This window comes from Callithrix jacchus, chromosome 3 (assembly GCF_049354715.1).
Source record: "Callithrix jacchus isolate 240 chromosome 3, calJac240_pri, whole genome shotgun sequence".
Lineage (NCBI taxonomy): Eukaryota > Metazoa > Chordata > Mammalia > Primates > Cebidae > Callithrix > Callithrix jacchus.
The window spans coordinates 57,788,316-58,076,673 of NC_133504.1; the positions used below are offsets into that span (position 1 = coordinate 57,788,316).

Genomic DNA, 288,358 nt, shown 5'->3' on the forward strand with positions numbered 1-288,358 from the left:
TGTTGTGCGACCATCACCACTAAAATAGACTTATTTTTAAATAAGCCACCATACCTGGTGGTAAACAGTTTTATAAGTTGTTTTAACAGAGACTTGCCTATGTGATACAATTTAACAGATGGCAAAAGAACTACCCATCCAAACCATCTTTTGTAATGACCAGCAGGTAACTTACATTTTCAAATAATATTCTCAATACATTTTTTTCATTTTTTTTTCCCTGAGACAGAGTCTCACTCTGTCGTCAGGCTGGAGTGCAGTGGCAAGATCTTGGCTTACTGCAACCTCCACTTCCTGGATTCAAGGGATTCTCCTGCCTCAGCCTCCCACGTAGCTGGGATTAGAGGCGAGCACCACCACATCCAGCTAATTTTTGTATTTTTATTAGAGACAGGGTTTCACCATGTCGACCAGGATGATCTCAATCTCCTGACCTTGTGATCCACCTGCCTTAGCTTCCCAGATGTTGGGATTCAGGTGTGAGCCACCATGCCTGGACTCAATATATTTTTTTCAACCTCCAGATAGCATTTCAGGTAAAAGACCTCTACATTTAAAGCAATGGGTCCAAACATTAATCTGAACAAACCAAAATAAATGTACTATTTTCCTTGTATTTTCAAGCCTTGTGGACACTATAGTGCTGGAGGCAGGTAGGAGGTAGAGAAAAGTGAACAGGGATTCTGCAATCTTAGCTCAAATACATATTGAATATGTAACTTTGGGCAAGTTAACCTCTCTGTGTTCTATTATTGTTTGACTCTTCTTTAATCCCTCATTGTAGTCATCTCCAGAGAGTTATACTCTTTTCTCTACCCTGGTAAACACAGAGTTGTTTTTTTTTTTTTTCATGAGATAGAGTCTCTCTCTGTCACCCAGGCTAGAGTACAATGAATGGTGCAGTCTCAGCTCACTGCAACCTCTACCTCCTGGGTTCAAGGGAATCTCCTGCCTCAGCCTCCTGAGTAGCTGTAACTACAGGTGCCCGCCACCACACCCGGCTAATTTTTGTATTTTTAGTAGAGACAGGGTGCCAGGTTCTGGTGCACTGCTCTCCCAGCGGTGGCAGGTGTGAGGGCTGGGCCATAAAAAGAAAAAAAAAAGAGAGAGAGAGAGATAGGGTTTCACCAAGTTGGCAAGGCTGGTCTCAAACTCCTGACCTCAGGTGGTCTGCCTGCCTAAGCCTCCCAAAGTGCTGGGATTACAGGTGTGAGCCACCATGCCTGGCAATAAACAGTTTTATAAGTTGCTTAAACAGACTTGCTTATGTGATACAATTTAACAGATGGCAAAAGAACTACCCATCCAAACCATCTTTTGTAATGACCTGCCATATTGCATGACATTCCAACTTGACATCACTCCTCAGCAGAACTGGCCTCATGGATGCAACTTGTGTGGATGCTCATGTCCCAACGCTTAGAAGGGCCCTGTACTTTGTTTAGTGTTTTGCAGTTGCCATCTTAACATTCTTAATAATTTTTGAGTTAGTACACAACAGGCCCTGCATTTCATTTTGCCTTAGGCACCATAAATTATGTAGCCAGTCTTTTGAGTGATAGCATTGTCTTCAGAAGGGTTTTGTTGTTGTTGTTTGTTTGTTTGTTTTTTGAAGGAGTCTTAGGCGTAGTGCAATGGCACAATCTCGGCTCACTGCAGCCTTCACCTCCCGGGTTCAAGCGATTCTCCTGCCTTAGCCTCCCAAGTAGATGGGATTACAGTTGCCTGCCACTACACCTGGCTAATTTTTTTTGTATTTTTAGTAGAGACGGCGTTTCGCCATGTTGGCCAGGCTGGTCTTGAACTCTTGACTTTGGGTGATCCAAACTCCTGACTTTGGGTGATCGCCTCTGCCTCCCAAACTGTTGGGATTACAGGAGTGAGCCACCTCGTCCGGCCCTCAAACTTATCTCTTAACCATGAGAATCCTGTTGTGAAAACTGTCAGAATCAAAATGGAGTCACTGTGAAGAAAAGAAAGGAAGGAAGGAAGGAAGGAAAAGGAAGAGAGAAAGAGGAAAAAATAAAGCAAGAGAGAAAGGAAAGAAGGAAGGAAAACAATAAGAACAACCACCAAAAAAAAAAAAAAAAAAAAAAAAAAAAAACCCTGACAAATAGAGCTGGGAAAGGCTATGAAGGGAGTGTTTTCTCATGAATAAATGCTGAGTGATAGAAACTATTACAAAAGACTCTGCAGAAACCACAATCTTGCACAAAGGCCATCATGCAGATGTTCTGTGAGGACATCTGCTCAGCAACTGCCTGTCCAACCTTGGATTGACGTCACCCTTGTCATTGATCTTTGTAGCCAAGGATAATCATCTCAAAACAATTATGTAATCCTTCTCAAGTTTTCTTTAAAAACTTTTGTTTTTCTTTATGTGATGGTTAATATTAGGTGTCAACTTGACTGGATTGAGAGATGCCTAAATGGCTGGTAAAGCATTATTTCTGTAAGGGTGTTTTCAGAGGAGATTGACATGTGAGTCAGTGAACTGGCAGAGGGTTGTGCACACCCACCCGCCCTCAATGTGTGTGGGCACCATCCAATCTACTGCCAGCGTGGCTAGAACAAAGCAGGCGGGAGAAGGGATATCAACTTGCTGAGCTCTCTCTCTGTTTCTCTCTCTGTGTTTCTTTCTCTGTGTGTTTCTCTCTCTCTCTCCCTTCCCATGCCAGATATTTGCCTCCTCTCCTCCTACCCTTGGAGGGTTCTTCGCCTTTAGACTCTGGGACTTGAACCAATGGTCTCGCAGGGGCTCTTGGGCCTTTTAGGCCTCAGACTGAGAGCTGCACTCTTGGTTTCCTTGGTTTTGAGGCTTTCAGACTTGGACTGAGCCACACTACCAGCTTTCCTCTTTCCCCAGCTTACAGAGGGCCTATTGTGGGACTTTGCCTTTTAATTGCGTGAGCCAGTTCTCCCTAATAAACTCCCTTTTATACATACATATATCCTATTTGTTCTGCCCCTCTGGAGAACCTGACTAATAAACTTTAGTTCCATGAATACGCACATTGTTTACTATGGCACACATATTCCCACTGGAATGTCCTATTCCTGAATAAACATCATTTTCTTTTAGAAAGCCTCTCTCTGTTATTTAGGTTGACATTATAGGAATCACCACTTTTTGGGTATGAGACATAACACCTTGGTTCCGCTGTTGGCAACATAGTTCAATTTGGTCAAGTGTCAAGGACACTTTACAAACTGAAACCTATAAAGTGATGGCTAATTTACCTTTGCATCTCACAGCGCAGAGTGTCTCTTCTGGGAGTCAGCTGTGTCCATTTGAGTTTGGGTCATGGAGGACAGAAGTGAAGTTAAGGGCATGCTGGGGAAGGAACTCTGAGCGGCCATTCACAGTGTGTCCTTGACAGCACTTCTATTCCCTATTGCATGAGTATCTCTGCCCCACATGTTTCTGAATTAGCACTTTTTCCCCTTTCCATCCAGTTACAGTCCCATTAGAAGGAACTATGTTTTTCACTGTCCCTCTCCACCACTGCAGCAGATAAACAGAAAAGGCAATGGGACTGTCATCATAGTACAAATTTAAACAAGCATTCTCCTTTGTCAGAACAACTTTTAAAAAGTTCAACATTACTGTACACCGTGTCTAATGAGAAAGCAAGCAAATTTGGTTTCGTTGACCTATAAAAGAGTGTTGATAGTCACTAAATCAGAAATATTAGGAATGTGAAAGGTATTGGAAAAGGAGAATGAGATAAATCAATTTTTTTTTCTTTTTTGAGACGGAGTTTCACTCTTGTTGCCGAGGCTGGAGGGCAGTGATCTCCACTCCGGGCTCACTGCAACCTCTGCCTCCCGGGTTCAACCAATTCTCCAGCCTTAGCCTCCAGAGTAACTGGGATTACAGGCGGCCGCCACCGCACTCGCCTAATTTTTTCCATTTTCAGTGGAGAGGGGTTTCACCACATTGACCAGGCTGGTCTCAAACTGCTGAATCAGGCAATCCTCCCGCCTCGGCCTCCCAAAGTGCTGGAATTACAGGTGTGAGCCACCGGGCCCAACCTTATTTATTTATTTTTTTCCCGAAACAAAGTCTCACTCTGTCTTCCGAGCTGGAGTGCAGTGGCGCCATTTCAGTTCACTGAAACCTCTGCCTCCCAGGTTCAAGCAATTCTGCTTCAGCCTCCCAAGTAGCTGGGGCTACAGGCACAGGCCGCCACGCCCAGGTAATTTTTTGCATTAGAGACCAGGTTTCACCGTGTTGCTCAGGCTGGTCTCGAACTCCTGAGTTTGGGCAATCCGCCCTCCTCGGCCTCCCAAAGTGCTAGGATTACAGGCATGAGCCACCGCCCCGGGCCGAAACAAATCTAATTTTCAGACGTGCTGTTGTCAGGGTAATAAAAATGAAGTCCTGCTGAATTCCATCAGATTTTTTTCCCCCAGTTTTAAGCTCTTTCAGGCTGCTTGAGAATAACTTGCCTAGGTGTGTACTGAAAGATTTAAACAGAAGAGGGCACCAAGTCAGAGAGTTTCAAACACGGAGCTCACCAAAGGGAGGGGACGGGAGAGAGAAGATGGGAGTGAAGGGGAGAGAGAGGGAGAAAAGTGAAGCAAAAGGATAGAGGGACAATTGATCAATGGGGATTTATAATCAAACTCAATTGTAATTTGTAACAGAAAACTGCAAGTCAGGAAGGAAGTGAATTTTCGTGTGATTTCTCTTTCCATGCTGGAAAGCAACTGGGATTTGCTGCATAAGGGAGGGTTTCAGAATTTGTAAGTGATGTTGCAAAGGAGAGGTCTTGAGAGGACTGAAAGAGGTAGATTGCACACAAATATACGTGCCAAGTGTAAAAAAAGAAAACAAGTAATTGAAAAAGGTCCTTTCTGTTCCATTCACGTTACTGGGAAAAAAAAAAAAAAAAAAAAGGTCCTTTCTGTCTATGTCCTTCCTTCCTTTCTTCCTTCCTTCCTTCCTTCCTTCCTTCCTTCCTTCCTTCCTTCCTTCCTTCCTTCCTTCCTTCCTTTTTTTGAGATGGAGTCTTGCTCTGCTGCACAGGCTGGAATGCAGTGGTGCAATCTCCGCTTAACACAATCTCTGGCTCCCGGGTTCAAGCGATTCTCCTGCCTCAGCCTCCTGAGTAGCTGGCATTACAGGTGCGCATCACCACACCTGGCTAATTTTTGTATTTTTAGTAGAGATGGGGTTTTACCATATTGGCCAGTCTGGCCTCGAACTCCTGACCTCAAGTGATCCACCTGCCTTGGCCTCCCAAAGTGCTGGGATTATAGGTGTGAGCCACTGCACCCAGCTCTGTGTTTCATTTTCTAAATAAATGGACAAAAAGGCTGGACTATGAGGAAGCAAATCATTTTGGTTTTACTAACACTTCCTTCCATTTTAATTTTTTTTTTAACATGGAAGTCTTTCAATAAATTTTATAAAATTCTAGAAGGAAAAATATCATAGTTTACTTCTTTTTCTACATTGGAAAATTACTTTTCAAATATTGTAGGTAAATTATTGGGAGGAGGGCCAGGGAATTTAGTTTTTCTGATTAAATCTATCAAGTAAAACTTCATAAAATGATGGAACAAATTTTAGGGTCGTACAGTTCAAAACAAATATTTCAATATCCCATTGTAAAAATAATTTGATTTTTACACCTGAGATTTTCCTTCTCTGAGTGAACTGCCCACACTGTTCCCATCGCAGGACATTTGAACTAAGACTAAGCTCTTCCTACTGTAAGAAAGCCTGTTAAGAGCAGCACTGTCCAGCAGAAATAGAGTGCCAACTCTGTGGGTAATTTTCAATGTTTTAGTCGTCACATATTTTTTTTTAAATTTTTTTGAGATGGAGTCTTGCACTGTTGCCTGGGCTGGAGTGCAATGGTGTGATCCCGGCTAACTGCAACCTCCGCCTCCTGGGTTCCAGTGGTTCTGCTGCCTCAGCCTCTCAAGTAGAGGATTCCTTGAGAGGAATACAGCCTCTCAAGCTGGGATTACAGGCATGCACCACTATGCCCAGCTAATTTCTTGTATTTTTAGTAGAGACAGGGTTTCACTATGTTGGCCAGGCTGGTCTTGAACTCCTGACCCCATGATCTGCCTGCCTTGGCTTCCCAAAGTGTTGGGATTACAGGTGTGAGCCACCACACCTGGCCTACATTTTTTAAAACATTTTTTACATTTGTAAAAAGAAAGAGATGAAATTAATTTTTAAAATATATTTTACTTTAGTCAGTAATTCAAGACATTTCCTGATATCGGCCAGGTACAGTGGCTCATGCCTGTAATCCCAGCACTTTGGAAGGCTGAGGTGGGCAGATCACAAGATCAGGAGTTCCAGACCAGCCTGGCCAACATGATGAAACCCTGTCTCTACTAAAAATATGAAAATTAGCTGGGTGTGGTGGCATGCACCTGTAGTCCCAGCTACTCGGGAGGCTGAGGCAGGAGAATCCCTTGCACCCAGGAGGCGGAGATTGTAGTGAGCCAAGATCACACCACTGCACTCCAACCTGGGTGATAGAACGAGACTCTGCCTCAAAAAAAAAAAATTTACCTGATACAAGTTATCAATGAACAGTTATTATTAAGTTATTTTACCTTCTTTTTTAGTACTAAGTCTTTGAAATATGGAATATTTAACTCTTACAGCACATCTCAATTTGAACAAGCTATATTGAAAGTGCTCAAAAGCCACATATGGCTAAGTTGCTAGTGGACATCACAGGTCCAGAACATATTCTTTTTTGGTCATGGAAAAATATGCAACCAATCAGTTAAGTGGCAAATTTAATCATATATCTAAGCTGCACAGCCATCTAATTTAAATAAGCCCAATTTTTTGTTAACTTTTAAAATAATTTAACAGTTACTAAAATTACTGAATATCCTTTCTACTCTGAATTTTTACAGATTCCCCTACCCTTACCGGCCTCTGAATATAAGAATAAGAAAGGAAAGTTTCAACGTGAAAGTAATTTTATTTTCATTTTCAACAAAAATATTAAACTACTTTTGATATGTATATTTGGGGATCAGGGAAGTCATTTGTACAATGTCTTTAAGAATTGTAATAGACACAATATTCAACAGCTCTAAGAGTAAAAATCTGAGAGGCTGGTTGGTGTCTGAGGAATAGCAGTTGTTTTATAGACCAAAAACAGAAGTACAGGAAAAAAATTAAAAGTGATTTACATTAATTTTATAAATGTTGAACTCATATTTTATAGTGACAATGCTATAATGCACATTTCTCCATACAGGTCAATGTACTGCTGCAAATTTTCTTTTACCTGCTACAGTTCTCTCTATTCTAGTAACCTAGTAGCATAGCTTCAAAATCCATTTAAAATTATTTTTCCTTTCTCTCTAGTCTCAAGATTTCACCTTGAAGCAAACTATGGAAACTTTTTTTTCCTTAGTCTGAAAATATAGCCATGAAGGCCGGGTGCAGTGGCTTATACCTGTAATTTCAGCATTTTGGGAGGCTGAGGTGGGCGGATCGTTTGAGGCCAGGACTTTGAGACCAGCCTGGTCAACATGGGGAAATCCTGTCTCTACTGAAAATACAAAAATTAGCCAGGCGTGGTAGTACCTGCCTGTAATCCCAGCTACTCTGGAGACTGAGGCACAAGAATTGCTTGAGACTAGGAGGCTGAGGTTTCAGTGAGCCAAGATTGCACAACTGCACTCCAGCCTGGGTGAGAGAGTGAGACCCTATCTCAAAAAAAAAAAAGAAAGAAAGAAAAGAAAAGAAAAGAAAAAAGCCAGGCACAGTGGCTCATGCCTGTAATCCCAGCACTTTGAGAGGCCAAGGCAGGAGGATCATTTGAGGTCAGGAGTTCAAGACCAGTGTGGCCAACATGGTAAAACCCTGTCTCTACTAAAAATACAAAAATTAGCAGGGCATGTTGGTGCACTCCTGTAATCCCAGTTACCCACGAGGCTGAGGCAGGAGAATTGCTTGAACCCGGAGGTGGAGGTTGTATTGAGTGGTGATGACTCCACTGCATTTCAGCCTGGGCAACAGAGACTCTGTTTAAAAATATACATAGATAGATAGATAAATAGATAGATTTATAGATAGATAAAGTGTACTTTGAAGTTCCATGTCCCTCCCTTTGCCCGCATACATTCCATTGTACTGTGTACACTTATCTAACTGTATGCTTGTTAAGAAATTTAAAAATTTTTAAGTGAACCTGGCATGGAGGCCCAGCTGCAGAATTTGCTCCCACTTAAAGACTGCTTCATGGAGAGGAGTGAAGGTGAAAAAAAAAACACCGACTGCCTCAAAAGATGGGTAATCTACAGCCTGGCCACGTGGAGATGGCTCCAGGTAGACCACAACTCAGGATAGCCATTAGAATAAGACATGCCGACCTGCATCCTGTGTTACTCTCGAATGTTTCCCATATGAAGGCTTGCCTGTTTAACCCATTCCTTCAGCCTAACACTTGAAGTGGTCATTCAGAGGCATCAGCCTGGCCATTTCTCATCTGCTGGGATATGGATAATAAAGCTGGTTTCCTTTCTTCCATTTATCTTACTTCTTGCGTATTGACTTCTAAGTGGTGAGCAACTGACTTGCATTTGGTTACATCATTCTTCTCTTCTTTTTTTTTTTTTTTTTTTTTTTGAGACGGAGTTTCGCTCTTGTTACCCAGGCTGGAGTGCAATGGCACGATCTCGGCTCACGGCAACCTCCGCCTCCTGGGTTCAGGCAATTCTCCTGCCTCAGCCTCCTGAGTAGCTGGGATTACAGGCACGCGCCACCATGCCCAGCTAATTTTTTGTATTTTAGTAGAGACGGGGTTTCACCATGTTGACCAGGTTGGTCTTGATCTCTCGACCTCGTGATCCACCCGCCTCGGCCTCCCAAAGTGCTGGGATTACAGGCTTGAGCCACCGCGCCCGGCCACATTCTTCTCTTCTTAAATAAATAAATACAAATGAGGCTACAATAGTCAGAATTTTTAAAATTGGCACCAATATTCCAGTAAACTTTTAAAAATAAATCCAATTATGTTTTTAATTTTCACTACAGTTTAATGCTCAGAATTGAATGGATTATTATTATTATTACTTGTTTTGTTGTTGTTGTTGTTGTTGTTTTTCTGAGATAGAGTTTCGCTCTTGTTGCCCATGCTGGAGTGCAATGGCTCTATCTCAGCTCACCGTAACCTCTGCCTCCCAGGTTCAAGTGATTCTCCTCCTCAGCCTCGCAAGTAGCTGGGATTACAGGCATGCACCATCACACCTGGCTAATTTTGTATTTTTAGCAGAGATGGGGTTTCTCAGTGTTGGTCAGGCTGGTCTCAAACTCCTGACCTTAGGTGATCCGCCCACCCTAGCCTCCCAAAAAGCTGAGATTACAGGCGTGAGCCACCGCGTCCAGCCAGATTATTATTATTTGAAATGAAGTCTCTTACTCTGTCGCCCAGGCTGGAGTGCAGTGACGCAATCTCAGCTCGCCGCAATCTCCGCCTCCAGGGTTCCAGCGATTCTCCTGCCTCAGCCTTCCCAAGTAGGCGGGATTACAGGCATGCACCACCACACCCGGCTAATTTTTGTATTTTTAGTAGAGATGGGGTTTTGCTATGTTGGCCAGACTGGTCTCAAACCCCTGACCTCAGGTGATCTGCCCACCTTGGCCTCCCAAAGTGCTAGGATTACAGGCCTGAGCCACTGCACCTGGCCAAATAGAATAAATTATATGTGAATAATATATTATTCAACTTTATTTGAAAAACAACATATTTTCTGAGTTGTATAAAGTTAACTTTGATAAAATTTTAGTATTTTTGAATTTTATATAATAGGTTTGCCATCTCATGATGCTCTGTGCAAGTTACTACGATTTATGAATCCATTGACCCTGGAATTCTAAATAAGAAATTACTAGACATGCTTGTTTACTGAGGACACTTGGGTAGTTGTTTCCAGTCCCCTCCCTCTACCCCAATCCTTTAGTTTGGACAGATACTTCTTTAATGGCAGGAATCTCTAGGTTAAATATGGTCCAACAGCCCTTCAGCTGGTTGCTCTGGCTTGGAATGAACCCACTGAACTTATATCTAAAAACCAAAGGGGCCAGTCTACAAAGAAATAATAGGCTGTGCTGTTCATCTTCTTGCCTTTGCTGCCACCTTAACCTGTCTCCTTTTCTTCAAGATGCTCTTTAGATAATGGCTATTTTAAGGATTTGTGTTTTTCTTGGTCAATATTCATACTAATAATTTTTTATATTTGTTACTTCATAAAAAATAAAGAACATGAAGGAATTTCCTTGATAAAAAGGATTTTCTATTTTTCTTCTAGAAGTTTCTTTAGGCCGGGTGCAGTGGCTCATGCTTGTAATCCCAGCACTTTGGAAGGTGGAGGTGGGAGGATTGTTTGAGCCTAGGAGTTCCAGAGCAGCCTGGGCAACAGAGTGAGACCCCACTTTAGCAAAGCAAATTAAAAACTAAATACATAAAATAGAAGTTTATTTGCCTTGTACTTAACTTTGCTTAACATCTTGCATACTTGTTGTTAAAAAAGTCAAGTTAAGATGCCCATTGTAAAAGATAGCAAGTGATTGTTATTGTTTCCTTTTTTGGATCTGTCTTTTCTTTCTTTCTTCTTTCTTTCCTTCACTTTTTTTCCTTTGCTTCTCTGATCTCCAATTAATTTAAATGACACTGGATTCAGTAATGTCCAAGCAGCCTCAGAAAAATTTGGAGCTCAAAAAGTCACCACATAAAAACTGCAGCAGCTGTAACCTATTTATAAATTTGTGATTCTTCCCATTCAACTAGGATATTTGCAGACATTTAGAACCTTAATCGTACCCTCTACAAAATTCTCTTGAAGACTAATGCTCTGAGTGAGTGTACAAAATACATGCTATCCCTCTCCAGAAAGAAGTGGTCTACACTCTTAGTGTAGCTTTCCATTTTCCCCTTTTGGACATTCCTTTTTAAGTAATGCTTATTTTTTTTTCCCACCATTGTATATGTTGGTGCATTGAGAATATTGGGATTTATTGTTTCTTTGTAGGTTGTAAGGAAGTAAGGAAATTCATCCATCCTTACCATGAATTGACATGACATAAAGATTCTGGAGCTGGGACAAGAATATGGGTGTCCACATGGTGACTAGACAAGGACATTTCTGAAACTGTAGGTATGGGATAAAGGGTATGTTTATGAGTATGGGTGATGGCAGAGGGGGGCGTGCAGCCAAGGAACAAACTTTATTGAGCATTTTTTTCCCTCTTAACATTTTCCTTTTTTTCTAGAAATAGCACTTCTGTTTTTGGTGAGAATTGATCCACTCTCACTCTATTTACAAGGTCCATGGACACTGTGAGGATGTGGGTCTGTAGTATCTCCTTTTAAACTTTAAGACTAGGCTGGGTGCAGTGGCTCACACCTGTAATCCCAGCACTTCGGGAGGCTGAGGCAGGCGGATCACCTGAGGTCGAGAGTTTGAGACCAACCTGATCAACATAGAGAAACACTGTCTCTAGTAAAAATACAAAATTTGGCCAGACATGGTGGTGCATGCCTGTAATCCCAGCTACTTGGGAGGCTGAGGCAGGAGAATTGCTTGAACCCAGGAGGAAAGGTTATGGTGAGCCAAGATCGTGCCACTGCACTCCAGCCTGGGCAACAAGAGCAAGACTCCGTTTCAAAACAGCGACAACAACAAACTTTAAGTCTAGCCAGGCATGGTGGCATGTGCCTGTAGTCCCAGCTATTTGGGAGGCCAAGGCAGGAGAATCACTTGAACCCAGCTGGAGACAGAGGTTGCAGTGAGCTGAGATTGCACCACTGCACTCCAGCCTGTGTGACTGAGTGAGACTCTGTCTCAAAAACACACACAAAAAAACAAAAAAATTTGCGGGCGCGGTGGCTCACATCTGTAATCCCAGCATTTTGGGAGGCCAAGGCGGGTAGATCACTAGGTCAGGAGGTCAAGACCAGTCTGGCCAACATAGTGAAACCCTGTCTCAATTAAAAATACAAAAAACTTAGCCAGGTGTGGTGATGTGCACCTGTAGTCCCAGCTACTTGGGAGGCTGAGGCAGGAGAACCGCTTGAATCCTGGAGGTGGAGGTTGCAGTGAGCCGAGACCACACCACTGCACTCCAGACTGGATGACAGAGTGAGACTACATCTGAAAACAAAAAACAGAGTTCCGTTTGAGTCTTACCCTGACAATGTAAAGAAATCATCCTGTTGTGGCCGGGCGTGGTGGCTCAAGCCTGTAATCCCAGCACTTTGGGAGGCCGAGGCGGGTGGATCACTAGGTCAAGAGATCGAGACCATCCTGGTCAACATGGTGAAACCCCGTCTCTACTAAAAATCAAAAAATTAGCTGGGCATGGTGGCGCGTGCCTGTAATCCCAGCTACTCAGGAGGCTGAGGCAGGAGAATTGCCTGAACCCAGGAGGCGGAGGTTGCGGTCAGCTGAGATCGCGCCATTGCACTCCAGCCTGGGTAACAAGAGCAAAACTCCGTCTCAAAAAAAAAAAAAAAAAAAGAAATCATCCCGTTGCCTACCCTGAGACAAATGCATGTTTGACTTCTTCCTCTACTCTTTTTGCTTTATGTTATGTAAAATGCAGATTTACTGAGCAGAGACAAATGCATAATTGACTGTTCCTCTACTCCCTTCTTTCACATGTAAAACATGGATTCAGTGAGCGCTATGCAAAGCCTTACAAAAATAAAGATTCACCTCATTATCTTCCGCCCTTTCCCATTTTTTTCCCCTTCTTCCCCTGCTGCTCACTCTTTCCCCATTAAATAATGAAGTTCTCAAAACCCTCTGGAAAAAGCACAGGCCATGAATGCTACTGAACTTGTGTTTCTTCTTCCCAGGCACATCCTCAATCTTGGCAAAATAAACCTCAAAATCAATTGAAATCTGTCTCAGACAGTTTTTGGTTTACATTAGGATACAAGGGGCCTGTCACGGTGGCTCACCCCTAGAATCTCAGCACTTTGAAAGGCCGAGGTAAGATGATCACTCGAGCCCAGGAGTTTGAGACCAGCCTGGGCAACATAGTGACAGGATCTTTTGCTATTGCCCAGGCTGGAGTACAGCGGTGGTTTCTACAAAAAATACAAAAATTAGCCAGATGTGACAGCATACACCTGTAGTCCCAGCCACTCAGGAGGCTTAGGTGGGAAGATCATTTGGGCCCGGGAAATCAAGGCTGCAGTGGGCCTGATCACACCACTATACTTCAACCTGGTCAACAGAGGGAGATCCTGTCTCAAAAAAAAAAAATTGATAGAAAAGTCACTCAGGTATTCATGAATATACATTTTATTTCTTTTTTTTTTCTTTTCCGAGACAGAGTTTAACTCTTGTTGCCCAGGCTGGAGTGCAATAGTGAGATCTCAGCTCACTGCAACCTCCAACCTCCCAAGTTCAAGTGATTCTCCTGCCTCAGCCTCCCAAGTAGCTGGGATTAAAGGCATGCACCACCACGCCTGGCTAATTTTGTATTTTCACTAGAGACGGGGTTTTTCCATGTTGGTCAGGCTGGTCTCGAACTCCCTACCTCAGGTGATCCGCCTGCCTTGGCCTTCCAAAGTGCTGGGATTACAGGTCACCATGTAATTACAGGCTGTGTGAGCCACCATGCCCAGCTTATACATTTCATTTCTTTATGCACTTGTAAAAGTTAAAATCAATGCAATTCAATATTTGGGGGGAAGAAAGGTGATTTTACAATAATTTTTCTTAAATATAAAAAGAAGTCTTTTAATTTAAAAGAGTATGGGCTGGGCACAGTGGCTCACACCTGTAATCTCAGCACTTTGGAAGGCTGAAGTGGGTGGATCATTTGAGTTCAGGAGTTTGAGGCCAGCCTGGCCAACATGGTGAAACCCTGTCTCTACTAAAAATACAAAAATTTGTCAGACGAGGTGGCATGGGCCTGTAATCCCAGCTACTCAGGAGGTTGAGGCAGAAGACTTGCTGGAGCATGGGAGGTGGAGGTTGCAGTGAGCTGAGATTGTACCACTGCACTCCAGCCTGGGTGACAGAGCAAGACTCTGTCCAAAAAAAAGTATGTAAGTTTAGGAAATAAGAATAAATAAAAGTTTCCTCTTTAAAGCTTTCCTCTTTAATAGTTTCTTCAAAGATTAATTTACTTTAAAGCTTTTGCTAATAATCTTAAAGTAGCTGTGAGTCATAATAAAGAAATAAGTGCATCCCGTGTTCTTAGTTCTTATATTTTAACTTAGATATTTGCCCCGAAATGCCTGGACAAGCCCAGGGAAGTCTTAGGTCATAGCTTATTCCTCTTCCTTATTTGGAAATATTATCGCTTCTCCGAGCATTCCTCAAGTTACTTCCTCTTTTCCTTTTTTCTCATCTGCCTTTACTTCTTTTTTAAAAAAATTTTTCTGTTTTGGTGCTGTGACTCGGATACGTCTGCCTTTACTTCTTTAGAAAATTTCCAAGTTTTTAGCCAATCAGGTTAAGCATAGAATGTGAGGTCCCATTCTGGTCAATGAAAACTGGACACAGCAGTAGGGCGATTGCATCAGGTCATGAAAGGTATAAATGTCCCTGTCTTCCTTGTTCAAGTGTGCTCTCGTGGCAAGACTGCTGGCGAGTTGCACCCTTCCTGGAGGAAGTAAACTAGCCTTGCTGAGTGATTCGTTTTCTCAGTGTGGATTTTTCTTGTTCTAAAACTGTTGCCAACAGTAAGCTTGCCTTCTGAGAAAAATAAAAAGAAGGGCCGGGCGCGGTGGCTCACACCTGTAATCCCAGCACTTTGGGAGGCCGAGGTGGGTGGATCACCTGAGGTCAGGAGTTTAAGACCAGTCTGACCAATATGGTAAAACCTCGTCTCTATTAAAAAAAAAAAAATTAAAATTAACAAACAAAAGCATAAGTAAGCAGCCTGGCTACATTCACAAAACAATAAAAAGGTATGATAGTGGGACTGCATTTGGATATAATTCTATAAACCACAGGTTCCCAAGCCTCATAGGTTGGCTACTAATTTTAAAGTAAAAACAAATTTTTTTTGAGACAGGGTCTTGCTCTGTTACCAGGCTAGAGTACAGTGTGTGATCATCACTCACTGCAGCCTTGAATTCCAGGGCTCCACTGTTCTCCCACCTCAGCCTCCCGAGTAGCTGGGACTACAGGTGTGAACCACCACACCTGACAACAAACATTTTTTAACTTTTAAATAATGCAGTTGATCCTCTCTCAAGCAAGATACATTTGAAAGGAGGCTGAAGTAGCAATGATTTGGAGGCTCTTTTGAAGTAAGGTGAAGTCTCCTGGCTGTCTGATAGAGGATGGTGGGATTACCCGAATGAGAGGCAAACAAACCTGTAGCAGGGAACACCGGACAGTCATTTGAACAAGTGGGTGCCCAGATCCATCTGTAAGAGATTTACATTTGCTGTACTAGCAAGAGTTCAAAACACAAATTGGAATCTTCCTTTTTCCAGCTTGCATCTTCTAACGAGTCTCAGTATGGTTAAAATGCCCAGATTCCCCTAAAAAACATCTTGGACAAGGCTGGGCCAAGCTCCTTCCACCTTTCCGAGGAAACCCCATACTAGTCTACTTGTCTTCCCCATACCCCTCTCTGGCCTCGGTGTAAAGGGTGGGGTGGGAGGGGAATCTCCTGGTCTTCTGAGCTCAGGATGCCAGGGCACGGGTGTTCATTTGGTGGCAGCCATGCTGGTGCCTACTGGCTTCTAATCTCCTGCATGCCTGTTCAATGTCCCCAGGGACCTGCAGCTCTTCCGGCCTCCACTGTCATCACCAGCCCAGTGCCAGGCTATCCACGTGGCCTACAACAAATTTTTGAGTTACTCCTATGTACCATATGTTATTTGAGTCATCGTTGAACACAAAGTTGTATAAAATAATGCTGCTGTCCCCAAGAAACTTGCAATAGAGAGGACACAATAGTGACCTTCCTAAAAATAATGGTCAACCCTTATAGAGTATTTACTTTGTGATAGGAACTGATCTAAGTGCTTCTCAGTCAATCCTTTACAAGTATATGAAAGAGGCACTATTATTATCCCCATTTTACAGATGAGGAAACTAGGACATAGGACAAGTAATAATAGCTAATATTTATAGAGCACCAATATAAGCCAATTTCTAAATGTTTTTGAAACATGTATTTTTTGAGATGGGGTTTCACCATGGCCAGGATGGTCTTGATCTCCTGACCTTGTGATTCGTCCACCCCGGCCTCCCTAAGTGCTGGGATTACAGGGGTAAGCCACCGCACCCAGCCACTTTTTAAATATTAACTCATCCAGGCACAGTGGCTCACGCCTGTAAGCCCAGTACTTTGGGAGGCTGAGGAAGGTGGATCACCTGAGGTTAGGAGATCGAGACCAGCCTGGTCAACATGGTGAAACCCTGTCTTTACTAAAAATATTAAAAATTAGCTGGGTGTGTGGTGGGCGTCTGTAATCCCTGCTACTTGGGAGGCTGAGGCAGGAGGATCACTTGAACTCAGGAGGTGGAGGTTGCAGTGAGCTGACATTCATGCCATTGCACTCCAGCCTGGGCAACAAGAGTGAAACTCTATCTCAAAAAAAATAATAAGAAGAAATAAAATAAAATAAATATTAACTCATTTAGTTTTCACTAAAAACCTAGAAGGTAAGAATATTATTTTACAGGTTAATTTAATCTTTACAACAGCTTATTAGTTAAGCCTTATTGTTGTTCCTTTTTGCAAGCATAAATGGAGATAAAGAAAAAATATGTGATTACATAACTTGGCCAAGGTTATGCAACTTTTATAAGGCCTGAAACTTAATACAATTTAAAGGAGGCCCTCTTATTAAAAAAAATAAATAAATAAATAAAGGGAAACTACATGGGTGTCATGGGTGAAGTAAGAACAAAAAGCTATGGTGAATCAAAGGAGGGCAAACATCATGCTTAGTTTGGAGGGTGGGAGGTGTGTTGGAAAATCAGGAAAAGCTTCATGGTGGAGATAATATTTGAGATGGACCCTGAAGAATATACAGCTCTGACAGAACAAGAAAGTGAATTTTGTGTAGAAAGAATATCCTGAGCAAAGGCATATAGGTGGGAAAGTTCAGGAATAATCAGTGAGTAGCCATTTGCGACTAGTGCCAAGACTCCATCAAGAAAATTGGTGAGAAGTAAGCCTGGAAAGATAGACATGGGGTTATCTTACAAAGACCTTCAATGCCAGCATGAAGAGTTTGTACTCAGAGATTCTGAGTAATGACATCATCACAGCTATGCTTTAGGAAGATTACTCTGGAAAGGATGTATAAAGTAATTGGAACTGGACCCAGCATTAAGCCTACCAGTTATAGGGCTAATGTAGCAATCTGTGAAAAATATAACAGAGCCTAGTTTGAGACACTTTGGTTTGCAAAAAATGGAAACCAACTTGATGTGGCCTATGCTAAAAAGGGAGAGTAGGCTGGGCACGGTGGCTCACATCTGGAATCCCAGCACTTTGGGAGGTTGGGGAGGGCAGATCACGAGGTCAAGAGATTGAGACCATCCTGGCCAACATGGTGAAAACCCGTCTCTACTAAAAATACCAAAAAAATTAGCTGGGAGTGATGGCGTGCGCCTGTAGTCCCAGCTACTCAGGAGGTTGAGGCGGGAGAATCACTTGAACCCAGGAGGCAGAGGTTGCAGTGAGCAGAGATTGTACTACTACATTCCAGCCTCGGTGACAGAGTGAGACTCTGTCTCAAAAAAAAAAGTGGGGGAGAGAGTATTTGATAACAAAACTGAGGTGATTCAGAGAATCCTTGGGCCAGTAGGCAGGTGGGCCTCAGGTTAATAAACATAAACTTTGGGGCCTCTTTTTTTTTTTTTTTTTTCCTGAGAGGGAGTCTCACTCTGTCATGATCTCAGCTCACTGCAACCTCCACCTCCCAGGTTCAAGCAATTCTCCTGCCTCAGCCTCCAGAGTAGTTGGGATTACAGGTGGCCACTACCAATCCCGGCCAACTTCTGTAACTTTAGTAGAGACGGGGTTCCACCATGTTGGCCAGGCTGGTCTCGAACTCCTAAACTCAGGTGGTCTGCCTGCCTTGACCTCCCAAAGTGCTGAGAATACAAGCATGAGCCACTGTGCCTGGCCTTTTTTTGTTTGTTTTTCTTTGAGACAGAGTTTCGCTCTTGTCACCCAGGCTGGAATGCAATAGCGTGATCTTGGCTCACTGCAACCTCTACCTCCCAGGTTCATGAGTAGCTGGGATTACAGGCACCTGTCACCACATCTGGTTAATTTTTGTATTTTTAGTAGAGACAGGGTTTCACCATGTTGGCCAGGCTGGTCTCGAACTCATGACCTCAGGTGATCCACCCACCTTGGCCTGGGATTACAGGCTGGGCCACCGAGCCTGGCCAAGGTCTCTTACTGAAACTAACTACATTAGAGGACCTGGGATAGGCCCCAGAAATATGCTTGCATGGTCAAGGGTTGCTGTAAAATTGTAAAAGTAAGACATTTAACTACAGTTGGTTAAGATGTCTGTTCATTCACTCATTCCTAGAGTTTCTCCTGGCCACCCCGGCTCTTTTTTCTTTTCACAGAGGATTGGAGGTTAGGAAACTCTCTCTACAACACTTAAGGTTAGGATAATTTTGCAGTAATTACATATTTTCTTTTCAGACATTTTAGATGAACCATTTCTAATCATGAGGTGGAACGTTTAAACGTACATGTCAACTTGGATTTTCCTTTAGGGTTACACGTACCAGATAGTCTGTCCATTGTAAAACTGTTCAAGCTTTGTATCAATGGTGTAATAACAATTTGAGGATTCTAAGATACATATTTTGGCAATTCAGAAGATAAATTTTTATACAAATGAGATGTAAAACATTTATTCAAAAAGCTGATAAAACTTGAATATGCATTTTTTGTAGGTATATACATGATATAGTTTGAGTGGTTGTCCCCATCCAAATTTCATGTTGAATTGTAATCCCCAATGTTGGAGGTGGGGCCTGATGGGAGTTGGGTCATGGGGGCGGATCCCTCAAGAATGGCTTGGGCCATCCTCTTGATGATACATGAGCTCTCTGAGTTCACACAAGATCTGGTCATTTAAAAGTGTGTGGCACTGCAGCATCCCTCCACCCCACAATTCTTTCTCTTGATCCTGCTCCCACCCTTTGAGAGGCCTGCTCCCTATTTGCCTTCTGCCATGATTGTAAGCTTCTGAAGACTTCTCAGAAGCAGATGCCTGCATTATGCTTCCTATACAGCCTGAAGAACTGTGAGCTAATTAAATTTCTTTTCTTATAAATTACCCAGTCTCAGGTATTTCTTTATAGCAATGCAAAACAGTTTAATACAGTACACATTTAGTTTTATTGTAACAAAGCAACTAGTGCATTTTTAAAGTTCAAAACTAAGTATTATCTTTCCTTCGTATAAACAAAAAGGAAATTTAAAAATAAACAAGAACACTGGCCAGGGAAATCAGGCAAGAAAAAGAAATAAAGGGCATTTTGTTAGTAAAATAAATAAACACGAACAAAATTACAATAGAGAATGACAATTCTAAATAATATCTGGCCGGGCACCGTGGCTCAAGCCTGTAATCCCAGCACTTTGGGAGGCCGAGGCAGGTGGATCATGAGGTCAAGAGATCGAGATCATCCTGACCAACATAGTGAAACCCCATCTCTACTAAAAACACAAAAAAATTAGCTGGGCATGGTGGTATGTGACTGTAATCCAGCTACTTGGGAGGCTGAGGCAGGAGAATTGCTTGAATTCAGGATATGGAGGTTGCAGTAAGCTGAGATCCTGCCATTGCACTCCAGCCTAGTGAAAGAGTGAGACTCTGTCTCCAATAAATAAATAAAAGAACAAATGACACTTGATGTGGGTGGATGTGAAAGGTACCTTTTTTGTCATTTTAAAATTTATTTACTACATTTATTTTTTCATTGTTTTGAATATATTTTATTAATATATATTTTTATTTACATATTTTTACATATATGTTTTATTCATATATATATATATATTTATTTATTTATTTATTTATTTAGAGAAAGGGTCTTGCTCTGTTGCCCAGGCTTTAGTGGGATGGTGAGATTACAAGTATGCACCTGTAGTCCCAGCTTCTTGGGAGACTGAGGCAAGAGAATCTGTTGAACCCAGTAGGCAGAGGTTGCAGTGAGCTGAGATTGTACCACTGCACTCCAGCCTGGGCAACAGAGCGAGACCCTGTCTCAAAAAAAAAAACCAAAAAAACAAAACAAAACAATGGGCTGGATAGAATGGCTCACTCCTGTAATCCCAGCACTTTGGGAGGCCAACGTTGATGACTGCTTGAGTTCATGAGTTTGAGACCACCCTGGGCAACATGGCGAAACCTTGTCTCTACAAAAAATATGAAACTTAGCTGGGTGTGGTGGTGTGTGCCTGTAGTCCTAGCTACTTGAGAGGCTGAGGTTGGAGGATCTCTTGAACCCAGGAGGTTGAGGCTGCAGTGAGCCATGGCACCACTGCACTCCAGTCTAGGTGACAGAGCAAGACTCTATCTCAAAAAAAAAAAAAAGTTATTTTTGGTGATTTATTTCCCATTCTAAATAAATATTCATATTTGTACCTAATTTTGTATTCATATTTTTCTATTTTTTAAAAAAGAGGGCCTTCCTCAAATTGTATTAAGTTTCAGGTCTTATAAGACATGGTTGCTCCCCAGCCATTAGAATGATCTGGATCCACAAAGCTGCCAGGAACCTACACACCTCTCTCTGCTCTCTAATGTCTGAGTCTCTTTGTGGCAAAGCGACAGCAGAAGGGTTTTTCCTGCTTCTCAGTTTCCATACAACAGACTATGATTCTCTCACAATTATCAGCATACAAAAATCCAGACACATTGATACTGTAGATGGCCTGTTGGTCCCAGTTCTAAATTCCAGAAAGAACAGATATGATAGGCCCAGCTTAGATGAGGTACACCTTGCTGATTCAATCAGTCAGCTGTAGCCAAAGAGAGCAATGTCACATGGCAGAAGCACGGCTACTGGGGCAGAACCAAGGCCTGACTGTCAGAGACTGAGGCTGGAATGAAAACGTGTGAGAACAGAAGGAATTGGTAGGGAGCCTCACAACTCATGAGATTAGACTGCGGAGTAAAACAAGAATGTAAAACAGGAGGAGAATGCTTTTATAGTCTAGTATGGGGGTAGAAGTGATCATCAAAGTGAGGGTCACACTGGTAGTAGGTAAGTCTGTTGCTTGAAATTTGCTTTCTTGAGTTAATCCTTGGAGGCTTCGAGTTATATTTATTAAGTGAGGTTATATTCCCTTATACCATTTCAAGCACATTTGTTATCTGTTAAGATTTTTTTTTTTTTAGTCTAATGCCTATTAAACATCTCAGGAGTCTGTTAAGATATTTTTAAGTCATGACCAGCCTGGCCATCATGACGAAACCCCATCTTTTTTTAAAAAAAAGATATTTTTAAGGAAATCCTTTACCTCTTTATAGAGTGTTAAGAATTTTTCCAGACCTTTTATGGTGGCTTATGCCTGTAATACCAGCACTTTGGGAGGCTGTGGTGGGTGGAAGCTTGAGCCCATGAGTTTGAGACCATCCTGGGCAACATAGTGAGACCCCATATCTATAGAAAAATAAATAAAATTTTATAAGGGAGATTTTTCATATACTATCCTTATAATGCTATCATTTTCGACTGAGGTTAACTTTGTGAGTCCTAAATCTTAAAAAAAAAAAATGTTGGCCAGGTGTGGTAGCTCACACTTATAATCCCAGTGCTTTGGGAGGCCGAGGCAGGTGGATCACGAGGTCAGGAGTTCGAGACCAGCCTGGCCAACACAGTGAAACCCCGTCTCTACTAAAAATACAAAAATTAGCTGGGTGTGGTGGCAGGCACCTGTAATCCCAGCTACTTGGGAGGATGAGACAGGAGAATCACTTGAACCTGGGAGGTGGAAGTTGTAGTGAGCCAAGATCACACCACTACACTCCAGCCTGGATGACAGAGCTAGATTTTCTCATAAATAAAATAAAATAAAATGTTTGTTACCTAGTAGACCAAATGGCCTTAAACCATTTGGAAACTGATCTCGGCTCAAGGCAACCTCTGCCTCCTAGGCTCAAGCTATTCTCCTGCCTCAGCCTCCAGAGTACATGGGATTACAGGCATGTGCCACTGCTACCTGGCTAATTTTTGTATTTTTAGTAGAAACGGGGTTTCACTATGTTAACCAGGCTGGTCTTGAACTCCTGACCTCAAATGATTCGCCCACCTCGGCCTCCCAAAATGTTGGGATTACAGGCGTGAGCCACCGTGCCTGGCTTCTTTTTCTATTTTAATTAATTTTTTTTTTTTTAGACAGGGTCTTGCTCTGTTGCCCAGGCTGGAATGCAGTGGCATGATCATGGCTCACTGTAGCCTCCACTTCCTGGCTCAGCTGATTCTCCCATCTCAGCCTTCTGAGTAGCTGTGACCACAGGTACATGCCACCACACTGGCTAATTTTTGTACTTTTTGTAGAGATGGGTTTTGCCATGTTGCCCAGGCTGGTCTCGAACTACTGAGCTAAGCGATCCACCCACCTCAACCTCCCAAAGTAGTGCGATTAGAGGCGTGAGCCACCATGCCCAGCCTTTCATCCTCTACTTTCTGGTATTCACATTTAAAAATATTTATTTTGCAATGGCATGCAAAAAGAAGAAAAAATAAATAAAATAAAATATTTATTTATGGGAGGTGGGGCTTGGTGGCTCATGCCTATAATCCCAATACTTTGGGAGGCTGAGGTGGGCAGATCACTTGAGGTCAAGAGTTCCACTAACCTGACCAACATGGCAAAATCCTGACTCTACTAAAAATTAAAAAAATATTATTTATGGGGAGTCACCTCACTATGCTGCCTGGACTGGAGAGCACTGGTGATTCACAGATGTGATCCCACTACTGATAGCAGTTTTGACCTGTTCTATTTCTGACTGAGGCTGGTTCACTCCTCGTTAGCTATCCTGGTGGTCCCCCCCTCCAATGATGCTGAACTTAGTACAGACACCTTATGGATATAGCGCACCACAGCCCAGAACTCCTGGGCTCAAGGGATCCTCCTGCCTCAGCCTCTTGAGTAGCTAAGACTACAGGTGTGTCTCCACTGCCCGGCTGGTTTTCATATTTTAATCATGGTCCTCCTATGACCCTTTTACCCTCCATATTAATTGGCTTCTTGTCCTGCTTTAAAATTTCTCTCTCTCTGTCTTTTGCTTAGTAGTCAGTGTCACCAGCAGATATGGAAAGTCTGCTCAGACTTAATGTGGCATACAAGAAGGGAAGCAGGAAAAGCAGGATACAGAAGTAGAGGCTTTTCTTTTTAGTAGAGGGAATTAGTTGGCATCTACTAGTGAAGGGAGAATCTGGAGAGTGGGAGATAAGGAACATTGTCAGATGCACCCAAGCCCTTTGGCAGTGTCCGGCATGTTAGGTGGAATGTAAAGGCCAAACACACCTGGCATGGTGGCTTATGCCTGTAGTTTGGTAGGCTAAGGTGAGAAGATCACTTGAGCCCAGGAGTTTAGGACCAGCCTGGGCAACATGGCAAAACTCTGTCTCTACAAAAAATGCAAAGGTTAGCTGGGCCTGGTGGCAGGCACCTGTGGTCCCAGCTACTTGGGAGACTGAGGTGAGAGGATCACCAAAGGCAGGGAAACTGAGGGTGCAGTGAGCCGTGACTGCACCACTGCACTGCAGCCTGGGTGATAGACCTTGTCTCAAGAAAAAAAAAAAAGGGCTAGGTGCGGTGGCTAATGCCTGTAATCCCAGCACTTTGGGAGGCCAAGGTGGGTGGACCACCTGCGGTCAGGAATTCAAGACCTGACCAACATAGAGAAACTCTACTAAAAATACAAAATTAGCAGGGCATGGTGGTGCATGCCTGTAATCCTAGCTATTCGGGAGGCTGAGGCAGGAGAATCACTTGAATCTGGGGGTGGAGATTGCAGTGAGCCAAGATTGCACCATTACACTCCAGCCTGGGCAACAAGAGTGAAACTCTGTCTTAAAAAAAGCCAAACAAGTGAGTCAGAATAAAAGGTGACAGCAACCTCCAATGAATTTGGTAGAATAGAACAAAAGGTGAAACAGAGAGTAATAATTTTCATTCTGTATGTTTTGACATGAACAGTTGGAGCAGGGCTGCTCTACATGTGTAAAAAAGCATTTTAGGCTGGGTGCCATGCTTCATACCTGTAATCTCACTTTGGGAGGATGAGGCAGGAAGATCTTTTGAAGCTATGAGTTTGACTACCAGCCTGGGCAATGTGGCAAGATCCTGTTTCTAAAGTAAATAAATAAATAAATAAATAAAAATTAGCAGCCAGGCATGGTACCTCACGCCTGTAATCCCAGCCCTTTGGGAGGCTGAGGCGGATGGATTGCGAGGTCAGGAGATCAAGACCATCCTGGCTAACACGGTGAAACCCCGTCTTTATAAAAATTTTTAAAAAATTCAGCAGGATGGTGGCTATGGAAGTCGGAATCCGCTAAGGAGTAACAACTCACCTGCTAGGAAAAAATTAAATTAAATTAAAAATTAAAAATAAAAAAATAGAAATAAAAAATATTAGCTGGGCATGATGACCTATAATCTCAGCCACTCTGGAGGGTAAAGTCAGTGTACTCCAGCATGGGCAACAGAGATAGATAGAGATAGATCCAATCTCCAAAAAGAAAAGAAAATGAAAACAGCATTTTAATAATATGCTGTACTAGTGGTTATGAAAGAGTACAGGCTCTGGAAATACATTCAATATCCAACCCTGCCACCTACTGTATAACTTTGAACAAGTGTCTCAACCTGTCTTAGCTTTAGCATCAACTATAAAATGGTGATAATACTTATAAGATGAATAAACACAAGAAAACCTAGCAGTATATAATATAGGTTAATATTATTTTTGTTATTGCCATTATTATTTACTATTATTAAAATAATGGTACTTGTAGTAGTTAGCTGACAAACAGGAGAAACCTCCAAAAAAGAAAGCAAATAAATCATGGGAAAACAAGTCTTTTGGTTCTTCTTTTTTTTTTTAGAATAGATCTGAAAGTGAATGCAAAGAAACATTTCTATTAACTCATTTTAACTTAGAAGCACAGAAGAGTCAGGGTTAAATGCCTTTGTTTATTTATTTACTTATTTATTTTTATTTTTTTGAGATGGAGTCTTGCTCTGTCGCCCAGGCTATAGTGCAGTGGCAGGATCTTGGCTCACTGCAACCTCCACCTCCTGGGTTCAGGCGATTCTCCTGCCTCAGCCTCTCGAGCAGGTGGGATTACAGGTGTACAGCACCATGCCCAGCTAATTTTTGCATTTTTAGTAGAGACGGGGTTTCACCATGATGGTCAGGCTGGTCTCGAACTCCTGACCTTGTGATCTGCTTGCCTTGGCCTCCCAAAGTGTTGGGATTACAGGCGTGAGCCCAGCTATTTATTTATTTTTTTAATTTTTTTTTTCTTGAGACCAAGTTTCTCTCTGTCACTCAGGCTGCAGTGCAATATCTAGATCTTGGCTTACTGCAACCTCTGCCTCCTGGGTTCAGGAGACTGTCCTGCCTCAGCCTCCTGAGTAATTGGGATTACAGGTGCCCCCTACCATGCCTGGTGAATTTTTTTTATTTTTAATAAAGACTGAGGTTTCATCATGTTGGCCAAGCTGGTCTCGATCTCCTGACCTCAGGTGATACACCCACCTTGGCCTCCCAATTGGTGGGATTACAGGTGTGAGCCACTGCGCCTGGCTAGTTAAATGCCTTTATGAAAGTTTGTTTCAAGTAGTTTCCCATATTTATCTTTGTGCTTTAATTAGCTAATATAGCATTTATTCTGAATTTTATTAAGTAAAAAATTTTATTAAGAAACTGTAAAGATTAAGATGATCAGCTATGCACTGTGGCTCCTGTCTATAATCCCAGCACTTTGAAAGGCCAAGGCGGACAGATCACTTGAGGTCAGGAGTTTGAGACCCACCTGGAGAAGATGGGGGAACCCTGTCTCTACTAAAAATACAAAAATTAGCTGGGCGTGGTGACACACACCTATAGTCTCAGTATTCGGGAGGCTGATGCAGGAGAATTGCTTGAACCCAGGAGGTGGAGGTTACAGTGGGCCAAGATTACATTACTGGACTCCAGCCTGGGTGATAAGAGCAAAGCTCTGTCTCAAAAAAAAAAAAAAAAAAAAATCTTAAAAATCACCAATAAAATGTCTTGCTGTTCATTTAATTTTGACTTTTTTTTTTTTTTTTTGAGACAGAGTCTTGCTCTGTCACCCAGGCTGGAGTGCAGTGGTGCAATCTCGGCTCACTACAACCTCCGATTCCCAGGTTCAAACAATTCTTGTGCCTCAGCCTCCCGAGTAGCTGGGACTATAGGTGTGTGCCATGACGCTCAGCTAATTTTTGCATTTTTAGTAGAGACGGGGTTTTACCATCTTGGCCATGTTGGTCTTGGACTCCTGACCTCAAGTGATCCATCCACTTGGCCTCTCAAAATGCTGCAATTACAGGCGTGAGCCACTGTGCCCAGCCTTAATTTTGACTTTTAATCTTATAATAAATATATGGAAGTGAAATCTGCTAACAAAACTTGTTTTAACATCAAAAACCTTAAAAATTCTAACTAGAAAAAAGTGTAATTCATCTTAAACATTTCAAATATTTTAATAAACCAATAAAATATTATTTAACAGTAATTCTTTTGTGGACAGAATAGAATTTTTCCAACTAAAGCACTATTTTAAAGAGAAGTCTGCTTTTAAAATATATCAAGAACTGACTGGCTGGGTGCGGTGGCTCATGCCTATAATACCAGCACTTTGGGAGGCCGAGCGGGGCAGATCATCTGAGGCTGGGAGTTTGAGACTAGCCTGACCAACACGGAGAAACCCCATCTCTACTAAAAATACAAAACTAGCCAGGCGTGATGGCACATGCCTGTAATTCCACCTACTCTGTAATTCCACCTAGACTGAAGCAGAAGTGCTTGAACCCAGGAGGTGAAGGTTGCGGTGAGCCGAGATTGTGCCATTGTACTCCAGTCTGGGCAACAAGAGGGAAACTGTCTAAAAAAAAAAAAATTATATATACACACACCTACATATATATATCAAGAACTGAAATTATGAAATGATTTTAAGTACTTATTTTACTAGAAAACATTACAGGGTGAAGTTATAGATGCAACTCATGAGGATTTAACTTCCTTCTATATTCAAAAGTGTATACTTTCTGCTTATTTATCTGATTGCATTCAATGGTATAAATTTCTATTAATTTTTTGCATGCTACAAATTTCATCCTCAAAATTACTTCATTGGATTCTGGAAACTTAACCCATGCGTCCCAGATTATTTTGGGTCTGGTCATTCTCTCTAAAGCAGCCCTCTTATAACTTATTTAATATACAATGTACAATACAATATACACGGTTTAAAAGATTCTGATTTATAAATGAAAGCAAATGAAAGAAATAATAAAAGATTCTGATTTATAAAAGGCAAAAGAACACCTGAAATGAAAAGTGAGTTTGGGGGACTGGATTACTTTGCAGACCCAGAGCATGGGAGAGGTATGAATAATCTTTGTATGGAGGGTTGGATACAGTAGTTAACAAATAATATAGGTTAACATCAGAATATTGCTGTTGGATAGTTGTCCATAACTACTCCTTCTTTAAGGAGAGGCAACGAAGAAATTTTTCTGGCTTTTCCTGTAAAGTCTACCTAGTAGTTGGTAACCAGGGAATCTGCTGATCTGAGATGATGTAATCTGTTTAAAGCTTGTGTCAGTCACTCAAAATTCACTACTGAGTGAATGCCCTTGTGGCAGCCAGCTTCCAACAGGGCCCGCAGTGATCCTCATCTCCTAGTATAAATGTCCTTGTGTAGTCTCTTCCACACTGAATTAGGATCAATCTATGTGACCAACAGCATACAGCAAGAAGAGATGGTATGTGACTCCCCTGGTTAGGTCAGAAAAGGCAGCATAGCTTGCACCATATTCTCTTGGACTTGGAATGTTATAAGGGAAAATTACCTCATTTAATCAAATGTAACTCAGCACTTCCAAAGATTTGCCTGAGAATGTGAAATTGCAGGTTGGGAGAGAGAAATGACTTCTTAGCCACCACTCAGAATTTTGTTTTCTCTTCTGTTCCTCATGTTGATTGTCACTGCCACCCCCATACTGAGCCCTAAAGGGTCCTTCTCCCATCTAACATTCTGATATAAAAACAGGGAAACCTCTTCCTTTGATTGGTCTACCATATTGAAGGCAGAATGAAATTTTATTTATTTATTTTTGAGACAGAATCTTACTCTGTCACTCAGGCTGCAATGCGGTGATGCGAGCAAAGCTTGCAACCTAAACTCCTAGACTCATGTGATCCTTCTGCCTCAGCCTCCTCGGTAGCTGGGACTACAGATACACACCATCACACCTAGCTAACTTATTATTATTTTTTGTAGAGATGGGGTCTCAAACTATGTGATACTCCTGCCTAGGCTGGTCTCAAACTTCTCGGCTCAGGTGATCCTCCCACTTTGGCCTCCCAAAGTGCTGGGATTACAGATTTGAGCCCCTGCACTCAGCCAAGGACAAAATAATTTTTAAAAAACAACAGTTTCCTCTATATTGAAAAACACAAACGGAGAAATAACACAGAGAAAAGACATATAAAAACATTAGGCCTAAAAAAAAAAATTAGGCCTAATATACATATTATATAATTCTATTTATATTTAGTATATAAATATATGTATATGTATATACATGCACAGAAAAAGGTCTGGAAGCTTAAAGGCTAAATTTTCATTTATGGTTATCTGTGGAAAAGTAGAGGTAGGGGATGGCTGGGTAAGTGTGAAGGGTTAAGTGTGGAATGGGAAGAGAAACGGAGAGGAAGGAGAACTTGGATTTTAAAAAGTTTATTTTAAATTACTTGAAAATTGATGAGACTGTATTAATGAATCACTTGCATAATGAAAAAATAAAATATAAAATAACATTAAAAAACCAAAGCAATAGCAATCCAGTTACAACAAAGAGATCTACTATTCCATGACAGTTAGCTTGCTACTAGGACTACTGGCCACACTAGACTTTTCCTTCTGACCTCTGTTCTTTAGAATGCTTTGCTATAAACCAGGGGTGTCCAATCTTTTGGCTTCTCAGGGCCACACTGGAAGAATTATTATCTTGGGCCACACATTAAATACACTGACACTAATGATAACTGATGAGCTAAAAAAAAAAAAAAAAAAAAAATCACAAAAAAATATTTTAAGAAAGTTTACAAATTTGTGTTGGGCTGCATTCAAAGCCATTCAGGACCGCATGCAGACTGCAGGCCCCTGGGTTGGACAAGCTTGCTGTAAAATTTCTGAGCCCCTTACTCGGCCAGCCTCCGTAAGGGATGTGTCTAAGAACCATAGCCAAAGAGCTGCCTGAGAGACATCAGGCTAGGCACCTTCCAGGCCAATACCAAGGAAGCAAATTGCTCTATCTGCTGTTGTTTCAGTCAGCTATCTCAACACTAATTCTGGGAACCAATTACTCTAAAACACTATTACTGCAAAACACAGCTTGAAACAACAATCCTTTATTCTTTGGGTTGCTGACCCCAAGATGGGAGTGGCTTCAGACCTGCTTTATACTTCTTGGACCAGCAAACTAGTCAGGTATGTTCTTTACATTGTGAAAAACAAGAGTGCCAGAGAGGGAAGGAGAAACGTGAAATACCTCTTGAGGCCAGTCTCAGAACTGTCACATTGTCACTTCTGCCTATCTTTCTTTGGCCAAAAGCAAATGGGATGATCTAGACCCAACATGAACAGGGTGGAGAAACACGCTATCTCTAATGAGAGGAACTACAAAGCCATATTTCAAAGGGCATGCATGTGTGGAGTGAAAAATTGGGAACAATAATGTTATCTACCACTGTTTTCCACCTGGGACTTTCCGGCTTACTGCCAATTGGCAATGGGAAAGACTTTCTTTTCAATGTGGCTGACAACAGAAATTATATGACTTGGCAGGTGATATCTGTTCATAAGAAAAGGAAGCAGGCTTTGTCTTTGCCTGCTCCTTAGTATGCTATGTTATGGACATGCAATATTATTATTAATTAATTCCTTACAAATATCAAAGTGGCAATGGTTCCCATAAGTGGTTATTTTACAAGAAATGAGATAAAGACTCCCTTAGAAAGGGTGCTATGTTTGCAGTGTTCTGTTTATTGTGTATTAAAGATTTGAATGTTACCAACATTTTATAAATTCTTTAGTTCAAAAGGGTGTCAATAGTCTCATAATTTAGAACTCAGGAATCCACGCAACTTTGTCAGGAGTTAAGAAGATCTTTGATTAGCCATTATGCGCTTCAGGTTTCCCCTGTGTTCAAGGGTAAAAGTTTCTTAAGAATAGGAGCTCCTCAGAGTTTTTTGTTGTTGTTGTTTTTTGAGGCGAGTCTGTCTCCCAGGCTGGAGCGCAGTGTCGCAATCTCGGCTCATTGCAACCTCTGCCTCCTGGGTTCAAGCGATTTTCCTGTCTCTCGAATAGCTGGGACTACAGGCATATGCCACCACACCAGGCGAATTTTTGTATTTTTAGTAGAGACGGGGTTTCACGCTGTTAGCCAGGGTGGTCTTGAACTCCTGACCTCAGGCAATTCCCCACTCAACCACCCTCACTCCCCTCCTCGGCCTTCCAAAGTGCTGGGATTTACAGGCGTGAGCCACCGCGCCCCGCCCAGAGTTGCTTTTCAAGATAGGAAAGGAAGACTCGCTCCCGAGAAAATAGAGGCAACAACAGTATTAAGAAAAGAAAGAGATCATTACATTATTAGGCTCTTCAGGGATTTAAATCTGGAGCCTCTTGCAGCTTTCTGACATTTGAGCGTTATTCTAGGATGATTTCCACAGTTCCTACGTCCCTTTCAAGCTATCTCTTATATTCCTCGGGGTTTTTTCTTTGCTCAAGACCGACTGTGAAGCCGTAAAAAAGAGTAACGCTGGAGCCAAGAAATGAGCTGGCGAATACCGCGCCAGGTGCCAGGTCCATCGCGGCGAGACTGCAGGAGCCCGAGAGGGGAGCGAAATCAGCCCCGCGGGCACCGGGACAGGCAGTGCTCTTTGTTAAAGAAACAAATACAAGAAAACGCCGCGGCTGGGAATGGTGGTGGCGAAAGAATAGACTGAGGCGTCCGTATGCATAACTGTGCCTAAGAAAGCCCATTAAAGAGACACTTCAACGCAGGGCAACCCAGGGCACCATGTCATTGGCTTTTGTGCACTTGAAGGCGCGTGAGAGTGCCCTGCTCCAAGGCTCCCCTTTGTGTGAAAGTGTGGAAACCAGAAGCGTGCAGTTACTGCTGGCTTTTCGTTTTCGAATTCGTAGGCGCTTGGACCAAAATATCCTCTCACCAAAACACTCTCTCATTCTCACACCAACAACACTGAGACTTGAGTTACTTCTCCGTTGCTGACCGAACGAGGAGCGACAAAGGTTTGGTGCGGATGCCCGTCCGCCGCGCTCCGCAGCTGCGCGCTGGGCCCAGCCGCCCGACCGCCAGCAAACGCCGGCACCAACCGCCGCGCCTCCGGGCTGTTGGGCGGGTGGTAATTTCTGGGAATGGGGCGGGGTCGCGGGTGTACTACTCCCGGCGACTGCGAGCGGAGGAGGAGCGGGCGGCGCCGAGGGGCGCGAGGCTGGCGGGGCGGTGCGCCACGTGCGTCACCGGCCGGGGCGGGGCGGGCGTCGCGCTCCTGCCGCCCGCACCCCCACCTTTCACTCAGCCGAGGCTGAGGAGTGGGGACAGGAAGGACCGGGCTAGGAGTTTTTGCAAAACCTCGCCCCCTCGTAACTGTCAGACTGCCCGAGTGTGGGGCCGTCTCCGGAGAAGGGTGGGAGTCCTGAGTTGCGGATGCCGTGACTGCAGGGGCCCGCGGGGGCCCTGGGGGGCGAGGGTGTGTGTGTGTGTGTGTGCGGTCCCGGCCGGCTGGGGGAAGCGGGCTGGCACTGCAGGTGCACGCACGGCCCCGTCGTCCTCCCACGCCTGCCCCGTGCGGCGGAGTCCCCTGCTCCAATCCCGGCTGGAGTGGAGAGCCGGATGGGGGAGCCCCGGGATGGGGAGCCCCGGGCAGGGAACCGGACAAGTGACTAGCGTCTTTACCTGGGAAGGCGGGTTTGGGAGAAGTTGGGCGAGGAGAGGAGGGCGGGATTCAAGAGAGCAAAAGAGGCAGTTCGGTGGGCTGGTGGGGGCCCGAGGGCTGCGGGGCCCCGCGGGGTATAAATAGCCGGCCCGCGTTTGACAGGCGCTGCGGTGACTGGCGTTGCCGCTCCGGCCCCCCCGTCGCGTGGGGAGGGGAGGAGCGCTCAGATCAGGCGGGGAGGGGGAGGCGGACTCCAGTGTCCTGGTGGTGGCGGCTGGAGGCCGAGAGGGAGGAGCCGAGGCGGGGGGTGGAGGGAGGGGGCCGGGAGCGGGGCGGGGGCCACCATTGCTCCCCGCGCCGAGCTCTGTGTCGCCTCCGTAGCCTTGGCTGTTGGGGGTCGGTGGGACGGCGCGGGCGGGGGGACGCTGCGCGGGGAGGCGCGCCTCTGTTTTGTCTCCTCCTCTGCCTGTGGAGCGGCTTTGGCGGCTGGGGAGGCCCCGGTTCCCTCTGGACGCCCGGCCAACCGCAGCGGCGGCGGCGGCTAGTCCGCGGCCCTGCTGAGAGGGAAAGGGACGCCGCGGTCTTCCTGGGCGACGCAGAGAGCAGGTAAAAGCGCGGGCAGCCGAGGCTGGTGAGAGGGAGCGCTGAGGGCGCGGCGATAAAGCCTAGCTGTCCCGGGTGCCGCCGCCTCCTTCCGCGCCCCCGCCCCGCGCTGGTGTTGTTTGCTTCGGGGTTTGCGGAGGGGTTTTCCGGCGGCTGTGGTGGTGACACCGGCCGGGCGCTGGGGGAAGGGGACTGAGTGTCCCCGGGCAACGGTCGCGGAGCGGGACTTGGAGAAAGGCGAAGGCGCGCGGCGCGCCTGCTCGCGGGGAGCGCCGGGCGCGGGGCAGGGCTGAGGGAAGAGGTTATGGACCCCGGCGGGGGGGATGGGCCGAGCGCAGCTGGTCTCGACGTGTTTACATCTCTGCGCGAGTCACCTCTTCCGAGAAGCGGACTGAACTGACCCGCCTCATCCCGCGGGGAGGCCAGGGCGGGGGTCCGGCTCCGGAGGAAGCGCGTCCTGGGAGGGTCTGTGTCTGTGTAGGGCGGGAGTCTGCGGCCGGCGCCCGGGCTGAGCGGCGAGCTCGGGGCGGGACCAGGGAGGCTCCGGCAGCTCCGGGTGGCGGGGTGGGGGCTGGACACCAGTTTCCTTCCCTGTCTTGCGGCTGCTTACCTTTCCTTCCCGGCGCTGCTCGCTTGCACGACAGGTTGTACTCGCCGTTCTTTTATTCTCCCTCTCCTCGCCGGCACCCTGCTGCCACCTCCCCCTATTCCCAGGGGATAGGGAGGTTTGGCTCGGATCGGAATCTGTTTCTTAAACAAAACAAAAACGGGCTTGCAACACGCACGTCCAGTGACCGCCTTCTGTATCCTGGCGAAGCTGGCCCTCAGGGACCGCGAGACGGGATGGTCTAGTGGCTCCGAAGGAGGACGGGGAAGGCTCTGCCGGGGCTGTATGCTGTCTGTACCCCAGCAGCTTTGTGAGCAGGGCAGCCGAACCTTCTCTCTTGCTCCGTTTGGGCATTTTAATTCTATGTTAATAAAGGACCGAAAAAATATTCCATAACACCAAGAATAATCCAGATCGCAGTTTCTAATCTTTTTCTCTGCCAGCATCCTGGATGGGCTCTTTCTAGGAGCCAGATTCGCTGCAGAATAGCCTGTAAGTTCTAGTACTTAATTAAATGAGGAAGAGGGGGACATGTCATTGTAAAACTATTAAAAATTCCCCACTTTCTTATGTTCATGAACATTTACTTCAGCTTACTGGTTTAAGTTTTAATCCGGTGATGAGAGAACAGTAATCGTGTGTTTGATAATCAGATTTACTTTCCTTTTTATCTGTGATTCTCTATCCGGAAGTAAATTATGCACTTTATTTAGTGCCAGAATCACGAAAGTGTGTATGCTTTACTAAGAAAGGATTGGATATTTGTGTTTCAGAGTTTCTTCAAAAGGTAGAATGACTTATATAAGACTGGAAACCATTAAATTACATTTAAGGAAACTTAAGAATAATAAAACTTTATAGAGCATAACAGTTTACAGAGTACATTCATGTAAATATTATTGAGACAATATCTAGTAAACACATGAAATAGAAAATTGAAATGTCCTGGACATTTGGAATTTGAATATTTATGTTAACCTATTTTTTTTTTTTTTTTTGAGACGGAGTTTCGCTCTTGTTACCCAGGCTGGAGTGCAATGGCGCGATCTCAGCTGACCGCAACCTCCGCCTCCTGGGTTCAGGCAATTCTCCTGCCTCAGCCTCCTGAGTAGCTGGGATTACAGGCACGCGCCACCATGCCCAGCTAATTTTTTGTATTTTTAGTAGAGACGGGGTTTCACCATGTTGACCAGGATGGTCTCGATCTCTTGACCTCGTGATCCACCCGCCTCGGCCTCCCAAAGTGCTGGGATTACAGGCTTGAGCCACCGCGCCCGGCTATGTTAACCTATTTTTAAGTTAATGATTTAACTCATTGGATTAATCATTGCCCCTCATTTCAGACATAAATACTCATTTACAAAATAATCAGCTTGAGTATGATGGGAAAGAATTTGTAACTTTGGGATTTTTCTTTCTTTCTTTTTTTTTTTGTTCTCTTTTATTCTGCACTTATTGGTAAGATATTTGCAAACTTTGGGATTTTTCTATCCTAAGTAAACAGGATAGAAAATAGTATCCGTGGCCTGTAAGGTCTGCTAATGTTAATGGCTTTACTTGCTCATGTTGTATACCATTTTTGGAGGGGGTGACAGCTTCACTGTGATATAATTTACATACTGTTCAGTTCGGTTTGAAGTGTACAATTTGGCGGGTTTATTAATTTATTTTAAAAATGACTCCATTTTGCAGATGACCAACTCTGTTTTTTAGTACAGTTGTCCATCGGTATCTGTTGGGGAATGGTTCTAGAGCCTTCCTCAGATACCAGAATCTATAGATGTTCAGGTCTCTAAAATAAAATGGCATAGTTGCTGGGTGCAGTGGCTTGTGCCTGTAATCCCAGTTACTCAGGAGGCTGAGGTGGGTGGATCTCTTGAGGCTAGAGTTTAGACACCAGCCTGGGTGACAGAGCAAAATCCAGTCTCTTAGGAAAAATGAAGAAATAAAAATCCTGTAGTATTTGCATATAAACTATGTTTATCCTCTTGTATGCTTTGAATCATCTCCAGATTACTTATACCACCTAATGCAATGTGCATGCTATGTAAATCATACTTGTATTGTTTAGGGAATAATGACCAGGAAAAAAGTTTGTAGATATTCATTTACAGACATAATATTTTTTTGAGTAGGTTCTGCACCTCATTGGTTGAATCCATGAATTCAAAAGTCATGGATATGGAGGGCCAACTGTATATTCAAAGTTGTGCACACATCACTATAATCAATTTTAGAGCATTTTAATCATCCCCCAAAAGAGCCCTATATCCTTTAGCAGTCACTCTTCATTTTCCCTCAGCACTCCCAGTCCTATGAAATCACTGATTTACTTTCTGTCTTTATAGATTTGACTATTCCAGACATTTTATGTATGTGAAACCGTGTATGTGGTCTTTTGTGACTAGCTTCTTTCACTTAGTATAGTGCTTTCAAAGTATGTCGTTGTTGTAATATGTGTCAGTACTTCATTTCTTTATTTTTTTTTAAATTTAATCTATTTTATTTATTTATAGATATGGGATTTCACCATGTTGCCCAGACTAGTCTCAAACTCCTGGGCTCAAGCAATCCTCCTGCTTTGGCCTCCCAAAGTGCTGGGATTCCAGACCTGAGCCACTGCACCCGATCCTTTTTAATTAAAAAAATTTTTTCATAGTCACTTCTTTTTATTGCTGAGTAATATTCTGTTTATTGGCTATATTGCATTTTATTTATCTGTGCATCAGTTGATGGACATTTAAGTTCCCGTGTTTTTGACTTCTATAATGCTGCTAGGAAAGTTTCTGTTTTGTGTTGACATGTCATTTCTTTGGGTATGTACACTTTTTAAGAAATTAGCTTTTGGCTGGGCGCAGTGGCTCACCCCTGCAATCCCAGCCCTTTGGGAGGCCGAGGCGGTCAGATCACCTGAAGTCAGAAGTTTGAGACCACCAGCCTGGCCAACATGGTGAAACCCATGTCTACTAAAAATACAAAAAATTGCCGTGTGTGGTGGTGGGCACCTGTAATCCCAGCTACTTGGGAGGTTGAGGCAGGAGAATTGCTTAAATCCAGGAGGCAGAGGTTGCAGTGAGCTATTTTGCCACTGGACTCCAGCCTGGGTGACAGCAAGACTCCATCTCAAAAAGAAAAAAAAGAAAAAGAAATTAGCTTTTGACTTAACTGATACCAAAAAATTTGAGTATATAATTCAATAATTTTTAATAACTATATAGAGTTATGAAACTGTCACCTTGAACTAGTTTTAGAACATTTCCATTGCCTCCAAAATTCTCTTAGCTTGTTTGCAGATAACCCTTATTCCCAGCTTCAGCCTCAGGCAATCACTGATTTGCTATTGTCTTCATATGTTTGCTTTTTCTGGATATTTTGTATAAATGGAGTCATACAATGTGTAGTCTTTGTATCTGGCTTCTTTCACTTAACATAATGTTTTTGGGAATCATTCATATTGTAGTGCATATCAGTTTTTTGTTCCTTTATATTTTAGAACAGTATTTCTTTGTATGGGTGTACGATAATCCCCTCCGCCCTTATCTGTGCAGGATACATTCCAAGACCCCCAGTGGATGTCTGAAATCTCAGATAGTATTGAACACCGTATTTTTTTCTTTTTCTTATTTTATTTTATTTTTTAGAAAGTCTAAGGCCAAGGGTTACAGTGGCCTGAACTAGCTGAACACTATATTTTTTTCTATATGTGCATACCTATGGTAAAGTTTAATTTGTTAAACAGGTGTAATAAGAGATTAAAAACAATAATACAATAGAATAGTTAAAACAATATGCAAATATCTTACCAGTAAGTACAGAGTAGTTAAAACAAAACAAAACAATATGCTATTCAGTTTTGTGGATAGAGGATTTCTTCTTTGCAATAGACAGTAGAAAACTCATCATAAAATTTTTTTTTTTTTTGCTAGTAGAAAGCTTTTTTTTTGCTAGTAGATATTAGCAAACTCAGCATAAAGTTTTTTTATTTCCTTATTAAATTGAGAACTTCCACTTTTTCACTTGAAGTATTTTGCAGCTTCTCTTTGGCATATCCAAATTGTCATCCTCATTCATCTTGAGCTTTTGAGCCATTATTAAGTAAAATAAGGGTTACTTGAATACCAGCACTATGGTACCAGTTGATGTGATAACTGAGATGACTACTAAATGACTGACGAGCGGGTAGTGTAGACAGTGAGAATACGGTGGATAAAGGGATGATTCATCTCTGAGGCAGAGTGGCATGGTGTGAGGTTTCATCATGCTACTCAGAATGGCACTCATTTTAAAACATAGATTGTTTCTTCTCAAATTTTCCATTTAACATTTTCAGACCATGTTTGACTGTGGTAACTGAAACTGGAAAGTAAAGGTGTAGGTAAGGGGGGATTACTGTAACACACTTTAACTGTTGACCAGTATATAGGTGTTTTGATTATTTTCAGTTTTTGACTATTTTGAATAATACTCCTTAAACATTTGAGTACAAGTCTTTATGCAGGCATATGGTTTTGTTTCTCTTGGTTAGATATCTAGGAGTAGAATTACAGCATCTTATGTTTAGCTTTTTAGGACACTGCCAAGCTGTTTCCCAAAGTGGCCGTAACATGTTATATTCCTAACAGCAATGTATGAGAGTTCCAGTTTTCTTCACATCTTTGCCAACACTTATTATTGTTTGTCTTTTTTTATTATACCTGTTCTAATGGATATGAATTTGTTTGTTTGTTTGTTTTTGAGTCACACTGTCAACCAGGCTGGAGTACAGTGGTGCAATTTCAGCTCACTGCAACCTCTGCCTCCTAGGTTCAAGTAATTCTCATGCCTCAGCCTTCCGAGTAGCTGGGATTACAGGTGTGTATAACCCTGTCCAGCTGAGTTTTTGTATTTTTAGTAGAGATGGGGTTTCACCATGTTGCCCAGGCTGGTCTCCAACTCCTGAGCTCAGTTAGTCCTCCTGCCTTGGCCTCCCAAAGTGCTAGGATTACAGGCATGAGCCACCGCGCCTGGCCTGAATTTGTTAATTCATTGTGTTTTTTTTTCTTCTTTATTTTTCTCTGTATGCTGTTTAGTGGAGTCATTGTGATTTTAATTTTAATTTTCCTTATGACTCATAGTGTTGCATCTTTTCATAGATCTTTTTTTCTTAACCCATTTATGCCTGAAGTTGCACATTTTTTGTGTGTGACAAATCAGACCTTGGTGTGATGACCTTTAGCAGTAGGATATTAATAACTTCCACAAGCTTAGCATTCCAATAATGGAACACTTGGCATTAATGGGCTAAAGACAGGGTCTTGCTCTGTTGCCCAGGCTGGAGTGCGGTGGTGTGACCAAAGCTCACCGTAGCCTTGACCTCACTGGCTCAAGCAGTCCCCCTACCTCAGCCTCCTGAGTAGCTGGGAATGGGGAATGCAGGTGCATACCTGCATTTTTTATTTTTACATTTTGTAGAGATGGGGGTCTCACTGAAGAGTTGTCCAGGCTACTCTTGAACTCCAGGGCTCAACTGATCCTTCCCCATTGGCCTACCAAAGTGCTGGGATTAAAAGCCTGTGCCACCGTGTCTGACTCATCCTTTTTGATGACATAGCTATTCAGATCTTTTGCTCCTTTTAAAATTGGGTTGTTTGGGCTGGGTGTGGTGGCTCATGCCTATAATCCCAGCACTTTGGGAGGCCAAGGTGGGTGGATCACCTGAGGTCAGGAGTTCGAGATCAGCCTGACCAATAATGGAGAAACCCCATGTCTACTAAAAATATAAAAATAAGCTGGGCGTGGTGGCACATGCCTGTAATTCCAGCTACTCAAGAGGCTCCGGCAGGAGAATCACTTGAACCCCTGAGGTGGAAGTTGCAGTGAGCTGAGATTGCCCCCGTGCACTCCAGCCTGGGCAACAGAGCAAGGCTTTGTCTCTAAAAAAATAAAATAACGTACAATAGAATAGGATGAAATAGAATAGAATAACAAGGCTTTGTTTCAAAAAAATAAAATAACATAGAATAGAACAGAATAGAATAAAGTAGTTGTTTGATTTATTGGGTTGTAAGAGGTTTTTAAAAAATATATATATTCTGAACCGAAATTTCAATAGAATATATATGTAAAAATGCATAGAGACGTTCTTTGCGGAGAGTCTCCACGGTTTCGTGCCTCAGCAGTGCTCAGACGGAACCCAGCGCTTGTCTCCTACTTCAGCCGGCCGCCCACAGCCAGCCTTCTGTCACCTCTACACCTCGTTCTCTAACCGCCCCAAGGCCCCCGCCGACACTCCAGCGCTGCGCAGCCGCCGCCGCCGCAGGCTGTCCTTAGCCGCTGCTGCGAAGACCACATCTCCTTCGCAGGTGCGCCAGAACTACCACCAGGATTCAGAGGCCGCCATCAACCACCAGATCAACCTGGAGCTCTACGCCTCCTATGCTTACCTGTCCTCCATGTCTTACTACTTTGACCGCGATGATGTGGCTTTGAAGAACTTTGCCAAGTACTTTCTTCACCAATCTCATGAGGAGAGGGAACATGCCGAGACACTGATGAAGCTGTAGAACCAACGAGGTGGCCGCATCTTCCCTCAGGATAACAAGAAAACAGCATGATGACTGGGAGAGCGGGCTGAATGCCATGGAATGTGCATTACATTTGGAAAAAAATGTGAATCAGTTACTACTAGAACTGCACAAACTGGCCACTGACAAAAATGACCCCCATTTGTGTGACTTCATTGAGACACATTACCTGAATGAGCAGGTGAAATCCATCAAAGAATTGGGTGACCACGTGACCAACTTGTGCAAGATGGGAGCGCCCCAATCCTGCTTGGCAGAATATCTCTTTGACAAGCACACTTTGGGAGACGGTGATAATGAAAGCTAAGCCTTAGGCTAATTTCCCCATAGCCACGGGGTGACTTCCCTGGTCACCAAGGCAGTGCATGCATATTGGGGTTTTCTTTACTTTTTTTGTAAGTTGTACCAAAACATCCACTTAAGTTCTTTGTACCATTCCTTCAAATAAAGAAATTTGGTACCAAAAAAAAAAAAATGTATAAATATATATAATAAAAAAAGCTTTTTCACGAATTCAAAAAAAATGTATTCTGGATGTAAGTTCTTTATTATAATATATCATCTGTAAATATTTCTTTACAGTCTGTTGATGGTCGTCTTATTTCTTAAAAAACTGGTGATTGGGATCTTTTAAAGAGCATTAGTTAATTTTTTTTTTTTTTTTTTTTGAGACGGAGTTTCGCTCTTGTTACCCAGGCTGGAGTGCAATGGCACGATCTCGGCTCACCGCAACCTCCGCCTCCTGGGTTCAGGCAATTCTCCTGCCTCAGCCTCCTGAGTAGCTGGGATTACAGGCACGCGCCACCATGCCCAGCTGATTTTTTGAATTTTTAGTAGAGACAGGGTTTCACCATGTTGACCAGGATGGTCTCGATCTCTTGACCTCGTGATCCACCCGCCTCGGCCTCCCAAAGTGCTGGGATTACAGGCTTGAGCCACTGCGCCTGGCCTAATTTTTTTTTTAAAGACTAGTCAATGAAGTAGTGAGAAGGGGGGACAATTTTGATGAAGTGTAGTTTCTGAATTTTTTCTTTTATAAATTATGCTTTTGTTATCTTATTGAAGAACTTTCTACCTAATCCAAGATCTTGAGATTTTTCAGTTTTCTAGAAGTTTTATAGTTTTAGCTCTAACAGATTTTATCATCTATTTTGAATTAATTTCTGTGTATGGTGAGAAATAAGGTTCTAAATTCATCTTTTATATACAGATTGTTCTGTCAACCTAAATAAAAGACAAGAAAGTCCCTCTGGGGGAAAAAAAAAATTCAGGATTGGGCATTATAATGGGAATATGCATACCATAGTAAACTATGTGCATATTCAGGGATATAAAGGAAGACATACATTTTTAAAGGGAAAGTGAGGAGGATTACATCATTGTTTTAAATCAGTTATCTTTGGCTATAGAGATCTGTGACAAGAGTGGTGCCAGTCTGAGGTTGGACATGAAGTTACTTGGCAGATGTCCTTGCAGAAGTATTTTTTTTTTTTTTTATTTGAGACTGAGTTTCGCTCCTTACCCAGGCTGGAGTGCAATGGTGCAATCTCAGCTCACTGCAACCTCTGCCTCCTGGGTTCAGGCAATTCTCCTGCCTCAGCGTCCTGAGTAGCTGGGATTACAGGCACATGCCATCATGCCCAGCTAATTTTTTGTATTTTTAGTAGAGACGGGGTTTCACCATGTTGACGAGGATGGTCTCGATCTCTTGACCTCGTGATCCACCCACTTTGGCCTCCCAAAGTGCTGGGATTATAGACGTGAGCCACTGCGCCCGGCCCAGAAGTATTTTTTTGTCTAAGGTTGTGATTGCCTTTGTGCAAGATTGTGGCCTTTATTTATTTATTTTTTTGAGATGGAGTTTCGCCACTGTTACCCAGGCTGGAATGCAATGGCACAATCTTGGCTCACCGCAACTTCTGCCTCCTGGGTTCAGGTAATTCTCCTGCCTCAGCCTCCTGAGAAGCTGGGATTGCAGGTGTGCGCCACTGTGCCCGGCTAATTTTTTGTATTTTTAGTAGAGACGGGGTTTCACCATGTTGACCTGGATGGTCTCGATTTCTTGACCTCGTGATCCACCCGCCTTGGCCTCCCAAAGTGCTGGGACTACAGGCTTGAGGTATTTTTTTTTGTTTCTGTTTTTGTTTTTTTTGAGATGGAGTCTTACTCTGTTGCCAGGTTGGAGTACAGTGGGGCGATCTCAGTTTACGGCAACCTCCGCCTCCCGGGTTCAAGCAATTCTCCTGCCTCAGCCTCCTACAGAGCTGGGATTACAGGCCTCCACCACCAGGCCCGGCTAATTTTTTTATTTTCAGTAGAAATGGGGTTTCACCATGTTGGCCAGGCTGCTCTCGAACTCCTGACCTCAAGTGGTCTGCCTGCCTTGGCCTTTGAAAGTGCTGGGATTACAGGCATGAGCCACAGGCAATAGTTGTATGTGTTTTTTTAAATCAGGTATTCATGCATGAGAAACCTCCTTTCATGGCCTTCCCAGGCTCCATATGTCAGGGCTTTTAGCACAAATGACTTAATTTTAATTCTAACAACTTTCACTTCTTCCCCTTTTGATCAACATTTTTCTTTAGGCCCAGGCATGGTGCCTCATGCCTGTAATCCTAGCACTTTGGGAAGCAGAGACTGGAGGATTGCTTGAGCCCAGGAGTTTGAGACCCGCCTGGGCAACATGGCAAGACCCTGTCTTTAAAAAGCAAAACAAAGAGTTTTCTTTGAAAGCATCACTGACCAGTCATCTTGTAGTTAGGTTTTACTTATCTTTACGTGCCAGAATGGATCTGTTCTGGGTTGTTGGTATGGTCCCATGTTGGAGGGAATGCTTGTCAAACTAGGAGTCAGTGTCAGGACCCTTTCAGTCATGTTTGAGCAACAAGAAAAGTTTGGAGGGAGTGATTCTCAGGCTAAGTCTGCTGGGAATCCATTATTAAGATGAGTTTGTATCTGTTCCCCAAATGTTGGCTATCATCTCAAGGTGTAGGGCCAGCCCAGCATAATTGTGCTGGGAGTAGTACTTCTATAGAAATATAACAAATAACATGTACAAAGTTTAAAAAGAAAATACTAAGTAAGATTAATAGTAATATGGTAATACCAGTTTACATAATGGTTTTCAGCCATGAAGTTAGACGTAAAGGCAATCAGTTGAATAAACCAAGTGACCATGGAATACTAGATCAGACCTGTTGTAACCACGTGTTCTGTTTTCTTATTTTGTATATGAGTCTCAACTTTCTCAAAGGAATTTATCCAGGTAAGCCGGGCGTGGTGGCTCACTCATAATCCCAGCACTTCAGGAGGCTGAGGCAGGCAGATCACCTGAGGTCAGGAGTTAAGAGACCAGCCTGACCAATATGGTGAAACCCTGTCTTTAAAAAAAAAAGGAATTTATCTAGGTACATCATGTAGTATTAGTAATAGCACAGACATTACTTAACCAATAGCTAATGCAGAGCAATTTTATCATTTGGTATTCCATAACTGGGTTGAATTAAAGCAGAGTGAATAATTTTATTAAGGATGTTGTCAGAGTCCACCCACTAGGTGGACTGAAGGATCTCTTAGGTTCTTTCAAGTTACCAGTGGAAGCTACTGATTATGAAATTTCAATTACAACATTACCTTGCCAAGTGAAAAAGTTACGTGTTAAGAGGGGTAAGAGTCTCCTCTTGTTCAGTTGTCTTGGGAAAAGCTGTCTACAGTGTGGAACCCTCTACTTCTCATCCTGTCTTGCAGTTTGAATGTCTCTGGTTAAAGGCATTGGGCAGTTTGGTGAACTTTTCTGTGTGGCTCAGATATCGAGGACCCGACTTACCCCTTAAAATTCATCAAGTTTCATCTTATAGGGCTTCAGGAGCAGAGACATTTCTGTTTTAATAATTCTATGGAAGAAAGTTGGATTGAAGGAACCTAGAAGAATTTAGAATCTAGGCCTAGAAGAATTTAGAATCTCAAATACAATATACAGGACTATAGTCTAATAACAGATACATACAGGTAGCTTTTCTTTCTTTTTTTTTTTTTTAAGACAGTCTCCCTCTGTCACCAGGCGCCAGGCTGGAGTGCAGTGGCGTGATCTTGGCTCACTGCAACCTCCACCTCCTGGGTTCAAGCAATTCTCCTGCCTCAGCTTCCCGAGTAGTGGGTACTACAGGTGCATACCACCATGCCCAGCTAATTTTTGTATTTTTAGTAGAGACGGGGTTTCACCATGTTGGCCAGAATGATCTCTATCTCTTGACCTTGTGATCCGCCTGCCTTGGTCTCCCAAAGTGCTGGGGTTACAGGCATGAGCCACTGTGCTGGCCACTGTGCAGGTAGCTTTTCTTCTCTTTTTTTTTAAAAAAAAATTTTTTTTTTTTTTTTAAGATGGGGTTTCACCATGTTGGTCAGGCTGGTCTTGAACTCCTGACCTCAGGTGTTCCGCCCGCCTTGGTCTCCAAAATGCTTGGATTACAGGCTTGAACCACTATGCCCGGTCTTTTAAAAATTTTTAAATAAATATATATGTATTTTTAAGCTTTTCTTTAGAAACATAACTTTTCTCTAGAAACATAACTTTTCTCTTTATAGTCATCCCTCTACCAAAGATAATCAGAATCAGATAAATGTATTTTTAAGCTTTTCTTTAGAAACATAACTTTTCTGTAGAAACATAACTTTTCTCTTTATAGTTATCCCTCTACCAAAGATAATCAGAATCAGATAAATTTTTTTACAAAATAGTTTTATCAGTGTTTTTGTCTGATCATTTACATAAGTGCAGCTGTTGGCCACAAAGAAATCTCAGATTTATAAACCTTTCAAGACCAGGAAGCCAAACCAAAGCAGGCATTAGATTTGGCCTACAACCTTAAGGTTCCTGGACTGGCCAAAAAATGACAGATTCTCTCGCTGTAAGGATGGGAACTCTTGAACCTAGACATTCCATGCAGATCCTTAAATATCATATTCCAGTCAAAGCTTTGGTAATATAACTAATGTTTCCAATTGTATCCTGCAATAAGGAGAACAGATTTTTATTGAATTTATGCAAACAACTATATTATCATAAAAATAAGACTCATGAACAGTTTCTGAATTTTGGAGGGGGAGGGATCAAGTAGGGAGAAAAAGTAAATGCTTCTGCTTTTGTTGAGAGAAGTATTATCTTACCAAATTACTGCAAATGATTGATACTTTAAGAGAATAAGTTTTCTTAGATCTGGAAAACAAAACATTAAAGAACCAACAATGTTTCATATAAAAGTCAAAAACATCATTGATTATTTAATCTCATATTTTGTGTTATTCTTAATTAGCAGTTTCTCCAGCTAATCAGTTTCTTCATTAGAATTGTGGAACATATTTAGTCCATTAAGCTTAAAGTTCTTAGAAATGTATATTTAAGAGTACAGGTCTTTTCTATGAATCTGATTGCAGATATTTTTAAAATTTATTTTTGAGATGGAGTTTCACTCTGTTGCCCAGGCTGGAGTGGAGTGACGTGATGTCAGCTCACTGTAACCTCCGCCTCCCAGGTTCAAGTGATTCTTGTGTTTCAGCCTTCCAAACAGCTGGGATTTACAGGTGCACGGCAGCACACTCAGCTACTTTTTGTATTTTTAGTATTTTTTTTCTTTCTCTCTTTTTCCTTTCTTTCTCTTTCTCCCTCTCTCTTTTTCCCTTCTTCCTTTTTTTTGATATAGAGACTCGCTCTGTCTCCACTACAATCACACCTCACTGCAGGCTCAGCTTCAGTGGCTCAAATGATTCTTCCACCTCAGCCTCCTGAGTAGTGGAGACTACAGGCACATGCCAGTGTGTCTGGCTAATTTTTGTATGTTTTTAGAAACAAGAGTTTCACCATGTTGCCCAGGCTAGTCTTGAACTCCTGGGCTCAAGTGATCTTACTGTTTCTGCCTCCCAAAGTGCTGGGATTACAGGCCTGAGCCACACACAAAATTTATTTAATAAATTAATCCTTCACAAACCTTCCACAACTTAATCAGACCTTCCAGAACATTCTTGGGCCTTTAGCTTTGCGTTATACTTTCTCTTACTTACATAACCAGTCATTTCCCTTTAGGATGCAGTTTACTTTCTTTTTTTCCTCATCATTTTGAAAAGTTATTCTCCTTTTAACCTTCCTTTCCAAAATTACATCCTTATAACATTCTTTACATTTACCTCTCTTGCTTACTGAGTTCTTTTTATCTTATTTCTTTCCTAAATATTACATTTAACAACCTTAAATAACCTCTGAATTTACACAGTGTTATTCTTTTTTCTCAGTGAATAATGAATTACTATGCTTTTCTCATAATTTCTCTCATCAAAGCCATATGATGTTTTTTGGTATACTTCATATACAGAATTATATACACTAGTTAGAATTTCTAACTTACGAACCTTGATTTTTAGTGAAAACCTAGGAAGTATGAAATTTTGGTCTATTATATATCAGTATTTTATAGATGAGAATCATTGGCCAGATGCAGTGGCTCAAACCTGTAATCCCAGCACTTTGGGAGGCTGAGGTGGATGGATCGTGAGGTTAGGAGATTGAGATCATCCTGTCTAACACGGTGAAACCCCGCCTCTAAAAAGAAAAGAAAGAAATCCTTTTATAATTTTTATTTGTTATATTTTGGGTTAGGGTCTCTCACTATTGCTCAGCCTAGAGTGCAGGAGCATGATGATAGCGTATTATAACCTTGAACCTCTGGGGTCAAATGATCCTCCTGTCTTAGCCTCCAGAGTAGGTGGGATTACAGGAGCATGCTACCAGGTCTGGCTAATTAAAAAATTTTTTTGTAGAGACAGGGTCTTGCCATGTTGCTCAGGCTGGTCTTGGACTCCTGACCTTAAGTGATCCTATTGCTCCAGCCTTCAAAAGTGCTGGGATAGCAGGTGTGAGCCACTATGCCTAGACTTTTAAATAATTATTACAAACATTCTCCAAAACATAATTTTATGTGTATTAATAGACCTAAATATATTCAGTCTTTCTATAAGATTCAAGAAGGCAAGCACAAACGTATTTATATTCAGCAATTAGTGTTTCAGAAATGATCTGGACATTTAATGAGTATCACTTAATTTAGCATAACTTTAAGATTTCAAATTTTGTGAAAAGTTCATTTATAATGTAAATTAAAAGCTAAAATTTACTGAGCTATCATGTTCTAAGAACTTTGCATGTTTTATAATATTTAATCCTGACAATAACTCTCTAACACAGATGATATTATTTCCATTTTATAGATGAGATAACTAAGGTTCGAAGAACTTAAGTAACTTGTCAAAGAAACCACAAATAGGATGTCAAATCTAGAACTTAAATGCTGATCCTTCTAACTCATAAACATTTAATTTCATTTATATTTACATTATATATATATACATATTTTTGAGACAGAGTCTTGCTCTGTTGCCCAGGCTGGAATGCAGTGGCACAATCTTGAGTGGCACAATCTTGACTCACTGCAGCCTCTACCTCCTGGGTTCAATTTTCCTGCCTCAGCCTCCTGAGTAACTGGGATTACAGGTGCCTGTTACCACACCCAGCGAATTTTCATATTTTTAGTAGAGATGGGTTTTCACCATGTTGGCCAGGCTGGTCTTGTTATTTTTTGACTTTTTAATGGCCGTGCTGACTGGTGTGAGAGGGTATTTCATGGTTTTTTTTTTTTTTTTTTTTTTTTGCAATGGGGTCTCATTCTTTCGCCCAGGTTGGAGTGCAGTGGAACAGTCATGTCATGGCTCACTGCAACCTGTGCCTCCCCAGCTCATGCCTCAGTCTCCCAAGTAGCTGCGACCGCAGATGTGTGCCACCACACTGGCTAATTTTTGTATGTTTTGTGGAGACAGGGTTTTTTCATGTTGTTGTCTAGGCTGGTCTCAAACTCCTGGGCTCCTGAGATCTGTTCACATCAGCCTCCCAAAGTGCTGGGATTACAGGTGTGAGCCACCTTGCCTGGCTTATCGTGGTTTTGACTTGTATTTCTATCCAGAGTATATTTACATGATACTTTCCTGTTCGATTTTCACCATCATAAAACAGGTGGAACAAGTCACTGTTGATTAGGTTATGTGTGAGAACCTGTCTAGGTTCTTTGGTTGAAGATTTCTCAAAACGTCAAAACATGTCTGATAAGGAAAGTATCAAAATATCTTCAAAGTGCTGGGCACTGTGGCCCATGCCTATAATTCCAGCACTTTGGGAGGCTAAGATGGGAAGATTGCTTGAAGCCAGGAGTTTCAGACCAGCCTGGGCAACATAATGAGACCCCATCTCTGCAAAAAATGAAAAATCCTTAGTTGGGTATGGTGGCATGTGCCTATAGTCCTAGCTACTCAGGGGCCTGAGGCAGGAGGATTGCTTGAGCCCAGGAGGTTGAGGCTGCAGTGAGCTGTAATATGATGCCATTGGACTCCAGCCTGGGTAACAGAGTGAAACCCAGTTTCAAAAAAGAAAAAATTATACGGAATTTTGATGATGTCACAAATATCTAAGTTCATTTCTTACCTCTGTGTATGTATGAGGGAGGGAGATTAATATTTTAGTCAATGATCAGATACATAACAGTAGTTCTGTAAGATAATAATACCGGGCCGGGAGCGGTGGCTCACGCCTGTAATCCCAGCACTTTGGGAGGCTGAGGCGGGTGGCTCACGAGATCAAGAGATCAAGACCATCCTGGTTAACATGGTGAAACCCCGTCTCTACTAAAAATACAAAAAATTAGCTGGGCGTGGTGATGCATGCCTGTAATCCCAGCTTCTCAGGAAGCTTAGGCAGGAGAACTGCCTGAACCCAGGAGGTGGAGGTTGCCATGAGCCAAAGTCGCGCCATTGCACTCCATCCAGCCTGGGTAACAAGAGTGAAACTCCATCTCAAAAAAAAAAAAAAAAAAAAAAGATTATAATACCTTAGTTTTACTGTACCTTTTCTGTGTTTAGATATGCAAATACTTTCCATTATGTTAAAATTATCTATAGTATTCAGCATAGTAACATGCTGTACAGGTTTGTAGACCGGTAGCAGTAAGCCATATCATATAGCCTAGGTGTGTAAGTAGGCTTACATCATCTATGTATGTGTAGGTACACTCTATAAGGTTTGCACAATGACAAAATCCTTAGGTTCAAAAGTGCATAAGGACCTAAGGATGCATTTCTCAGGAGGTATTCCTGCCATTAAGCAATGCATCACTGTATGTGTACACCACATAAAAATATATGTGTAAGATTAAGGCTGGGTATAGTGGCTCACGCCTGAAATTCCATCACTTTGGGAGGCTGAAGAGGTTGGATGATTTGAAGTCAGGAGTTCGAGACCAGCCCGGTCAATATGGTAAAACCCTTTCTCTACTAACAATACAAAAATTAGCCGGGCATGGTGGCATGTGCCTGTTATCCCAGCTACTTGGGAGGCTGAGGCAGGAGAATTGCTTGAACCTGGAAGGCAGAGGTTGCAGTGAGCTGAGATAGTACCACTGCACTCCAGCCTGGGTGATGGAGTGAGACTCTGTCTTAAAAAAAAAAAAGTATATATATATGTGTGTGTGTGTGTGTGTATAAAATTAAGAACATGTATCTTAATCTTAATTGGATTAATCAGTGTCAAGGCCATGAATATTTAAGATATCATTAGTCATGGTATGAGACCATGTGTATACCACATAAGAATATATGTATAAGATTAATAACATCTTAACTGCTTAACTCAGTGTCAAGGCCATGAGTAAATAAGGATTTTAAGATTGTTAGTTATGGTATGAGACTCTTGAAAACTTATTTTTATGATTGGCAAGTTATATTGCTTAATTTTCCAGTTAATTTTTCAATCAATTTTTTCTTGCTAAATGAGCTGTAAAATCTCTTCCAGATTAAAGAGCTTTCCTGCAACTTTTCTTATCCTGTTAATATCTACCATCATTTTTAAACATCTGGATTAATTACTGATTTCTAAAGTAAGTCTCATGATATGAGTGCTTGTTGCCAAAATTACTTATCTTCAGTCCTGGCTTATGAGCCTAAATTGTTAAAAACTATATAGTCCAGGCCAGGCACAGTGGCTCACGCCTGTAATTCCAGCACTTTGGGAGGCCGAGGCAGGTGGATTGTCTGAGGTTGGGAGTTTGGGACCAGCCTGACCAGCATGGAGAAACCCTGTCTCTACAAAAAATACAAAAAAAGTAGGTGGGCATGGTGGCGCATGCCTGTAATCCCAGCTACTTTGGAGGCTGAGGCAGGAGAATTGCTTGAACCCGGGAGGTGAAGGTTGTGGTGAGCTGAGATCATGCCATTGCACTCCAGCCTGGGCAACAAGAGCAAAACTCTGTCTCAAGCAACAAAACAACAACAACAAATATATAGTCCTCAGACGTAGTTTTCCTCAAAAAACTTCTTGGTTTCCATGGTATAGGAGCAGCATCAGGGCTGTATCACATTGCCAACACTTCAGATGAGAATATAATACCAGACGTGGTGGTACACCCATACAGTCTCATTTTCAAAAAGGAATGCTTTCTTTAAACAATTTATTAGTTTACTTTCTATTTTTGTAAAATGCTGTGTTAATGTTTGTTTTAATAAATAAGAATGACATCTAAAATTTTCATTAGTTGTAATTAGATTATATACTTTTATCTTTATTATTATTATTGTTTGTAGAGACGCAGTCTCATTATTTGCCCAGTTGGTCTTGAACTTCTGGACCCAAGCGAATCTCTTGCCTTGACCTCCCCAAAGCGTTGGTCTTACAGGTGTGATATACCATACTGGCCTTTTAAATTATTGTTTTCAGAGATGAGGTCTTGCTGTATTGCTCAGGCTGGAGCTGTTCTCAGGCATGATCTTACTACTGATGAGCATGTGAGTTTTGACCTGCTTTGTTTCTGACCTGAGTTCGTTCACCTCTTCTTAGGCAACCTGGTGATCCCCCTCTCCGGAGGTCACCATATTGATGGTGAACTTTGTGTGGATATATGATTGTTATAGTGGATTACAGCCCGGAACTCCTGGACTCAAGCAGTCCTGCTACCTCAGTATCTGTAGTAGCTGAGACTGCATGGGTGTGCCACCACGTCTGGTACTGTATCCTCACCTAAAGCTTTAGCAGTATGATACAGCTCTGATGCTGCCCCTATACCATGGGAACCAAGAAGTATCTGAGACAGGTCTCAATCAATTTAGAAAGTTTATTTTGCCAAGATTAAGGATGCACACCTGGGAGTTAGGTTTGTGGATTTCTCTCCAAAGATGATTTTGAGGGCTTCAATATTTAAAGGAGAAGAGGAAGAAATTTTTAAAAGGTATGGGTAAGAGGCAAGCAGTCACATTCTTTTGAGTCTTTGATCAACCTTTCACTGAATACACAATTTACTTGTGAGAAAGGAGTCTCACTTATGCCTTGTCTAGCTCCAAGGATCTGCATTTTTACATCACAGAGCCATTTGTCTCAGGTTTGCTGAGGGATGACTTAGAGCTCTGTCCTTTTTCCTACACTCATGAAGATAAGCTATCAAAATACATTATCAGGGTTATAATTTAACATAACCATTTTAGGGTAAAGATCTTGAGGCCCACAAGGAATTTCCTAGTGGGCAAATTGTGAGGGAAGTATGTGGCTTTTTTTTTTTTTTTTTAATTGTTGTAGCTATCTTATTTAGGAATAAAATGGGAGGCAAGGTTTGCCTGACACAGTTCCCAGCTTAATTTTTCCTTTTGGCTTAGTGATTTGGGGGTCCTGAGATTTATTTTCCCTTTCACAACTTATATCTTAGGGTCTTATATTATTAAAAATATGATAACAGATTAAATGAAATTCATTTAATGCTTATAGTGTGCCAGGTTATGTAAAGAATGAAAAGAACTAGATATATTTACTTCTCGAGTTGTTCTATCTTATGAATGAGAAAATTTAAGTTAAAAGAGATTAAGTAACTACCCCAGCATTAAAGCCAAAACAAAAAATACTTATTGAGCACCTTTTGTGTTCTGAAGATACAGTGGCCAATAGGCTTTTAACTCTTAAATCATACTAACTCTTCAGTATTGTAACACAAAGAAAATGACTGAGGCAAGTCTGAATTTAGAAGTTTAATTTGCCAAGGTTGAGGATGCACCCAGGCAAAAGCAACACAGAATCACAGGAACAACTGTGACCTGTGCTTTTCCAAAGAGGTTTTTGAAGGCTTCAACATTTAAAGGGGGAAAAGGGGACAGTAGGGAAAGGGGAAAGAAAAAATAAAGAGGGAGAGTATGGTTGCATTCTTGTGATCGCACTAAATCCACTTGTTGCTTGTGAGAAGGAGGGGGTAGAGGGAAAGTCAACTGTGCATTCTTCTGGCACTCAGTGAATCTGCATTTTACGTAAGATATAGTAAACAGAAGAAGCAGTCAAATATGCCTTTGTCTCAGGTGAGTGGAGGGATGACTTCCAGTCCTGTCTTTGTCCTGAATCTGTGAATATAAGCTTTTCATTTATATTGTCAGGGTGAAATTAAATAGAATTCTGTTTTAGGGTAAAGATCTTGGGCCCAGAAGGAATTTCCTTGTGAGCAAATTGTGAAGGAGGCCCCCTGGGGAGGTATGTGGCCTTTTATCTTTGCAGCTCTCTATTTAGGAACAAAGTGGGAGGCAGTTGTGCATGACTCAGTTCCCAAGCTTAACTTTTCCTTTGCCATAGTGAGTTTGGAGGTCCCAAGACTTTTTTTCCTTTCCTTTCCTTTTTTTTTTTTGAGACAGTCTCCCTCTGTTACTCAGGCTGGAGTGCAGTGGCACAACCTCAGCTCACAGCAACCTCTGCCTCCAGGGCTCAAGCGATCTTCCCACCTCAGCCACCTGAGTAGATGGGACTACAGGCATGTGCCACTGTGCCTGGCTAATTTTTGTATTTTTAGTGGAGATGGGGTCTCCCTGGCCGTAATCCCAGCACTGTGGGAGGCTGAGGCTGGTGGATCATGAGGTCAGGAGTTCAAGACCAGCCTGACCAATGTGGTGAAACCTCGTTTTTACCAAAAATACAAAATTTAGCTGGGCGTGGTGGTGCGCACCTGTAGTCCCATCTACTCAGGAGGCTGAGGCAGAAGAATCACTTGAACCTGGGAGGTAGAGGTTGCAGTGAGCCAGGATCATGCCACTGCATTTCAGCCTGGGTGACTGAGTGAGATACCTTCTCAAAAAAAAAGAGATGGGGTCTCCCCATGTTGCCCAGGCTGGCCTGAAACTCCTGGGATCAGGCAATCTGCCTTTCTTGGACTCTGAAACTGCTGGCATTACAGGTGTGAGCCACGGTGCCCGGCCTTTTCATTTTATTATCCTTTCATAGTATACAGAGTACTGTCAAAGTAGTCTTTATGTAATAAAGGGGATAATTATGTCTATTTTACAGGGCTTTTGTAAGGATAGAAAGACAATGCATAAAACGGCTTGTTTCAGCAACTACAAAAATGTATGAGACTATTTTTATTGATGTTTTATATTTATATTAACATCAACTATATATATAATTCCTGTCAGACTTGATAATTTCAAAAGAGAAACAGGACAGTTAAAATGTGAATTAGAAGTACTTAAAGCATTGATTTCATTATTAAAATATTTAATTTCATCAATGAAATGACTAAGGGTAATGGAGCTTTTTTGGGGAGAATTCATTGATCCCGTAGGCAGGAACTATGAATTAAAATATACATAGGTGTAAATTACAAGGCTCTGCCTGGTGGCTCACACCTGTAATCTCAGCTCTTTGGGTGGCTGAGGCAGGAGAATTGGTTGGGCCCAGGAGTTCAAGACCAACCTGGGCAACATAAGGAGACCTTGTCTCTATAAAATAAAAAAAAATTAGCTGGGCATGGTAGTGCATATCTGTGGTCCCAGCTACTTGTGGGGGCTGAAGTGGAAGAATTGCTTGAGCCTGGGAGGTTAAAGCTGCAGTGAGTGATGACTGAGCCATTGTACTCCAGCCTGGGCAACAGACTGAGACTCCATCTCAAAAAAAAAAGGTATAGACTACAAGTTATAATTCATTGTCCTGATAATACTGTTAATATTTGAATACAGATGTCTCCTTGATTCTAATTTTGTACATTGTCCTTTTTAAAGTTAAGTTTACTGAGTTTGAATTTACATGTAGTAAAATTCACCCTTATATTTTCATGAGTGGCAAATTTATACCATTTTGCAGTCACCACCACAATGAAGATAATACAATATTTCTTTCACCCCTGAGAGTTTCCTTGTACCCTATTGAGATTAAATCCTTTGAACTGATCTATTTTCTTTTCCTGTAATTTTATCTTTTCTTGAATGTCATATAAAATAGAGTCACCCTTTCTCTTTCTTATCTGTTAGGTGTTTCAGAATTGGTGCAATAGCAAGTCAGATAACTGAGCCTCATGCTGATACAGCTTGGCATAAATTAGGGCTTGTATTAAGAATCAGTTAAATCAGAAAAAAGTACAACCTGTTGGAAAATTATAAAAAGAGAATTTGTCAGGCCGGGTGCGGTGGCTCAAGCCTGTAATCCCAGCACTTTGGGAGGTCGAGGCGGGTGGATCACAAGGTCAAGAGATCGAGACCATCCTGGTCAACATGGTGAAACCCCGTCTCTACTAAAAATACAAAAAATTAGCTGGGCGTGGTGGCGCGTGCCTGTAATCCCAGGTACTCGGGAGGCTGAGGCAGGAGAATTGCCTGAACCCAGGAGGCGGAAGTTGCACTCCAACCTGGGTAACAAGAGCGAACGTCTCAAAAAAAAAAAAAAGGAATTTGTCAAAGGGTTAGTAAATGGTATTAAATTTTCATGACAAACTTTCAAGAACCAATTCACATGATCAGTTTTCACATATTGGGTGGGAAATTAATAAAATCAGTACCCTTTTAAGCCTCCTTCTTTGGACCCTAGTTATATAAAAGTAGATAATTTATAATTATTGATTCACGACACACTTAAATAATAGCTCTAGCATGTCTGTTGTTGCCTGTTTTTAATAATGTAACAAACACACATGAATCCATCATTTCCCATGAGAACTAGAACCTTGACAAGAACTCATATCAAATTTATCCATCTGTGCCTTAATATAATTTATTTAAAAATCTTTAATAGAATTTATATTGCCTATGTTTCTTATTAATTAGGAATCCCCCACTCCCCACCTATTTGGGGGTGGGAGAGGCAAATAACTTTTGCGAGTCTCTTGCTTTTCAACTTTGTTTTGGTTTATATTGTTATAAACTAACAAAATTTAAACCATTTTGGTATAGTCAAAATTCTTTGCTTTTTGCTTTCAGTGTCTCATCTAATAATTTTTTCTTAACTGTGCATTCATGAAGATATTCTATATTTTTTTCTAGTTTTTAGGAACATTTTATATATTTAGGTCTTTACTACACCTGTAATTTATTTTGTGATTGAGAGGTGGTAATTTAAAATTTTAAATCTTGTGGGGCTGATCATTTGTGCCAGCACACTTTATTAAATAACTTTTTCATTCATGTTAATTTACGTCTTTCATTATTAAGTTTTCAATATGCATGGGTCTTTTTCTGGCCTCTATATTGTGTTTCATTGGTATATTTGAGTATATCTACACCATTACCTTATTGCCTAGTTAGTATAGACTAGCTAGAGCAGTTCTTGAGGAGGGTCTTGAATGACTTTTGGTGTTTGCTCATTCATGTACTTTTAAAAAATTTTTTGAGACAGGGTCTCACTCTGTCACCCAGGGTAGATTGCACTGCTGTGATCACGGCTTACTGCAGCCTCAATCTCTTGGGCTCAAGTGATCCTCCCACCTCAGCCTCCCCAGTAACTGGGACTACAGGCATGCACCACCACACCCAGCTAATTTTTTTTTTTTTTTTTGAGATGTAGTTTCGCTGTTGTTGCCCATGCTGGAGTGCAATGGTGCGATCTCAGCTCGCTGCAACCTCCGCCTCCCAGGTTCAAGAGATTCTCCTGCCTCAGACTCCTGAGTAGCTGGGATTACAGATACCCACCACCATGCTGGGCTAATTTTTTGTATTTTTATTAGAGACATTTTGTAATTTTAGTAGAGTTTTTAGGGGTTTTACCATGTTGGCCAGACTGGTCTTGAATTTCTGACCTCAGGTGATCCACCTGCTTTGGCCTCCCAAAGTATTGAAATTACAGGTGTGAGCCACTGTACCTGGCCATGCCCAGCTACTTTTTATATTTTTTTATAGAGTTGGAGTTTCACCATGTTGCTCAGGCTGGTCTCGAACTCCTGGCCCCAAATGATCCACCCACCCCTGTCTTCCAAAGTGCTGTGATGAGAAGTGTGACCTACCGCACCTGACCCACATACATTTTTTACTATCTTTGTCAAGATTTTTGTAAAACTCTCTTGGGATTTTTGACTGGAAATACATTGAATTTTTTAATAGATTCATTTGGTGAGAATTGACATCCCTAAGATATTGAGGATACCTGTCTATGGACATGGTATTTGTCCATGTAGAATTTTTTTCAGGGAATTTTATGATTTTCTTTTTATTTATTAATTTTAATAGAGATGTGGTTTCACCATGTTGGCCAGGCTGGTCTCGAACTCCTGACCTCAAGCAATCCATCTGCCTTGGCCTCTCAAAGTGCTGGGATTACAGGCATGAGCCACCGCGCCCGGCCTGTGATTTTCTTTATAAAAATCATGTACACCCTTTTGTTAGATTTATTTTTAGGTACCCTGTAGTTTTTGTGGTTATGGTAAATGATAGTCTTTTAAAAAAGTATACTTTGTTTGTTGCCGATCTATAGAAGAACAGCTGATTTTTATATATTGATTTATGTCCAGAGACTTAGCAAACCCTCTTACTTCTTCTGATATCTGAAGACTATTTTAAATTTCCTATGTAGATAGTCTTATTTTACAGGGATAGCGTCATTTCATCGTTTCCAATTCCTATGCCATTTATTTGCTTTTCTTACCGAACTGGTTAGGATTGTCAGTACAATTATTAAATTAAAGTGGTAATTGTAGGTAAATGTGTTTGTCCTTAATATTGGGAGAAAGTTTAAAATATCTTGCCTTTGAGTCTTGGTTAAATTTTTTCTTTCTTTCTTTTTTTTTTTTTAAGCTCCCACTATGTGGGAGGGGATTCCAGAAAGCTGGAAATCCCGAATTTTTTTCTTAAATTTTAAAAGGATGTTGAATTTTATAGAGACATTTATACTGCATCTACCAAATGATGTATTAGTTATCTATTGCTGCATAACAAATTACCTAAAACATTTTGTTGGTGAGGATGTAGAGAACTGGGTATCTTCATATGCTGCTGGTAGGAATGTGAAATGGTGTAGCCACTTTGGAAAAGCTTGTCATTTCCTCAGAATGTTAAACATACAGGTACTATGTTCTAGCACTTCTGCTCCTGGCTATTAATGCAAAAGAAATGAAAACATTCACATAAAACATATGTCTTGTACATGAATTTTCAGAGTAGCATTCACAATAGCAAAAATGTAGAAGCATCTCAAATGTGCATTGGTGGATGAATAGAGAAATAAAATGAGATATATCTTACAATGGGATATTATTCAGCAATAAAAGGAAATGAAATACTAATAGATCTTACATGTAAATGAACCTTGAAAACTTTACTGTAAGTGAAAGAAGCCAGTTGCAAAAGACCACATATTAGGCTGGGTATAGTGACTCAGGCCTGTAATCCCAGCACTTTGGGAGGCCAAGACAGGAGGAGCCCAGGAGTTTGAGATCAGCCTGGGCAACATAATGAAACCTTGTCTCTAAAAAAAAAAAAAAAAAAAAAATTAGCCAGGTATGACTACATGTGTCTGTAGGTCCAGCTACTGGAGAGGCCTAAAATAGGAGGATCACTTGAGCCCAGGCCTTGTCTCCCCTGCAACAAATGACATATTACACATATTATATAATTCTATTCATATGAAAAGGACAGAACAGACAACTCTCTGAAGACAGAAAGTACATTAAATTTTTTCTTTCCTTCTTTTTAAGAGACAGAGTCTTGGCCAGGCACTTTGGCTCACGCCTGTAATCCTGCCCTTTGGGAAGCTGAGGTGGTTGGATTATCTGAGGTCAGGAGTTTGAGACCAGCCTGGCCAACATGATGAAACCCCATCTCTACTAAGAATACAAAAATTAATCGGATGTGGTGGTGGGTGCCTGTAATCCCAGCTACTCAGGAGGTTGAGGCAGGAGAATTGCTGGAACCTGGGAGGCAGAGGTTACAGTGAGCTGAGATAGCGCCACTGCACGCCAGCCTGGTGACAAGAGTGAAACTCCATCTGGGGGTGGGGTGGGGGGGAATGGTGAAAGTGGGCATCCTTGCTTGTTCCTGATTTTAGATGAAAAGCTTTCAGTCTTTTAAGATTGAATGTGATTTTTGCTGTGAGTTTTTCACATATGGCTTATATTTTATTGAGGTAGGTTCCTTCTATTCTTAGTTTGTTGAGTGTTTTTACCATGAAAGGGATTAAATTTTGTCTAGTGCTTTTTCTATGTCAATTGAGATGATCATGTGTTTTTTTTCTTGTATTCTATTGCTGTGGTGTATTACATTGATTCTGTTTTTTGTTTTGTTTTTGTTTTTTTGAGATGGAGTCACTCTTGTCACCCAGGCTGGAATGCAGTGGTTTGATCTTGGCTCATTGCAACATCTGCCTCTTGGGTTCATGCGATTCTCCTGCCTCAGCCTCCCAAGTAGCTGAAACTACAAGCACCTGCCACCATGAGTGGCTAATTTTTGTAGTTTTAGTACAGAACAGGGTTTCACCATGTTGGTCAGGCTGGCCTCAAATTCCTGAACTCAGGTTATGCACCCTCCTCTGCCTCCCAAAGTGCTGGGATTACTGGCGTGAGCCACTGTGCCCAGCCATTTATCCATTTTTATATGTCAAACCATCCTTACATTTCAGGAATAAATTCTGCTTGGTCATGGTGTATAATCTTTTGGTCGTTTAGGAATGTGCTGACCGGGCGCGGTAGCTCATGCCTGTAATCCCAGCACTTTGGGAGGCAGAGGTGGGTGGATCACCTGAGGTCGGGAGTTCGAGACCCGCCTGACAAATGTGGAGAAACCCTGTCTCTACTAAAAATACAAAAAAAATTTACTGGGCTTGGTGGCATATGCCTGTAATCCCAGCTAGTCAGTAGGCTGAGACAGGAGAATTGCTTGAACCCAGGAGGCTGAGATTGCAGGGAACCGAGATTGCGTCATTGCACTCCGGCCTGGGCAACAAGAGCAAAACTGCGTCTCCAAAAAAAAAAAAAAGGAGTGTAATATATGGAGTTTTCTTTTTTTCTTTTTATAATCAAGTAGATGAAATGAAGATTTTTCTTTTCTCTTTTTCTTTGTTTAAATTATACTTTTAAGTTCTGGGAGTACATGTGTAGAGTGTGCAGGTTTGTTACATAGGTACACACATGCTATGGTGGTTTGCTGCACCCATCACCCCGTCATCTTTTTATGGATTTTTCAGTTCTACTTATGTTATTGATTTCTAACTTTATCCCATTATGATCAGATAACATAGTTAATATGATATCTGTCTTTTAAAATTTATTGAGACTTAATCTGTGACTTATCATACTGGTCTGTCATAGAAAATGTCCCTCATACCCTGAGAAGAATGTGTATTCTGTTGTTGTTAGAGTGTTCTGTATATGTCTGTTAGGTCTAGTTGGTTTATTGTGTTATTTAAGACCTCTCTTTTCTTACCCGTTTTCTGTCTGGTGTTCCATTCATTATTGAAAGGAGGAGTACTGGAGTTTCCAGATATTGTTGTAGAACTGTCTATTTCTCTTTTCAATTCTGTTAGTTTTTGTTTCATATTTTGATTGTTATTAGGTATATAAATGTTTATAGTCATTATATTTTGTTGCTTTATTGCATCTTTTATTAATATATACTGTCTTGTTTCTTATAAACTTTTTTCATTTGAAGTCTATTTTGTTTAATATTGGTGTAGCTACTCCTGCTGTCATTTGCTTATTATTTGTGTGGAATATCTTTTTCCACTTTTCATTTCCAGCCTGTTTTTTTTTTTTAACTTTTATTTTAAGTTCAGGATACAAGTGCAAGTTTGTTACACAAGTAAACTTGTATCATGGAGGTTTCTTGTACAGATTATTTCATCACCCAGCTACTAAGCCTAGTACCGATTAGTTGTTTTTCCTGATTCTCTCTCTTCTCCCACCCTCCAACCACAGAATGCTCCCGGTGTGTGTTATTCCCCTCTATGTGTCCATGTGTTCTCATCATTTTGTAGCCACTTATAAGTGAGAACATGTGGTATTTGGTTTTCTCTTCCTGTGTTAGTTTTCTATGTATAGTGACCTTCAGTTCCATCCATGTTCCTGCAGAGGTCATGATCTCATTCCTTTTTATGGCTGCATAGTATTCCATGGTGTATATGTGTCACATTTTCTTTAACCAGTCTATCTCTGATGGACATTTAGGTTGATTCCATGTCTTTGCCATTATGAATAGTGGTGCTGTGAATATACATGTGCATGGGTCTTTATAATAGAATAATTTCTATTATTTTGGGCATATACCCAGTAATGGGATTGCTGGGTCGAATGGTATTTCTGTCATTAGGTCTTTGAGGAATCATCACACTGTCTTCCACAATGGCTGAAGTAATTTATACTCCCACCAACAGTGGATAAGTATTCCTTTTTCTCTGCAACCTCACCAGTGTCTCTTATTTTTTGACTTTTTAACAGTAGCCATCCTGACTAGTGTTAGATCGTATCTCATTGTGGTTTGGTTTGCATTTCTCTAATGATCAGCAATGTTGAACTTTTTTTCATATGATTGTTGGCTGCATGTATGTCTTCTTTTCAGAAGTTTCCGTTCATGTCCTTTGCCCACTTTTTTTAGATGGTCTCATTCTGTCACCCAGGCTGGAGTGCAGTGGTGTGATCTCGACTGCAACCTCTACCTCCTGGATTAAAGCTTCAGGTATCCAAGTAGGTGGAACTACAGGCGCGTGACATCACATTTTTATATTTTTAGTAGGGATGAAGTTTCTCCATATTGGCCGTGCTAATCTCAAACTCCTGGCCTCAAGTGATCCACCTGCCTCGGCCTTCCAAAGTGCCAGGATTATAGGTGTGAACCACCGATCCTGGCCTGCCCACTTTTAATCAGGCTGTTTTTTTTGTTGTATAATTGTTTAAGCTCCTTGCAGATGCTGGATATTAGATCTTTGCTGGCTGCATAGTTTGCAAAATTTTTCTCCATTCTCTAAGTTGTCCATTTGTTGATAGTTTATTTTGCCGTGCAGAAGCTCTTTAGTTTAATTAGATCCCATTTGTCATTTTTTGCTTTTGTTGCAGTTGCTTTTGGTGTCTTTGTCATGAAATCCTTGCCCTTTCTTACATCCTGAATGGTATTGGCTAGGTTGTCTTCCAGGTATTTTTTTAGTTTTGGGTTTTACATTTAAGTCTTTTTCCTCACTTTGAAAGGATGGTTTTATTGGATATAGGATACTTTGTGGGCAGGCTTTTTTCTTTCTTTATTTTTTGTTCCTTTTTTTTTTTTGAGATGGAGTCTTACTCTGTCACCCAAGCTGGAGTGCAGTGGCACAGTCTTGGCTCATTGCAACCTTCGCCTCCTGGGTTCAAGTGATTGTCCTGCCCTCAGCCTCCCGAGTAGCTGGGACTACAGGCAGATGCCATCAAGCCCAGCTAATTTTTTGTATTGGTAGAGATGGGTTTCATCCTGTTATTCAAACTGGTCTTGAACTCCTTGACCTCAGGTTATCTGACCTCCAAAAGTGCTGGGATTACAGGCATGAGCCACTGTGTCCAGCCATATTTTTTATTCATTTTCTGAAGACTGGGTTTTGCTATTTTCACAGGCTGGGCTTGAATTCCTGGGGTTAAGTAATCCCCTCAGCTCAGCCTTCTGAGTAACTGGGACTGCAGATGCCTGCTACCTCTATTGACTGCAGTTCTTTTCTTTTAGCAATTTGAATATATCGGCCTACTGCCTTATGGCCTCTGAAGTTTCTGATGAGTTATCTGCTGATAATCTTTTCTCTTGCTGCTTTTCAAGCATCTCTTTGTGTTCAGTTTTTGAAAATTTGATTATATAATGTGCTGGTATGTGTCTCTTTGAATTCATTTTAATTGGAGTTCATTGAGTTTCTCAGGTGTTTATATTAGGGTCTTTCATCAAATTTGGGAGGTTTTCAGCTAATATCTCTTTAAATATTTTCTCTGACTCTTTTTTTTCTCCCTCTTAGACTCCCATAATTCATATGTTGGTCAGCTTGATGGCATCCCACAGATCCTTTAGGTCTTTTCAGTTTTTTTTTCAATCTTTTTTTGTTTCTCTTTCTTATACTCAGTAATTTTAGTATCTGGTCTTCAAGTTTACTGATTTTCTTCTGCTTGCTCAAATCTACCTTTGAATTTCTCTAGTGAAGTTTTTACTTCAATTATACTTTTCAGCTCCAGAATTTCCCAGATTTTATTGATGTTTTAATTTTGTTTATGTATTGTTTTCTTGGCTTTCTCCAAAGCTTCTTTTAGTTCTTGGAGCATATTTAAGATAATTGTTTTAAAGTCTTTATGTAGTAGATTAGCCATCAGGTCTTTTTCCGGAACAGTTTCTGTTGATTTATTTATTTTTTCCTTTGAATGGCTCTTCCCTGGTTTTTTGTTTGCCTTATGAGTTGTTGGAGAAAACTGGACATTTGAATCTGATGTGTTACCCTGAAAATAGAGTCTTCTTCTTCTCCAGGATTTGTTGTTCTTTGTTATTGTTTTTGTTTTTTTGTTGTATTTGGTTCTTTAAAAATTTTTTTTTAATTCTTTTTTTTGTTGTTGTTCTTTAAGAAAATTTTAATCACTTTTGGGGTACAAGTGATTACTGGTTACATGAATGAATGGTATAGTAGTGAAATCTGAGATTTGAGTGCACCTGCCACCCAAATAGTGTACATTGTGCCCAATCTGTAATCTTTTTATCTCTTACCCCCACTTCCGCCCTCCCTCTTTGAGTCTCCATAGTCCATTATATCACTCCGTATGCCTTTGTGTACGCACAGCTTAGCTCCCATTTCCAAGTGAGAACATACGGTGTTTGTTTTTTTTCTTTCCTGGGTTACTTCACTTAGAGTAATGGCCTCCAACTCCATCCAAGTTGCTGCAAAATACATGATTTTCTTCTTTTTTATGGCTGAGTAGTATTCAATGGAATATATATACACCACATTTTCGTTACTCATTGGTCAATAGGCATATGGTTAGGTATCTATATTTGTAATTGTAAATTGTGCTGTAATAAACATACATGTACAGATGTCTTTTTGATATGATGACTTCTTTTCCTTTGTTTCCTTTGCATATATACCTAGTAGTGGGATTGTTGGATCAAATGGTAGATCTACTTTTAGTTCTTTAAGTAATCTCTGGCCTGGCGCAGTGACTCACGTCTGTAATCCCAGCACTCTGGGAGGCTGAGGCGGGTGGATCATGAGGTCAGGAGTTCAAGATCAGCTTGACCAAGATGGTGAAACCCCGAAACCCCATCTCTATTAAAAAAAAAAAAAAAAAGGTATTCTTCATACTGTTTTTCATATAGGTTGTGCTAATTTACATTTCTACTAGAAGTGTATCAGTGTTCCCTTTTCACCAAGTTTATGCCAATATCTGTTGTCTTTTGACTTTTTAGTAATGGCCATTCTTGCAGGAGTAAGGTGCTTTGTCAGTGTGGTTTTAATTTGCATTTCCCTGAATGACTAGTGATGTTGAGTACTTTTTCATATATGTGTTGGCCAGTTGTATATCTTCTTTTGAGGAATATTTGTTCATGTAATTTGTCTACTTTTTCATGGGATTTTTTTTTTCTTGATGATTTGTGTGAGTTCCCTGTGGATTCTGGACATTGGTCCTTTTGTTGGATGTATAGGTTGCAAATATTTTCTCCCATTCTGTGGGTTGTCTGTTTATTCTGATGATGATGATGATTATTATTTTTCTGTACAGAATATTTTTGGTTTAATTAGGTGCCATTTATTTATGTTTTAGTTACATTTGCTTTTGGGTATTAGTCATGAATTCTTTGCCAGTGTCCAAAAGAGTTTTTCCTAGGTTATCTTCTAGGACTTTTATGGTTTTTCCTAGGCCAGTGTCCAGAAGAGTTTTTCCTAGGTTATCTTCTAGGATTTTTATGGTTTCAGGTCTTAGATTTAAATCTTTGATTCATCTTGAATTGATGTTTTTATATAAGGTGAGAGACGGGATCCAGTTTAATTTTTCTACTTGTGGCTAGCCAGTTTTCTCAGCACCATTTATTAAATAGGTGTCCTTTCCTCAGTTTAAGGTTTTTTTTTTCCTTTTTTTTTTTTTAAGATGAAGTCTCGCTTTGTTACCCAGGCTGGAGTGCAGTGGTGCGATCTTGGCTTACTACAACCTCTGCCTCCTGGGTTCAAGCAATTCTCCTGCCTCAGCCTCATGAGTAGCTGGGACTACAGGTGCCCACCACCATGCCCAACTGATTTTTTTATTTTTAGTAGAGACAGGATTTCGCCAGGTTGGCCAGGCTGGTCTCAAACTCCTGACCTTGTGGATCTGCTGACCTTGTGGATCTGCCTGCCTTGGACTCCCAAAGTGCTGGGATTACAGGTGTGAGCCACCTACCCGGTTCCAATTTGTGTTTTTTATGCTTTGTTGAAGATAGTTGTGGATATTTGGTTTTATTTTTGGGTTCTTTAATCTGTTCTACTGGTCCATGTGTCTGCTTTTATACCAGTACCATGCTGTTTTGTTAACTATAATCTGATATAATTTGAAGTTCGATAATGTGATGCCTTAAGATTTGTTCTTTTTGCTTAGGATTGCTCTGACTATTCAGCCTCTTTTTTGGTTCCATATAAATTTTAGTATTTTCTTTCTATAATTCTGTGAAAAATGATGTTGCTATTTTGATAGGATTTGTATTGAATCTGTAGATTGCTTGGACAGTATGGTCATTTTTATGATATTCATTCTTCAAATCCAGGAGCATGGGACGTGTTTCCATTTGTTTTTGTTATCTATGATTTCTTTCATTAGTGTTTGTAGTTCTACTTGTAGAGATCTTTTACCTCCTTAGTTAAGTATATTCCTAAGTATTTTATATATTTTTTGCAGCTGTTGTAAAATGGATTGAGTTCTTAATTTGATTCCCAGCTTGGTCATTGTTGTTGTATAGCAGTATACTGATTTGTGTTCATTGACTTCATAACCTAGGCTCTTACTAAATTTGCTTATCAAATCTAGGAGTCTTTTGGAGGAATCTTCAGCATTTTGTAGGTGTACGAACATATCATCAGCAAACAGTGGTAGTTTGACTTCCTCTTTTCCAATTCGGATGCACTTTATCTTTTTCCCATGCCTGATTGCTCTGGCTAGGACTTAAAGTACTATGTTGAAAAGAAGTGATAAAAGTGAGCATCTCTGTCTTATTCCATTTCTCAGGGGGAATGCCTGCAACTTTTTCCCATTTAGTATGGTGTTGGCTATGGCTTTGTTGTGTATGACTTGTTATTTTGAGCTAATTCCCTTATATGCCTCATTTGTTGGGTGTTTTTATCTTAAAGGGATGCTTGATTTTATTGAATGCTTTTTCTGCATCTGTTGAAACAATCATGTTGTTTTTGTTTTTAATTGTTTATGTGATGTGTTACGTTTATTGACTTGCATCCCTGCATTCCTAAGATTAAATCCACTTGATCATGGTGTATTTTCTTTTTGATGTGCCATTTGATTTGGCTAGCTAGTATTTTGTTGAGGATTTTTACATCTATGTTCATCAGAGATGTTGGTCTGTAGTTTTCTCTTCTATTTTTTTTTGTTGTTGTTGTTATATCTTTTCCTGGTTTTGGTATCAGGGTGATACTAACTTCACAGAATGAGTTAGGGAAGATTCCCTCTTCTCAATCTTTTGGAATAGTTTCAGCAGGATTGGCACTAGTTCTTCTTTGAGTGTCTGGTAGAACTCAGCGGTGAATCTATCTGGCCCTGGATTTTTATTGTCGTTGTTATTGTTATTATTTTGGGGACAGGGCCTCACCTCTGTTGCCCAGGCCGGAGTGGTGGCACCGTCGTGGCTCACTGCAGCCTTGACTTCCTAGGCTTAAGTGATCCTCCTGCCTCAGCCTCCTGACTAGCTGGTAGTACAGGTGTGCACCACCACACCCAGCTAATTTTTGTATTTTAAGTAGAGACAGGTTTCATCATGTTGCCCAGGCTGGTCTTGAACTCCTGGACTTAAGCTGTCCACCTGCCTTGGCCTCTCAAAGTGTTGGAATTACAAGCATGAGCCACTACACCTGGCCAGCAATTTTTTTAGTTATTACTGATTCAATTTCGTTGTTTGTTATTGGTCTTTTCAGGGCTTCTAATTCTTCCTCATTTAATCTAGGGGGGTTGTATGTTTCTAGGACTTTATCTGTTTCCTCTAGGTTTTCTAGTTTATGTGCATGAGCTATTCATCACAGTCTCAAATGATCTTTTGTATTTCTGTGGTGTCAGGTGTAGTGTCCCCAGTTTCATTTCTAATTGAGTTTACTTTAATCTTCTCTCTGTTTTCCTTGGTTAATCTAGCTAAAGGTATATCAATTCTATTTATCTTTTCAATGAACCAATGTTTTGTTTCATTGATCTTTTTCAAGTTTTGGTTTGTTTCATTTAGTTCTGCCTTTTTTTTTTTTTTTTTTTGAGATGGGGTCTTGCTATGTTACCCAGGCTGGTCTTGAACTCCTGAGCTCAAGTCATCCTCCTACCTTGGCTTCCCAAAGTGTTGGGATTACAGGCATAATCCACGGCACCTGGCCTAATTCTGCTCTTATGCTTTGGGTTTAGTTTCTTTTTGTTTTTCTAGTTCCTTGAGATGTTATATACTAGGTTGTCAATTTGTGATCTTTCGGATGTTTTGATGATAGACCTTTAATACTACAAACTCTCCTCCTAACACTACTTTTTTGGTATCCCAGAAATTTTGATAATTTATGCCACTATTATTGATTTAAGAAATTTTGAGACGTTCTTAGCCGAGAGTTGCCGCGGTTTCCTGCTTCAACAGTGCTTGGAGGGAACCCGGCACTCGTCTCCACCCCAGCTGGCCGCCCACAGCCAGCCCTCTGTCACCTCCACACCACGCCCTCGGACTGCCCCAAGGCCCCCGCCTTTCCAGCGCCACGAAGCCACCGCCTCAGCCGCCGCCTCTCCTTAGCCGCCGCTGCAACGACCACATCTCCTTCGCAGGTGCGCCAGAACTACCACCAGGATTCAGAGGCCGCCATCAACCACCAGATCAACCTGGAGCTCTACGCGTCCTATGTTTACCTGTCCATATCTTACTACTTTGACCGCGATGATGTGGCTTTGAAGAACTTTGCCAAGTACTTTCTTCACCAATCTCATGAGGAGAGGGAACATGCCGAGACACTGATGAAGCTGTAGAACCAACGAGGTGGCCGCATCTTCCCTCAGGATAACAAGAAAACAGCATGATGACTGGGAGAGCGGGCTGAATGCCATGGAATGTGCATTACATTTGGAAAAAAATGTGAATCAGTTACTACTAGAACTGCACAAACTGGCCACTGACAAAAATGACCCCCATTTGTGTGACTTCATTGAGACACATTACCTGAATGAGCAGGTGAAATCCATCAAAGAATTGGGTGACCACGTGACCAACTTGTGCAAGATGGGAGCGCCCCAATCCTGCTTGGCAGAATATCTCTTTGACAAGCACACTTTGGGAGACGGTGATAATGAAAGCTAAGCCTTAGGCTAATTTCCCCATAGCCACGGGGTGACTTCCCTGGTCACCAAGGCAGTGCATGCATATTGGGGTTTTCTTTTTTTTTTTTTTTTTGAGACGGAGTTTCGCTCTTGTTAGCCAGGCTGGAGTGCAATGGCGCGATCTCGGCTCACCGCAACCTCCGCCTCCTGGGTTCAGGCAATTCTCCTGCCTCAGCCTCCCCAGTAGCTGGGATTACAGGCACACGCCACCATGCCCAGCTAATTTTTTGTATTTTTAGTAGAGACGGGGTTTCACCACGTTGACCAGGATGGTCTCGATCTCTCGACCTCGTGATCCACCCGCCTCAGCCTCCCAAAGTGCTGGGACTACAGGCTTGAGCCACTGCGCCCGGCCTGGGGTTTTCTTTACTTTTTCTGTAAGTTGTACCAAAACATCCACTTAAAGTTCTTTGTACCATTCCTTCAAATAAAGAAATTTGGTACCAAAAAAAATTTTTTTTTTTTTAAATTTCCACCTTGATATTATTAACACACACACATCATTCAGGAGCAGATTGTTTAATTCCATGCATTTATATAGTTTTGAGTGTTCCTTTTATATTTTATTTCTTCTAGTCATATTTCACTGTAGTGTGAGAAGATACTTGATAAGATTTTTGATATTTTTTAATTGATTGAGATTTGTTTTGTGGCCTATCATACGGTCTATCTTGGAGAATATTCCATGTGCTGATAAGAGAAATGTATATTCTTCAGTTCTTAGGTAGGATATTCTGTATTTGTTAAGTCCATTTATTCTAAAGTATAGATCAAGTCCATTGTTTCTTTGTTGACTTTCTGTTTTGATGATCTGTCTAGTGCTGTCATTGGAGTAAGGAAGTACCCTAGCTGTTGTGTTGCTGTCTTTCTCATTTCTTAAGTCTAATAGTAAATGTTTTATAAATTTGGGGAGCTCCAGTGTTAGGTGCATATACATTTAGGATTGTAATATCTTCTTGTTGGATTGATCACTTTATCGTTACCTTCACTGGCTTTTTTTTTTTTAACTGTTGGTACTTTAATTTAATTTTGTAATTTATTGAAACGGTTTTGCTCTGTTGCCCAGGTGGGAGTGCAGTGGCATGATTGTGGCTCACTGTAACCTCGACCTCCCAGGCTCAAGCCATCCTCCCTTCTCAGCTTTCCAAGTAGCTAGGACTATACAGGTGTATGCCGCTACACCTGGCTAATGTGTGTGTGTGTGTGTGTATATATATATTCTTTTTTTTCTTTTTGAGACAAGATCTTATTCAGTCTCCCAGGCAGGAGTGTAGTGGCACGATATTGGCTCACTGCAACCTCTGCCTCCTGGGTTCAGGTGATTCTCCTGCCTCCACCTCAGCCTCCCCAATAGCTGGAACTACAGGTGCAGGCAGTCACACCGGGTAATTTTTGTATTTTTTTGTAGAGATGGCGTTTTGCCATGTTGCCTATGCTAGTCTCGAACTCCTGGGCTCAAGCGATCTGTCTGCCTCAGCCTCTCAAAGTGCTAGGATTGTAGATGTGAACTACTGCATGTGGCCTGTTGTTGCTTTAGTCTGTTTTATCTTGTAAAAGAATAGGTTGCCCTACTCACTTTTTTTTTTTTAGACAGAGTGTCATTCTTGTCCAGGCTGGAGTGCAATGGTGCAATCTTGGCTCACTGCAACGTCCGCTTCTCAGGTTCAAGCGATTCTCCTGCCTCAGCCTCCTGAGGAGCTGGGATTATAGGCACTCAGCACCATGCCTGGCTAATTTTTTTTTTTTTTCTTTTTAGTAGAGATGGGGTTTTGCCATGTTGGCCAGGCTGGTCTCAAACTCCTGGCCTCAGGTGATCCTCTCGTCTTGGCCTTCCAAAGAGCTGGTATTATAGGTGTGAGCCACTATGCCTAGCCCACTTTTGGTTTTTATTTGTATGGAATATCTTTTTCCACCCCTTTACCTTGACTTTACATGAATCCTTCCATGTTTGGTGCCGTTCTTGAAGTCCACAGAACTTGTTTTATAATTTTTTTATGCTTTTTTTTTTTGGGCCTTTTTGTTTTTTTTTCCTTTTCGTGGAGAATGGGGTCTAGCTATATTGCCCCGGCAGGTCTCGAACTCCTGCACACAAGCTATCCTCTCTCCTCTGCCTCCCTAAGAGCTGGGATTACAGGTGTGAGCCACAGCACCCGGCATTTTATAATTTTTAAAATCCGTTCTGCCTATCTGTGCCTTTCAAGTGGAGCATTTAGGCCATTTATATTCAGCGTTAGTACATGTGAGGTTCCAGTCAACTCGTTAGTTGTTATCTAGTTACTTTGTTTTCTTCATTTTGTTGTTGTTTTATACATTGAGTTTTATACTTTCAGGAGGTTCTATTCTGGTACATACTGGCCTTTTGTTTCAGGATTTAGAATTCCTTTTATCATTTCTTGTAGGACTGGTCTGGTAGCGATAAATTTTCCTAGCATTTGTTTGCCTGAAACTGACGCTATTTCTTCATTTGTGAAACTTAGTTTAGCTGGATACAAAATTCTTGACTGACAGTGTTTTTCTGTTTAAGGAGGCTAAGGGCAAGACACCAATCTCTTCTGGGTTGTAAGGTTTCTGGTGAGAAGTCTGCTATTAGTTTGATAGCTTTTCTTTTATAGGTTACCTGGTTGGTGCATTTGTCTCATTGCTCTCAGAATTCTTTCCTTAACACTGACTTTAGATATAGTCTGGTGAGTATATGTCTTGGTGAAGTCCGTTTTGTGATGAATCTCTCAGGAGTTACTTGAGCTTCTTGTATTTGGATATCTAAATGTCAAGAAAGGCTAGGGAAGTTTTTCTCAGCTTTTCCCTTAAATAAACTTTTCAGACTTTTTGCTTTCTCTTCTCCCTCAGGTACTCCAGTTATTCTTAGGTTTGGCTGTTTTACATGATCCCATGTTTCTTGGAGATGTTGTTCATTGCTTTTGATTCTTTATTTTTGTCTGATTGTGAAATTCTATTTGTTGTAGTCTATTGTTAAAACTTTCTTTTCTTTCTTTCTTTTTTTTTTCGAGATGGAGTCTCACTCTCGCCCCTCAGCTCACTGCAATCTCCACCTCCAGGGTTCAGGTGATTCTTCTGCCTCAGCCTCCCTAGTAGCTGGGACTACAGGAATGCGTCACCATGACCTGCTAATTTTTTTGTATTTTAGTAGAGATGGGGTTTCACCATCTTGGCCAGGTTGCTCTCGAACTCCTGACCTTGTGATCTGATCTGCCTGCCTCAGCCTCCCAAAGTACTGGGATTATAGGCATGAACCACCAAACTCGGCCTAAAACTTTCTTTTCTTTTCTTTTTTGAGACAGTGTCTTGTTTTGTCGCCCAGGCTGGAGTGCAGTGGCGTGATCTTGGCTCACTGCAGCCTCCACCTCCTGGATTCAAGCAATTCTCCTGCCTCAGTCTCCCAAGTAGCTGGAATTACAGGCTCGTGCCACCATGCCCAGCTAACAGACCTGGAGGGTGCTCCCTCTCTAGGGATGCAGTCACCCTGAAGTGTTCCAGAAAGGGTGTCTATTTGTGCATCCACACTTAGTTCTTGTGGGAGAAGCCCTGAATGCTTTCTTTACTGGTGAATTAGGGGGAAAAAAAGTCCCCTTCTCTAAGACCCTTTATTCGCACCAAAGCTGCCTGTCTGTTAGGGTAGAGCTGCCTGCTTTTATCACTGAACCTAGCACTGCAACTGTGCCTCTGCTAAAGGAAACTTCCCACTAGCTGGAAGATCTAGGATTCATGCCTGCTATCTGGATTCTTTTGTCCCACAGGTTGCTTCCTTGATGTGGTGCCCTCCCCCTTCCCCTAGGAGTAGGAGCCCCTGAGAGCCAGACTACTGTGAGTGCTGCTGCTCCTCTGGGTCCAGCTGCCCAGTGGGGCTGCCACATTCTAGGCTGATACTGGGGAATCAAGGGATCCAGTGATATTATCTGTCCTCAAGTCTCCCAGCAATATGTACCAGCATCAGCTCTCATAGGGTTAACAGGGGAATGGCATACATTGTGAGATTCTTTGGTTGTAAATAGCCATAGTGTGTTGGCTTTCTTAAATGCTGGTTGTAGTAGTAATAAACTGATCATGTGGACATCCTCGTTAGACAGGGTACTGCAGACAGTGCTGATAGCTGTCATGCACAAGTTTTCTCCTTCCTGGGTGCAATGTTATTTCACCTGTAGATGCTATAATAACTGTGTCTGTTGGCCTCCAGCCAGGAGGTGGTTCTTGTAAAAGAATGCCAGCTGTGGTAGAAGTGGTGGGATTTGTGCTTGTCCTATGTTACTCACGGGAGGTATTTTGGGTTCTTAGATGATAGATGAAGCTATAGGGCTCCAAAAGTTTCTTTCTTTTGTATTAACCTACCAGGGCAGATGGAGGGGCAAAGCCAGGTAGGGGCTTGGTCAGGCAGGCCTGCCCTTTGGCTCTGCATGTGTGGTGTAAGCAGGAAACCCTGGTCACTGGGGTAATGCTCCAGGAAAGAGCTTAGCTGCCTCTGCTTCACAGAAGAGTTCATGCAGGGAGGGGAGAGTAGCAGGTGGGAGTCTCATTCAGCTCCTACACGCTTGGCAAGGCAGGTCTCTCACCCACAGTGTTCACTAGCAGCAGCTAGCTAAATTCCAAGCTGTTTACATACAGGAACCTTGGCTTTCAGGCCACTCCCCTTCTCGTCCACTGGCAATGCCAGAACACCCAGCTCCTTTGCCTGTAGCTACAGCACACTTCCCACTTGTCCCCCCAGTTCTGGCCAAGGCAGTTCATCCCCACTTGAGATTATATTTTTGAATTTCAAACTGGGAGCTCCTTTCAACCTGCAACTGCTACCTGAGTTAGCTAGAAGAACTTTGTGAAGGCCCCTGTGACAAAGAATCAGGATGGCTTCCCTTGGTTTGTGCTGGAGACTGGGAATATGCAAAAGGCTCTTCCTGCTGCTGCTCCTACTCGTGTATTCTCCACTGCTCCATATATCAGTTTTAGCAGTGGGTAGGGTTAAGGCATTCCCCTGTGGGCTGGATTTCCAGTTTTCCTGGTGCGGGTATATACTCTGGAGGTAATCTGTCTCCCTCTCTGACTCTGGGGACTTCCAGTTTTTTACCTGGCTCATGGTGTAGACTGCAGCCTGCTCCTTCTTTCAAGGGATCTGTGGTTTCTTTCCATTTTCTGTTAAGTTCCTGCATTGCTTCTTAGAAAAAAAGTTCACAGTTTGAATCTCTACCCACTATTTTTTCTTTTCAAATGGGAGAGGCATGCCAACACTGCTTCTGCCATCTTGGGAGGGCTGGATTTTTTTTTTTTTAATTTAAATTTAAAGTTTTTTAGGCTGACTCTGGCAAGGATCAGCCTAAGGTGTATTTTAAGGTCTCAGGTCTTTTCTGAGCCTGGGCATGTGTGGTCTTTTCCACATTTTTCCATATATATAATTTTTGAATGTCCTAGTCTTTATTTTGTTCTTTATTTTGAGTTGGAGTCTTGTTCTGTTGCCTGGGCTGGAGTACAGTGGCTTGATGTTGGTTCACTGCAACCTCTTAATTCCTGGTCTCAAGCAGTTCTCCTGCCTCAGTCTTCTGAATAACCGAGATTACAAGTGCCTGACTAATTTTTGTATTTTTAGTAGAGATGGGGTTTTGCCGTGTTGGCCAGGCTGGCCTTGAACTGCTGACCTCGAGTGATCCACCCACCTCAGCCTCCCAAAGTGCTAGGATTACAGGTGTGAGCCACCGTGCCCAGCCAAATGTCCTAGTCTTTGATGTGTGTCTCTCAAAAGGGAAAAAGAGAAAGATGGGGAGTGGGGGCCTTTTAAGTCCCCTAGAAGTGACTTCAGCCAGAGGGGGAGAGGCAACAGTGAAGGGAGGCATAACAATAATGTCTGTCATTTCTTTGTGTGCCCTCTGTGATCAGAAGTAATAATCAGTGATCAGAGCACAGATCCCTGATATTTGGAAGATAGTGCTTTTTGCTTACCTTTGCCCTCACAAGTTGCATGCAGACTGTTCCAGCAACACATGCACAGCTGTCTACCCTTGAGTTGGGGGATGGGTAGCTGATTCTGTGCTAAGAACTGAAATGACTGACATTAACCACAATTTACTGTCCAAGTCTTCCCTTGGAGGTTGCAACCTTTTAGTGTCTTCCAGAGTTCCAAAATAATTATGTTAGGTAGATTCTGCCAGTGTATTCGTTGTCTAGATAGGGATACAGATTCCTGGTGCATCCTACTTCATCATCTGAGAATCTTCCAGCCTGGATTCATTCTTGACTTCTTTCTTTCTCTCATACCAATCCAATCCACATCCATTTTGCTTGCAAATCTCATCCTTTTATCTGCAAAATATATCTAAAAGTTGACCACTTTTTTTTCTTTTTCGAGACAGGGTCCTACTTGTCGCCCAAGCTGGAGTGCAGCAGTGAGATCTTGGATCACTGCAGCTTCAACTTGCCTTGCGTGATCCTTCCACTCCTGTTCCAAGTAGCTGGGACAAAGGCATGTGCCACTGTGCTTAGCCATGATCACTTTTCACTACCTCCACAACTACCACTCTGGTCTCAGCCAGTATTACTTCTCATCTAATTATGGGTTAGTGCAAAAGTAGTTTATATTACATTAAAAGTAATAGCACAACTGCAGTTACTTTTGCTCAGTATATATTATTGCAGCCTGCTAACTGGCCTCTCTGTTTCTGCTCTTGTCGCCTTGTCTGTTCTCAACCCAGCATCTGAATGAGCCTTATAATAATCGTATCATCTCTTTGTTTATAACCTTCCTTCTCCCTGAAGCCAAAGTCCTTACAGGGAACCTACTTGGCTCCTTTTCCTTTCTGTCCTCTTCTTCAACTATTCTTTCTTCTTCTTGCATGCTTCACTTCAGCTGTATTGGGTCCCTTTGCTGATCCTTTAACTAGTCAGGCATATGTCCTCTTGAAGGTGTTGAATTTCTTTTGATGAGAAGGCTCTTCACCTAGGCATTGCTACAACTCCCTTCTACTTTTGGGTCTTCACTCATATGTCGCTTTTTTAGTGAGTTGTTATCTGACCACTCAATCTGAAATGGCAACTCTCCCTGCCAAATAATCCCTATCTCTTTGGTTAATTTAATTCCTTAGCCTTTATCACCTACATATATGGTGTACTATTTTGTTTTTTCTCTCTCCTCTCTGCAAGATCCATAAAAACAGTGACTTTGCCTTTATTCACTACTGGACCTGGGCACCTAAAATTGTACTGTCATATAATAATGCTCATTTAGTATTTGTTGCATGATTGGATTAATGAATGGAGTGCTTGGGCTATCCTGGCATCAGTGCTTAGTATTTATGTATACCTTATCTAATTTCAGTGAAGTAGAGGCAATAAAACATCTAGTAGACAAACTGGAGTACACAGGAATGGATACTGTATACTGGAAGACAGATTTGAATGAAGCTGTAGGAGTATATCTCATACCTTAGAAAGAACATAAAGAATATGAAGAGAAAAGGACTAGGGATAGGATCCTGGAAACACCCACCTTGTAAGCGTTGACTGAAGAGCATCACTGTCCTAGGACTTTGCCAAGTGGGAACAAAAGGCCTGTGCTTTAAAGGTCCTCACATGGCCTTCCTCCAGCAGCTACACCCCTTTACATAGAGTGAAGACTTTGTAGGGTGGGCCTAGGTGACTAGTCTACCTGGTCTCTTTGTAGATCAATCTTTGGATATTTGATTGTAGAATTTCCTGCTCATATGTCTCTTCACAACTCTCTTCTCTGATTCTCTCCTCTCTTGACTGTATAGCACATATCCCCTGTGTTTAAGGGATGGCCAAGGAGCAGCTGTTTGCAGGCATGTGACCAGAGCTTGGACCTGTGGGCTCTATATATGCATGCATATAAAGCTCTTTGTAGTATGAAATGGAGCTAAAGATGGGACAAGAAAAGGAGATGGCTGCAGACAAGGGGAAAGGATATGGACTTTTCTTCCTATGTCCCTTCACAACATGAAGGGAGCCTGAGAACTCAGAAAAGAACTTGGCCTTTCAGATTGTTATTAGTCAAGATAGGGGGATGGAATAATAATTTAACAGCTTGACTTAGAACTTTTAAAAATATTTAGACACATGGTATATAGACTTCTATTTGTACTCTTGTCCCAGGCCCGTTGAAAATGAGAGTTGAGCCTGCAAGAGGGAATTGAAAGGGAGTAACTAGAGAGGGAAAAGTTAAATTCAAGATAGAGTTTCTTTTTCTTTCTTTCTTTCTTTTTTTTTTGAGATGGAGTCTCACTCTGTCCCCCAGGCTGGAGGGCAATGGCATGATCTTGGCTCACTGCAACCTCTGCCACCTGGGTTCAAGTGATTCTCCTGCCTCAGCCTCCTGAGTAGCTGGGATTATAGGTGGCTGCCACTGCACCTGGCTGATTTTTGTAGTTTTTAGTAGTATCAAAGTTTTACCATCTTGCCAGGCTGGTCTTGAACTCCTGACCTCCCAAAGTGCTGGGATTACAGGCAAGAACCACCACACCTGGCCTCAAGGTAGAGTTTCAAGAAGGGAGTGATTAACAGTGTCAGCTACTTCAGATGCATCAAGTCCTATGAAGACAGAAATGTATCTATCGGATTCTACAAGCAGAACTGAGTAAAAGTTTCAGTTGAGTGGGTGATGGATGCCAAACTTTCATGGAAGGAGAAGTACTTGAGAAATTAGAAAGTAGAGACAGAGTATATAAGATTTCTTATCTAGAAACTTACCTGAGAAAGGAAGGTACTGAAGTGGTAGCTGGAAGGTATGCAGGATTATGGAAGAGAACTTTTCCTTTTTTTTTGTTTTTGAGATAGGGTCTTTCTCTGTCACCCAGGCTGGAGTGCAGTGGCAGGATCATGGCTCACTGCAGCCTCAACCTCCTGGGCTCAACTAATCCTCCCACCTCAGCCTCCCAAGCACCTGGGAATACAGGTTTGCAATACCATGTCTGGCTAAGTTTTTTATTATTTTGTAGAGACGGGTTTTCTTTACGTTGGCCAGGTTGGTGAAGAGCTCCTGGGCTCAAGTGATCCTTCATCTCCCTCTCCCAAAGTGTTGGGATTACAGGCCTGAGTCACCTTGCCCAGCCAACTTTTCTACTTTTAAGATGAGAGGATCTTGCAAATGCTTATATGAGGAAAAGGAGCCGAATGTTAGTAAGAGAAGATTAAGGAAAAAGGAAATAATTGATGTAGCAAGGCCTAAGATCAAGTGTATAAGTCAATACATTAGACTTTGAAAGAAGGAGGAATATTTGAGGAGGCTTGGAAGTTAGAAGTAGGGCTTGGGATGTTTGGTTGTGTGCTGATGTTAAGTTAGTGGGGTGAGATAGCAGGAGCATAGTGAGTCAGGAGGCTGAGGTGGGAGAATCACCTGAGGCCAGGAGTTTGAGGTCAGCCTGGGCAACATAGCAATATCTTATCTTTAAAAATGAAAGCAAAAAATAAGAAATTCTGACCTGGGCATGGTAGCATATGCCTATAGTCCCAGCTCCTCAGGAGGCTGAGGCAGAAGGACAACTTAGTCCAGGAATTTGAGACTGCAGTGAGCCTTGATCTTACCACTGTGATCCAGCCTTGGTGACAGAGTTGAGACCTCAACTCTAAAATTTTTTTTTTCTCTTAAACATTGTTTCTTAAGAAGTTTTTTGGGGCTAGTGTTATTTTTCAAACTTGATTTTATACTCCTTGGGGGCAGGGGTTATACCTGTAGGCTCTTACTCAGAACCTGTTATTAGAACTTGCCTTATGAGAAAAAAACAAAACAAAACACAAGGACCTGTTTGAAATGCAGCCCATAGTATGGAGCATAGGCTTTGTGTATTGGTTCTGTCCTCACTCCATAGTAGTTATGTAGTGTTGAATTAAAATTTTAAGTTTGATAAAAACTTCTGATTCCTCAAAAACCTAGAAATAATTTATTATATTCCTTATGTGAATGTGTGTCATATGGTTTTGGAAGTGATTTGTTGTATTGAGCGTTTACTATCTCAATCACATTTATTTGAGCAAAGTGCTTTTTAATATAATTATATTAATACTGTCTTTTTTTTTTCCCTCCCACTAGTTGTTCCAAAGAACTTCTGGTTCAGATTTTAGCTTTTCCCAAGTTGTGAAAATAGTGAAGGATGCTTAGACTACTTAACATATAAATTGTAAGTAAAATTTATTTCTGCTATTATTATATATATGTTTAGAAAACAGAATTTAGGAATAGTTATTACTTTTTATTACCTTATATGGTGATAGTATGATGGGACTATGGAATTTTATTAATTTTTCTTAAGATACAAAGACTTTCTATTCCATTTTATGTTTATAAGATCAAAAAGGAGGCTAATAGTATTTTTCAGGTATTTCATTTTATTCTAGAAGTTTCTAGAAATTAGTTTTTCTTTTATTTCCATATCTGTATGATGCCAGTAGGCAAACAAAATACAAAGGCATAATATTAATGGAATGATTTATGGGAAATGTATACTTTCTCTTCAGATATGCTTGATTTTTCTGCATTTTTTTGACATGAAAAAATTCTTTTAGTAACAAATCTCTGTACTTCCTCTGTAAGAAAATTTTAGTATACACAAAATCAAATAAAAAGTAACTTTTTCGGAATAATTTACTGCATAAATCCAGATAATGTAAGAAGGGGAAAAAAAAAGTAAGAGATTAAGAGACTACTTGAAACCATTTGCTCTATTGCATTTTGAACTAATATCAAAACAATTGAGTAAAGTATGATAAAATAATATCAAAGGAATTCCAAGTGGTAACTGCTTTATTTTTAAACTACTTTATTTGAAAATATAAGCAATTCAAATTAGTCTGTCTTACAGTTCCTGTATTCAAAGTGTGAATACAAAATGAGATTGCTGCCATAAGCAAAAGACAGTTCTGATTGTTCAGACAAACAAACCAGATGAGGCAAAGAAGAATGAAATATTTAAGAATTAATAGTCTTTTAATTTGTTAAATGGGCAAATAGTTTTAAAAGTTGTCTCAGTCCAACACATTTTATATAGTCAATGGATAAGAGATTTTTAACATTTCTAGAAACTAACATATTTCAGGAATAAAGCATATTCCTTCATATGTATGGAATGTGTATGAACTTTCTTCATAAAGGAAGAAAGTGATAACGTTTTATCTCCTAGAATATAAATATCCTAATACTATCTACGTACAGTTGCTTGTTAAGAACTTATTCAGTATGTTCATGAACTTAATCACTAATTCTTAAGGAGTAGAATGTTCATTACTGCCCTCTTTTGACATGGGGATGTAGAAGCCTATCTTTTTCTTAGTTCAATGTTAAAATTAGATTGCAAAATAAGTTATGCTTTATGTCCTTCCTGTAATTTTTTTTTTATAACTTTTCATTCTTCCTCTTTTTAGGCTGTCTGGTTAATCATCTTTTGAAGACTGAATTTCTGGATATCTACTCCACTCCATGTCTATTGACTTTTAAAACACGATAATGCAAACTTATAACACTGGCAACTATCCATGAACCTTTAATTTCATTGATTATAGCGTTTGAAGCTTCCTCAGGGAATAACAATGACATCAGCAGTGGTTGACAGTGGAGGTACTGTTTTGGAGCTTTCCAGCAATGGAGTAGAAAATCAAGAGGTTAGGCATTCAATGAATTCCATTTCTATTTTCTTCATAGAAATTTGTGCATGAGCTAATTTTGAAATTAATAGGAAACAGATATTTGTGAGTAGAAATGTACAAAGCATGAAATTATACATGTACATGCCATGTAGCCTTGTATAATTTAGGTAATAGAAGGTTGAGGAAGGTACTGCAGGACTTGTGAATTATTGGAACAAATGAACTTGGAGGGAGGAAAGAAATGGAAAGAGCACTACAGTATTAGTAGAGAGTTAAATTTAAATCCCTGATAAAACCCATTGTCTTGGATTATAATGTAGGTATATACTATGCCCAAATACCTAAATTAGATTCATTCAAAGTTAGAATTTTGTATGTGCTTTACTTACCTTTGTTTCTTGATTATTTTATTGCATCGAAATCAGTGTAGAGATCCATTGTATTTTAATTTCATATAAACACTTATGAATTTAGATAATTAGCAAGTCAGAAAATGAATTCAAGTTTTGAAATTGTATAAATATAGAATTTTGAATCATTAGCTTATTTGTTTTTTTTGTTATTGATAACACTGAAGAATTAGATGAGAATAAAAAATAACAGTACTAGATAAACATGGGCTTCCAGGTCCTGGCTTCTATTCCCAGCATTCAGTAAAGAGTGAATATTGGAAGGGATCTAAGTTATAATTCAGTAATGCTGTCATAATAATGGACAATATTTGTTCAGAGTTGAGGTGGGAAAATGGAGAGTTTTCTATATTAAAAAAACTGTTTTCTCTATTTTCTGTGAAAGATGCTACATTACTCGTGCTTGCTACCAGTATAAGAGTATAATGGCATGTTTGAGAAACAAGTTAGGACATCAGTCTGTGTGTTTTGTAGTCTGGATTCTTTTTCTTGCCTCCTTGGTGTCTGCTCATTTTCTAAGGTCCAGATCAGCTGTGGGCAAATTTACTGGGAATAGGGTAAAGTGAAGGTCCTCCTTTTCTTTTGTCAGTGGACTCATAAACTCCTAAGTGTTTCTTTTTATTCAAATCCAAAACTGGTGCAAAGTCCCTAAAGAGAAACCACAGCTACAGAACCTACTTTCTTCCCATAGTCAATGTCTATTTCTTTCTTTTTTTTTTTTTTGAGACGGAGTTTCCCCGTTGTTACCCAGACTGGAGTGCAATGGCACGATCTTGGCTCACTGCAACCTCTGCCTTCTGGGTTCAAGTGATTCTTCTGCCTCAGCCTCCCAAGTAGCTGGGACTACAGGCGTGCACCACCATGCCCAGATAATTTTTGTATTTTTTAGTAGAGACGGGGTTTCACCTTGTTGACCAGGATGGTCTCGATCTCTTGACCTCGTGATCCACCCGCCTCGGCCTCCCAAAGTGCTGGGATTATAGGCGTGAGCCACCGAGCCCGGCCGTCTATTTGTTTTTTCAAGATTCACTTTCTGTATGATCACCTCCAGGAATGACTCACTGAAGACATTAGAGACTTGGGGAACTGCCATCCCCTTCTAGATCACCCAGACCAAATACTGCTTTTTCCTTCAATGCTTTCTCCTGCTATATACTTATGCTCTGTTTTAACCCTATGAGGGGAGCCACCAAGAACAATAGACAGAATATCTTTACCTTGTGTTGATTAAAAGGTATCATTAATATGGGGAAAATGGCTGGGTGTGGTGGCTCACCTGTAATCCCAGCACTTTGGGAGGCTGAGGCAGGCGATCACCTGAGGTCAGGAGTTTGAGACCAGCCTGATCAATATGGTGAAACCCCGTCTTTAAAAATAATAATTAAATAAAAATATGGGGAAAATGAGGACAACAATTTGTTTCTGGAATGCTCCTTGTATTTTTCTTCCTTTACATGGGACTTCAGTGTTCATGTCCAGGAGAACTTACTATCGTGGAAGAAAGAATCTCATAAATGAAATAACTTTACCGAGTTACTGTTGACTAGTGATTTATGTGGTAGTGTTACAGGATGATCACATTTTATAGAGGAAGTGAGGAGAAGGTTATATCCTTAATGAGCATTTCAGGTAGTGTGGCCCCAGAGGAGGGGAATTTTTTGTTTAAAGTATGCTACCTTAAGTGGCCACTTAATTTCATTCATTTGTTCCTTTGACAAATATTAATTCACCACTTAATTATCTATCAAATAGACAATTATTTTTTTCAGGTTATGAAAAATAATTCAGGACTAGAGCTGGATAGAAAAGATGGTAGGGAGTACTTTAATTAGGGCAGCCAAGGAAGGCTTCACTAAAGTGGTGACATTTTAGTTTAGAGCTAAATGAAGTGAGGGGTGGGGCCATAGAAATATCTAGGGGAAGAGAATTCCAGGAAGAGAGAAAAGCCACTAATACTGGAAACATGTTTCGATTTTACAAAGGGAGATTTGAGGATGGTGGTAGATTGATTTGAAAGGTAGATTTTTGTCCTAGGAGCAGCGTTTCAGGAATGTTTCATTGATATATATATATATATGTATATATAAAATAGTATATGTATAATAGTACATATACTCTAAAATGTAGAATGGGGTGAAAAATGATCTGTCAGGATTTTGTAATCAGAGTCCCAGAATGTGAAGAAAAATAAATATTTAAAAAGTGGTAGACATCGAGAGTTTTATTACCATGATTTTCAGAGTTTATTTCTTTGTAACTTTCCCCTGATTATAAAAGTAATACATTTAATCCAATTAGGATTATCCTATTTCTGAAAATGATGTCACAATATAGTAAACTATAATTTAATGAGTATAGTTTCAAAAATTATTTTTCAAAATAGTAATAAATATAAAATGTAGTCATATATTTAAAAATTCAAACTACCAAATATAACTTAAATATATAGGGATAATTTAATGTTAAGAGAAGTATTGGGCCTGGTGTGGTGGCTCACATGTTACCCCTACACTTTGGGAGGCCAAAGCGGGATGATCTCTTGAGGAGAGGAGTTCAAGACCAGCCTAAGCCACACAGGAGACCCCATTTCTCTACTGGGGAGAGTAAGGCGGGTTGATTGCTTGAGCTCAGGACTTCAAGACCAGCCTGGGCAACATGGCAAATGCTGTCTCTACAAAAAAAAAATACAAAAAAAATAGGCATGGTGGCATGCACCTGTAGTCCCAGGTACTTGGGAGGCCGAAGTGGGAGGATTGCTTGAGCCTGGGAGGTAGAGGTTACAGTGAGTCATGATGGTGCCACTGCATTCCAGTCTAGGTAAGAAACAGACAAAAACAATGAAAAAACAAAAAACTAGTGGTCAAATCCAGCAGTGTATAAAAGGTAGAATGTCATAAACAAAATTTTTTTTAGTCCCTTGAAGGTAAGTTTATTCAATCAGGTAATTCACCATATTAACAGAGTGAAAGAGAAAAATTTGGTGATTATATCAGCAGTTAAAGAAAACCCATTTGCCAAAAATTAACACCTATTCATTTACAAACTCCCTAACCTAGCAATAAAGGGCAAGTTTTCTTAGCCTGATAGAGTGAATCTGTGAAAAACCCACAGCCAACATTGTACTTAATGGCTGAGAGCAAGGCAAGGATTAACTATGTTAACATTGCACTGGCAACTTTACTACAGGCAGCAAGAAAAATAAAAGACTCACAGCTTGGAAAAGAGTAGTAAAACTTATCTTTATTTCTAGATAATATAACTGTACATAGAAATTCCCAAGAAATCCACACAACTATTAGAACTAATAAATTTAGGATAGTCAGAGGATATGAGGTGAGTGTATAAGAATCAATTATTTATATACACTAGTGTAGTAATATACAATTGGAAACTGAAGCAATACTATTTAATGGAGTATCAAAGAGCAGCTGGTAGCTGGACAGTGCTCACGCCTATAATCCTAGCACGCCTATAATCCTAGCACTTTGGGACGCCGAGGCAGGCGGATCACGAGGTCAGGAGATGGAGACCATCCTGGCCAACACAGTGAAACCCTGTCTCTACTAAAAATACAAAAATTAGCTGGGCATGGTGGCGCGTGCCTGTAATCTCAGCTACTCGGGAGGCTGAGTCAGGAGAATTGCTTGAACCCAGGAGGCGGAGGTTGCAGTGAGCTGAGATTGCTGTACTGGCATGTGCATATAGTCCCAGCTACTTTAAAGGCTGAGATGGAGGCTTACTTGAGCCCAGGAGTCAGTTGCAGCTCAGGCAACATAGTGAAACCTCCTCTCTTTGGGGAAAAAAAGAAAAGAAAAAAAAAGTAAAGTTTAATTAACTATATTAAAGAAACCCTCTATACAGTGAACTATAAAATATTGTTGAGACAAATTAAAGACCTGAATAGAGAGATATACCAAGTTTATGGATTGGAAGAGATGCTGTGGTTAAGAACAAAGTTGAAGGGCTTACACATCTGATTTAAAGACTGTCTATAAAGCTGCACTAATTGAGGCAGTGTGGTATTGGTGTGCCAACAGACATGCAGATCAATGGAACATTAAATACGTATAAAAATGCTCAATATTTTTAACCACCAGGGAAATGCAAATTAAAACCACAAGGAGATCGTACTAAACACACAGAATGAAGAAAACTGATGAAAGTAATACCACATGTTGTAAAGGATATAGAGCAGTTAGACCTCTCATACATTGCTTTGTAAGAATGTAAAGTAAAATAACCACCTTGGAAAATAATTTGAGTACTTTCAAAATTAAATGTACAATTGCCATATGATCTGGTCATTTGACTCTTAAGTAAATATGGAATGGAATAGAAAGGAAGGCAAGAAAAGACCAGGGATGTTCATAGGAGCATTATAGTCATATGAAGACACACGAATGGATAAGCAATTGATACATTGACAGTAGAATTTTCAGCAATAAAGAGAAATGAACTATTGATAAATGCAACAATATGTATAAATATCAGCAGTAAAGAGGTTGGACACAAAAGAGAACTGATTTCAATATGAAATTTGAGAAAAGGCAGATCTATAGGGATAGAAATCTATAGGGATAGATTCGTGGTTGCCTAGGTCTGTGTATGTGTGTGTGTGTGTGTGTGCATGCACACGTGGTAATGGAGATTGACTGGCAAAGTAAGTATGAGGGAACTTCCTGGGGTGATGGAAATGTTCTATTTCTTAACTGTAATGGTAGTTACAGGGATGTTTACATTTGTGAAAAATTTGTAAGATAAAAACAGAAAGATTTTCATCTGGTAAGGCGGATTCTTCCACAAGTTTTATATTATGCAAATGGATTTGTTTTTAAAGTTCTCAAATTACCCCTTATTGTCTTTAAGTGTTTTTTTTTTTTTGTTGTTGTACCAATTGTTATTTTTAAATGAAAAAAAAATTTTGATGTTTCTTCTTAGTTATCAGGATCATTGTAAAAAACAATAAACTCAGACATACTGAGAAAATGAAAGTCCATCTTCTGTCTGCTCACCTCTTTCACCAGGTTATCAATAATTTGAGGTGTATTTTGCCAGGCTTTTAAATGTATATGTAAATATGCAAGTGGAATCAGACACCAGTACTATTCTATGGCCCATTTTCCTCCTCTTTCCACCTCCACTTGTTTGTATCATGGATATTTTTTTATGCTAATATATAGCTCTAACTGCTTTAATTGTTTAATTGATACTGAATATAGTCTCTCACTGGATGGGTGTTTGTTAGTATGGATGTATGTTTTCTGTCTGGGTGGATGTTCTGTATGCATGGATGTTGGCATTACGAACATCTAGCTTAGGGGACTTGTCTTAAAACTGGGTTTGCATAACAAATGCACCATTATTTATTCTGGTGACATATTTATTTGCAGTGGTTTCTGGGGTTAAACCGTACGAGGTAGGGGAGATGAGTCCTCCCTAAAGCCTGCCAAACAGTGTGTTTCAATAATAAGATTTTTGAAGATGGCCTTACTCTACCACAAGAGAAAAAATGTGGAACAAATTTATATACTTCTAACATACTCCTGAATTTTATGTCTTTCTGCATATTCCTAAAGTACATTGAGAAAAGGATTACAATACCACTACTTTCAGTCATTTCATTGTACGTGTCTTTGGAAACTTCTGATACCAGGAGAACAATGACTGAGTGCATATAAAGCACTTTTTAAGTAAACACTGCAGCATTGCCCTTGTCTTGCCTGTTTAAACTAAGAATCTCTCTCCTTAAATAGAAGTTTTTGAGATCACTGTTAGTACTTAGAGTAGGGTTGCCAGATAAAATACAGGATGTCTAGTTAAATTTGAATTTCAGATAAACAGCAAATGACTTTTTACTTTAAGTATGTCTCAAATATTACATGGGATATTCTTACAGTTATTATTCATTGTTTCTCTGAAATTCAAATTTAACTGGGCACCCTGTATTTTTTTTATTTGCACCCTAGCTTGTAGGGAATTAGACAGCTTGTGCCAAGATCCATGGTGAGTTGAGCAAAGTAATCCTAAGTAAAATAGCCTTGTAGAAGTGTTACTTTTTACTGTTTTATTTTTAAGCAAAGACTCCTGGTTTCTTCTATCCCATTTCTCCCTTAAAGATAGCTACTCTTTTACACATACAAGGCAGTAATTATCTGAATAGCTGCATGTAGTGTCCTCTGGTCTCCATCATTTGGCAGAAAAAAGGCTCATGAAGTTACTTTACCTCCATAGATGAGCAAATGTTGAAGTTATAAATACCTGTTAATATTAAAAGTTGTTGACTTTTATTATTCTCTGAGCCAAGTTACAAATATCTGTACTTAAAAACCACTTTAGTTTATATGAAGTGTGTTACTGAGGATATAAAAATTGGCTAAGATATAACTTGCTTTCAAATATCCTACTGGCCAGTTAAGGAGTTAATATAGGACAATGAACAGTGGTAATAGAAATAGTTGTTTTAGGAAAACAACTTGTTCTATAAATACGTAGGGTAGAAAATTTAATTCAGATTGGAGGATTATAGAAGATTCCCTGGAACTAGATAAAAAGCCTTTAGTAGATGAAAAGGATTTGGATAGATGTGAAGGCTACAAAATAACATGAGCAAAAGTCTTAAAAAGTCTTAAAAGTTCACATTTAGGAATTAGAAGTAAGGCCACTAAACAGTTTATGTTAACTAATGTAGGGAAGTAAGGTATAAAGGTGGTGTTATTAGTTTCCTGGGGTTGTTCTAACAAAGTACTGTAAACTAGGTTGCTTAAACAACAGAAATTTATTGTGCTACAGTTCTGGAGGTCAGAATTTAGGAATGAAGGTGTTGATAGAGTTGTGTTTTTTTTTTTCCTGAGGGCTATGAGGGAGAATCTCTTTAATGCCTCTTTCCTAGCTTCTGGTAGCTTCAGGCATTCCTTGGCTTTTAGATGGTGTTCTCCGAGTCTTTGCATTGTTTTCCTTCCCTTTTGTGTTTGCGTCCAAATTTCCCTTTTTTCAACGGATACAGTCAAATTGGGTTAGGGCTCATCTTAATTATCTTGGTTTAACTTGGTCATCTGGAAAGACCTTATTTCCAGATAAGGTTACATTCACAGATACTAGGGGTTAAAACTTCATCTTTCTGGGGACACAATTCAACTCAGGTGAGTTGGGGTTATATTTCAAAGAGTGGTAAAGCCATTGTTTAATATGTTAAACTTTCCTTTTAGACAAATGGGGGAGTCATTAAAGCTTTTTATGCAAAGAACTAACACAAACAGTTCTGACTGCGATGTGAAAAGGTGCCCCCTAAAACTGAGGAAAATAGTAGATTTGAAAACTATCTCTATTGTTAAAATATAATATCAGCTATCACTAATTGAATAACAGCTCTGTGCTGTGTACTTATACTGTGCTAAGTACTTTGTGCATATAAAGTCATGGGATTTTATAAGGACAGAAATATTATTATAATCTCTTTTTTAAGAAACCAGGATTTAAAGAAGAACACAGAGTGGGAAAAAAGAGAGATACCGATAATTTGTGCCATTTAAACATGTTAAGCTTGAAGTGTTGGCTGCATATTCCTGTAGTGATGTTAAAGTTGGCAGTTTAAAATTTGGTTCTGGAATTCAGATGAGTCAGAGTAGAGGACAAATACTTAGTCATTATCAGCATAGAGGTGCTATTTGAAACCATAAGAATCGGTGGGCTTGCCTGAGAAGATAGTATAGGATAAAAAGAAAGAAGACACTGAAGACAGAACCTCAGTAAGTTGGCTACACTTGAGTGTATGGAGATGAAGAGTCAGAGGAGATGCTTGAAAATAGAGTGATAGGCCAGGCGCGGTGGCTCATGCCTGTAATCCCAGAACTTTGGGAGGCCGAGGCAGTTGGATAACCTGAGGTTAGGAGTTCGAGACCAGCCTGACCAACATGGAGAAACCTCGCCTCTACTAAAAATAAAAAAATTAGCCTGGCATGGTAGCACATGGTAGCCTGTCCCAGCTACTTGGAGGCTGAGGCAGGAGAATAATTTGAACCCGGGAGATGGAGCTTGTGGTGAGCTGAGATTGTGCCATTGCACTCTAGCCTGGGCAATAAAAGTGAAACTCCTTCTCAAAAAAAAAAAGAAAGCATAGTGGTAGAGAAAGTTCGAAGAGCAGAATTTTTAAAATGAGAGTGATAATAAATATATGAATCTGCAGGGAGGGAATAGAAAACTAAAATAGAATGTGGTCATTATTAACATTTTAAGGCTGGGTGTGGTGGTCCATACTTGTAATACCAGCGCTTTGGGAGGCTGAGGTTGGTGGATTGCTCAAGTTTAGGAGTTCGGACCAGCCTGGGCAACATGGTGAAACCCAGTCACTACCAAAAATACAAAAATTAGCCAGCCATGGTGGCACATGCCTGTGGTCCCAGCTACTCAGGAGGCCGAGGTGGGAGGATGGTTTGAGTCTGGGAGGCAGAGGTTGCAGTGAGCCATGATTGTGCCACTGCATTTAAGCCAGGGTGATAGAACTGGACCTTGTCTCAAAACAAAACAAAACAAAATATTTTTAGAGAATAGCATAGCTTCAGTGAGGTGGTGGAACATAGATTATAAGGTATATATAGATGGGTCAAGGAGTTAGACTGTTTTTTTGAGAAATATATACAAGTATACATCTCAAATGATCAGTTAAAGTTCGGTTAAAGAACTTCTTTAGTTGGACTTCTTGACTTTTAACTTACATTAAAGAACAGTTAAAAGTTCAGTTAAAAGAAGGGAGAGTTTAATTTCTTTCTTTCTTTTTCTGTTTAAATTTTTGAGACTTGTTTTCAGTCGCCAGGCTGCAGTTGCAATGGCATGATCATGGCTCACTTCCTCCTCGAACTCCTGGGTTCAAGCAATCCTCGTGCCTCGGCCTCCTGAGTAGCTAGGACTATAGGCAAGAACCACCATGCCTGGCTGATATTTATTGTTTTTTGTGGAGACAGGGTCTTCATATGTTGCCCAGGCTGGTCTTGAAATCCTGGGCTCAAGCAATCCTCCTGCCTTGGCCTTCCAAAGTTTTGGAATTACAGGTATGAGGCACTGAACCCTGCTGGAATTTTTTTTTTTTTTGGAGACCAAGTCTCATTTTGTCACTCAGGCTGGAGTGCAGTGGCATGATCTTGTCTCACTGCAACCTCTGCCTCCTAGGTTCAAGTGATTCTTGTGCCTCAGCCTCCTGAGTAGCTGGGATTACAGGCACATGCCGCCACACCTGGCTAATTTTTCTATTTTTAGTAGAGACGGGGTTTCATCATGTTGGCCAGGCTGGTCTCGAACTCCTGACCTCAGGTGATCCACCCACCTTGGTCTCCCAAAGTGCTGAGATTACAGGCGTGAGCCCTGAATTTTTAAATGCAAAATGATTTTAGGTTTTATATGGTCAAACAGAAAAAACCACTGAATTATTAAAACCCAGCCAGGCACTGTTTCCAGAGGTGCCATGGTTTTGACTTATGTATTATAATTTCTTCTTTGTAGTTTTTCCACCTATGGAAGTAATCCTAAAAAATATTTTAGTTTGAAAAAGCAAGTAGTATACCAAGCTAATTGAGTTAGGAAAGGGCAATATATTGTAGAGGAAGGCTTCCAGAAGATAGCTGAATAGTCTAGTAGCAGGTTCACTGAGTTTCATGAGCTTGTCTTCAGGTAATCAGTGAGCAAGGCCTTGAGTTCTTAGAAATGTTAGGCACAGCCTAGTCTGGTATCTGGCAGTGGTGCAGTATAGGCTGGGTATTGCATATTTGTTCAGCAGGTACATGAAGAGTGCTGTTCTGTATCTTTTATTTCTAAGCCCATAGTGATCTTCCTTCAACACATTGTAGATCAAAACACAACACATCTGAGGCATGAAATGTGTTCTTAGCTGATCCAGGCAGCAGGGCAGGTGGAGTAAGTAGGTATATCAAGGCAAACCAAATATCAGTAAAAATCTATAACAGACTGATCTGGGCATTCTGTCCTTGGAACAAAGTTATCTTGGTGATGACAGTTCATCATGCTGTCTCAGGAGTCACACGGCTACATTCTGTACTGGTTGCCCTTTAAATCTGGTGCATAGATAGCATCCTGGAATCTCTTCACAGTCTTCCTGAAGATTCCTATTGTTTCTCTCCTATGTTCATTTTTTTGTATCCTGTATTTGCAGCACTCTTTTTGAAAAAATTCACTCTCTCTTATTGATGGGATATATTCTTGAGAAAGGATGCATGGAAGGTAAATATTTGAGATTTTTCATATCCGAGAAGATATCTTTATTCTACTTCTTTTTTTTTTTTTTAAGACGGGGTTTCACCATGTTGGTCAGGCTGGTCTTGAACTCCCGACCTCAGGTGATCCACCTGCCTTGGCCTCCAAAGTGCTTGGATTACAGGCGTGAGCCACCGCGCCTGGCCACTTCTTTATTCTACTTCTATAAGATGGTTTGACTGGGTGAAGAATTCTAGATTATGAATAATTTCTCATCATAATTTTGAAGAAATTTCTCCACTGTCATCTTCCTTCTAGTATGACTGTTGAGAAGAAAAGTCTGTGTCCTGATTCTTTGTAGTAACATGCGTTTTCTTTCTAGAAGCTTGTAGAATCTTTTCTGTTCCCAGTATTATGATATTTTGGAATGATACACCTTCATATATGTGTTCCTTAATTTTTCGTAGTAGACACTTGGTGGGTCCTTTCAAATGGATAGCTCATATCCTTCAGTCTTAGAAAATTTTGTTGATTTACTTCTTTCTTGTTGATTTCTTTCCAAACCTATTTCTTCCTTTTTATTTCTTATTTTTTTCCTCATGATTGATTTTTTTGGAACTCCATTATTCAGATAGTGGACCTCCTGGACTGGTTGGTCATCTAATATTGCTATCTTTTCTCTCCTATTTTCTATTGCTTTATCTTTTTTTCTCTGGTTCCTGGAGATTGCCTCAATTTTATCTTCCAAGCCTTTATTTTTTCATTTTAGCTGTTGTGTCTTTAATTTCCAAGAATTCTTTTACTTGTATTTTAAAATGTTCTTTATTGAGTTGTGATCTGTTCTTACTTTATGCATATAATATCTTATTCTATCTGTGTGGAATATGAATATGTACGTGTACATTCTGTGTTAGAGGCTTTTCCTTGGATGCCCAGTAATATTTGGCTGTTTGCTCATCATTAAAAGTGACGGACTAAAAAGCTACTTGAAAACTCCATTTTGAATACAGTATGATACTAACAGCTGTGCCTATTATGCCTCAAAGATGCTGTTGTTCCCTCTCTGGAAAGTAACCTATCTTCTGTCGAGGTGGTGGAGGTGTGGTTGCTTAGCATCGTGGAGGAGAGAGAAGGTTTAGGAATCAAAATACTTTCCAAATAGCTTTCATGGGGTCTTTTTTGTTTTAACCCTCCTATTTCCCTACTACCTGCTGTTCCATCATTTCCAGAAGTAATTGGTGTTGCTTTCTGTAGATTCTCCACTGTACCGTGTATTGTTTCTCAGCTTTTTTTTTTTGTGCTGCCAGACCGATTTGGCTTTGCTGGGTAGGCTAACCCACTCAATGTTCACACAGATGCTTTCAGTCTTCCAAGGTTTTGTTCTTTTCTCTTCCTGCTTGGCGCTCTCACCTCTTGTCCTTGTGAGTTAGGTATAAAATAGTCTTTTACTGTTGTTTTAGTTGGCTTTCATGAGTAAGTGAAATTATATGCATGTTTTTAATCTGCCATCTTAATCCTAAAGCACAGATTATTTAAAATGTTTAATCTATATCTTATCTCTTGAGACTTGAAAGGATTATTAAAGTTAGCCCTTTTCATCTCTTGTTTTAGTTTTTACATTCATATTTATAATATTTGAAACTCATTGTGTGGACTGCTCGAGACTGTTTTAGCTCAAGGATTTATAAGTGAATCCAGAATTTGTAAATACAAAGGTTGATTGTTTTTTAAATTTGCTCTTGTAGGAAAGTGAAAAGGTTTCTGAATATCCAGCAGTGATTGTGGAGCCAGTTCCAAGTGCCAGATTAGAGCAGGGCTATGCAGCCCAGGTTCTGGTTTATGATGATGAGACTTATATGATGCAAGATGTGGCAGAAGAACAAGAAGTTGAGACCGAGAATGTGGAAACAGGTAGACATCTCATAAAATGTTCATTATTTATAACTTTCTCATTTGTAAGCTTCAACGATACTATTGCCAGATGAAAAATATACTGAAAAACCTCTTTTTAATGCTATTTTAGTATAGCTTGGAAACCAGTGAAACATCTCTGTTTGAGGGAATTTGTGTAGATATAAAAGTTCTACAGTATAATTCTGTGAGGTCTAACAATCTTAAGTCATGGACCCTGTGCACAAAATTACAGCTTCACATAGTGATAAAGTTATTTTATTATTTTTTTCTGGGAGTATAAATACTAGCTTTTACTTATAAAGTCAGTAGGCTAGTATTATGAGGACAACTTTTTAAATTCCAAAAATAAATATGGTATTCTTTCATTCTGTAATTGATTATGAGTTTCTTTGAGTTAATATTGATGGAGCAGTGTGATTTCTTATTTATATCAGAAGCATCTTTATAGTGTTCTATCAGTTTCTTTCCTTTTTGTCTTAGAGATCTTAGTATTTCAGTCTATTTCTGGTGCGATAGCTATATGTTTAATTGGGGATTAGTATCTATAATTCTTAGAGAAATGTGTTAGTTTTTGCTATTGATTATGAAGAAAGTAGAGTTTTTTTTCTTTTTTATTCAAGCTGATCCTCTTACAGAAAATAGAGTATTTTACCAGAAGGATTTTAGTGACTATTATATAATAATAAACATGCAAATGTATCTTTAGCTGTTAATGGAGAAAAAGAATCGTTATACTTGTTTAATCCTAGTAAAAATTCCTTAATATTTAGATACATTTTTATAAATGTAGCAAACTTTCATGATTAAAATTTTGAGTACCTGATGTCTTTCTGCTCATGAGGTCTGGTAGCACTCCTTAGGGCTACTAGCTTCCTTCAACTTAAAACTGTTCTAATTTTATTTTTTGTGGAGATAAGGGATTGGAAGTTATCTTGCTTTTCAGAGCACTGATGATTGCAGTGCGAGCAAATGCCAGGTATAGTGGAATCCATTCATTTATCAAAATAGGCAGCCAAGCTTGGTGTGGTGGTATGCACCTGTATTCCCAGCTACTTGGGAGACTGAGGCAGGAGGCTCGCTTGAGGTCAGGAGCTTAAGCTCAGCCTGGGCAACATAGCGAGACCCTATTTCTAAACAAATAAACAAACCAATAAAAACCAGGCATCTAGGCATTTCATATGGGCTTCATGACTAGTTTTGAGTGGTATCTGGTTTACAGTACATAATGTGTATCTTTTTATGAGCGTTTAGAGAGTTATCCAGTCTGAAGCTAGAAGGATACTGGCAGAGATGAATTTTATTCTTGAGCAAAAGAATAGGTAAAACAGTTAAAAGTATTTTGTATGATGATGTTTTGGAGTATATATTGTAACTGATTTTATTATAAGAGTATAACTAAACAGAACACTAATAGCAGAAGAAAAAAGTGTGGTAGTATGAATGAAAAAAGTAGAACCTATTTGAAATTTCTGGCTGATGTTTTGGTTAAAAAAAATAAGGAAAACTATGATTTCGGTAGCAAATTTGAAACTTTAAAAAAGATAAAAACTACAGCACCAACTTTGCCTGAGTCTGTAAATTAGGATGTTTACCGCATTAAAATACTAGAGCAGATTGGCTGAATCTTATAATTTGTATAGTTGACTGTAAATATTTTATTAATTTAGATTAATTCGGGTAAAACCAATTCAGAATAGGAAGTGAATATAATCTAACTAAGGGATTTTATTTTCTTAGTCTTCTTGAACTCTGAGGGTAATGATATCATTTGCTGGGCAGAGATATTAAGGATTGTGAAAAAGAGGATATGGGAAGAAGTCTAGATAAAATAACAGTTACTTTTGTAATTTGTTTTTTTTGTAAGTGTGTTTTGAAGATTTGATAATAATTTTTAAATTTACTTCAACACAAAAAGAAAATGTAAGCAGATTACTTATATTGTTCTAAAATGGTGTACAAGCACCTCAAAAGTTCATCGTACATATTTAATTCCATTCTGGCTCTTGGATTTTAATGTAACTTTATAAGGGTTATATTCTGAGCTTAATATTGTTTATGCGTATTTTCTTTTAGGTAGTGAATTAAGATTAAGTTCATTTTTATAATGATATGAAATTGAAACTTAGATTACAGGTACATGTAGGTTTTGAAGAAGAAGCTGACTGGGAAGAAAAGGAATACTTAGAAGATGGCAGATTTTATCTGGTGAACTGGGGGAATTGAGATCTGTATAGAATACTTCCCTGTGTATGTCTAGGAAAACTTCATGGAATGCTTCGACATTAGATTATGTCAGTCTAAAAAATGTTATAATTATATTTACTGACTTGATCTGTCAGTTCTCTACATGTTCACATTGAAGTGTTTTTTCCCTTTTATTCCTAAATACCCATATGCATATGTACATACCATAAACACTGTTCTGTTGTCATCTGGCTTCGAGTACTAAAATCATATAATGATTCGCATCTAGTCATCTTTATTATTTTGTAGATAGAAGAACTTCTCATTTTGTTAGTAGTAATTATGGGCTGTTTGTTTCTCCTTTTTGTAGACTTAACAGTCTACGTTTCCCTCACAGAGCTTATGTGTAATACTTACACTCTCTTAAATTGTGTAGGAAAAACCAAATATATTTAGAAACTTTAGAAATAGGCATATTCATCTAAAACTTTAGTAAATTACTTGTGATAACAGTTGCAGATTAGTAATTATAAAGAGCATTTGAGGAAGAGTGATGATATATAGGGGAAGGGTGGTCTTGACTCTGGCAGGTATAAAATATCTTCCTCAGTGGCTGCAGACTCCATCAGTTCTAGGGGCTTGCTGGATAGACTTGTGTGATGAGTGAGGGGAGGAAAGGAGTTTTTTGGATTCCCTATAGGAGTTTGAAAGTACAGTTTTTATGTTCACGTTTAAGAATTACATATAAATTTAAAAGGCTGTTACAAATTACCATTTAACAAGCACCACGTTTATACCAATGAACTCAATAATAAATGTGTGTTGACAGAATTCTTTTAAGACTGGACTAGGTTGTGTGTGGGTGGCTCATGCCTGTAATCCCAGCACTTTGGGAGGCCTGGTGGTCAGATCACGAGGTCAGGAGTTTGAGACCAGCCTGACCAATATGGTGAAACCCCAACTCTACTAAAATTACACAAACTTAGCTAGGCATGGTGCTGTGTGCTTGTAATACCAGCTACTCAGGAGACTGTGGCAGGAGATTGCTTGAACTCTGGAGGCGGAGGTTGCAGTGAGCCGAGATTGTGCCACTGCACTCCAGCCTGGGCGATAGACTGGACTAAGAAGACTGAGCTATTTAGGATTTGCTTCTTCATCTTTCATCTTAACAAATACTTGTTACTATATTTATCCTCTTAACTCTCCACTTTAGTTTGTGAGAGCAGATTATATCTACATTTGTAATGCGCAAGGTACTGTTTTCAGCATGTTTCTTTTCATGGGGAATTTAGTTGTGGAGATAAAAAAATATATATTATATTCAAAATACAAAGCAGTGAAGAGTCAAATGAGCGTTATTTACAAATTCAAAGTAATTTTCAGAAAAGGAAAGTTCAATTTACAGGATTAGGGATTTTTTTTTTTTTTGAGATGGAGTTTCGCTGTTGTTACCCAGACTGGAGAGCAATGGCACGATCTCGGCTCACCGCAACCTCCGCCTTCTGGGTTCAAGCAATTCTCCTGCCTCAGCCTCCCAAATAGCTGGGACTACAGGCATGCACCACCATGCCCAGATAATTTTTGTATTTTTTAGTAGAGACGGGGTTTCACCTTGTTGACCAGGATCTCGATCTCTTGACCTCGTGATCCACCCGCCTGGGCCTTCCTAAGTGCTGGGATTATAGGCGTGAGCCACCATGCCCGGCCTAGGATTAGAGATGTTTTAGAGAAAGTAAAGGACATATGATAGGATTTAGATGGACAAATAGGAGGTAGGTGAAATGCAGTGTACACTGAGGAAAATATAATTAATAAATGAGTAGACTATTGAAATTCAATGCTTGTTCAGAAGATTTGAGTAAATAAGACATTGGCAGGAGATTTCATTAAGAGCTATGACTAGATTCTGAATTAAATCTCAAGAGTTAGTAATGAGGCATATAAGAAAGCAGAAAGACTTAGAGGGTTTTAAGTAGAAAATACTGGGAGGCCAGTACTTTGGGAGGCAGAGGCAGAGGTGGGAGGATCTTTTGAGTCCAGGAATCAAGACCAGCCTGGGCAACATAGTGAAACTCCATCTCTTAAGAAAATTAGCCGAGTATGGTGGCATGCACCTGTCGTCTTAGTTACTTGAGAGGCTGAGGCCAGAGGATCCTTTGAGACTAGGAGTTTGAGGTTACAGTGAGCTATGATCATAGTGCAACTATGCTTCAGCCTGAGTAACAGAGTGAGCCATGTCTCTAAAAAGAAAGTACCATGTACTTAGTATTTCAGTTGGATATAGGATTAATTATAGGGGGAAAGATGAGACAGGAAGCTGTTGTAGTATGAGTTGAAGGATGACTTGAGAAATATTAAACCTAGGTATTAGCAACAAGAACAGAAAGGGCTTAGATAAACCATACTACTATATAACATCTAATAGGATCTTATATGACAGATAAGGGGGAGAGGCATAGTTAGGTAAATATTATTTTGCTTTTTGACCCTGAGGGATGGTGATAGTAGCACATATGATTTGAGGAAGGCAAGATTGTGTGGTGAAGCAGATAAGTTTGTTAATAGTCATGAAGATTTTGAGTTGAAGCAGAACATCTATGGATGAATATTTAGATATTTAAAGACGCACAAATTTGACCTGGTGCAGTGGCTCATGCCTGTAATCCCAGCACTTTGGGAGGCTGAGGCGGGTGGATCACTTGAGGTCAGAAGTTCAAGAGCAGCCTGGCCAACGTGGTGAAACCCTGTCTCTACTAAAAATACAAAAATTAGCTGGATGTGATGGTGCAGCTACTTGGGAGGCTGAGACAGGAGAATTGCTTGAGCATGGAGATGGAGGTTGCAGTGAGCTGAGATCATGCCACTGCACTGCAGCCTGGGCGACAGAGACTGTATCTCAAAAATAAACAAACAAACAAAAAAAGATGCACAAATGTGTAGTCAAGGTCCCATCACAAAAGAGATGGCATGCTCAAATTAGGATAGTTTAAGGAATGTTTTAATAAAGGGTTAATTACAAACGTGAGCAAATATAAGATAACTATAAGAGACAGGGCAGTATGGGCCGGGCGTGGTGGCTCACGCCTATAATCCCGACACTTTGGAAGCCGAGGCAGGCGGATCACCTGAGGTCGGGAGTTCAAGACCAACACGGTGAGACCCTGTCTTTAAAAGAAAAAAAAAGAGAGAGACAGGGCAGTACTTCACGAGTTGAAGGATGCAGACCTAACAATAACAGCTGTTTCTGTCATTTGGCTCAAGGGCCAAGGGGAAGGAAAGGTTTCCAGAATCCTGAAGAATAGAGCCCTGAACAGGGAGTCACCCTGGGAGAATTCGGAACCTTTGATCAAAGAAGACAGCTAGCTGAAGGGCAATGCATCTTCCCTCTAATATCCTGCTAAGGTACTCCATTGACCAAACCCAATCTGAAGCCATGAGAGTCCTGTTGATGAAGTCAGTCTTCAGGGATTGAGAGCAAGGTGAAGAAGGGTGGAGAATAAATCTGGAGGGGCAAATGGAAGATACCTAGTACAACTAAAGCTTAAAGAAAGACCAGGGAGAAACTGATTTGGGAATTATCCTCATTTAAAGCCATGGAAGTAAATTTCCAAAGGGAAATGTATTTCAGAGATTTTTCCCAATTTCCCAAGGAAGAAGATATGTAAATTCTGTATTTGTCTCTCTGTGATAGAGAACGAAGGACATAGAATTAAGAATTAACCTTAGGGAATTTTTTTTAAATAGTGGAGAAGAATCAAAGAGTAGTCAAATATGATAGAAAATCCTGGGTGACTGAGTTTTTTTGTTTGTTTGTTTTTTCCCTCTTCAAGTAGCTCTCTTTAGTAGGAAAAGGCATAATATTGACTTGGGTTAGTTAGTTCTGGTTTCAAATTTCCCCTTTATCACTTGGCAGTATTTAAAGTTTTCAGAGTGTTTCACTGTTAGAAAATAGGAATTCAGTGTTGTGAGGATTACATAAAATGAATAAATGAAGTACACTGCTTGTGACATAGAATTTCCTTAACTTCATTAGCAGCTTCCCTGTGACTTCAAGTATGGATAGGAATGGAATATTTGTTTAACTTTGTTTATGTCTCTGTTACATTTTTCTCCTTCCTTTTGCTTCCACTTAAAAAAAAAGAAAACTCCTTTATACCTTCAGTTTTTACTTTTTCCTTGTCATTCCTTCCTTGACTATTGTGCTCTGGCATCCACATTTATCATTCTAATGAAGCTCTTTATCAGATTTTAGTGGCCATTGTTCTGTCAAATTCAGTTACCCATAGAATCATCCAGAAGTAATCCTTCATAAAGTGACCTTCTCATCTGCTTAAACACTGTATTCTCCTAGTTATTTTTCTTAATGACTTTTGCAAGGATTGTACTATTTATACTTCTGAGAGTTTGCTCAAAGACAGTTTCTTCCTATCTATAATGTGCTCAGGTAGGTATTAGCCATCGTTTAAGGCCCAACTATGTGAACATTTCCACAATTATTGTGGCCTACATTAAACATTCCCTTACCTGATCTGTTATGTGGATTTACGTACTTTCTTGTACTATTTTATGATTTTTATTTATTATATCATATTATTTTTGTATATACTCCTGTTGTTTTCCCAGTGCGTGTATAAGCCCCTTGAAGACAGAGACTATATTTTTTTCTTTTCTTGAATATACTGTTGAACATATAATAGCTAGCTGGAAATACAAATGGAAACAGATTGAGTTCTGAGTTAGTAATGTTGTATAATCAAGAACCATCTATGTAAAATCATACTTAAATTTCATTTTAAAATCACAGTTAGTGTTCATCTTTCTTGCATGTATCTAAATTTGATTTTTTTTTTACAGAGTCTCACTCACTCCAGCCCCAGCCCAGGCTGGAGTGCAGTGGCGTGATTTCTGCTCACTGCAACCTCTGCCTCTTGGGTTCAAGCGATTCTCATGGTTCAGTCTCCTCAGTAGCTAGGATTACAGGCATGTGCCACCTTGCCTGGCTAATTTTTGTATTTTTGGTAGAGATGGTGTTTCTTCATGTTGTATAGGCTTGTCTCAAACTCCTGGCCTCATGCGATCTGCCCACTTCAGCCTCCAAAAGTGCTGGGATTACAGGCCTGATTTTTTTCTTAAAAGCAATATATGCTTAATGGAAAAAAATTGGGAAGTATTGCAAATAATAAACAAATTGAAAATCATCACCCTAATCTTACCAATAAGGAGACAATGATTGTTGCTTTTTTTTTTTAACATTTCCTTTTAAAAAATGTACATTTTAAACATAATCAATATTATATAACAGAAGCAGACTGATTAATTTGTACTAATTTTAATAAACATTGGCTGTCAAATGGTCTGGTAGCTTCCTACTTCTCTCTTTTGACCACTGTGGGTAGGACTTTGCTCCTTAACCATGTATCAGTACATTAATGTTTAGTCTTACTAGTTAATTATCAGGAAAACTTAAACTATTTTTAGTGATTAACCAAATTGTGTTTAAAGATTAGTTGAAAAGATAGATGATGATGAGAATTTTTATATAATTCAAGAAGAAAGCAGTGCTTTTAAAAAATGGAAATGAAAGGCTAGGTGCTGTGGCTCACGCCTGTAATCCCAGCACTTTGGGAGGCTGAGGCGGGTGGATCATGAGGTCAAGAGATCGAGACCATCCTGGCCAACATGGTAAAACCCCATCTCTACTAAAAATACAAAGATTAGCTGGGCTTGGTGGTATGTTCCTGTAGTCCCAGCTGTATGTGAGGCTGAGGCAAGAGAATCACTTGAACCTGAGAGGCAGAGCTTGCAGTGAACCAGTATCGCACCACTGCACTCCAGCCTGGTGACAGAACAAGACTCTGTCTTAAAAAAAAAAAAAAAAAAACGAAAGAAAGAAAGTTTAGGTTTTTAAAATGCCGTTTAAAAAATAAAACCAGGGCTGGGCACGGTGGCTCATGCCTGTAATCCCAGCATCCTAGCACTTTGGGAGGCCAAGGTGGGTGGATCACGAGGTCAATAGTTCGAGACCAGCCTAGCCAGCATGGTGAAACCCTGCCTCAACTACGAATACAAAAATTAGCCAAGTGTCGTGGTGGGGTCCTGTAATCCCAGCTACTCTGGAGGCCGAGGCAGGAGAATGGCTTGAACCTGGGAGGCAGAGGTTGCAGTGAATCAAGATTGTGCCAATATACACCAGCCTGAGCAACAAAGCAAGACTCTGTCTCAAAAAATAAATACATAAATAAATAAAACCAGATTTCCCTCATGAAACATAAGATAAGGAGCCAAATTTCTTTCTTGAATAATCTCAGGACTAATTTGACTTCATGATGAGCTGTCATAACTCTTTTATTTGTTATACCATCAGAAATCCTCCCGGTGGCACAAAGGACTCCTTTAATTAGAAAATACTGTTGCCACAGGGAGGTAGAAGATCGACATGAAAAACTGGGGATCTGAAAAAGGAGCCCCTATCCTAGGATTACCTGAAGGTGAAACAGATTGAGCCAGAAGGAAGACAATGCTGGTAGGTTGGTTTTTAATTTACTAAGAATGTTTATAATTTTATATTTCATTAAAATTATTTCATCTACCTTTGCCATATTTTTCTTAAAAGAGTGACAATGATTCCTCCTCAAGAAAGGAGAAGTAATACAATAATATTTTCCCCTCAGTTTGCTGAGTTAACCCTTGCCATGTTCTTAATATTTGTTTCTTTTTATAGATAAAGCTCTGGGGTTACTTCATGACTCTACTTCCTTAGAAGCTACTATTGACCAAACATATTTAAGGCATTTTTTTGTCATTTCTGTTATTTTTGCTTCTAATCTACAGCTTTTCCTAAATTTTAAAAAGTGTTTTCCCCCCAGTTATTTATTTTCTTGAGGTTAGCCTAGACTTAAGTTTTCTGAAATGGTAAAATGTGAATCGTAAGTTCATTTAGTTTTTACTCTAGAATTGTTGGAAATGTAATTGTACTGTGATTTAGATCAGACAGTATTATTAGATAAAAATTTTTTAATACTTTAATAACTATCAGCTGGGCATAGTGGCTCAAGCCTGTAATTGCAGCACTTTGGGAGGCCAAGGCAGGTGAATCACCTGAGGTCAGAAGTTCAAGACCAGCCTGGCCAACTTGGCAAAACCCCAGCTCTACTAAAAAATACAAAAAATTTGCTGTGCGTGGTGGTGGGCGCCTGTAATCCCAGTGACTTGGGAGGCTGAAGCAGTAGAATCACTTGAACCCAGAAGGCAGAGGCGCCACTGCACTCCAGCATGGGCAACAGAGAGAGACTCCATTTTAAAAACAATCAAACAAACAATTTCATTTAGCCTAAGATGCTATCAATTGTAAGAAACATTTTATATATATATATATATATATATAAAAATATATATATTTTTTTTTTTTTTTTTTTTTTTTTGGAGACGGAGTTTCGCTCTTGTTACCCAGGCTGGAGTGCAATGGTGTGATCTCGGCTCACCGCAACCTCCGCCTCGTGGGTTCAGGCAATTCTCCTGCCTCAGCCTCCTGAGTAGCTGGGATTATAGGCACGCGCCACCATGCCCAGCTAATTTTTTGTATCTTTAGTAGAGACGGGGTTTCACCATGTTGACCAGGATGGTCTCGATCTCTTGACCTCATGATCCACCCGGCTCGGCCTCCCAAAGTGCTGGGATTACAGGCTTGAGCCACCGCGCCCGGCCTAGAAACATTATTTTTATACCACTAAAGGAAAATTGCTGACAAATATGAACTTTAGGAGACTATCAACTTTAAGATATGTACTGACTTCAGAGATGTCAAATGTGAAAAAATGTGTGTCTTAGGATTAATGAAATATGGTTTGCAATTATGAATCTTTCCTGAAACTCTCATTTACTGGGAATTAAACATTAAAATATGAGGCTTATGAAAAATGGGGGTGAATTGCAGTATGGAAATTCACATGAGTGCTGAATATGTGCTCTAAATTCTTTTTTTTTTTTTTTTTTTTGTTCTGTCTCCAAGTTACAGTGCAGTTGTGTGATCTTGGCTCACTGCAACCTTCACCTCCCAGATTCAAGTGATTCTTCTGCTTGAGCCTCCCAAGTAGCTGGGATTACAGGTGTGCACCACCACACCTGGCTAATTTTTGTATATTTAGTAGAGACGGGGTTTCACCATGTTGGCCAGAATGGTCTCGATCTTCTGACCTCATGATTCGCCTGTGTTGGCCTCCCAAAGTCCTGGGATTACAGGCCTGAGCCACCGTACCCAGCCTCTAAATTCTTTATTTATTTTATTTTATTTTATTTTTTTAACCTGAACATTCCCTTTTTACTGATCCCAGGACTTTAGACAAACTCAGCTAACTGTTTAAATTAGAAAATGTTTAAATTTACCTATAGCCTGGAACTCTCCCTGTACCCCTAATCCCGTTTTGAGTTGTCCCACCTTTGTGAACCAAACCAATGTATTTCTTAAATGTATTTGGATTGATGTCTCATGTCTCTCTAAAATGTGTAAAATCAAGCTGTCATGGCACAGCTTGAATTCTTTAATGTCTTTTAAGAGAAGATATTTAATTAAAAAATTATATAACTACACATTATTTAAAATTATACAAAATAACCATGAGGTATCAGATTATGGAGTGTATAGAAAAAGAAAATGTATTTTAATATGACATACTTACTTCAATAGAGTATTATCCTAATTGAATATCACTTAATTAGAACTTTGAGATCTAAAAAGAAAATGAAATGAAGCTTCTGCTTTTTAAACATTTAAAAACAGGATCCTTTAAGAGCTCGTTAAAATAGCAGTGATTTTTTTTTTTTGAGATGGAGTCTCACTCTGTCACCCAGGCTGGAATGCAATGGTATGATCTTGGCTCACTGCAACCTCTGCCTCCCACGTTCAAGCGATTCTCTTGCCTCAGCCTCCTGAGTAGCTGGAAATACAGGCGTGTGCCACCGTGCCCAGCTAATTTTTGTATTTTTAGTAGAAATGGGGTTTCAACATCTTGGCCAGGGTGGTCATAAACTCCTGACCTTGTGATTCACCCGCCTCGGCCTCCCAAAGTGCTGGGATTACAGGTGTGAGCCACTGCACCTGGCCTTAATAGCAGTGATTTTTTTAGTGCACTTGAAGGTAAGTTTTACAGATTATTAATTATGTGAAGGAGAAAATAGTGGCCAAAAGCAAAGACCTACTCTGTCTTGGGTCAAAATGGAAAGGAATGATTTTATTTACTTTTAATTTTTTTTTTTTTTGATACAGTTTCTCTCTTTGCCTAGGCTGGAGTACAGTGGTGCAATCTTGGCTCACTGCAAACTCTGCCTCCCAGGTTCAAATGATTCTCCTGCCTCAGCCTTCTGAGTAGCTGGGATTATAGGAACTTACCACCATGCCCAGCTGATTTTTGTATTTTTAGTAGAGAGGAGGTTTCACCATATTGGCCAGGCTGATCTCAAACTCCTGACCTCAAGTGATTCGATCTGCCCTCCTCAGCCTCCCAAGGTGCTGGGATTATAGACGTGAGCCCTCGAGGTTGGCCAGTTTTTTTGTGGGGAGGGACAGGGTCTTTGTCACCCAGACTGGAGTGTGGTGGTGCGATCTTGGCTCACTGTAAACTCTGCCTCCTAGGTTCAAGTGATTCTCCTGCCTTAGCCTCCTGAGTAGCTGAGGTCACAGGTACCCACCACCATGCCCTTCCAAAGTGTTGGGATTACAGGCGTGAGCCACTACAACTAACCTTTTTTTCTTTTTTTGAGACCGGGTCTCTCTTTGTCACTCAGACTGGAGTGCAGTGGTGTGATCATGGCTCACTACAATCTTGACTCTCCTGGCTCTAGTGCTCCTCCCACCTTAGCCTCCCTAGTAGCTGGGACTGCAGTCACACGCCACCACACCCAGCTAACTTTTTTATTATTTGCAGAGACAAGAATTCGATATGTTGCCCAGGTGGGTCTCAAACTACTGAGTTCAAGCAATTCTCCCGCCTTGGCCTCCCAAAGTGCTGGGGTTATAGGAATGAGCCACCCTGCCTGGATGAAAAGGAATGATTTTAAATGATGTAACCAAGTAACATCTGTTTTATAAAAAAGGAAAGAAAAGTATATCTAGACAATAGATCATTAAAAGATATTTGTTTGATTTTGGAAACTAGTAGCCATTCATTCTTTTGTATTCAGAGAGACTTTAATTTTTTAAATTTGATTTTTATTTCTTTTTAGACACTTCTGGTTCAAGTGATTCAGAAACTTTTTAAAGAAACACTTTTAATTTTGCTATACAACAGTGTATTTAATACAATTTATTAATTCAGATTGAGGAGAAGGCTAAATCTGGATTATATAGAATTTTAAATGAGTAGCAAGCAAGGTTACAAGTGTTGCCAAGTAGAAATAGTTTTTAAGATTTTCTTAGTTGTACAAAGAGGAATGCTTTAACAGGTATCTCTAGGCAAATCCATACATCCATTCAGCCATCTGCCCGCGCTTGCTGAGGACCTGCAATGTCCTAGGCTCAGATCTGAATATCTTGTGCCAAATAAGACCCCGTCATTGCCCTCACCAGGCTTTCAGCTATGTGTCGAAGATGAATAATTTCTTAAACATGTTATGATAAAATGTGGTAAGTATTATAATAGGATTAATTAAAAGTTTATGGGGGTAAACAGCAGGAGAATGCCTTCCTGATGATGTGACATCTGAAGTAATTATCCAGGCAGAAAGTAGCAATATTGAAAGTCTGGAGGAAGAAAAACAAGGCTTATTTGAGTTGCTGAAAGAGATTTAGTAGGGCTAGAGTATGAATTATGAGAAGGAAAGGGGATTAAAATGAGGTACAATAGGCAAAAAAGAAAAAAAATCTTATCGCTGAGGGCTTTTAAAGCTTTGTATCTGTTTCTTGGATCTTATCTAAAGGGCAGTGGGAAGCCTTTTAAAAGTTTTAAGCAGTTTTGGAAAATGCAAATTTAGTTTTTTTCAAAATAGTAAGTGTTGTAAATGAAAAAAGAAATAGGACAGTCTTAATTACTTAAAGTCTGAACTCCTTGGTTTCTCATTTACAGCTCCCTGATATCTAGCTAACTAACTGTTCTTAATCACTTTCCACTAAATTGTCTACTTCTATAGATTAGGGTACAGGTGTGTTCATTGCCTACACTAAGCTAAAAGTAATAGAGATTAAGATAATTGCTCAGCTAGTCTTTCTTTTTGGAATTAACAGTGCTTGTATAGTGCTGTTTCAGGAGGAAGAATCATCGTCCCTTACCCATTGTCCATGCCTATTTGTGTAAACTTGCGGGTTTTACCAGGACCTGGGTGAGACTCAAAACAGCGAGTCCTGATTGAATGTCATGGCTATTTGTTGAATTTGTTAGGGATTTATCTAGACTGGTGGCCTTTAAGTCATTTGTGTAATAAGAATATTATTTTATATTGAGACCTTGTCTCTACCAAAAGGAAAAAAAAAAAAATACGCTGATACGGTGGCATGGACCTGTAGTACCAGCTACTCCTTGAAGTCTCAGGAGTTCAAAGTTGCATTGAGCTGTGATGGCGCCAATGTTGCAGCCTGGGCAAACAAGCAAGATCCTGTCCTCAAAAAAATAGATATTATTTTGATCATTTAGACTAGACAGCATAAGTTAATATATTTCTTCTGGTCTTGATGTCTTTGAGGACTAACTTATAAGTAAAAGTTACCTTGAAACTATTTGTGTATTTTCAGCACTGCATACAAACAACTGCTGGTTTTTATTTCCACTAGCGTCATGGACAGTGTTCTAGGCCTCAGGTGTCATAGTAGACACGATAAAGAGAATTATATACAGAAGAGCTATGATTTGAGCCTTTACACCTAAATATATAAAAAGGGCTTTATAATGGATTTTCTTTTTAAAAAATGTAATATGCAATATTTAGAATATTAAAAAAAACCTGAAGAATTCAACTAACACACATGTATATACTACCAAAATTAACAAAATATTGACTGCATTGTTAATTTAAATACCTCTTATGTTCCCCAATTTAATTTTCTCCTTATCTTATTCCTTAAGATAATTACTATCCTGTTTATTAATGATATAATGGAATATTTACAGTAGAAGTATGGAAGATTCCAGATATGTATGTTTTTTAATTGCCAAAAAAAAGTGATCTTTCAGTTTAACAACATTTTTTTTTTTGGAGTAGGTTGGCCTGTTAATGACAAGTTCTCATTTTTATAGGGGTTTAAATAAAGATTCAAATCATAGCTCCTAAGCAGGGCAGTTGTTTAAAATGGGATGTTACAACTGGAGATTTATTTTTTTTGGGTGGGGGGGGAGGAAGGCAGGAAGGGAGGGAAGAAGGACGGTAGGGAGGAGGGAAGGGATGAAGGAAGGAAGGAAGGGAGGAAGTGAGGAGGGAGGGAGGGCGGGAAGGGAAGGAAGGAAATCAAGCAATGAGAGAGACATTGCCGACCTGGATCTAGAGGTTTACAAGTTGATTTTTTTTGAGAGAAGGAAAGAAAAAAAAATAAGTAAAGGAGAGGAAGAAAGAGGAAGAGAAAGAGGGAGAGTAAATGGAAATATTGCTTTATTTTGAAAAAAATTGGGTATTAATAATGGCCAATCAATGTTTCATTTAAACTTATGGGTAGGTGTGATGTGGTATTGACAAGAATGTATATTTTGTGTATTTGAAGTGGAGAGCTCTATAAATATTTATTAAGTTTACTTGTTCCGGATCTGAGTTTGAGTCCTTGATATCCTTATTAATTTTCTGTCTCATTGAATCTAAGTCTCGTATCTGGGTGTTAGGATCCTTAGCTCTTGTTGTTGCATTGATCCTTTTACCACTATATCTTTGTTGCTTTAAAATCTATTTTCTCCGATACGAGAATTGCAACTCCTGCTTTTTATTTATTTATTATTTATTTTTGCTCTCCATTTGGTTGGTACATCTTTCTCCATCCCTTTGTTTTGAGTCTTTGTGTATCCTTGCATGTGAAACAGGTCTGGATGTAACATGCCATTGGGTTTTGGCTATGTCTTTTGATTGGGGGATTTAGTCAATTTATATTTAGGGTTACTGCCATTTGATGTTGACCGGCTGTTTTATCCATTCGTTGGTGTAAATTCTTCTTTATGTTGGTGCTCTTTACTTTTTGGTGTATTTTTAGAAAGGCTAATACTGGTTGTTTCTTTCTGTGTGTAATGCTTCTTTCAGAAGCTCTTGTAAAGCAGGCCTGGTGGTAATAAAATCTCTGAGTTCTTGCTTGTTCATAAAAGATTTTATTTTTCCTTCAGTTGTGAAGCTTAGTTTGGCTGGATATGAAATTCTGGGCTGAAGGTTCTGTTCTTTGAGGATGTTGAATATTGGCCCCCACTCTCTTCTGGCTTGTAGAGTTTCTACTGAGAGATCTGCTGTAAGTCTGATAGGCTTGCCTTTGTGGGTAACCTGACCTCTCTCTCTGGCTGCCCTTAGTATTTTCTCCTTCGTTTCAACCCTGGTGAATCTAACGATTATGTGCCTTGGGGTTGCTCTTCTTGAGGAATATCTTTGCGGTGTTCTCTGTATTACCTGGGGTTGAATGTTGACCTGCTTTGCTAGTTTAGGAAAATTTTCCTGAATAATATCCTGAAGGGTATTTTCCAGCTTGGATTCATTCTCTCCGTCGCATTCAGGTACACCTATCAAACGTAAATTTGGTCTTTTCACATAGTCCCACATTTCTTGGAGACTTTGCTCATTCCTTTTTATCCTTTTTTCTCTAATCTTGTCTTCTTGTTTTATTTCATTAAGTTGGACTTTGACCTCTGATATCCCCTCTTCTGCTTGAACAATTTGAGTGTTTAAACCTGTGCATACTTCTCGGAGTTCCTGTATTGTATTCTTTAGTTCCGTTATTTCACTCATACTCCTCTCTAAGTTGTCTATTCTCAATAGGATTTCATCAAACCTTTTTTCAAAGTTCCTAGTTTCTTTACGTTGGGCTACAACATGTTCTTTTAACTCACCGAAGTTTGTTATTATCCATTCCTTGAAGAGTGATTCTGTCATCAGGATGCGCTCGTTCTCCATCAAGCCTTGTTCCATTGTTGATGTGGAACTGTGATCATCTTTAGAGGGAGAGGCGTTCTGATTTTGAGTATTCTCAGCCTTTTTACACTGGTTTCTTCCCGTCATTGTAAATTTATCCTCCTGTCTCTTTGAAATTACCAACTTTCAGATTAGGTCTCTTGAGTGGACGTCCAGGTTGTTAGTTCTCAGGGCCAGAGCAGCGGCGTTAAAACTGATGGTGCTTTTCTGCCCAGGATTCTCCTGTCTGGCTTCCTTCTTGTGTCCGTAGTAGGTGACTCTGCCTTCCCGGGGCTCCAAGCCTCAGTCAGAAGGGGAACCGGTCCTGTTTACTCTGCGCGGAGCGCTGCCGCGCCGAGGTGCCGGAGGAACCGCTGCGCCGGCCACGAGAGTCGCGCTGGCCACCCATGTGTTTCCTCCACTGGGGGATCTTCTGCTCCGTGAGCGACCAGAATTTGTCTGAAAGTGTGGCGTCCTCTAGTTCTCCGCGCTTTCCCTGAGAGCTGCAATCCCGGGATGTTAGTGATCGGCCATCTTGGACCGTTCTCTCACAACTGGAGATTTTAAAACATGAACTGGAATGCCACTTGGTAGGGATGTTGTAAAGAGAATTCAAGTGTCAGGTAGATATTCAAACTAGGTTTCTTTTATAATCCTTTTCAATTCTGAGATGCTGTTTATAATAACTTCATTCTGTAAAAGCATGAAAAAACATGATTGTCTATGAAATGGTTATCAGTTAAGTCTCTTGATTAGAAAGGTGTCCCCTGAAACAAAGATTAGTTTTTTTTAGCACCCAGGTTTTGTCTTTAGTTAGCTTTATTCCATGGCCATTCTCAAACATTTTGTCTTTGGATAGCTGCCTTACAGATGTCTATCTTTGGTCACAACAGGAATTGGTCAAGAAAATGTGACATAAGCCCATCATATTGTTTTGGGGGAAGGACCAGGACCCCAAAGCATGTACTCTGCTTATGGTCAGCAACTTTATCTTATTTTGCCATTTAAAGAGTCTTAGTTGGCCAGGCAAGGTGGCTTACGCCTGTAATCCCAGCACTTTGGGAGGCTAAGGCGGGTGGATCACCTGAGGTTGGGAGTTTGAGACCAGCCTGACCAACATGGAGGGACTCTATCTCTGCTAAAAATACAAAATTAGCCGGGTGTGGTGGTGCATGCTTGTAATCCCAGCTACTCAGGAGACTGAGGCAGGAGAACTGCTTGAACCCGGAGGTGGAGGTTGCCGTGAGCGGAGATTGCACCATTGCACTTCAGCCTGGGCAACAAGAGCGAAACTCCATCTAAAAAAAAAAGTCTTAGTTTTGTTACTGTGATTAGATAGCTTTTTCTTCTTTTATACCAATAGTGCAGATATAGCTTTGAGAATAAATTTCTTAAAAGTGTTTTTGATTAGTTGATGTGGCTAGTACATAGAAGATGCTCACATAAAAAAAATAGCATTCTTTTTCAAAGTGGTTTCTAAAATACCATATTAATTATTACACAAAAATATTTTTTAATGTTCATTTTTATTTTAATTTGGGGGTACATGTACAGGTTTGTTATGAGAATATACTGCATGATGCCAAGGTTTGGGCTTCTGCTGATCCCATCACCCAGATAGTGAACAGAGTACACAACTGGAAGTTTTAAAAACATCCTTGCTCCCTTCTTTCTCCATCCCCTCTTTTGGAATCCCCAGTGACTATTGTTCCCATATTTAATCTTGTGTGAACCCAAAATTTAGCTCCCACTTATAAGTGTGGTATTTGGGTTTTTGTCTGTGCATTAGCCTCCAGGTGCATCCATGTTGCTACAAAGGACACAATGGGGTTTTGATTAAATAAATTTAGAAAATGCTGGGTGAAGGAAAATTAAACAGATTTATTTACAGGAAGCCTTCTCGGAGGTTTTAATCTGAAAATGTGAATTGTGATTCTAAAGAAGAGGTATCTCTTTTAAGAGATAATCTCTTAAAACTAAATAACTTACAGAACAGAGTCTTTTACCTTTAGAGCAGGACCACCTGGCTTGTTAGTACTACTTTGGCACAGTCATAATAGCCAAGGGACTAAAATTCTAATTTAATAAACTGTATTATATTTAGCTGTTTACCTCATTAAGTTTGCTACTTTTTAATGCTGCTTTTCTCATGCCGTGGTGGTGCATTTTTCCCAACTAGGTTTAAATTTTTTAATTTTGTAAATCAGACAGTTAAATACTGTAAGTTAGGAGTACTGGCCAGACCCAAGTCGTACATTAGTGACCAGAAATAATTGTTGGACCAAGAAACTAAAATGTTGTTAGCTTTACTTTTTGAAGTCATTGAAGCATCTACCTGAAAAAAAGTGAAGTTAGAGTTATACCAACGGGTTATTTGTGGTAATGGTGCTTGTTTACTATGCTCTCCTTAAGGTATATGCGGGCTTTTTCAGGGAGGTAACATAGTATCTTTGGCAGAAGATGTTTTCTCTGATGTTTTTCTTAAAGAAAAGCTGCTATGATGCCTCCTCATTCAATCATTGCATCAGAGTTACTCGAACAGTTCTAGACATAGGGCAGGAAGCATACTTACCTATTTGGCCCCACGATCTTAAAATGTTCAGATGTGTGAGTTTGAAGCTTGTTCTGTTCCCCTCACTTATGAGTTTTCTGTGACCTTCCTTGGCAACTAGTTCCTCAATTCTTTGATCTTTTTAAATTTTCTACCCACAGACGTTTACCTGTTAATAAAGACAAGTCTGTTCTCAGAGCAGGGTATATTTTGTTGCCTTTCTACCATTAACTACCTCCCCACAGCTGTTCTCTGCTATTTTGAGTGTGCTTTTTAGTTAATCTATGGGATTTTTAGAAAGCGCAGGTTTTTTTATTTTTCTGTTTCAGAATGTGAATAGATTTTAGGATAATCTAGTCCAACTCTTCAAAAGCCTTAGAGCTAGTTAGCAATGGAGCAGGTCCAGAAACCCTGGTCTCCTGAATCACAGGACAGGACTGTTTTTGTTCTGAGTACTGCTTTGGGGCCTGAGAGATTCTTTAGTCTTTGGTTTTTAATAGGCTTCCATAACATAGTTATTAATAAAATGTTCTGAATTTCTATTTTGCTGTCAGATATCAAAACAGAATCATGTCCCCCTTCTGTCATTAATTTAATTTGTATAACCTTGAGGAAACCACTTATTTTCTGTTAGTATGAGTTTCCTTGTCTGCAAAATGAAGAATATAGTAGTTATCTCTCACTGTTCTGAAAACTAATAATGAGGTATTTACAGTGTTAAGCATGGTGCCTGGCATGAAGAAAGCTCAATACATTCTTCATACTGCTGCTAGTATAAGTTTTCTAAAAGGTACTTTGATTGTCATTTTCTTTTTTAAAAAATTTAATGACAGCCTATATTGACAAATTGATTGTCATTTTCTTTCATAAAGCCCTTGTGTTAATTATCGTGACATTCTGGATAAAATCAAATGCCTTAAAAGATACACAAGACCTTTATATATTATAATTCTCACCTTTTTGGTTTTAGCTGTTAATTTCTTTTTTTTTTCCCCCATCTCCTGTCTCTCTAGCTTCCATAGCTTGGTAAGGTTTACACTTTGCCTAAAAAGCCAGCCTCTCTGTTTTTATCTGTGATCAGACATCTCTCTAGAAAGGATTTCTTTTTCTTTTTTTTTGAGATGGAGTTTCACTCTTGTTGTCCAGGCTGGAGTACAATGGCGTAATTTCAGCTCACTGCATTCGCCGCATGCTGGGTTCAAGCAATTCTCCTGCCTCAGCCTCCCGAGTAGCTGGGATTACAGGCATGCAACCACCACGCCCGGCTAGTTTTGTATTTTTAGTAGAAACGGAATTTCTCCATGTTGGTCGTGTTGGTCTTGAACTCCCGACCTCAGGTGATCTGCCCTCTTAAGTCTCCCAAAGTGCTAGGATTACAGGCATGAGCTACCATGCCTGGCTAGGAAGGGTATCTTGATCTTTCCAGTATTTGTCAGTTTTATAATGTGGTGCTGTCCCATACTTGTGAGGAGTTATGTTGTTTGGTATGTGTATTACGTTACTGAGGGAATGTGTTCTCTTTCCGGGTCCACAAGGGGGCATAGTTTTAAGGACAAGAATTTCCCAGCGCTATGCCCCGCCTCCCATTTCTCTCCATCTGGGAGATTTAATGGTTTATGTTTGAATTTCACCGGCCCGGGAAGAAACTAAGAGTCAATCACTCCAGCGGAAGTTCTAAGGAACTCCTTTCATTGGCCAGAGAACTTAGAGAAGGTGGGTGTCCCTCCCAGGTTAAAGTCCCCTTCTTCCATACCCCTTAGGACTCCATGTTTGGATCCCCTTCCATGAACACTCCCTTCGTGGAAGCTGTTTTTCTCTATCCTGGATTTTCCCTCTGGAGTCCCCTTCCACATTCTCTCGTGGAAGCCTGTCTTCCCTTCCTAAACTCCATCTCTCTCTCTATTCCCTTCCACTCAGTGTGGAAGCTGCTTTCCTCTCCTGGATTCCATCTTTCTGGATTCTCTCACTCAGTGTGAGAGTTAGCTGTTTCTTTCTTTCTCTTTAAATAGATCACTTTTCTACAAACACTTTTGAGTCCAGCATTTAGTGCGCGCTGTGCCATGGCCCCCTCTCTCATTCTTGAGAGGGTGGGAGACCAAGAACCTGGAGAAATGTTCTCTCAGGGGAGCTGAGGGCACCCTGAACTCCTGTACCCCAATATTAACATTACCTTTCCAACATTCACGTTTCTAAATCTAGAATATCAAAATGTTTCCTATAAGAAGACTAAGGGACTAATAGAAGTCTGTTTAGCTATTGAGAGATACTTTTATTTAACTCCCCAAAAATATGAAAATTTCCTGATTGCATGGTAAAGATGCCTCTTGTCTCTTTTAACTATAGTTATTAACTGTTATTATAACCCTTAGTGTGTGTTTTATTTTGATTTTTTAAATATCTTAAAATTGGTATATCATAGTTGTACATATTTTTGGGTACATATGATATTTTGATACATATATACATATATATAATTTGTAATGATGAAGTCAGTAATTGGGATACCCATCATGTCAAACATTTATTGTTTTATTTTAACAAGAGGTTTTAACACAAATATGTTTTAAGGAGGTGGTGATGGTGAAGAGGGTAGTTGTCTGTGAATGTCTCTTATAAAGAGGCTTATCACTCAGAGAGGGTCAATAGAAATTTTAATAGTTCTTACCTGTTAAATTTTATGAGGTATTCCTGTATTTTTCTTTTTTAAAATTCAGGGAGGTAACAGTATCTTTGGCAGAAGATGTTTTCCATGATGTTTTTCTCTAAATAAAGAAGAGTTCTTAGATTGTAAGGTTTTTCAGTCTTTTTGTGTCGTGAACCTTTTTGGCCATAGGGTGAAGCCCATGAACTTTCTCTCAGAGCAGAGTTTTAAAATATAAAGTAAAATATCCAGGATTAAAATGGAACCATGTATATTGAAATATAGTTATCAAACTATTTTAAATTGTGATATATATCAGTACATGTGTTTCTGTATTAATATATTAAATAATGAGATCTAGTGGCAGATACAAGTAGTGATGACCATAAATTATATAGAACGAGACCTCGTCTCAAAGAAAAAAAAAAACAAACAACTGTAATATGATATGAAAATATCTATGATTTATATGGGTCATGAAATCACAGATATTGCTAAAACAACTGTGGTTTTTGCTTTTATTTAAAACGAAAGAGCTAAATTTCAGTTAGAAGCTAAAAAACCATTATTCCAAAGTCTCATCCATATATTATTTTAACTGTCATCTACCTTTTTCATCATCTTTTTTTCCTATATGTTCTGCCCTGCTTCCATTCTCTTTTTGCTAATAATCCGTAGAGGGGATCTGAAAAACAGTTTAAATGTGTCACATTTTAAGTACAGTTTTATGATCCCTACTCAATTTTTTTTAAAGGAAAAAAAGCCTCTTAAATATGTGGTTGTAGTTTTTCATGTTTGTTAATGGAGTGACAATTTTAATTTCTTTGAACATTTAATATATTTCTTTAAATGTTTATTAAATATTTTTTGACCTCTTTGTTGGTTTGAGATCCCTTTTATTTCCATGAAAAAAACTTCCATGGCCAGTGGTTCTCAAACTTAAGCATACATCAGATTATCAGAAGGGCTTGTTAAAATACAGAATGTTGGACCCTTCCCCAGAATTTGATTCAGTGGATCTGTGGTAGAACTGGAGAATTTGCATTTCTAACAAGTCCTCAGGTGATAAGGCTGCTGTTGGCCAGGAATCATTATTTTTTTGAGGCAGGGTATCATTCTCTTGGCCAGGCTGGAGTGCAGTGGTGCCATTATAGCTCACTGCTGCTCCTGGGATCCAGCAGTCCTCTCACATCAGCCTCCCAAGTAGCTGGGACAACAGGTTTGAGCCACCACATTCAGCTATTTTTTTTTTTTTTTGGTAGAGATGGAATCTTTGTATGTTGCCCAGGGTGGTCTCAAACTCTTGGCCTCAAGTGATCCTCCCATGTTGGCCTCCCAAAGTGCTGAGATTATAGGCATGAGCCACAGTGCCTGGCTGGGATCATTCTCTGACAATCATTATCCCTAGAGTATTGGAAATGATAGCACAGAAAGGGAGTTTCTGCCATTGTTAAAATTCAGTTAACTTTGTAGTTTCTTACTATATTATATTCATCACAAAAAAATTGTTTTGGGGAGTAAAAGGATAGTAAAGTTATTTCAGGTGTATGAAATAATGTAATGCATCATTACTATTTATTAATTCATCAGTAAGCATTCACTGAGCACCTAGTAAATGCAAGGCATTATTTTAAGACATGGGTCTGGAGTGGTATAGATAAGAAAGGCAAAGTCTCTACATTTATGATACTTAGAATCTAGTGGACAAAACATATAACTTTGCAATACTGTAAAATTACTTTGTCACAAATCAAATTTTATAATGTAAATCTTGAAATTATTCTTTAGAGTTAATATATGGAATTTAGCTAAAATAATAAACTCATGAGTTATTCTTTTCAAGCAGTTGAAGCCGTGGATAACCTTTTTCCTCTCTCTTTCCATATGACAGTCATTAGGTACAATTGAGATATTTAATTGGTAAACTTAATTTTTATCATGTACAAATGACCTATATAAAGTACTGCTATAGCTCCTAGGAAGTAAACAATTTATTGTTGAGTAAGACATGCTTTCTAGCCTCAAAAAAGCTTACTAAGTTGAGAAAAATGAGCATTTAAGCAAATGATAGTATTATAGAGTAGATATCATTGGAGAAAAGCGAGGGAAATAATTGCCAAGTATGGTAGCTAATTCAAATGTTCCATATTGCATTACTGCTATTGTGGTAGGTCCCATTTAAATTTCATCATAAGGGTTAATGGTTAAGGCCTCTGGTTGGAGGCAGAGGAACAAGTCAAATGGAGTTAAGCATTCCTAAGTCCCATTGTTTTAATTTTTTTATGTGTGTAAACAATGCCATAAAAAAATCAGAGAGATTTTCCCATCATCATTGATGGAAAAATCAGAGAACAATGCTAAGAACTCAGCCTGTTTGCAGTGGTTGGTTATGATTTGGGAGTGGGATTAGGAGGTGAAGTAGGACTAACTGACTTTTTAAATTTTTTACATTCCTATATATTTTTTCCTTTTTTTTTTTTTTTTTTCTTTTAAGACGGAGTCTCACTCTGTCATCCAGGCTGGAGTACAGTGGCGTGATCTTGGCTCACAACAGCCTCTGCCTTGCAGGCTCAAGCGATTGTCCTGTCTCAGCCTTCCAAGTAGCTGGGATTGCAGGTGGGCACCACCAGGCCTGGCTAATTTTTATATTTTTAGTAGAGACAGGGTTTCATCATGTTGGCCAGGGTGGTCCCCTACTCCCGACCTCAAGTGATCTGCCCACCTTGGCCTCCCAAAATTGCTGGGATTACAGGCATGAGCCACCGTGCCCAGCCAACATTCCTTTATATTTTTTTCATTGAGTATATCAACAGACAAATGTAGCTTTATATCCTCTATTTTCATTAGAGTAACAGGTTTTTTTTTTTTTTTTAATAGTCCTATACAGTTTTCTCCAGGTTTAAAGTCAGTGTTTGATCATAATTGGATGTTTGATTTCTTTTCACTTTGTAAATAAACCAAAATAAATACAGTACTTGAATGGAATGAGCAATTACATTTGTTATTTAACTAAAAATATTTTTCATATGTTTTATATTAAACAGGGTGGTGATAATAGGTATTCTTCAGGATTTGTTTAAGAATATCTTTTGAAATGCCAAATGTGGGTGAAGGGGAGAAGAAAAGCAAAGCACACTGCCATGTGTGTACCTACGCAACTGTCTTGCATGCTCTGCTCATGTACCCCAAAAGCTATAATCCAATAAAAAATTAAAAAAAAAAAAAAAAAAAAAAGAATATCTTTTAACAATTGTTTGTTAGTGAGTAGAAAAACAAACTTTCTCTCACCATACTCTCAACAGTCAACACAGAAGACCTCTGGGACCTCTGATTACCAGGAAGTTTGAAGTGTTTCTCCCGACCAATAAACCAGTCAATCAGTTCTGTAGTGGACACCAGCTGGGTGTCCTCTAATTCAGTTCTGTTCTGACACTATCTACCTGGAGATAGCATCAGATCCTCTGAGAAACATGTTTACCAGTTATCATAAAGGATAGTTAAAGGATACAGATGAAGGGTCATGGAGCTCCCATGCCCCTGCTGGGCATGCCCCCCTCCACATGTCCAGCTATCTGGAAAGTCTCTGAACTCATTCCTTTTGGATTTTTATAGAAGTTTCATTAAGTAGGAATGATTGATTAAGTCATTGGCCATTGGCTGTTGATTTAACCTTCAGCCCTGCTTCCTGAGTCCCAGAGGTTGGGAGTGGGGCTGAAAGTCCCAACCCTATAATCCTGCCTTGGTCTTTCTGGTGACCAGCCCCCATTCTGAAGATACCTAGGGGCTGCCAGCCATTAGTCAATCTTTAGCACACAAAAGTACACTTTTTACTTTGGAGATTCCAAGGATTTTAGGAGTTGTATGCCAGGAAATGGGGAGCAAGACTAAATATATATATTTCTTACGTATTTCACATCACAGTTAGCTAGAACTTGGGAGATTTTCTTATCACTAGGTGAGCTTGCAAAAGATTACGAGAAAGTTTTACATCAAAGAGGAAAGATTAAGGAAAGATTAGCCTGGGCGATATGGCAAAACTCCCTCTCTACAAAAAATACAAAAATTAGTTGGGCATAGTGGCAGGTGCCCAAAGTTCCAACTACTTGGAGGCTGAGTTGGGCAGATTGTTTGCACTCGGGAGGTCAGCGCTGTAGTGAGCTGTGATCGTGCCACTGCTGTCTCACAGAGCAAGACCATGTCTCTGGAAGGAAAAAAAAAAAAAAGATAAACATTTATGTCTCCAATCCAGTTAGCAAAAAGATACTTCTACTGTATGGTGTTTGATAAGTCTTTCAGGAAAATCTGAATTTTTTTTCCCCAAAATCACCTTTTTTCTGCTATGTAGTTGGAAAATAAAGGCAGGATTTAGAATACTTACTGAGAATGAAAAAAATTCTTTTGAAGAGGAAACCAAGAACTTGGTTCAAGAGGAAAAAAATTAAAAGGTGGTAATTTCTTTTTGAGACATTTACTTTCTTAAGTAAACTTGACATTCTTTTTTTTTTTTCTATTTATCTTTTTCTCTAGGGACATTGGTCTGCAGTTAGCATCTATGTAGGTTGGTCTGCAGTTAGCATCTATGTAGGTTTAGAACATTAAACTTTTTTTCATTTTGTTTGGAAAAACAAGGTTGGCAGAATTACATTTGTTCTTAATTCCATTACATACTTAGGAGGCTATCAGGTGCGAATTATTTACTTGAGACAAGAAGCACCAATTATTTTGTCTAGGCTTCATCTGAAGGCCTATGTTCTGGGAAGAGAGGCCTACATAAAAAGGAAGAACTCTCAGTGATCCTTATCCTTGGGAATAAAAATAAAGATCAGAGCCCGTGCATTCAGTTTACCATCTTATAAAAAAAGTCAAGTATTGTATAGGTCAGAGACCACCATTGTAAGATCATATAATCCTATACCTAATTTTGTTATCCTGTTTCTCTATAATAATTAGTACCAAGCGCTTTACAAAAAGAATCTCCATATGCCCTAAGTGCATGCAGAAAAAAAAAAAAAAATCTCCATACTTGTGTTTGGAGGCCACAAGGAATGGGGAGGCTAATGAGAGACTCCAGTTAACTCTTCAGCCAGTCTTAGGGGAAAGAGAACTCCAAAAAATAGAATAGCTGAAAGGAGAAGAAAGCAGACTCAATTCTTTTGCTTATCAAAGGAAGGACAAAAGAATAAGGAGTTGCCCTGGATCTGAGACCATTAGTGGGGTTACCTGAGATGACCTGTGATGTGTGTGGCACTGTGTTCTTTTTATATGAACTAGAACAAGAAATCAGATATGGCCCTTCCTGTAAAGAAGCTCACTCTCTTGTGGGGAAAATATATAAGGAAACATCTCTTTATAACCTAAGATTTAATAATATTAGTGTTATAAGAGTGGGGAAGAGAGAAATTAGGTATTTCTGATGGGAAGTTTACATTTTAGTTGAGCTTGGGGAGGATAAATAAAATTTCATTTGGAAGAAAAGAATTTTCTAGTTGAGAAGTCATTTATTTATACCTTTTCCTATCTTCTTCCAGTCCATTACCAAATCATATTAATTTTGCCTCCAAAGTATACCTTGAGTCTTCCCATTTTCATTGCTACTAGGCTAGTTCTATGTTTTTTTCGTGAGCTATTTTGATGGCCTTTGGCCTTCTAATTAGCCTTTCTGTTTTCATTCTTGCCTCCTCCCACCCCCAGCAATCTATGCTCACCATAGTAGCCAAAGTGATTTAAAATGTAAATTTGTTATGGAATAGTGATACTCCCTAAAATCTTTCAGTGGATTCTAATTGCACTTAAGATAAAATTCAAGAATATTTTTAAATTGTTTTCACTTAATTTTAATTTTTTTCTGTATTTCAGTGGATGCAATTAAAAAAAATTGTTTTTAAAGACACATGGTCTTGGGCCAGGCGTGGTGGCTCACATCTGTAGTCCCAGCATTTTGAGGGGCCGAGGTGGGTAGATCACGAGATCAGGAGATGGAGACCATCCTGGCTAACACAGTGAAATTAAAAATACAAAAAAAGTAGCTGGCCATGGTGGCGGGCACCTATAATCCCAGCTACTTGGGAGGCTGAAGCAGGAGAATTGCTTGAACCTAGGAGGCAGAGGTTGCAGTGAGCTAAGATCTTGCGCCACTGCACTCCAGCCTGGATAACAGAGCCAGAATCCATCTCAAAAAAAAAAAAAAAGAGAGAGACATGGTCTTGTTATGATGCCCAAGTTGGAGGATAGTGGTTATGCACAGGTACAGTCCTACTGCTCATCAGGACAGGAGTTTTTGACTTGCTCTGTTTCCAGCCTGGGCTGGTTCACCTCTCCTTAGGCAACCTTGTGGTCCCTCACATTTATGTCAAACTTAATGCAGACATTCAATTGGCTTAATGCACTATGGCCTAGAATTCCTGAATTCAGGTGATCCTCCTGCTTCAGCCTCCCAAGTATCTGGGACTACAGGCATGTGCTACTCTGCCTGGCAGGAGTTTTGAACATGGTCTTTAAGATATTGAATAATTTGGCTTCTCATATTCATCTAGAAACAGTAACAATAATAGCAACCCCCAAAAAAAGAAGAAAAAGAAAAAGGAAACTAACATTTAAAGTTTCTTTACTATCTTGCCAGGAATTGTTTTTAGGGTTTTACATATTAACATACATATTTCACACCTCAACAACTGTAGGCTGAATAACTTTTCCAAGGCTGGATAGCTACTTAAGTGGTAGAAGCAAGGATTTAACCCAGAGCCCAAGCTCAAGCATTGTACTCTGATGAGTTATATAATATCCCTTCCCCTCACAATGCAAACTATTGTAATCACAGTGCTCCTTTCATCTGTCCATTAATCTAAACTCTCTAGAGCAGATTACTTTCTGGTTTTCAATATCTAACTCCTGGTTATCCTTTAGGTTATAGTTTAAATGTCACTTTCTCAGAGAGAAAGTGAGTCCTAAATCTCAATTAGAACTGTTCTGTCATTTTTTTATCATAGCCCTCCATTTTTTAATGTGTTGGTTGTTAGCGCCTACAACTTGTGATGCATTCAATTCCCACCATTAGATAGTAAATACATTCCAAGAAATTCAAATCACATAAAATCTGGCATTAATGTGAGTTTAATGAAATGGCCTAGGTTAGTCTGGGCATAGGAGGAGGAGGTGTGTGTATGGAATGGGTTCCAGAATTCAGACTAAGGTATCCAAAAATCAGTCTAAGGTCCAGCTGTGGTTTGGTGCCACCTTGTGGTAGTTCTGTACTCCTGTGACTGCTGTTTGAGGGTAAGATGGAAGATGGGAGCCAATTACCAGTTGACTTACCTGCATTCATGTATTCAGGAAGTTTTACTCGACTATATTTATGTTTGTGCTTGTTTGCTTAATGTTTCCACACTGTGCTCCATAAAGTCAGAGACTATATCCATTGTGTTTACTGGAATTGCTCAGTGCCAGGGACCCAATAGGTTTTCAAAAAAATGTTTGTTTATTGAATGAGAACACATGAACCAGAACAGATTGCCAAGAACTTTATATTTTATTTACAGACTGCCTATCAGTATAGTTTAACTAGAGTTTAGACTATATAGACAGGTATGGTTGAGAGATAAGGCTAGACAGGTACAGGTACAGTGGTACCAGATTGTGATTGCCCTTGAATAAAATAGTGAGGAACTGTGTGAAACATTATTTGGAAAAGATGAAAAGTAAAAAGAAGGACATTTATGTTAAACATCCAGAAGGCAGAAATACAAGACATAACTTTCAAAATACTAACTTGGGGATAGGTTAGGGAATAAACTAAACTTGACCAATTTAACAAAAGGCAACAAAGAAGAAAAAAATGATGGAAATAGAAATAATATATCAAGATAGAAGAAGTTCAAAATATATCACAAATTATATTTAAATGATCTATTGTGATTACAAGACAAGAGCCTGTGTTATTTATAATAGATACATGAAGCAAAATTAAGTGAGTAGAATTAACAGATAAACCAAAATTAAGTTTTAAAAATGGAAAAATATGTTGACCAGAAAAATACTAATCAAAGGGAGCTGGTATAATAAAATAGAATTTAGGGTGAAAATTTTAAATTATGACAGAGAGAGACCCTTTATATGGCTATAAGAAACAATCTAGAAAACAAAATCATCATAAACTTACATGCATCTAGCAACATAGCCTTGAAATACCACTTAAAACAAAAATTTTTAGGAAAACTAGACATGGCTACAAAATAGTGGAACATCTTTGTCAAAGTGGAAAAAATCAAGCATACACAAAATTAAAAATGGTATCAATGAATTCAACTACAAAGGGCTTAACAAACTTTGTAAATTGGACATATAGAGGAAGGACACAGTACCTAACCTAATAGAACCTTAAACATTTTTTTGTTATATATATAGGTCAGTTCTTGAACTCCTGACCTTGTGATTCACCTCTGTTGGCCTCCCAATACTGTTCCATAGAGGAATATTGACAATGTCTAGAAAATCAGTGTCAAATAAAATATATTATTTCAGCCAGGCATGGTGGCTCATGCCTATAATCCTAGTGCTTCGGGAGGCTGAGGGAGGAGGATCACTTGAGGCCAGGAGTTTGAGGCTAGGTAGGATAATACAGTGAGACTCTGTCCCTACAAAAAATAAATTAGCTGAGCATAGTGGCACTCACCTATAGCCACATTGTACTCCATTCTGGGTGACCTTCTCTCTAAAAAGAAAATCAAACAAATATTTAATCATTACGCAAGAATATTAGAAAACAATGAAAAGACAATCAAAATACTTGAAATTATATTGGAAACTAAAAACTAGTGGATCAAAGAGGAAACGGAAACTTAAAAATATTTGCAGCTAAATAACATTGAAAGCATTGCACGTTTTTTTTTCTTTTTTTGAGACAAAGTCTTGCTTTGTTGCCCAGGCTGGAGTGCAGAGGAGTGCATGGCTCATTGCAGGAGGCACAGGCCTCCTGGATTCAAGCATGAGCCACCGTGCCCGGCTGCATAGCTACAAATATTCTAAATAAAGAATAGCAAATGAAATCTATCACTGATTTAAAAATACATAATGACGCTGGGTGTGATGGCTCACGCCTGTAATCCCAGCACTTTGGGAAGCCAACACAGGCGAATCACAAGGTCAGGAGTTTGAGAACATGCTGGCCAACATGGTAAAACCATCTTTACTAAAAATGCAAAAAATTAGCCAGATGTAGTGGTGGGTGCCCCTAATCCCAGCTACTTGGGAGGCTGAGGCAGGACAGTCACTTGAACCTGGGAGGTGGAGGTTGCATTGAGCCAAGGTTTCACCACTGTACTCCAGCCTGGGCAACAGAGTGAGACTCCATCTCACAAACAAAAAAGAAGGTTCATCAGGTTTGCCGTATGCAAGAGCAATAATCAATAAGAAAATGAAACAGAAAAGATCCCATTGATAATGGTGAAAAAAAAAAAACCAGACAAACAAAACACCCATCACCAGGGACCTAGGAACCCTAAGATACATAAAGATATATAAAGAAACCTGAAATTAGATCCCTATTTCGCATCCTCTCCTTTTATTCATTTTTAAAAATAACATTACTTTAATCTTTTTACACAACAGTCTCATCTTTGTCCCATGTAAGCATAAAATTTAAATTGATTAATGTATATTTTCTTAGTGTGTTGAGTGAGGTTGTATATCCTGTTGTATATAATTAAAATGTACATAAATGGCATTACGTATCTTACTCCGTTTCCTACTTTTTAAAGTAAACTATTCCTAATATCCTTGCATGTTGCTTTGTATGTACATAATTTGTTGTTCAGACTGCTGCAGAGTACTCCCTATTAAACATCCACCACATTGTATCTTTCTACTTACCCAATAATAAATAACCTTCAGTCCCTACTTTTATCAGCTAGTGCTGCATAACCACTCCAAAATTTATTGCCTTGAAACAAGAACCAGTTATTGTTTCCCTCAGACTTGTAGGCTAGTTATGTGGCTCTGCTGAGACGGATTTGGTCCTGTATCTGTGGTCATCTGTGGATCAGCTGAGAACTAACTAGCCTAGGAGAGCCTCAGCTAGGACAACTCAGCCCTCCTTTCTTCTTTACAGTTGCCTTACCTCTTTTTTGTTAGTGAAGATGTTAGTTAAGAGCTCCTGTATTATGTTAAAGGGATACTTTAAAAAAAGATTAATAATATTAATGGCTGTGCCTGTTTTGTTCCTAATCTCGAACGGAATATGCTGAAGTTTCAACTTGAAATTGTTAATAGGCTTTAGTATATAATGCATACCAAGTTAAGGAATTCTCTTCTATTCCTTTTGTTTTGGGTTAGTTATGAGTCCTATCCAGTGCTTTTTGGCACTTGATAAGTCATTTTTCTATTTTATTCTACTAATATGGTCAGTTAATTGATGGATTCTCAGATGTTGAACTCTTCTTGTAGTTTGAGAATAGAAATGTTATTCATCATTTTGGTTTGTGTTACTTTTTTTTTTTTTAATTGCATTTTAGGTTTTGGGGTACATGTGCAGAACATGCAAGACATTTGCATAGGTACACACATGGCAGTGTGTTTTGCTGCCTTCCTCCCCTTCACCCACATTTGGCATTTCTCCTCAGGCTATCCCTCCCCAGCTCCCCCCCACACTGTCCCTCCCCTCTTCTCCCCAATAAACCCCAGTGTTTGGTACTCCCTTCCCTGTGTCCATGTGTTCTCATTTTTCATCACCCACCTATGAGTGAGAATATGCGGCATTTCATTTTCTGTTCTTGTGTCAGTTTGCTGAGAATGATGTTCTCCAGATTCATCCATGTCCCTACAAACGACATGAACTCATCATTTTTGATTGCTGCATAATATTCCATGGTGTATCTATGCCACATTTTCCCAATCCAGTCTATCATCGATGGGCATTTGGGTTGGTTCCAGGTCTTTGCTAATGTAAACAGTGCTGCAATGAACATTCGTATCATTAGCTCTTGTTGTTGCATTGATCCTTTTACCACTATATCTTTGTTGCTTTAAAATCTATTTTCTCCGATACGAGAATTGCAACTCCTGCTTTTTATTCATTTATTTATTTATTTTTACTCTCCATTTGGTTGGTAAATCTTTCTCCATCCCTTTGTTTTGAGTCTTTGTGTATCCTTGCATGTGAAACAGGTCTGGATGTAACATGCCATTGGGTTTTGGCTATGTCTTTTGATTGGGGGATTTAGTCAATTTATATTTAGGGTTACTGCCATTTGATGTTGACCGGCTGTTTTATCCATTCGTTGGTGTAAATTCTTCTTTATGTTGGTGCTCTTTACTTTTTGGTGTATTTTTAGAAAGGCTAATACTGGTTGTTTCTTTCTGTATGTAATGCTTCTTTCAGAAGCTTTTGTAAAGCAGGCCTGGTGGTAATAAAATCTCTGAGTTCTTGCTTGTTCATAAAAGATTTTATTTTTCCTTCAGTTGTGAAGCTTAGTTTGGCTGGATATGAAATTCTGGGCTGAAGGTTCTGTTCTTTGAGGATGTTGAATATTGGCCCCCACTCTCTTCTGGCTTGTAGAGTTTCTGCTGAGAGATCTGCTGTAAGTCTGATAGGCTTGCCTTTGTGGGTAACCTGACCTCTCTCTCTGGTTGCCCTTAGTATTTTCTCCTTCGTTTCAACCCTGGTGAATCTAACGATTATGTGCCTTGGGGTTGCTCTTCTCGAGGAATATCTTTGTGGTGTTCTCTGTATTACCTGGGGTTGAATGTTGACCTGCTTTGCTAGTTTAGGAAAATTTTCCTGAATAATATCCTGAAGGGTATTTTCCAGCTTGGATTCATTCTCTCCGTAGCATTCAGGTACACCTATCAAACGTAAATTTGGTCTTTTCACATAGTCCCACATTTCTTGGAGACTTTGCTCATTCCTTTTTATCCTTTTTTCTCTAATCTTGTCTTCTTGTTTTATTTCATTAAGTTGGACTTTGACCTCTGATATCCTTTCTTCTGCTTGAACAATTCGGGTGTTTAAACCTGTGCGTACTTCTCGGAGTTCCTGTATTGTATTCTTCAGTTCCATTAATTCACTTATATTCCTCTTTAAGTTGTCTATTCTCAATAGGATTTCATCAAACCTTTTTTCAAAGTTCCTAGTTTCTTTACGTTGGGCTACAACATGTTCTTTTAACTCACCGAAGTTTGTTATTATCCATTCCCTGAAGTGTGATTCTGTCATTGGGATGTGCTCCTTCTCCATCAAGCCTTGTTCCATTGTTGATGTGGAACTGTGATCATCTTTAGAGGGAGAGGCATTTTGATTTTGAGTATTCTCAGCCTTTTTACGCTGGTTTCTTCCCATCATTGTAAATTTATCCTCCTGTCGTCTTTGAAATTACCAACTTTCAGATTAGGTCTCTTGAGTGGACATCCAAGTTGTTAGTTCCCAGGACCAGAACAGCGGTGTTAAGACTGATGGTGCTTTTCTGCCCAGGATTCTCCTGTCTGGCTTCCTTCTTGTGTCTGTAATAGGCGACTCTGCCTTCCCGGGGCTCCAAACCTTGGTCAGAAGGGGAACCAGTCTCGTTTACTCTATTCCGAGAGCTGCCCCGCCGAGGTGCAGTCACAGCTGCTGCGCCGGCCTCAGGAGTCGTGCTGGGGACCCGTGTGGGTCCTCCAAACCTCAGTCAGAAGGGGAGCCAGTCCTGTTTACTCTGCTCCGAGAGCTGCCGCGCCGAGGTGCCAGCGAAACCGCTGCGCCGGCCACAAGAGTCGCGCTGGCGACCCCTGTGACTCCTCCACTGGGGATCTTCTGCTCCGTGAGCGACCAGAATTTGTCTGAAAGTGTGGTGTCCTCTAGTTCTCTGCGCTTTCACTGAGAGCTGAAATCCGGAGATGTTAGTGATCGGCCATCTTGGATCATTCTGTGTTACTTTAAGTTAAGAAATCTTTTCTACCTGGATGTGGAAGAAAAAGAAAAAAAAAAGAAATCTTGGAATCTGTATTCATAAGTGAAGTGAAACCATAATTTTCTTATCTTGTCTTTTTTTTAATCTGCTTTTGGAATCAAGATTTCACTAGGCTTATAAAATAATCCGGGTAGCTTTCACTTATTTTTCTCTTCTGCAGACAGCTTGTGAAGGTTAAGAATTTTGAAATTTGCTAGAATTTACATGAAAAATATTCAAGCCTGGGTGTTTTTGTGTGTGTGTGTGTGGAGGGAAGGTTTTGTATTATGCTTATTTATTATTATTATTATTTTTGAGATAGAGTCGCACTCTGTCGCCCAGGCTGGAGTACAGTGGCACAATCTCAGCTCACTGCAGTCTCTGCCACCACCTGGGTTCAAGCAATTCTCCTGCCTCAGCCTCCTGAGTAGCTGGGACTACAGGCACGCACCACCACACCCTACTAGTTTTTGTATTTTTAGTAGAGACGGGGTTTAACCATCTTGGCCAGACTGGTCTTGAACTCCTGACCTCGTGTCCCACCTGCCTTGGCCTCCCAAAGTGTGCGTTTTAATTTCTTTATTATTCTATTCAATTTTGTATGTGTGTGCTTACTGGGAATTTTATATACTTCTAGTAGTTTATATGTTTCATGCAGATGTCAACTTTAGTAGCATATAGTTGTTCATAATACTATTTTTTATTATTATTATTTTATTATTACTTTTGAGACAGAGTTTTGCTCTTGTCGCCCAGGCTGGAGTGCAGTGGTGCAATCTTGTCTCACTGCAACCTCCGCCTCCCAGGTTCAAGCAATTCTTCTGCCTCTGCCTCTGGAGTAGCTGGGATTACAGGCGTCTGTCACTGCTCTCAGCTAACTTTTATAGTTTTTAGTAGAGACAGGGTTTCACGATGTTGGCAAGGCTGGTCTCAAACTCCTGACCTCAGATGATCCACCCACTTTGGCATCCCAAAGTGTTGGGATTACAGGAGTGAGCTACCATGCCAGGCCCTATTTTATTATTATTATTATTATTATTTTTTTTTCTGAGACAGAGCCTCACTTTGTTGCCCAGGCTGGAGTGCAGCAGCACAATCTTGACTCACTGCAACCTCTACCTCCCAAGTTCAAGCGATTCTCGTGCCCCAGTCTCCTGAGTAGCTAGGATTACAGGTGTGCACCACCATGCCTCGCTAATTTTTGTGTTTTTATTAGAGATGGGGTTTCACCATATTTGCCAGGCTGGTCTCGAACTCCTGATGTCAGATGATCCACCGGCCTCAGCCTCCCAAAGTGCTGGGATCACAGGTGTGAGCCACTACGCCTGGCCTATTTTATTAATCTTTTCAAAGTCATCTTCTGGTTTTATGAGTCTTTTGTATTTTTGAAAATTATTATTTTCTGTCTGGGTACAGTGGCTCATGCCTGTAATCCCAACACTATGGGAGGCCAAGAATCCAACAATCACTTGCATCCAGGAATTTGAGACTAGGTGGGCAAGATAGTGAAAACCCCATCTCTACAAAAAAAATTAAAAATTAGCTGGGTGCAGTGGTACACAGCTGGAGTCCCAGCTACTTGGGAGGCTGAAGTGAGAGGTTCACTTGAACTCAGGAGGTTGAGGCTGCCCTGAGTTGTGATTGCAGCACTGTACTCAGTCTGGGGAACCGGGTGAGACCCTGTCTCAAAAAAATTATTATATTCTATTTCATTTTTCCTGCTTTTTGTTATTTCTTCCTTCTAGTTTCTTTGGGTTTGCTATGTTGCTTTTTCCATCTGTGAATTAAATGCTTAGCTTGTTTATTTTTAAACCTTTCATTTCTTTACTACTAAGTAGTATTTTAATTAAGTCACATAGTTTAATGTTACATTTTTTATTGTAATTCATTTCTAGATATTTCTTTATTTCTTTATGATTTCCTTTTTATTCCAAGGATTCTTTAACATACATTATAAGGGAAAATATTAATTTGACTACATCAAAACTTGAAATTTTCCCCAGCATTTTGGGAGGCTGAGGCAGGCGGATCACTTGAGACTGGGAGTTTGAGACCAGTCTGGCCAATTAATAAGACTATCTTGGACAACATGGCCAGACCCTTGTCTCTAAAATTATTTTGGAAAATTAGCTAGTGCTGGGTGCGGTGGATCATGCCTGTAATCCCAGCACTTTGGGAGGCTGAGGCGGGTGAATCACTGAGGTCAGGGGTTTGAGACCAGTGTAGCCAACATGGTGAAACCCCATCTTTAAAAAAAAAAAAAAAATTAGCCAGGCATGGTATAGGACTGTAGTCCTAGCTACTTAAGAGGCAGAGGTGGAGTGTCACTTGAGCCCCGGAGTTCAAGGGTGCAGTGAATTATGGTCATGACACTGTTCTCCAGCCTCAGTGACAGAGCGAGACCCATACCGAAAAAGAAAATACTTATTTTATGACCTAGAAATTCTGTTTATAGGTATATGATGTGGAGAGACTCTAGCCTGCATGGTTAAGAAAACAATTTTTTTGCAGAATTATTTATAAAAGTTAGAAATGGAAACTGTTTGCTAATGTGATGAATAACTTTATTAGATAATGTGATGAATAACTATTAATGTGATGAATAAATTGAGGTAAATGTATGCAGTGGAATACTTTGTAGCATTTAAAAAGCATAGCTAAGGTGGGGCACGGTGGCTCATGCTGGTAATCCCAGCGCTTTGGGAGGCCTAGGCAGGCAGATCATAAGATCAGGAGGTCGAGACGAGCCTGGCCAATATGGTGAAACCCCATTTCTACTAAAAATACAAAAATTAGCTGAGCATGGTGGCAGGCGCCTGTAGTTCCAGCTACTCAGGAAGCTGAGGCAGGAGAATTGCTTGAACTCAGGAGGTGGGGGTTGTAGTGAGCTGAGATCCTGCCACTGAACTCTAGCCTGGGAAACAGCAAGACTCGGTCTGAAAAAACAGAAAAAGAAAAAAGCATAGCTATATTTACTTATACTGACATGGATGGAATATAAATCTTGAATGATAAAAAGTATATTTAGAATGGCATACATAGTTTAATGCCATTTATGTATCTAGAGCACGTAAAATAATACTATAATGCTATTCAGGGATACACACACACACACATACATACCTATGTAAACATATACCCATGTAAAAGCATAAAAAATAGAATGGAAGAATATACACTAAACTCATGATAGCTGTTTCTCTGGAGAGTTGGAATGTGGCCTGGGGGGTCATATTCAAAGATATTATCTTCATCTGTTACATGTTATTTCTTAGGGGGAAAACAATCTTAACAGCATAAATGAGTAGTTGTAGGTTCTGGTCGAGAAGGGGATATGACGGTGTTACATTATTTTTAGTAACTTCCTGTATGTTTTAAATCCCCCTAAAAATGTTTAAGAGATGAGTTCTTAAATTAGGAACACAGACAACTAAGATTTCTAACCTGGGAAGATGATGATTATTGATAGAGTAAATAAATGAAATCTGTAGATAAAAGAGCTTTAGGTGCCAGTTGGTTATTCAAGTAGAGATATATCATACAATTGGAAATTAGGACCTATATATATTTTTTAAAAAAGTAAATCAAGACCTGATCATGCTGATTTTTGAATTAGTATAGAAATACTATAGAAAGTCCTAGGTCGGGGGTGGATAATACCACTCTGGAGAGAGTGGAGTATGAAGAGAGAAGGTGGTTAAGGAGCACACTTTGGGTGAACAGTCACATTTAACAGTTGTGTAGAAGTGGGTGAAGACAACTGAAAAGAAATAGGAAGAAACAAAGTCAGTTTACTGTCATGATAATCAAACGAAGGGAAGGATTTCAATAAAGGGGTAGTCAACAATACTTGTTTGGAGAAGCAGTAAGATGGAGACTGAGAAGAGGTCACTGGATTTGGCAATTAAAAACTCAGTATTGCTGGGCGCAGTGGCTCATGCCTCTAATCGCAGCACTTTGGGAGGCCGAGGCAGGCAGATCATGAGGACAGGGGATCTAGACCGTCCTGGCTAACACTGTGAAACCCCATCTCTACTGAAAATACAAAAAATTAGCCGGGCGTGAATGTGCCTGTAATCCCAGCTACATGGGAGGCTGAGACAGGAGAAGCGCTTGAACCCTGGAGGCAGAGGTTGCAGTGAACTGAGATCGCACCACTGCACTCCAGCCTGGGCGACAGAGTGAGACTCCATCTCAAAAAAAAAAAAAGAAAAAGAAAAAAACCAGCATTGACATTTGAATAATTTTGCAATGGATAGAGTTCAGAAAGTATTGTAAGAGAGGAAGAAATTAGTTAATCTAAATATTCCCTTTGTAATTAAATGACATTTGATTAGTATATTTTGGTTAAAATTTTCATTGGAAACTTTTTCTTTCTTTTGTTTTTTTTAGACAGAGTCTTGCTCTGTCTCCTAGGCTGAAGTGCAATAGCGTGATCTCGGCTCACTGCAACCTCTGTCTCCTGGGTTCAAGTGATTCTCCTGCCTCAGCCTCCCGAGTAGCTGGGACTACAGGCATGTGCTACCACACCCAGCTAATTTTTGTATTTTTAGTAGAGACAGGATGTCACCATGTTGGCCAGGCTAGCCTCAAACTCCCAACTTCAGGTGATCCACCTGCCTTGGCCTCTCAAAGTGCTGGGATGATAGGCTTGAGCCACGGCACCCGGCCTACAATTTTTCTTAAATGTGCTAAACAAGAATCATATATGGGCCCTTGTAAAGGTTCTCAAGAATTGCAAAAATTTTTTTTCAGTATAGTCAAGATACTACATATTCTCTGATGATAATAAAGAACTTGCCAGGCATGGTGGCTCATGCCTGTAATCCCAGCTACTCAGGAGGCTGAGGCAGGAGAACTGCTTGAACCTGGGAGGCTGACATTGCAGTGAGCCAAGATTGTGCCACTGCACTCCAGCCTGGGTGACAGAGTGAGATTCCATCCCAAAAAATAAAAAAAAAAAAATAAAAGAACTCAAACCCTTGAAATCAGTTGTCCATAAATGTTGTTTAAACTATAGCGATCATTAACTATTTTAACTCATGTACTTAACTCATGTATGGGTGCTTAATAGATGCTGTTTAACAATGTTGCTTGTCTAAGCATCCATTAGAAGAGACTAGCTGCAGGGCTGGGATTACAGTGGATCATGCCTGTAATCCCAACATTTTGAGAGGCCAAGGCAGGAGGATTGCTTGAGGCAGGAATTCAGGACCACCCTTGATAAAATAGTGAGACCCTGTTTCTATAAATGAATGAATGACTAATTGCAGTACTTAGCTGACAGTCTTCTAAGAGTGGTTGCTAAGAATTTGATGTAATGGTTTGTCTAGTATAAATCATAAAGCGAAGAATCAACAAGTCTCAAGGAGAGTCTGGCCCAGGGATAAGTTAAAATGCAAAAAATGTGCACCTTATTCAGATCACATCTAAGCTAAGCATGTAACAAAAACGGTACATACAGGATCCTTACTCATCAGAGGATTTTCATGGTTTATGCCTCAAAATGAATGCTGTTGTACATATGACAGAAGGACTTAACAATAAAATTACTTTTAGGAGTTATGATCCTCTGAGAATCTAAAATTAGCCATAGTCCTTTTCCTCAGGAAAAAAACACATTTCATTAATAAAAATTTGCCTCTTTGAACCTGTATTAAAAATTTATGCTTTATGAAGGCTTTTATAATTATAAATAATTTAACATCCGTTGGTGGTAGTTATACCCACTGTATATGCCCATTATTTAATTTCATATATAAGCAGTCTTATGCATCATATTGTCTCTAAGACTTTCACCCATGGTGGGTGGCGGGTTCTGTGTGAATTGAGAAGGCTTAATTTTTTCCTTTCGTTACGTAATTTAGTGCTACCAGTTTAATAAGCACCTACAACAGAAACTTGCTGAAAGTAAGTACTGGATAATAGTTTGTTGAATAAAAGAATGAGTTTATGACTATGATTTCAAATATTTTCATTTTAATAATATTTTATAAAACCTGACTATTAAATAAATCAGTAATATAAAAACCTCAGGTCAGCGCAGTGGCTCACACCTATAATCCCAGCACTTTGGGAGGCGGAGGTGGGTGGATCACAAGGTCAGGAGTTCGAAACCAGCCTGACCAACATGGCGAAATCCCATCTCTACTAAAAATACAAAAAATAGCCGGGTGTGGTGGCGGGCGCCTGTAATCCCAGCTACTCAGGAGGCTGAGGCAGGAGAATTGCTTGAACCCATGAGGCGGAGGTTGCAGTGAGCCTAGATTGTGCCACTGCACTCCAGCCTGGGTGATAGATTGAGACTCTGTCTCAAAAAAAAGAAAAAAGTTCAAATAGACATTTAAACAGTAGTATAAAGTATATTAAATAATTCATCTTTTTTCTTTGTATATCTGTACACTGCACTTCTGTAACTATTGTCTCTTTTCTGATGTTGACAGACCAAGCTTTACTTGGTGCTGCTAAATTATGTGATTCCAGCTTGTCGTCTTTCACGGACATATTTTTCTTATAGTTTTCTAACTCTACTTTCCCCTAAACATGTGCAAGATACCAATTTTGAAATTCATTGTTTAGTTGTATGAGAAAAACTTATGTGTTTCTTCCTATTCTCTCATGATTCACTTCTCAAAACTTTTTTCTTCCATTTTTCTTTTCATTGCTTTACCTTTGACATTAAAAAAAAAATCGACCATTTTGCAGCTTTTAATACCATAAATAGTACTAAAATGGATTTAACTTATCATCTTTTTATAACTTCTAAATTTTATAAAGACTGTTTTGTTAAGATTTCTAACCTTGAAGTAATAAGATACTTTGTAACCTTTGTTGTTATTGAACTTCTTGGGGCCTCAGTTTCCCAATATATAAAGTGAAGGAGTGGACTAATGCTGTGTTTCTGAAATAACTATAGAGTACAGTGGTGCAATCACAGCTGGAGTGCAGTGGTGCAATCACAGCTCACTGCAACCTCAAACTCCTGGGCTCAAGAAAACGACCTGCCTCAGACTTGAATCAATAGGTGCACAGGCCCACCATCATGCCCTGTTAAGGATGACGTTTACTTTAAATTGATTGGCAATAAAATATAAAAGCTACCATGTACTTCATTTTGTCCCATACATGGCAGGTTTACCTAATTCAAGAAAGAGATCCTCATTTAAAAAGGAGTTGTACTTTGGAAATAGCATGTAGATTCTTTCTTGGGAGAATGAGCATCATGGGGATGAGGTAGGGGAAAAGGACCAAGAGAATAAAGATAATTAGGAGAAATGAGAAAAAAATAATCATGGGCTATGTAAATCCATTCTGATGCTGCACTCATGTTGAGCAAGTTTTTATAAAATGATATCAAATTAATATTACCCCTGAAAACTTTTCTCTAGATTTGCACAGTTAATTTAGATCATAAAAATTGTCACCTTATTTTAAATTTTAACTGCCAAATCTTTTTGTTTATTCAGCAAATACTTACTGAGCACTTACTCTGTAGGAGGCACTGTTCCTTTATGTAAGTTTTGTGTGCAAACAACTTTAGGATAACTCTTTGTTTCAAACAATTTGTATATTATGAAATTCTGAAACCAGGGAAATATTTTAATGAAGCGTCATTCATCATTATATTGGTTTTATTTCCTGTGTTCAGTAAATTTATAGTCACTAAAACCTACAATTTATCTCCCTTGTCCATTGTATTTTAATATGTATTTGTAATAAAGTTAGTTTCTAGCAAGAATAATTTTTTTAAGTAAATGACAATTATTTTTAAATGAACCAAACAGAAATGAAAGGGTACATGAATTTCATGATTAGCATATTGGGGAGTCTAATCTCCATAGGTTGGTGTGGTCTGTTTACTAAATACCTGTTTAATGTGCTCTTTGGCACTTCTGTAAACGGAAAAAGACGAAGTTGGTCTCAGAAAGTAGTTGGAAGCTCTTTACTTTTCAAGTAATGTTTTCAGAATATGTTCTAGGTATGACTTTTTTGTTGGTGCTCTTGTGTTAAAAGTGCAGATGTTTGAAGTGAACTGGTTACATGTTGCATAAGGTTTGAAAAAGCCAAAAGTTAAATAGCCACCTTTATTTGCAGCTGCAGGACTAGGGATTAGATTGCTTCCAGGAAGAAAATATGATTAATGGCTCTTTTCCAGAGGGGGGACAATTGCAGACTTTTCTTCCGCAGAGCGTGAAATGTGCCTCTTCCTGCAGAGGGGCTGTGTCCTAGCGCGGCTCCCGGAGCGGTTTCCCAGCCTCAGGTGTCTTTCTCGCCGGGGGGTTGCGGCCGCTGTGCAGAGCGGGCGTCCGGGACTTCCTGTCTGGGCGCGGGGCGGAAGGATCGCGTTGCCAGCTGGAGCGGCCGCCGCAGCCGCCGCAGCCGCCGCCGCCGCAGCCGCCGCCGCCGCCGCAGCCACCGCCGCCGCCGCCGCCCCTGCCCTGCCGTTAGGTGGTGGGGTTTCTCAGCCCGGCGGCGGGAGGCGGGCCGGCCTCGGCTTCCTGTCGGAGGACGCGCAAGGATCCGGGCGTCGGAGTGTGTGCGAGTGCGTGAGTGTGTGTCGGTCGCACGGCGTGTGTCCCCGGCCGCGGGTTCCGCCTCCTCCCCTGCCGCCGCTGCTCACGGTGTAAGTCAATGTGAAGCAGCAGCTCCAGCCCCGGGATAAACATGGCGACGTCTCTGCATGAGGGACCCACGAACCAGCTGGATCTGCTCATCCGGGCCGGTAAGGACAGGGGAACTTTTCTCCAGTGCATCGGTGCAGCAAGAGACGGGGTGCACAGAAGGCGGGGTGACTCCCCTGTAGCAGTCTGTGCTGGGGATACAGTGTCCACCTCACAGTCACTAGGGCGGCTGGGGGAAAGGGGGGAGTGAATGAAGTAATGGAGGCGACGAATCAGGAAGTGATCACCTTGGAGAGTAACCTGCCTTGAATCCGGCGCTGTCGCTTCATGGTGGGTTCGGCGAGCAGCAGCAGTAGCTGCAGCGCGGAGCGCTGGCAGCGGGTGCTGGAGCAAGGAGCCGCGGTTAAGTTGGGGACTCGGGGGCGGACGAGTTGTGCGCTTCACCCCAGTTGCTGAGGAACCAGGAAGTGAGTGAGGCTGTTGTCTCTCGGCTGCGCCTGCCACGCTGTCTGGCCGGAGAGGCCGCTGCTGCCCTCGGTCGGGGGCGGCGGGCTTCTTCGGGGAACGCTCGCCACCCCCGCCGGGTTCTTCCTTCAGACTTCGTCCACAATTCCATGACTTCCGCATGGACCAGCCAGCCTGGGGCGATGTCCGGTGGACTGATACCCGCCAAAAAAAAAAAAAAAAAAAAAAAAATGCTCTGATCCTCCCTCCTCAGCACATTCCCACCTTATGGCAGTCTCAGGAGTAACGGTTCTGGACAGGATCACTTAATAATGTTGAGTAACCGGGATGATGTCTCAGGGGCCCGCCTCCCTTTGCTCATTTAATGGATGGCTGTGAGGAAACTAGGTTTATGCCCCTTCCCTCGTGGGTTGTTTTTTTAGGGGGAAGAATGGGAAGAACACCGAATATATTTGTACCCCTGACCTGGAGGGTTAAGGCGTCAGAGAAGAACGTTTATTTTTGTAAACAGTGGGTGAATGTGAAGGAGCGAGGAGGGAGGGAGGGAGTCATGGCCCTAGGGAAGTCTCAGCACGGAATTGCCCCCTTTCTCCCTCCCCCCCAAACCTCCCACCACAGCGGAAGCGCCTCCGAAAGGACAGAACGGACGGGATTGACAGGCCTCTGGTTCCAATCTGCTCTCTGAGATGTTCCAAATAAGAACGTTGATTTCTGGGGGCGGGACTACGGGCCTGCGCTGGGCCAATGAAGATTGGGCGGGAGTGAAGCTGACAATGTACGCATGGAATTGGAGGGAAGAGGAGTGTAAACACGGAAGTGGCCGCAGGGGTGGGGGATGTGCAGCGCCACTGCTGCAGCGGAAGGGCACGGACTTAAGTTACATAGAAAAAGAAGCTTTGCTTAATAGCAGACAGGGCAGTCAGGGACCTGGATCGATGTAGCACTATTTGAATTGAATACTGTTTGCTCACTGTAATAGTAAGCATACATGTTCCTCTTCCCTGTTCCTATTTCATATTGCCATGTATGGGAATTGGAAGATGAGAATTATTCAGCGAACCTTAATGCTGTAAAAGATCTTACACTCTTCCATGCATTGTTTTTAGGTAAGGGGCTTGAAATTAGTAGTTTGCCTGGCAAAACTCTGTGTTTCATTTCAATTGGAGGAAGTAATGAACACACGTGTATCTCTTAAATTTAACGGAAGTACTCTAGGTTCAAACAAAGTCTGGAATAATATAATCGTATGTATTGAATACCACACAGTGGTGAACAGTCTTTTATTCTATAAAATTTAAAAATTTGCATTTCAAAGGTCCCAAGGGAAAATACAGTTTACTGAGTAGTGATTAAAGCGCCAGATGTTTGACAGTTGCTTTCTGGTCAGAACAAGAACTTAAGTTTTACTAAGAGAGCACAATGAGAACTTGATTCCTTGTATACATTATCCGTAACTACAATACGAATTAAGGGATGGAATTTTTGGCTTTTTATTATTGGCACTAATGACTTGTGGAGTTGTTGGGTCGATGATATTTCTGTGACTATTAAATATGTAAAGTTCAAGAGATAATGTTTCCAGTAGCTGCGAACATTAAAAAAGAACCTTAGAATGCCTTTGCATCAAAACTTTGAAAAATACTGTAAAGGTAGAAGGGCTTACCTTTGCCACTGGGAACTATTTTTTCATAAGCTTTTGGAATTACCAGCAAAACTGAATATGGCCTGTACTTTGCTTGGAGTGTGTGTGTGTGTGTGTGTGTGTGTAAAAGACTGTCTTTTGTTTGAAAAGACAAAAGTTTTGTCTTCTTTTGATGAAGGGATTTTCAAAAAGTTAAGTCGTTTTCCGGCTCTACTGCATTTCTGTACTAAGTACAAATCTTAAAGTTTATGATCATAACGTGTGTAAAGAATATCTTTTACATAGAATTATTTTCAAATTATTTCACCAATCATGTTCATGTAATCTGAAGCTCCCGTACAAGCCTTATTTTAGAAGGAAACTTGAGAGAGGTTTGCTCATTTACCCAAGGTTTATTCAGTGTCTTAAAAGTTTGGGAGGAAAGATGGCCCAGAAGATTAGGATTCATAATTCTAAATTTTTATTGCTGTCCGTTTTCAATAGCATTGGTAGGATAATGTTTCTAAAGTTTGTACTTGTATAATGGGCAGAATACCTTTTTATCTCCTTGAGGGAAGTCATCAAGTGTGAGAGAGAATTCTTCCTCACAAAGATTTTACAATCTGGGGAGATAGGTAAAAATCTGTATAATGTATACAGGTAAAAAAGAGCTACAATGATTGCTAGAATGGGTTGATGATTAGTGTAGAATGATATTTATAAAACTTGGAGAGAAGATCAGCTTTAGGTTAATATTGTCAGCATAACTTGTTTCTAAGCAAGTATATAGCACTTCATATTATCACTGTTGCTACATGTTAAGGTATGTGTCAAGCTAATACACTTTTGCTTTTATTTTCTTCCTTTAGAGATGTTAAGTATCATGTATACATTTCTTTAGCTATATATTCATGCTATCGTAGGAGTTTGAGTAAAGGATGAAATAAATAAGCTTATTTATTAAAACTCACTGTCATTTTACAAAATATGTTTGTTGTAAAAACTCAACATACTTTATAAAACTTTCCTGGACAATATGGTGTATGAGAACGAACCTTGACCCTGAAGAGTTGAGGATCTATATCTAGCTGTCACTAAACTGTGACTTAACCTCTTTAGGGCTTCATTTTCTTTAAGAGGACAAGGTTGACTAGATGATCCCTAATGACTTTTAAAGCTCTAAAGTAAGTGGCTCAGAAATACTTAATGGAAGTGTAACGCTTCTCCTTGGATTTTTTTTTTTTTTAACTATTACACCATGTCTTTGAAAATAAAAATGTGTGCCAAATTGGAACTTGAGGCTGTTTATATGTTTAAGTCCGTAATCTAGTTTATTTAATAATTTAAGCTCATTTCTAGTGTATATAGCTTAAAAAAGGAAAAACAAATGTCTGGCATTGTTACTTTCCTAATATTTATGTGAAAGTATTGTGGTATGTATACTATCTGGATTTTCTGGAAGATTTCTCTCTTATTCTCAAGTATACCTTCCTTGACATTTTCCTTTTCTTTTTTTTTTTTTTTTAACATTTGAGAAATAAGGTAACCAGAAATTTTGATCAACAGTGCAGTTATTAAATGAAGGTGAAATTTTTTTCTGGAAATTTAGCCTAAATATTTTACTGACAAAACAAATTATTTTAAAGTTTCCTGTGAAATTGAAAATCTCATTTCTGATTTACTGTAAATTGGCATATGTAGTCTCAATCTTGAAAAGATCAAATTGAAAAAATTTAGCAGTATGAAAAGAAGTTAAAAGCACTATGTGAATAGATGCATTAAAATGAAACTCAGGGAATGGCACTAACTTTCTTTTTAAAAAGCTCATTTGAAAATGAATTTAAGAAATTACCCTTCACAATTCATTGCAGCATTGATACTAACTTTCATATAAAAACTGAGTTACACGGTGACATTAATGAGTGTATAAATAGCCAATCAGAATCATTCAACATAAAACATTTTCTTTTAGAAACCATTTTGGTAGGTGGAGAAGGGCAGACAGCAGAATGTTCTTGATAACTATTTAAAATAATTCCTCATGTTTGATAATTGTTTAAAATGATTCCTTGTGTCATCTATCGCAAAATGTTCAACAGGATGCAAAGAAATGCTTAGGAAAAGCTTTTAAAAAACTTTTTATCTGTGAGTAGACAAATTGTTTTGCCTCTAGAATCGTAATTTTTTCTTTGAGACAGAGTCTTACTGTTGCTCAGTTTGGAGTGCAGTGGTACAATCCTGGCCCACTGCAACCTCTGCTTCCCAGTTTCAAGCGATTCTTCCACCTCAGCCTCCCAAGTAGCTGGGATTACAGGCGTGAGCCACCACACCTGGCTAATTTTTGTATTTTTAGTAGAAATGGGGTTTTACCATGTTGACCAGGCTTGGTCTTGAACTCTTGACCTCCCATGATCCGCCCACCTTGGTCTCCCAAAATGCTGGGATTACAGGGGTGAGCTACCATGCCTGGCCTAGATTCATAGTTTTTCATCCACACACTGATGTTTATATTTAGAAGCTAAAATTTATACAAGCATGAGGATAGAATTTGGTTGTTATTAATTACAGTTGATGATGAATTACAGCTGTGCTTCTCAAAAACCAAACTCTCTGACCTGGATTCTGGGAGTCCCAAGAGCTTTTCACAGGATCTGTAAAGACAAAACTGTTTTCAAAATAATGCTAAGACATTATTTGCCTTTTCACTTTCACAAGTATACAGAGGAATTAGGAGCTATGTGATGGGATATTCCAGTAGACTGAATGGAAGAGGAAGGAGACTCCAACTGCCTTCTATTAAATTAAGTATAATAAGATTTGCGGCCGGGCGCGGTGGCTCAAGCCTGTAATCCCAGCACTTTGGGAGGCCGAGGCAGGTGGATCATGAGGTCAAGAGATCGAGACCATCCTGGTCAACATGGTGAAACCCCATCTCTACTAAAAAAATACAAAAACTTAGCTGGGCATGGTGGCGTGTGCCTGTAATCCCAGCTACTCAGGGGGCTGAGGCAGGAGAACTGCCTGAACCCAGGAGGCGGAGGTTGCGGTGAGCCGAGACGGTGACGTTGCATTCCAGCCAGGGTAACAAGAGCGAAACTCCATCTCAAAAAAAAAGATTTGCAAAAATGTGAAAAACAAAGCTACTCACTTTTTTTTAACAGTTACTTTTGGCCTGGCATAGTGATTCATGCCTGTTATCCTGGCATGAAGAAGGGGAGAAGGCACTTCGGGAGGCCAAAGCAGGAGGATCTCTTGAGTCCAGGAGTTTAAGACCAACCTGGGCAACATAGTGAGACCCCCATCTCTACAAAAAAATTTAAAAATTACCCAGGTGTGCTGGTGTGTGCCTGTGTTTCCAGCTACTTGAGAAGCTGAGGTGGGGGGATCACACCCAGGAGGTATTACCTACAGTAAACTGTGATCAAGCCACTGTATTCAAGCCTGAGCAACTGAGCAAGAATTTGTCTCAAAAAGGTTATTTTTCATTTAAAAAAAATTGTTTACAGTAACGCGTTTATTTTAAATGAATTGATAATTTTGAAGTTTTCTTTGTAATTTCAAATATGATAAATATTTATAGATAAAATATCTTTGAGGCCTTCAATATTTTGGGTGCAAAAGTGTCCTCTGATAGAAAAAGGTTTGAGACTAGCTGAATTACAGCATTGTTTAGGTCTGTATTGTATGGTAGCCACTAGTATCTGAGTACTTAAAATTTAGCTAAGAAACTGAATTTTTAATTTTAGTTAATTTAAATTTAAAAACAAGCAGTGGAAAACTTCTTTATATTGATTACACATTGAAATAAAAGTATTATGAATGTACTAGGTTAAATAAAGGCATTTCACCTTTGTGCTTTTACAAATGTGGCTACTGGAAAATTTAAAAGTATATGTGGCTTTTATTTTTGTCAGACAACTCTGTTTTAGAAAATAATTTCCAGCTGATCTCATCTTGCACAGGGCAGTTCACTCCCCCTCAGAGTGTTTAAAAAAAAAAAAAGAAAATAATTGCTATTCTTTTTCCATTTTATGCTTTATAACAGAAGTAGATTGATTAAAAGGTAGGTGGTGTTGTGGGGGAGGGGAGAAGGTACAGATGAAGTATTCCAGACCTTTAATTACCTTTTTCCCCTTTTCATTGCATTCATTTGTACTCTTCATTTACCTATTACTAATATAGCTTTGGGGCATTAGAGGATAAGTAGTGGTAAATCGGGTGCTGTAGCTGAGTGAAGAGCTTAGTTTATACTGTTGCTTGTAGGGGAATACCACTATCACCTAATGAGTGTTTTCCAATTTTTTTTCTCTGCTCTCAAACTAAGTTGCTACTAAATTTTATTTTTGACTTGAGAACATTTTTATGAACTAGATCCATTGCCAGCATTCTCTTATGCAAAGCTGAGAGGTATGCCTCTTGTCAGACTTAATTACCAAGTTTGGTATTTTGTAACAGCTGTTGAATGAGTCTGGAATAGTCTACAGTACCACATGAACACCAGTTGATTAGAAGGATAGGAAAGGAACAAGAAGATATTTACCAATAGTAAATGAGGGTACAAGCAAATGTTGTTTTTGGTACTGTAATAAAAAGTAAACAGTTCTTGAAATTTATTTCAAGAGGGATTGACCAGCAATACCCACTATCAGTGGGAACTAGAAAACGGTACCTGTCAGACGACTTTTAGCTTCATTGTTTTTGATTTTCAAAATGAGTTATTTTTTCCTTTCATAAATTTCATAGACATACAGAAAGAGACGAGTAAGTCAAGTTTTAAGTAAGAGATAAGGAATTCTACTTTTTAGCCCTTGCTTGTAGCTTGCTTACTTTGATTGCACAACACCGTTAAATTCATGCTTATTCTTAAGAAATGTGCAAAATTTTAGTTGAAATTTTATTTGAATTATTGATCTGAACAAAATATCGATTTTTTAAATTACAGAAACAAGTAGGAAAAATATTTCTTAAATTTCTGTTATCAGAAAGTACCTGACTTATATGTAAGCAAAAATAAAAAGATAGTGCTCACTTTTACAAAGTGTATTAAGTTTTGGACACTGGCATTAATACATTATTGTAAATTGATCTCAGAACAGGCTCTTAGATTTTTGTGTTTTGCATTATTTCATTTAGTAAATAAAAATGACAAGAGGTAAAATTAGCAACAAAAAAGAAATCTGCGATTCTCTTGACATGCTTTAAGTTACAGAGTAACTTTAACTTTTTTTTTTTTTGAGACAGAGTCTCACTCTGTCACCAGGGCTGATATGTAGTGGTGCGATCTCTGCTCACTGCAACTTCTGCTTCCTGGGTTCAAGCAATTTTCCTGCCTCAGCCTCCCGAGTAGCTGGGATTACAGGCATGTGCCACCACCACGCCCAGCTAATTTTTTGTATTTTAAGTAGAGATGGGGTTTCACCATGTTGGCCAGGATGGTCTTGAACGCCTGACCTTGTGATCTGCCCGCCTCGGCCTCCCAAAGTGCTGGGATTACAGGTGTGAGGCATACCTGGCTGATTTTACATTTTTATTTAGTTTTGAAATATCTTCCATTTATATTTTTGATGCTCTCTGAACTGTAGAATGAGCTTTCTAAAATCCAAAATTTTGAGCACTGATGTGACACTCAAAGGAAATGCTCATTAAAGCATTTTGGATTTTTAGATTTGGGATATTCAACTGGAAGTATATAGTGTAGATTTTTTTTTTCCAATTCAAAATCTGAAACACTTCTGGACCTAAGCATTTTGGGTAAGGATAACTAATCTATAGTACTATAAGCTTCATGAGGCCCGAGATCTGTTCACACTTGAGTCAGGTTTATAGCACAGGGCCTGGGCTTGGTAAATGTCAGCAGCTATTTGTCAGTTGTACACAGAGTATTAATTAGATCTTCTGGTTGATACTTCATAGATAAATTATGCAGTTTATGTTCTTGTCCTAAATGAATACATTTTCTAAGTAAGTGTATCTTACTTTGTAAATATAAAATATTTCTGAGATATAATATGTTGAATTTTAGGGGGGAAGGGGAAGTTGAGGTCAGAAATATGTGCAAGAATATATACCTTGAAGAAGTAATTTCCACTGACATTCCAAGTTTAATAACACAAAATCATGGTTTTGAAAATGTGCCTCAAACTGTGTAAGAATTCAGGGCATGTCATATGTAACTGTTAGACAAATTTCATTCTGTTTATAACTTAAGACATTTAAAAATCTGGTAAAATTCTTTTGCTATATTATTATTAAATACTTGAGACTTTGATTTTAATATGGTAAAGTTTTTACGGTGTGTCTTAATACAATTACATAAGGAATTAGTTTACCCAGGATAGTTTATTAATAGCACCTAAGACAACAGCTAAATTGCAACACAAGCAGACTTTAAAGAGAATGCTTCCTAGAATACATTTTAAAAACTGGAGGATTTTTTCAAGGTTTTTTTTTTTTTTGTTAGTGTATGTGAGTATCGTAGGGAGGTACTTTGAAAAAAATATTTGAAAATGATGATGTATCTTATATTTAATAATGCTAGGTTTTCTTAAAGTTGAGCTACACAGGCTGATTGAATCCTTTGCTTCAGTGAAGCTGCAGATAAGAGTAAGCAGGGTCACCTAAAGATAGATTTACTTAGAGGTTTGGCTGCCTCTCTGGAACCATTTAGCTTTGAACAGATTTCCATAAATGGAAAGAGCAACTGGAGAGACCCAGTACCTTGTGGATGATGTGCAACAGGTGGTAAAACAGTCATTGGATTTTTAAAATAAATGCTCTCCAAATGACTGTTGTTTAAGACTGAGGCTTTAGCATTTAGGGAACTTTGAGACTAACAGAATTTTTTCCCCCAATTAAAAGTTTCCTGGAAACCATTTTAAAAGATTAGTTAGTGTGTAGTGCTTATGAATTTGTAATATGACTTTATGAAATTTGTATAAACATTTACTTTTAGTTCCTTTAGGGGACATCTTGAAAAAATCTGTCAAGTTAGAGGCTCTTAAATATTCCATGTTTCAGAATCTCTTACCAAGTTAACTATTGAGTGTTTTAAGTCAGGATGTGCAATTAATGTATTTTTAAGATAATAAAATTTGTTCTTGAATTGCTGATTTTCCTGTAAGGTCAGTGGGTTCTCCTTAATTCACTACATAAGAGAAATTAATGCCCAGTGTGGTGGCTCACACCTGTAATCTCAGCACTTTGGGAGGCCAAGGTGGGTAGATCACCTGAGGTCAGGAGTTTGAGACCAGCCTGGCCAACATGGTGAAACCTCTCTCTACCACAAATACAAAAATTAGCCAAGCATGGTGGCCTGTGCCTATAGCCCCAGCTGCATGAGAGGCTGCGACAGGAGAATCGTTTGAACCTGGGAGGTGCAGGTTACAGTGAGCTGAGATAATACCATTGCACTCCACCCCAGACAACAGAGAGAGACTCCCTCTCAAAACAAAAAAACAAAAAAACAAAAAACTGCGTGTCTACTCTGAAAAGTCTATGTTGGGAACCATGGCATATGTAAAGATGGGTTAAGATAGCCCCCCCACCCCGCCCCAAGACCTCAAGGAGTTTATGATCTTATAGAAATGGTAAGAAATTACCATATTTCTGCTCTATGAAAGAGGAAATTGAAGTTTAAGAGAGATTAAGTTGCTTACCTCAGGTAACAGAAGTAAGTGGCAGAGATTAGAATCCAAGCCTTTGGACCTGAAAGCCCATACCACACATTGTTTTACAAGTAGCATAATCAGCAAAGCATAAAGGAAGTGCTAGAAGAAAGATACAAAGGGTGGTAGAATTTGAAGGCTTCATGGGAAGAATAAACTCTTTAAGAAAAAGTCTTAGGTTAAAACCCATTGAGGCTCTGAAGAGAGCAAGGTTAATTGTAAAGAAAGTTCCCAAGTACTTTGGCAGTAAATCTAATGCATGTTATTATCCATCTCTAGGCAGCCCTGCCTGGAGAGTACAGTTGCTCCTCAGCATACCTGGGGTATTGGTTCCAGGATGCCTCCTCCACCTGGCAGATACTGAAATCCTAAGATGCTCAATCAAGTTCCTTATACAAAATGCTGTAGTATTTACATTGTGTTTTTAATTGTTGTATTATTTTTTATTGCCTCCCTTCCTCTGCAGTATTTTCAATCTGAGGTTGGTTGAATCTGCTGATGTGGAACCCTTGGATATGGAGGGCTTACTGTACTCAAGTCACTCAAGAGGTTCTCTAAGAACTGAATTAATTGATTAACTCAGCATGATTCTGTTAGGTTATGTGAAATTAATATATTATTAAGGTAATAAAATTTGTTTTATCTTAATGATATATTAATAAAATTTTTTTGCCCCCCATAGTGCTGGGATTACAGATGTGAGCCACCGTCCCTGGCCTGTAATTTCTGATTTACATTATTGGTTACTTTATAATCAACATTCATTTTATATCAGTATTTATTTTATAAAATGTAGATACTAGCTTTTTAAAAATTATTTCTGTAAGTAATTTATATAGACTAATGGATATCAATAGCTTAGAGTTACTCATGCATTTCTGTAAGTAATGTATATACACTAATAGATATCAGTGGCTTAGCGTTACCGCTGGCTTTAGTGGCAGTGCATCAAAATACATAATTGGCTTTTAGGATTGTTAATCTGCAACCAGCCTCTCCCTGCCCCTTCTTCCCTTCCTACAAATTAGTATTGGCCCAAAGTTGATGCAGTTCAAATTTCAAGGACGGATCTTTCTTTGTTTTCCTTTGAGTAAGATGCAGAAACTTGTCAAGTTTCTTTTTTTGTTGTTTTGAGATAGAGTCTTCTCTCGCCCAGGCTGCAATACAGTGGTACGATCTCGGCTCACTGCAACCTCTACCTCCTGGGTTCAAGTGATTCTCCAGCCTCAGCCTTCTGAGTAGCTGGGATTACAGGCGTGAGTCTCCATGTCTGGCCAACCTCTTAGTAATTTCTTTTTTTTTTGAGACAGTCTTGCTGTCTTGCCTTTAGTGCAGTGGCGCATTGGCTGGAGTGCAGCAGTGCATTGGCTCACTACAACCTCTGCCTCCCAGGTTCAAGTGATTCTCCTGCCTCAGTCTCCTAAGTAGCTGGGACTACAGACATGTGCCACCACACCTGGCTAATTTTTGTATTTTTAGTAGAGACAGAGTTTCACCATGTTGGTCAGGCTGGTCTCAAACTTCTGACCTCGTGATCCGCCTGCCTCGGCCTCCCAAAGTGCTGGGATTACAGGTGTGAGCCACTGCCCAGTGCATAATTTCTGATTTACATCATTGGTTACTTTATAATCAACATTCATTTTATATCAGTATTTATTTTATAAAATATAGATACTAGCTTTTTACAAATTATTTCTGTAAGTAATTTATCTAGAGTAATGGATGTCAGTGGCTTAGAGTTATTCATGTGTTATTTTATATTTATTTTTCATTTCTCTTTCAGGAGTGATTATATTTCTTAGTAATATGTTTTAGTTATGTGTTTAGTGTATTTTTAATTGAGTAGAACTTATTTTTCCTCCAGTGGAAGCATCAGTTCATAGCAGTAATGCACACTGTACAGATAAGACAATTGAAGCTGCTGAAGCCCTGCTTCATATGGAATCTCCTACCTGCTTGAGGGATTCAAGAAGTCCTGGTATGTAAACTGTTCATTCTTTTGTTAAACGTGTCATACTACTTGATATATCTAAAATAAAGTTTTGTTTTGTTAATGCAGGGGGATTGTTGGGGATTCTCAAAGATCTATTACACATGAACATATGGCAGCAGTACTGAAATTTATTTACTAAGGTCTCCAAGTCCTAAAATACTTAATTATCACAATAAAACAGAAAATGTCTACTATAGACAGATATTTATTAAATAGCTATTTACACTGTCCTGTCTATTTCCTTAACTCTGGGCAAATTATAAGCCCTCATAGTCCTTGAGAGTATGAGAGATGGAAACAGTTGCCTGTTGTGACCACTTTTAATCTTATATTCAATGATAAATGGGTAGTAACTCCAGAGAACCATACGGTAGAGAGAGAAGGGAGCTTTTGCCATTTTTTTCTAACATCTTTCAGATTGTGTTTTTATTTTCTTGTGGTCCCTCTTAGTCTTTAAGACCAACTTTGATAGTCATTTTGTACTAATTCTAATTTGTCCTAATTTTAATTTAATGCCCAAATATCAATTTGACTTGATACAGAAAGATTGGCTCAACTCAATGGGATTTATAATAAATGCTAAAAGCAACCATTCTTTTTTTTTTTTTTTTTTTAATTTGAGATGGAGTCTCATTCCGTTGTCCAGGCTAGAGTGCAGTAGTGTGATCTTAGCTCACTGTGACCTCTGCCTCCCGGTTTCAAATGATTCTCCTCTTTAGCCTCCTGAGTAGTTAGGACTACAGGCTAATTTTTTATATTTTTAGTAGCTATGGGGTTTCACTGAGTTAGCCAGGATGGTCTTGGTCTCCTGACCTTGTGATCTTCCCGCTTCGGCCTCCCAAAGTGCTGGGATTACAGGCATGAATTTAAATAGAATCCAGTGTATTAATCAGAGATAGAAGAAATGTATAGCATTTTTGGTCAGTCTATTAATCTAAGACACGGTATGTGTTAACTGTATCTCTTAATTGAAATAGAAATATCAGAACTGGGCGTTGCTGACGCCTGTAATCCCAGCACTTTGGGAGGCAGAGACGGGTGGATCACCTGAAGTCAGGAATTCGAGACTAGCATGGCCAACACGGTGAAACCCCATCTCTACTAAAAATACAAAAATTAGCAGGGTGTGGTGGCACATGCCTGTAATCCTAGCTATTTGGGAGGCTGAGGTAGGAGAATCACTTGAACCCAGGAGGCAGAGGTTGTAGTGAGTGAAGATCGTGCCATTGCACTCCAGCCTGGGTGACAGAGTGAGACTCCATTTCAAAACAAAACAAAAAAGCAGAAATAGAAATATCATATCTTGGTTATTTGTGCATATTAGAAGGAAGCCAGAGCAACATTATTGTATGTACTAGAAAACCAGATTACAATCTGTACCTACTGTTTTAGTGACAAAAAAAATCAGGACTCTTTAAATATTGAAAGGCAATATTTGTTGTCTGTATGAGCAAGTTTTCCTTTTCATATTCTAAAATGAACTATAGGTGCTTATGTTTTACTGAGTACATATTTATAAATCTTTCAGATTTTGAACCAGCATGTATTACCTGTTAAAAATAGTGATGGATATGTGGATGGAAAGTAATTATTAACTCAGTGTTATACTATTGTTTTCAAATGGTTTCCCAACTGTTAGAATAATTTAGAATTTTTTTACAATGAGCTTGAAGATATCTTATGTGTGAAAGAACGGAGTGACTATTCATGGTCCTTGCCTTACCCAGAGGATTAACATTTTTCCTTTCAGTTGATTTTCTTTGCATTTATTTTTCTTGTGTAGTTTACATCATATTGAATAGTCAGCAAATTAAATTCTTCAGTATTAAGCTCTTACCCTGCTTTAATTCTTAATAAACCTCACCTCTTCTAAATATTGAACTGTCCACACAAGAAACATTGATGGGGGTGGGAAATTTTAATTTTTCAACTTTTTTTTATAGTGGAAGTGTTTGTTCCTCCTTGTGTATCAACTCCAGAATTTATCCATGCTGCTATGAGGCCAGATGTCATTACAGAAACTGTAGTGGAGGTGTCAACTGAAGAGTCTGAACCAATGGATACCTCTCCTATTCCTACATCACCAGATAGCCATGAACCAATGAAAAAGAAAAAAGGTAGGGTATACTTATACATTTCTGAGAAGGCAGGTGAAATTGTTTTCTGGCATCTGTCCTCATCAAGGGACATAGAAAATAGTATATACTGTAGATTTAAGATTAATGTTATCTTAACCAGATATTCTCAAAGAATCAACATTGAGGTTTTAATGTAGTATTTTAACGTACTCATACTATTTAAAGGAGTTAACATGTAAGGCTTGAAGATAGTTGCCTGACAATGATATTTTAATAGGTGTTAGACACACAGAAGGCAGATAGAGATTCCCTGTACGTTGTCTTAACTTTATCTTCTCCTTGTTGATCCTTTTATGGGTACTTAGTTACTTTAAAAAAAAAAGAGAGAACATTTATTCTTTATTTTACAAAGTCTGAACTTCTGCTTTTATGGATATTTTTTAAAAAGCCAGGCACATCTGTAGTTCTAGCTGCTCAGGAGGTCAGAGGGTTGCTTAAGCCCAGGAGTTTGAGGCCATTATGAGCAACATAGCAAGACCCTATCTCAAAAAACCCAAATAAACAGTGATATATATACATGTCATGCTATATATTATATATAGTATGACATATATATTATATGTATATTTTTTCTTTTATAATATATAAACTGATATATATGTCATACTGTATATTTTATAAAATATAAAATACATGTCATACTATATATTTTTTATATGTTATATTTAATTATAAAAATTATATATTTTTAATATAAAATATATAGTATGACATATATTTTATATAATTTTTTTCTGCTTTGAAACACTTAGATTGCGAGTAATATATATCAGCAGTCTTAGTGTTTTAAAGCAGAAGGTATGAGGTAAAAACAGTGCGATATATAAAATAATATTATATATAAAGAGAGACTTCTAATTGGCATAAACTCACCAGTGGGTAAAGAGCATTTCCACTTACTATTTGACTCCTGCTGAAATTTCTGGTGCCCCGATGACTATGGGTAAGTCGCAAGGCTCTAGCACATTTTCAACATCATGAGGAAATGGGCAGTAAGTGGGTCCTTTTCTGTTCAAATCAAAGGTAAAATTGGAAATAAATGAAATGCTAATTCTTTTAGAAATGAAATGATTTAGAAATGAAATCTAGGGCCGGGTGTGGTGGCTCACGCCTGTAATCCCAGCACTTTGGGAGGCCAAGGTGGGTGGATCACGAGGTCAAGAGATCGAGACCATCCTGGTCAACAAGGTGAAACCCCGTCTCTACTAAAAATACAAAAAATTAGCTGGGCACGGTGGCGCGTGCCTGTAATCCCAGCTACTCAGGAGGCTGAGGCAGGAGAATTGCCTGAACCCAGGAGGCGGAGGTTGCAGTGAGCTGAGATCGTGCCATTGCACTCCAGCCTGGGTAACAAGAGCGAAACTCCGTCTCAAAAAAAAAAAAAAAATCTAATTCTCCTCTAACTGTTCACATTTTAGAGTAAATTAAGTAAAAAATAAAAGTGTGTTTGAAATAATGGCATTTTCTCTTACTCATTAAATATAGTGTTTCATATTGCCACAATTTGTACCATTCTGTGATCGTTGCTATAAGGGAGATGAGAAGAAGACTGCTTTCACACATGTATATATGTAGCTCGAGAGAGGTATAAATAAGAGAGTTTAGGAGGAAGAATTACTTTCTGATGTAAACATTTAAAAACAAAAGGCATACATATAAATAGCCTTATTTACCCACTGTGTGCTGGAGGTAGTACTTAGCTGGTTGCATCCAGTGGGAGCTGTCACAAAATACTTGCATTTATTTAGATTTAAGCCTGAGCACGATGACTCTCACCTGTAATCCCAGCACTTTGGGAGGCTGAGGCGGGCAGATCACTTGAGGTCAGGAGTTCAAGACTAGCCTGGTGAAATCCTGTCTCTACTGCAAATACAAAAATTAGCTGGCTGTGGTGTTGCATGCCTGTAGTCCCAGCTTCTCAGAGGCTGAGGCAAGAGAATTGCTTGAATCCGGGATGTAGAGGTTGTAGTGAGCCGAGATCCTACACTGCACTCCAGCCTGGGTGACAGAGTGAGACTCAGTCTCAAGAAAAAAATAAAAAAAGATTTAAAAGGAGATGGAGGCTGGGCGTGGTGGCTCAAGCCTGTAATTCCAGCACTTTGGGAGGTCAAGGCAGACAGGTCACCTGAGGTAGGGAGTTCAAGACCAGCCTGACCAACATGGAGAAACCCTGTCTCTACTAAAAAATACAAAATTAACTGGGCATGGTGGCACATGCCTGTAAGCTCAACTACTTGGGAGGCTGAGGCAGAATTGCTTGAACCCGGGAGGCAGAGGGTGAGCCAAGATTGTGCCATTGCACTCCAGCCTGGGCAACAAGAGCAAAACTCCATCTCAGAAACTAAATAAATAAAAGAAGATGGAAAAGATCATGAAAAACAGGGGCCATATATGGAATGAAGATATGATATGATATAAATGAGGAAATACTTTGCCAATTTAATACTAATTTTGTTTATTTCTGTGAAAGCTCTTAATGACCATTTAAAAATTACAAGGCAGGGTATGCTGGCTCACGCTTGTAATTCTAGCACTTTGGGAGGCTGAGGCAACATGATTGCTTGAGCTCAGGAGTTCAAGACCAGCCTGGGAAACATAGTGAGACCTCATCTGGAGGAATGAAAACAATTAGCCAAGTATGGTGGCACACGCCTGTAGTCCTGGCTACTCAGGAGGCTGAGGCAGGATGATTGTTTAAACCTGGGAGGCTACAGTGAACCATAATTGTGGCTCTGCATTCCAGCCTGGGTGACAGTGAGACCGTGTGTCAAAGAAAAGAAAAATACATTTAACCATTCTGTCTGCAAGGGAGAGAGTGAAAAATAAGAGTATCATTATTTATATTTTTGTGGTTAAGAACATTTGGGATATACAAATTTAGGTTATTTTTAAATATCAACCCCTCTTTTTATTTTGAGAGCTTTTAATATACTAATGTGCATTGTGCATCCTGTTATCTTCCAAGAGAAGATAGCATATGATGATCTAAAAGTTAATATGACTATAGAGCCCATTTTTCTACAGAAGAAATTTATCAAGGAACATAAGTTTGGACGTGCTGCTTTATGAGAAAGTAAATTAAGCATTTTTACACTAACTTTTCTACTAAGCTGGGCTTTTGTGCTAGAATTTAGGAGATGCTGAAGGTGTTTTATTACTGTCTTGATTCATACATATAAATATTATTTAGATTGAGTAATTAAGCTGTATTCTAACAGAGACCAGCAAACTTTCTGTTTTAATTTTTGTTAAAACAGACTTCTTGATTAGAATTGCCAGAATTAGCTGGGCTCAGTGGCTCATATCTGTAATCCAGCACTTTGGAAGGCTGAGGTTGGACTGATCACTTGAGGTCAGGAGTTTGAGACCAGCCTGACCAACATGGAGAAACCCCATCTCTACTAAAAATACAAAATTAGCCGGGCATGGTGGTACATACCTGTAATCCCAGCTATACTCGGTAGGCTGAGACAGGAGAATCGCTTGAACCTGGGAAGTGGAGGTTGCCGTGAGCCAAGATTGTGCCATTGCACTCCAATTGGGCAATAAGAGCGAAACTCCATCTCAAAAAAAAAAAAAAAAAAAAAATTACCAGAATTAAATACTAAAATATATGCATTTTGAAATACAAATGTTAAGATGCTTTAATTAGCTCTTTATATAATTAATCTAACTAATGCTTCCTAATGAAGCATAGAGTGACATCAGAAATCTCAGCTGTGGAATAATCACCAAATCAGTAATAGTATATTTGATCTTAAAATACGACCAGGTGCCGTGGCTCATATCTGTAATCCCAGCACTTTGGGAGGCCAAGGCAGGCAGATTGCCTGAGCTCAGGTGTTCAAAGCCAGCCTGGGCAACATGGTAAAAACCCATCTCTACAGAAAATAGAAAAGTTAGCCGGGCATGATGATGTATGCCTGTAGTCCCAGCTACTTGGGGGGCAGAAGCAGTAGCATTGCTTGAGCCCAGGAGGTGGAGACTCTAGTGAGCCATGTTTGCACCACTCCACTCCTCCAGTCTGAGTGACTTAAAACAAAAAAATATAGGCCAGACAGAGTGGCTCAGGCCTGTAATCCCAGCACTTTGAGAGGCCAAGGCGGGTGGATCATGAGGTCAAGAGATCGAGATCATCTGGCCAACATGGTGAAACCCCATCTCTACTAAAAATAAAAAAATTAGCTGAACATGGTGGTATGTGCCTGTAGTCCCAGCTACTTGGGAGGCAGAGGCAGGAGAATTGCTTGAACCTGGGAGGTGGAGGTTGTGGGGAGCCAAGATCACACTACTGCACTCCAGCCTGGTGACAGATAGAGACTCCATCTTTAAAAAAAAAAAAAAAAAAAAAAAAAGGTTTTGTGTGTGTGTGTGTGTGTGTGTGTTTGATCTTAAAATACAACATAAATATTCCCAATTTATTTCTTGAGGCTGCCTCTCACCTGCCAGTGTTCATCCATCTGTGCTGAGGATCCAATATGACTCATTTCAGGCTTAATCCTCTTTAGCGTAGTAAAGTATATAGCCCTTACTTTTTTTTCTATTCCTTGTGGATGCTGGTCTGTCTGAGGGAGCCTTATGGCAAAAATGAGGAGGAACAAAAGGAAGGGCACAATCATTTATTAGACATATAAAATAATCACTTGGAAGTTTTTCACCCATATAATATATCTGTGGAAGTGGAGAAATTGAAACACCTATGCTTAAATTCTTCTGAATTAACTTATACAGAGCAGTTGAAAGTGATATTTTTTACTTTTCCTCATTTGAGTTCAAAGGGCTTCGCAGATTGTCAGATCTTCTACAATAAGTTGCTAAAGCTGTTTCTAACAATCCCGTAGAACAGAAAAATAAGTTCTTAACTAGGATTTGTTTCTATTGCTACACTAACATAAAAGATTAGCAGATCAAAGCTCTGACCAATGTATATGGCAGTCAAGACTCTGCCAATGTATATGACAGAGATTACTACTGACTGCTATAATCCAAAATATAAAAGTGTTTTTAATATTCCTTTTAGAAGCAGCTTTTCATACACAGAGTATATTCATCTACAACTTAGTGTCCATTTAAATGAATAATGTGTAATCAGAAAGTCTGCTAATCGTGCCTCTCGTATTTTTCTTGTTTTCAACGTATGGTTTCGATATCTTATTTTTTCAGTTGGACGTAAACCAAAGACCCAGCAATCACCAATTTCCAATGGGTCTCCTGAGTTAGGTATAAAGAAGAAACCGAGAGAAGGAAAAGGTAATTTGGGGAGGGTTGCTTTGGAAGTGAGATGATTTTTTTTCAGTTAGGTGACATTTTTGCATTTGTAAGAAACTTATTTCTAGTACATGCATATGTGAGAATGCTGTCATTGGTAATAGTTCTTAATAAGGGATGTATCAGCATCACATGGGGAGCTTTTTCAAAATATCTGTGCCCAGTTCCTACCCCACAGAGATTCTGTAGCCATAGTAGTATTATGGGGGATATAGGAACTTTTGGAAAAAGTCCTAAGGATGTCTGATAGATGTCCTTCTTAAGAACATTGACTAGGCTGGGCGCGGTGGCTCACACCTATAATCCCAGCACTTTGGGAGGCCGAGGCAGTGGATCACGAGGTCAAGAGATCGAGACCATCCTGGTCAACAACGTGAAACCCCATCTCTACTAAAAACACAAAAATTAGCTGGGCATGGTAGTGCACGCCTGTAGTCCCAGCTACTCGGGAGGCTGAGGCAAGAGAATTGCTTGAACCCAGAAGGCGGAGGTTGCGGTGAGCCGAGATCGTGCCATTGCACTCCAGTCTGGGTAACAACAGCGAAACTCCGTCTCAAAAAAAAAAAGAACATTGACTTAGGCGATGTGTGTATGTACAGTAGCACTCATCCTCAGTTATAGCCACCTATAATTTAAAAGGGGTTGCAACTAAGCCTTGTTTCTAATAGATAATTTCTTTCTTTCTTATTTTTTTGAGACAGAGTCTTGCTCTGTCTGTTGCCCAGGCTGGTGTGTGGTGGTGTGATCATGGCTCACTGTAGCTTCTGGGCTTAAGCTATCTTCCCACCTCAGCCTTCTGAGTTGCTGGAACCACAGGCATATGCCACCATGTCTGGCAATTTTTTTTTATTATTTAAATTTTTTGTAGAAATGAGGTCTCACTATGTCACCCAGGCAGGTCTGTAAACTCCTAAGCTCAAGTGATCCTTCTGCCTCCACCTCTGAAAGTGCTGGGACTACAGACATTAGCCCCTGCACCCAGTCTGATACATAATTTCTTAACTGTTTAGAAACAATGCAAAACTTGAAGACAAGCTAAATTTAATTTTCCAGTCAACAAATTTCAGTCACGTCAGTCACAATTCAGAACAAAACTATGTTTTTCTTGTTTTTACAGATGGGGTGGAGTGCAGTGGCGTGACCATAGCTTACTACAGCCTTGTACTACTTTGGTTATAGCCTCCCAAGTAGCTGGGACTACATGCACACACCACCGCATCCAGCTAATTTTTTTTTTAGAGATGAGGTCTCATGCTTTGTTGCCCAGGCAGGTCTCAAACTCCTGGCTTCAAGAGATCTTCTCAACTCACACTCCCAAAATGCTGAGATTACAAGCATGAGCCACACTGTCCCTTGCCTATTTTTGCTTTAGAATTTGTATATCCTCATTAAAAATAAAAATAGCACCAAACTTCCCCCCATTCTGTACTTTCTTAATTTGTTGAGGAAGATGATTTCAAGTACCATTTCTTTTTAAAATTATTTTTATTACTTTCTTGTTATCCTTTATTTTTATTTTTTTCTTTTTGCAGAAAGATTGAGTTTTTTTTTTTTTAATTTTAAAAAATATTTTAAAATCTTTTGTAGAAACAGGTTGTCCCTGTTTTGCCCAGGCTGGTCCCAAACTCCTGGCCTCAAGCAATCCTCCCACCCTGGCCTCCCAAAGTGTTGGGATTATAGGCATGAGCCACTGCATCTGGGCTTTAATTTTCTTTTCACTCAGTTTCTGACAGATAAAATACCATTTCAATAGTGGTTTTAGATGTGTTCTGTCTGTTAAGCTGATATCCAAAAATTTATCACTTCTATGAGTAAGTGTTTTCAGACCAGTAGTCAATAGTTGGATAAATTTTGCATTAATATATTTAAATTTATTCTGTTCTTATCAGGTGGTTTGACTTAATAATTTTAAATAATTAAAACAGAAATTAAGTCTAATTAAAAAAAAATTGTCTCCAGTAAGCCTACCAAGAAATTTGGTATTTAGTTAGACCAAAAAAAAAAAAAAGTTATACTGAAGACTTATTCAGGAAGTGGTGACCCAATTTGGGAGAGGCTTAGGATACTTTTCTTATTTCCTTGTTTGTCTTGGTTGTTTTACACTTCTAACATCTTAGGTTTTACCTTTTAATTTATATTGAAGACTTTAAAAGTTAACATAGTATCAGTAAACATTAGAAAAGTAAACTGTAAATATACAGTTATTACTGTTGGCTTTTAAATAATTCTTATCCTTAGTGGTATCTCTTATACTCAGATCTTGTGCTTAACACTCGAAAAACTTTGTGACCAATTTTTACCAATTAAAACCACATCTCATTACAATTTCAGTCTTATATTAAATTTGAGGCAATATGTTATAATGTAATGTAATAATTAAAGCTATAACTGTCAAACCTGTATTCAAAATCCAGCCAGTGTTTTTTCTTCTGCAAAATTGTGATAATGTTTGTCATAGGCAAATTCCTTATTACCTGGTGAGGAAAGCTTCTCTTTCTGAATCCTATTTTCTTTAAAACCAGATACAGAATTTTTAATTAAAATAATGTTTTTTCCTTAGAGACAGGGTCTCAGTGTGTCACCCAGGCTGGAATACAGTGACATGATCAAGCTCACTGCAGCCTCAACCTTCCAGGCTAAAGTATTCTCCTCTTTCAACCTTCTAAGTAGCTTTGACCACATGCATACAAACCATGCCTGGCCAATTTTTCAATTTTCTGTAGAGATGGGTCTCCCTATGTTGCCTAGGCTTTTCTCGTATTCCTAGGCCCAAGTGATCCTCCAAACTTGGCCTCCTTAGAATTGTTCATTTCAACTTGGGGATGACAACATGGGTGCAGTGAGTATTTAAAGATAATCTGAGGGGTGTTGATGAGTCTAATTAATTCAAAACATGGAAACATTTATCTTATGTACAAGGTACTGTCTATGTTACATAAAAATTTCTTCTAGAATAAGATCTTTGCTTAGATTTACTACTACTACGTGAACAAAATAAAAATATCCCAGCTACACATTTTGATGTAATTAAAGATTATACATGGTTTGTTTTAATAGTTTTTAGGTAGTGATACTGGTGTAATAAATAGGGTCCCAGAGATACAAATGTAACATTGTGAAATTAAAAGTCAGCTTTTTTAGGTTAGTAGATGCATAATGGGCTCAACTCTGCATTATTAATGAATTTACTGAATTTTCAGGGAAAGCCACAAATAAAGTGAACATGCCAGAGGAAAAGTGTCAGTATTTTGATTGAAGGTGTTGGGGTAGCTATAACTTGTTTTGGAAGCTTCCCAACATAACCTGTATCTTAGATCTGGATTTAAGTATAGTAAATGAATAGTACATGGGCTCCGACAGATGATCTCCCTTTTTCTTCTCAGGACTCTTTTCTGTTCTTTTTGATTGAGATGGAATCTCACTCTGTTATCCAGGCTCAAGTGCAGTGGCACAATCTCACTGCAACCTCCGCCTCCCAGGTTCAAGCGATTCTCCCGCCTCTGCCTCCTGAGTAGCTGGGATTACAGGCACCCGCCATCATGCCTGGCTAATTTTTGTATTTTTGTAGAGATGCGCTTTCACCATATTGACCAGGCTGGTCGTGAACTCCTGATCTCAGGTGATCTGGTTACTTCAGCCTTTCAAAGTGCTGGGATTACAGGTGTGAGCCACTGCGCCTGGTCTTCTGTTCTTCTATCAATAAGAACCTTGGCATCTAGAGGTTATGAAGGGAATAAAGTAAAAGCAACCTGAAAAGCCTCTTCTTCTCATGACCACTGCCCACTACTCTTCCCTCCTTAATAAAGGGGAAAAAGGTGTGATACTTTCTTCCTTTTGGGATTAAGTTTTTATTTTACTTGCCCAAATTCCTTTTTGTTCTTTTATGCAAATCCTAACCATCTTCCAAGACTTCATGATGTCCTACTAGTCCACTTTATTTTCACTCCTGGAATCCTACAGACATTATTTTCAGTGATTATTTGGGATATAATTAATTATGCATTGCTTTGTAATAGACCTTATAGTGTTTCAAATTGTTATTTATTTTTTGTATTGTTGTTTAATTTGTCATCTACTTTCTTTGCCCTTCTCAACTAAATTATAAATTCCTTGAGGCAGGAACCAGCTTTTAAATTCATCTCCATATCCTTAAGCATAGCATGTGATGAATAAGCATTTTATTCTGCAGAAATATTCTAATATTTCCTCATTTAAAAATTTTACTAGTAGTGTGATCCAGAGCTAATGTTATAGTTAACATTTGATGAATACTTGACTAGTTCTAAGGAATTACCATATTTTTCCATTTTAGGACCTCATATTTTAAGACTGATGTACAATGTCTTAAAAACTTAAGTTATATATATATAAGTATATGTAATGAAATCCTTTGAATATATTACTTATCTTAGTCTGCTGGGTATAATCAGTAGAAAATGATTAGAAATTTTTTTAAAAATCTGTTCTTAGAGGCAGTAATGTTCTTTTTTTTCCCCCCCTGAGATACAGTCTCACTCTTGCCCAGGCTGGAGTACAGTGGTGCAATCTTGGCTCACTGCAGCCTGCACATCTTGGGTTCAGGTGATTCTTGTCCCTCAGCCTCCCAAGTAACTGGGATTACAGGTGCACACCACCATGTCCAGCTAATTTTTGTATTTTTAGTAGAGACGGGGTTTTACCATGTTGGCCAGGCTGGTCTCAAACTCCTGACCTCAGATGATCCTCCTGCCTTGACCTCCAAAAGTGCTGGGATTACAGGTGTGAGCCACCACACCCAGCCAACAGTAATGTTCTTTGATATCAAGTCTTTTTTTTTTTTTTTTTCCAAGATGACATTTCACCATGATGGTCAGGCTGGTCTTGAACTCTTGACCTTGGGTGATCAACCCACCTCGGCCTCCCAAAGTGCTAGGATTACAGGCGTGAGCCATGGCGCCTGGCCTTGATAACAAGTCTTAATTGACTGGAAGTACGGAGGAAAATGATAAGAATATGCTTAAGGGGTTGAGAGTAGTTTGTATTTATAGTACATATACCTCAGAGTTCATGCCTATAGGTGAATCAAAGAAAAGTAAGTTTCTTAAAAAAAGATCCTAGGCCTGATGCCTAAAAGTTTTGCACATTTAATTGCATTTTGCAAGTACCTTTTGTTGAATTTTGATCATGGAAATTAGGTTTATCATATGATAAAGGTGTGAATAAATGTATTTTTTTCAGAGTTTAAATCTGTACAAACTAATAAATTTGATTATATTTAATTCAGCTTAATTTTACCTAAGCAATTTGCCTTTGCCTTTACTGAACTCAAAATCTAGGATAGGGTGATATGTAATAGTACAAAATCCAGGAACCTGTATTTTAGCATCATAACTGTAAGCGTACATAGGAGATACCATTTTTAAAAAATAGAAAGAGGCCAGACGTGGATCATGCCTGTAATCCCAGCACTTTGGAAGGCCAAGACAGTCAGATCACAAGATCAGAAGTTCGAGACCAGCCTGGCTAACACAGTGAAACACTGTCTCTACTAAAAATACAAAAATTATCCAGGTGTGGTAGCAGGCATGTGCCTGTAATCCCAGCTACTCAGAAGGCTGAGGAAGGAGAAGTGCTTGAACCCAGAAGGCAGAGGTTGCAGTGAGCCAAGATCGTGCCACTGCACTCCAGCCTGGGCAACAGAGCAAGACTTTGTCTCCAAAAAAAAAGGTGGAAACAAATATATTCAGCATTTTTATGTTACAATGAAGGACACTTTATTTACTTTTAATTATGTTAATGAATTTTAAAATCAATGTCTATCTTTGTTTTTAAAGGAAACACAACCTATTTGTGGGAGTTTCTTTTAGATCTACTTCAAGATAAAAATACTTGTCCCCGATATATTAAATGGACTCAGAGAGAAAAAGGCATATTCAAGCTGGTGGATTCAAAGGCTGTCTCTAAGCTTTGGGGAAAGCATAAGAACAAACCGGACATGAACTATGAAACTATGGGACGAGCTTTGAGGTAAAAATGCAAATGAGCTAGTATTCAAACAAAATGTATATTATCTATTAGCTGTTTAAAGAGAAGCTCAAAATCCTTTACAGCTTTTAACCTTGGGGGATATTCTAGAGGAACCCGTAGATTTGGAAATAGGTGGGGAGAGAGGAGTTTGGTCTAGATGCTTATTATTTTAACATCATTGGAAAATTCATTTTTGCAGGAAATGTGCTTTTGCTCTTAGGACTATTTCTTAATAGAAATTGTGAAGTTGTAGGCTTAAAAAAAAAACATTAAACCTAAACAAGTTACCGTTCCTAAAGTTAATTTGTTTTTTTAGCTTTTAGGAGTTTGTTATAAATGGATTTATTTGATATGAAAATTTATCTGAAGTTTTAGCAGTTTGGCTGGGCGTGGTGGCTCACAGCTGTAATCCTAGAACTTTGGGAGGCTGCAGCGGGCAGATCACTCCAGGTCAGGAGTTAGAGACCAGCCTGGCCAACATGGTGAAACCCTGTCTCTACTAAAAATACAAAAATTAGCCTGGCATGGTGGTGTTCACTTGTAATCCCAGCTACTCGGGAGGCTGAGGTGAGAGAACTGCTTGAACCTAGGAAGCGGAGGTTGCAGTAAGCCAAGATTGTGCCATTGCACTCCAGCCTGGGCGACAGAGACTTCCCCCCCCCCACCAAAAAATTATCAGTTTGAGAAACCCACAAAATTCTTTCACTGTAAAGGATATGGCTTATTCTAATAAAGGATGTTTTTAAGTGAACATGTGGCTTATGTGACAATATTTGCCTATCTCTACTAAGCAAGTGTGGCTTAGGTAATTTTTCCAGTAACATCAGTTTGTTTTTATAACCTATGTAAATCAGAAAACAATTTACACCAGCATCAGTATAGTAAAATATTCTATGGTAAGATAAATTATTTCCTTTAAGAAAAAGAATGAACTTTCAGCTACTTTATAGATCTTAAGTGTAGGACCTTGACACTGGGTTCTAACTTCATTCCTACTCTAAATTTGTAACCTTTTGGGCAGTCCAGGCAGTAATAGCTTCTTTTTTTCCTCATCTGTTATTAGGGATAAGGGAGTGTTTCTGTTAGTATCTACTGTACATGGCCTTTTTGCTGGGGGTGGAGTGGGGTGGAGAAGTAATATACTTGATTCATTTAGTACATTTTTGCCTTACAGATACTACTACCAAAGGGGAATTCTTGCAAAAGTTGAAGGACAGAGGCTTGTATATCAGTTCAAGGATATGCCCAAAAACATAGTGGTCATAGATGATGACAAAAGTGAAACCTGTAATGAAGATTTAGCAGGAGCTACTGATGAAAAATCATTAGAACGAGTGTCACTGTCTGCAGAAAGTCTCCTGAAAGCAGCATCCTCTGTTCGTGGTGGAAAAAATTCATCCTCTATAAACTGCTCCAGAGCAGAGAAGGGTGTAGCCAGAGTTGTGAATATCACTTCCTCTGGTCATGATGCTTCATCCAGGTCTCCTACTACCACTGCATCTGTATCAGCAACAGCAGCTCCAAGGTAAGTCAGGCAAACCATTAGTTGTAATGTATTTACTTTTTTGTTGTTTGTTTTTGAGATAGTCTTGCTCTGTCACCCAGGCTGGAGTGCAATGATGTATTTACCTTTTTAAATAGTCTCCTTGGTGAAAATTCAATGTCCCTTTGCTTAATATTAGTGTTCTAAGAACCCAGTGTTGTCAAGACTTTGAAAAGTGCTTGATATTTTTATTATTTTTTCATTGTTGTTAAAGTAGACGTCTTGCTGGGTGCATTGGCTTACACCTATAATCCTAGCACTTTGGGAGGCCAAGGCAAGAGGATTGCTTGAGGACAGGAGGTCAACACAAGCTTTGACAATATAGTGAGACCTCCTCTCTACTAAAAATGAAATATTGCTGAGCATGGTGGCATGCACCTGTAGTCGTAACTACTCAGGAAACTAAAGCAGGAGAATCACTTGAACTTAGGAGCTGGAGGTTATAGTGAGTTAAGACTGCATATTGTACTCCAGCCTAGTTGACAGACTGAGACCCTATCTCAAAAAAAAAAAAAAGCAAAGCAGCAGATGTCTTAAATAACCTGAATTAGTTGGTTTTATAGATGGGGCTTAATGTAGATTTTAGTTTTGAAAATACATTTTTAATATATTTTCATGGTATTTCATATTCTAAACAGGGATTGCCAGTATCTCTGAAAAATTCGGGAGCACTGGTTTTATACATTTTGAATTTGCATTCATCTTTTACTCAGGAGACCTATTTTCTCATTTGGCAATAATCAGCTTTTTTCTTTCTAATGCACTAGGACAGTTCGTGTGGCAATGCAAGTACCTGTTGTAATGACATCATTGGGTCAGAAAATTTCAACTGTGGCAGTTCAGTCAGTTAATGCAGGTGCACCATTAATAACCAGCACTAGTCCAACAACAGCAACCTCTCCAAAGGTAGTCATTCAGACAATCCCTACTGTGATGCCAGCTTCTACTGAAAATGGAGACAAAATCACCATGCAGCCTGCCAAAATTATTACCATCCCAGCTACACAGCTTGCACAGTGTCAACTGCAGACAAAGTCAAATCTGACTGGATCAGGAAGCATTAACATTGTTGGAACCCCACTGGCTGTGAGAGCACTTACCCCTGTTTCAATAGCCCATGGTACACCTGTAATGAGACTATCAATGCCTACTCAGCAGGCATCTGGCCAGACTCCTCCTCGAGTTATCAGTGCAGTCATAAAGGGGCCAGAGGTTAAATCAGAAGCAGTGGCAAAAAAGCAAGAACATGATGTGAAAACTTTGCAGCTGGTGGAAGAAAAACCGGCAGATGGAAATAAGACAGTGACCCACGTAGTGGTTGTCAGTGCGCCTTCAGCTATTGCCCTTCCTGTAACTATGAAAACAGAAGGACTAGTGACATGTGAGAAATAAAATCGCAGCTCCACCGTAGACTTCAGGCTGTTAGTGGCAGTACTGATGTAAACATTTGCAAGGGAAGTCACCAAGAAAAGTCAAAGAAGACTTTAAAACATTTTTAATGCATATACAAAAACAATCAAACGTACTGGAAATAAATTACCTATCCCATGTTTCAGTGGGAAATGAACTACATATTGAGATGCTGACAGAAAACTGCCTCTTACAGTAGGAAACAACTGAACCTGTCAATAAGAAAGGATTGAAAGGGACCAACCAACTCACTACGATATCAAGTTACACTAAGATTTGGAACACTAACATTCTGTAAGAGGTTACATAGTTTTCGGTGGGGAGGGGTTGGGATGGGTGATCTCATTGTTACATATAGCAATTTTTGATGCATTTCATATGCATACCAGCAATTATTACTGTGTTTGCACAGTTCTCACTTAACTGGTGCTATGTGAAGACTCTGCTAATATAGGTATTTTAGAATGTGAATTGAAGAATGGATCCAAATACTTCAGAAAGAGGATAGCAAAAAAGATCTAGTGCGATTTTATATATATATATATATATATATATACACACACATATATATATATCATATAGCTTAAGCTGATTTAAAACAAAGGCCTTAGACTAATTTTTTGGTTTTCTTTCTTGAAATAAGCTAATGGCTTGTTTGTGTAAAGCTTTTTTATTAAAAGAAAAATTTTAAAAATCTTGTACCTAGCACAGTATTGTTATAGAATTTACATGTAACATTTTATATGGTAGTTTAAGTCTGTCAGTTTCTTAATTGTGGACAAATTAACAGTTGGCTCTGGCCTTTTGCTATAACATGCCCGTGTCACTCGCTTAGCCCTGGCATTTGTGCAGACATCATTTTCAGTTCTGCTGTCACTTGGAAGTTCAGGCTCAGCATGAATTTTTGTCAGGTAGCTGTAATACCTGGAGTTTTCTTTCTTTTTCTTTTCTTTTTTTTTCAGTTGAAGTTTATGAGGGAAAGTACCAGTGTTCAGATTTGAACTATAATAGTTTGTATATTCAACATTTGAAGTATATTCTATTTTGTTGTACTCTTGTTTCAAAGTGTATTCAAGTAGGTTTTCTGAAATATAGAAATGAAATTTATCTTCTGTTTTGGTTTCTGTTGATATTTTTAACAGTATTTAAAAGCCAGTATAGAAGTGTTTTAGTTAAGAAGTGATAAAACATCCCTATTTCTCCTTCCCAACTACTGCATGCAGAAATTCTACTTTTGTTTTGTTCCATTATATTAATATTTGGCAAATAACTGGATGTTGCCAGTTTCTAATTATAATGATGAACTATAATGTTCTGCTTAACATAATGAATTTCGTATTTTAGTTGGCTGCAGTTAAAGAATTTATATTTATAAAACACTTCAAATCAGACCAATTGTTTCACAGTCAGACCTTTTGTGGGTAAAAAGAACAGTTACTCTTCTAGCCCTTTTACACATTAGGAAATTAAGGTATCTGAAGGTATCTGAAGGAATTATGTAAACTATGTAATTTCACTACTGTCACTCCATATCTTAATGCTCTTTCTACAACAAAGAAAAGTTGTCTATTTTTACACCTTTTAGAAATTTAGATGAACTCATACTTAACATTTTTTGTCCTTTGTGCATTTGATCATATACTATTTAGGTCAGAGATTGTTTATAACAATTCCCTTTGTAATATTTTAAACTTTTTCATAACTGTATTACTTTTCAAAACTGTGATACTTTTCAACAAAAGCTGAAAGAAAAACTCACTTGATTTCTTGCCCATTTGGGAGTTACTCTCAAATTTGACCTCCTTTTAAAACATTTCCAAAATATTTCAGGTTTGAAAATTGATATTATGTGCTTTGGCACTTAATTGTATTATCTTGTTTATTGCACTGTGACTTCATTTGTTTAGTCATGTCTTCCATAATACTCATTTTGAGCAATGATTATATTTTATGCTATACCTACCCCTCTCTCCAAGTGCTGAACATATTAGACACTTGGGTCAGACTTTTACTTATTTTGGGAATATTTGCTAAGAATCTAAGTCACCTTGCTTAAAGACTTTCCTTCTATGCTGGATTCTTAATTGGTTCTAATAGGGCTAAACCAGGACTACTTAGCTTACCCCTGCCACTCTACTGGAAGTTTTTGTGTTTCTTTGAGAATACATCTAAAGTCTAGACTTGAGGCCAGGCATGGTGGCTCATGCCTGTAATCCCAGCACTTTGGGAGCCGAGGTGGTTGGATCACTTGAGGCCAGGAGTTTGAGACCAGCCTGGCCAACATGGTGAAACCCTATCTCTACTAAAAATCCAAAAATTAGCCAGGAGTGGTGGTGCATGTGTGTAATCCCAGCTCCTCAAGAGGTTGAAGTACAAGAATCTCTTGAACCTGGGAGGTGGAGGTTGCAGTGAGCCAAGATGATGAAGCCACCACACTACAGCCTGGGTGACAGAGAGATTCTGTCTCAAAAAAAAAAAGTATAGACTTGGAAACATACATGTTAACAGTATATACTGATCAGAATGTTGCAGATTGAAATTATCAGTCATACAACTCGCTCTGATCCTGCCTGCCTGGGCTTTTAATCCTAGCCCTTCTAAACTATAAATTAACATAATTTATGTGTCCAGTATATTAGAGGGAAAAAAACCCCACATAACCATGGATTGATGCCACTACATTTTCCAGCCTCACTAGATCTTTAAATTATGATCAGTAGTCTTAACAATGTATTCTTTAGTCCACTTTCCAGCAATAATTCCAGCCTTCACCACCCTTCTTACCAAAAAACCAGTATACCTCTATAGAGAGAACATGGTCATGAGCTGTGAATTCCCTCCGTTCCTGGACCCCTTGCTACAGAGGATTTACTTATTCTAACATCCATCCTTACCACCTGTCTCAGGAAGGAGGTGCCTTTCCTCCTGTTCTCAGCATCTCCCTTTCACACATTCTTGGTTTCATTGTTCCAACAATTAACAGCCTATCATTCTCTCTCTCTCTCTCTCTCTCTCTCTCTCTCTGTCTCTCTCTCTCTTTTTTTTTTTTTTTTGAGACTGAGTCTTGCTCTGTTGCCAGGCTGGAGCGCAGTGGTATAATCTTGGCCCACTGCAACCTCCGCCTCCCGGGTTCAAATGATTCTCTTGCCTCAGCCTCCCAAGTAGCTGGGACTACAGGCATGCGCCATTATGCCCAGCTAATTTTTGTATTTTTCTATTTAGGTTTCACCATGTTGGCCAAGAGGGTCTCGATCTCCTGACCTCGTGATCCACCAGCTTCGGCCTCCCAGTGTTGGACCGGCCTGTCTCTTCTTTTTCTTTAAATAGCCTGCAGTCTGAATTCTTGCCTAGAAACAGTTCTCCGTGAGATCTCCAATAACCCAATTGTCAAATCAAACAGACACTTTGGTTCACTTGATCTCATGCCTACTTTTCAAAACTCATTTTGTTTCCCACTTTTACTTCTTCTCTAACCAACTTGTTTTTTCTTAATCTGCTTTCTGCCTATGGGGTTCTTTTCCTCATAGAATTGTTTTAATGATTAAATGAGTTAATATATTAAGGATTTGGAATTAGTGTCTGGCACATAGAAAACACTCATTAGATATTTAATTACTATTATGATTTCACTAGCAGAATTGTTAGATAATCTCATCCATGGCTATGGTTTTTACTACCAATGTATTGTTACAGCATAGACTTTTATGCTGTCTTTTTTTTTTTTTTGAATGCTTCATGACAATTGGTGTCATCCTTGCACAGGGGCTGTACTAATCTCTGTATTGTTCCAGTACTAGGATATGTGCTGCTGAAGCAGGCACTACTAAGTCTTAGATGGGTTTATCTAATTGCCAGTAACCCATTACTCATGCTAGAGGCAACCTGGGGGTGATCGTAGATACTTTACCTCCTCTAATCATTAACCAAATTTCTACTCAAGGTACCTTCTAAATACCTTCTTTTCTATCCTCCCTATCTTTGTCTCACTAAGCCTTCGTCTAATCTCTTCTCCATAATACCAGTTGAGAACTTTTCAAATGGGGCTTACATCACTCACACCGTTGTGATTGCTTCAGATTCTTCAGTGGCATTTCTTGCTGAAAAGATACGCCTGAGCATAACAATTAAAGGCCTTTGATCTGGGCTCTGCCTATCTCCCCAAACCTCATTCTCTTGCTACTCCTCTTTTAGACTTAGCTGGGCTATGGACATACTATAGTATTTTTTCCCAAATATTCTAGGCATTCATACCTGAGCCATCCATTAATGGCTTCTTTCTGGACAACTCGTTCCTCATTCACTACATTGGAGTTCAGTTTTATTTACTGAGATACAAGGTGACAGACTCAAAAGTTTCTGAACTAGGTATGGAAACCATTCAGGTTGGGGAGTGATCTACTGTTGAGTAAGCTCTGAATATAGAGGCCAGAAAGAGGAAAGCATATAAAAACAGGGTGAGGAAGAAGAAAATCAGCAGTGGAAGTCAAGGACTATTCACAGAGAATAAACAGGACAGATAAGGTAACATTTCAAGATATGGTGGCATCAGCAAGTGCAGCAGGAAAGGCAAAGCAAATCAGGTGAAAGGTAAAGCCACTGAGATTACACTGACAATGAGAGGTTAGTTTCCGTGAGGGGTGGTGGTGAAGCCAGAATGTAAGGGATGGGCACCTGGTACATTACTTAGTGGCCTGTGTGACACCGCATACATTCAGGAGTGTACATTTCGAATTACATTAACAAGTCATGTCTAATTACTAATTAGATAAACCAAAGACAAAATTTTGGTACTGGGGTTATTTATAAGGTCTCTATGATCCTTTTGCTTTAAATCTCCTATCCTTTTATAAGGGTACTGCAGGGCACTTTATATTTTTGAGAGGCAAGAGTAACCCTTTAGTATCACAGCTGTCAAAGCAACTTTTCCCTTTATTTTAGCTTTTACCTATTCGTGGTACTGCAAATCTTCTGTGGTTGTGATTCATTTAGTCCAGCCCCTTTGTTACAATCACTGTCCCCCATAATTAAAACATACTCTGTAGGAACTGAGTACACTGTGATGCCAACCCTGATGGAAGAATAAGATACTTTTCATCCTTTACAGGGGCACTTATTTCCCTCCTATCTGCATTACACCTACAAACCTTTGAAACGTGCAGCAGGGAGAATTATCTGAGCACCCATAACTATCTTTCTGAACACTGCAACTCAGTAGTAATGCTTTGGGTTCAAGACTAAAAAACAATACATCACAGCTTCCAAACTGAAAATATAATACAAGTAAAACAATTGCTTAATGTAAAATACTGCATATCAAAGATGAAACAAAAGAAAGCTGAATTATAAATAGGCTGTAAACTAACAGCAGAGTTACTTACTCCCAAGATAATTGTTCACATCCATTGCACTGTAGTATCATATTTTTTGAGATGGAGTCTCACTGTGTCGCCCAGGCTGGAATGCACTGGTGTCATGTTGGCTTGCTGCAACCTCCACCTCCTGGGTTCAAGTGATTCTCCTGCCTCTCAGCCTCCTGAGTAGCTGGGATTCCAGGTGCGCGTCACCATGCCCAGCTAATTTTTTGCATTTTTAGTTTCACCATGTTGGCCAGGCTAGTCTCGAACTCCTGACCTCAGGTGATCCACTCGCCTCGGCTTCCCAAAGTGCTGGCATTACAGGTGTGAGCCATTGCACCTAGCCTGCATTGTTGTATCTTAACTTTAAGAGACTTGTCTGTTTCAAGTAAGTGATGCTATCACTGCCCAAAAGGAAAAATATTAGTCTATATTATCTGCAAATTATTTCTGAGTTGTAGGCATTAATTCACTTGAATGCAAACTTTGCCTCACATTAGAAATAGCATAATCCTGTGTCCTAGCTCCTACTCCATACCAATTAAGTTAGTGTTTGGGAGAGGGAGCCAGGCATCTTTATTTTTAAAATATCTATAGGTGATTACATTGTGCAGCATTTTAGAACCACTGCCTTGTAGTTCAAATAAGGAATGCTTTAACGTTTAGGGTTCCTGTGTTCCAACCCAAGTGTTCCAAAAATGGAAAGAGGTAGTTTGGGATATATTATTACAAACGGCTTTTTAAAAACCTACATACTGTATATTTTACCGATTTTAAAGCCTTTTTCTTATATTTAACATCTCTTTCATTGGGATGACTATAGACTTATGAAACAGTACACCAAGTTAATGTGCCTTGTCTCTTCAAAGAAATTACTCTGGAAAGCTATGTGCTAATTCCAATAATGTTACCATTATTTTAGTCTTGAACCCAAAGCATTGTTCAGAATACTTTTAAGTGGTTTCTTAGAGCAGAATCTAAATTTTAAATATATTTAATAGATACAAATCTCCACTGAAGATTTTAGTTTTAAAAAGAGCTGCATCATTTGAAGTTAATATGATGCGAATCAAGCTAGGTAATGTCATATTTGGCTCCAAAGGAGATGTGGCTATGAGGATGACAAAAGTTTTCTTAAGAACTTCTTATATGGAAGCAGTTCCAAAAAGGTTCAAAAATTTCTTTGGGTAGTAGCAGCGTAATTCAGAGCTTAAAAATTAAAATCAGAATTTTAAGAAACCTTAGAGATTGTTCCTTTATTGCAAACGAAGTTTCAGGAAAACTTGACTCATCGGTCAGTTGAGCTACTCAGTAGCAGAACTGCAAAGAACTCATCCTCTGACTCCCAGTTGAGTTTTAGCCTGAACCCCCACTCGCTCCCAGTCAAAAACAGTGGGGGTGGGGGCTGCAGAGAGGGAAGCAAAGTTAGCTTCTGAATAAGTGTATTCTAACATGTAATAATCCTTACTCTCTCACAAACTGAATTTGAAAATATTGCAGAATTTTGCTGGGTGTTCTCTGCAGGAATACGAGTCTGTGAAAACCAGAATCAGATGTCAGACATGTTCATTATGTCCAGTCTTCCACCGTCTTCCTTTTTTTTGGAGACAGCCTCGCTCTGTCACCCAGGCTGGAGTGCAGCGGTGCAATCTCAACTCACTGCAACCTCTGTCTCCCAAGTTCAAGCCTTTCTCCTATCTCATCCCCCCGAGTACCTGGGATTACAGATGCCTGCTGTCATGCCCAGCTAATTTTTATATTTTTAGTAGAGACGGGTTTCACCATGTTGGCCAGGCTGGTCTCGAATTCCTGACCTCAGGTGATCCACCCACCTCTGCCTCCCAAAGTGCTGGGATTACAGGTGTGAGCCACCACGCCTGACCAATTTCCACCTGTATGCAGGTTTCCATTCTTGTATGCAAGCTGTCTGGATCTTGTAGCCTGAACCTGTTTAGTGTGGCAAGATATTTAATCAGTATCCTGCTTTACTGCTAGAAGAGTTTCAGATAGTTTATGTATAAGAATAAATAATGAAAGTCAACAAAAATAAACAGGTAAAAGAAATTTCAGCAAAGAGGATAGCAAAAAAAAAAAAAAAGGATAGCAAAAGAAAGCGAATACACAGAATATATGCTGTAAAGTATTAGAGTTGCTAAAATTCAGCCATATTCTGGATTTGAATATATTGGCAGCCAAAAAAGTTAACCAGTTGAGATTCATAGTCCAAGTTTACCAGATGCTTAGGAGCCGCAAAGCTTTGCCCAGCATTCTGTCAAGAGGTTTTTGCTGTCTGTGTGAGTAATCTTACATGAATGTTTTCCCAGAATTGAGTTTTCCAAAGAAATACAGGAGCAAGGGGCTAGAGTTGTGGGTATTCTGTTTTATCATTCAAAGGCAGATCTCTCGACTTTACAAATCAAAGTACCACTGATGACAACCTCTTGAAATTGAACTAAGCACTAGCCCACAACCTCACATCTGCTGAGGAACAACTGGGAGAAAAGACCAACCAACCAATTTTTTGCCATTCAGTCAGCCCCTCTACCTATTTTGGGCTTAAATTTCTATAAACACTATTAGTTCTGCCCTTTCAAATGGAAGGGTTATTCATTTTGGCTGAAAAAATTAGGAGTGGGCTGTTAACTAAATACAGGGCCCTTCCCTGTTTTGAAACTTAGCCATTATTATTCTGTGACTTACAATATGTACTTTAAAATTTATAATACTATTTTACAGATATCCCACAAATCTATGAGGTGGAGAGGGCAGATATAATATACTCTATGGAGGATGAGAAAACAGGCTCTAGAGATGGAGTGACTTGTTCAGGGTAACACTGATCACACAGCTAAGTCTTCACTTACAGCCTGCGTCCTTCGACATGCATCCTTTTTCCCCTCTCTTTATTATACATGCCCTAGTTCCAGGCCTTTGCCATTCTGATGTTTGACCATGGCTCACAAATCTCTTGCTAATATCTGTTCACTCTAGATAAAAAGTCTGCCCATTTTTTATTTTTATACATGCCATTTTAAAGAAAGAGTTGATTAGAGCTCCTTATGCATGCACATTCATTTCTTGGATGCTTTTCCTTTTTTAAAACTGAAATCAGTTGTGATCATGTTTTAGTTTTATCTCTTTTTAAAATTTAATTTTTGGAAATCTTTCCTCAACTCTAAAGCACGTGAAAAATAATGCATATACATGTAATTATATGCAACATTCCCTTCATTATAAATCTTGGCTATTTTTAAAAATGGTTTGAATACAGAATATTTGCATCAATTTTTTCCTTTAGTTTGAAATACCAGAGTAGCTGTTCTTATTGCTTCTTTTAAAAACTACGATTGAAGTGTGCAAACAGTATCAAATGTTTTACTTTGGGCAAAACTAGACTTTACTGTACCAGAATACTGGATTTCCAGGCCAGGCGTGGTGGCTCATGCCTATAAACCCAGCACTTTGAGAGGCCGAGGCAGGTGGATCACTTGAGGTCAAGAGTTGGAGACCAGCCTGGCCAACTTGGTAAAACCCCGTCTTTACTAAAAATACAAAAATTAGCTAGGTATAGTGGTGGGCACCTATAATCCCAGGTACTAGGGAGGCTGAGGCAGGAGACTCACTTGAACCAGGGAGGCGGAGGTGGCAGTGAGCCTGGATCACACCGCTGCACTCCAGTCTGGGGAACAGAGTGAGACTCTATCTCAAAAGAAAACAAAAAACAAAAAAACACTGGAAACCCAGTATATTCCACTATTCAGCCACCATATCTTGCTTCTAGTCTAATACTGTATGTAAGATACTGTATGTGTATTTGACTTACATGTTTGACCTTTTGACCACGTTTTAACAAATCTCCTGCTACACCTGCAATGTCTATTCTCCCCATTTGTATTCACCCAAAGCCAAAGAAACAGTGGTGGGGAAGAAGCAAGCACTTCAGAGTCAAGTCAGACCTGGGTTTGAATCCTGACTCAGCTACTTATTAGCTATCACTTGTCTATAGAGTAGTTTAAAGGAACTCAAATGTTAATTTCATCATATTTATACACCATAATGCCTTATTTAAATAAATGGCCCAGTCAGGCATTACTACCAGCACGTACTATGGTATCTACTGAAATGTGGCATGAAGGAAACAAAAACTCATGCCACTCCTGCTTTCTCTTCAGATTTGCAGTTTACCTTCTAAGACTCTTAATGACAAAAATAGTATATGGGAATATAGAAAAATAACCGGAAACAAAATAGTATATAGGATATAACAGGAAAAGCAGAATGAAAAGGTACATATGGATGGAATAAGAGATGTATGCATGGGGCCAGGTGCAGTGGCTCATGCCTGTAATCCCAGCACTTTGGGTGGCTGAGGTGGGCAGATCACGAGCAAGAGATCGAGACCATCTTGGCCAAGATGGTCAAACCCTGTCTCTACTAAAAATACAAAAATTAGCTCTGCTTGGTGGCGTGCACCTATAGTCCCAGCTACTTGGGAGGCAGGAGAATCACTTGAGCCCAGGAGGCAGAAGTTATAGTGAGACAAGATCATGCCACTGCACACCAGCCTGGTGACAGAGCAAGACTCCGTCTCAAAAAAAAAAAAAAAATCTATGCATGGTACATGCAACTTAGGGTGAGGCACAGTGGCTCATGCCTTTAATCCCAACACTTTGGGAGGTGGCGGTAGGATCATTTGAGCCCAGGAATTTGAGACCAGCCTGGGCAACATGGTGAAACCCCATCTCTACAAAAAATAAAAAATTTTAGCTGAGCATGGTGTCGTGTGCCTGTGTCCAAGCTGCTCAGGAGGGTGAGGTGGGAGGATCACTGGAGTCCATGAGGTAGAGACTACAGTGAGCCATGATCATACACTGCACTGCAGCCTGGGCGACAGCAATACCCTGTATCAAAAAAGAAAAAAAAACCCAATCTGATAAGATTTATATACTACAAGGGCTGGGCACGGTGGCTTACGCCTGTAATCCTAGCACTTTGGGAGGCTGAGGCGGGTGGATCACGAGGTCAAGAGATCGAGACCATCCTGGTCAACATGGTGAAACCCCGTCTCTACTGAAAATACAAAAAATTAGCTGGGCATGTGGCGTGTGCCTGTAATCTCAGCTACTCAGGAGGCTGAGGCAGGAGAATTGCCTGAACCCAGGAGGCGGAGGTTGCGGTGAGCCGAGATCACGCCATTGCACTCCAGCCTGGGTAACAAGAGTGAAACTTCGACTCAAAAAAAAAAAATTTATATACTACAAAAATAATTCTTACATAGAAGGCTCACATATGACTTAAAAAATATTTCTTTTCAGTTCCTGGTAACTCACAGAACTTAACTACTTTAGGCAAATGCTAAAGCATCAATGAAGTAAGGATTCAATCTCCTGCAGTGGTAACTAGAAAGGATAACTCCAGAGTTTCATTGTGGATTTTTTCCAGTCCCCTTAACTCATAGTCACATATCAATCAGATGTTGGTGTTTCCAAAACCCTTTTTGTCCAGTGGCATGCCCACGCACCCATATTCCCACCCTCAACTCATAACCCTGTTAATTTTGTTGGCAGACAACACCTGAAATTCAAACATTATTTTGGTTTTCATTCCTATCCAGATTTATTAAGGCTGAGGTATTTTGGGGTAGGTAAACAAAATAAAATACCTGTACTAATCAGTATTGTTCTCAACAGCATATGACTAGCAATAGTCATGCTAAAATCTGAACCAATTCTACATGTTTGGTAGATTTCTCTTGGTTGTTATTTCCAGTGGCCCCAAAATTGTGTGCACACAATGTTACTTCTGAAAACATTTGTTTTAAAAGTGGTTCTAGTACAGAATGAGCGATCCATTTCAGTGGACGTTGGTGCAGCTTCCACATAGGTACAGCACAGGTGCCGTCAACTTGCAGCTACAGGTCTTTGCCCACTTTTACAGTGAAGGTTCTGTGTGTGAATGGATAATGTGGGTCATTATGATAAAACAGTATTAAAGGAGAAAATCTACTCCCAGATCGTTTTTGGACTACAAAGACAAGATATTAAAAACACTAGCTTGAAAAGACCATTTATTAATCTTATATATTTACAACTCATGGATTAAAATATCTATTACCAATAAGTTATTTTGTTTGCAGGGTTTTTTTTTTTTTGAGACAGAGTTTTACTCTTGTTGCCCAGGCCGGAGTGCAATGGTGCCGTCTCAGCTCACTGCAATCTCCACCTCCCAGGTTCAAGTGATTCTCCTGCCTCAGCTTCCCGAGTAGCTGCGATTACAGGCATCTGCCACCATGCCCAGCTAATTTTTTGCATTTTTAGTAGAGACGGGGTTTCACCATCTTGGCCAGGCTGGTTTCAAATTCCTCAGCACAGGTGATCTGCCACATTGGCCTCCCAAAGTGCTGGAATTACAGGTGTGATCCACTGCACCCAGCTCAGGTTCTAACTTTTTACATTCTTTGTTCTAGATATTTTGAATCACAGTATCTGGCTATCTTAGGAAATTTCAGTGACAGCCCATTAACAGGCTTTCTAGAAAGTTCCTTATCTCTGAAAAGAAGGTCCTACTGACTCTCAATCTCTTTCTTGACCTCATGATCCACCCACCTTTGCCTCCCAAAGTGCTGGGATTACAGGCGTGAGCCAAAGCGCCCAGTGGTCCTACTGACTCTCTTGGCCACTGCCACATACAGCTTCTAAATAACCTATTGTGAACAGCACATTCATTCCAATACAAATAATGACATTGAGTGACCAATATGAAATATATACCAATATCATTCCAATGGCAAAGTTTAAATATATAACAGCAATTCAATAATGAACACTAGTTGATTAAATAATTGAAAACCAATTGGAATTTCTTCAAGAAACACACTAAGGAGGAACACAGAGGCAGGACAAGGATTATTTATGAAGAATACATCGAAGAAATCTGACACTCAAATAACAAAAGCCCCTCCAGGCTAAATAGTTCCTTTGTACTAATTTTTTTACATCCCAAATGAAAATAGTTTAAAGCTTTATGAAAATTACCATAAATTACTTCCTCCATAACTTCTCTTGCATGGTTCTAAAATGTTTATAATGCTATAATTTATTTACTTAATTTTATATGAAGATATAAAAAATAAATATCATCATGCATATTTTGTTGACATTTTAAAAACCCACAAATAACTTAAAATGCTATTTAGAAAAACTGCTCCTACATACTTGTTACTTATGGAAGATTCAAGCAAGCCTGAGTTTTTATGGCATCCTCAAACTGAAAAGGCTTCCAAATAATCAACTTTATTATTATTTTGGGAATAGAGATGGGGGTCTCAGGCCATGTTGTCCAGAATAGTCTCAAAGTCCTGGGTTCAAATGATTCTCCCAACTTGGCCTCCCAATGTGCTGGTATTACAGGAATAAGCAGCCACCGCAACTGACCAAAACAAGCCAATTTAATGCCCTTAAGTGGTCAAAATATAATAATAAGGAAAATAAAACAATACAAGCCAAAATCGGAGTGGAAACACCTTTTTCGCTATAGGTTTTAATTGAAAAGATCTATGAACTAAAGGGAGTCTTTTCCAAGGGCATGCTGGAAACAGAAAATGAAATGACAGAAACTTCCCATATTTCTTCTCCTTCCTCGGGCATTGTCTTATCCTATTTGTTTCCTGAAACATCACCCATTAAAACTCTTATGATTAAAAAGACAAAAATAAGTATTTATAAAAGTCCATCAGATTCCTCAGTAAAGCTGAAGTCACATACTAGAGACAGGTGGTCTGAAGGATAATTGAAGGAAGGTAGCCGGTTGGGTCCGATCTGTTCTTCAGTGAGCAGATCGAGAGCAGACCTTACATTGAGAGCGTGTTTAGAATACCAGATGTAATCCAGGGTGTGCCTGCACTCCCCTGAGGTCCGGATCTTCCAGGTAGTATATGGGGGTTCTGACTGCCCGTCAGCACTCAGCAGCTTGTAGGCACTGTTCAGGTTGAGGCTGGAGGAAGCAAAGTGTTTGTAGACCTCTTCTGTTGGCTCTGCGTTGAAGTCACCACACACAATAAGGGGAATCTTGGCTCCTTGGGTGATGTTTTGCAGGTTCTGAAGGAGGTCACAGCCTTGAGCTGATCGAAACCGCTCCCAGCCAGTGCGTGCTTTTAGATGGGTGACGGCAATGCAGAACTGTCGGCCTGACTCTTTGCATTCCAGGGTCTGTGCAATGGCCACCTGGTTGGTTTTCAATGTCATGGCTGTCAGCCTAATATTGGCACTGTTGATTAGTTTGAATCGGTTTTGGAGAAAAAATAAGGCACAGCCATCTGGTCCATTGTTATGCTCCACATCTAGACAAGGTGACCAGGGTTTGGGAAAAAACGTGCCTTGATAGCCTAGTCTACTGAGGAGTGGTTGGAAGGTGTCAAAATAGTGGTCCACCTCCTGGAGGCACAATATATCAGGCTGGTAGGCCAGGATTTCTTCCAGGATGAGACATTTCCTTTCTTCCCACTTGAGTGCTTCAACGGGGCATTGTACAAAGTTGTCTTTGCCTTCTCCAAGAGCTGAAAAGAAAAAGCTAGTCAGTTGTCAGCTCTTACAGAACCATGACTTCAAAGTACCAGGAGTTTTGGCATCACTCAAGACCCTTAGAATGCTGCTTCTGCTTCAGATGCTTTGAGTGGTTCTCTGTCCAACTGTATTACCCCATCCAAACTAAATCACCTCTCACTATAAGGATGAAGCAAACAGGTCTTTTGTTTCAAAACTATTTCATGTAACTATATTCCAGGATATTAATGTCTTACAGGCCATGTGCAGTGGTTCATGCCTGTGATCCCAGCACTTTGGCAGGCCGAGGTGGGCAGATCATGAGGTCAGGAATTCAAGACCAGCCTGGCCAATATGATGAAACCTTGTCTCTACTAAAAATACAAAATTAACAAGGCATGGTGTGGCACACCTGTAGTCCTAGCTACTTGGGAGGCTGAGGCAGGAGAATTGCTTGAACTCGGGAGGCGGGGAGGCTGCAGTGAGCTGAGATCATGCCACTGCACTCCAGCCCGGGTGACAGTGAGACCATCTAAAAAAAAAAAGATCTTACTTAAGGAAACTGCTTTGCAGTCCCAGTGATCTAAGCTATGTCAAATGAAATAAATGTAAAATTTTTTTTGTTGTTAATTAAAAAAAATTTTTTTTAAACACCAAGTATTAGTTTTAAAAACCATGTGAACTGATACAAACAGATACTACTCAGAATAAATTGGACTTTTTTTTTTTTGAGACAGAGTCTCACTCTGTTACCCAGGCTGCAGTGCAATAGCGCGATCTTGGCTCGCCGCAACCTTTGCCTCCCGCGTTCAAGTGATTCTCCCACCTCAGCCTCCTGAGTAGCTGGGATTACAGGCACCCACCATCATGCCTGGCTAATTTTTTTTTTGTATTTTTATAGAGACGGGGTTTTACCATGTTGGCAAGGCTGGTCTCAAACTCCTGACCTTAGGTCATCTGCCTGCGCTAAGCCTCCCAAAGTGCTGGGATTACAGGCATGAGCCACTGCGCCCAGCTGAACAGGACTTATTTTAAATGGGCAGCTTTTCCAAGAAAAAAAAAATCAGGGCCTGGTTTTTCTAAAAATCTCAAGTGCAACATAAAAGGCAATGCTACATAAAGTTGATTGGCATATCTGTTTTTTAATTTGGCAAACCCAGGAAAGAAGTCCTTTCTACCATAACAAAGCTTTTTACTAATTTATTTATTTTTTTGACACAGGCTCACTCTATTGCCCAGGCTGGAGTGCAGTGGCTCAATCTCGGCTCACTACCACCTCTGTCTCCCAGGTTCAAGCGATTCTCTTGCTTCAGCCTCCCAAGTAGCTGGTACTATGGGTGCATACCACCACACCCAGCTAATTTTTTGGCATTTTTTAGTAGAGACGGGGTTTTACCATGTTGGTCAGGCTGGTCTCAAACTCCTGACCTTAGGTAATCCACCTGCCTCGGCCTCCCAATGTGCTGGGATTACAGGCTTGAGTCACTGCACCTGGCCACAAAGTAATTTTTTTTTTTTTTAAGTTTTCAAAATGTCTTTAATAGGCCGGGTGTGCTGGCTAACGTTTATAATCCCACAAAGTAGTATCTTAATCAACAGAGAACTGAATACTATCTCATACTTTGTTTCAATTTAAAAAACAAAACAAAACAGAGAACTGAAACAACATCATTTTGGTCTCAAGTTATATAAATGAGTATAGATAATATGACCACAAAAATACCTAGACTCACCACCACCCACACAGAGCTGCCATTCCCTGCAGAAAGTTCTGTGATATCCATTCAGTTTCTTCCCTGAAAATGCTATCGTAGTGCTACGGACTGAAGCTGGGGCAACACAAAGGTTGAGGCTGTTCCATTTAAATGCCTAACAAAATGTGGGGCCCTTTAAATTCAGATCTGCTGGGAAGTAGGATAGTCCACAAACATGGAAGGTGTAAAGAATAAATGTCGAGTTACTTGTTTTAATAGTGAAAATCAGGCTGGGCGTGGTGGCTTATGCTTGTAATCCTAGCACTTTGGGATGCCAAGGCGGGTGGATCGCCTGAGGTCAGGAGTTTGTGACCAGGCTGGCCATCATGGTGAAACCCTGTCTCTACGAAAAATACAAAAAATTAGCTGGCCGTGGCGGTGGGTGCCTGTAATCCCAGCTACTCGAGAAGCTGAGGCAGGAGAATTGCTTGAACCCAGGAGGCAGAGGTTGCGGTGAGCCGAGATCACACCATTGTACTGCAGCCTGGGCAATGTGCGAAACTCCATCTCAAAAAATAAATAAAAATTTTAAAAAGGGAAAACCAGATGACTTCCTTTCTTAACCTCTTCTAGGAGCTCTCCATGCTGCTGAAATCACTCTATCCTTCTACACCTCCATCTGCCCACACCTCTTCCGTCAACATAAAACATCAGTGCACTAAGCATGGGCAGAAGCAGAAAGGCAGTCACAGGAAACTTGACTGCACAGGCACAAAAGCATCAGGCATACCTTGGGCGAGGATGTTCCATTGCATGACCCTGATAGGTGGGTGGGTACTGGAGCAATCTGTCCTCAGATCCACAAAATCTCTCTGGTACCGGGGAGGTCGGGTGTGCAGGACAGCCCTGCATTCCTCAAGAAGCTCCTTAGGATCAATGGGCTCCAGATGTTCTGGGTCAGGTGACACCAAATACTCTGGGTGCTGGGAGGCAGCACTGCTGTTCAGTGTCTTGGCGAGAGCACTATAGAGTCTGCTTGTACCGGTTCCCATGGAACACACTATGGAAAAGGAAATCACAATTACACATTCAGCTCCTTTTCCTGACTTCTATGCCTAGCACAATTGTAAGATAAACTTAACTGTCCACAGAAACCAGGAGCTCAATTGTTCCTGTAGTCATGTATAAAGCCATTTCTACAGGGGCAGAAAAAAGGAGTTTCCAGATTCCAGCTTTCTACTAGGACAGTTCATTTAAATACTACCCTTAAAACTAGTCTGTGATTAACAATGAAAACTCATATTCATGATTAAAGCTATTTCTACAGAGGCAGAATTAAGGCATTTCCAGGTTCCAGCTTTCTACTAGGACAGTTAATTTAAATACTACCATTAAAACTAGTCTCTTATTAACAATGAAAACTCATTTCTTTTAAGGGAAGAAATACCTTGATCTTGAGGGCCTCTTGTAACCTAGGATGTCTTTATAATTTATAAACCCAGTCTTAAAAGAGCATGGCTTAACAAAATCTACATTCTTTTTTCTATATATCTTAATAAAAACTCAAAGACTAGGTTGGGTGCGGTGACTCACACCTGTAATCCCAGCACTTTGGGAGGCTGAGGCAGGTGGATCACTTGAGGTCAGGAGTTTGAGACCAGCCTGGCCAACATGGCAAAACCCCATCTCTATCAAAAATATACAAAATTAGCCAGTGTTAGTGTGTACCTATAATCCCAGCTACTCGGGAGGCTGAGGCAGGAGAATCACTTCAACCTGAGAGGTGAAGGTTGCAGTGAGCTGAGATCTAGGCTGGGTGACAGAGCAAGGCTGTCTAAAAAAGATACAAGACATGAAAGAATAACCTAAATTAGAATTAGAAAACTCAGAAATGAGGCACCAAAAAGAATTAGCAGGCCCAGCACGGTGGCTTATGCCTGTAATCCCAGCAGTTTGGGAGGTCAGGGTGGGCGGATCATGAGGTCAGGAGTTCGAGACAAGTCTGACCAACACGTTGAAACCCCATCTCTACTAAAAAATACAAAAAGTAGCTGGGCATGGTGGTGCATCCCTGTAGTCCCAGCTACTCAGGAGGCTAAGGCAGGAGAATCATTTAAAACCCAGAGGCAGAAGTTGTACTCACAACTTCCAAGATTGCTCCACTGCACTTTAGCCTGGGTGACAGAGAAGACTCCGTCTCCAAAAAAAAAAAAAAAAAAAAAAAGAAAAGAAAAGAATTAGCAATAAAAATTAGAAATGAGAAAAAGATCAGAGTCAAACCTAAGGATTTTATTTTTAAAAATAAAAGGGAGAAAGTAGCAAATATTAAAAATGAGCAAAGACCCAAAATATGAGTAATAGGAGTTCTTATAGATGAAGACCAATGAAATGCGATAAAATAAATTAAGAAAACTTTTAAAAACAAAATACTTAAAAAGTAGATATTGAAAAAAAAACTTTGCAAACTTGAGAATATCAACCCAGAATGATCAACACCAAGTGGACTATTAAAAAAAATCAGATTATCATCAGACTTCAGCTGCAATGTTTTACGTGACAAGAAAATGAAGTAATATATTTAAAATGCATAAAGTGTAAGCCAAGGATTTTATAGTCAGCAAAACTGGACTATTAATTCCATGAGCCTTTTTTGAGGAATCTCCTGCAGCAGGGGTTGGCAAACTGCTACCAAGTAAGTGGTACTTTGTCCAGTTCTTAAGCTCAGAATGGCTTTTTTTTTTTTAAAGTAATGATGAGCCTCTCTATGTTGCCCAAGGTATCAAGCTCCTGAGCTCAAGAGATCCTCCCATCTCAGTCCCGCAAAGTGCTGGGATTACACGCATGAGCCACCACACCCGGCGAGCTAAGAATAGCTTTTACATTTAAAAAATGTGTTAAGTACACACACACTCACAAATACATGACGGGACCATTTTTGGCTCACAGAGCCTAAATATTTACTATGCAGCCTTCTTCAAAAGAAATTTGCCATACCTAGAACTAGAGAACAAGCTTCAGACCAAAATGACCAGAGACACTGGTGTAAGAACTGGTGCTGAGCACTAAACATAGAGCTACTTAGCAAATCAATTCTAAAGGAGACTTTCAGGAAGAATTCAGTATGTAATGGCTATATGGTCCAACAATGAAAATGAAGATTTAATACACCAAAAAAGGAGGAGGCAGGATGAGAAAAACATCTTCAATTTAAAATGTTTAAACTTTTTTCAGTGATCATAATTAGTAGTAGTGGTACTGGCACTGCAATTCTGAGACTGCTGTGTATATGTGAGATGAATCAAATGGGATATTCTATCATTATTCTATCATTCCCTCTTGTCTTTTAGGGGGATCTAGTTTTTGAAATGCATTTATTAGGCTATTAGCTACAATTCTCAAGGAAAACATTCTTGTTAAAAAGCCAGCTCATTTTGGACTAACAGTAGATTATCAAATCTGGTCATCTACCTTATTTGGCCTCAGAGCCTCTTGGTGCTTTTCAACAATTAAATTCACCTCAGAAGACAAAGCTTTTGAGATGCAGGATATATTGCAGAATGGCCAAATTCTAAGGCCTCAAAAGAGCAATTCCAGTCCCAGTTCTATGACTATTTACCTGTGCCAACAGACCTGCTTACCTAACTTTTTCTATGACAATTTACCTGTGTCTCTAGACCTGCTTAGACCTAACTTTAAAAAATTTAATTCTTTATTTTTTACTGAGACATGAGTCTCACTCTGTTGCCCAGCCTGGAGTAAAGTGGCTCAATCTTGGCTCACTGCAACCTCTACCTCCTGGGCTCAAGCAGTTCTCCTGCCTCAGCCTCTCGAGTAGCTGGGATTACAGGCATGCTCCACCTGTAATAATTTTTGTATTTTTGTTGTTGTTTTGTTTTTTAAGCCTGAGTCTCGCTCTGTCACCCAGGATGGTATTGAAATCCTGACCTCTCATGATCCACCCGCCTTGGCCTCCCAACGTGCTGGGATTACCGGTGTGAGCCACTGCGCCTGGCCTAATTTTTGCATTTTTAGTAGAGATAGGATTTCACCACGTTGGCCAGGCTGACCTCAAAACTCCTGACCTCAAGTGATCTGCCCACCTTGGCCTCTGAAAGTGCTGGGATTACAGGTGTGAGCCACTATACCCAGCCTTTTTTTCAAAGGGCCTGTTTTTTTTTGGTAAGGGCCTTACTCTGTTACCCAGGCTGGAGTGCAATGGTATGATCATAGCCCACTGCAGCCTCAACTCCTGGGCTCAAGCCATTCTCCCACCTCAGCCTTCCGACTATCTGAGACTACAGGTACACAGCACCATACCCAGCCAAAATCTGCTTACTTCTCTTTAAAATGAGGGCGTAAGTGATCCTAATTTCTCCAAGATCAGGTGGAAAAGGCATCTAGGTTAGAACGGGGGAAACTTTTCAAATCTATGTTCCTATGCTCTTCATGTAACATCTCTACTGTTTTAATAAAACTTGGGCCTGGTGCAGTGGTTCACACCTGTAATTCTAGTACTTTCGGAGGCTGAAGCAGGAGGATCCCTGGAGTCCAAGAGTTCAAGACCAGCTTGGGCAACATAGTAAGACTCTGTCTCTACAAAAATAAATAGTAATCATTATTTAAAAAAAAAAAAAACTTGGATGTATAATTCAGAATTTCTGTTCTCATATTTTAAAAACAGTGAATAATTCTTGTCAGGTATGTTAACACTACATATATATGGAATAATACACTACAATGTGCCTTTCACGTTTTATTGGCATAGCTCTTTTGCCCTTATGTCATTGTAGATGAACTCATCTGAGAAAGCTATCATTAGGCTACATTTTGAAGAAGAGACTAGGTAGGGAAGAATCATTAGGATGTGTTTATTACAGTCTTGTGTCTACCTGCTTAGACCTTACAGGAAATCCAAAGGTATTCCTCAAGGTGGACTGATACAACACTGACTGCCAGCATATTTAACCACAACATGACAGAGGACAAGCCCTCTAATTATAAAGTACCTGGGAAACATCAGTCTGTTGCATAATGAGCATGAAGTTAGGACAGACGGACACAGAGGGTCCTGAAAGGCATTTCCACTCATCCACCCTCATTCTAGACAGCTCATCAAGGGATTCCCCTGTGCCAGGCTGTTCTATGCACTCTGCAACTTTTTTTTTTTTTTTTGAGACAGAGTCTTACGCTGTTGCCCAGGCTGGAGTGCAGTGGTGCGATCTCAGCTCACTGCAACCTCTGCCTCCTGGGTTCAAGTGATTCTCCTGCCTCAGCTTCCAGACTAGCTGGGATTATAGGCGCACACCACAATGCCTGGCAAATTTTTTGTATTTTTAGTAGAGACGGGGTTTCATCATGTTAGCCAGGCTGGTCTCCAACTTGTGAGTTTTGGTAAGTCACTGAATTATGCCAATGTAGTTTTTACTGAGTTATACCAATAAAATATGTGCTGATATTTTCCCTCAAAAACTTAGCAAGTATTTGGGGAGCGATTAATAGATGTGAATTCCTGAGAGAAAAACTGGGTGCTAAGTATGCAGAATCACTAGGGCATAATAAGGATTAAAACAATCAGGATGGAAAAGGACTTCAAAAAATAGGATTTAGATGAGGCTCTAATTTGGTCTATACCACTTGGTCCATCACGGGTACACTCTCATCTTCTGCCCCACTCAAACCACAGACACAAATGGTTGTTCATTTATTTTTTGTCAAACCTTTGAGCTGGAGTCGGGCACAGTGGTTCACACCTACAATTCTTGCTACTCAGGAGGCTGAGGCAGGAGGTTCACTTGAGGCCAGCAGTTTGAGACCAGCTTGGGCAACATAGCAAGACTCTGTCTCTCTAGAGAATAAAAATTAATGTCTCTCTAGAAAATTAAAAAAAAAAAAGAGTTTGAGTGCCTACTGTGTACCCACACAGTAGTCTAGCCTGGCAATATATCACTGAATAAAACAGATAAAATCTCTGCCCTAATGGAGCTTCTGTTCCTTCTAGCGAAGAGAGACAAACAAGAGCCTATATACACACATATGTATGTATCTGTGTATAGTCTGTCATACAATGAAAAGTGCTTTGGAGAAAAATAAAGGGAAAAGCTTGAACAGCGATGCCTGTGGCAGGGAGCTGCTATTGGATACGGGATGCTTAAGCAGGCCTCGCCAAAAGATGGAATTTGAACAGAGACCTGATGGTGGTAAGGAAACAGCCTCACTGGAGACCTGATAAACATTCCAAGCAGAGGGAACAGCAAGTGCGAAATCCCTGAGGAACAAGTGTGGTAAGCTTGATAAACACAGGGGATTAGGGTGGTGTGAACAGTCTGAATAAAAGGCGATGAGGTCAGAGAAAAAGCAGTGAGAGAGAGCCCATTGGGTAGGACCTTGCTGGTCTATCTGAAGACTTTGGCCTTTATCAGAGATGGGAAGCGACTAAAGAATTCTCCACAAGAGGAGAATCTGATTAACATTTTAAAATACCATTGGCTAATATATTTAAAATACACATAAAATGCACATAAGGGCAGTCAGGAGAAAACTCATTTAAAGAAAAGTGCCATAATCTAGGCAACAGACAGCAGGGGTGGACTAGGGGAGTAGCAGTGAGAGTGGTTGGATTCTCAATAAATCTAAAGTTGGAACCAGTAAGTTTTGATAACTTGGATGTGGTTTGCAACAAAGAGCAGTCAAAAAGGAGCCTGGAGGCTGGGTGTGGTGGCTCATGTGTGTAATACCAATACTTTGGGAGGTCAAGGCAGGAGTATTGCTTAGGGTCAGGAGTTTGAGACCAGCCTGGGCATGATTGGAACCCCCGTCTCTATAATAAAACAAAGCAAAAACAAATCCACCAGGTGTGGTGGTGTGCATTGACAGTCCCAGCTATTTGGGAGGCTGAACTGGATTCCTTGAACCCAGGAGATTGAGGCTGGAGTAAGCTGTGATCATGCCACTGCACTCCAGCCTGGATGATGGAGCAAGTCCCTACAGATCTCTTTAACAAAAAAGTATCAGCCCGGCGTGGTGGCTCACACCCAGCACTTTGGGAGGCCGAGGTCGGTGGATCACCTGAGATCAGGAGTTGGCGACCAGCCTGACCAACACAGTGAAACCCCCTATCTACTAAAAATACAAAAACTAGCCGGGCATGGTGACATGTGCCTGTAGTCCCAGCTACCAGGGAGGCTGAGGCAGGAGAATCACTTGAACCCAGGAGGTAGAGGTTGCAGTGAGCTGAGATTGCACTGCTGCATTCCAGCTTGGGCAAGAGTAAGACTTTGTCTCAAAACAAAAAAAGTGTCCACTTTCCAGCTGAGCAACCAGAAGGATACAGCTACCAACTACAGTGTTTGGGAAGACTTGACAGGGTTTACAGAAAATAGGAGTTCAACAATTCCATGACTGACATTCAGGAGAGAGTTACAACGTGGAAACAAACATTGGGAGATGTTAATGCACAGAAAACACTGAATTGAGTTAGAGAGAAAGGAGATCAAAGGATTGAGATTTGGAAAATCTGCAAAAGCCATGTAAAATGAGAAGCAGAACATGAGCTGGGCACCATGGCTTACGCCTGTAATCCCAGCACTTTGGGAGGCTGAGGTGGCAAGATCGCTTATGCCAAGGAGTTTGAGACCAGCCTGGGCAACATGGTGAAAGCCTGTCTCTACAAAAAATACAAAAATTAGCTGGGTGTGATGGCTGCACCTATAGTCCCCGCTACTTGCGGGGCTGAGGAGGATCACTTGAGCCCAGGCATTCAAAACTGCAGTGAGCTATGAACACGCCACTGCACTCCAGCCTGGGTGACACAGCAAGACCTTAACAACAGCACAACAGCAAACAAACCAGGGCTAAGAGGATTAATAACAAAATAAATACTATATGGACTTTGCATATTATTTGTATACTTACAGTACAGTGCCAAGGCTTACTAAGAACCACCTAGGGGCTGGGCACAGTGGCTCAGGCTTGTAATCCCAGCACTTTGGGCGTGGGTGGATCATCAGGTCAGGAGTTTGAGACCAGCTGACCAACATGGTGAAACTCCATCTCAACTAAAAATACAAAAATCAGCTGGGCGTGGTGGCGTGCGCCTGTATGTAGTGCCAGCTACTTGAGAGGCTGAGCCAGGAGAATCACTTTAACTGGGAGGCGGAGGTTGCAATGAGCCAAGATCGTGCCACTGCACTCAAGCCTGGGTGACAAGACAAGACTCTGTCTCAAAAAAAAAAAAAAAAAAAGGAACCACCTAGGGACTGTAATGTAGTAAGCCTATTTATTTATATTTGTAAACTAAAAAAGACTGAAGATTGAGGGGGCACCTATCTCTTCCCCTCATGGAGGCAGAGGTTGCAGGGAGCCAAGATTGCACCACTGCACTCCAGCATGGGCTACAAGTGCAAAAATCCATCTCAAAAAACCCAGAAAAACCCAGAAAAAAACCCAGAAAACTCCCACAAGAGGGCTAATCACAAATATATTTGAATATATGTATGCCCTTAATACTACCAATTACTACACACTTCTAAGGCAATCTAGGCAGATCACAATTCAAGTTCCTGAGAGTTTTCCATACATAAGGAAAACAGTCGGGCTGCAATGAAACATCTGCACATCAATAAGTAGAATGTTGGATGACCACCGCAAGAGTCGAAACCCATATTGACTGGGCCCACCATTCCAGGCTGTCCTAACAGCACTCAGGAATCACACAGGGCGGACTGCTCTCCACAGCTCCAACAGGATTCCTTCTCTAGCCGCCCAGCAATTGCCTGTTCTAGGCTTTGCCCAAATCATTCAGCATCTAATTACTTCTCTCACAATTAGTTTTAGCTTAGTATCTTGAAACGGCGGCCTAGTAAAAATGCTGCTTAAAAACAGATTATCTTGAGTAGGCACCAGGAAACCTTGAAGCACACACAACACACAAAACCGTAAGCCAAAACAGCACAAGACGGTATCGCTGAAACAGCAATCCAATGCTGCCATCTACTGGCCATGTGTGTTGAACCACCTCACAAAACTATGCTAATAGTAGCTGATTTTCATTAGCATCTTAGAATAGGTTCCAGAATAACTGGCCACCTTCAATAGAAGCGAGTGAAAATTCACACAAGATAATCACAAATATAAAGCAGCCTGGATGTTGGATATACAACATACTTAATATGCACTGAAGGAATCAATAAGGATTTATAACCACCAGGCTTAGCTCTATGGATCAACCAATGGCTCTTTTCCTTACACCTGGTCCATTTTTCCTACTTAGGGTATCCTTGGATATTTGAACTACAATCTCGGTTCTTTACTCACGAGACTTTAAGCCTCCTAAGGACAGGGACTGTTTCCCTTATTTATAACTTCCCCCAGGATCCAGCTTGTCCAAGAAATTCTGTGAAACGCTGACAGAGGAACAACTTTCATTGGTGGAGCATTTAATGGTACACCAATCATTTTTACATGCTGTAATCAGTTACCTGCTCAAGAACCCCTTGGCCATTATTTACACCACTTTATAGATAAGAACATTAAGGTTCAGAAGTGTGAGTGTCCTAAGTCACCATTCAACATAACTCTAGGCCAGGCGTATGGTGGCTCATGCCTGTAATCTCAGCACTTTGGGAGGCCAAGGTGGATCACCTGAGGTCAGGAGTTCGAGACCAGTCTGGCCAACATGGCGAAATCCCATCTCTACTAAGAATACAAAAAAATTTAGCTGGGTGTGGTGGCAGATGCCTGAAATCTCAGCTACTCGGGAGGCTGAGGCATGAGAATCACCTGAACACTGGATGCGGAGGTTGCGGTAAGCTGAGATTGTGCCATTGCCCTCCGGCCTGGGCAACAGGAGCAAAATTCCATCTCAAAAAAAAAAGGCCATTATTAACATTAGAGATAATGTACCAGCCTGCTTCCATATATTTTCATTATTCTGTCCCAAATCTGGTGAAGTAGGTATCATATTCACCACTTTCCAGGCATGGATCAGCTAACTCCACAGGTTTCTCTAGATTGCACAACTAGTAAGGGGGCTGGCCCTAGAGAAAGGTACCTGCACTTTGGACTGCTGCTCATCAGCCTCTAGCCATGCTGACACCGCATCAGGGCACCTGCAATGCAGCTGTCCTGCCTGGTCCCAGGCACACACAGCAGCCCATTCTGCACGCCAGGAAGAAACAGAGGTCAAGTTACATCTCCTCCATCTGCCAACGTCACTGCCATCACATCACACACACTGACACAGCACAGAGTGTACAAAGCAGTGTCACGATCCACGTGGCATTACCAGAGATATCAAGTGAAGGTCAGAACTCTCAACCTAATGTGTCTAAAAATACAAGCACCTAGACTGAGCGTGACAATCCAAACAACCTCTCTTTGCCAGGCTGCAGCCACAGACCAGACAAAGCTGAAGCATCTTCCAACAAGGCTGAGCTATACCTTCAGCCATGACAGACTCCTATGGAAAAGTTCGCTAAGGGGAAGGAAACCCCTCCACGATAAATGCTTAGCTTAACATGTTTGATTGTCTGTTGGCTGACAAATCATTTCCACAAGCTGGGCTTTTCTAGGGCAATCCTCGGAAATAAAACGTGAAAGCAAAACCTAAAAATCTGGTGATTCCCGCTCACTAACATTTCTGGGACATTCGGAAAATGATGTGTTTTTAAGTTGTGAGTGGAAACATGAAATGATAAGGAGCCTTCTGCCGACTGTACAGAGGCCTCTCTAGATCAGGGATCTACCAGCTGTGACATATGAGCAAACTCTGGCAGCATCTTGTCTTTGTGCTGTCTGCGAGCTAAGAAAGGCTTTTATATTTGTAAATCGTTGGAAAAAAACACCCTTAAGAACAGTAATATTTCATGACATGTGAAAATGACATGAAATTCAAATTTTGGTGTCCATAAATAAAGTTTACATATTGTATTGTCTATGCTGCTTTCACACTACAACAGCAGAGTTGAGTAGCTGCAACAGACATATGGCCCAGAAAGCCTAAAATATTTACTAGCTGGCTCTTTATGGAAAAAGTTGGCCAACCTCTGCTCTAGATTACGATAAAATGAGCCTTTAGCCAGGCACGGTGGCATGTGCCTGTGGTCCCAGCTACTTGAGAGGTTGAAGTAGGAGGATTGCATGAGCCCAGGAGGTTGAGCCTGCAGTGAGCTGTCTCTGCACCACTGCACTCCAGTCTGGGTGACAGCAATATCCTGTTTCAAAAAAAAAAAAAAAAAAAAGGCCAGGTACATTGGCTCACACTTGTGATCCTGACACATTGGGAGGCTGAGGCAGGTGGATCACTTGAGACCAGGAGTTCAAGACCAGCCTGGCCAACATGGCAAAACCCTGTTTCTACTACAGATAACAAAAAAAGTTAACCAGGCCTAGTGGTGGGTGCCTGTAGTCGCAGCTACTCAGGAGGCTGAGGCAGGAGAATCACTTGAACCTGGGAGGCAGAGGTTGCAGTGAGAACTACAACCTAGGCAGAGCTTTTTGAATCCTGTTTCAAAAAATATATATATTTATGTTGCATATCACTGGGCAAGTTGGACATCACTGGGCAGGTTGGTTCTAGGCCAAGACAGCAGTGGAAAATATATTTTACTTTCTCTCCTTTCTAAGATCTTGAAGAAATAAAGTACCTATATTTGAAACTTTTTTAAGAATATCAATAACATTGGAAAACAAGAAGGGATGCATGACATCAATGGAGCAAAAATCTGGTGGAATTCCAAGACGACAGAAACAAGTTTGAATTCACAGAGAAACCAGAGTGAAGGAAAGGGCAGTACAAGTTACCAAAGGTAAATGCGGTTTTTCCCAAGAGCACCTTGAAGAAACTCCAAGCTGAGTCAACAAATAGAAAGGGCAGGAGAGGCTGAGGGGGTAACTGTTAGGACAACGTGTTCAAGAATGAAAGCAGACGGCGGCACTAGTTACACACGTCCCTTCTCTCAGACAAAGCCGGGAAGGGTGGCTTTTGCCTGCCCCATAAAACCAAAGAATGCTCCAAGGAAAGAGGTGATGGCTTTAGAATGGCTGGCAAGGGTGAATGGACCTGAAAGAGAAGCAGACCAGATCAGGAGCTAACTCTGAACCTCAAGGATGGTTTTAAAAGGCAGAGCAGGGGTTGGACTGAAGAACACAGAATGAAACCCTCCTTTCTTTGGCAAAGGTGGTAGTTACCAGCCTGCTCCCTCTCATGCATTCAACAAGGAAGCCTGGCTGCCCACTCTCCAGATTACCTTTCCACTCAGAACATGCAGATTGGCTGGGTGCAATGGCTCACGCCTGTGATCCCAGTACTTTGGGATGCTGGGGCAGGAGTTTGAGACCAGCTTGGCCAACATGTGGAAAACCCGTCTCTACTGAAAATACAGTAATTTTTGTATTATTGGGCCAGGCATGGTGGCGCATGCCTGTGGCCCCAGCTACTTGGGAGGCTGAGGTGGGAGGAGAGCTTGAACCAGCTGAGGTTGTGATGAGCTGAGGTCACACCACAGCACTCCAGCCTGGGTGACAGAGCGAGACTTTGTCTCAAACAAACAAAACAACATGCTAACTCCCCTCCTCTCCAAGAGAAAGGCCTAAAGGAGAAACAGGCACAGACATCTTGATATATTTAAAGTACAAAAGACATTATAGACACGAAACTGTCTTCTATGAAAAAAGGAGCAATTAAAGAACTAGAAATGTCTAGGAACTTAAAATGACTGCAGAACAGAAATTTTCAGAAAATTTCATGAAAACAGAGAAGAGATAAAAACACTAAAACATGAATGGAGGCCTAGCTTGGTTCCTCACACCTGTAATCCAGTACTTTGGGAGGCAGAGGTGGAAAGACTGCTTGAGCCCAGAGTTCCAGACCAGTCTGAGCTGAGATCCCTGTGCCTGCAAAAACAGAGAAACTAATTCTAGAAATAAGTCTCAGTGAGTCTATCTGACCTACAAGATTTGAAAGATAAATATTGTCCTTCAGCAGACCTTCAATGATAGTTAGCATGAAAAAAAGCAAAACACACAAGAGGAAATAGCAAAGTATTATATCCCAGGTATGATTAGAATCTGCAGTGTAACTTACTTTGCACCCTGTACTGGACAAGGTATTTGGAGTCACAAGCATATTTGCAGACCAGCAGACAGGGCTGTTTAAGTACTGGAACCTCAGAGTTGGAGAAAAGACAGAAAAGTAGGGAAAGAAAGACAGCTGGAGAGGATGCAACAAGACCAGGGAATTTCCCGGGTATCCTTCTGAAACAATTCTTACTGCCACTTTGGATGCATTGTAACTTTTTTTTTTTTTTTTGAGATGGAGTCTCGTTCTCTTGCCCAGGCTGTAGTTCAGGGAGCTTGCTACAACCTCCACTTCCCTGGTTCAAGCAATTCTCCTGCCTCAGCCTCCCGAGTAGCTGGGATTACAGGCACACACCACCACATCGCGCTAATTTTTCTATTTTTAGTAGAGATGGGGTTTTGCCATGTTGCCCGGACTGGTCTTAAACTCCTGACCTCAAGTGATCTGCCCTCCTTGGCCTCCCAAAGTGCTAGGATTACAGGCGTTGGTATGAGCCACCGTACCCGGCCAGCATTATAACTTCTCAGCACTTATTTTTATGGACTTGCCAAGAGTTCAAGAGCAGCCTGGGCAACACAGTGAGACCCTGTGTCTACAATAAATACAATAAAAATGTTCCTTTCTGCACAACTCTCCACAGTCCAACAGCGGTCTCTAATTTTTGGAGACAGGAAAATCACACCATTGAGAAACTTAGAAGAGGCTTTTAGTAAGCATTTAGTAAAACGAGCCCCCTCACAGGTGTCGGCCTGTGTTGTTAGTATGTGGCTGTCATGTACCCGGGACTATAGAAACAGCAGATGCTCAGGCCTCACTTGCTGTATAAAATCCAGAAGATCTGAATGGGGCCCATACATTTTTTTTTTGATGCTGGATGGAGAAAAAAATTGTTATAGGGACATTCAAATTGGATGGTACCAATTTTGTTTAGCCTTCTTTCTCCTGGGCACTGCTGCCCACATCCTTACACGGAATTCATGCTAAGCATAAGTGTTGCTTTGAGGCCACAAAGAGGCAGAGGACAGCTAAGGTTTTCACTTGAGGTCTCACTGCCTCCGTGGGAAGGTTGATTTTCTCCCATTCTAAGAATAACAATAAATAAAAAATACCTTAGCTGCTTTCTATGAAAGTCCAAGTGGGTTTACTATGAGGCTAAACACCCATGCCCACTGTTGTTCAAATTTCTAACTATTTACTTAAGTATGATAACCACCACTTCAATGGGTATCAAAGCCCTATCAACTGATTAGTCAGGAGTGACTCTAACAACAAATACAGATGTTGTGTCTCCCTAACTCCAAGAAGCCAGAACACAATTGCCTCACTTTTCTTTTAGTAAACATCATAGAAACCACCTCAGTTACATAAGTTGTATGACTACATGGATACATGCAGACACAAATTTCTTCCCCCCGACTTTTTTTTTTGAGATGGAGTTGATGCCCAGTCCGCTCTTGTTGCCCAGGCTGGAGTGCAGTGGTGCGCTCTCAGCCAACTGCATCCTGTCTCCTGGATTCAAGAGATTCTCCTGTCTTAGACTCCTCAAGAGTAGCGGGGACTGCAGGCATGCGCCACCATGCCTGGCTAATTTTGTTTTTTTAGTAGAGATGGGGTTTCTCCATGTTGGTCAGGCTGGTTTAGAACTCCTGACCTTGTGATCTGCCTGCCTCAGCCTCCCAAAGTGCTAGGATTACAGGTGTGAGCCACCGTGCCTGCCCTGGAATTTCTTTCCTTTCTTAAAAGCTGCTTTTGCCTGGGTCAAGTCTGTAAATCCAGCACTTTAGGAGGCTGAGGTCGGAGCACTGCCTGAGCCCAGGATTTCAAGACCACCTTGGGCAACATGGCAAAGCCCATCTCTATGAAAAAATTCTATTTTTTTTTTTAAAGCTGCTTTTGTTGAGGCCAATGTTCATGCTCAGGGGTCTCCTGAATTGCCTTAGGCCCCAAGGTCAAAGATCTTTTTTTTTTTTGAGACGGAGTCTTGCTCTTTCGCCAGGCTGGAATGCAGTGAAACTATCTCGGCTCACTGCAACCTCTGCCTCCCAGGTTCAAGCAATTCTCCTGCCTCAGCCTCCTGAATAGCTGGGCCTACAGGGGCGCACCACCACGCAGAGGTAAGTTTTGTATTTTAGTAAAGACGGGGTTTCACCATGTTGGCATGTTGACCTTGTGACCCACCTGCTTTGGCCTCCCAAAGTGTTGGGATTGCAGGCGAGCCACTGCCAGAGTCTTGTTCCTACTCTGTCGCCAGGCTAGAGTGCAGTGGCGTAATCTCAGCTCACTGACACCTCTGCCTCCCAGGTTCAAGTGATTCTCCTGCCTTAGCTTCCCAAGCAGCTGGGAGGTATAGGTGTGCACAACCATACTTGGCTATGTTTGTGCGTGCGTATTTTAGTAGACAGGGTTTCAACATGTTACCCAGGCCGGTCTTGAACTCCTGAGTTTAAGTGATCTGCGCCTCGGCCTCCCAAAGTGCTGAGATTACAGGCATGAACCACCACATCAGGCCAAAGAAGATCTTAAGGCTCTTCCAGAATCCTCTCTAGAGCTTCTCAAGCTTTCCAGGAATAAGTAACTCTGGGGAAAGGAGGGGTAGAGCTCATAAATACACTAAATACACCCTAAGCTTTCTGGAAAGAATCCCCTGGGACACTTGTTAAATATGCGCTTCACCAGATTTCTCCTCCGGAAACTGACTCATGCAGAAGGATGAAAGACCAGAAATCTGCATTTTAACAAGAGTCCAAGATGACTCTGCCTGCAACTCTCTTCCTAAGATGCTTGCCCCTGCTCCTGCATGCACCACCTTCTTCCAGGCAGTGTGTGTGTGTGTGCGCGCGCGTGTGTGTGTGTGGTCTTCCTGCTTGCCCCCCCACCACACACAATCTGTCCCCTTTGAAAGCACCCTTCTTTTTCACCTATTCAAAGCAAACTGTTTCTTGACAGATTCAGCCACACTGATTTCTCTTTCTTCTCAACTCCAGCTGCAATTAGTCATGTTGCCTTTTCATGTACTATTCAATAAAGCTTGGGGATAAATTGCCATCAATTAATCTTATTTATTTGTTCTAGATAAAAGTCTAGTGTTGAGATAGCAAGCAAGGTTAAATGATTTGCAAATGTTAATGGAAGTATGTGGAATGTGAATCTGGAGCCAGTTATTAACACCAGAGGCACCCCCCGACCCCCCTTCACCACATTGAAACTGTTGCCATTGAATGCTACAGAAAAATCATACATTAGTTTTCCCATAGGAAAGCAATTTATTCCATAGCAGCTTGATAATTACAAGCTTTCCCATTTCTTCTCTCTCATAAGCAGTTTACTGGCATAAAGGACATATTAAATAAAGCTGCCTTCTCAAATGAGCTGGTGGCATTTGCCTTTAAAATTGTACCATGAAAAAAGCAAATGTTCTAATGGTGGAGAAACAGTTCAGCCAACTCTTCATTCTCTGAGGAGGAGGGATGTGGAGGATAGCATTTATAAACCCACGGATGACTTCCAACTGTGTTTCATCCAGTACAGTAACTGCGGCAACTGCTACCTCTTATGGGAGATGCTATCCTTGCTTGAGAAAAGGAAGCCAAACACTGAGATCATCCCCAAGGTCACCTTTTAATTCTAACAATCTGGAATTTGGTAACTCCAAAGGGACTGTACTTTTCTTCCAAATAACCACCCATTGCCAAGAGGCATAAGTTATGTGGGAACTGATTGGCAAATGTGGACAGATGTTGGGACTCACTACTCACTAATATAAAGCACTGGAGGTGAGAGAAGCTTTCAGCCCCTTCAATGTCTCTCTCACATATGGGTGCCAGATGTCCAAATTTGGGGGCATAGATGAACAAACCAGAGTTATTATTTTGTCATTTCATTTAGTTATGTGGAATCCAAGGCACATCATAAATGACTTAATAGGTCTACAGTAGGATCCAAGAATCTGCATTTTTATTTTTATTATTTTTAAAATATTTTTTTAAAATCAATGAAACCTTTTAAATTGCCCCGGCTGGCCTGGAACGCATAGCCTGGCCTCCTCAAGCACCAGGACAATTGGCCTGAACCACTGCAGGTCCCAGAGTCTGCATTTTTAAAAAAGCACTCAATAGGCTGGGCCCAATGGCTCATGCCTATAATCCCAGAACTTTGGGAAGCCAAGGCAGGTGAATCACCTGAGCTGAGAAGTTCAAGCTGAGCCTGGGTAACACATTGAAATCCCATCTCTACTAAAAATACAAAAATTAGCCGGGCACAGTGGTGTGTGCCTGTAGTCATAGCTACTCAGGAGGCTGAGACAGGAGAATTGCTTGAGCCTGGGAAGAGGTTGCAGTGGGCAGAGATGGCAACATTGCACTCCAGCCTGGGTGACAGTGTGAGAGATCTTGTTTCAAAAAAAAAAAAAAAAAAAAAAAAAAATAGAATTAAAGAGCACTTAATGCTGGTTCTGAAGCACTTTGGAAAACAATGTCCATTTTGCAAAGTGCCTCTTCTCTCACTCTTCTCATCTGTGTCCCATGCCTTTTCACATTTACTCCCGCTTTTCCCAAACAAAATGCTTTAATCTCTTCCAATCCTAACCATGCTTCAAGATCCAGCTGAAATGCCACCCACTTCTAGAAGCCTAAAAAGGACTCCTGCTTTCCTGCACCCTTGTGCCGTGTGCTAGTCGAGAGAATAAAAGGTGTTTCATTTCATTAAACAGCCATTTCTTTGTGCAAATCTCATCTCTTACTGGGCAGTAAACTCCTCAGGGACTGACTAAAGCTCATGTTCGTTTTACCTCCTGTAATAAAGCAACTACGTTGTGTGAGACATTCTGTAAAGATCTGGAATGACTGAACAAGCAATGAATGAATCAATGCATGCACGTGCTTCTTCCAACAAGCTGCTGAAGCTAAAACTGCATGAAACAGGAAAATTTAGCAACTGCCTACAAAAGTTTAAGTACCATAAAGTCCTTCAACTTCCTTATCTGTAAAAGGAGGGGATTTCAGGGGATTTCTTAAAATAAGTTCATTAAATACTTTCTTGGATCAAAAGCCCAACATTCCAATCTGACCTGATTATTTATTACTCAGATAACACAGCAATCTCTGTTTTACACAAGCTAACTGTATTCCCACAACCGGTCTATTTTTAAAATTTTATAGCGACTGGGTCTCACTCTATTGCCCAGGCTGGTCTCCAACTCCTGGGTTTAAGCAACCTCCTGCCTCAGCCTCTCAAAATGTTGGGATTTACAGGTGTGAGCATCCGTGCTCGGGCAACCACTTTTGTTAATTAAGGAAAGCTACATTTATCCTATTCTTTCTACTGCTCAATTTGTCTTTCTTAAATTAATCCAAAAACTTTACTAGCAAAATGTAGTTATACTCTGGAATGGATATACAAATGTCTTAAATAGCAATAATCTAACTTGAAGGCAACCAAAATATACCTTAAAAAATGTGTTATGGCAGGGCACGGAGGCTCACGCCTGTAATCCTAGCACTTTGGGAGGCCAAGGCAGGCAGATCTCGAGGTTAGAAGTTCGAGACCAGCCTGGTCAACATAGTGAAAAATCCATCTCTACTAAAAATACAAAAAATTAGCCGTGCATGATGCGGGGTGCCTGTAGTCCCAGCTACTCGGGAGGCTGAGGCAGGAGAATCACTTGAACCCAGGAGGCCGAGGTTGCAGTGAGCCGAGACTCACCATTGCACTCCAGCCTAAGCGACAGAGAGACTCCGTCTCAAAAATAAATAAATAAAAACCAATAAAATTAAATTTAAAAACGTGTTATGAATTGCCAGTTTGAAAGAAAAAATTTATCAATTTTAAAAGTACAATTAATCTGTGGCCATGGTAACGTGTGCCCAGGCAGAAATCGAGGAGGCAAAAAAGGAAAACTCAGGGTAGTTACTATGACGTATAAAAACAGCTCTTGGAGAAACAAAGGCCACACTTTTACAAGATCTTAGGTACACAGGACAAAATGGTGTTAAGTATCAAGAGTGGAAGGCTCCAAAAAAAAAAAAAAATCCAAAGAAACGTAAAACGAATCAATGTGTTATTATCACGACTTAAAAAATGTAATATCTAGACCATGCAAGCCATGAGCAAACAAACATCATTTAGATTTTTTTTTCCATAAAAATTTCCGTTAAGTCGAGCAATGAAAAGTGTAACCAACATAGTAACTCGCGGCCTCGGAAGGGGGAAACTTAACGTAGGTCGAGAGCAAGAAATCCTCAAAGCACGGCCTCCAAGGATCAAGCAGGAACCTGAATCCTGTCTCCCACGTCTTACCAGTCTTGATACAAACCCCAGGCAAGTCGGGGGACAGAGAAAGAGGAAAAAGGGAACAGAGAAGGTTGCTCCGGGAAAGGACCCACTTCCAGGCCAGACCCCACGACCAGCAGCCCGGAGCTTCCCATTCATTCCGCGCTGTTTCCAGGTAGCGGCCACGCGTTGGTGGCGGTGGCGTTCTCCACCCGGAACGGCGGTGCACTCACCTGTTCGGGAACACGACCTCACGGCGCCCGAGGCCGCCGCCAGCAGCCGGGGAGATGCGGGCCTAGGGGCAGCCGCCGGCGGGGAAGACAGGCGGCGCAGCCCGGGAGCGGGCAGGCGGCGCAGGCCGGGCGCGTCCCTCTGCAGCAGGGCCGAGCAAAGCCGCCGCGGGCTCTGAAACATGCCGGGCGCCACCGCCACCACCGCGGCCCCTCGAGCGCCCGAGGAGCGGAGCCCGGCTGGGGGCCAAGGGCGGCGAGTCGAGCCGACAGTCTGGGCAGTCTGGGCGGATGCTCCCAGGCTCCTTCTCGCGCGGCGCAGGTCCTGGGGAAATTCCGGGCACCCGAGCCCGAGAGGGAGGCGCACGAGCGCGGCGTCTGCACACTCTGCGGTGCGATCTGGAGAGAGCTGCAGGGCGCTCGGCAAGCGCTGCGCGCTGACAAAGCGGGCGCTACCAAGATGCAGCTGGAGGGGGATCAGCGGGACCCTGCTACCGCACGGCCACGCCTGGCTCCCTCGACCCGGGGTAATCCTATTTTAAAAGGAAGGAAGACTTAGACTGATCTATGGGTTAGAAACCCTAGGAGGTCTAAAGAAAGAGGTATCCTTTGAAGCGGTTATGAAGTAATAAGAGTCCCCTTCGGCTAGCCGGCATGGAAGCGTCCACCGGCTGGGAATCCCGAGACAGTTCCAGGGCTGTGGCCCAGGGGACACGTGTCTGTCCGAGTGGCAGACGGCGTCCGTGTGTGCCTGCGCAAGTCTGTGTGGATACAGCAAAAGATGTTATATTCAGGCAAAGGGGGTAGAAGGTGGCAAGGGAAATCAGAAAGCTCTACAAGGTAGACTGAGATCAGTGGCACAAGATGCCAAAGATTGGCGATATAGATGACAACATGCCCGGGATCTCTAGAAGCTTCGTTAGGATTGGCATTTGACTTGGCCTATGACGTGAAGGTCTAGAATTTACACACGTGAAACTTTGGAGGGGGTGGTGGTGGTGAGTTGTAAATGAGGGTGTATGCGGGGAAGCAACACTTAGTCCTGGAAGCTAAGGAGTAAGAGGACAGATGTGTAGATATGTTGTACTGTAGACGGAAGCGGATTATAGTAGGCTTAATTCGGTAGATAACTGCGAGCCGTTGACGTTTTGTAAACTGGACAAGGATATGGGCAGGGCTGTTTAACTGGAAATCACTTGTCTCTGGTTCGTGAAAAGACAGAAAGCGAATCAGGTGAAGCAAGAGATACTGTAGACCTGCACCAGGTTACTATTACTGGAAAAGAATGGATGGAAAAAACATACCAGATAGGCTGGTCAGGAAATGATGACTAATTAGGAATGGAAATGGGATGAGTGGGAGGGAAAACCCAAGACTGGATTCTTCTCTGAACGATTCATGAGCTAAAAATGTATTCTGGCTGGGCACGGTGGCTCACGCCTGTAATCCCAGCACTTTGGGAGGCCGAGGCGGGCGGATCATAAGGTCAAGAGATAGAGACCATCCTGGCCATGGTGAAACCCCGTCTCTACTAAAAATACAAAAATTAGCTGGGCATAGTGGCACGTGCCTGTGGTTCCAGCTACTCGGGAGGCTGAGGTGAAAGAATCGCTTGAACCCAGTAGGCGGAGGTTGCAGTGAGCCGAGATTGCGCCACTGCACTCCAGCCTGGCGACAGAGCAAGACTCCGTCTCAAAAAAAAAAAAAAAAAAGTATTCTATTGGTTTTCCCATGATTTTGCTGATTCCCCTGTGTTGTGGAATTACAAGCCTTTCATCACAAGAATATTCTAAATATTTTTCAGACTTAGGTTATTTATCTAACACCTGGAGGGTATGGACAGATCAGTTGGCACAAGTTGATTACAACTTCTGGCAGACAAGCTTCTTGGAAGTCATTAAAGCCTCAGTTTCAGTTTCTTTATCTATAAAGCATAGAATCGCCGGGCGCGGTGGCTCACGCCTGTAATCTTAGCACTTTGGGAGGCGGAGGTGGGTGGATCACCTGAGGTCAGGAGTTCAAGACCAGCCTGGCCATCATGGTGAAACCCAATCTTAAAAAACAAAACCAAACAAAAAACAAAACACCCCCCCCCCCATAGAATCATACCTTAATCATTAGATGAAATAAAAGGTGATAATATTGTGACTGGGCGGGGTGGCTCGTGCCTGTAATCCCAGCACTTTGGGAGGCCGAGGGGGGCGGATTATGAGGTCAGGAGTTGGAGATCAGCCTGACCAACGAGATGAAAACCCGTCTCTACTAAAAAGAAAAAAATTTTGCCGGGTGTGGTGGCGCCCGCCTGTAATCCCAGCTACTCTCAGGATGCTGAGACAGGAAAATCGCTTGAACTCGGGAGGCAGAGGTTGCAGTGAGCCAAGATCGTGCCACTGCACTCCAGCCTGGGAAAGAGGGAAACTCCATCTCAAAAAAAAAAAAAAAAAAAAAGGTGATAATAAGCCACTCTAGGCACGCTGCCTATGGGGTAGCCCTGCTTCACAAGGAGCAGTAGTTGTAAAAAGAACATTTTTTTAAAAGGTGATAAAATTAGCCTATAAAAAGTTTTTTGCAAATATAGCAATGCTGATTTTGAATCTAGGTGGTGGGTATACATGGGTATAGAGACTATGGCAAAAATGTTCCCTTTGCCTTCTGAAGTTCGCTGAAAAATCAACTCACAAAAGGCAGATTAATGGGAGGAGAAAAGGCACATACATTCATTAACATTTGCTCAGGGAGAATCACACAGTGATTTCCCACACACAACGGGGTTCAGAAGCTTGTCTATCATCCTGGAAAACAGATTTGGGGAGAGGGGAGCTGAGGCATTCTGTTGAGGGGATAAATAGGGAAAAGTGGATGGATCAGGGCACAGGGATGAACTTGCACCAAGGGGTCTGTTCAGGTGATTATATTTTTGGTCTTACAGGGAGGGAAGGAAAAACAAGTTGTTCCTTTTGGTGAGTCTGGATTGTAGCCAGATAAAGGAGCTTCATCTTCCTCTTGTGCTTTGGGAGAGATGGTACAGGACAGTGAGGTCAGAGAGACCTCGAGGCTTCAGTTCATTCAGCAAGTCAAAGCCCCATATTTTGGGGTATCGGTTTCTGAGTCCCGGCATGAGTGTTCACTTACAATTATTTCCCCCCCAAATATTTGGAGAGTTTCATAATAAAATATTGGGGAGGGCCAGTGCAGTAGCACAGGCCTGTAATCCCAACACTCTGGGAGACCAAGGTGGGTGGATCACCTGAGGTTGAGAGTTCGAGACCAGCCTGACCAACATGGAGAAACCCCATCTCTATTAACAGTACAAAAAAAAATTAGCCAGGTGTGGTGTTGCATGCCTGTAATTTTAGCTACTCCGGAGGCTGGGGCAGGAGAATTGCTACTCAGCAGGCGGAGTTTGTAGTGAGCCAAGACTGCACCTTTGCACTCTAGCCTGGGCAACAAGAGCAAAACTCCGTCTCAGAAAAAAAAAACAAACTATCACGATACTGGTGGGAGTGTCTTTTATCATGCTAATGCATTACAATTAGTACACTATGAGCAGTGAGGACAACCAGAGGTCACCTTCATCACTGTCTTGGCTGTGGTGGGTTTTGGCTGGTTTCTTTTTTTTTTCTTTTCTCTTTCTTTTTTTTTAAAGATGGAGTCTCCCTCTGTCACCCAGGCTGTAGTGCAAAGGCGCCATCTTGGCTCATTGCATCCTCTGCCTCCTGGGGTCAAGCGATTCTCCTGCCTCAGCCTTCTGAGTAGCTGGGACTACAGGCACGTGCCACCACATTCAACTAAATTTGTAGTAGAGATGTGGTTTCATTATATTAGCCAGGCTGGTCTCATACTCCTGACCTTGTGATTTGTCCACCTTGGCCTCCCAAAGTGTTGGGATTACAGACGTGAGCCAAGGCACTCGGCTGGCTGGTTTCTTTATCAAATCCTCTTTCATCAGCTGATCTATATCTTGTGCCGACCTCCTATCTCATCCTGTGTTAGAAACCCCTAACCTCCTGACAATGCAGCCCAGTAGGTCTCAGCCTCCATTCAAGATGGAGTTGCTCTGGTTCCAGCACCTCTGACATAAATACCTAATTGCCTAGAGTCAGGAGAGGCTTTTTGAAAAAGTGACTGCCAAGTGGAGAGGTATCACAGAGGATATCCACAGAGAAGAGAACACTAAGGCAAGGAAAGAAGGTGTGTTCCAGGAACAGCATGTACTACAATTTGATAAGGGTTGAATGTGGGGTGCTCACAGGGAGTGGCAGCAGATGAGGTGGAAGCCGTGGGCAAGAACCCAAGGTGACAGCTTTGAGAGGAGTTTGGACTTTATCCTGAAGGTTCTGTGGACCCACTGAAAGGCTAAACAGACAGGTTGTACTAACACAATTGCATTCTTGAAGGATTATTGGATCATTCTACCAGCAGTGTTGAAATGGATAAGGACAGTGACGATGAGGAAGAGTGTATACAGGTTCAGAAACTCTGGAGATGGGGCAGGGTATGTATTGGTTATTAGTTCATTTTTTATTAAATTTTTTGAGAGGTTTCTTTTTGTCATCTAGGCTGGAGTGCAGTGGTGAGATGATAGCTCACTATAACCTCCAATATCTGGGCTCAAACGATTCTCCTGCCTCAGCCTCCCAAGCAGCTGAGACTACAGGCATGCACCATCATGTTTGGAAAACTCTGCCCCTACCGCAAAATCTCTCTCTCTTTCCCTCCCCCACAAAGAGGCTCCCTTATCTCTCACTTTACATACCGGCCCTAGCCCTCCCGCCGCCCAGCTTCCCGCCCAGCAGTTCAAACTGACCAACAGTTGCCCACCACCTCGGCTTTTGGCTTCCCCACCCCCCAGCCCTTCAGCCCCCTATAAAACAACCCTGCCCCTCTGAGCGGCGCGGCCATTTTTCCTTTTCGTCCCGGCTGGCCTGCCCGGAGGCTCTTTCCTCTCAATAAAGCCTGAACTTAAGGAATTTCCTCTAGCCTGCGGTCCGGTTTTTTCCGAACGAGCTCAGTCTTCCCGCAGAGGGTAGGTCGGACAAATGGTGCCGGAAACCCGGGACGGGAGCTGAGGCCGTTGGCCCGGCCACGGCCCCCCTCCCCGACCTACCCAACACTGGCCCTGCCACCTCCACGTTCCGATTAAGGTAAGCCAAGTTTTTCTTGCTTTGCCTTCCCCCGCTTCCCGTCTCCTCTTCCTACGGCATGGTGCAGTTGCTCCCTCCAGCGTTCCGCACGGACTCCTTGCCTAGTCTCGGCCGAGCCAAGGTAGTCTTCCATTCCGGCTCCAGGAGCCTTCCGAGGGACAGCTGCCAGACGGGGGACGCCCCTCTGACTGCTTCCCTTTCCGTACTTAATTGTACTCCGGGGAATTTGCAACGAACGGGGACGCCTTTTCGTTGCATCTGCCCATCCGCGCCGGAGAGTCTGTAGCTGCGCCTGCCATGGGAAATTCGGAGTCCAAAATACCTCTGAGCACCCCCCTCGGGTGCTTGCTGCGAAATTTTACCAAATTGGGATATTCCCAAACCCTCAGAAAGAAAAAGCTTATTTTCCTGTCCCACGTGGCTTGGCCCCAATACAAACTCAGTAACCAGTCACATTGGCCCCCGACTGGCACTTTTGATTTCAACACCCTCCGAGATCTCGACGATTTTTGTCGCCGCGCGGGCAAGGACAATGAAATTCCTTACGTCCAGGCTTTTTGGGACCTCCGTACCCACCCCGACCTATGTTCTTCCTGCTCCACCTACCAAATCCTCTTATCTCGAACCCCCCGTAAATCTTCCTCCACTACCTCTCCCCCTCCCTACTCCTCACCGGAGGATCTGCCTGAACATCTGTCCTCTCCTGCCAATCTCAGCAACCAGTCGCCATCAACGGCACGCCCTTCCCCCACTCCCTCTGCACCTCCTACCTCAGAGGCCATGCCTCGCTCTCCCTCTACTCCCTCCGAGCCCCCTCCCTCAGAGGCCACACTTCCTCTTGCCTCTCCGGTGGCGGCCCACACCCGCTCTCACCAGCCAGCTATCCTGGCCCCACTCCGAGAACTAGCAGGCGCAGAAGGTTTAGTCAGGGTCCATGTTCCTTTCTCACTCCAAGACCTGTCCCAAATTGAGAAACGTTTAGGATCCTTCTCAGCCAACCCGTCCACCTATATTAAAGAATTCCAATACCTCACTCAAACATAAGAAGCCCTAGTCCGGTACACTCGACTAGATCTAGCCTCCCATTTTATCTCCCAATCAGCACCCGACATAAGAAAGAAACTAAAGAAAGCAGAAGAGGGGCCAGAGACTCCCATCCAAGACCTGGTAAAAATGGCCTTTAAAGTATTCAATGCCAGGGAAGATGCGGCTGAGGCTGCCCGCCAAACTCGCATGAAGCAGAAGGCTGCCCTCCAGACCCAAGCCCTAGTGGCGGCTCTAAGGCCGGCAGGGAACCAGAAGCCCAAGGCCGAAACCCATGCCCCTCCAGGGGCATGTTTCAAATGTGGAAAGGAAGGACACTGGTCCCGAGCCTGTCCACAACCATGGCCACCAACTAAGCCTTGCCCTATCTGTCGGCTCCCGGGACACTGGAAGTCAGACTGCCCCAGCTTCCCCAGGGTGCCGGTTCCTCAAAACAGACACACTGGCGTTACGCAGCCGGCGGTCACCCTCAGTAGGGAGGAGCCTGCTTGCCAGGAGCCGACCTCCGAGGGAGCTCCGTTCCCCAGTCTACTAGGGCTGCTAGATGACTAGCGGGGCCCTGGCTTTCCGACTCCGGTTACCCTCGCCGAGCCTAGGGTCACAAGACATGGGGGCTACCTACTCCGCACTTCCTTCTTATTCTGGCCATCTCACCCCTTCCCAGGTCTTAGTCATGGGAATCGATGGGACCCCGAGTATCCCCTATCAAACCCCACCACTCATGTGCTCATATAACTCCACTCCCTTCACCCACTCCTTTTTAGTAATCCCCACCTGCCCAGTTCCCCTTCTGGGGTGAGACATCCTTTCAAAGCTGAAGGCCGTCATAACCTTCCCCACCGCCAGCCCACACAGCCTTTTTCTCCTAGCCCTCAATACTCTGCCTCAGAACTCCAGACCCTCCAGTCTACCCCCGGGGTACAGTTCAAGGATGACTGGGCCTTCAAGCATAACCTCCTCATCCTCCCTGAAAAGCAAAGGTACCAGATAATCCAAGACATCCATAATTCACTCCACATTGGGCCTAAAGCCTTATACCAGTTCCTCAACCCACTTTTTCACCCCCACAGCTTCCTCAGTACCATATAGGAAGATCAGTCCTCATGTACTGTCTGCGTGAAAACTAATTCCCAGGGTTCCTGTCATCCCCGGCGCCAGCTTCATCAGCTACGCGGGTTCCTACCTGGCCAAGACTGGCAAATTGATTTCACCCATATGCCAAAGCACAAACAGTACCGGCATCTGCTAACCATTGTTGACACTTTTTCAGGCTGGATTGAAGCTTACCCCACAGCCTCTGAGTCTGCCGGGACAGTAGCCACTCATCTCATTCAAGACATCATCCCACGCTTTGGACTCCCAGCTACCATACAGTCAGACAACGGCCTAGCCTTTATCTCCAAAGTCACTAATGCCGTTTCTACCTCTCTAGGAATTCAGTAGAAGCTACATGCCGCCTACCATCCCCAGTCCTCTGGTAAGGTAGAACGGGCCAATGGCCTAATAAAGGAGCATCTGACCAAGCTCATGCTTGAGCTCCGCCAATCCTGGGTAACCTGACTTCCTATCGCCCTCACCAGAGTAAGAGCAAGCCCCCGGGGCCCATCACAGCTTAGCCCATTTGAGCTGCTGTATGGTTGCCCCTTCCTGCTTTCAACTCCCCCACCGCCAGAGACTACTCCTCTAGACAGCTACCTCCCCTACTTTACTCAGGATTAGGAGGAGGGGCACTAGTCCACTCTCACCTGGCTATAGCCCGACTGACCTCGCAATTCCAAGCAGCTATTAATGACTCTACTGAGTCTTTAGCATCACTCCAATGACAGATCACCTCAGTTGCCCAAGTTGCCTTGCAGAACCGAAGAGCCCTGGACCTGCTCACTGCTGAACGAGGAGGGACCTGTATCTTCCTACAAGAAGAGTGCTGTTACTACATCAATGAATCCGGCCTAGTAGAAACCCGAATCGAGAGCCTCCAGAAACTCAAAACTAACCTGTAGAGTCAGAAGTTCTCGGCTGAAGCCACAGCGTGGTGGTCTTCCTCTATGTATACCCTCTTGTCACCATTGCTTGGGCCCCTAATAGCTGTTTGCCTAATCTTACTTATTGCTCCTTGCTTTCTCCAGTTCCTACAGCGGCTCTTTCAAGAACTGACTGGAGTCACCATCCACCAGATGCTGCTCCAACCCCACCCTGAACGAGTGCAAGAAACAGACCTCTCCCCAAACCTCCAGGCTCCTTAGGAAAAGAAACCTCTTCAGAACCCCCCGTCGACCCTTGTCAGCAGGAAGTAGCCAGAGAGACAACCGACGCCCCTGACCCCCTCTTTTTCTTTTCTTTAAGGAGTCGGGAATGTTTGGAAAACTCTGCCCCTACCGCAAAATCTCTCTCTCTTTCCCTCCCCCACAAAGAGGCTCCCTTATCTCTCACTTTACATACCGGCCCTAGCCCTCCCGCCGCCCAGCTTCCCGCCCAGCAGTTCAAACTGACCAACAGTTGCCCACCACCTCGGCTTTTGGCTTCCCCACCCCCCAGCCCTTCAGCCCCCTATAAAACAACCCTGCCCCTCTGAGCGGCGCGGCCATTTTTCCTTTTCGTCCCGGCTGGCCTGCCCGGAGGCTCTTTCCTCTCAATAAAGCCTGAACTTAAGGAATTTCCTCTAGCCTGCGGTCCGGTTTTTTCCGAACGAGCTCAGTCTTCCCGCAGAGGGTAGGTCGGACACATCATGCCCAAGTGATTATTTAAATTTTCTGTAGAGACAGGGTCTGGCTGTGTTGCCCAGGTTGGCCTCAAATGCCTGGCCTCAAGCGATCATCCCGCCTTCACTCCGAAAGCACTAGGATTACAGGTGTGAGCCACCAAACTGGGTCTGTATGTTTCCTTAAGAACATTACGCAGGTGATTCTGATGCACATCCCTTTTCTTCCCTGGATGATACCTCCCAAATAAATAAATTGGGGGCAGGATGGTGGAAAGGAGATGGATTTAAAAACTATGAAAGAGACAGAACCATAGGGTTGAATGAGGTTGAATCTAGGGGCTAAGGAAGGAGATAATAGAATCTAGTGATGACTTTGGTAACTGATGAATAATGGAACCAAATGGGGATAACAGGTGGAGATGCTACTCTCAGGGGAAGATAGTGAGTTGATATGTGAACATGTCATTGTGATGTGTCCATGGAACATATCACAAAGGTGTTTACAAAGGTGGAGTCACTTTATAAACTATTGAGACTATGGGCCAGGCATGGTGGCTTACTCCTGTAATCCCACCACTTTGGTACATGAGGTGGAAGGATGACTTGAGGCCTGGAGTTTGAGACTAACCTGGGCAATATAGTGAGACCTTGTCTCTAAAAAAATGTTTTTTTAATTTGTCCCGGTGCGGTGACTCATGCCTGTAATCCTAGCACTTTGAGAGGCTGAGGCAGGTGCATCAGGAGGTCAGGAGATCGAGGCCATCCTGGTTAACATGGTGAAACCATGTCTCTACTAAAAACACAAAAAATTAGCTGGGCGTGGTGGCGCGAGCCTTGTAGTCCCAGCTGCTCCGGAGGCTAAGGCAGGAGATTCACTTGAACCCAGGAGGAGGAGGTTGCAGTGAGGCAAGATTGCGCCACTGCACCCCAGCCTGGGAGAGAATGAGACTCCATCTCAAAAAAATTAAAAAAAAATTAGTCCCAATGTGGTGATGTGTGTTGGTATTCCCAACTACTCATGAGGCTAAGGTAGGAGGATCCTTTGAGCCCAGGAATTCCAGGCTGCAGTGAGCTATAATCATGCCATTGCCCAGCCTGGGCGACAGTGCCAGAACCAGTCTCAATAAATAAATAGACAAATACATAAATAAGTAAGAATAAACTGTGACCCTAAGGTTCATAGCAGGGTCAGGGCAAAATTCTGTTGGAAGTTCAGTAATCAAAGCCATGGCTAATGAATTCGCCCACAAAAAGGTCTTTTGAGTGGAACTGAAAAAACATTAGGGATGAAAATCCTATGAAACTTGTACCTTTAAGGAGTTGGCAGAAGGGAAAGAGACTTGAGACTTGGCCAGAGGAGAACAAGGAGAGAGACTGGTGTCTTGAGAGTATATGAAAGGAAAATAAGCTTGGGACCCCAGTTCACTCTGCCAAAATTAAAAAATTAAGCTGAAAGCTAAGTCATACAAGAAACTGACTTGCTTTTGTTCCTAAGCATATACCTACAGATAAAATGTTAACTATTTCCACAGGTAGCTACTCTATATTCACCTTATCATATGTAAAGTGCCCATTTACTGAGCATGAGACGAATATGTAATTGACCATTCCCTCCCTGCTCCTTTTCTTTTGCAACGTGTGGATTACCATACCCTCCCTCTGTCCCCTCTAGGGTGTCCTTAACCTTGGCAAAATAAACTAAATTGATTGAGACCTGTCTCTGATACTTGTTGGTTTATAAGAGAAAGGAAACAGCTTCTATATGTGCCTCTAGGGAATGAGCAGTTAAATAAATAAATAAATAAATAAAAAGCGGGGGATGGAGGGGGAAGGAAACAGCTTCCAGAAGGGTGTAACAGTGAAGAATTATCCCAAAAGGTCAAGATGGGGACTGAGACTGGGCACGGTGGTTCATGCCTGTAATCTCAGCACTTTGGGAGGCTGAGGTTGGTGGATCACGAGGTCAGAAGTTTGAGACCAGCCTCCTGACAAACATGATGAAAGCCCATCTCTAAAAAAAAAAAAAAAAAAAAAAAAAGATAGGGACTGAATCCCTTGGATTTGGTCATTTATTTATTTATTTTTGAGACAGATTCCACTCTGTTGCCCAGGCTGGAGTACAGTGGCACAATCTTGGCTCACTGCAGCCTCTGCCTTCCAGGCTCAAGCAATTCTCATGCCTCAGCCTCCTGAGCTGCTGAGAGTACAGGCCTTTGCCATCACGCCCAGCCAATTTTTTTTTTTTTTTTTGTATTTAGTAGAGACATGGTTTTGCCATGTTGGCCAGGCCTGTCTTGAATTCCCAGCTTCAGGTGATCCATCAACCTGAGTCTCCCAAAGTGCTGGGATTACAGGCGCGAACCACCATGCTTGGCCTGAAGGCCATTTTAACCTCCATATGAATAGTTTCAGGTAGGGGCCATGGTGATGGAAATCAGACTGCATTGGTTAATGAGGTGGGAAGAAAGGACACCAATTAAAGAACAATGAGATAAAGAAGTAGGCGATATTTTTTTTCTTTTAAGATTGAAGCAACCTTATAATCGCCAGAAGGGTTTGTCCTGCTTGCTGCACAGACAAAACCAATTCACTGGACAGCATTGCAGTAGAGAGTTTGATTGGCACAAAGCCAGCCCGTGAGGCTCAACTAAAGCTAACACTCAAATCAGTTTCCCTGAAGGCTCAGAGGTTAGAATTTTTATGGACAATTTGTTGGGCAGGAGACTAGGGAATGAGTGCTACTGATTGGTTGAGGATAAGATTATAGGGATGTGGAAAACAATCCTCCTGCACTGAGTCCAGCTCTCATGGACCAAAGGATCAGTTGAGTCATGAGTCATGAGTCTAGGTGGGGTCAGTCTGAAGAAAATCTTTAAAAACCAATCTTAGGTTTTACATGATGATGTTATCTATGGAAGTCACAAATCTTGTGATCTCTGGTCACATGATTCCTGGGCAGTAAGAGATTATAGAAACTACTCCTATATTTTAGCAGAACTCAAGTCCCTCCCATAATCCTATTTTTGCAGCCTTCATGCCTGTAATCCTAGCATTTTCGGAGGCTGAGGTAGGTGGATCACCTGAGGTCAGGAGTTCAAGACCAGCCTTGCCAATATGGTGAAACACCATCTACTAAAAATAAAAAAATTTTCTGGGCATGGTAGCATGCACCTGTATTCCCAGCTACTTAAGAAGCTGAGGCAGGAGAATCGCTTGAACCTGGGAGGCAGAGGTTGAAGTGAGCTGAGATTGCACCACTGCACTGCAGCCTGGGCAACAGAGCAAGACTCTGTCTTAAAAAAAAAAACTGTCTTGCTAGGCTGGGCATGGTGGCTCATGCCTGTAATCCTAGCACTTTGGGAGGCCCAGGTGGGTGGATCACAAGGTCAAGAGATGGAGACCATCCTGGTCAACACAGTGAAACCCTGTCTCTACTAAAAATACAAAAAATTAGCTGGGCACGGTGGTGCGTGCCTGTAATCCCAGCTCCTCAGGAGGCTGAGGCAGGAGAATTGCCTGAACCCAGGAGGCGGAGGTTGCGGTGAGCCAAGATCCCACCATTGCACTCCAGCCTGGGGGTAACAAGAGCGAAACTCTGTCTCAAAAAAACAAACAAACAAAACAAACAAAAAAACTGCCTTGCTAAGGCTGGTTTTGGTCCCTGAGCAAGGAGGGTGTTAGTTTTAGGGAGGGACTGTTATCATCCTTGCTTTCAAGTTAAATTATAAACTAGATTCTTCCCAAGGTTAGCTTGGCCTATGCACAGAAATGACCAAGGACAACTTGGAGGTCAGAAGCAAGATGGAATCAACTATGTCAGATTTCTCTTACTGTCATAATTTTGCAAAGCCAATTTTAATGTCAAAATATTTATAAGTTGGGCTGGGCATGGTGGTTCACCCCTGTAATCCCAGCACTTGGGGAGACTGAGGTGGGTGGATCATCTGAGGTCAGGAATTCAAGACCAGGCTGGCCAACATGGCAAAACCCCGTCTCTACTAAAAATACAAAAAATTAGCCAGGTATGGTGGCAGTTGCCTGTAATCCCAGCTGCTTGGGAGGCTGAGGTGGGAGAACTGCTTGAATCTGGGAGTTGGAGGTTGCTGTGAGCTGAGGTTGAGCCCCTGTACTACAGCCTGGATGACAGAGTGAGACTCTGTCTCAAAAAAAACCCAAAAATTCTAAGTTGAGGAGAAGGAGCCAATAAACATAAAAGCTGTAGTTATTCTACTAATATTACAATTTTCAGCTTATTGTAGTGAGCTGTTATCAGGTACTGCACTCCAGCCTGGGCGACTGAGCAAGATCTTGTCTCAAAAAAAAAAAAGGGGAGGATTGGAGGGTGGGTTATAGAAAAAAAGGAAATTATAAACAGACACGATATGGATTGTTTTTTCTTCTCGTTTTATCTCAGCCCCTGGATTGTGTTTTAATAGCTTTATTGACCATAAAACTCACCCATTTAGAGTTTACAATTTAATAGTGCTTAATATATTGAAAGAGTTCATAAGGACAATTTTAAAACATTTTCATCACCTTAAAAAGAAACCCCACAGACATTAGCAGCCACTCTTTATTACTCCCCAAATCCCCATGCCTGGGCAACCATAAATTTACTTTTTGACTCTATAGACTTACCTATCATTGGCATTTCATATAAGTAGACTTTTGCAATATATGCTCTTTCGCGTCTGGCTTTTTTCAGTTAGCATAATGTTTTTAAGTTTCATCCATGTTGTAGCATGAATGGTACTTTGTTTCTTCTTATGGCCAAACCATATTTTATCATACCAAGTGGTCTATATCCATTAACCAGTTGATGAACATCTGAATTATTTCTTTTTGGAATTTGGGTTATTTCTTTTTTTTTTTTTTTAGCTATTATAAATAATGCTGCTATAGGCTGGGCCTGGTGGCTCACGCCTGCAATCCCAGCACTCAGGGAGGCTGTGGCAGGCAGATCGCGAGGTCAAAAGCCCAGCCTGGCCAATATGATGAAACCCTGTTTCTACTAAAAATACAAAAAATTAGCTGGGTGTGTTGATGCATACCTGTAGTCCCAGCTACTCAGGAGACTGAGATGGGAGAATCGCTTAAACTTGGGAGGTGGAGGTTGCAGTGAGCTGAGATCACACACACTGTACTCCAGCCTGGGTGACGGTGAGACTCCGTCTCAAAAAAAAAAAAAAAAATAATAATAATAATAATGCTGCCGTAAATGTTGGCATATACTTTTTTTTTTTTTTTTTTTTTTGAGACAGAGTTTTGCTCTGTCACCCAGGCTGGAGTGCAGTGGTGCAGTCTTGGCTCACTGCAACCTCCACCTCCCTGGTTCAAGTGATCCACCCACTTTAGCCTCCTGAGCAGCTGGGATTACACCCTTCTACCATGCCTAATTTTGCCATTTTCCCTAGAGATGGGGTTCACCATTTTGGCCAGGCTACTCTCAAGCTCCTGACCTCAGGTGATCTACTGGCCTCGACCTCCCAAAATGCTGGGATTACAGGCGTGACCCACTACAACTGGGCCTCATACAAATTTTTGTGTGGACATATGTTTTTATTTCTCTTGGGTATATATAGGAGTGGAATTGCTGGGTCATATGGGAACTTTTTGTTTGGCTTTCTGAGAAACTGTTTTCCAACACAGCTATACTGTCCGACCTACCCTCTGCGGGAAGACTGAGCTCGTTCGGAAAAAACCGGACCGCAGGCTAGAGGAAATTCCTTAAGTTCAGGCTTTATTGAGAGGAAAGAGCCTCCGGGCGGACCAGCCGGGACGAAAAGGAAAAATGGCCGCGCCGCTCAGAGGAGCAGGGTTGTTTTATAGGGGGCTGAAGGGCTGGGGGGTGGGGAAGCCAAAAGCCGAGGTGGTGGGCAACTGTTGGTCAGTTTGAACTGCTGGGCGGGAAGCTGGGCGGAGGGAGGGCTAGGGCCGGTATGTAAAGTGAGAGATAAGGGAGCCTCTTTGTGGGGGAGGGAAAGAGAGATAGATTTTGCGGTAGGGGCAGAGTTTTCCAAACATTCCCGACTCCTTAAAGAAAAGAAAAAGAGGGGGTCAGGGGCGTCGGTTGTCTCTCTAGCTACTTCCTGCTGACAAGGGTCGATGGGGGTTCTGAAGAGGTCTCTTTTCTTAACGAGCCTGGATGTTCGGGGAGAGGTCTGTTTCTTGCACTCGTTCAGGGTAGGGTTGGAGCAGCATCTGGTGGATGGTGACTCGAGTCAGTTCTTGAAAGCGCCGCTATAGGAACTGTAGAAAGCAAGGAGCAATAAGTAAGATTAGGCAAACAGCTATTAGGGGCCCAAGCAATGGTGACAAGAGGGTATACATAGAGGAAGACCACCACGCCGTGGCTTCAGCCGAGAACTTCTGACTCTGCAGGTTAGTTTTGAGTTTCTGGAGGCTCTCGATTCGGGTTTCTACTAGGCCGGATTCATTGATGTAGTAACAGCACTCTTCCTGTAGGAAGATACAGGTCCCTCCTCATTCAGCAGTGAGCAGGTCCAGGGCTCTTCGGTTCTGCAAGGCAACTTGGGCAACTGAGGTGATCTGTCGTTGGAGTGATGCTAAAGACTCAGTAGAGTCATCAATAGCCGCTTGGAGTTGTGAGGTCAGTCGGGCTATGGCCAGGTGAGAGTGGACTAGTGCCCCTCCTCCTAATCCTGAGTAAAGTAGGGGAGGTAGCTGTCTAGAGGAGTAGTCTCTGGCGGTGGGGGAGTTGAAAGCAGGAAGGGGCAACCATACAGCAGCTCAAATGGGCTAAGCTGTGATGGGCCCCGGGGGCTTGCTCTTACTCTGGTGAGGGCGATAGGAAGTCAGGTTACCCAGGATTGGCGGAGCTCAAGCATGAGCTTGGTCAGATGCTCCTTTATTAGGCCATTGGCCTGTTCTACCTTACCAGAGGACTGGGGATGGTAGGCGGCATGTAGCTTCTACTGAATTCCTAGAGAGGTAGAAACGGCATTAGTGACTTTGGAGATAAAGGCTAGGCCGTTGTCTGACTGTATGGTAGCTGGGAGTCCAAAGCGTGGGATGATGTCTTGAATGAGATGAGTGGCTACTGTCCCGGCAGACTCAGAGGCTGTGGGGTAAGCTTCAATCCAGCCTGAAAAAGTGTCAACAATGGTTAGCAGATGCCGGTACTGTTTGTGCTTTGGCATATGGGTGAAATCAATTTGCCAGTCTTGGCCAGGTAGGAACCTGCGTAGCTGATGAAGCTGGCGCCGGGGATGACAGGAACTCTGGGAATTAGTTTTCACGCAGACAGTACATGAGGACTGGACTTCCTTTGCTTTTCAGGGAGGATGAGGAGGTTATGCTTGAAGGCCCAGTCATCCTTGAACTGTACCCCGGGGGTAGACTGGAGGGTCTGGAGTTCTGAGGCAGAGTATTGAGGGCTAGGAGAAAAAGGCTGTGTGGCCTGGCGGTGGGGAAGGTTATGACGGCCTTCAGCTTTGAAAGGATGTCTCACCCCAGAAGGGGAACTGGGCAGGTGGGGATTACTAAAAAGGAGTGGGTGAAGGGAGTGGAGTTATATGAGCACATGAGTGGTGGGGTTTGATAGGGGATACTCGGGGTCCCATCGATTCCCATGACTAAGACCTGGGAAGGGGTGAGATGGCCAGAATAAGAAGGAAGTGCGGAGTAGGTAGCCCCCATGTCTTGTGACCCTAGGCTCGGCGAGGGTAACCGGAGTCGGAAAGCCAGGGCCCCGCTAGTCATCTAGCAGCCCTAGTAGACTGGGGAACGGAGCTCCCTCGGAGGTCGGCTCCTGGCAAGCAGGCTCCTCCCTACTGAGGGTGACCGCCGGCTGCGTAACGCCAGTGTGTCTGTTTTGAGGAACCGGCACCCTGGGGAAGCTGGGGCAGTCTGACTTCCAGTGTCCCGGGAGCCGACAGACAGGGCAAGGCTTAGTTGGTGGCCGTGGTTGTGGACAGGCTCGGGACCAGTGTCCTTCCTTTCCACATTTGAAACATGCCCCTGGAGGGGCATGGGTTTCGGCCTTGGGCTTCTGGTTCCCTGCCGGCCTTAGAGCCGCCACTAGGGCTTGGGTCTGGAGGGCAGCCTTCTGCTTCATGTGAGTTTGGCGGGCAGCCTCAGCCGCATCTTCCCTGGCATTGAATACTTTAAAGGCCATTTTTACCAGGTCTTGGATGGGAGTCTCTGGCCCCTCTTCTGCTTTCTTTAGTTTCTTTCTTATGTCGGGTGCTGATTGGGAGATAAAATGGGAGGCTAATACAGTGGCCCCATTTTGGGAGGCTGGATCTAGTCGAGTATACCAGACTAGGGCTTCTTATGCTTGAGTGAGGTATTGGAATTCTTTAATATATGTGGACGGGTTGGCTGAGAAGGATCCTAAACGTGTCTCAATTTGGGACAGGTCTTGGAGTGAGAAAGGAACATGGACCCTGATTAAACCTTCAGCGCCTGCCACTTCTCGGAGTGGGGCCAGGATAGCTGGCTGGTGGGAGCGGGTGTGGGCCGCCACCGGAGAGGCAAGAGGAAGTGCAGCCTCTGAGGGAGGGGGCTCGGAGGGAGTAGAGGGAGAGCGAGGCATGGCCTCTGAGGTAGGAGGTGCAGAGGGAGTGGGGGAAGGGCGTGCCGTTGATGGCGACTGGTTGCTGAGATTGGCAGGAGAGGACAGATGTTCAGGCAGATCCTCCGGTGAGGAGTAGGGAGGGGGAGAGGTAGTGGAGGAAGATTTACGGGGGGTTCGAGATAAGAGGATTTGGTAGGTGGAGCAGGAAGAACATAGGTTGGGGTGGGTACGGAGGTCCCAAAAAGCCTGGACGTAAGGAATTTCATTGTCCTTGCCCATGCGGCGACAAAAATCGTCGAGATCTCGGAGGGTGTTGAAATCAAAAGTGCCAGTCGGGGGCCAATGTGACTGGTTACTGAGTTTGTATTGGGGCCAAGCCACGTGGGACAGGAAAATAAGCTTTTTCTTTCTGAGGGTTTGGGAATATCCCAATTTGGTAAAATTTCGCAGCAAGCACCCGAGGGGGGTGCTCAGAGGTATTTTGGACTCCGAATTTCCCATGGCAGGCGCAGCTACAGACTCTCCGGCGCGGATGGGCAGATGCAACGAAAAGGCGTCCCCGTTCGTTGCAAATTCCCCGGAGTACAATTAAGTACGGAAAGGGAAGCGGTCAGAGGGGCGTCCCCCGTCTGGCGGCTGTCCCTCGGAAGGCTCCTGGAGCGGGAATGGAAGACTACCTTGGCTCGGCCGAGACTAGGCAAGGAGTCCGTGCGGAACGCCGGAGAGGGAGCAACTGCACCATGCCGTAGGAAGAGGAGACGGGAAGCGGGGGAAGGCAAAGCAAGAAAAACTTGGCTTACCTTAATCGGAACGTGGAGGTGGCAGGGCCAGTGTTGGGTAGGTCGGGGAGGGGGGCCGTGGCCGGGCCAACGGCCTCAGCTCCCGTCCCGGGTTTCCGGCACCATTTGTCCGACCTACCCTCTGCGGGAAGACTGAGCTCGTTCGGAAAAAACCGGACCGCAGGCTAGAGGAAATTCCTTAAGTTCAGGCTTTATTGAGAGGAAAGAGCCTCCGGGCGGACCAGCCGGGACGAAAAGGAAAAATGGCCGCGCCGCTCAGAGGAGCAGGGTTGTTTTATAGGGGGCTGAAGGGCTGGGGGGTGGGGAAGCCAAAAGCCGAGGTGGTGGGCAACTGTTGGTCAGTTTGAACTGCTGGGCGGGAAGCTGGGCGGAGGGAGGGCTAGGGCCGGTATGTAAAGTGAGAGATAAGGGAGCCTCTTTGTGGGGGAGGGAAAGAGAGAGAGATTTTGCGGTAGGGGCAGAGTTTTCCAAACATATACCATTTTACATTCCTGCCAGCAATGTAGGAGTGTTCCCATTTCTCCCCTCCTCACCAGCATTTTTTATTATCAGTCTATTTGTCTTTTGTAGATTTTTTTTCTGTAGCCCAGGCTGGAGTGCAGTGGCGGGATCTTGGCTCACTGCAACCTCCGCTTTCCAGGTTTAAGTGATTCTTCTGCCTCAGCCTCCTGAGTAGCTGGGATTACAGACACCCGCCACTATGCCCAGCTAATTTTTTGTATTTTTAGTAGACACAGGGTTTCACCATGTTGGCTGGGCTGGTCTCAAACTCCTGATCTCGTTATTTGCCCGCCTCAGCCTCCCAAAGTGCTGAGATTATAGGTGTGAGCCACCTCGCCTGGCCATGTCTATTTGTCTTTTTGTTTGTTTGTTTTTGAGATGGGGTCTGGCTCTGTCTCCCAGGCTGGAGTACAGTGGTGCGATCTCGGCTCACTGCAACCTCTACCTCCCGGGTTCAAGCGATTATCCTGACTCAGCCTCCTGAGTAGCTGGGACTGCAGACGTACCCTGCCGTGCCTAGCTAATTTTTTGTATTTTTAGTAGGGACAGGGTTTCACCTTGTTGGCCAGGATGATCTTGATCTCCTGGCCTCATGATCTGCCCACCTCAGCCTCCCAAAGTGCTGGGATTAAAAGTGTGAGCCACTGTGCCTGGCCCAGTCTATTTGTTTATAGTCATCTTAGTTAGTGGATGTGAAATGGTATCTCATTGTGCTTTTGCTTCACATTTTTCTAATGACTAGCGATGTCATCTTAAAAAATGTTTTTGTTTTGTAGAGGTGAGGTCTTCCTACATTGACAAAACTGGTCTCGAATTCCTGACCTGAAGTAATTCTCCTGCCTCTGCCTCCCAAAGTGATGGGATTACAGGTGTTGAGCTACCATGCCTGCCTTTTTTTTTTTTTTTTAACTCAGCTCTCATAATCATGCTTTTTTTTAATTTTTAATTTTTTTTGAGACAGAGTTTTGCTCTCTCGCCTAGGCTGGAGTGCAGTGGCATGATCTCAGCTCACTGCAACCTTCGCCTCCCAGGTTCAAGTGATTCTCCTGCCTCAGCTTCCTGAGGAGCTGGGATTACAGGTGAGCACCACCACACCCGGCTAATTTTTGTATTTTTAGTAGAGATGGGGTTTCACCATGTTGGCCAGGCTGGTCTCAAACTCCTGGGCTCAGGTGATCCACCTGCCTCAGCTTCCCAAAGTGTTGGGATTACAGGCGTGAGCCCCGTGCCTGGCCAGTAACTGTTATTACATGCATTTGTCTTTTCTTTCTAAGTGAAAGAAACGCGTTCCTCACTTGAGCCCTTATTTACTAAGCTGTCAGTCATTAATTCCAAGACCATATTTGTTTGCTTTCACATTTTAACATCTTGTAAATTAAAATGGTCTCTTAAATTCAACAAAATTTTAGAATTACGTTCATCAAAGGTACAATTATAGCTAGTCATTTTCTAAAACTATTTTATTTTTTTGAGATGGAGTTTTACTCTTACTGCCCAGGCTGGAGTGCTATGGCTGATCTCAGCTCACCACAATCTCTGCCTCCTCAGTTCAACTGATTCTCTTGCATCAGCCTCTGAGTAGCTGGGACTACAGGCATGTGCCACCACGCCTGGGTAATTTTTTGTAGTTTTAGGAGAGATGGGGTTTCTCCATGTTGGTCAGGCTGGTCTCGAATTCCCAACCTCAGGTAATCCACCGGCCTCAGCCTCCCAAAGCGCTGGGATTATAGGCGTGAGCCACCTCACCCAGCCCTTCTAATTCTTTTTTGAGATCTGCTTTTCTTCACTTAATAATGACTAGGAAGTTTGTGATTTCCCTGCCCTATTCTGGACCCTGGTTAGGTGAGTTAGGGCCAACCATCCCAGGCTGTGTTAGTTACAGGGCCATCATAGAACCTGTTATATGACAGTTCTTTAACTCCCAGGACGTTCTCACAGGTTTTTAACCTAATGTCTAAATATTTTGTCCTCCACTGTAGCAAATGTGGTGGCCCCAGTCTTACTTTTTTTGGGGGGGGTTAAACATCATTAGGGTTGGCGCAGTGGCTCACGGCTGTAATCCCAGCACTTTGGGAAGCTGAGATGGGTGTATGACCTGAGGTCAGGAGTTCGAGACCAGCCTGGCCAACATGGTAAAACCCCATCTTGGCCAGGCGCGGTGGCTCATGCCTGTAATCCCAGCACTTTGGGAGGCCGAGGCGGGTGGATCACGAGGTCAAGAGATCAAGACATCTTGGTCAACATGGTGAAACCCCGTCTCTACTAAAAATACAAAAAATTAGCTGGGCATGGTGGCGCATGCCTGTAATCCCAGCTACTCAGGAGGCTGAGGCAGGAGAATTGCCTGAACCCAGGAGGCGGAGGTTGTGGTGAGCCGAGATCGTGCCATTGCACTCCAGCCTGGGTAACAAGAGTGAAACTCCGTCTTAAAAAAAAAAAAATCTCTACTAAAAATACAAAAATTAGCTAGGTGTGGTGGTACATGCCTATAATCCCAGCTGCTCAAGAGGCTGAGGCAGGAGAATTGCTTGATCCTGGGAGGCGGAGGTTGTAGTGAGCTGAAATCGAGACACTGCACCCCAGCCTGGGTGACAGACAGAGACACTGTCTCAAAAAAAAAAATTATCAGTTTGTAAGAGACCAAGCTGTTAGAAAATGAAGTTAAGTTCCCTGTGTCTGAGATTTCAGATCCTCGCTCCCCTCCTTTTCGCTGTTCAGTCACCTAGCAAACTGGGTTAGTGCAAGGGCAAAGTAACCACCCTTATTTTTCTTGATATTAAAGAGTCAGGCTCTGACCTATTTGTCCATGTAAATAATAACCAATCTATCATGTATCTTTGCTTTTTTTCTCTTCTTTTTTTTTTGAGACAGAGTTTTGCTCTTGTTGCCTAGGCTGGAGTGGCGCAATGTCTGCTCACCACAACCTCTGCCTCCTGGGTTCAAGTGATTCTCCTCCTTCAGCCTCCTGAGTAGCTGGGATTAGAGGGATGTGCCACCACAACTGGCTAATTTTGTATTTTTAGTAGAGACAGGGTTTCTCCATGTTGATCAGGCTGGTCTCGAACTCCCGACCCCAGGTGATCCTCCTGCTTCGGCCCCCCAAAGTTCTGGGATTACAGGCATGAGCCACTACACCCAGCCTCATGTATCTCATTATAATCAAATGTTGGTATACCTTGATAGTACCATATATATCTGTAAAAAAAGAAATATGTTTTTCATCTATGTCTCTAAATCTATTCATTTGCATACACATCCATCAGTTATCTGGAACCAATTTGATAGTGTTCCAAATTGTATTCTAAACTTTTCATTAGCTGGTATAATAATTGTAGTGAGCAAACACTAAAATTGCTAGTAATTCTACTAAAGTTTTATTTAAAGTTACAACACAACCTTCAAGCAGATACCATAATAGGATTGCATCAGCCACACGAAGCTGCACAATTAAGAGGTCCACCCTTGAATGACCTAGCTCAGAAAACTTTGTCTGGAAGTTTAGCATCAAAGGAACTGCTAGGCTGTACATGTAGCTGTGAGTTAAGACTGTGGCTTCAAGGCCACATAGAATTATTTACATTGGGATTGGGACCCTTTCTTGCAAATCAGCAAATCTTTTTAAACTTGTATGAATGGACTGGAAAATTAAATTTTCTAGTGGTAATAATATTATTACATAGCAACTCCATCCCAAAGGGATCATTGGCCATTTTCATTTATTTTTTTTTTTTTTGTGATGGAGTTTCGCTCTTGTCGCCCAAACCGGAGTGCAATGGTGCAATCTTCTGCCTCCCAAGTTCAAGTCATTCTCCTACCTCAGCCTCCCAAGTAGCTGGGGTTACAGGCATGCACTACCACACCCAGCTAATTTTGTATTTTTAGTAGAGACAGGGTTTCTCCATGTTGGTCAGGCTGGACTTGAACTCCTGACTTCAGGTGATCTGCCCACCTCAGCCTCCCAAAGTGCTGGGTTTACAGGTGTGAGCCACTGCCCAGCCTCATTGGCAGTTTGCAAACTTTTTTTTGTGTGTGTGAGACAGTGTTTCACTCTGTCGCGGAAGCTAGAGTGCAGTGGCACAATCTCAGCTCACTGCAACCTCTGCCTCCTGGGTTTGAGCGATTATTCTGCCTTAGCCTACTGAGTAGCTGGGACAGGAGCTTTCCACCACACTCAGCTATTTTTTTTGTTCTAGTAGAAACAGGATTTCACCATTTGGCCAGGCTGGTCTCAAACTTCTGACCTCATGATCTGCCCGCCTCGGCCTCCCAAAGTGTTAGGATTACAGGTGTGAGCTACTGCACCCGGCCCATTTTCAAACTTTAAAAGCATCAGGGCTGGGCACGGTGACTCATGCCTGTAATACCAGCAGTTTGAGAGGGTGAGGCGGATGGATCAACTGAGGTCAGGAGTTTGAGACCAGCCTGGCCAACATGGGGAAACTGAGTCTCTACTAAAAATACAAAAATTAGCCGGGTGTGGTGGCAGGCGCCTGTAATCCCAGCTACTCGGGAGGCTGAGGCAGGAAAATTGCTTGAACCCAGGAGGCGGAGGTTGTAGTAAGCCAAGATCGCGGCATTGCACTCCAGCCTGGGCCACAGAAGCAAAAATCCATCTTAAAAAAAAAAAAAGCATCAGAATATTTCTGTTTAAAATGTTTTTTTTTTTCTTAATTTTTAATTTTTTTGTTCTTTTTTGAGACGGGGTTTCACCATGTTGGTCAGACTAGTCTCCAACTCCTGACCTCAGGTGATCTGCCTGCCTTAGCCTCCCAAAATGCTGGAATTACAGGTGTGAGCCACCTTGCCCGCCATAAAATATATTTAAAAAAATCAATTGGAAATCAATTGGCAGCCTGTAAAATCAATACTAAGTCAGAAGTAAAAACAGCTGAGGCTTAGAAGACTATAGGTTCCGAATACAGTAAACTCTGCAATTGATAATAAGGCCAGAAATTGATGAGGCCAGAGAATATACTGGAGATGGTGCAGGCCATGAGGAGCTTCTCAAGCTGGGTTAGTCCACAGGAACTGACACCCTGTAAAATTTCTTTCAAGTTTCCTATTTCATCATAAAAATTGGTGCAACTCTTTTTTTTTTGAGATGGAGTCTTGCTTTGTTGCCCGGGCTGGAGTGCAGTGGTGCGATCTCAGCTCACTGTAAACTCCACCTCCCGGGTTCAAGCAGTTCTCTGCCTCAGCCTCCTGAGTAGCTGGGATTATAGGCACCTGCCCCACACCTGGCTAATTTTTGTATTTTTAGTAGAGATGGGGTTTCACCATTTTGGCCTGGCTTGTCTTTAACTCCTGACCTTGTGATCCACCCACCTAGGCCTCCTAAAGTGCTGGGAATTACAGGTGTGAGCCACAGCACCTGGCCAACTTTTTTTTTTTTTAGAGTCTTGCTCTGTCACCCAGGATGGAGTGCAGTGACACAATCTTGGCTCACTGCAACCTCTGCCTCCTGGGTTCAAGTGATTCTCCTTCCTCAGCCTCCCAAATAGCTGGGATTATAGGAGTGTGCCACCACACCTGGCTAATTTTGGATTTGGATTTTTAGTAGAGAATGGGTTTCACCATGTTGATCAGGCTGCTCTCGAACTCCTGACTTCAGGTCATCCACCACATCAGCCTCCCAAAGTTCTGGGATTACAGGTATGAACCACTACACCTGGCTCTTTTTTTTTTTTTTTTTTGTTTTTTTTTGAGACAGAGTCTCACTCTGTCATCCAGGCTGGAGTACAATGGTGCGATCTCAGTTCACCGCTACCTCTGTCTCTGGGTTCAAGCGATTCTCCTGCCTCAGCCTCTTGAGTAGCTGGGACTACAGGCACCCACAACCATGCCTGGCTAATTTTTGTATTTTTAGTAGAGGCGGGGTTTCATCATGTTGGCCAGGCTGGTCTCAAACTCAGGACCTCAAATGATCCACCCACCTCAGCCTCCCAAAGTGCTGGGATTACAGGCATGAGCCACCGTGCCTGGCCAAATTTGTGCAATTTTGGCCTTCTACATCATGATATACCTATGTTCATTTTTAATAAAATTGTTTTATTCCCGATTCTTGGAGTAAAGTATGTATTTATTATGTAGCTTCAAAGCATCTCCTACCATATTACTTTTTTTTTCTTTTTCTTTTTTTGAGACAGAGTCTCACTCTGTTGCCCAGGCTGCACAGTGGTATGATCTCAGCTCACTACAACCTCTGCCTCCAGGGTTCAAGCAATTCTGCCTCAGTCTCCCGAGTAGCTGGGACTATAGGCACATGTTATCATGCCCGGCTGAGTTTTTGTATTTTTAGTAGAGATGAAGTTTCACTGTGTTAGCCAGGATAGTCTTACTCCCCTGACCTGCTAATCCACCCACCTCGGCCTTCCAAAGTGCTAGGATAACAGGCATGAGCCACCGCACCTCGATTTTTTTTCTTTTTTAAGAAAGAGGGTCTCACTTTTTCACTCAGGCTGGAGTTTGGTGGCATGATCATGGCTCACTGCAGCTTCCAGCCCTGTGGTTCCAGTGATTCTCCTGCCTCAGCTTTCTGAGCCAATGGGACTATGGGCACATGCCACCACACCTGGCTAATTTTATTATTGCTGTTATTTTTTTGTAAAGGTGGGGATTTTTCTGTGTTGCTTAGCCTGGTTTTCAACTCCTGGCCTCCAGTGATCCTCCCATCTTGGCTCCTCAAAGAGCTGGGATTACAGGCATGAGCCACTGTGCCTGGTCAATTTTTAAAAAAAATCTTACCCCATCTCCCTGCTGCTCCATCTCTGCGTCACTCTCAAGGTTCAAGTGATTTTCCTGCTTCAACCTCCGGAGCAGCTGGGATTACAGGCATGTGCCACTACCATCTGGCAGATAATTATTATATTTTTGGTAGAGCCAGGGTTTCACCATGTTGGCCAGGCTGGACTTGAACTCCTGATCTCAAATGATTCACCCACCTCGGCCTCCCAAGGTGCTGGGATTACAGGTGTGAGCCACCGCATCCTGCCCAAAGGCTCTTCACTTTCTTAACAGATCTTGCTGAATGGCCCTAACAGTGAGTTACATCCATAGTTTCATCTGGTGATTCTCAAAGGTTACCTAACTCTGGTACAGACCCTTCTGAAAGCCATTTGAGCCATCAGAGTCACCTCTATGGAGCCATGTGGGGACTAGTCCAGTAGGGGTTCAAGGGGGTCCTGTCAAGTTGTAAGGGAGGAGGAGTTGGGCTTCCCGTGAATTCTGCAGGGCTGGCTGGGATTGGCACAATGCTTGACTGAACTACTCTTCAGCCTGGACTCTTGACCACCAAGTTCAAAATGACTTGCCCTCTCAGATGTCTGAAAGTTTCTTAGTAACCATGGAGTGTCAATATCCTGCTGAGGGCAAAAAGCTCTGAAAGTTTTACTTTAGGAAGCCAGGAGGAAACCTTGAGATACAGCTTTCCCAAATGGGGAAGTGCATAAAGGGGCTCCAAGGGTATGAGGCCACAGTGTCTTCTACAAGGGACTCACAATTTTCAGGAGCGCCACTGGGTCTTCTTCCAGCTGGCCACACCTGCAAAGATGACACGACCTACACTCCTGTTTTGGTGCTTTGTGAAGCTCTGCCAGCCACTGGCTTCTCTATAAGGCAGGCTCTCAGCCCTTGAGCCTTCTTCCTGGGGGTGTTTTGCTGTCCCTGAAGAGCTGTGCCCTCCCATCCTCAACAGTTATCTCCAAAGGGAAGCAACAATGATTCTCAAAACTGGGAGCATGTGAGCATCATTGTGGTTATCATCCAAGACGGAGGTCCTTGGTCCATCTCATTGAGGTGTGAGAGGTTTACGGTAGAGCCCGGGAACCTGCATTTTAACAGGGAACCTCCATGATGGTGGCCCAGCACTGCAGGCCCCACACTCGGAGGATCGCTGTCACAAAGACACCACTCAGCTGCTCATAGACGTCCTTGAGAGCTAACGTAGAGGTTGAAATGGAGTGAACTTAACAGGAATAGCTAAGCCGCACATGGAATATTAAATGTCTGTCTTTCTACATCATACTTTTTTTCTGTTAAGAAACCAGATGATATCTTGGCAATGATGTCTCGGTTGTGACACCAAAATCACAAGAAACAAAAGTAAAAATAGACAAGTGGGACAACATCAAACAAAAAACCTTCTGCACAGCAAAGAAAACCATCGACAGAGGGAAAAGGCAACCTACAGAATGTGAGGAAATATTCGCAAACCATATATCTAATAGGGGTTAATATCCAAAAATATATAAGGAACTCCTACAACTCAATAGCAAAAAATTAAATAACCCAGTTCAAAAACAGGCAAAGGACTTGAATAGATATTTCTCCAAAGACATACAAATAGCCAACAGGTATAGAAAAAGATGCCCTCCATCACTAATCATCAGGGAAACACAAATCAAAACCTCACACCTATTAGGATGTCCGTTGACATGGTTTGGATCTGTATCCCCAACCAAATCGCCCATGTTTTGTTTGTTTGTTTATTTGTTTGTTTTTGAGAAGGAGTTTCACTCTTGTTGCTCAGGCTGGAGTGCAATGGCGTGATCTTGGCTCACTGCAACCTCCACCTCCCGGGTTCAAGCAATTTTCCTGCCTCGGCCTCCTGAGTAGCTGGGATTACAGGCAGCCAGCAGCACGCCAGGCTAACATCTGTATTTTTGGTAGAGATGTGGTTTCTCCATGTTGGCCAGGCTGGTCTAGAACTCTTGACCTCAGGTGATCCGCCTGCCTCAGCCTCCCGAAGTGTCTGGAATTACAGGCGTGAACCACTGTGCCTGGCCCCAAATCTCACATTGAATTGTAATCCCCAGTGTTGGAAGTGGGGCCTAGTGGGAGGTGATTGGATCGTGGGAGTAGCTCCTTCACGAACAATTTAGCACCCTCCTTTTGGTGCTGTTCTCGTGATAGAGTTCTCTTGAGATCTGGTTGTTTAAGAGTGTGAGGCATCTCTCTGCCTCCACCCTCCTGTGCCTGTTCTGGTCCTGTGATGTGCCTGCTCCTGCTTCACCTTCTGCTGTGATTGTAGGTTTCCTGAGGCCTCCCCAGAAGCTGAGCAGATACCAGCATCATGCTTCTTGTACAGCCTGTGAAGTGGCTACCTTGTCTAGGGTATAAACCCGGTGTTCATCCTTATGCGCCCAGAAAAATTTAGGACATAGAGACACACAAAGAGACACTTTCGAAGTGGAGGTTTAATAGGTAGAAGAGAAGAGAAAGAGAAACAGCTTCCTCTGTAGAGGAAGGGGTGCCTGAACAAACAGAAAGTATCACACTTTTAACTAATGCTTCTTCAGAAGCCTCTTAAAATAATATCAGATCTGGCTGGGCGTGGTGGCTCACACCTGTAATCCCAGCATTTTGGGAGGCTGAGGAGGGCAGATCACCTGAGGTCAGGAGTTTGAGACCACCCTGACCAATGTGGTGAAACCCCGTCTATACTGAAACTACAAAAATTAGCTGGATGTGGTGGCTGGGCACCTGTAATCCCAGCTATTTGGGATACTGAGGCAGGAGAATTGCTTGAACCTGGGAGGCGGAGGTTGGGTGAGCCCAGATCATGCCATTGCACTCCAGCCTGGGTGACAGAGTGAAACTCCATCTGAAAACCAAACCAAACCAAAACAAAAAATAACAGATCTAGTAAACTGGCAACAAAAGTCAGTCAATATGTTACAGTGTAAGTCAGTTTATTTGAACCACACATCTGCTCCAGTATCCTTTACTTCAATTTCAGGAATGCTTTCCCCATTTACAATCATTAATTTAAAAACCTTAAGACTGGGTGCAGTGACTCATGTCTGTAATCCTAGCACTTTAGGAAGTCAAGGCAGATAGATCGCTTGAGCCCAGGTGTGAGACCAGTCTGGACTACATGGCAAAACCCCATTTCTACAAAAAATACAATAATTAGCCAGGCATGGTGGTATGCACCTGTAGTCCCAGGTGCTCGGGAGGCTGAGGTGGGAGGATCACCTGAGTTCTGGAGGTCGAGGCTACAGTGAGCCATAATGGCATCACTGTACTTCAGCCTGGGCAACAGAGTGTCTCAAAAACAAACAAAACAAAACAACAACAACAACAACAACAACAATTCCCAAAAAACCTTAAGACGAGAATTTCTGTTTGCAGAAATAGCTCTGAGTCACCAAGATTCTGCCTTTCCAAAATAAAGGCTCAGATTCTAGTTAAAGTCTTCGTTGGATTTCCCAGGTGAGATGGGGAAAAAAAAAAAATCTTCGTTTAAGGGATCCTCAACAGTAAGGCAGTATCTTAACTAGAGAGGGATCATGGACCACCCAATCAGATCAATTAAATAGAAGCCTTAACAGGGAGCAAGGAAAGGGCTGGAGAGCAAAAAGTTTTCTTTCTTTTTCTTTTTTTTTTTGAGACAGTTTCGATTTTGTTGCCCAGGCTGGAGTGAAATGGTGTGACCTCTACTCACTGCAAACTCTGCCTCTGGGTTCAAACAATTCTCCTGCCTCAGCTTCCTGAGTAGCTGTGATTACAGGCATGCACCACCACACCTGGCAAATTTTTTGTATTTTTTAGTAGAGACAGGGTTTTTCCATGTTGGTCAGGCTAGTCTCCAACTCCCAACCTCAGGTGATTCACCTGCCTTGGCCTTCCAAAGTGCTGGGATTATAGGCGTGAGCCAACGCGCCAAGCCAGAAAGTTTTATTTCTATATACTTTGAAACTGACAGCACATCAGTCATGAGGGGAAAGCCTAATTACCAAAGCCAAATTTTCAAGAGTATAGGTCTGCAATCCAGGAAGACCCTTGATTCCTGATCATTTCAAGTCACCAAATAAGCAGCCTTAAACTGACATACCTCACACTTCAGTGATCTCAAAAATTGCCTCCATTTGTAAGTGCACAGTTCTCTGAGTTTTCATATATATATTCTTATACAATCACCACAACAATACAGATGAGAACATTTCCATCACCAGAAAAAGTTCTCTCATGGTCCGGCGTGGTGGTTCATGCCTGTAATCCCAGCACTTTGGGAAGCCAAGGTGGGAGGATCACTTGAGGTCAGGAGTTTGAGAGAAGCCTGGCCAACATGACGAAACCACACCTCTACTAAAAATACAAAAATTAGCCAGGCGTGATGGTGCTTGTCTGTAATCCCAGCTACTTGGGAGGCTGAGGCAGGAGAATCACTTGAACCTGGCAGGCGGATGTTGCAGTGAGCCGAGATTGTGGCACTGCACTGCATTCTGGGTGACAGAGTGAGAACCTGTCCAATATATATATATAGAAAAAAAGAATTACCAAATTGTTTTTCAAGTGGTTGTCAACCAGGAATACAGAGAGCCTCATTCTGAGAAGGAAAGCTAGAGCTTTGTTTTTTAAGTAAAATTATGTTCTTTTTATTATTTTAAAAAATTGATCTAAATAATAGATGAGTCTTACTTTAAGACATTCAATCATTCAAATAAGAGGGAAAGAAGCACCCTCACTTCCAGCACCCCGCCTCCTGGGTAACTTATAGCTTCCTGGGAAGGAGCTTGCCTAGAGCACCTGAGGAGAAGCTATTGCTGGCTATAGTGCCTGGATCAACAGAATAGAAGTGGGGGCAGGAGGGGACTGCACAGGAACCAGCTGGGCTTGTCACAGTTCCTGTTGGTGTGCTCGCCATGAAAGGATTTCTTTTTGGTATTTGGGAATAATTATGTTTAAAGAAGGTTATTTAAAAACAGATATTCTTCCTCCTAGAGTGTACAGTGTTTGATACACACAGGTGGATTCTTGCTTCTTGTGTGCATTTTTCTAGACTCCATTAAAACCACAGCCCTTTAAGTGCAACTCATTAGAGGTTTATGCTTTACATCTCTACATTCCAGTTACATCTTCCTGGGGATACAGCCTACATGGAAGTTCAGCAAGTATCTGGTCTTTTCCACACCTGTAAGATATAAGTTTAAGCCACTAGGTGTTCTCCCTTCAAAATGGCAAATTTATCTGTTTTGAGGGTAGAACAGAGACACTCTTAGCACATCGACTATGTCTTTTTTTTTTAAGAATGAACCTTAGACTATAAATTCTAGGATTGCAAGATAATGGCTTTTCCACAAGATGGTATATATTATATTGGGGAGCTCAGTTTCATAGACACTTATGCTGATTTGGGGTGGAGGGTATAGGGATCACCAGGGCTCATTCATTTGTTCATTCCACAAACACTCACGTTGCACATTTAGCATATTGCAGGCACAGTGCTAGATGCTGGGGATGCAATACACAAGACAGACAAGGGTGTCTGTATGAAACTTACATTCTAGTTGAGGGAGGAGAGACAGACAATAATCCAGAAAAATAAGCCTGATAAATATAGTGTCATCAGTGCTGTGAAGGAAGTAAATAAGACAATGTGATAGAGAGCAAGTGATATTTGAATTGGAACTGGAGGGTGAGAATGAGCCTACCTTTAGGAAGAGCTGGAGCTGGGAAAGCATTTGGTGACATTGAAGGACAGAAAGGCGTCAGTGTGGCAGGAACCAGGGCACAACTGTAATAGAAGGAATTTGGATTTCATTCTAAAAGCAATGGAAAGCCATTGGAGGGTAGGCAACACAGGAATGACTACACGGGATTTGTTTTTAAGTATAAGGCAAATCAAGAAACATAAAATATGAAACATAAAACATTTGGCATGTGGGTGGAGATGGTCAGAATGGAATTGGACTCTGCTATCTCCTCAGTGACCTCTTAGCTGAAGGCCAGGCAAACAGCAGGAGCACAAGACTCTCCATCTCCGAGCCCCCTTTCCATACCCATGGGAATCCTTTCTTTCTGGGTCCCAGCACTGTAAGGAAGGTTCTGTGTATGTGTGAAGAGAGCAGAGGTGCCACAGGAGAACTTGGGTATCAGAGCTCCAAAAGCAAGGACAAGTTCTCTTAGTATTTTTCTAGACTTTTCCACAATTCGACTGTGGTTCCCTAGACAATTGGAAGGTCTTAGTTGCATGTGATGACTCAATGATCTGGCCACAGGAACCTGTGTCACCAAATCGTATAATCAGTCTCTAACAGGAACTGGGGAAATATTAGTAGATGCTAATGAAAATGACAGTCAATAATGAAATATGAACAAATTACTGAATAATGTTACCAAAAACATCAGCAAGTGGCAGGAAGAGGACCTCTAAGCCTTTTGAACTAGAATAGAAGCATAAAAGGATTTTTAAAAGCTGTCGTTCCAGAAGATTTGATAGATTATTTTGTCTGTAACATAGTTTGATATATAAATGAACTTATGTATAATATCATTATTCTTAGAAGTAAATTTGTGGCATATAAGCTAAGTCTTTAAGATGAGGATATCATTTATTTATGTTTCTCTATTGTACCCTTTGCTTCCTATTCAGTTTGTGAATGATATGATTTACTATTTTATCCATCTCAAAATAAAACAAGGATGGATTTAAATTTTTAAGAAGCTCATATTTCTTAAGAGTATGGAACACGAAAATGGAATCTTAGTCACACCATCTTTACTCTCATTTTTTTTTCTTTTAAGGAGAGTAGACAGAGTCAATTCTTCTGTCATAAAGTAATGAAGTCAAAATTCTTGTCTATATGCACAAATATCTATATCTGTCTTCCCCAACTGGGTTAAAAAAAACTGTGGTAAAATATATATAACATAAAATTTACCTTTTTAACAATTTTTAAGTGTACAGTTCAGTGACATTAAGTATGTTCACATTGTCATGCAACCATCATCACCCAGCCATCTCCAACTAGCTTTTTATTTTAATACTTTTCAGTAAAATTAGAAAACACGAGGGCTGTGCTTGGTGGCTCATGCCTGTAATCCTAGCACTTCGGGGAGCCGAGGCAGGAGGATCACTTCAGCCCAGGAGTTCAAGACTAGCCTCGGTAACAGAGTGAGATCTTATCTCTACAAAAACAACAAGAACAGAAAATTAGAAAACATGAAACTACTCAAGCTGCCATCATTTTGGGGAATGGTATTAAAGGTGGATCTTTTTTCCATTAAGAGTGTTTCTTTAAGAGAGTTTCTTAAATCAATCCTCTATAGCAGCAGTCCTCAGCCCTTTTGGCGCCAGGGACTGGTTTCATGGAAGACAATATTTCTGAGGACAGGGTGGGGGAATGCTTTTGGGATGAAATTGTTCCACCTCAGATCATCAGGCATTAGATTCTCATAAGGAGCATGCAGCTTAGATCCCTTGCACGTGCAGTTCACAATAGAGTTTGTGCTCCTATGAGAATCTAATGCTGGTACTGCTCTGCCAGGAGGCAGAGATCAGGCAGTAACACTTACTCATCCATCCTCACCTCCTGCCGTGTGGCCTGGCTCCTAACAGACCTACGACTATATGGGTCTTTAGTGTGGGGGTTGGGAACGTGTGCTCTAGAGTGCCTAATGAAACCTGTTGCTTCTAGGTAGCACTTGAAAAGGAAACACAGGACAAGACAAAAGAAAACCAAAAAACCTCATAAACACATTAATTTTAAAAGTAATAGAAGAAATGGTTCTGTTATCACCAGCTAAGAAAAAAAAGTAATCGAAGAAAAGCAAAACACAAACTACAGTAGGTACCAAAAAAATCTGATTGTTAAAAGGACAGTGTGTGCAAGGTCATGACAGGGTAATATATTTTTGTGGAATGTAGTTTGATCATATGTATCAGAATTATTTCTTCTTCTTCCGTTTTTCTTCTCCTTCTTCTCTTCCTCCTCCCCTTTTTTTCTCTTCTTCTCCTTCTTTTCCTTCTTCTTTTTCCTACGTAATATATCTATATAACATGGATCAGAATTTTCAATGAACGTACCAGTAATCCTTCTCTTAGGAAATAATTTTGAAGAGTTAACTACACATCTGTGTTAAGCTAAATGAACAAGGATGTTCACCCACAGTGTTGTATACATAAAAGAAAGACTAGAAACAACTTAGCTTTTTGACAATCAATATCAAATAGGGTTAAGTAAATTTTGATATATTCACACAATGGAATACCTTGTGGTCCTCATAAATGATGGTGTGGATCTATGCTGACATAGATTTGTTGAATGAAAGGGATGGTTACAGATGAGCATGTATAGTATGATCTATTTATATAAAACACACATCTAAATATGCATTCATGTACTTGAACTGGTGGATAGATACATGTCTGAAGGGTTCTTCACTAGAATGCTAACATCTTTGATTGGTTAGATTTGCTTCCTTTTCTGGGAACTATTCTATATTATATGGTTGTTATTTTCTTTTTTTTTTTGAGATGGAGTCTCGCTCTGTCGCCCAGGCTGGAGTGCAGTGGCTTGATCTTGGCCCACTACAATATCTGCGCAACCTCTGCCTCCTAGGTTCAAGTAATTCTTCCGCAGCCTCCCAAGTAGCTGGGACTACAGGTGTGTACCACCAGACTTGGTTAATTTTTGTATTTTTAGTAGAGATGGGTTTCACTGTATTGGCCAGTCTGGTCTTGAACTCCTGGCGTCGTGATCTGCTTGCCTTACCTCCCAAAGTGCTGGGATTATAGGCGTGAGCCACCGTGTCTGGCCTCTACTTTTTTTTTTTGAGACGGAGTTTCGCTCTTGTTACCTAGGCTGGAGTGCAATGGCGCGATCTCGGCTCACAGCAACCTCCGCCTCCTGGGTTCAGGCAATTCTCCTGCCTCAGCCTCCTGAGTAGCTGGGATTACAGGCACGCGCCACCATGCTCAGCTAATTTTTTGTATTTTTAGTAGAGACAGGGAGGGTTTCACCATGTTGACCAGGATGGTCTCGATCTCTTGACCTCGTGATCCATCTGCCTCGGCCACCCAAAGTGCTGGGATTACAGGCGTGAACCACTGCACCCGGCCCTGGCCTCTATTTTTTACTGTAATGTAAATAATAAAGCTATTTTCCATCTTGGAACAAAAATTAAATAAATCAACATATTTAAAAATAAGTAGGATAAATAGAGAATACAAGGCACAACTCCACATACATAAATTTTACAATTTAGATGAAAAGATTTTTCTCAAAAAACACAACTATCACAATTCAGATAATTTGAATACATAGCCTGAGCAGGAGGGAGATAGACAGGAAGGAAGTGACACACACTTTTACACAACCAGATCTCATGACAATTCACTCACTATCATGAGAATGGCACCGAGGGGATGGTGCTAACTCATTTGTGGGAACTCCCACAATGATGGGACCCACATGATCCAATCATTTCCCACCAGGTCCCACCGACAACAATGGGATCACAATTTGACATGAGATTTGGTGGGGACACATATTCAAATCATATCACCCTATCTCAAAATACAGTCATATTTTGAGGTACTGGGGATTAGAACCACCCTTTTTCAGTTATAATGCTGGAAGTTCTAGCCAAGGAAATAAGGCAAATAAAGGAAATAAAAGGCATACAGATGCAAAGGAAATAAACCTGTTTCTATTTGCAGATAATATGATATTTTCTCAAGGAATCTACAAAAAGAAATCCTAGAACTAATAAATGAGTTCAGCAAGGTCACAAGATACAAAATAAGCATACAAAATCAATTGCGTTTCTGTATACCAGCAATGACTATGTAGACGCTGTAATTAAAAGTATAACACCAGGCTGGGCATGGAAATCCCAGCACTTTGGAGGCTGAGTCATGAGCTCAGGAACTCAATACAAAAATTAGCAGTTAGCTGGGTGTGGTGGCACACTCCTGTAGACCCAGCTACTAGGGAAGCAGGGGAGCAGGCTGAGGTGGGAGGATTGTTTGAACTCAGATGGTTGAGGCTGCAGTGAGCTGTGATCATGCCATTGCACTCCAGCCGGGGCAACAATACCATTTATAGTCACTAAAAACAGAAAAGGCTGGATGCAATGTCTCATGCCTATAATCCCAGCACTTTGGGAGGCCAAGGTGGGCGGATCACTTGCCGTCAGGAGTTCAAGACCAGCCTTGCCAACATGGCAAAACCCCATCTCTACTAAAAAAAACAAAAATTCGCCTGGTGTGGTGGCTCATGCCTGTAATTCCAGCTACTCAGGAGGCTGAGGCAAGAGACTCACTTGAACCTAGGAGGCCAGGGTTGCAGTGAGCTGAGATTGTACCACTACATTCCAGCATGGGTGATGGAGGAGACTCTGTCTCAAATAAACAACCAACCCAGAAAAAAATAAAATAAAATAAATTAAAAAACCAAACTGTAGCCGGGCGCGGTGGCTCACGCCTGTAATCCTAGCACTTTGGGAGGCTGAGGTCAGTGGATCACCTGAGATCAAGAGTTTTAAGACCAGCCTGGCCATCATGGTGAAACCCTATTTTTAAAAAACAAACAAACAAAAAACCAAACTGTAAATCTAACAAAACATGTACAAGACTTGTATGCTGGAAACCACAAAATGCTAATTAAAAAAATCAAAGCAGATCTAAATAAATGGAAAGACATACAGTGTTCATGGATTGAAAGACTTAGGAAAACGAAAACGATGTTCTTCCCAAATAGGTAGGTTTAATGCAATTCCTGTAAAAATTCCAATTCCTTGTAGATACAGAAAAGATAATTTAAAATTGATCGGGGAAGGCAAAAGAACTAGAATAGCTAAAACATTTTTGAAAAAGAAGAATAAAGTAAGAGAAATTAGCCTATTTCTTTCTTTTCTTTCTTTCCTTTCTTTCTTTTTTTTTTTTTTTTGAGAGGGAGTCTTGCTCTGTTGCCCAGGCTAGAGTGCAATGGTGAGATCTCAGCTCACTGCACCCTCCGCCTACTGGGTTCAATTGATTCTCTTGCGTCAGCCTTCTGAGTAGCTGGGATTACAGGCACGCATCATCACATGCCAGGCTAATTTTTGTATTTTTAGTAGAGACAGGGTTTTACCATGTTGGTCAGGCTAGTTTCTTTCTTTCTTCTTTTTTTTTGAGACGGAGTTTCGCTCTTGTTACCCAGACTGGAGTGCAATGGCGAGATCTCAGCTCACCGCAACCTCTGCCTCCTGGGTTCAGGCAATTCTCCTGCCTCAGCCTCCTGAGTAGCTTGGATTACAGGCACACGCCACCATGACCATTTTTTGTATTTTTAGTAGAGACGGGGTTTCTTCACCATGTTGACCAGGATGGTCTCGACCTCTTGACCTCGTGATCCAGCTGCCTCAGCCTCCCAAAGTGCTGGGATTACAGGTGTGAGCCACTGCCCCTGGCGGTCAGGCTAGTTTCAAATTCCTGACTTCGTGATCCACCCTCCTTGGCCTCCCACAGTGCTGGGATTACAGGAGTGAGCCACTGCATCTGGCCTGTTCTACCCTATTTCAAGACTTAAATTGCTATAGTAATCACAACTGTAGTATTAACAGAAGGATCAAAAATAGATTAATGAAACAGAATGAAAAACTCAAAATCAGATCCATGTAAATATGCCCAAGTGATTAAAAACATTTTTTTAATAGAGATAGGGTCTCGCTTTGTTGCCCAGGCTGGTCTTGAACTACTGGCTCAAGAGATCCTCTTGCTTTGTGCTCCTAAAGTGCTGGGATCACAGGCATGAGCCAACTGATTTTTGACAGATACAAAAGCAACTCAATGGAGGATAGGTAGCCTTTCCAAGAAAGAGTGCTAGAGCAAGTGGATGTGCATTGATCAATAAAAGTACCATGACATAATGACCTAATTCTTTTTTTTTTTTTTGAGACATGGTCTTGGTCTGGTGCCCAGGCCAGAGTGCAATATCATCATAACAGCTCACTGCAGCCTTATACTTCTGGGCTGGAGAGATCCTCCCACCCACCTCAACCTCCCAAGTAGCTGAACTAGAGGTGTGTGCCACAATGCCCAGCTAATCCTGGCTAATTAAAAAAATTTTTTTTGTAGTGACAAGGTCACACTACTTTTTCCAGGCTCTAATTCTTTTTTGAAATGGAGTTTCACTCTCGTTGCCCAGGCTGGAATGCAATGGCATGATCCCGGTTCACGCCTCCTGGATTCAAGTGATTCTCCTGCCTCAGCCTCCCGAGTAGCTGGGATTACAGGCATGTGCCACCAGGCCTGGCTAATTTTGTATTTTTAGTAGAGATGGGATTTCTACATGTTGGTCAGGCTGGTCTCGAACTCCCGAACTCAGGTGATCCGCCTGTCTTGGCCTCCCAAAGTGCTGGGATTACAGGCATGAGCCACTTCGCCCAGCCTGGGCTCTAATTCTCATACCTTACATAAAAATAAACTCTAATGGATCACAGACTTAAATATAAAAAACTGTAATACTTCCAGAAAAAAAGAGAAAATCTTAAGGATCTAGGGCTAGGCAAGGAATTCTTAGATTTGACACTAAAAGCACATTTTTGAGAGAAAACATTGATAAATTGGACTTCATCTAAATTAAAACTATTGTTCTGCAAATGACATTAGAGGATAAAAAGACAAGCTCAGAGTGGGAGAAAATATTTGGAAACCATATATTCTACAAAGGACTAGAATCTAGACTGTAAAAAGAACCCTGAAAACTCAATACTCAAAAAGAACAATCCACTTAAAACACAGAGCTGGGCACAGTGGCTCATGCCTATAAGCCTAGCATTTTGGGAGGCTAAGGCAGGAGGATTGCTTGAAGCCAGAAGTTCAAGAGCAGCCTGGTCAACAAAGCAAGCCCTCGTCTCTACAAAAATAAAAAAATTAGCCAGGCGTGATAGTGCCCACCTGTAGTCCTGGCAACTTGGGAAGATCTGCTTCTTGAGCCCAGGAGGTCAAGGCTGCAGTGAGTCATGACCACACCCCTGCACTCCAGACTGAGCAACAGAGCAAGACTCTGTTAAAAAAAAAACAAAAAAAGGCCGGGCGTGGTGGCTCACGCCTGTAATCCCAGCACTTTGGGAGGCCGAGGTGGGTGGATCACGAGGTCAACAGATCAAGACCATCCTGGTCAACATGGTGAAACCCCGTCTCTACTAAAAATACAAAAAATTAGCTGGGCACGGTGGCGCGTGCCTGTAATCCCAGCTACTCAGGAGGCTGAGGCAGGAGAATTGCCTGAACCCAGGAGGCAGAGGTCGCGGTGAGCCGAGATCGCGCCATTGCACTCCAGCCTGGGTAACAAGAGCGAAACTCCCGTCTCAAAAAAAAAAAAAAAAAAAAGAACATGGGCAAGACATTTACCAAAAAATATATAGAGTTAGAAAATAAGTACATGAAAAGATGCTCAACAGCATTAACTATTAGTGAAATGCAAATTAAAATCACAATGAGATCTCACTATGTACCTATCAGAATGGCTAAAGTTAATATTGGCAACAACAAATGTTGACAAGGATGAAGGCAAAATGGATCCACTCATTCATTGTTGGTGAAATTTAAAATGTTACAGCCACTTTGGAAAATAGTTTGTCAGTTTTCTAAAGAACCAAATATGCAACTACCTTACAACTCAGTAATTGTATTCCTGGGTATTGATCCTAGAAATGAAGACTTACGTACAAAAATCTGTACATAAATGTTTATAGCAATTTTATTAGTAAATAGCTAAACACTTGAAACAACCCAGATGACCTCCAACAATAATCATTTACCCTTTGGAGGTCATCTGGGTTGTTTCAAGTTGATAGATTCATACTGTGGAATCCTACTTAGCAATAGAAAGAGTACACAAAACCACCTGGATTTCTCACTAGAAAATTAAATCCTAAAAGGTTATATATATTATATGATTCCATTTATATAACATCCTGTGCTGATAAAATTATAGAAATGGACAAACTAATCATTATGAAGGAAACCAAAATATTTCTCCCCCAAATATTGAGGATTGTTACGATAAAGGCATTGAAAATGCTAGGGAACACTCTGCCTCAGCCTCTGTTTGCCTGATGGTGAGACATACACTCTTCCTTATTGGAGACAGCACTTGTGTATTGGCACAGAGAAAGGACCAGCGGGCACCACTGGAATCTGGGAACAGACTTTACTATCTTTCCACATTTGTACACCTTTTAAAACCCTAGAATTCAGCTGGGCACGGTGGCTTATACCTGTAATCCCAGCACTTTTGGAGTCCAAGGTGGGTGGATCACCTGAGGTCAGGAGTTCGAGACCAGCCTGGCCATTATGGTGAAACCCCGTCTCTACTAAAAATACAAAAATTAGTTGGACAAGGTGGCCGGTGCCTGTAATCCCAGCTACTCAGGAGGCTGAGGCACCAGAATCTCTTGAACCCGGGAGACAGAGATTGCAGTGAACCAAAATCATGCCACTGCACTCCAGCCTGGGCGACAGAGTGAGACTTCATCTCAAAAAAACAAAACCCCTAGAACTCCAGCCTGGGCAACAGAGCAGGATCTCATCTCTATGAAATTGTTTTAAAAAAATTTGCAGGGTATGGTGACACATGCCTGTAGTCCTATCTATGCTGGAGGCTGAGGTGGGAGGATTGCTTGAGGCCAGGAGGTTGAGGCTGCAGAGAGCTATGATGGTGCCAGTGCCTCCAGTCTGGGCAACAGAGAGAAACCCTGTCATAAATGAATAAATAAATAAATGACTAGAACTTCTCTCTCCCTTACCTTGTCACTACGTAGGATTTTTGGTTCTTTGTTAAAGTGCTATTTAAGCAAGGTCCCTAAGCCACTGCCTTGAGAGAGAAATGCTTTCCCCCCCCCTCACCCTGGAGATGGCATTTCACTCTTGTCCCTGAGGCTGGAGTGCAACTGTGTGATCTCAGCTCACTGTAACCTCTGCCTCCTATATTCAAGCAATTCTCCTGCCTCAGTCTCCCAAGTGGCTGTGACTACTGATGTCCCTACCACACCTGTCTAATTTTTGTATTTTTAGTAGAGGCAGGGTTTCACCATGTTGGCTAGGCTGGTCTCGAACTCTTGACCTCAGGTGATCCACCCACCTTGGGGTCCCAAGTGCTGGGATTACAGGTGTGAGCCACAGCGTCCACTCCAGAGAGAGAAATACTTTTGAACGGAGGCCCTTCTCTCATGATGGGTAGATACGGCACACATTGGATTTCTGCCTTTCTTTCTCTCTTTCTTTCTTTCTCTCTCTCTCTCTCTCTCTCTCTCTCTCTCCTTCCTTCCTTCCTTCCTTCCTTCCTTCCTTCCTTCCTTCCTTCCTTCCTTCCTTCCTTTCTTTCTTTCTTTCTTTCTTCTTTTTTAAGACAAGTTCTCACTTCGATTGATCAGGCTGGAGTGCAGTGGCTCAATTTCGACTCACCGCAGTCTTGACCTCCCCAGGCTCAGGTGATTCTCAGCCCTCCAAGTAGCTGAGTCTACAGGTGTGCACCACCACACCCAACTAAGTTTTGTTTTTTTTTTTTTTTTTGAGATGGACTTTCATCACACAATGGCATGATCTCGGCTCACCGCAATCTCTGCCTCACAGGTTCAAGCGATTCTCCTGCCTTAGCCTCCTGAGTAGTGAGGCTGGGATTACGGGCATGCGCCACCATGTCTGTCTAGCTTTGTATCTTTAGTAGAGACAGGATTTCTCCATGTTGGTCAGGCTGGTCTCGAACTCCTGACCTCAGGTGATCTGCCCACCTCGGCCTCCCAAAGTGCTGAGTTTAAAGGCATGAGCCACCGCACCTGGCCAAGTTCTGTGTTTTTAGTTGAGATAGGGCTTGGCCATGTTGGCCAGCCTGGTCTGGAACTCCTGGGTTCAAACAATCTGCCTGCCTCTGGCCTCCCAATGTGCTGGGATTACAGGTGTGAGCCACCTCCCCTGGCCTATTTTTCTTTTATTAATCTGATTTTTGTTTTTAGGAGAGTGTCTCAACTATGAACCTATAAAGGGAAAGAAAATAAATTATATTTTCTTACCTACAACTGCTAGGGGTTAAGGAGGGGGAGAAGGTGGGAGGGAAGTATAGGCTTCCTAGGGCTATAAAGGACCATCATTAAGGATCCTTGTGGTGATGAAGAGTGGTGGGGGACCCCAAATGTGCTGATGCAGGAGCCCAAGCCTCAGCCTCTTTCCATATAGATAATGAAGAAGAAAGTAAGTAGTAGTTATTAGTTATTCATAGGTGATCTTAGCTATTCATAGATGATCTTTGTTATTCATAGGCGATCTTAATTCTTTTACTAATGAAGTGTGAACCTGGGGTGATGTTGTGAAAGAAATGACCCTAAGGCAAGACACTTCAAGCCCTCTGTCATGCACCTCGGCTGTGGGGCAGCACCAGCGCTGGGAAAGTGCCCTCTGTTTAGCCAGTTAGGGAAGGAATTAGAAGAAAACTCCGCTCCTCCAGGGAAGGAGACGTCCAAGGTGGCTAAGACGCCTCCTTCCCCGGAGGAGTTAGGAGAAAACTCCGCTCCTCCAAGTTTTTGTGGTAGGCCTGACGGGTGTTAGGGAGGCCCGCAGACATCCCGGGGCTTAATTGACTCTATGTGATGCTGTGCTTTAGTGGTCACGTTCCGTGTCCACTCTCATGTTCCACTTCTGCACCTGGTTCCTTTTTTCTTAGAAAAGATAATCCATAAAAGTAATATAAATCTAATGTCTTTGTTCTTTCTTGACAAGTATGGAAAAAGTGCTGATGCGTTATGCTCCTTACCTCATCTCAGCCGTCTGAAAGTCTTGAGCCCCGACCTATATGACACTTGATGTACCTGACCCTGTCACCGACCACCAATGCCACTGCCACGCCCTACTTACCCTGCCCCCAGTTTTGTACTCAATAGAAGTCCGAGTGTCCAGGCACTCAGGGCCACTGCCGGACTCCGCGCTTTGGTTGGCAGTGGACCCCCGGGCCCAAACTCTTTTCTCTATCTTTGTGTCTTGTGTATTTTATTTCTACAGTTTCTCATCTCCATACCTACAGTACAGGACCCTGTAGGGCTGGACCCTACATTTTCTGTGTCTTGACTGTTCATTGTCAGTATTCTGGTTGTGATACTGTAGCATCATTCTACAAGATGTTACAACTGGGGAAACTGCAAAGGGTACAAGGGATCTCTTTGTAGTATTTCTCACAACTCCATATAAATCTATAATAAGGCCAGGTGCAGTGGCTCACGCCTGTAACCCCAGCACTTTGGGACGCTGAGGTGGGCAGGTCACCTGAGGTCAGGAGTTTGAGACCAATCTGACCAACATGGAGAAACTCCATCTCTACTAAAACTACAAAAATTAGCCGGCGGTGGTGGTACAAGGTCTTTAATCCCAGCCACCTGGGAGCCTGAGGGAGGAGAACCACTTAAATCTGGGAGGCGTGTGTTGCAGTGAGCCGAGATCGCATCATTGCACTTCAGCCTGGACAACAAGAGCGAAACTCTGTCTCAGACAAACAAACAAACAAAACAACAACAACAACAAAATCTATAATAATGTCAAAAGAAAAAGTTCAACTAAAAAAGACAAAATCTACTTGCTTTGTTCTTTGTTCTTGGTGTCTGCCTTGGCCTATTAGAGGGATCTGTTTCTCTTTCTGAGCCTCAGGAACTGTTTACCAGAAAGTGTCTCTGGAAACTTTCCCCAATATGTCAAAGGGGCCTGCCTTTTGCCAGGCTGGATGGGAAATATTGCAAACGTTTTCTTAGCAGATTTCTGATATTAAATGGCTAAAGTTGGCAACAGGGACATTCCTCAATTACATCATAATTTCCCATGGGAGAGTCTATGAGAAGAAAATTAGAATTTAGAACTCTCAGTTATGTTCCCCAAAGACTGGGAGGAAGCAAGTGGGGAAGAGGTCAGTAAACAACTCTTAAGTGGATTGGCAGCATTTTGCAACCACACTGTGACTTCATCCTCTCCTGCTTTTGCCCCTACTGGCAGATCCATTTGAATTCAAATGGAGGCCTCTAAGAAGTCCTTCTTTTAAATTCAGTTTTGGTTTGTTCTCTGTAATCCCCGTCAGTTTTTTTTCTACCAGTCCTTGAGTTTTTGAAGTTATATTTGTTAACTAAAATATATATATATATATATATATATATGTTATATACTCTGAACTGTCACTTTCACTTGGATGGCATATAAACTCTCAATTAATATATTTATGTGTCACTTGAGCTTGGGGAGGTCAAATACATATATTATATATGTAATTGCATATATATAATGTAATTGTTAACTTTAAAAATCCAAAAGCTGGGCCGGGAGTGATGGCTCATGCCTATAATCCCAGCACTTTGGGAGGCCGAGGCGGGTGGATCACGAGGTCAAAAGATCGAGACCATCCTGGTCAACATGGTGAAACCCCGTCTCTACTAAAAATACAAAAATTAGCTGGGCATGGTGGTGCGTGCCTGTAGTCCCAGCTACTCGGGAGGCTGAGGCAGGAGAATTGCCTGAACCCAGGAGGCGGAGGTTGCGGTGAGCCGAGATCAGAGGAGTGCCATTGCACTCCAGCCTGGGTAACAACAACGAAACTCCGTCTCAAAAAAAAAAAAAAAAATCCAAAAGCAAAACAACAAAAAATCCACGTTATGTATGCTGAACTGTCACTTTCACTTGGATGGCATGTAAATTCTCTCTCTCTCTCTCTCTATATATATATATAAGGCCAGGTATGATGGCTCATGCGTGTAATCCAAGCACTTTGGAGGCCAAGGTGGGCAGATCACCTGAGGTCGGGAGTTCAAGACCAGCCTGACCAACATGGTGAAACCTCATCTTTAAAAAAAAAAAATTATTAAAAAAATAATAATAATTAAAAAAAGAAAAATCTGTCTCTATCTCTCTATCTCTAATCTCTATCTAATCTATCTATCATCTATCTATGTGTATATATGTATCAACAAGTAAATAAAAATTTTAAATGGGAAAAATTAATATATTAAGTGCATTCTCTAGGATGGTGAAATATGAGTTTTAAAGTGAGTTTTGGCCGGGTGAGGTGGCTAACGCCTGTAATCCCAGCACTTTGGGAGACCGAGGTGGATGGATCACCTGTGGTCAGGAGTTTGGGATCAGCCTGATGGTCTACTAAAAATACAAAAATTAGCTGGATGTGGTGGCATGCTCCTGTAATCCCAGCTACTCAGGAGACTGAGACAGGGGAATTGCTTAAACCCCGGAGGTGGAGGTTGCAGTGAGCGGAGATCCTGCCATTGCACCCCAGCCTCGGGGATGAGCCAAACTTTGTCTTAAAAAAAGGAGCTCTAAAACTCATTTGTCTAACATAGAGTTAGACAATTAGAGGGGAACAAGTTTAAGTCAACCTTGCCTTCGAATGTATCTAGTGGCCATCTCATAACTAATACTTTATCTAAATTTTACTAGTTCAAGAGAACCAGTTCCAGCCTCCTGGAAAGTGTCAAGCTGTGGAGGCAAGTTCAGGAATTTGGGCTCCTAAGATCCTGGGCAGGATGTGAGGCTGCTGGGAGCTGGCTATGGGCTCTGGGGCAGGTTTGCCAAATTCAGTTTTCTCATTCAGGGGACATTAGAGAAAAACACAGTCCTTGAAGGGTTGCTGTGAGGATCAAGCTGCATGTAACATGGAGAAATAATAACAGCTAATATGTGTTGAACATTTATTATGTGCCAAGCGTTGTTCCAATTAACTCACTTGGTTGTCTCCACCATCCTATAAAGTAGATTTAATCAGTATCATTTTATGGCTTAAAAACTTAGGCACCAAAAATTTATGTCACCTTCTGAAGATTACACAGTTAAGTGGTGGAGTCCGGACTGAAATCTAGGCATTGTGGATGTGAAGCCCATGCATGCAATTAGTCACCAAGCTGTACCATCACCTGGGCACGTAGTAGATAATAAATAAATATTAATTTCCCACTCTTTTTTTAACCTAAGATAAGCTTGTTGAATTCAAATTTATTTGCAAAGTGGAGGAATATAGTATCCTTTCACATCAGAAGGAACGAACCCAGGAAACAGCTAATCAATAGTGAGTATAACTTCTTAGATTTAATGATGCAATAATAAATTATGAGCATAGCAGAATTTTCTAGCTAGTACTAATAAATATTTATTTAAAAATTTTTTATGTAAAAATATTTGACCAAAGCAACTGGGGAATAAATGATTATAAAATCATCTATTGGAGGAAAGGGAATTTTCATTAATTTTAATTTTTGGTGAACTCCCGTTTATTGAGCATCTGTTATATCCCCAGCATAATGCTTGGGATATAACAGATGATTTATTAATCTGGTTTTGTTTAATTTCTCTAACATTTCTGAGACATAGAGATTATTATACTGGTGTATGGATGAGGAAACCGTTTCATTGAGACTGAGAAACCTGTTACACATCTGGCAAGTGATGGAACCAATGTTCACATACGTTGTTCTGGACTCCTAAACTGATACCTTCTCCTTCATCTCTGCCTCTGTTCCAAGAGTCACCTGGGCATATTTCTGATGACTCTGCCAAGATCTGCAAGTCATGAAGTGACCTTGGCTGGGATTTTCAGTGCCTGTCCGTAAGCTGTTTCCAGAAAAGTTGCTCTTAAGTAGAGCTGTTGAACGAATGGGTGCAAGAGGAGGTTCTCTTTCCCTCTGAGCCAGGATATCGGCTTAACCTTGCTATTCCTCTGCTACTGCAGGCACTGACATTCTGCTGCTTTCTCTGAATTTAGCAATGGTACAAACTTCAGGCTGAGTTCTGTTTTGTTCATAGTTTACTTTTATTATTTTTAATCTTTTTAGAGATAGAGTGTTCCTGTCACCAGGCTGGAGTGCGGTGGCACCACTGTTACTCGAAAAGGGTCCTGATCCAGACCCCAAGAGAGGGTTCTTTGATCTTGCGCAAGAAATAACTCAAGGTGAGTCCGCAGTGCAAAGAAAAAGCAAGTTTATTAAGAAAGTAAAATGGTGAGAGAACAGCTACTCTATAGACAGAATAGGGTGTTCCCAAAAGTAAGGGGAGGAACATGTCCACCCTAGGTACAATACTTGTAAGTCTATAGGATAAAAAATGGTCATGGCAGGCCGGGCACAGTGGCTCATGCCTGTAATCCCAGCAATTTGGAAGGCCAAGGTGGGCGGATCACCTGAGGTCAGGAATTTGAGACCAGCCTGGCCATTATGGTGAAACCCTGTCTTAACTAAAAAAATACAAAAATTAGCCAGTCATGGCGTTGTGTGCCTGGAATCCCAGCTACTCCAGAGGCTTAGGCAGGATAACTGCTGGAACCTGGGAGGAAGAGGCTGCGGTGAGTTAAAATCTTACCACTGAACTCCAGACTGGGCGACAGAGCAAGACTCTGTCTCAAAAAAAAAAAAAAAGATAATGGGGAGACGTGCTCTGCTACAAGGGTTGGTGATAAAGGATTAATTTTCTTTTTTTTTAATTAAAAAAAAATTTTTTTATTTTACTTTATTTCTTCTAACAGGTGGATTAATTTTCTTAATTACTATATTTTGCAAGAATTAATAATATTATCTTTTTTTTCTTAAAAATTTTTTTTTTTTTTAAAAAAGACAAGGTTTCATCATGTTGGTCAGGCTGGTCTTGAACTCCCGACCTCAGGTGATCCGCCTGCCTTGGCCTCCAAAGTGCTTGGATTACAAGCGTGAGCCTCCACGCCTGGCCTAATATTATCTTTAAAGCAAAATTAGGAATGCCTTTGTTCTGAAGATATGAGCTATCAGGACACTCTCAAGTCTGGGTCTGTTTAGTAAACATTATCAATCTGTTTCCTTAACTGTAAACACCTAGAGGCTAGGAATATCTAACTTTCTGGGAATGCAGCCCAGCAAGTCCCAGACTCATTTTCCTAGTCCTTACTCTAGATGGAGTTGCTCTTGTTTGAACATCTCTGACACCACATCACAGCAAACCTGAACTCCTGGGCTCAAGCAATCCTGCTGCAGCCTCCAGAGTAGCTGGGAATACAGGCTCATGCCACCATACCCAGCTAACTTCATCAAGTTTTCTTTTGTAGAGATGGGATCTCACTGTGATGCCCTGGCTTCTGTTTCACTTTAATGCACACAGGCCTGGGGTCACTGGAAGGCTCATTTGGTAGGCTGTGCTGGAGACTGTTTAGATGGGCCACCAAGAAGGCTGCTGGAAAAGAATTTGTCTGAAGATTAAAGGGCATTGAGGCACCCATGCTTAATCTAAACCTTTGCTTCAGGATCAGATGGGGAATTCTTTTTTTTTTTTTTTTTTGCCAACCCCAAAGGATCCAATCTTGAGCTCTAGGAAGCAGTGACTGGGAATAAAAACCAAAAGAACTATTTGATTAAAATCTCTGTGATCAGAAGCTACATATCATATCTGACAAGACAAAGGTGGCTTTTAGGTGCACAGAGGTCTCAGCACTCATTTCTGCAGGGAGCTGCATCCCAGAGGGAGGAGATGTGAGATGTCTTAGAGAGCTGAGAGGACTCAGGTTTGCCCATGGGAGGCACAGGCTGGGACTCCTGGAACCCTGGACGGCTGGGGGTCTGGAATTGAGTTCGAAGGACCCACAACAACAGGTGGGGTAGATTCAAAGGAATGGTTTTCATGTGAATACACCCAGGTTGGTGTGATGTGCTTTTAGAATACCGCTTATCTCTAGAGATGTAATTTATGACCTCTTAATCTAATGAAGCAGACATTAGACAGATGTTAATTAAACAATCTCACATATATATTACTTCAAGCTGTGACAAATCCCATGAAGGAGAAATACAGGGTGTCCTGCTGGTATATAGAGGGGCCCGGGGTGCGTGTGTGAGAGAGAATAATAAGAAAAGTGTTCCTGGGGATGTGATGCTTGCACCGGGAGGGGAGGTCCTGCAAAGGTCCTGCAGCGGATGTGACCAGGTCAAATACATGACAAACTGGGGGAGGGGAAGCAGAACTCCTGGGAGATTTCTTCACTGATTTGCATTTTTTTAAATTTAATTTCTTTCTTTCTTTTTTTTTTATAAGACGGGGTTTCACCATGTTGGTCAGGCTGGTCTTGAATTCCCAATCTCAGGTGACCTGCCTGCCTTGGCCTCCAAAGTGCTTGGATTACAGGCATCAGCCACCATGCCCAGCCACTGATTTGCATTTTTAAATGCAGAGTTGCATCTGTGAAAGCAGAACTTAGAGCTCGAAAGGTCTGTCTTGCACAGTTGGTCAGCTCCATTTTTTTAATCATGTGGAGCGGGAGGGGCGCGGTATCCAATCACTGGGACTCTAGTTTTGCCTCAGTCCCAACCATGTAGGATTTTAAGCAGATTTCCTTTTTTTTTTCTTTTACTTTTCTTTTCTTTTTTGAGAAGGAGTCTCGCTCTGTCATCAAGGCTGGAGTGCAGTGGCATGATGTCGGCTCCCCTTAACCTCCGCCTCCTGGGTTCCAGCGATTCTCCTGCCTCAGGCTCCGGAGTAGCTGGGATTATGGACATCCGTCACCTGGCTTGACTAATTTTTTAATATTTTTAGTAGAGACAGGGTTTCAGTGCGTTGGCCAGGCTGGTTTTGAACTCCTGACCTGAAGTGATCCACCCGCCTTGGCCTCCCAATGTGCTAGGATTACAGGCGTGACCCACCATACCCAGCCGAGATTTTATAACCCCCATTTTCTACCTGTAGAGGAGGGCAGAGAATTGGGTGGAATCTGTCAGATGATCTCTACCGTTCTTTCTGGTGCTTAAAAAAAAAAAATCTAGGGTGGAGCAGGGCAAAGCCTATGCTCAGTCTGGCGTCTGCCCATTAAAAAAAAAAAAAGAAAAAGAAAAAGAAAAAAAATCTAAATAGCTTGTAAAGAGCCCTCTGTTATTTCGCTGTTAGAGAATGTGTTTGTTCTTTTAACTTTTTCACTCCTCACAAGTGCCCAATCTTTCCTGTTCACTCTCAGAGTAGGCCTTAGGAGAATAGAGTTTATTTTGCTATGATGTGAGGTCTCATTATTTTATTTGACACATGTCTTTCATTTACTCAATACCTGGGCCAGGTGTTTAAGAGTCAAAGGAGAAAAGGATCTGCTGGTGCTTCCCTCCCTCCTAGTCCACTGTCAACTTAGAAGACACACAGAATTGGATTATTGCAATAGCAAGTAATAAATGCTTTGCTAAAGATAGACAGTGTTAAGAGAGAACATAGGAAGGCCACATAATCCATGTATGAGTAGTATAATGGGTTACACTCAGAGATAGAAAGAAGTGGCAACATAGTGGCTGGGTCAGGTGGCCCACACCTGTAATCCCAGCACTTTGGGAGGCTGAGGTGAGTGGGTCCTATGAAGTCAGGAGTTTGAGACCAGCCTGGCCAACATGGTGAAACCCCATCTCTACTAAAAATATAAAAATCAGCCAGGCATGGTGGTGTGTGCCTGTAATCTCAGCTACTTGGGATGCTGCAGCAAAAGAATCGCTTGAACCTGGGAGGCAGAGGTTGCAGTGAGCTGAGATCTCGCCACTGCACTCCAGCCTGGGTGACAGAGCAAGACTCTGTCTAAAAAAAAAAAAAAAAAAAAAAGTGGGCAGGTAATAAATGGATGTGACTGAATGAATAAATTGTTGGCAAAAAAGCCAAATTCTGTAAAATATTTGAAGAGATTTATCCTGAGCCGAAGGTGAGGACCATGATCTGTGACACAGCTTCAGGAGGTCATGAGAACATGTACTCAGAGTGGTTGCGTTACAGTGTAACCAACAGCTTTAGAGAGACAGATGTTACAGCCAAAACATAAATCAATACATGTAAGGTTTACATTGGTTCAGCTCAGAAAGGTGGGACATCTTGGGGCGGGGAGGGAGTTGGGGTAGGCGTGCCTTCCAGGTCATAGGTGGATTCAAAGATTTCCTGATTGACAATTGGTTGAAAGAGTTAAGTTTTGCGTAAAGGGCTGAAATCCACAGAAATAAATGATTGGAGTTAAGAGAGGTTGTGGAAATCAAAGTTCTTTTTTTCTTGAGACAGAGTCTCGCTCGCTGTCACCCAGGCTGGAGTGCAGTGGCGTGATCTCGGCCCACAGCAACCTCTGCCTCCTGGGTTCAAGCAATTCTCCTGTCTCAGCCTCCTGAGTAGCTGGGACTACATGTGCCCGCCACCACGCCGGGCTGATGTTTTTGTATTTTTAGTAGAGGTGGGGTTTCACTATATTGGCCAGGCTAGTCTCAAACTCCTGACCTCAAATGATCCACCCAGCTTGGCCTCCCGAAGTGCTGGGATTTCAGGTGTGAGCCAACATGCCAGACATTTTTTTTTTTTTTTGATAGAGATGAAGTCTCACTATGTTGCCCTAGGCTGATCTCAAATCCCTGTGTGCTCAGGTAATCCTCCCTTCTCAGCCTCCCAAAGTGCTGGGATTATAGGTGTGAGCCACCAGGCGGTCAACATTCTTGTTATGTATGTAGATAAAGCCTCCAGGTAGGAGGCTACAGAGAGAATAGATGGTAAATGTCTCTCATTGTATCTTGAAAGGTGCCAGACTCTTAGTTGAATCTGTCTTGGATCAGGAGAAGACCTGGAAAGGGAAGGGAATTCTCTACCGAATATACATTTTCCCCACAAGAGAGGGCTGTGCAGGGCTGTTTCAAAATATGTCAAAGAAATTTATTTTGAGGTAAAATACTTTGATTTCTCTTGGGCCCTAGTATCTGTCATGTGATGCTGTACGAGAGGCACATTGGAATTTGGTATCTTATTGCCACAGAGTCTGTTTTTTAATGGCAGCATTTTAACACCTTTTTATTTATTTCCAAATTTTATGTTAGGTTTGGGGTTACATGTGCAGGTTTTATGGGTGAATTGTGTCAGTCTTAAGATCTCTGGTTATTTTTTTGAGATGGAGTCTTGCTCTGTCACCCAGTATGGAGTGCAGTGACATGATCTCAGCTCATTGCAACCTCTGCCTCCTGGGTTCAAGCGATTCTCCTGCCTCAACCTCCCGAGTAGCTGGGACTACAGGTGCCCGCCACCACACCCAGCTAAGTGCTGGGATTGGGCCACCAGCTTCAGATCTCTGTTTCAATGTTAAGGCTGGTCAGTAGTGCCTGAATTCCAAATGGAGGAGACGTATGTCTGACTCCCCCTTCCCTTGGTGGCCTGAATTAGCTTTTCAGCTTTCTGTAGAATCTCTTTGGCAGAGAGGAAGGGTCCATTCAGCCAGCTGGGGGCTTAGAATTTTATTTTTGGTTTACAAAATGTATCATATTGCTGTTATTCTAACTTTGAATTGCGAGATGGTTGATGCTAAGACCCTTATTATTGTTCTTTCATGTCATAGAAGAAGAAAATTAATAATGGTTGCAATTGTTATGCTTCTAAGGAGCAACAAGGCACTGCATACATTCACATGGGTAATGTTTACTTGCATTACATTTTTTTTCCCTTAACTTTTCATTAGGTGATGGTGTCTACCATTAATCTTTTCTCCCAGAGACTAGAAAGACTGCCCTTAGCCATTTTCATCTTATTGTATTAAATCTTAGAAAGGAATGAGTTCCTTGTATATAACACAAGAGACAGATAGGAGACTAAAACCTGGGGTAGAGAAATTCAATAAAAGTTCCCTCCCAGAGGATGGGAACCCTAAAGGGAGGTGATATGAATCTGTGAAATGATGCAGTCATTACTGAGCTACGGAGATAGCAAGGTTGAAGGCTTGGAGTTTTTCTGTCTCTCTTTAATTTGCACTGAACACTTGCTAAAGTGAAAAATGGGATTGGAAGCCCTCAGTGCAAATCATCAACCTCAGAAGAAAAATATTACTTTTATGCTGTCCATTAAAACATTTACCTGCTCCATACGCCCAGCACTTACCAGAGAAAGAGGAATTTGCCCAACGAAAGTTGAGAGCATACTTTTGAAAAATCGTTTTTCATAAATCTTGCAAATTACTGTGCTCAAATATGCTAGGTTGTAGCCAGACTGACCTCTGGGGAGCGATCATCAGGGAAATAACCATGAACAGCAATAAGATCGTGCACCGATCTGACTAGCAGCACCAGGATGTGACCTTTTGTGCAGGATGCATTCATCTGCGGGCGCCTGACTTGCCAGGAGCGCTGTAATTAATGGGGCACCAGAGAACAGCTTCTTCTCTACGAGCTGCTAATTAGTCCTCCTGGAGACACATATCCCGAATCACATCCAAGGTGTCATGCTCCAACTACTGCTTGCTGAGATCAATTAGATAAATTTGTGGGGGACCATGGGGACCAAAATCCCAAGATCACACGGCTGCAGTTCTTTCATTTTCTCCCAAAGTGGCCCCACCTAAGGGAAACTATGATGATTGGGAAATATCTACAATTTCGACTTTCTTTTTCTTTTCTGGTTTCGAGACAGAGTCTTACTCTGTTGCCCAGGCTGAAGTGCAATGGTGCGTTCCTGGCTCACTGCAAGCTCTGCCTCTCAGGTTCAAGAGATTCTCCTTCCTCAGCTTCCAAAGTAGCTGGGATTACAGGTGTGTGCCACCACATCCGGCTAATTTTTTTGGTGTTTTCAGTAGAGATGAGGTTTCACCATGTTGTCCAGGCTGGCCTCGAACTCCTGACCTCAGGTGGTCCACCTGTCTCAGCCTTCCAAAGTGCTGGGACTACAGGCATAAGCCACCATGCCAGGCCCCTACTTCCTTTCTGGAAGGATTCATGATTTCATTTGCAATCTCATGAGTAACAAATATACTAAATGTTTTAAACTCACAGATGGCTTTGCTTCCTGTTTACCTGTATGATGTTTTGACTGGTTGGCTTGACACAGAGAACAAGAACTATCACCCATAGTCAGGAGAGGCGGAAACCTACCTGTGGGGCTGCCACCTAGAGCTGTACAAGTTGTGCCCTGCTCAAGGATGCAAGCTGATGGGACAAATGGGGCCTGAAATCCAGCTCACTGTCACCCAGCATGTGTCTTTGTGCACATCAGAACCCAGCTAGTCTGCCTGCAGAATTCTTAACTACACACCATATGGACTTTAAAACTAATAGCTGACTGAGCTTTCATATCCTGGAAACCAGCTTTATCATCTACCAGCTAGCAGTCACTGAAGCCTTAGGAAATGAAGATTGAAGTAAATTTTTTAAAACCAAAAACTGATTACATATTAGGATATTGTCTGTACTTGGTATTTGCTAAAGAAAGAATCATTCACCCCAGTACACTATTCAATATGAAGGTTGATCAGTAAGAGGTGGTTATTTACTCACAATCTCAGCATTACAGTTAACTTTTGGTTAAAAGCACAGAGTTCGACTGCTAGTTGGCAGATTATAAAAGTTCAGTAGTATAAGCATCCATATTTGGTAGACAAGAAATGGAGGTCAGGTATGGTGGCTTACGCCTATAATCCCAGTACTTTGGCAGGCTTTGGGGCTGCAATAAGCTATGATCATGCCGCTGCACCCCAGCCTGGGTGACAAAGACAAAGGAGCCTGTCTCTAAAAGAAAAAAAATATGAAACGAAACGTTGATGTATCTTTCAGAAAAACGGTGGAGGTCTGGTTCACCTGGCTAAAGGTTGCGTGGTAACTGATGCTTAACATCATTGTGCATAATTCTGCTGAATCAGTCTTTTCAAACTAATGCTGTGCCCTTGGAAGCATTTTGGGCTTTAGAAGCAGAGCCATGGCCTCAGCTTTTTCCAGCTGAGGGAACATCAGCATATCAACTTTATTTTGTTTTTGAGACAGGCTCTTGCTCTGCGGCCCAGGCAGGACTGCAGTGGTGCCATCATAGCTTACTGCAGCCTCCAACTCTTGGGCCCAAGTGATCCTTCTGCCTCAGGTTCCCAAGTAGCTGTGACTACAGGCACACAGGCACATAGCACCATGCTGGCCAATTATTAATTATTAATTTTTTTTTTTTTTGAGATGGAGACTTGCTCTGTCACCAGGCTGGAGTGCAGTAGCACGATCTTGGCTCACCACAACCTCTGCCTCCTGGGTTCAAGTGATTCTCCTGCCTCAGCCTCCCAGGTAGCTGAGACTACAGGCATGTGCCACCACGCCTGGCTAATTTTTGTATTTTTAGTAGAGATGGGGTTTCACCATGTTGGCCAGGATGGACTTGATCTCTTGACCTTGTGATCTGCCCACCTCCGCCTCCCAAAGTGCTGGGATTACAGACATGAGCCACTGTACCCAACACCAATTTTTAATTTTTTTGTAGATATCAGGCCTTGCTATATTGCCCAGGCTCTTCTTGAAGTCCTAGCCTCAAGCGTTTCTCCTGCCTTGGCCTTCCCAACAGCATATCAGCTTCCAGGCTTCAATTTTCTCATCTGTAAAATGCTTTCTTCTCATGATTATTAGGATTAAATAAAATAGGTAGAGCATCTGGCAAAGAGCCTGGAACATCATAGGTTCCCAACGAATGTTAGTCCCCTCATCCCCAATCTTAACAATCTTAAATTATTTCTGTATTAGTTTCCTAGGACTCCCATAACAAAATGCCACACATTGGGTGGCTTCAAACAACAGAGTTATTCTCTTACAGTTCTGCAGGCTGGAAGCCCCAAATGAAGGTGTTGGTGAAGCCACGCTTCCTCCGAAGCCGCTCGAGGAGAATCTTTCCCTGCCTTTCACCTCTGCCAGCCTCAGGTGATGCTTGGCTTGAGGCAGCAAATCTCCACCTTCATACCGACGCTTCCCCTTTCTGTTTGTGTATTCACCTGGTGTCTTTCTTCCTGGGTGTCTCTTTGTCCAAGTTACTCTCTTCTTATAATGGCACCAGTTACACTGGATTAAAGCCCATCTTTTTTTTTTTAGGTGGAGTTTTGCTCTTGTTGTCCGGGCTGAAGTGCAATGGCGTGATCTTGGCTCACCGAAGCCTCTGCTTCCCAGGTTCAAGAGATTCTCCTGCCTCAGCCTCCCAGGTAGCTGGGGTTACAGGCATGCGGCCACCATGCTCCACTAATTTTGTATTTTTAGCAGAGATGGGATTTCTCCATGTTGGTCAGGCTAGTCTCCAACTCCTAACCCCAAATGTTCCACCTGCCTCGGCCTCTCAAAGTGTCTGGGATTACAGGCGTGAGTCACCGTGCCCAGCCTAAAGCTGGTCTTAGTGGTCTCACATTAACTTGATTATGTCTGCAAAGATCTAATTTCCAAATAAGATCACATTCACAGGGTGTCAACGTATTTTTTGGGGTGTCAAACATATTTTTGGGGGACACTACTCAAACCCTTAACATTTCCCATTGCCTGTAGGAAAATAATGGTTAATGATTGCGTAGTGACTTCAGAGTTTACAGAGGGCTTTTATTATCTCTGCCCAGGGAGACAGGAATTCATATTTTTTTTTTTTTTTGTAAAGGGGGGAATTACCATTTAAACTAGTTGTCTTTTTTTTTTTTTTGAGCCGGAGTTTTGCTGTTGTTACCCAGGCTGGAGTGCAATGGCACGATCTTGGCTCACTGCAACCTCCGCCGCCTGGGTTCAGGCAATTCTCCTGCCTCAGCCTCCCGAGTAGCTGGGATTACAGGCACGCGCCACCATGCCCAGCTAATTTTTGTATTTTTAGTAGACACGGGGTTTCACCATGTTGACCAGGATGGTCTCAATCTCTTAACCTCGTGATCCACCCGCCTCGGCCTCCCAAAGTACTGGGATTACAGGCATGAGCCACCGCGCCTGGCCTTTTTTTTTTTTTTTTTTAAGTAGGAACTGAAGATATCAATTTAGGTTTGGTGCAAAATTATCGTTTTGGAAAAAATCACCATTTTTTTCCATTTAAGATTTTACTGGGCCAGGCGCGGTGGCTCACGCCTATAATCCCAGCACTTTGGGAGGCCGAGGCGGGTGGATCACGAGGTCAAGAGATCGAGACCATCCTGGTCAACAAGGTGAAACCCCATCTCTACTAAAAATACAAAAATTAGCTGGGCATAGTGGCGCGTGCCTGTAATCCCAGCTACTCGGGAGGCTGAGGCAGGAGAATTGCTTGAACCCAGGAGGCGGAGGTTGCAGTGAGCTGAGATTGTGTCATTGCACTCCAGCCTGGGTAACAAGAGCAAAACTCCGTCTCAAAAAAAAAAAAAAAAAGATTTTACTGTAGTCACTTTTTCATGTTGCAACGTAATTTTCATAATTTTCAGTCAGTGGATGATCTAGTCAATGTGCCACTAGTTATTTCCTGGTTGTTGAATACTCAGAAATCCCTGATGAGGAATGTCTTGATTGAATCAAGAATTCAACTGATGTAAAACTATACAATACCCAACTGGTCTTCCCAAATTGACGTGGTGTTTTTATGTACTGGAAACAAAGTGGGTTCTAGAGTCAGGTAGAGTCTCAGTACCAGGTCTTTCCAGTTATGTCAATGTGGCATATTAGAAAAGAGTTGTAGAACAAGATATAAAATAAGCATATGTTTATATTCACATGAAAAGCGCTATTTGTATCTGCTCAGGAAGGGATCTGGAAGGATTCTTAACACAAAAACTGTTAGGTTGATAAGAATTCATCTGGAAACTGATGCAGGGGAGAGAAGGACATTCATATTTTATTATAGGTACATTTGTGTTAAAATTTTCTTTCAACAAGTGTGTACATTTTCTAGTTTTTAAATAAATAATTCAGGCTGGGTGAGGTGGCTCATGCATGTAATCCAGCACTTTGGGAGGCTGAGGCAGGTGGATCACTTTAGGTCAGGAGTTCGAGACGAGTCTGGCCAACATGGTGAAACCCTGTCTCTACTAAAAATACAAACATTAGATGGGTGTGGTGGTACCTGCTTGTAGTCCCAGCTCCTCTGAAGCTGAGGGAGGAGAATTGCTTGAACCCAGGAGGCAGAGGTTGCAGTAAGCCGAGATTGCACAACTGCACTCTGGCCTGGGCAACAGAGCAAGACTCTGTCTCCAAAAAAAAGAACCAATTCAAAAGAAATCAAAAGCTTCTGTAATTATATAGGCAGAACAGGAAAGAAAGGCACCTAGTTTATTTTATTTTACTTTGAGACAGAGTCTCGCTCTATCACCCAGACTGGAGTGCAGTGGCAAGATATCAGCTCACTGCAACCTCTGCCTGCTGCGTTCAAGTGATTCTCTTGCCTCAGCCTCCCAAGTAGCTGGGATTACAGGTGCCTGCCACTGCGCCTGGATAGTTTTTGTAGTTCTAGTAGAGATGGGGTTTTACCATGTTGGCCAGGCTGGTCTTGAACTCCCAACCTCAAATGCTCCTCCCACGTCGGCCTCCCAATGTGTTGGGATTACAGGTGTGAGGCTCCATGCCTGGCCAGCACCCACTTTAAAGACAGGTACTTTGGAAAGTTGGGAAGTAAAATATTTTACCTATACCATTTTGTCTCTATCATTTGCTAATTGGAAAAGATAACGATGGAGAAAAGATTATTTGAAAAGAGAAGTAAAAATGAGAAATTTTTGTTCTTACTGTTTCTGGTTATAATGTTTTTGGAAACCCATTAATATCTTATTCAGATAGCTGAGACTCATTCTTTGTCTTCCTTTTTAGAGAAAGAAAACACCAGAAAAAGTTTTGAAAAAATGCATACTTTAATTCAAATTGCAGAAAAAATATAATTTGATCAAGACAATTGAAGGTGAGCTATAAAAAAATTGCAAAAAAAATTTTGAGATTTTTGCTGTTGTGGTTGATGTTTTTTAACAGGTTTTACTTTTCAGCTGAAGCCTGATTTTGCATTGCAAGCAAATGTTCTTATTTTGTTTAGACAAAGTTGCCTTTAGTGATAATTCCTCAATTATTTTCTTTTTTTATTCCTCAATGATGTTTTTCTACAGTTTGGTTTTGAACTCATTTCAAAATCTCTCAACAACTGCTTTCATGGGATCTGTAAAAAACATTTAAAAAGTAAAGTATCTCTCAACACATTTTTTTTTTTCAGAGAATGCATAGCTCAGCATCACACATGTCTTAACTTTAATGTCTGCTTTTGAAAAAAGAGTGTATGCTGGCTTTCGAAGATGCAGATTCTTCCATTTTACTCAATACCATTCTAACAAATGCTTTAATTAAAGAACTAACTTCCTACCAGTAAAAGTGTTAAAAGAAATAAATAAAGTAAAAAACAAACAAAACAAAAAAAAAAAAAAGAAAAACTAGGAAGTTAGCAATATACCTGGGAAGTAAAATAACTTAAAACAAATGTAATTCCCTATTTCATTTACTCCACCACCATTTTATTTTATTAAAAAAATCTGGCCGGGGGCGGTGGCTCATGCCTGTAATCCAAGCACTTTGGAGGCCAGGTGGGCCGATCACCTGAGGTGGGGAGTTCAAGACCAGCCTGACCAACATGGTCAAACCCCGTCTTTGAAAAAAAACTCTTTTAAAACACCTTTATTTATGTTTAAATAATTCCAACTTTTATTTTAGATTCGGGGGGTACATGTGCAGATTTGTTACCTGGGTATATTGTGTGATGCTGAGGTTTGGGGTAGGAGTGATCTTGTCACCCAGGTACTGAGCATAGTATCCAATAGTCATTCAACCCTCACCCCTACCTCCCTCCTCCCTCCTCCCTCTAGTAGTCCCCAGTGTCTATGGTTGCCATCTTTTTGTCCACTAGTACCCATTGTTTAACTCCTACTTGTAAGAACATGTGGTTTAATACCATTTTAATATTATTGTTCATTTAATTTCCAACTGGCTTATACAGGGGCTGGGTGTGGTGACTCATACCTATAATCCCAGCACTTGGGGAGGCTGAGGCCGGAGGATCACTTGAGGCCAGATGTTCAAGACCAATTGGCTTACAGAAAAGGTCTTTATGAGAGACTATTCTTTTTGGATTTATATTCATTGAAAGGTTACAGGCTGGGCGCAGTGGCTCATGCCTGTAATCCCAGCACTTTGGGAGGCTGAGGCAGGTGGATAATGAAGTCAGGAGTTTGAGACCAGCCTGACCAAGGAATTTGAAACCCTGTCTCTACTAAAAATCCAAAAATTAAAGCCGGGCACAGTGGCTCATGCCTATAATCCCAGCATTTTGGGAGGCTGAGGCGGGCAGATCAGGAGGTCAAGAGTTGGAAACCAGCTTGGTTAACATGGTGAAACCCCAACTCTAAAAATATAAAATAAAATAAAAAGATTTTAAAAATACATATAAAAATTAGGCTGGGTGTGGTGGCTCACGCCTGTAATCTTAGCACTTTGGGAGGCCGAAGTGGGTGGATCACCTGAGGTCAGGAGTTCAAGACCAGCCTGGCCATCAGGGTGAAACCCCATCTTAAAAAAAAAAATATATATATGTATATATATATATATATATATACATATATATATATAGTAGCTGGGCAGGGTGGCATGCACCTGTAATCCCAGCTACTCTGGAGGCTGAGGCAGGAGAATCACTTGAACCTGGGAGGTGGAGTTTGCAGTGAGCCAAGATTGCACCATTGCACTCCAGCCTGGGCGACAGAGTAGGACTCCGTCTGAAAAAAGAAAGAAAGGTTACAAAAAGTTTTCATGCCAGGTGAAGTGGCTCCCACTTGTAATCCCAGTACGTTGGGAGGCTGAGGTGGGAGGATCAAGAGGTCAGGAGTTCGAGACATGCCTGACCAACAAGGTGAAACCCCATCTCTACTGAAAAAAAAAAAAAAAATTAGCTGCTTGTGGTGTTGAGCGCCTGTAATCCCAGCTATTGAGGAAGCTGAGACAGGAGAGTCGCTTGAACCTGGTAGGTGGAGGTTGCAGTAAGCCGTGATTGTGCCACTGCACTCCAGCTTAGGCAACAGAGTAAGACTTCGTCTCAAAAAAAAAAAAAAAAAGTTTTCACAAATAACTGGGCCTGAAAAAATGGTTTGTTTAATAAATTATGTGTCAATACAAATTATTAGGATATATTTTCAGCAAATATAGGAAGTTTCATTATCAGTTACTGACAGATTGAAACATATCAGGTAATGTTATTTGAATACTTGACAGAAAAAAAAAACCTGATGTGATTCTGATGAGTTAAAACTTGAAGTTCAGGTTGAAAGGTCATTGGGAATATTTGGAAACAATTCCCACATCACTGGTGAGAATACGAAGAAGGTTTAGATGACCTTTTGTACATATACAATCATACATTAATTTGCTTGATGCTTCTTGTGGCTGCCAGTTCTCGTTATTCTTTAACATCATCTTCACCATCAGCACTATTTGAAAATAACTTATTAATCACACAACTCTACATGGTAGCACACATGGAAGATACAAAGATGACTCCATACTCATGAACACAAATTGTGACTGCTGCTAAAACATTTGACATTGTGCCTTCTGTGAATGAGGGAGCACAAACACGGCATCTTTCTGCTTATAGATAGGAATAGGAGACCCTGATGATTATCTGTTGCTTCAGTGGACTGAGGACTGATTGGCTGTAACAAATTTTGTGACTCTTGCTACAGCAAGCCCAGAACCTGGCATATTGAGAGCCACTTAAGAAAAGCTTGCTGCATTACAAGATAACCTACAACTCAATGCAAACTAAAGCATCAAGGAAACAAGAGTCTCAAAAAAGTAAATTTAATGCCAGGGCCATATGCTATAATACCAATTTAAGTACTTATTTTCTAGAAAGAAACAAAACAAAAACATATTCTTCTGTGTAACTTACATGGCTTTGGGTATTAAAAAAGCAGAATAATTAGATTTTCATTTTTAAATCTTCTTTTTTTTTTTTGAGACAGAGTTTCACTCTTGTTACCCAGGCTGGAGTGCAATGGCGCGATCTCGGCTCACCGCAACCTCTGCCTCCTGGGTTCAGGCAATTCTCCTGCCTCAGCCTCCTGAGTAGCTGGGATTACAGGCATGCGCCGCCATGCCCAACTAATTTTTTGTATTTTTTTTAGTAGAGACGGGGTTTCACCATGTTGACCGGGATGGTCTCGATCTCTTGACCTCGTGATCCACCCGCCTCAGCCTCCCAAAGTGCTAGGATTATAGGCGTGAGCCACCGAGCCTGGCTCATTTTTTCATCTTCTTAAAGAATGTGGAATAAAAATGTCATTTCTTTTGTTTTTGCTTTTTAGAAGATGGTTCATACTGAAAAATATCATTTCTTTCATATCAGAAATTTGAGACCCATTGAAAAATTGAGAAATACAACTATTAGAGAAATAATGAAATTTGAACATTGGGAAATCCAATAACGCAATTCACGTTAATAAATTGAAAGATTCCTTCAGCACCACCAAACGGAGAGAAATAGAAATCAAAAAGAAATAGAAATCAAAAAAATTGAAAGAGCTCAAATGCTGATCTCATTAGATGCTGAAAAAGCACTTGACAGAATTCAACATGCATTCTTTATTTGAAAAGAAACTATTGACAAGCTTCAATAAGGGCAGAAGCCACTGCAGATATGATGATGAAACATTAGAAGATTTCTATTGAAGATGGGAATGGGCAGGAATTCTACCATTATCATATTAGAGATTTTGTTTCATATTGTTTTCAGAAGCATATTTCAAATGAATTAAAAACTTTCCATAAAGGCACTAGAAGGTAGCATAGGAGAAGCTCTTTTTTTTTTTTTGAGACAGAGTTTCACTCTTATTGCCCAGGGCTGGAGTACAATGGCGCAATCCTGGCTTACCACAGCCTCCACCTCTTCAGTTCAAGCGATTCTCCTGCCTCAGCCTCCCAAGTAGCTGAGCTAGGATTACAGGCATGTGCCACCACACCTGGCTAATTTTGTATTTTTACTAGAGTCGGGGTTTCTCCATGTTGGTCAGGCTGGTCTTGAACTCCTGACCTCAGGCGATCTGCCCGCCTTGGCCTCCCAAAGTGTTGAGATTACAGGTGTGAGCCACCTTGCCCGGCCTGTTTTTTTTTTTTAAACGTTTTTCTTTTTTAAACAACGTTGGAGGTAAAGATGGTTTTTCAAATAACTCTCAAACCACAAGAACCCAGAGAAAATGGACAGATCTGTCCTCATAAATATTTTAAAAATTTCCATTTATTGAATAACGCATAATTAAAGTGACATATCAAATAGCAGAGAGAGGAAGTGTTTTCACAGAACCATAGGAGAACCATAATATATAAGGGGCTCCTTCAAATTACAAGAAAAAGTAAGTCAAAAGGAAAAGGCAAACTTAAGGCAATTTACAGAAAAAAAAATGACTAAGAAACATTTGAAAATTATTTAATCTCACAACTAGGGAAAATGAATAAATACCATGATAATATGCTGCCTTCATTCCCCAAGTTCCCCAAAATATTCAGATGATGGAAGTGTTCATTGTTGTAACCCTTTGTGGAGAGCACTTTGGGGGTATCTCTTAAAACAGTGATGCTTAGGCTGGATGCGGTTGCTCACACCTGTAATCCCAGTGCTTTGGGAGGCCATGGTGGGAGGATTACTTGAGGCCAGGAGTTCAAGACCAGCCTGGGCAACATAGCAAGACCTCATCTCTACAAAAAATAGAAACAAATATCCTGGCATGGTAGCATATGCCCATTCAGGTCCCAGTTATTTGGGTGGCTGAGGTGGGAGGATCACTTGAGCTTAGGAAGTCAAGGCTGCAGTGAGCTGTGTTTGTGCCCCTGCACTCCAGCCTGGGTGGCAGAGTAAGATGCTGTCAAAATAAAATAAAAGTAAAAATAAAATACAACACTAATGCTCACACACATTGATTCAGCAACATATGTATAATGTACATGGATATTTATTATAGCATAGTTTGCATTAAAGAAAATCTGAAAATAGCCAAACTGGGAAAACTAAAATCAACTACCAAACACTTACAGTGCAGTGAGAACTTTACATCTGCAAAGGAGAGTCAGGCAGTGCTGGATGTATTGACACAGACAAGGTTTGTAATGTAATATTAAGCAAATTTCAGAACAATATGTTTAATACAATCCAGTATATGTGATAAAACCATAAAAGATTCATAGTGCCTATATGTGTAAATGGATACACATATGTAGAAAAAGTCTGGAAGAGTCTACTGTGAACAGCTAACCACTGCTTTCCATAAAAAGTATGATGTGCTTATGAAGGTGACATGTTTTCAGAAAAAAAACCAGTATGCTGTAGTGAGTCTCAACCCTATGGGGCCTGAGGAGAGATGAATGGAGATTTTGACTTTTGTACCCTGTATATCTCTGTACTGTTAGAATTTTTAGACAAGAAATGTATATTTGTAGTGTAAAAAATTAATTATAAAAAGAGACAAATGTGCTGGGCATGGTGGCTCACACTTGTAATCCCAACACTTTGAGAGGCTGATTACACATGAATTGAACCTTAGAAAGACCAAAAAAAAAAAAAAAAAAAAAGAAAGAGAGGCGGAGGCAGGCAGATCATTTGAGGTCGGGAGTTCGAGACCAGCCTGCCGAACGTGGAGAAACCCCGTCTCTACTAAAAATACAAAAAATTATCTGGGCATGGTGCCGCATGCCTGTAATCTCAATTACTTGGGAGGCTGAGGCAGGAGAATCACTTGAACGCGGGAGGTGGAGGTTGTGGTGAGCCGAGATTGCACCATTGCACTCCAGCCAGGGCAATAAGAGTGAAACTCTGTCTAAAAAAAATTTGGGGCCAGGCGCGGTGCTCACATTTGTAATCCCAGCACTTTGGGCGGCTGAGGTGGGCAAATCATGAGGTCAGGAGATCGAGACCATCCTGGCTAACACCGTGAAACCACACCTCTATAAAATAAATAAACAAATAAATAAATAAATAAAAGAAAAAAATTTACTTTCATTAATGTCAATTAACTTCATGTGCTATTCCTATCCTTGGAAAAGTTGCCTGCTGGGCCATCAACCCTGGCTGCTAAGAAAGGAATCCGAGTATAGGCAGAACTCAACTAAATGCAAGGTTCTCTTATTGGAAATTTAATTTTTTTCTTTTTTTTAGTAGAGATGGGGTTTCACCATGTTGGTCAGGCTCATCTTGAACTCTTGACCTTGTAATCTGCCTGCCTTGGCTTCCCAAAGTGCTGGGATTACAGGCTTCAGCCACCGTGCCCAGCAGAAATTTAGTGTTGAAAGAAAAACTTGCAGAGATATTGCTAGCTGGTTGAAGTCTGTTGCAGAGTATGATGGGTTATTATGAAATTTCAAATACCAGAGTTAGATTTCTCCCTCCCATCCCATCATTTCCTCCCTCCTGATGTGATTCTGATGAGTAAAAACAAGAACTAAGTTCAGGTTGAAAAGTCATTAGGAATATTTCCACAATTCCTACGTCACTAGTGAGGATGTCCCTTCCCTTCCCCTTCCTCTCCCATCCCCTCCCTTCTCCTCCTGACCAGTCCCTTCTCCTCCTATCCCCTCCCTTCACCTTCCCCTCTCCTCCCCTTCCCCTCTCCTCCCCTCCCCTCTCCTCCTCTCTCCTCTCCTTCTCTCCCTTTCCCTCTTCTTTCCTCTTCTTCCCTCTCCTCCCCTCCTCAACCCCCATCCCCAGCCTCCTCTCTCCCTTCCCTTCCCTTAATTTTATGTGTCAACTTGACTGGGCTAGGGCATGCTCATATAGCTGGTAAATGTTATTTCTGGGTATTTCTGTGATGGTCCTTCTGGAAGAGATTAGAATTTGAATCAGGAGACAGAGTTAAAAAAAAAAAAAAAACAACAACGTCATCAGTGTGGGTGGACATCATCCAATCTGTTGAGAATCCAAATAGAACAAAAAGGTGGAGGAAGGGCAAATTTGCAATCAGCCTGAGCTGGGACACCTGTCTTCATCTGCCCTCAGACATCAGTGCTCCTGGTTGTTGGGCCTTAGGGTCTGGACCGGAACTATACCACTGGCTTTCCTGGGCCTCCAGCTTGTAGATTGTAGATCTTGGTACTTCTCAGCCTCTGTAATCATGTAAGATCATCCCTCATAATGTCTTTCTATATATCTGTGTGCAGTTGATCTTTGAACAACACAGGTTTGAACTGATGGATTCACTATTTTTTTTTTTTTTTTGGGACGGAGTTTTGCTCTTGCTGCCCAGGCTGGAGTGCAATGGTGTGATCTTGGCTCACCGCAACCTCTGCCTTCAGGTTCAAGTGATTCTCCTGCCTCAGCCTCCTGAGTAGCTGGGATTGCAGGAGCCCACCACCACACCCAGCTGATTTTTGTATTTTTAGTAGAGACAGAGTTTTACTATGTTGGCCAGGCTGGTCTCGAACTCTTGATCTCGTGATTGGCCTGCCTCAGCCTCCCAAAGTGTTGGGATTACAGGCGTGAGCCACCTTGCCCAGTTTGATGGATCCACTTATAAGTGGATTTTCTTCTGCTTCTGCACCCCTTCGACAGCAAGACCAATCCTTCTTCCTCCTCCTCCTCCTCCTCATTCTACTCAACATGAAGATGAGGACAAAGACCTTTAATGATGATTCGATTCCACTTAATGAATAGGAAATATTTTTTATCTTCCTCATGATTTTTTAAATAACATTTATTGTAAGAAGACAGTATAACATACACAATATGTGTTAATTGATTATGTTATCACTAAGGCTTCCGGTCAACAGCAGACTATTTGTAGTTAAATTTTTGGAGAGTCAAAAGTTATATGAGGCATTTCGACTGTGGAGGGATCAATACCCCTAGCCCCTGCATTTTTCAAGGGTCAACTGTATATCCTATTGGTCGGTTTCTTTGGAGAATCCTGACTAATATGCTTCCTTTCTCTCTTTTTCTATTTTTGGTCTTGGGCTCCTTGGGAAAAAAAAGGCAGGGAGATTAAAGTGACGCAGCTGAGATCCACGGGCCCAAGTTCAGAGGCCAGTCTCACAGTGTACTTGTATTTCCTTGAATTTCTATCACCCTTAGGTGCACTGTAATAACCTCAACCTGTCTCCAGGCAGCCAGCCAGGTAAAGGGAAGCAGCTGGGACGAGGGATTGGGAAAGCACCCAGCTAAAGGACGAGCCCAGTGGGGGTGTCCAGATGATCAAAGTATAAGATTCAGAGTCGGGAGGGACAGTGGAGCTGGCACATTGCCACGGAAGACCAAGCGAAATGATATTTGGCAACAGAGGAGTTGCAGAGCTATGATCCTAAGTGGCCCAGACAGCTTTGATAGCAGCCTCCCTGAAAAGCTAACAGTTTCGGGCTGCTGTGGAGGAAGGGCCATCTGATGTTGGCAGATATCAAAACCTCAACTGAATAGATTTGGTTTTAGAACAGAATAATGAGAGTCTCTATGGGGAAATGGAGGAAGGGCCTGATCTACATGCTTATACCTTCCAGGCATCGTAGGCACCGGGGGAAGTTGAGACAGATGCATGGCTGTCTAGAACTTTTGGTGCGCATACCAGAACTGGGCAGCAAAAATTAATCCCCACCCACCAGCTGTAACCTGAGCTTATCCATGTGTAGCCTGCTTTCGTTTACTCTTGTAAGAGTCCATGGTTGAGAAAGGTTGGGAGGGGCAAACCTGTTGTCTGGGGTCTTCTCCAAAGCAGAGACCAAGCATATGTTGTTGCCAGATGTCCCACGCCTATGTCCGTTCCCTGGAAATATTCTTTTCTGGGAACATTTAAATATAGCCATGTTGAATGATTTCTCCAGAAGATGTGTTGGTTCATCAGCATGAAAAAGTTCAGAAACAACAAGAGGAGGGGATCTGCCTTTTCTGATTGAACAGAACACTTTCCTGATGAATAGCACGTCAGTTTATACCATGCTTTGTACCGTAAGAGTTAAATCCTTTCTTTTCTTTTTTTTTTTGAGATGAAATCTTGCTCTGTCGCCAGGCTGGAGTGCAGTGGCATGATCTGGGCTCACTGTAACATCTGCCTCCTGGGTTCAAGTGATTCTCTTGCCTCAGCCTCCCAAGTAGTTGAGATTACAGGTGCCCACCACCACACCTGGCTAATTTTTTGTATTTTTAGTACAGACGGGGTTTTACCATGTTAGCCAGGATGGTCTCGATCTCCTGACTTTGTGATCCACCTTCCTCAGCCTCCCAAGGTGCTGGGATTATAGGTGTGAGCCACTGCACCAGGCCAAATCCTTACTTTCTTAAGGATAGAAAGTAAGGTAGTTCACTGCTTCTAATGTCAAGTTACTTGTTACCTCTTATGTTTCTTTGTAGGTTACAAGCTCCCAATAACAGGGAGACAGGCCATCATCCTGTGTTCCTCACAATGTTTTGTTCTATAACACTGGAACATTAATCTCTTTCCTAACTCAAGCTTTATAACACCTCTCTCTCAGTACGTCTGTTCCCCTGGCACCCTATTTCCCACACATATAGGATTCTGGGAGTAAAGTTATTACTCTTAGCAGAATCCATTTATAATCACACAGAGCTGGCAGGATGTTGAAATATTGTTAGAACAATATTGAGGTATAAATCTCACTCTCTCCGTTGTCAAGTCTTCAGAACAGGTCAATCACTTGCTATTGCTTAACCACTCATCGATGACTTTTGGTATTGATCATAGGTCAGTTAATTGATGTTGGCTAGCTCAGCATTTTTAGTACTATATGTGACTTTGGTTGCTATCAGATTGGCCCCTAGGGGAGCAGATGTTCTGGAATCTGAAGATACAAGATGTTTATTTATAACTATCTCTTACCTTTGCTTTGCTGTATTGAAAAAACTTGTTTGTGTCCTTCTAGTTGTTACTTATGTTTTGGGTGTTCTTGCAACAAACCCTAAGCAATAATAACACCAAACCCTCTTGATAGTTTTAATTTTACACACATTTCTAAAGCATTGAGCTTCTGCCTTTGCTCTGACAGTTACTGGTTCTGAGATCCTGGGATTCTTCCTTAAGAAATCCTGTCTCAATCAACAGGGGAAAAGAGTTCTAGCTGAAGATCTTCGATTGGGCAAAAATTTTCTGTTTCTATATAGGATGTTTCTGATTTTCCAAGGTCTTTTTTTTTTTTTGCAGAGTCTTGCTCTGTCACCTAGGCTGGAGTTCAGTGGTATGGTCATGGCTCATTGCAGCCTCAGCCTTCCAGGCTCAAGCAATTCTCTCACCTCAGCTCCACAGAGTAGTTGAGAATAGAGATATGTGCCACCACACCCAGTGGTTGCAAAATGTGGCTTTTTTTCTTTCCTTCTGGTTGTCATGTTTTTATAGAGATGGGTTCTTACTATGTTGCCCAGGCTGGTCTTAAACTCCTGGCCTCAAGTGATCCTCCTGTTCTGGCCTCCCAAAGTACTGGAGTTACAGGTGTGAGCCACTGTGCCTAGCCCAATTTACCCAGACTCGAGAGAGAGACATGTTTGGTTTTCTTTACCATGGAAGTGTAGGAGGCGTGGGGCAGCCTGAACGTGGGCTGCGTCAACTTGCTCCATGGCCAAATCTGCTTTCTTGAGAAGAGCAGATGGCTCTGGCACACACCTACTTCCTTTTCAGCTTTGAAAATCACAAGAAAGGCTGAGTTAAGATAGGGAGGAGGCTGCACTGGCTGAATGAAATTCAGAGTTACATTGGGTGAGAAACAAGCCAGCTTTAAAAATGAGTGAACAAATAAACAGCAAGATTCATCAAAAAGCCTGAAAAAGGTCATTCAGATTAACTGAATCCAGTTAACATACATCTTACAACTCCACTCCTCGCTATATGCCCATGAGAAATGAAAACCTGTATCCACACAAAACTATGGATGTCTATAGCAGCATTATTCATAATAACTCAAAAGTGGAAATAGCTAGCATGACTAATGAATGGGTAAGTGAAATGTGGTATGTCCATACACTGGAATATTACTATTCAGCCATGAAAGGAATGAAGTACTGACACATAACACAGACAAACCTTGAAAACCTCATGCTAAGTGAAAGAAGCCAGGCACAAAACACTGCAGACTGTATGATTCCATTTATATGAAATACCCAGGAAAAGCCATAGAGACAGAAAATAGATTAGTGGCTGCTTAGGACTGCATGGTTAGAAGAGAATAGGGGAAGACTGCTAAAGGGTATGAGGTTTCTTTTACGAAAGGTTCTAAAATTAAATTATGGTCACATTTGTACAACCACATGAATATACTAAAAAAGAATGAATTCTGTACTCTAAATGTGTAATTGTATGGTATGGGAATTACATCTCAATACATTTGTTTTTATTTTTAAAGAAAGAAACAGCACGCTTGAAAGGGACTGGTGAAGACACAGCATTGGCGATGGACATTTAGCTCTCCCCACTCTCTTCCTGGTGTGGCAACCAGGAAGCCGCACCTCCAACCCCATTTCCTTTCTGGCAACGTTTCTGCCCATCACACTCCAATGGATCTTCCTACAGTCCTGTGTTTCTTGCATCAGAACTGTTACTCACAACTATTGATTTCCACTGCCTGAAGGATTCTTGTTCTCAAACCCACCTTTCCAGCCTGTTTTCCTCCTGGAATCCTCTGTTCCAAGTGGCTTGTCCCCTTACCTTCTGCCAAGCACTCCATACATTCCTACTTGCTCACACCATTCACCCAGCTTGGAATAGCGCCCTCCTATCCTTCACTTTCTATATCCTTCAAAAGTAAACTGGTACAAAGCCCACCCTTTTTTACTTTTCACCATATGTATATACTCCCTGTGGGAATGTAAGGGTCACACATTTTTTTTGGTGTATGTTTCTTTCCCACTCCCATTTACTTGCATGCATTTATTTTGGGGGTACAATGAGATCTGGGAATATCTATTGTTCTGGGACCCTATTCTGGGGTTTGATTAGGGACAAGTGGGGCTCACCAACTCAGCACCCAATCAAATGACAACTTCCCGAACATGAAAGAGCTAGGAATGTTGAGAAACTACACAGTTTTGGACGGGCACAGTGGCTCACGCCTGTAATCCCAGCACTTTGGGAGGCCAAGGCAGGTAGATCACCTGAGGTTGAGAGTTTGAGACCAACCTGACCAACACGGAGAAACTCTGTCTCTACTAAAAATACAAAGATTATCCAGGCATGGGGTGTGCCTGTAATTCCAGCTACTCAGGAAGCTGAGGCAGGAGAATCACTTGAACCCAGAAGGTGGAGATTGCACAGAGCCAAGATCGTGCCATTGCACTCTAGCCTGGGAAACAAGAGCGAGACTCCATCTCAAAAACAACAACAACAACAACAACAACAGGCCCCCCCGCAAACTACACAGTTTAAAAAAATATTGTTTTCCTGTTGTTAAAAGAAATATATCTGAGTACAGAACATTGGGAAATAGAGAATAAAGAAGAAAATTAAAGCTTTCCTTAAATTTCCCACCCAATTATAGCCAACATTACTATTTTCTTGTATGACGTTGTACACACACACACACACACACACACACACACACACACACGTGTAGCAGTATTAAAATGCAGAAGCGCAGAAATATATTTTTCAAACTTGAATTCCACTTGCTTATCTGCTCTCAGTTTAGCTGATGGAGGAAGAAACATTGCCTTTGGTCAAATATCCACTCAAATTTAGGGATCTCCTGGTCCTTTTCTCTTGCCTTCATTCTCTTTCTTTGTTTCTCCTTATGGTAACCTATCCTGATTGGTGGAATGATGGTCTTTACAAAGCACAGATTTCATCAGGATGCTCCCTTCTTCCGCCCAGCGCTCCCCTTTGCCCACTCTCCCTGCCAGATTAAAGACCTTTGCTCACCAGAGAAAGTACTAATTCCTTGGAAAGCCATGTGTACAGCCTAGCCTCGTGATCTCTCTTGCATCCCCTTCCTTCCTACTCTTACTAATGCATTCTGCCCTCTAGCCACCAGAATACTTGCTTTCTTCTGGAGGTAGCAAAGCTTTCAATCATTTTGCTCATACTGTTTCCTCTTCATAGAACTTGTGGCAACTTTCTTCACCAAGCAATTATCTTTTTCAATGCCCAGTTTGGATGTAACCTTTTCAGGTAGTCTTCTTGACTCATTTATACTGAAATAATCTTTCCCTTAATGTGCTCCCTCAGCACCTCTTGCATAAATACCTCTATTACTGACCTGATTACACTGTATTAGGATTTGTGGGTGTGTCTCCGCCTCTGGAAGGTGAATTTATCCAGACTTACTCTTATTCTTTTTTTTTTTTTCTTTTCACCCTCCAAAGGGGATTATTACATTCAGAACACTGAAAGTGCTAAAAGATAATTGAAAATAAAAGGATATAATATCTCTCAATACATGGTGGCTCACACCTGTAATCCCATGCCTATAGCTTAACTTTTCAAAGCAAGACACTGAAAATGTTCAGATGGGTACATACAACCCCATAAACAAATAGGTTTGGTCCTGGCCTTTCTATTAACTTTTAGTGAGATACTAGCATCCCCGGCCTAGTGAAAATGGCCGCTGGATTACCCGAATCAAGAGGAGCAGGTATCAAGCACACACAAATGCAGCTCAAAATACTTTGCTCAGCTGCTTTGGGAGGCTGAAGTGGGGGAATCACTTGAGGTCACGATTTCAAGACCAGCCTAGATGGCCAGGCACGGTAACTCACGCCTGTAATCCCAGCACTTTGGGAGGCCAAGACGAGTGGATTGTTTGAGGTCAGGAGTCCAAGACCAGCCTGACAACATGGTGAAACTCAGTCTCTACTAAAAAAAAAAAAAAAAAAAAAAAAAAAGTACAAAAAACCCCCCCCAAAATTAGCCAGGCATGGTAGTGCATGCTTGTAATCCCAGCTACTTGGGAGGCTGAGGCAGGAGAATTGCTTGAAACCAAAAGGCTGAGGTTGCAGTGAACCGAGATTGTGGCATTGCACTCCAGCCTGGACAACAAGAGCAAAACTCCGTCTCAAAAAACAAAACAAAACAAAAGAAACAAGCCTGGCCAACATGGCAAAGCCCTGTCTCTACTAAAAAATAAAAACATTAGCTGGGCATGTTGGCATGGGCCTGTAATCCTAGCTACTCAGGAGGCTGAGCCAGGGAGAATTGCTTGAACCCAGCCCCATTGTTTTGTTTGCTTACAGGGGAGAGTCCAGGTTTTGTGGGGCCTGAAGCTTATGGAATTTGGAGTTCCTTTTTTTTGAGATGGAGTTTCACTCTTGTCGCCAGGTGCCATCTCGGCTCACTGCAACCTATGCCTCCCAGGTTCAAGTGATTCTCCTGCCTCAGTCTCCTGAGCAGCTGGGATTATAGACACCTGCCACCAGGCCCAGCTAATTTTTTAAAAAAATTATTGGTAGAGATGGAGTTTTACCATGTTGGTCAGGTTGGTCTTGAATGGAGATCCTTTTATAGAAAAATGCAAATAGAAAATTAGGTAAGGACACACATATATATTTGGAATGAGAATAGGAAGAAATTATGAAAGTAAGGAGTCCTGAGCGTGAGCTTTCTTTGCTTCAAGGATAATCTGCTTCTGCTGATCATGAAAGTTTTTATTTTATCCTGATGCTACTGTATGCCTTCCAAATATGACAGCCAGGCTGCACTGGGGAAGGTTGTTACTGTGTGCCCTACAAAGAAGGTTGCAGGATCCACCACCAGTCTTGCACTAATCAGTGGGTAGATATGGAGTAGATTCAAGTGAATGCAATAATTAGTTTTCTCTTTATTTCCCTGAGTCAAGTAATTAAGCCTTCTGTCCAGTCTAGACGCGTTTTATCTGTTGCCTCACACTGTATAAGCCTTCAGTAAATATAACTGGGCTATTCTTTGTGTGTGAAGTTAATGCATTTATACATGTGCCTTTGGGTGTTTTTCTAGCAGGGTTGGTGTGTTTAAATTGGTTGTCAGTCTTTTGGCTCTAGGGTAGGAACAACAAGCACAAACATAAAAATCAAAAAGAATTGCCTTTCAGTTTTCAGTAAATGTCCTTTCTGGAGAAAAAGCAGTGCAGGCTGGGTACGGTAATTAACAAGTTCCCTCTGGAAGCCAGAGACTTACACTGTTTGCCTTTGGGACTGATAATGTCTCAAGGTTTATCCATGTTTTAGCTTGTGTCAGAATATTCTTCCTTGACCAGCACTGGACACCATCCCCTTCCTGAGTTCCTGTCATCCAGTCAAAGGCTGAGTGGTGATGGGGATTGAAGAGCAGAACACCACCCTGGGAGACAGCTATTTCCAGATCTGCTGAATTCACTTTCAGTTGCAAAAAATTCCCTGGCAAATGCACAAAGTCAAAAGTGCAAAAGGGGAATTCTTCCTGGGGAGTTTCTGAAAAGAAAAGCATTCATTTTTCCTTACAAAGTCTTAATTGTAAAACTTCCCCCCTTCCTCTGACTCATATATAATTGCAATAGCAGATCGGAACTTCAAATTGTTTGTGGGTTACATGTATTCTCAAGCTCTCTTTAAACCACAAGACATAATTTTGCAATATTAAGAACATGCATGATGTCATTTTTATATTTAACCTCAGAAATGTGGTTTGAAAAGAAATAGATTGGTTGAGGGGTAAAGAACTATTTCAAGCACCACGTTTCTTAAATGATCTCTGGTCTCAGCTACTGTGGGTTGTAAATAAATAAATCCCTCAACTAATGAATGATAAGAGTAGAAGACTGGGGTCTTGAAAAGAAATTACGGTTTCACCTAATTATAGAAGCAATGTGTATATATTGGAGGAACATTTTTATCTACAGGAAAGAATGAAAAAGAAAAAAAAGAAAAATATTCTGTGATTCTACTATCCAGACATAATCTCTGTAAACTTTTAGGTTAATGTTTAAGTGTATTTACCTTCAGTGTCTGACATAGATAATAATTTTTATATAAAAACATATAATTTGAGAATTTAGAGAATATGCTAAACAGTAGACCCTTTGCATTCAAAAAGTTAACATTCAGAGATGTGAATATTTTTAGCAATGTGGAAGGTCCGTGACATGCAGAAACACAGTTTTGCTGACAGGCTGGTGGGCAGGAGTGAGTCACCTGGTTGGTGAGTCACATTGCGGCTGCCATCTCAATTTGGCTTTGCTGAGTTCTATAGGCGAAGAACTCTAATTGATGATTTGTGACCGAGTGTGCTTAGTGCCTTCATTCATTCTTCATTCTTCCCTTCTTCATTGGTAAGATGTTGCCCAACTAAAAGAATATACTCCTAGATTCTTTTGTAGGTAAATATGTGACTTAATTTTGGCCAATGAGACCTGAACAGAAGTATCACAGCTCCTGGGGAAATGTTGTTTTTCCATTTCTTCTGGGAGGAATATAGTTGCAATAGCTGGAGCTCAGCACCCACTCTGGATCTTGAGGATGAGCATATAAGATAGAGAGGGCCGACTGTGGGCTGAAAGGATACTGGTCCCTGACAATTTTGTGGAGCCACCATACCAGTCCTAGGATGCCTATTCTTAGATTTCTTTTACATGAAAGAGAAATACATTTCTATCTTATTTAAAACACTATAAAAATTTTTTTGGGTCCTTATATTTAGTTAAACTCAATCCTAACTAATATAGGCTTGCTTACTGCTATCATTTACCTAACTGGGAAGTTATTGACTCACCTGTGGGAAAACTAGGGTAAAGTGATCTCACTATGGAAGATGGAGCCAGGAGGCATTCTGATCTTGGTTTAATATGTATCCATGTCTATTCTTGCCATGTGCTGCCTTCTGGGACTGAGGTTCTGTGAATACCTGTAAACACAGCTCTAAAGCTGGGACTTGCTCTGTGTTGTTAGGGCAGGTTGAGATTGGGGTGAAGTCCTTCAGCCTCATGGGGGAAGGCCTGTATAGGTCAGGAGGAGAAGCAGTGAAGGACAACTAGAAGACGAACACATCCACACAGGTATTTCCTCTAAGGTAGCTGGTGTTTTTTTTTTAAGATGGAGTCTTGCTCTGTTGCCCAGGCTGGACTGCAGTGGCACGATCTCGGCTCACTGCAACCTCCACCTCCTGGGTTCAAGCGATTCTCCTGCCTCAGCCTCCTGAGTAGCTGGGATTATAGGCAACCACCACCCCACATGGCTATTTTTTTTTACATTTTTGGTAGAGATAGGGTTTTACCATATTGGCCAGGGTGGTCTTGAACTCCTGACCTCAAGTGATCTGCCTGCGTTGGCCTCCCAAAATGCTGGGATTACAGGCGTGAGTCATTGCATTTGGCTAAGGTAGTTTTTAAAGTATGTCTGGGGACACTTGGGATTCCCCAAGACTCTTTCATAGAGACCATTAGGTCAAAATTATTTTCTTTCCCTTTTTTTTTTTTTTTGAGATGGAGTCTTATTCTATCACCCAGGCTGGAGTGTACTGGTGTGACCTCAGTTTACTGCAACCTTCACCTTCTAGGTTCAAGTGATTCTCCTGCCTCAGCCACCTGAGTAGCTGGGATTACAAGCATGTGCCACCACGCCTGGCTAATTTTTGTATTTTTAGTAGAGATGGGGTTTTGCCATGTTAGCCAGGCGGGTCTTGAACTCCTGACCTCAAGTGATCTGCCTGCCTCAGCCTCCCAAAGTGCTGAAATTACAGGTGTGTGATCCACCACACCAGGCCAAGATTATTTTTGTTATAATACTAACATATTACTTACCTTCCCCCAAAAGTTTGAGAACTGCTGTTTTAGGTTTACCTTAAAAAGAGCTCATTTCAAACACACTGACACTCACCACCTGCTAAGATTAGCAGCTGAAGACAGTTGTTACATCAGCAGTTTAGGAATGATCCTATCTAATGACTCTCTTCTGGGTTCTCTGATCCCTGGGGAAGGAGGACCCAAGAAGTCGAAGGGAAGGGGAGAGAGTTCCAAGCCTGGGCAGGGAGATGTTATGGGCTGATTTTTGCCCTCACCAAATTCATAGATTGAATTCTTAACCTCTAGTACATTAGAGGGTGACTTTATTTAGAGATAGGGACTTTAAAAAGGTAATTAAGTTAAATGAGATTATTAGGGTGGGCCCCAGTTTAGTATGACCAGTGTCCTTATAAGAGGAGATAAGGGCACAGACATGTACAGAGAAAAGACGAAGTGAAGACACAGGGAGAGGGCGGCTGTCTGGAAGCCGAGGAAAGAGGCTCCGAAGAAACCAGCCCTGCCCATGCGTCGACTTTGGACTTCTAGCATCCAGCCTGTGATATTTTGTTATGGCAGCACTAGAAAATACGGTGTTTTATTCCCTAACACCCAGCAGAGACCTGGAGGGGAGAGGAAGAAGGTAGGTCTGCTCATTATAGAATTTTTCCACTTTGTGTCTTTCCACCCACTCTGGCTCCTTTACTTGAATGACTCTGATGGCTGGAACTCCTCATTTAAAGTATTTACGTTATCAGTTCCCCAGGGTTTGAAACAAGTTCTGGAAAGTTAAAAGGAGAAAGTTTAAAGGAGTCATTTAATGTGAGAGTGAATTGGGCCCTAAGAGGGTATCCTCTCCAACTCCCTCATTTTATAGATCTCGTAAAGCGCCAGGTGTGGTTGCTCCAGGCTGCAGCCAGGGTAGCTGGCTAGAGCATTGCTTCCCAATGAGGAAGCAGGCACAGCCTCTGCTCTCGGGTGCTTCTGGATGTTTGTCAGGCCTCGTAACCCAGAGGAAGCCTACGTCTGGGGTAGGAATGGAAGCAAGAACCTCGGTGTACTTTTTTCTGTCTGTCCTCTCTTTTCTCCTCATATTCCCTCCAGGTTGGAAGAAGTGAGCAATTTTTTGTTTGTTTGAGACAGAGTCTCACTCTGTCACTTAGGTTGGAGTGCAGTAGTGCAATCTCGGCTCACTGCAACCTCCACCTTCTAGGTTCAAGTGATTCTCCTGCCTCAGGCTCCCGAGTAGCTGGGGCTACAGCCGTGCACTACTACGCCTGGCTAATTTTTGTATTTTTTGTAGAGAGGGGGGTTCCATTTTATTGGCCAGGCTGGTCTTGAACTCCCAACCTCATGATCCACCTGCCTTGGCCTCCCAAAGTGCTGGGATTACAGGTGTGAGCCACCGCACCCGGCCGAAGTGAGCTCTTTTCTGGCTTATCCTTTCCTACAAGCAGCATCACAGGTGAGGTAGGGTGATCCACTATCCCAGTTTGCCCACGACTGAGCCCAGTGCTAAAGCTGAATAGTCCTGGACAAACTGGGACAAAGTAGTCACCCTAAGCCTAGCTATTCTAAGCCCAGTGGGCTTTATTCTTCATACATTGAGAGGAACTCTGTGAAATGAGTTTGGTCCTCTGGACTTGGTTTTATGTGATGTTATAGACATTTAGGAAATCTCTTTCACTCAGCTGATCTCAGATAGGGGAATTACTATTTCTCTAAAGGGCATTTGGGAAGATTGGGAGTGTCGTTTGCAACCATAACGGGGGTGTGCTACTGGCATTAAGTGAGGTGAAGCACTGCCTATGGCTGCCCTGCAAGGAATAATTGTCCCACTTAAAATGCCAGCGGTGACCCATTGAGAAGCTATGTGGGACCACCTAGCCCTGTTTTTCAAGCTCTGACTCTTGCTGAAGAAGTCAAATCTCCATTTCCTCCTTCTCTGGCCCCCCTCCCCAGCCTCAGTGAGGAGGTGAGAAGCTTCTAGAGAGTATTATTTAAGGGAGAAAATTACATGCAGAGGTTTAATGTTTGTGAAATGTATGACTTACAAAACAAAGGCCTCAAACTCTCTGTGATCAGTGAAAAAGAACTCTGTAGCAAGAACTAGACTTCTTAGAAGGAAGAGAGTAATGTAGAATAGAGCGTCCTGGAAAGTAAGATGGAGGATAAAGCGGAATGAGTCCCCTCACCATAGGGCCAATGCCTCTGTGAGAGGAAACTGGAGATCAAGTCCAGAAACGTCTGTATAAGCTTCACAGGTCAATGCATAACTATGCGTATAGTTCTCATAATGGAGCAGACCCATTTGTAATCTTCATACAATTCCAACTGAATGAAAACATTCAGGCATTGTAATATAAATTTATCTTGGATGGAACAAATTTAGCATCAAGATTCTGAACTCAAGAGTGGGCAAAATGGCTAAGAATCACTCCTGATGAAATGCTGTCTTCATGAGGCTTTTCTGGCCCCACTGCTGGAGGTAAGAGCCCTTGCAACAAAGTCAGCTCAAAACAATTTCTGATTTACGCAGAGGCTCTTTCTTTGCTATATGTATTAGTCCATTTTCATACTACTAGGTAGAAATACCCTAGACTGGGTAATTTATAAAGAAAAAGAGGTTTAATGGACTTGTTTCCGGGTTCAGGGTTGCCCTCAGCCCCCAGAGAGGACGTTTCTCCAGGTTCTTGTCTATCACTTCCCAAGAATGGGAGAGGAGACCACGATGACAGACTCAAGTGTTTGCAGAAAAGTGATTTATTTAGAGAGATAGAAACAGGAGAAGAGAGAAAGTTTTCATGAGAGAGTGTGTGGAAGCAGGACCCCAGAGAAGAAATTCAGGAGGGAAAGAGAGCTACCAGTACTTGGGCGGGGATTCCAGAGAGCTGGAAATCCAGTGTGGGTGAAGGAGCAGGGGAATTTATCCTGGGAGAAATTCCCACCTCCAGATGTTTCTCTGGCCAATGAAAGGAGTTTCTTTAAACTTCTGCCAGGGTGACTGACTCTTTGTTTCTTTCCACACTTGAGAAATTCAAACATAAACAGTTAAATTTCCCAGATGAAGACGGATGGGAGGGGAGACAATATGGTGCTGGGAAGTTCTTGCCCTAGAAACTACGCCCACTTGTGGACCTGGAAAGAGAACACATTCTCTCAGATTCATAGTTCCACGTGACTGGGGAGGCCTCACAATCATGGCGGAACTTGGAGAGGCAAAGACATCTCTTACTTGGTGGTGGGCAAGAGAGGTGTGCAGGGGAACTGCCCTTTATAAAACTATCAGATCTTCTGAGACTTATTCAGTATCATGTGGGGATTATGGGAACTACAATTCAAGATGAAACTTGGGCAGGGACACAGCCAAACCATATTGCTATAATAAAATTGTTATGATATGTATTTGATAATTTTTTTTGGAATATATTCTTCCTTGAACTCTCTGATATTTATTTTTTAGAGACAGGGTCTGGTTGTGTGACACAGGCTGGAGTGCAGTGGTGTAATCATAGCTCACTGCAGCCTTGAACTCCTGGGCTCAAGTGATCCTTCTGCCTCAGCCTCCTAAGTAGCTAGGACTACGGGCATGTGCCACCATGCCCAGCTAATTTTTGTATTTTTTATTTTTTTGTAGAGACAGGGTCTTGCTATGTTGCCCAGGCTTGTCTTGAACTTTTGGCCTTAAGTGATCCTCCAACCTCAGCTTCCCAAAGTGCTGGATTACAGGAGTGGGTTACCATCCCTGTTTCAATATTTAACGAATGTGTAGCAGGTCATGTACATAGGCACACCACTTAACATCTAGTGTAACCCCCTTCTAACCTGTCTTCCTTTATAATAGAAGCAGAGAAGCTCAAAGTATTTCCCAGACTCTTTTGTAACCAGGATTCCAGTTTCCACCAAGCATAACCAAATATCTGGTTTCCCTTGTGAAGTCTGGTTTATGCTGCTGTTGTCCTAGCATAATAATTGAAAGTGTCTCTCCATGCTCATAGTGGCCAAAGGGACTTAGAGTGGTGCTGATGATTGGATGTTTTGGCAAGTCCCTGGGCATTAGGTCTTCCAGGGCAGGTGGCAGAATTTCTGATGTGTTACAGATGTTGAGTGGCATGGCTATGATGGCAATGTTGTTTCTGCTGGACTAGTCACATGAAGCAGTTGGGCATTTTCCTGGGATGCTTTGTTTCTGGCTATGAAGCATCTAAACCTATTCCCCTGGTCTTCCTGGAAAGTCTATAAGCTTCCCAGTATATTTACCTTATTTCATCAATTCTAAGATGTACATTTCCCCCACTTTTACGTTCATGAAATTGGACAATCCTAACATATTGTAATTTAATTAGCATAATATATCTTTCTTAATGGTTATGGTGTTCCTTAACAAATGAAGACATCTTAGCTTCAATGAAAAACAGTAATAAACGCCTTATTGCTTGTCTTAATCTGCCTGGGCTGCCATAACAAAATCCTATAGACTGGGTGGCCTAAGCAATAGGAATTAATTTTCTCCTAGTTCTGGAGACTGGAAGTCCCCGACCAAGGTTTCAGCTGATTCTCTTTTGAGTGAGGACTCTCTTCCTGGCTTGTAGACAGCTGCCTTGTCACTGTGTCCTCATATGGCCTTTCCTCAGTGTGTGTGTGTAGAGAGAGAAATAATCAAAGAGTGTTGTCTCTTACACGGGTGCTAATCCTATAGGATCAGGGCCCCACACTTATGACCTTGTATAACCTAATTATTCCTTAGAGGCCTGATCTCCAAATACAGACACACTGAGGATTAGGGCTTCAACATAAATTTTGGGGGATGCAAACATTTAGTGCATAGCACTGATTAAATAGTAATCAAGTAGATTATATTGTTTGTAGGTAAGTATCCTGAACCATATAGAATGTTTAAAAAAAAAAAAAGGAACTTAAGATGGCTAGGTTAAAGAAACTTACAAGAGTTTCCTAAGTCACTTATCCTTTTGGAAATTTTACATGGTTCTCAAAAAGATATTGTACAAATGAAGACTTTCTGATAGAGAATATAAAATATTTCACAATGCCTAACAGTCCCATAAAAACCTGTTTTACTTGGTCATTTTTTGGGTGGTCTTAGTTTTTCTCCATCACTCACCTTTCACTAACTTGCTGTATCCTTATTCCTCCCCTCTTTTCCCTTTTTAAGTCATAAGAGAAACTTTTACAAGATACAATTGTTATGCAGCACTATATTGCTTTTTTTAAAAATACTGTTTACCACAAGGTGGTCAAGGACCGAGCAGATTTATGTAAATCAAGTAGTTCCCCTGCAATATTTCTGAAACACAGTGATTATCATCATCAGTATCATCATCAAAATTACTGAGGTGTGTATGTGATTACTGTGATCAGTGTCTGTCAGCACATCTTACTGTTCTGACATGTTTCTTACATTTGATTCTTTCCATTCCCCCAGTACTATCCTATCCGGGATGTCACTATCTCTCATCTGGATAATTGCAACATTCTCTGAGACTAGGCTTGCCCTCAACCTATTCTCCTTACAGAGACCACAGGTATCTCAGGCATCTTAGGAGCCATGGGGCTTGTGAGTTGTGGCTGAGCAGAAGCAGGGCCATAGATGCTTCTGGTAAGAGGTATTAGACATTTTACCTACCTGGGTATTCATTCATATTAATTGCTTTGCACAGGAGCTGGGAAAATTCCCACAAGAAAAAAGCCAAAAAAAACCAAACAAAAAATTGAATTCTGTTCAGCTGTGGGATCCACAAACGTACTGGATGGATTTGGAAGTTCTGACATAAACCAGATTGTAGGAGGGACAATGGTTACTTCTCTCTTTCTCTCCCTCTCTCTCTCTGAATTAGCATTCGTCATAGACAATCTGGCACAATGGACAAATCTGATATCCAGGTCTAAGTATTTGATAGGGGTGCTGGTTCTGCTTGCAAGCTTTACCTGGTTACCTGTATAAGACTTGTGGAGAAAGAGCTGAGTATATTGGGGTAAAATTATGTCATTGTAATAAAGAGATGCATTATAAGCAGTTTAAAGCAATGTAAGTTTCTTTCTTTAACCACAGTCTAAGGTGAGCTTTGCTCTATGAGGTCATTCAAGTGCTCAGGGGCCTAATTTTCTCTATGATCCCCTAAATCTTGGATTCTAATGACGTGTTTGAAACTGAGTCACAATCAATTGGTATTCTAGTTTGAAGGAAGATGAAAGTACATGGAGAAATACACGTGCAATATTCTAAGGTCCAGGGCTGGAAGTGGCATATATCACTATGCACATGTTCCGTTGGTGAGAAGTCATATGGCTTCATCTACTGCAGAAAGTGTTAGGAAATGTAGTCCGTAGCTAGGTGCCTGAATGCCCAGCTGTAGCTCTTTTATGAGAGCACTTAGACAGAATGGATTTTGGGGGACAATTAGCCCTCTCTGATATGTTGAGTATATGTGAATATTCTAGGATTATAATGTGTTGGAACCCAGGTGATTTGGACAGGTCCCTCTTCAGAGGGCATCTTCTGGTTCCAGCATGGAGGATTGGGGTGGTTGATCTCTTGATAGTGATAGTGAGTCTTCTCTTGAAGGCTATGCATGGGGTTCTAGACCACCAGTCATGGTGACAGTAAGCTACCATCAGGATTGATTGAAAAACTCACTCCTGTTTTTCAATCACACCTCTGGGGGATTCCAGAAAAGATATAGGAAGAGGAACCCGGGGAAAAGACTGGACTTCCTGTTATTCAAGCAGTGAGTACTCAGAGCATCGAGACCTGGGCTTGTTATTCAAGTGTGGAGCACTTACACTAGGCCTGGGCATTCCAAGTATTCATAGATTGGATTGCTTTGTTTTAATTAAAAAAAAACTTTCTGTCTCTTCTTGCTGCCTAAATAAAGTGCAAGCCTTTTTTTTTTTTTTTAACATTCAAGGTTCCTCATAGGCTGAGTCCGGCCAACCCTTCAGATCTAAGCTTTCCTCACCACCTTTCATGTTCTGGCTACACAGTGTTAATTACTCCTCCCCAGGTGTGACAGTTATTTCATGCCCCTGTGCCTTTTGCTCTTACTGTTTCTCCTGCCTGGCATGCCCTTCCTGTCCTGGGTTAATCTTACTCATGCTTCAAGGCATCATCCTATGATGACAGCTGATATTTAAGCACTTGCCACATGTCTGGCACTGTTCTAAGCACTTTGCATGGCTTGTCTCTTTTAACTTCCACAACAGATATGCCATATGTACTGTTTTTGTTTGTTTGTTTCTTTGAGAAGGAGTTCTGCTCTTCTTGCCCAGGCTGGAGTGCAATGGCACAATCTCAGCTCACTGCAACCTCCGCTTCCCAGGTTTAAGCGATTCTCTGCCTCAGCCTCCTGAGTAGCTGGGATAATAGGCATGCGACACCATGCCCGGCTAATTTTGTGTTTTTAGTAGAGACAGACTTTCTCCATGTTGGTCAGGCTGGTCTCGAACTGCCAACCTCAGGTGATCCGCCTGCCTCGGCCTCCCAAAGTACTAGGATTACGGGTGTGAGCCACTGCGCCCAGCTGAGATAGGTACTATTACCCTCACTTCCTATTGAAGAAATAAGGACATGAGGGAGTCACTTAGGAAGTGAGTGTCAGAACCAGAATTTAAACCCAGGATGTTGACTCCTGAGTTGAGGCCTTGACCAATGTTACATGAAACTTCTCCAACCCTGACTTCATCTCTACAGCAAATTAATTTTTTCTGTGCTTCCATGAACTCAGACTGGGTGAAAGAATAGTTTTTCATCTTTGTTTTCTGCTTGTTAGCACACTCTAACAGTAGCTGTTAACATGTGATGGTTAGTTTTATGTGTCAGTGTGGCTGTGGCTAGCCTATAGTACTTGGTTGTTCAGTCCAACACTAATGTCAGTGTTGCTATGAAGGTGTTTTGTAGATGTGATTAGCATCTACAATCAGCGGTTAAAGGATGTTATCCCTGATCATCTGGATGGCAGTCTAATCAGTTGAAGAGCAAAACTGAAATTCCGCTGAGGGCGGCAGAGTTTCCATCCTGCTGGCCTGCCCTATGGTTTTTGCACTTGCCTGGTTAGTACCCACGTTTTCATAAACAGAGTCCTTGCAATAAATCTCTCTCTCCCTCTTTACTGGTTTTATTTCTCTGGTAGAACCCTGGCTCATATAGTTGTATTCAGTGACATAGGCTGTTGTATAAGGTGTTAATGTCCTTGTTTTTTTTTTTTTTTTTTTGAGACAAATCTCGCTGTCACCCAGGCTGGAGTGCAGTGGTGAGATCTTGGCTCACTGCAACCTCTACCTCCCAGGTTCGAGTGATTCTTGTGCCTCAGCCTCCCGAGTAGGTAGGGTTACAGGTGTGTGCTACCACATCTGGCTAATTTTTGTATTTTTAGTAAAGAGGGGGTTTCGCCACGTTGGTCAGGCTGGTCTCAAACTCCTGACCTCAATGATCCTCCTGCCTCAGTCTCCCAAAGTGCTGGGATTACTGGCGTGAGACACTGCCTGGCTCCTTGTTTATTTATTAAGTTCTAAGTCTACTCTTGACCTCCTCCAGTATACATTTAAGGAAATTTCAGAATTCTCAAAGTGTTGAATATGATCACATTTGGACAAGCTTCAGGTTTTCTCCTGGATTACATACCCTACAAGAATCAGAGGGTTATCTTGCATTATCTTTAAAATCCCAAACAGACTGTCATTTCAACAGAATTGGATTTATTAGATTGGTGCAGAATTGGGTTGAAAGCAATGGCAAAAACTGCAATTACTTTTGTATCCGTCTAATAATATGAAACTAATAAAGCTTATGCTTAGGACTCCTCTCTTACATGTTTACCAGTGTGTTCATATGGGCATTTGTTTTCATGAAGTTTGCAATAGCAAAATACTGTGAATAAGAAGTGAATTTAGAAAGAATAGTTTTGAGTGATAATTTATTGACTATTAATACTTTTGAAAAATTATTTACTTGATTTGGACATACATGAAGGATACTTTCTTTAGTCACCTTTATAATTTTTATTTATTTATTTTTACTTTTTTTTTTGAGACAGAATCTTACTCTGTTGCCCAGGCTGGAGTATAGTGGTGTGATCTGGACTCACCGCACCCTCTACCTCCCGGGTTCAAGCAATTCTCCTGCCTCAGCCTCTGGAGTAGCTGGGATTACAAGCTTGTGCTACCATGCCTGGCTAATTTTTTCTATTTTTAGTAGAGACAGAGTTTCACTATATTGGCCAGGCTGGTCTTGAACTCCTGACCTTGTGATCTGCCCACCTTGGCCTCCCAAAGTGCTGGAGTTATAGGGGTAAGCCACTGTGCCTGGCCATAATTTTTATTAAAGAAAGGAGAAAACTGGGCCGGGCCCGGTGGCTCATGCCTGTAATCCCAGCACTTTGGAAGGCCAAGGTGGGTGAATCATGAGGTCAAGAGATCGAGATCATCCTGGCCAACATGGTGAAACCCCATCTCTACTAAAAAAAAGTACAAAAATTAGCTGCATGGTGGTGCGCACCTGTAGTCCCAGCTAATTGGGAGGGAGTGCGGAGGCTGCGGTGAGGCGAGATTGTGCCACTGCACTCCAGCCTGGTGACAGAGCAAGACTCTGTCTCAAAAAAAAAGGAAAGAAAGGAGAAAACTGGCCAGGCACAGTGACTCACGCCTGTAATCCCAGCTCTTTGGGAGCCTGAGGCAGTAGATCACCTGAGGTCCAGAGTTTGAGACCAGCCTGGCCAACACGGTAAAACCCCGTCTCTACTAAAAATACAAAAATTGGCTGGGCATGGTTGCACACACCTGTAAGCTACTTCAGAGGCTGAGGCAGGAGAATCGTTTGAACCTGGGAGACAGAGGTTGCAGTGATCTGAGATCACACCACTGCACTCCAGCCTGGATAACAGAGTGAGACTTTGTCTCAAAAAAAAAAAAAAAGAAAAAAACCAAACAAACCAAAAAAGAAAAGAAAGAAAATTATGAGAAAAAAATGAAAGAAATGTGAGACAAAAGTGATTAAGAGAAAAATCAATGGAAATTTTCTGATATTGAGAAGCTAATTGTAATAAAATATTTTAGGTAATGCCCAAAGTGGTCATCCATGGAAGGAAGAGTAATTTTGAGTAGAAATAATGAATAAGGTTTACCATTATTTGATAAAATGTCTGATGAAGAGGAGTGCATCACACTGGGAAAAGATTTACATTTCTTGCTTTTTTGATAAAAAATTGATATCGATGATTATACTATAAAATTCATTATGTCATTACTGTGGAGATACTGATGACAAATTATTTACAAAATACCAATTAGTATTGAAGATTAGCCACTGCCCAAGAATACTTAAAATATCCTGAAATTTTATATCTCATTTTTGAAAGAAATTTGAGCTTTTAAAATTTGACAACAATCCTAAATTTTACCCTTCTAACTATTAATAAAAACACATTTGATGAGTCATGGTGGAAGAAGGACTGAATTAGCTGTTCTTTCTATAGAAAGTGATTTTTCAAAATCTCATAAAGAGGCAGAGGATATGAACCCCCAAAATGCAGTAAAGGGCATATTATAGAAGTATGTCAGGCAGCTAATTAGTAAAAATGCAAGTTCTTTTTTAAAGTTTTGTGATATTTATGTTATTCAACAGCTTTTTATTTATTATTTATTTATTTTTTCTTATGTTTTTCAACAGCTTTAAGAAATTTATAATTTGTGGAGATTTCTTATTTGGTTCTAAATAGATATTTACCATTTAAAATTTCTTTTTCTTATAGCGGATCCAGTGTCATGTGAACACCAGGATCCTCAAAACCTACATTTTAACTTTCACGAATAATTTTCCTCTTATCTGTTGTCTTTTTCTCTCCAAGAACTAGAGACTTGATTTCTGGGTTTTCAGAGTGTATGATGACATGCAGAGAGCCAAGGTTTGACTCAAACCTCACAGCAGGCTTAATTTAAATTTGTCTCAGTAAACTGAGAAATTGTTACATATCCTGAATCATAGGAGCTGCTTGAGTGTGACTGATACCTCAAATATTAAATTAGCAAATTCCAGGAATTTAGCATGATGCTTTATCCTTAGGGAGAGTTACCTAATCTCCACTGGAAAAGTAGCTCAGTGCTAACTGTGAATGTTAGGATTTTCTGAGTGCCCTTATGTTGTGTGATTGGATGCTGGCTTTCAAATGTCCCATTCCACTGCGTCATAGAACAAAGGGCCTTCTGTCCTTTGGAACTGGGAAATACAAGTCAAATAGATTTGACGGGGCCCTGTCATTTTTCAGTTGGTCAATAATTCTTGGCTCCCCTACTGTAATCCAGAGATGGCTTACTGAGAACAGGGAATGATTTTTAATGATGTAATCCTGACTTAAACAAACAGATAAGGCCTGCCAATTGATGTGTATCTATTGAGAAAGATTTTTGCCTTGTAAGGTAAAACAGGTAAGGTCAAAGATGGTAATCTCTTCTATGAGGAAAGGCCCAAGTTCCTTCTGCATCTAGTACCTTTTTCTTTAAATCTGAAAGAGGAAGTGGGAGTGGGGAGAACTTCTCTGCATAATGCTCCCTCAGTGATGAATGTTAACAGGGGGTGCCTGGGCTCTGCCATGACGTTGATGGTATTATGGCTGGCCTTTTTTTCGTTCTCATAGGTGACTGTACACTAGCATTTCTGCTTGGCTTCATGCTCCCTTGGTGGGTTCTGTAATCAGAGAATGCAGCCATGCATACTTTATAACAGCCATTGCACAGCACCAAGGACCCTGCAGAAATTCCTGTGTTGGCATTTGAGGGTCTGCACGAGATGCCACCAATTAACATCATACTTTACTTCTGTCCTATAGTTATCCTGCATTTGAGTCAGAATGTACTACTTCTGACTCAGTAAAAGCACTCAGATGATCTTTTCCTAATTTGTGATTTTACTCATGCTGTTTCCTTTGCCTGGGTTGCCCTTTCTTCCTGTTGCACATGTCAAAAATGTTATCCATATTCGATTCATCTACACCAAGTAGTTCCTGATCCCTCTATACTTGCCTCCTCTTTGGGGAGGGTCCTCTTTAGCACTTTATTTCTATTTTGATGAAGGGACCTGCCTTGTTCCATCTGTTGTCACCACAGCACAGACATTGCTCACATTAGGCACCTGGATCTGTTAAATCAGCAGTGACTATTCCCTCCTGAATCCGGTTTGAACAGTCTACCTGCAAAGCCTGAACAAATTCCCATGATGCCACGCTACTGGAGTTCAGGGGCAGTTGATCATCCCTGATCCCTTCCACTTTAACTTTAAAGTGAAAATTACTTTTCTGACCTCAGGGAGAAGCCATATTTCATCTCTCAGGTGTTATGACCCCACCTTGTCCTCATACAAATTACTTTTAGGGACTACAGGTTTCTTTAGACAAAGTGTACCTTAAAACATCCACAGTTTTCTAAATATCTACAGAGAAAACAATCTTTCTCATAATTTCAAGCGCTCATGAAAATTCCATGATAGCAACCTTGCATTTCCATCTGGCAATTATTATATTAAGAGGGAAGCATTTAGGAGCCATAGTTATAAACTTAGATCTTCAGCCCTCACCCAACTTTATGTATTTCTTCTTTTTCTACACACTAGATGTCGCTCTCTACCCATGGAATTTCAGAGCTAAGCACTGTGGTGAGTTAATTAGAAAAGAAAGCTATTTGGAAAAGGGGTCGTAAGTAGCTGCAAAACATATTTTCAATTACTTCCAAATAGGACATTTCCCCCCACAGTTTGCAAGAGGCATTCGTTATTTCTTTTGTAAAAAGAAACCCTTCAAAACTCGTTAAAGGAAAGAGGAGTAAAGTCAGTAGTAGTCTTTTCTCTTTCCAGCCTTGTGGCATGGTGATTTAGACAGGTGTGGAGCTGTGCTGAAATACAGTTTGCCTCTGAAATTATTTCCTTAGCAAAGGACAGAGCCTCAGGAGGGGCTGGCATTTAAAGCTGTTCCCAGAGATGCAGGGAATCCCCACATGCAGCCCTCTCAACAACGCCTCAGAAAGGACCCTTTGAGTATAAAGGAAGCATCAATTACTTAAATTTCATTTTCTTGATTCAACTGGCATTTTAATCATGAAATGTACTCACGAGCCTTCTAATTGGATTGCCAAGGTGAAAGAAAACTAAAGAAATATCAATGCAGAAAGGAAGTTCTTTATTTTCGGGTTGCTTAAGCTGAAACAATAAGCAGCATTTCATGGACGACTGCCATGTCGCCATTTACTCCCAGGCAGACTCAAGAGTTCTCGCAGAAGTGGAGGACGAGGCAAGTTCGGGTGGTATTGCTTCATTTAAGTTCTGTCCTGATTTTTACACCACAGATGCCCCCTAAGTGACAAAACTTCTTTACATTTTAAAAATGTTAAAGGGAAGTCGGGATCATTTTAGTGATTCCCTGTGATATTGATCTGCGCAGCTTTGTAAACCCTGGGACATATGAATTGGTCAGGAATTCCAGAACTGCCTTTCATTTTAAGTGATTTAAACTTTTTTTTGTTGAGACAAAGTTTCACTCTTGTTGTCCAGGCTGGAGTGCAGTGGTGTGATCTCAGCTTACCACAACCTCTGCCTCCTAGGTTCAAGAGATTCTTTCCTTAGCCTTTGCAGTAGCTGAGAGTACAGGCATGTGCCACCATACCCAGCTAATTTTGCATTTTAAATAGAGATGGGGTTTCTCCATGTTGGTCAGGTTGGTCTCGAACTCCTGACCTCAGGTGATCCGTCTGCCTCAGCCTCCCAACGTGCTGGGATTACAGGGATGAGCCACTGCACCCGGTCAGTAATTTAAACTTTTAAGATACGAGTTTAAGGCAAAGCTCATCTCTAACCTTACTAAAACAATAATATCCTCAAAATGACTATAGATAAAAGGGACAGCTTAAAGTTTGGGACTGAAATTTCAGGTGGGAAAGGAATTGTTCTTTACATTCTAAAAATCTGCGGGCGCTGTGGCTCGGATATTTGTTCTCTCCAAACCTCGTGTTGAAATGTGACCCTCGTTGTTGGAGTTGGGGCCTAATGGGAGATGTCTGGGTCATGGGTGGATCTCTCATGAACAGATTAATGCCCTCCTGGGGAGTGAGTTCTTCCTTTATTTGTTCTTGAGAGAGCCGATTGTTAAAAAGAGCCTGGCATGCCCCACCCCCATTTTCATCCTTTTTCTTTAGTGATCTCTGCACTTGCCAGCTCCCTCTTGCCCTCCACTATGAGTCCAAACAGCCTGAGGCCCTCACCAAATGCAAATGCCCAATCTTGAGCTTTCTAGTCATCAGAATCATGAACCAAATAAACTTCCTTTTCTTTATAACTTACCCAGCCTCAAAGATTCTCTTATAGCAACACAAAATGAA

General features: G+C 41.4%; 2 protein-coding genes, 1 long non-coding RNA gene, 1 other non-coding gene and 2 pseudogenes across 22 annotated transcripts; 3 read left to right on the top strand and 3 right to left on the bottom strand.

The window, feature by feature from the left end:
- The first annotated feature begins 32,500 nt into the window (after positions 1–32,500).
- Positions 32,501–164,071, top strand: ELF2 (E74 like ETS transcription factor 2). Of its 18 annotated transcripts, XM_078366486.1 has the most exons (12): positions 32,501–32,804; positions 49,855–49,939; positions 52,495–52,560; positions 77,826–77,913; positions 79,154–79,390; positions 91,731–91,896; positions 146,480–146,593; positions 148,552–148,725; positions 153,910–153,996; positions 159,828–160,020; positions 161,195–161,545; positions 162,331–164,071. In XM_078366486.1, the coding sequence occupies exons 5-12, from the start codon at positions 79,319–79,321 to the stop codon at positions 162,953–162,955; spliced, it is 1,782 nt and encodes a 593-aa protein (XP_078222612.1). In that variant the 5' UTR covers positions 32,501–32,804; positions 49,855–49,939; positions 52,495–52,560; positions 77,826–77,913; positions 79,154–79,318; the 3' UTR covers positions 162,956–164,071. The 18 variants fall into 18 exon arrangements, with proteins under 18 accessions (XP_078222612.1, XP_035148818.1, XP_017825728.1 ...); XM_035292927.3 differs by lacking the exon at positions 52,495–52,560; XM_017970239.4 differs by lacking the exons at positions 49,855–49,939; positions 52,495–52,560 and adding an exon at positions 74,137–74,339.
- On the top strand, positions 37,742–40,495 carry LOC144581683 (ferritin heavy chain pseudogene; annotated as a pseudogene).
- Positions 43,089–69,869, top strand: LOC128931490 (ferritin heavy chain pseudogene; annotated as a pseudogene). Its single transcript, XR_013532735.1, has 2 exons — positions 43,089–43,236; positions 67,017–69,869. The product of XR_013532735.1 is annotated as a ferritin heavy chain pseudogene (transcript).
- Positions 164,072–166,690: 2,619 nt separating the features above from the next.
- On the bottom strand, positions 166,691–166,794 carry LOC118152551 (U6 spliceosomal RNA). The gene has a single exon (XR_004741303.1). It is a non-coding gene; the product is annotated as a U6 spliceosomal RNA (small nuclear RNA).
- A 7,583-nt stretch (positions 166,795–174,377) lies between these two features.
- On the bottom strand, positions 174,378–198,522 carry NOCT (nocturnin). The gene is made up of 3 exons (XM_002745404.6): positions 198,137–198,522; positions 179,352–179,621; positions 174,378–176,881 (listed from the first exon to the last, which is right to left on the bottom strand). Exons 1-3 carry the CDS (start codon positions 198,315–198,317, stop codon positions 176,046–176,048), a joined length of 1,287 nt encoding a protein of 428 aa, XP_002745450.1. The 5' UTR covers positions 198,318–198,522; the 3' UTR covers positions 174,378–176,045.
- Positions 198,523–212,746: 14,224 nt separating this feature from the next.
- Positions 212,747–216,611, bottom strand: LOC128931559 (uncharacterized). The gene is made up of 2 exons (XR_013532888.1): positions 213,366–216,611; positions 212,747–213,271 (listed from the first exon to the last, which is right to left on the bottom strand). It is a non-coding gene; the product is annotated as an uncharacterized LOC128931559 (long non-coding RNA).
- Between the last annotated feature and the right edge of the window lie 71,747 nt (positions 216,612–288,358).

Coding starts and splice junctions, on each gene's coding strand:
- ELF2 (XM_078366486.1), top strand. CDS start 79,319: ATGACATCAGCAGTGGTTGACAGTGGAGGTACTGTTTTGGAGCTTTCC. Junction 79,391..91,730: donor ATGGAGTAGAAAATCAAGAG/GTTAGGCATTCA, acceptor TTGCTCTTGTAG/GAAAGTGAAAAGGTTTCTGA. Junction 153,997..159,827: donor GAAACCGAGAGAAGGAAAAG/GTAATTTGGGGA, acceptor TTGTTTTTAAAG/GAAACACAACCTATTTGTGG.
- NOCT (XM_002745404.6), bottom strand. CDS start 198,317: ATGTTTCAGAGCCCGCGGCGGCTTTGCTCGGCCCTGCTGCAGAGGGAC. Junction 179,622..198,136: donor GAGGTCGTGTTCCCGAACAG/GTGAGTGCACCG, acceptor CCTTTTCCATAG/TGTGTTCCATGGGAACCGGT. Junction 176,882..179,351: donor ATGGAACATCCTCGCCCAAG/GTATGCCTGATG, acceptor TTTTCTTTTCAG/CTCTTGGAGAAGGCAAAGAC.